The 288358-nt window shown below is 38.9% G+C and overlaps 1 protein-coding gene across 1 annotated transcript; it reads left to right on the top strand.

Moving 5' to 3' along the window:
• Positions 1-87768: 87768 nt before the first annotated feature.
• On the top strand, positions 87769-254632 carry AR (androgen receptor). The gene is made up of 8 exons (XM_004595204.2): positions 87769-90039; positions 187664-187815; positions 222637-222753; positions 241248-241535; positions 247722-247866; positions 252117-252247; positions 253207-253364; positions 254020-254632. The coding sequence occupies exons 1-8, from the start codon at positions 88496-88498 to the stop codon at positions 254173-254175; spliced, it is 2691 nt and encodes an 896-aa protein (XP_004595261.2). The 5' UTR covers positions 87769-88495; the 3' UTR covers positions 254176-254632.
• The last annotated feature ends 33726 nt before the right edge of the window (positions 254633-288358 follow it).

Raw genomic sequence — 288358 nt, 5'->3', positions numbered from 1 at the left:
AGATAGAAGGTCAGTAGAAAAAAACTCAAATGAAAAGCTAAAGATAACACATTTATTGTCTTGACACATTGCAGCCCTATACCAACAAGATAAGCAGGGTAATGGTATAAAAAGAGGCACATAAACAAATGGTACAGAATGAAGTTCTGAGAAATAAAAGCTCGCATCTACAGATGTAAATCTCTCTTTGACAAAAATAAATAATAAAAAAGCTTCTGTACAGCAAAGGAAATAATTAACAAAGTGAAGAATCAACCAATGGAATGGGAGAAAATCTTTGCACACTATAAAACAGAAGTGAGACTAATGTTTAGATGAGATCGGGCGCATTCAGGGTGGTATGGCCATAGACTGAAATGGGACTAATATTTAGGATTTGCCAAGAGCTTCAGAAACTCAGGGACAGAAAAAAAAGTGTGAAGAAATGAATGAAGTAAATGAACAGAACAGACTTTTTTTTTTCAAAAGAACAAATTCAAATGGCCAACAGACATATGAAAAGATGCTCAGGATCCCTAGCTTTCAGGGAGATACAAAAGAAAACCACATTGAGGTAACACCTAACTCTAATGAGATTAGCCTAAATTTAGAACTCTACTAACAACACCTGCTAGCATGAATGTGGGGAGAAAGGTACCCTCCTTCACTGCTTGTAGGAATATAGGCTTGTACAACCACTCTGGAGATCAGTATGGAGAGTGCTTAGAGAATTCTTTAATCTGCAATAGCTATTCCGCTCCTAGGAAAATATCCAAAGGAAATGAAAACTGCATATGAGATGTGGATCTGTAATCCTATATTTGCAGCAGCACAATCTACAATATCAAAGACATAGAAACAACTCAGATGCACACCCAAAGGGGAGTGGTTAAAGAAATTGGTACATCTACTCCATGGAATATTACTCAGCCATTAGAAAGAATGAAATTGTACTATTTGCAACCAAATAAACTCACCTAGAAACCATTACGCTAGGTGAAATAAGTCAATCAAAAAGGAAAAATACCATACATTTTCTCTGATATAAGGCAACCTTAATGCAAATTATAAAATCAATAACCCTTTAATACTGTTTTTGCTGCAACACATGGGTTTTTGATATTGTGTTTGTTTTCATTTATTACAAATAGTTTCTTTTCTTTTACCAAATCCTTCACTAACTTGTAAATCACACAGTAGCATGATTTTCTTTAAGATTTTGTGTTTTCTTTCTCATTCCTTCATCGATGCATTAATTATTCAGTAGCATGTTGTTTAAATTCATGATGTTGTAAATTTCCTATTGTTCTCTCTGTGATTTTGTTTTATGACTTTTCATTTAATGGGATGTGTAGTAACTGTGTGATAGGGACTATCATATCCAAATGTGAATATACAATGCAGTATGCATCTACTTCCAAATCAAAGATGGACTCCTCATGAAACTGTTGGATATATCTTGAGGGAGCATGCTGGACTGTCTGCAATTGTCTGTATCAGCAATGTCAGGACACACTTAACAGACTGATGGACTTATGACTGCTTATAAGGTACTACAATATTGTAATAATATGGGGGAAATAAGTTTGGGGGAGGAAATATGAGCGTAAGGAAATCCCAGAGCCGATGGAATTGTACCATAAATTCAAAATAAAAAATTATTTGTCAGTGAGACTCAAATATAAGTAAATACATGAATGCATAATTACATAAAGCTGTAAACCAAAAAAGAAAATTATTTTATTCTTACAGTGCAATATGCTGTCATGAAACGTATATATTATAATATAGATTGATTGGAAATATATGGATAGTTTGCTTTCATTTATCCTTTGAAGTTTAAAATGTATTCCTTTTAAAGTTATTTAATTTTTGATTTTCATTTCCACGGCAGTATTCCAAATGTGTGGCTCTATGTCTTGCTTTGTTATGTTGCAGCAAATGAGACATAAGAAAATTTAGCACTTTAACCATGCTAAATTATTCATTAAGTTTACTCATATTGTGCAACTGTCACAGCCATCTATCTTCAGTACTTTTTTCATTATTCCCCAAAGAAATTATCAACTCACTGAACTATAACTTCTGTTTTCCCTCCCACTAATCCCTTGGAAATCTTCATTCTTCTTTCTGCTTTTATGGACCTGATTGGATACCTCATATAATTTCAATCATATATTATTTTTCCTCAGGGACTATCTTACATCACTGAAATAATGTCTTCAGTGGCCATGCATGTGCCATGTATCAAACCTTTTTACATGGTGCCATGTATCAGACTTGTGTTTGTTCATAATTACTTCATCCTTTGACTATGGTGAAATTGTTGCTATGAACATCGTTGAGCAACAATGCATTTGAGTTATTATTTTCAATTCCATGGGATATATAGCTGAAAGTAGAAAACCTGGATCGCACAATAATTCCAACTCTTTGAAAACTGTCCCGCTATTTTTCACAATGGCTGAATATATAATATTCCTACCAGTGATGCATTCAGAATTCCAGTTCGTCCACATTATTACTAATGAAATGCCTGCAATTTTCCTTTTTCCCAATAGTAGTAAATCATAGTGGATATAAAATGGCATCGTACTGTGGTTGTTTTTTTTTTTTTTTAAGATTTTGTTTGTTTGTTTGAACCTTTGTTCAACCTTGGAACCTTTGTTTGAAGGTCAGATGTACTGAAAGGAGAAGAGACAGAGAGGAAGATCTTCGGCCCGATGATTCACTCTCCAAGTGGCTGCAATGGCTGGAGCTGAGCCAATCCAAAGCCAGGAGTCAGGAGCTTCTTCCGGGTCTCCCACGCGGGTGCAGGGTCCCAGTGCATTGGGCCATCCTCTACTGCTTTCCCAGGCCACAAGCAGGGAGCTGGATGGGAAGTGGGGCTGCCAGGATTAGAACCAGCACCCGTATGGGATCCCAATGTGTGCAAGGTGAAAACTTAAGCTGTGAGGCTTCCGCACTGGGCCTGTGCTGTGGTTTTTATTTTCACCCTCCAAACAACTAAGGATTATGAGAATCTCTGCATGATTCTTGGACATCTGTGTATCTTTGGAGAAATGTCAACTAAAAGTTTTTGCCCACTTACAAATAGGTTATTTGTTTATGAAACATGAAATTGTAAGGGTTTGTTTTACAATGCTTATTAATATTTTATATCCGAATTGGCATTTCACTCCTATTGAGAGTTGTCCTTTCCTATTCGCCAATGATCTTTGACATACAGAACTTTTTAAGTTGATGAAATCTATTTTAACTATTTTCTTCTTTTGTTGTATGTACTCTTGGTAATATACCCAGGAAATCCTTGCCAAATCATATTTCATACAGATTTTACACTATGTTTTATTTCCAAGGGTGTTAGAGTTTAGTTGTACCATTTACATCTTTGGTCCTTCTTGCATTAGTTTTTTATATAGTATATAATTAACGTTTCAAGTTTCTCCATTTGCTTTTGAGTTACACAGTTTTCTCAACACAGTGGAAATGCTATTACCCATTTGAATTGTCTTGGAACCTTTGTCAGGCATGAATTAATCATATGACAACAATTTTTTAAGCTCCCTGTTTTATTCTGTTTTATTATGTCTGCTATTATGACTTCACCCTTTACTCTTATTCATTGAAATATAATAAAACGGACCCGGCACGATGGCTTTGCGGCTAAAGTCATCGCCTTGAATGCACCAAGGATCCCATATGGGTGCCGGTTCTAATCCCGGCAGCTCTACTTCCCATCCAGCTCCCTGCTTGTGGCCTTGGAAAGCGGTCGAGGATGGCCCAAAGCCTTGGATTCCTGCACCTGCGTGGGAGACCTGGAGGAAGTTCCTGGCTCCTGGGTTTGGATCAGCACAGTACCGGCCATTGCCCTCACTTGGGGAGTGAATCATCGGACCGAAGATCTTCCTCTCTGTCTCTGACTTTTTTTTTATTAAGTTTATTCATTAATTACATTGTGTTGTAATTTCGTAGGAACTGGGATTCTCCCCATCCCTCCCCACACCCTCCCCACATGGTGGGTTCCTCCATCTTGTTGCTTAATCATAGTTCAAGTTCATTTGAGATTCCCTCTTTGCAAGCATATGCCGAGCATAGAGTCCATTAATAAAAATAAATAAATCTTTTAAAAAAGAAATATAATAAAACTTTCATGTATTTTGTTTTATAAAGTGATATTCTGATATTTGCATGCATTACTAAGTGATTATCAAAATCAAGCCAAATAATCATATACATCACCTCACTTAGTTACCTTTTTTATGGCAAAACCAAATAATTTAGGTTTACTGCCATGGCATATTTCAGATGTAACGTATCATATGATAGATCGTAATCAGGATGCTGTCTATTAGATTTTCAGAGCGTAATCATCCAGTTCAACTGAAACTTCCTATCCTTCAACTCACTTCTCCCCATTTCTGTATGCTTTAACAACCCTCATTCTACACTCTGCTTCTATCAGGTTTTCCTAACCATAGAAGAAAAGCTTTCAATCTTTGTTGTTGTATGATATGATGTTAGCATAGAAATTCTCAGTGTAGTCTTAATTATGTGGGAAATATTTTGTTTTATTCCTGCTTTATTTAGAGCTTTCGGCATTAAAGATTAATTTTGTCAAATGCAGTTTTTGCATCCATGAAATAACTTGTGATTCTACTCCACTTCATTTTGTTAATGTAATATACTCCAGCAATTGGCTTTCATATGTTGAAACATATTTGCATTCTGTGAATGAATTCCAAGAGGTTATGGGTTATGACAAATAACCTAATTAATGCTTTGCTGCATTTGTTGTCTTAGCATTTTGTTTTAGATTCCTGCATCAATATTTATGACAAATAGCGAGCTGTGCTTTCCATGTAGTGTCTTTAGCTCTCTTTGTTATCAGAATAATGCTGGTTGTTTAGCATGATTTCTGTGTCATTTAGTTGCTGGAAAGTATATTAGTCAGCTTTTCGTTACTGTAGGAAAGTACCTGAGACAAGCTACTTTATAATGAAGTCTATGTTGGCTTACACTTTTTGACAGGTTAAGATCTAGGGGCCTTGTTTAGAGATTACTTCATTCTGAGTGCAGTGTCAGCCCAACACATCAAAATGATAGTAACAGGGATTGCATGCATCTGTTGTCTCTCAACCTATTCTTATAATACCATCAGGTTTTAATCATGGGTGCTTCACTGTAAATTGCCTTATTTAATCCTAACACTTTCCAAATACCTTGCCTCGAAACATCACAGTTCTATTAAGTTTCCACCCTTTCAATACCTCACAAAAGTGATTAAAACAAAACATGAGAAACCTTGGAGGACATCCATATTCAAATCACAGCATTTCTTTACATGTTAATCCTAATTTTCCATTTTTTCCATGTCTCAGGATTCAGAGATGTGAGACCTAGGAATTGGTATTTCTCATCTAGTTTACCAAGTTTCTTAATATACAAATGAACTTTTGTTTTCACAGTATCCCTTATTGCATCTATGATATTTGCTGTAATGATGCAAGTTTGTCACTGATTTGGGTAATGCCCTTTTCCTTTCATTTAGTGAATCTAGTTATCTTTTCAATGACTCAATTGTCAATTACATTGAGTTTTCTCTACTGTTTTTCCATTCTCAATGGTTTTGATTCTTCCTTTTCTAATGTTTGATTATTGATGTGATATCTTTATGTTGTTTTAATGTAAATGTTTAGAACTTCACATTCCCCCCAAACCATTACATTTTTATAAATTTTTCTACATTGAGGTTTCATTTTGATTCATCGCAACACATTCTCTTTTCCTTCATTTTAGGATTTTATTGAAATACAGATGTCAAGAAATGCACATAAAGCTATATATAAATAGCTATTTGGCTTTCTGATTGTACTCACAATCAAATTGCATATTAAGAACAACAAATTACTTGTACCCCAAGAGTCTTCACTGTTCCCTCCCCCACACATATATTCCATTTCTTTTTTCTTTAACATGGAAAGAAGCATACATTGTATTATTTTACATACCGTGATTGAGTGAAGTGGTATTTACAATTGCAGAGCAAATGATATGACATACACACATTTTTATATTCTTTCTATATGTGTATATCCTATTGCAAACAAGAGGAAACAAATATTTGTCATTTGTATTCTGGTATATCTCATTAACCATAATGAATTCCAGTTGCATTCATTGTGTTACAAATGTCAGGATTTCATTTTTTATGACTAATGTTTCATATATCACATTTTTATCTAATCACCAGTTGTATATCTACCCTGATTTCTTGTCTTTGTTACTGTTAGCTGAGTAACCTAATGCATGAGAGTGTCAGTAACTTTTTTTTAAAAAGATTATATTTATTTTTATTACAAAGTCAGATGTACAGAGAGGAGGAGAGACAGAGAGGAAGATCTTCCGTCCGATGATTCACTCCCCAAGTGAGCCACAACGGCCGGTGCTGTGCCGATCTGAAGCCGATGCCAGAAACCAGGAACCTTTTCCGGGTCTCCCACACGGGTGCAGGGTCCCAAAGCTTTCGGCCGTCCTCAACTGCTTTCCCAGGCCACAAGCAGGGAGCTGGATGGGAAGTGGAGCTGCCGGGATTAGAACCGGCGCCCATATGGAATCCGGGGGCGTTCAAGGCGAGGACTTTAGCCGCTAGGCTACGCCACCGGGCCATCAGTAACTTTTTAATATGCCACTTTTGATATATTCACAGGACTAGGATAGCTGTATCATATGACAGTTCTTCAGTTTTCTGAAGAATCTCCATATTTTTTTCCATTATGGCTGTATCAATTTTCATGCCCACCAATAGTGAATTAGAGTACCTTTTTGTCCTTGCCAGTATTTACTATTTTTTAACTTTTTTTCACTGTTTAAGGAATTTTTATTGAAGCCGGAATTTTGTAATCCAAATCACGTTTTCTTGCTTGGTTATCAATTCTGTTGCTTAAAAAAGAGCTGACATTCTGAGCTATTCCACAGTGAAGAATTACAAAATTAAAGAAAAGGAGGCTTTGAAAAGTTTTACTCGGGTAAAAATGCTTTTTCCAGAGTCTATAAAGCATTAATTTGTAAAGATTTATTTATTTTTATTGGAAAGTCAGATATACAGAGCAGGAGAGACAGAGAGGAAGCTCTTCCGTCCGATGATTCACTCCCCAAGTGACCACAATGGTCAGAGTTGCGCCATTCGGAAGCCTAGAGCCTGGAGCCTCTTCTTGGTCCCAGGCTTTGAACCATCCTGCAGTGCTTTCCCAGGCCACAAGCAGGGAGCTGGATGGGATGTGGAGCTGCTGGGATTAGAACCGGCGCCCATACGGCATCCCGAGGCTTTCAAGGCGAAGACTTTAGCAGCTAGGCTACTATACCAGGCCCCATTAATTTGTTTTTATATTTTACGCATTTTGTGGAAATTTTGTTTCGTTTTTAAATTAATAAAAATTCTAATAGTGTTGTGCTTGCTAGATCTGGTACTTTCTCAATACATAAGGTTCAAGATTCCTTTTCTTTTTTGTTTAATTTATGTTTTGCAGTATTTTTTCCATATTTATGTTTTTCTATGTATAAATATCTTTTCTTCGGCAAAGCACAAATTTCTTTTCACGGTCTCTGATCATTTCTAAGCAGTTGGAATAGCAGTGGCATTGTTCATTGCGTTCTCAGTTTTAACAATTGTGAGCTAGAAATTTCAGCCATTTTCATCTGGCCTTATTTTTAACTTTTAAGATAATAGCCACATTTTTTTTCAGGGAGGTAAAATGCATTTTCTTATTTTTTTTTTTAAGATTTATGTTTATTACAAAGTCAGAGATTCGGAGAGAGGAGGAGAGACAAAGAGGAAGATCCTCCGTCCAATGATTCACTCCCCAAGTGAGCCACAACGGCCGGTACACGCTGATCAGATGCCAGGAACCAGGAACCTCTTCCAGGTCTCCCACGTGGGTGCAGTGTCCCAATGCATTGGGCCGTCCTCGACTGCTTTCCCAGGCCACAAGCAGGGAGCTGGATGGGAAGTGGAGCTGCCGGGATAAGAACCGGCACCCATACGGGATCCCAGCGCGTTCGAGGCGAGGACTTTAGCTGCTAGACCAAGCCGCCGGGTCCGCGTTTTCTTATTTTTAAACAGTTTTTTCTTTTTTTATTTAAATTTAGCAGTTTATAGTATTCAAGCAAGATTTTACAAAACTTCATGCATTCAAGTCAATCAAAATAGTCTTATAACTCTAACAAGCCATATATTGACAATTGAAGAGTAGAACATTCTTACACGGGTGAACAGAGAAATCCCCAATAACTTAGCAAGTGAGGAATAACTGAATTCTACATCCTACCTAGTGATGTCCAGGAAAAGTCAAATTGGGAGCCTGACCAGTAAGGTACAGGTTGAACAATTATAGGCCAGTTGACTTCTTCCTGTCTGTTCAAAACATTCTATATTAGTCTGTCTCGGTCTATCTGAGCTAACTTTATTGAAATATAATACATACACCAATAAATGTGTACAAGATAAATAAGATTTTTTGTCATATGGTCACACTCATGACCAACATAGGAAAAACAATAAAGCATCACTGTAGGCCCAAAATCCTGACTACTCACCCCTTAGTTTATTAATGTGTGAAATAAGAGCGTATTTTACATTGTGACTCGGTGGAGCACTGAGTATAACTAACTATTACTGTGTACTGAATAGTATGACAGCCACACAATTTTGCATATTTCAATTATGCAGCTTTCACAACTATGAGAAAAAGTGGTATCTGTTTTTTCGGAGCAGACTTATTTCACTTAGCATGTTCTCCAGTTACATACATTTTATTGCGAACATCAGGATTCCATTATGTTTATGATAACTAACATTCTAATGTTTCATCATGTGTACATGTATAGATAGTTAGATAGATAGATAGCACATTTGATTTGTCCAGTCATCAGGTGATGGACATCTAGGCTGATTCCACATCTTAGTTACTGTTAAATGAAGCTGCCATAAACATAGAAATGGAGACAGTTTTTCATAGGCTGATTTCATGTCCTTTTGATAGACTCCCAAGGACAGGATAGCTGGGCCAATCATTAGATCTTTTCTGTTGTCTTAAGAATGTCTGTACTTTCTTCCGTATCAGTGGTACCACTCGGCATTTCAACCACAATGTATTATGATATCTTTTTCTCCACATCCTGACCAGAATTTATTGTTGGGTGTTTTATTTATTTTTAAAGTATCCATTCTACTGGGATAATGTGATACTTAACTGTGGTTTATATTTACATTTCCCTGATGACCACAGATCATGATTTTTGTTTTCAAGAGTCTCCTGGACATTTCAAATTCATCTCTTGAAAAAAAAAAATCCCTGTTCATATCCTTTCACTATTCAATAACTGGATGGCTTGTTTCATTGTTGTTGAGTTTTTTCAGATCCTTAAATAACCTGGATATTGATTCTTTATCAGACGCGTACTTTGCATCTCATATTATTTCCCATTCTACCAGTTTCCTATTCACTTTGTTACTTGGTTCCTTTGTTGTGCAACTAGCAATGATTAGCTCGATATAATCCCAATTGTCTATTTTGGCTTTTATTGCCTCTGTTTCTGGGGATTTACTAATGAAGTCTTTGCCTAAGTCTGTCAGTAAAGTCTTTTGGCTCCCCAGCATTGATTTTCATTATGAATTTTTTTATTAATTAATTATTTTTTAAAAAAACATTGTTTAGTTTCCACATTTGTCAATTTTCTAGTTTTCTTTCTATTATTTGTTGGTAGCTACATTCCACTGTTGTTACAGAAGATACTGTGCAACATTTAATTTTTTGAAAATGTATTAGGACTTGTTTTATGGCCTAATATCATATATCCTAGGAAATGTTCCATACATACTGGAGACAAATGCATGCTTTGCTGCTGCTAAGCGACCTCCATTGCTTCTGATGATAATTTGTCAATCTTGCTGAGGATCTATTACATGAAGGTACCTCAGAAGGCTCATGGAAAATTTGAATTAAATGATGTTTATTTGGTTGCAAACACATTTTGTTAGTTATTACCTAATGTACATTCTGTCAACTTTTTGAGACCACTCACAAATGAATCACTTCTGTCCTGCAACATCTAATGTTCTGTCAGTATGCTTGTTTTTACAGTATGTTGATCTTCCTGGACTTAGACTGATATACATATTTCATCCAAAAGATTTGGGTTGTTACTTCCTTGAGTAATATTTTTCACACTTTTCTTTCATCTCTCATTCTGGGATTCTGATAGTATGTTTGCAGGATTTTTAATGATTTCCCATGGTCCTTGTTCATTTTTCATCATTCTTTGTTTCCGTGCCTTTCATTTTTTTTAAAGATTTATCTATTTTTATTGCAAAGTCAGATACACACAGAGGAGCAGAGACAGAAAGATCTTCTGTCCAATGATTCATCCCCAAAGTGACCGAAATGGCTGGAGCTGAGCCAATCCGAAGCCGGGAGCCAGGAGCTCTTCCGGGTCTCCTATGCAGGTATAGGGTCCCAAGGCTTTGGGCCGTCCTCGACTGCTTTCCCAGGCCACAAGCAGGGAGCTGGATGGGAAGTGGAGCTGCTGGGATTAGAACTGGCGCCCATATGGGATCCCAATGCGTTCAAGGCAGTGACTTTGGCCGCTAGGCCGTTGCGCCAGACCCCTGTACCTTTAATTTGATGATTCTAATTGTCCAAAATTTAAATTTTTCTGCATACTTGTATCTGCTACAGAATTTCTCTACCAAAATTTTTCTGACTTCAACTATACTTGTCCACTCCAGAATTCCATTTGTTTCTTTTTGTGATTTCTATTTTTTCCTCTAACAATGTATGCATAAGCCTAGCTAAGTGTCTGCCGTCACCCTAACGTTCTTTCTTCTGATAACAGCAATAAATGCCGAATTTCCTCCAGGCCTTTTGGTTTAAGTCAATGAGATATACAAACTGAACACCAATGTGACTTCAAACTGACTGCAAACCTCATTGTAATACCATCTTCATGCTAAAAATTCACTAGAGCTATAACTATTGGCATTTGTCATGACAACCAGTGGCAGAGTAAATAGAAGATCAAAAAGTAAACAGCACCCCAATTCAGAAACTATTTTATTTGTTTCACATAAAATCTTTGACTATTTCTCATACTTCTTAGCGTATATATCCTCCTCAGATCTCTTTGCCTGTACCTATGACTCCTAAGTCCTTAATGCTCAGCTTCAATTTTTTTAAGATTTTTTTATTTTTAATGCAAAATCAGATATACAAGAAAGAAGGAGAGATGCAGAGAAAGATCTTCCATCTAATGATGCACTCCCCAAGCGGCCACAACGGCCAGAGCTGAGTCAATCCGAAACCAGGAATGAGGAGTTTCCTCCAGGTCTCCCACATGGGTGCAGGGTCCCAAGGCTTTGGGCCGTCCTCCACTGGTGCCTGGCCCTCTGCTTCAATTTTAGTACTGCTAGAATGAGACTGGACTGACAAAAGAACTCCAGTTTGGAGTCCTTTTTCCTTAAAATAGGTTAATACTGAGTCTGCTGATATTCTCATTTTATTCGTGAATAATTTTTATTGATTTCCTTTAGCACTTTATGCATATTTAAGAAAATGTTTAAAATTGTTGACTAATAAATTCACTAACTGGATTTTCTCAATGAACTTTTTCCCAATTTGTTCATTTGAACCACATTTTCCTATTTCTTTGTATGCCTTGTAGTTTATTGCTGTTGAAATTGAGCTTTTAAAACATGCCAACTCCTAACATCAATGTTTTATACATGCCCAGTATTTGCTGCGTTTTTAAACTTTTGAGAGCTATACTAATCAATTTTTTTTTTTGGTGTTTTGCTGTTTTAAAACTTAATTGTCTTTTTAAAAATATTTATTTTATTATCATGGGAAAGCCAGATTTACAGAGAGAAGATACACAAAGAAAGATCTTCTGGTCCATTCTACAAGTGGCCGCAAGGACCAGAGTTTGGAGCTGACCCAAAGTCAGCAGTTTTTTCTGGGTTTCCCACACCGGTTTAAGGTCCCAAGGATTTGGGCCTTCCTCTGCTGTTTTCCCAGGCACAAGTAGGGAACCGGATGCAAAGTGGAGCTTTGGGGACAGGAACTGGCACCCAACAGGGAACCCAGCATGTGCCAAACAAGGATTTTAGCCACTGAACCATCATGCCAGGCCCTAATCAATTTGTTGTGAAACTTTTTCGAAACTATATTTTCAAAGAATTTGCCACATATTTGTCTATTGCTATGACAGAAATTTATTTGAAATTCAGAAACTTAAAGAAAACTAAATGGAGAGAACAACCACTTCCAGTGCTTGCAGGTTAGCTCTCTGCAGGTGGCATCTCAACTATTTAGTAAAGTCTCTACTGAGCTTAGGAGTAAGGCTGAAGTAAAAACCCAAGGTCTTCTCAGGCTTATTCTGGCCTTGCTCATTTCTTGTCTTGACATGCTCACTACATTCTAAACCTCTGTGCAGCCTTGTCCCAGGCATTTCTAGGTTTGTAGTCTTCCCAATAGCTTGTACAACCAACACTTCTAAATGGGAACTTCAAAAATGTTCACACTATCCATTAATTCCATATTTCCAAAAGATTTCCAAAATCCCCTCATGTGCTTGCTATTTGTGTGCTAAGTTATTAAAAATAGCGAAGTAAGAATACTTGACTTTATATTCCTTTTGGTATTTCTTATATTTAATCAGATGAAAAGGACAATTTTCAAACAACATTTGCATGTTTGGGGAAAAGAACTGGAAAACTGCGATTTCATGTTTTCAAAGAAAGAACATTACACTAGGGAAGCAGTTCAACAAACGTGAATAAAACTAAAATACAACTTTTATATCACTTTTACATAGCCTTTTCTTGATTGCCCAACTTGCTTTATAGAGCTAATTAGGTCCAATCAAATTATTCATATAAGCCAGTTCTTATAATGTTGATTATAATGGTCACCATTGCTTAATTTTGTTTTTAATTTTTCTTTTATGGAAAAAATTTCAAACCATATTGCTATTGTCACTCTCTAAATCGTCTTAATGTTTTTTTAACATACTATGTCATTAAATGCTCATAGTAACTCTGAGGTGGATATTATTATCACTTCACTTAAAGATGCTAAGTTACAGCACAGAGATGAGGTCATATGTGAAAAGTTCTCAGTGTGTAACTAGATTAATTGTTGTCTCTTTCTCATCTATCCATCTACCCGTCCAACTTAGACCCATAAGGAATGGAACTGGAGTGCAATGCAAAAAACTGAAATAGAATCAAGGACATTTGAAGTCTATTCTTAGCTCTGTGACTAATATTTCTGTGAATTCAAAGCAGTAATTTCTCAGTCAAGTCATTAGCCATACCCCATCCCGTATAATAAGAAAGGTAGAACCATCTGGTATCAGTGGGTCTTTGCAGCTTGGCTGTTTTAGGATCCGTATAAAGAAGAAAGTAAACACTACTTTCTTTTCCACCTTAGAATGAGAGCATGGTTTTTGTTTATTTGGCAAAGAATAAGTATATATTTGCAAGCTGAATCACATTTGTTAAAAACAAAGTGATAGGGAATCCAAGATTCTTGCTTGCTTTGATAAATTCCCACTGGCCAAAGAAGCCGAGTGGAGACTTGGGCTAGCAACTTCACTCAGGAAATTTCATGCTGAGCTTGGTCATTGATAGTACTTTCCTACTTTCTTCAGCTCTCACAAAGAAGCAGAATCCTCAAAACCTAGGGCTTTACCCAGATTCCAGGAAAGGTACTCCAAAAAAACATCTCAGCAACAAATTGAACAAAGCCAAATAGTGTTATTCAGACTAATGACGGAATGTCAATAACAAAAAGACCACCATAGTCTTCCTATAAAAGGAGAGAGCAGAAGTACTTCTGGTACCTGGATTGGATTTGAGGTGTTTTGTTTTTTTTTTTAAATCCATGTCCATCACAATACGGTTAAATGAAATGTTTTGGCATTTAAAGATGTAGGCCCTTGTGTGTATGGAAATCCAAACCTCTTGGTAAGATTCATGTCTTCACCACCACCACCACCTTCCCTCTGGCCTTCTCTGTAAGATATCATATGTTTCTTCACACATTTTCAGTCCTTAATTTTATGAGAAACAGAAATGCCTAGTGGAAAGAAAGTATGTTTTGGAATCAAATATGGGGCTTTCAATTATGATTTGTCGGTAACTATGTGATCCCTGGCACATTGCTTGACCTTTGTGAGCTTTCTTGTTCTCATCCGCACAGCGAGTGAGGCCAGCAAACAAGGAAAGGACAAAATTTTTTTACTAAGTTGCCTGTTGAAATTTTCATCAACCAATAACGTGATGACTATTAAAACTATGCATCAACATGGGCAAATTCTTACAATCTTTACCTTTCATGGTGGGACTTACAAGGGTATTTACAACCGAAACTATGTTAAAACACCCACAGTAGCAAAGGCTAGGAGAAAATATATCTCTGTGCTACCAGTAATCATGAGAGGTGATAGAATCTGTGCAATTTCCCTTCCATTTTCTTTTTTCCCGAAATGATCTCAGCAAGGCACCTATCACTGATAGTTATGTCTGAAGAATGTCAATACTCATAGAGAACAGAGAAGCAGAAAAATGTCCCTAGTTTAGCATGTCTTTGAGGTATATATTATGCAAATTAAAGTCATCACAAGAATCTTTCCAGAGAATCACTCTATCGTTATTCTGACATAACACATGTATTGAAAGGTTTAAATTTGTAAGGATATGAACAAACAATAACTTGGCACATAGGACATTTGCATCTCTGATTTCTCACAACTAACTTCTCAGTTCTTTTCATTGGGTGCCTAATCATGAAGCACTATCATGATCTTTCTCCTTTGGGTTTCACTTAGTTCTTTCAATATCAGGGTAATAAGCTAGGAACAGTTGTGAAAGAAACAAAACAGAGACATCATTTCAGATTTTTATCTCACTTAACCTAGGCTTTATACATTTTAGCAATAATTCCCTTTTTTGGTTATCACTTTGTAAAGTGTAGGCACAGCTCTGTTATTTTATTCTTTCTATAATGCCAATTACACATACAAGGGGAAACTGAAACTCAGAAATATAACAGGATGACCAGATAGTGGAAGATTAGGACTCAAACTCTGGACTCCTGACACAAAAATCTATCGCTGACCACATCCTGACTTCCCCCTACATTTATTTTGCGAAGCAATGGTTTTTAACATAATTGTTAAAATCCCAACAGAAATGGATCGTCAGTTTTCAGAATCATCATTATCATCAACACCTGCTTTGTAATAACTATAGATCATTTACAGTCAATAGAGTGTATCATGTATTGTGCTTTAAATGTTCCAGCTCATTTAATTTTCACAATATTATGAGGCAGGTATTGTATTGGCACCATTTTACAGAGAACAGTGAGCTTCAGAGTTTGCAAAATTTGTTCAAGGCTATCCATGCAGGATAAGAGGTGGAGCAGGAATTGTAACCCATGACTGTTCTGAAGTCTGCTCTTAGTAATGCCACGTGATATTGGCATTTGAACAGAAATGACTCTAAGGCATAATATTCTATCTAGGTTACCAGTTTGGAATAAACAATGATTTGATAATTCTCCTGGACACTTGCACTCTTTTCATTTTTTATTTTATTTTTAAGGTCTCAGTAGTGGTTGAAATAAATGATGAGAGCAAATCAGAACACTCCCTGGATACTTTGATGATGTATGAAACGAACTGTTACCACCAGCCCTCCATCCTCAAAACAATTTTCTGAATCTAAAGCCCGATTTAAATACATAAAACTAAAATTGAAATGTCAATGAGGAAGTCACAGGATGTGATTCAGAACTTGCATTTTTTTTAACATATTGGTTACTCAATACTATGTCATTTAATTCCACAACATTATAAATTGTTGCTGATGTTATGTTGGGGCTTTTAATCGATCTGGATGATACTCTGCTGGGTCTACCTGCAAACCAGAGATGGTCTCCCCAACAAGCCGTTGAACTTATCTGGACAATAAGATGCTGGACTCTATGTTTGGTATATGCTTGCAATGAAAGAATCTCAACTGATCTTGAACTGTGGTAATGCAACAAGGTGGAGGAATCCACCATGGGGGAGAGTTTGGGGAGGGGTGGGGGGAATCCCAGTACCCATAAAACTGTGTCACAAAATGCAATGTAATTAATAAGAAATATATATATGGACTTCATTTCTTATCTTTAACTGTTTCTGCAGGTATAAAATCTTAGTAATTATACATTTCTAATAATGAGCACTAAATGACATCAGAGAAACTAAGAGTGATTATCTCCTTTGTACATATCCTCTCTTTCCCCTCTTTCAAAATTGGATACAAAACACGCTAAATGCCCCCAATTATAAAACTAATGGTTCTCAAATATATGGATTTTTGCATACTTCCGAAAATACTAGAATTTTGTTGTGACATATTTGAAAAGCTTCAAAGATGAAGCAAGAATGATATAAAAAAATTGAATAAATAGAAAAAAATTCAATATGTAATGGCACAGAAAGATGATGTGTGTCTGTGTAGACATTGATATTTTTCACTTTGAAATTTGTAGTCGTGTGTAAAAATAACCATTTCAAATGGTAATTTCATATTTTAATTTTGGAATGATTCATGAGCTTAAAATTTTTTAATTATTTTAACCATTGAGAAAATAAGGATCAGAGTCACATTCAGGGGTGAGGGTAGTGATATAATGGGGTTCAACCACCTCCTGCACCTCCTGCCACCAACGTGAAAGATATGGATGGTTCCTGGCTTCAGCCTGGCACAGCTGGGGCATCGCAGCTACTTGGGGAGTGAATCAGGCATTGGAAGATCTGTGTGTGTTTTTTTGTGTGTTTATGTGCGTGTGTCTGTCTCAGTAACTGCCTTTAAGATAAGTAAATCCTTTTTAACAATGCCACATTCATTCTCAATTGGTATACAAATTGACTGAATACATTCTTACTTATTTTATTTTTATTTATTTATTTGATTTTATTAGAAAGTCAGATATACAGGGAGGAGCAGAGACAGAAAGGAAGCTCTTCCTTCCATTGATTCACTTCCTAAGTGGTCACAATGACTGGAGCTGCATTGATCCGAAGCTAAGAGCCTGGAGCTTCTTCCTGGTCTCCCACATGGGTACAGGGTCCCAAGGCTTTGGGCCATCCCCAACTGTTTTCCCAGTTCACAAGCAGGGAGCTAGATAAGAAATGGGGCCACTAGGATTAGAACTTGTGCCCAGATGGGAGTCTGGCACATGCAAGGGTAGGACTTTAGCCACTAGGTTACTACGTAGGGTTCTCTTCCTTATTTTAGTGTTTGGAAGACTTCATAATCTGAATTCATACATACGTAATATTGAAAACAGAAGAATTGTCATGGATGTTACTGTGGTTGTATCTCAGCTAATCGTCATTTAGATTGAAATTTTACTGCCTTTTCCACACTCTCCCACACATTCTACTGTGAATCTAAGTTTGTGCTTGCTTTGATAAAACCAAAGCATTACACTTGCAAGTATTTGGTGTTACACCATGCTTCTTCCCTCTTAGTTTTGATGACTTGTACCCACAGGGAATGTAAATCCTATTAAAAAAGATTTAAAATATTTGAGAAAATATTTTACATAGAACAAAAAGGTTCAAGGAATGAGGGCTGCCTCACAGAGCCAGGCAAGCTATCCATGAGCAAGTCAGTAGAAATAATACGCTGTAGAATAGGTTCACAAATATATTTTGGACTTGTTGCAAACACAAGAAGAAATAATATCTATATGTGTGTAATGCAGGACTTTTAAGTGGACTGATAGCCATAAAAGCATTTATTAGAAATGTTCCTGAACTTTTTAAAATGGACAGGCCATTTGGAGTCATACATGATGAAAAGAGAAGGCATAACTAAATAATATCGGCAGAGCCAGCATTGTAGCAGCATCACATATACAGCCGTCAGTTCAAATACTGGCAGCTTTGTTTGTGATCCATCTCCCTGCTAATGTCCCTGGGAAAGCACAGTTCTTTTATCCGTGCCACTTCCAAGGGAGACCCAGATGGAGTTTCTGTCTCCTGGCTTCAGCCTGGCCAGCTGTAGCAGCCATTTGGGGAATGAATCAGTGGCTGGAAATCACTCTCTTTGCTCTCTCTCTCGCGCGCTTTCTCTCTCTCTCTCATTATCTCTTTCTCTCCTCTATCTTTCTAATACACAAAAATAAATTCTTAAAATGAAAAAAAAAATTATACTGGGAACCTAAAAGACACAATAAACATAATAGTGGATAAGATTAGAGCAAACATAATAGAACTTTATTTTAAAATTATGGCCCAAATTTGAGAATTTAACTGATGCAGAAAAACTCTGAGGCAATTATGATAGTATAATACAATGACATATAATATGATAATAGCATGACAGAAAACTTGAATATTTCTTGAGGTTGGTCATGCTAAACACTTTTTTACACATATGACCCCTCATAGGTCTGTGACAAAAGCATTAAACTGAAAAGTCTCTGTACATCGAAAGAAACCATCAACAGAGTGAGGAGATAGCTTACAGAGGAGCAGAAATGGTTTACAAAGCTAGTAATGGGTTCATTTTCAAAGAAAATTAAAAATTCGCTAAGAAAGTCTAGTGCTTTATTTTAAAAGGAGCAGTAGAACTCTATAGACATTTCCTCAAAGAAGATACACAAATGGCCAATACGTATATGAAAAATGCTCAACATAACTAATTATCAAGGTAAAACATATCAAATACACAATGAATATCCCTCAGACAAGAGACACAAACTTGCCAAATGAGTAAATAAATAATAAGCTGTATACAAGAAACTCACTTTGCCAGCAAAGGCACCCACAAGGCTAAAAGTAGAAGTATGCATTTCTCTTTCATTATTATATTTCTCTTTTTATTATTACATTTCTCTTATTATGTTCATTTCTCTTTCATTTTTCGCTCCTTCCATTTTCTTTCCAAGGTTAGTCCTACCCCTCCTTTTTCCCTTCCTTTACTCATTTCATCAATTAATTATATCAAAATTTGTAAAACCTGAACACTGTGTCTGACACTATAGTAACAAACATAATGAAACCATTCCTGCCCTCAGGGAGATTATAAATTGTTTAGAGACTGATATCTGATGCTAAGATTTTCATTTATGTTCTGAATCCTACCTCTTTTATCTCACCATCAGCCTCATTCTAACAGTTAGGTTATTTCTTAGTAATCTGCACACTAACTCATACAAATTTGAACCCATCGACCTTCCATATTTAAAAATATCTGCATCATATGAGTGATATTGCGGCACAACACATTAAGCTGCCACCTAACATAATAGAATCCCTTATCAGGACACTGGTTTGAGTTCCAGCTGCTCTGCTTCCAGCTGAGCACACTGCTAATAAATCTGTAAAAGGAGCAGGATTGAGGAAGAGCTTGTGCCACTTCCACTGACACAGGAGACCCTAATAGAGTTCCAGCCTCCTGACTTATCTGTCTAAGCATTGACTATGTGGCCATTTGGAGAGTAAACCAGCAGATGGACGCTCTCTTTCTCTCTCTGTCTCACTGTGTTTCAAATACATAAGTCTACTTTTTAAAAAAAAAGGATGGGGAAGTTCATTTGAAAGCTCATTGAAGAAAGTTTTCAACTTAGAGTAGCTTGTGTGGCATGGTGTGAGTTGATACTAACCCTGAATGGTTTGATTAATCAATAAGTGAGGGGTAAGAAAGCAGAAAAATCAAGGCAACTCCTTCATGAATATGGCTCTGAAAAGGAAATATAGGCTAATAATGGGGCATAGGATATAGACTTTTTAAAATATATTTAATTTGTATTTGTTTAAAATTCACATAGACACAGAGAAAGAGATCTCCAATCCACTGATGATTTCCTCAAATGATTGCAAAATCCCATTCTGAGCCAGGCTGAAGCCAGGAGCCTGGAACTCTATTTGGATCTCCCACGTGGGTGACAAGGACCTAGGACATAGACCATGTTCTGTTGCTTACCCAAGCCATTAGCAGGGAACTGAATCAGGCAGAGTAGACAGTCCTTGAACCAACACTCCAGTGATGCCTTTGTTTCAAGCAGAGACTTAACCTACTGTACCACAAAACTGGTCTTTACTTTTTCCATTTGATTTGAAGATTTTACTAGCATCTGGAGCAGTGTTAAGCACAAAAGGCAAAGAATGAACATATGTAGAACACATGAGTAATGTCTTTTCAAGGCCATATTTGGACAAATTATATGTGCAACATTTCTTTCCATTGGCTTGTCATTTACTACACTCTGTAAAGTTTCCTCTTACCTCTCTGGCTCCTGGCAGTTTCTAGGACTAATATCTCCCCCTGCCTTTTTTAAAAAAATTTTAAATTTATGGTACAATTCCATAGGGTCTGGGATTTCCCTACCCCCTCCCCAAATTCTCACCCTCAGACAGATTTTCCCCATAGTATTACAATAGTATAGTCCTTCATAAACAGTCATAAGGCCATCAGTCTGTTAGTATCTCATCTCCTGAATCAATATTTGTAGCGGGAAGGTGTGGTGCTGTCCTGTATGTTTTCCTGTTCTGACTACACATTTTATCTAGTGATGCTGTCTATAGTCATTGACTTTATACGTTAACAACTCTTCAAATCGATTCATCAAGATGCTCAGGCATTTCTCTCGAGTTCTAAACCACTGTATCTATCTGTCCACTATATATCACATTGGATTATCAATGTTCACCTCAAATTCAACATGTTCAAAATTGAACTCTTCCAAAAATATTTTCCTTCCCATGAGCCTCAAGTTCATCAAATGCCATCTCCAATCCCCAGTTGCTCAGACCAGAAACATGGCTATCCATTGCTCTTAAAATTAGTTTCAAATTTGGTAAATACTAACTCATGCAGGAAATCATATTCAGCATCAACCAAATGGTGAGTAATAATGGTAGTACTTGTCTTTGATACAATACATTGAAAAAAAATACATATCTGTGTTTCTCTTCTCCTAAACCTGTAACTCCTATCTAATCAAGAAAAGAGCATCAAATCAAACCGACAGGAAAAAAAATCATAAAATACTAAATGTTAAATAAACAAAACTAAGGTACATGAAAACCTAAATTGTCTTGAATCTGTACCTAAAATACTTTTCACTGCCTCTTTTTACTGAGAAAACTCATACATTCATACAAATTTTTCCATCCCCTGCTTAAATTCTGTATCTTCAACGAAACCTTTCTTGATTTCACGTACTAAGTAAAATATAACTGTTTGCTCCATAACATCACATGCTTTTTCTCAGAGAAGATTCATGACTCCTACAGTGATTTTATTAGTGTAAACATTTCCGTTATACTATGTATACCTTGCAAATATAGACCCTATACACTGCTTTATTTCAAGATCCATACCAGAAGCTGGAAATCGGTGCTGCACAGATAAAATCTGTGTCGCTGTATATTTTGCAAATAAACTTGTTGGAATGTAGACATCGTCATTCATTTATGTATGGTCTATGACTGGTTTCACGCTACAACATAATTAATTAAGTTCAATAGATATTTTAGCATAGAAAACTTAAAATAAGCAATATGTAACTCTTTACAGAAAAAGATTTGCCCACTGACTAGCCTAGAACAATGCCTAGCAAGCAATCTGTCTTCAATAAATATTTGCCAGTAAAATTTCTTTGGATGGAGAAAAGAACTCATGTTTGCTGAGATTTCTGGTTACTTAAAATTCATTTTGAATTGTAGATGACGAAACTCTTAGAAAGGAATTTCTTCAAAGGCAAGACTTTGTTTTCTTTGGATTCCCGTGCTTAATTCTGGGCTCATTAAAAACTTGCTGCTGATATAGCCTCTCACACACACACTCCTTACCTTCCCTCACACAGCTAATTCAACAGTGGCCAAGTAATGAGGATGATGAAACATTTTTTTTGCTAATATTTTCCTTTGTGGACAAAAACAAAATAAAGTGAAAAAAAAGTCCTAAGTTTTCTTAAGGAAAAAAAAAAAGCCTAAGAAATATTCATCATCATAGGAAATCATGGAACCCAGAAAATTCTCAAGCATTTTCAAAATGGAAACAGCAAGTAAGTTGACTGAGGACAGAGGCAGCCTGGCTTCAGAGAGATGGTTACAGCTGGATTACAATAAAACTACATCTGGTGCCTAGCTGAGCATTAACTGCATGTTTAAAACTAGATAATTTCCTTGATCTTCTGAACTTTAGCTTCAGAAATATGAAGGTGAAATTTAATTTATTAACCTTCCATGATAGTCATGTTGGTTCTGAAGAAATTTTCAAGATCAACTTCTGAAAATCCTAATGGCAAGTTAGGGTATGGCTGCGCTTAATTTAGGGGACCACGAAATCCCTGTATAGCCCATACACATCTTTGATTAATACAAATGGAAACACAAACTATCATTAAAGAAATGCGGTTCATTTAAAAAGATAAATGATATCAAAGGAAGAGAGAAAAATTAAATCAAAAAAATCTTAAACCTTACAAGGTTAAAGAAGCATGAAACCTGGTCATCTCGAAGGTCCCTTGCATCCCTGACATGATCTTCTCTCATTTAATATCCAAGAAAACAAATCAGCCTTTTAAAAGACAAAAAGAAACTAGTGAACAAATGGTATAAGTAGGAAGAGATGAGGACTTTAAAGTCAGAAGTACTAAAATTCCAACTCTACCTTTGTCATCTTGTTGAGGTAACTTCCTCCCTACCCCCAAGGCTCAATTTCCTCAGTTGCAAAATATGATTGAAATTCCTAATGCATAGGATTAAAGACTTAATGAGATAAAATAAGGAAATCTTTTGGCACATAGTCAATACTCACTCATCCTTCAGATAAACAACCTGCCCCCACCTCTCTCATTCTTCCTATGGGACATCTTGCATTGGGCCTGTATGTTTCAAGTTCAGCAGAATGCTTGTATAAAGGATTTCACTCTGTTCCTTAGTCTAGTTTCCACAATAAAATTATCCTACTTGGTCAGTGGTAGATAGAGCAAGAAGAACTTGGGAACGACTCAGCAGTCAAACTTTTAGTTTGATTACTCACAAGCTGTGTCCTTTTTGCTATATCTCCTTTTGGCACTAGTGACAGTACATGAGGCCATGGAAAAGAACACTGGCTCAGGGGTCAAGAAGCCTAAATGAGTCAACTCCCATTTCTGTAAAGTGTGGGGGTGAAAAAAGCTGATATTGAACAAGACAATTTGCAATGTCCTAGCAAAAATGTTTCACGAGTCAAGGAATTGGTGGGCCAAATTCATTTAAGAGTTTGCATCCTATAGAACCCAAGTTTTGTTTATTCATTTTATGGGATCACATCTTCAATCATTCACTCCTTAATGGAAGATGGCAACTTTTAGTACATACATGGGTGACATGGAAGAGATTATTCTCTGAGTAATTCGGAATGAGAAGATAACAAATACATTTGAAGGGATGATTTATTTAACAATTTAAACCAAAATATTGAAATCAAATGATTCAAAATGTTTTAACTTTCCCAGGAAAAAAATGTACCACAAATGCACCTCTTGGTTTCATGTTAATCTGTTTGGGCCACAGGTGATTTGTTCAAGTAAAAAAGGCTGTGGATGCATTTTCAAGTCATGATGGTGCACCGATATTCTCTCTGGCACATAACATTGTCAAGAGAAATTTTACTCCATGGGAATTGTGTTAAGTTCAACAAGACTATTCTATGGAGTCCTGAACATCTGAGCGTACTGACAGCACCTTGGATTTTCTCTAATCACCTGGCAATCACGCATTTTCAAAATATTAGATTTGTATTTCCTTTTGGTTTTCCACATAGTCACTCCTTTCCTTTCTCTTTTTGTATTTCGCTTTATCTTTTCAACATTTTCTCTCTCTCCTTCAGATTTATTTTTCCTTTAGTCTACATCTCTTGTTTCCTCTTCTTCTGTTTTTATTTCTGTTTCTTTCCTATCCTCTTTATTATTGTGTATTTTTCCATTCCTTTCTTTTCTACCTTTCACCTGTCTCTTCTCTTTCTTCTGTTTTCTTTTATTCCATTTACCTATGACCATTTTCCTCTTTGCAAAGAGCTGAAACTGCAGCCAGATACATAGAAATAGATTCGGCATGGCAAAAACTTTCTCAGCTAAGATCCAACCAAACTTCACTTAGCCTAATCCCTCTAGCCATCTCCTTGTCTCCATGTCCTCCTTGTCTCTCTCATCATTTAGCTTTCACTCACCTCTTGGCTGCTGTTATCACCATAAACTTGGCCAAAGAGATTTAAAAACCATGACAGACATCACTTGATAAAGACAGCTGAAACGTTCAAACATCGGAGCAGGAAAATACTGAATCCATACTTGTCATGTTATGTGGTTAGAAACCAGGTCTCAGAGGCTTCCTGCCAGTCAGAGAAAGGTCCTGTATGTCTTAATGTGAATGTTGAATGATGTTGTAACTGGCATTAGAAGTCTAATTGTCTATACTTCCCTCCGTGATGGGTGAGTCTTGTTTGTTTTGGTAACACTAGCACTCAGTATAAGGCTCTTTCTAGTGAATAAATATTCATCGACTGACCTCTAAGATAAGAAACTATCATATCAGTGCACTTCTTATACTTCTAAAAACTTCCCTTTTCTCAATCATTAAATGAGGGTAACAACTGTAACATCTTTATCAGTTTAGTATGAAGATTTAGTGAGTGTTTCATTTAAGTAAATCACTCAGAATTGTGTGTGGCATGATAATTGTGGTTCAGTCTTCAGCTATAACTAATACCATAAATATTCTCAAAAACTGTAGCTCAAGTAGTCTAAGAATTATGCCAGGGGAGCCCTGCGTGGTAGCTTAGCAGCTGAAGTCCACACCTTGCACGCACCAGGATCCCATATGGGTGCTGATTCTAATCCCGGCAGTCTTGCCTCCCATCCAGCTTGCTGCCTGTGGCCTGGGAAAGCAGCTGAGGATTGCCCAAAGCCTTGGGACCCTGCACCCGTGTGGGAGACCCAGAAGAGGCTCCTGGTTCCTGGCTTTGGGTCGGCTCAGCACCAGGCATTGTGGACACTTGGGGAGTGAATCATTGGAAGGAAGAGCTTCCTCTCTGTCTCTCCTCCTCTCTGTATATCTGACTTTCCAATAAAAAATAAAATAAATCTTACATAGATAAATAAATAAGAATTATGCCGGGATCATGGAATATGTGAGTGAGGAGATATCAGAGCTGTCTTCACCCTGACCCTATTACAAAGTAAATTTCCTCGGATCTGACACTATTGTCTTATTGGCTTGTATAATTGTTGCTGGCTGGCCGTCCAGTGCATTGTAATATGTTTACTATGTAGTATGTTTAGCAACATCTCTAAACATATCCATTGGATGTTATTTGCAACTAAATTTTTTCGGAATGATAGCCAAAAATATCCCCCAGAGTTGCCAAATGTACTGTAGTGGCAAAATTATCTTTATTGAGAACAACAACCCTTAAAGGGATGTCAAAGTGAATTGCAATTTGCCTGCATTTGAACTTATAGGAGAGTCATCTCAAGGGTTAAACACTAGGTGAGTAGTAAGTGGGAAGAAAGGTCAAGGAGTCTATGACTTGCACCTAAGCTGAATTTCCACAGATTAGTCATGTTTGGTACATTAGTGGGTGCTCCTGCCAGAGTTCTATAACAACAGAAGAATAAGGAGTGTATTAATGAGCTTTCTGTTATTATGGTTCAATACTTATGTAAAGCTACTTGTGAAGTGAAGAAATTTATGCCAGTTTATGGTTTCAGATGCCCACAGCCCAAAATCAGGTGGTCCCCATTGGTTCAGCTAGACATTGAAGCTGGAGAATAGTAATGGCAAAACATGAAGACATGGTGAGTCAGGAAGCAGAATGACCATGCCAAATCTGATTTTGAAAACAAACTCATGAGAACAACCTTCCAGGGGCACACACCTGTCTGAAGACTTCCATTATGCCCACCCATTAAGCATTGTAATTGGATTAGGTGTCTACCCTGCCAGTAGCATCAGTCCACAGCTGTGGCTGGCATTTATAGTTTACATGAGTCTGGAGGTTTGGAGGCATGTCTTTTCAAACTGCACTAAGAAGCCCCCATTTTCCCCCCTTTTTATATCAGACTCACTCTGGAAAAAGGTGATAAATTATAGAAGCTTGTAAAATAGCTCCTTTGTTAAAAAGGAAAAAAAAACTCTGAATGATTAAGAACTCAAGTAAACTCAAGTATTATTGATTTGGGTAATTGCTGATAGGAAATAATGTGAAAGAAGAAAATTATTTTTTTCTTCTTTGACACAGTTCAGCTGGAAGCTTTGGCACAATTAGAAGCCTCGTTGTATTACGAAAAGAAGTTTCAGGGCTAGGCAGGAATGGTAAAAGGGAAGGATAGTAATAAATACAAGCAGGTATGTTAAAACTCTTGAAATACATATAATATAGGATGCCAAGATATGAGGTCTTTATTTGTCATGTGAGAGCAAGAACCAGTGAAAAGTGGAAGACTGCAATATTGTTTATATGCCCGCATTTCATACACACTGGTAAAGCCTAAAGAAATCCAATACCCTAGCAGAAATTGGTCACTAAGCATTAGCTGAAGGAAGTGATGCTCAAATGAATAGGTCTTTCACATCACGAGCTCACAAATATATTGAAGTGCGTGGTTGGGAGTTACAAGACTTCCCCATGCTTGACCTGGTGTAATTCATTTCCCTCAATTGGCCTCTGTTGCTTCGTGCTTGAATCAGGGAGGTTGCAGTAGGTGATCATTGATATTCTCTCAAGCTTAGACAATCTAGATATCTAAGATTTTGCAACCAGTTGTGGATCAGTGATAGAATTCATTTTTTTTCCTAGAATCTTTCCAGTACATGAGAAATGGTGAAGCATGCACTGATGCTGGGAACTCTTGTCCCGCAGCCTGGAGGCAAATCGTTTTCTGTAACGTGTTCTTGCTAGGTTCCAACCTATTTTTAAGGAAAAAAACAACTCCAGATCTTACATTTCACATCTTTGGTCTAACTGAGCACTCTTTCTTACTGCTGCTTAAAGATTAGTAAGTTTTCTTTTAACCTCACTTGCAAATCCAAGAATTTCCAGAGCCTTCTCTATGCTCTCTCTTTTTTCTGCCCAAATAATTTAAAACATAAACCTCCTAGATACTATTTTCCATCCATTTAGTCATATTCATTCTTCTCCCCCACTCACTTTCTAATATTAAACTATGAAACAGAAAAATAATCTCGTATTAAGATCCTAGATCTTCCATTAACTTCCTGTTATAATGGTAGAGTTGGTTTAATCTTTAGGCCACAATTTTCTCAACTTCAAAGTGCCTACAGATTGGAAGAGAATTTACTATCTTTAAAGACTCAGCATAGTGAAATGTCTATCTAAATTATGACTTTGAAGACATCAGAGAGATTCATATAATTTGTTGTTCCCAAGTACTGATTTGTAAAATCCCAATAAATTCAATGTGAAATAAACACACTACGCTAGTGATATTAGTTCAATGAATTATTATTGTTAAAAAATAAATATTAAATGCATTTTAAGTAAAAAATAACATCTACAAAATATTATCAGAAAATCCCATTATCTCACAATCTGAAAAAAACCTCAATTATAAGGATGGAAAATGGACTCGACAGTGCAGGTCATTATGGACTCACTAGTATTGGACTGCGGGTTCAAATCCTCCCTTCTCTGCTTCTGATTCACTCCCTTGTGATATTCCTAGGTATGTAGCAGATAATAGGCCAACCACGTGAGCCCGTGCCACCCAAATGGGAGACCCAGGTAGAGTTCCTGGCTCCTAATATCAATTTGGCACTGCAGCCATGAGGAGAGTGAATTAGAAGATGGAAGATCTCTTTCTGCTTCCGTACCCCTCTGTGTCACTCTGCTTCTCAAAGAGGTAAATAAAACTGTTTAACTTCAAAGATGCAACAAGAAAGGTGATAGAACTGGTATGTAAGGGTGTCAATTAACTTTGTAAATTGGCTCTACTCAATTGCCAAAACCCATATAACTTACACTTCTGAAAAAAAAAATTAGTATTTGTAAAGGCAAGATACTTAATTAAAATTGTTTAGAATCCTGGAAAACAGCACCTTAAGCTAGTGACCAAAGATGAACAAGTAAAACTACAACCGGCACCATCAACAGTGTCGAGTACAAGCGTGTCACCATGTTTCTCTAGATAAGATTACCTGAGAAGAATTCCCAGTCTCTGTAACATTATTACCTTAAATTTAAGATAAACATAAAAATCCAAATTAAAATGCAATTTACTCCATATCTAAACAGTATATTTCAAATGTGTGAAAATAATGAAAAATAAGGGAAAATTGAGGGGAAAAAAAGGCCTGGTGCGGTGGCCTAGCAGCTAAAGTCCTCACCCTGAACATGCCAGGATCTCATATTGGCACTGGTTCGTATCCCCGCAGTCCCGCTTCCCATCCAGCTCCCTGCTTATGGCCTGGGAAAGCAGTCAAGGATGACCCAAAGCCTTGGGATCCTGTACCCACTTGGGCAAACTGGAAGAGGCTCCTGGCTCCTGGCTTCGGATCGGTGAAGCTCCAACCGTTGTGGTCACTTGAGGAGTGAACCATTGGATGGAAGATCTTCCTCTCTGTCTCTCCTCCTCTCTGTATATCTGACTTTGCAATAAAGTTAAATAAATCTTTAAAAAAAATAAAGAAAACTGATCAACTGGCCAAGATTAAGGATACTAAGGTTATGTGATGGATAATATAATATGAAATTTTCATTTAGATACTAGAATATAATTTTTTTAAAAAAAGGTTTTAGAAAAGCTGGAGAAATTCCATAATCTATAGCGAAGTTAGTAAACCAACATTAATTTTTGGTTTTGATAACTGTACTATGGTAATATAATAAGATATTAGTGGGCCCAGGGCAGTAGCCTAGTGACTAAAATCCTCACCTTACATGCATCAGGATCCCGTATGGGCGCCGGTTCATATGCCAGCTGCTCCACTTTCTTTCCAGCCGCCTGCTTGTGGCCTGGGAAAGCAGTAGATAATGGACCAAAAACTTGGGACCCCGCATCCATGTGGGAGACCCAGAAGGAACTCCTGACTCTTGGATCAGCTCAGCTCCAGCCACTGCAATGACTTGGGGAGTTAATTAGTGAGTGAAAAATCTTTCTCTCTGTCTTTCCTTCTCTGTAAATCTGACTTTCTAACTACAAAAGAAAAGATCTTAGCACAATGTACAAAATATAACGTCAATAGTATTGAAAATACTATTTTTATTGCATCTTACAGGTTTGATATTTTTGCTTTTCATTTCTTAAAAAAAGTTTGTAGTTTTTCTTATTAATTTCTTTACTGACTTAAAGATTATATAGTAGCATCATTTACTTCAAGAACGTTTTTGACTTTCATTTCTTCAGCGACACATTGGTCATTCAATTAGCATGCTGTTTAACTTCATGTTGTTATAAATTTCCTGTTTTTCTACCTGTTGTTAATTTTAATAGCTTTTCATTTAAGGGGATGTATAATAACTATGTAATAGGGACTATCATATCCAGATGTGAAGATACAATGCAGTGTGCATTTCTACTTCCAAATCAAAGATGGACTCCCAATGAAACTGTTAAATATGTTGACAGACAGATGCTGGTCTCTCTGTCATTGTCCAAGCACACAAAGTCAGGATACATTTAAATAGCAAAATGACAGCTTAAAAGACTATTTATGAAGGACTATACTACTGTAATAACATGCAGGAAAATCAGTGGAGGGAGTGGATTTAGGGAGGGGGAAGGGAAATTCCAGAGCCTATTGAACTGTATCATAAAATAATAAAATTTTTAAAATCTTATCGTTAATTTCCATACTAAAGGAATAAAGACAAACTCAAAAGAATGTCTTTCTAGTATATGTACCCTACAAGTAACAATAAAAAAATATTCCTTGAAAAGAATGAAAGTTAGATAGGTCAGACAATAGGAAAATCTTTGCAAGAAAGAAAAGAATACCAAAATATATAAATTCAGATAAAATAAAATGTTATTTTTTCCTAATTGCTATAATAGATGATTACTTAAACAATACCAGAAGAATTATTAAGTGTTCATAGTGTAAGCATAAACTAAATGAATGGAAGTGAAAGAGGAGGCAAGATGGAATTTAGGAATACTCTAAGTTGCCAGTATTAACTATGACATGCATTATGTCTTTTGAAAGTATGTTTAAATTTGGTTTAAACTTATACGACAAACTCTAGGTAAAATGCTATTTTTTTGCAGCAAAGATGTTAGCCGAGTTTAATGAAAATAAATATACCTAACAGACCAAACAGGCAGAAAACTGCTAATATTTAAAATGTACAATTGAAATGATAGTTTTAAAGAATAGTTTTAAAGATTTTTGTTTGTTTGTTGGTTTGTTTGAAAGGCAGGTTCATGGAGGAAAGAGATGTATTGGGGAGAGAGGGAGAAACTTTCATTCACTAGTTCATTCACCTACGTGGCCACAACCACCAGGGCTGAGCTAATGCAAAGCCAGGAGCCAGAATCCATGAGCTAGCTCCAGGAAATTCTTTAGAGTTTCCCACTTGGGTGTAGGGGCCCAAAGGCTTGAACCATCATCTGCTACTTTCTCAGGCCATTAGCAAGGAGCTGGATTGGAAGTAGAGCAACCAGGACACATACCATCACCCATAAGGGATGCTGGAGCTGCAGGTGGAGGACTATCGTGCTGAGCCACCATGTCAGACCTAAGAAACAGTATTTAATCATATGTTTGATTAAAATAAGAGAAACTAGAAGATGAGGGAGGAAATGAAGGAAGAACAAATGCAACAAATAGAATTCAGTTACAACTACAATTTTTAATCTCATGAGATATAAGTGCAACATATTAATAAATATTTGAATTCCCAATTGTCTAATAATCAATTAAGAGGTAGAATGTGGGACAGGAATTTAGCACAGTGGTTAAGCTTGGGATGCCCACTTCCCATTTCAGAGTTCCTAATTTTCTTGCTGACACACACCCAAAAGGCAGAAAGACCATGGCCCAAATACTTTGACATACAAGGAACATCTGGGTCAAATTCCAGTCTCCTGGCTTCATCCTGGCCTACATTAGACATTTAACTGGCAGATGAAAAGAGTTTTCACTTTTTGTGACTCTCAAAGTGAAGATCAATCACTCCATAAATAAATAAATAAATGGTTTTAAAACAACCAGAGTGAAAGCAAAGCAAAACCCAACTGTATGCTGTTTACTGGAAAACTGTTTCAAATCTAAAGATACATATAAATTAGAAGTAAAGGAATTAGTAACATCACTGAAAACAGTGGACTAGGAACCTCTAAAAAGGCAGATCCTCTACTGAATGAAGCAAGGATTAAACTGCAAAATCTGCAAAACAATGAACTTTTCCAAATTCAGATTTTTGTAATATTCTGGAGTGTGCTAAAAGAGTATGGTACAGGACACACTTTTCATGATGAACTATGCTGCCACATTTTGAAGAGATCACAGTGTCATATTTGTTAACGGTGTCAATTAGCCTTTATATCCTAGAGTTGGGCAGCACTTCAAATAGAATTGAATGTTCTAATGAATTGAGCATAACAGGTTGATTTTATAGACTGGAAAAAAATCAGAGGTGATCAAAAACAAAGTAGAAAGGAGCAGCTAATTGCCATTTCATAATTATTTTTATTTTAATATAGAGCAAGGGGAAGTAACAAGAAAATAGTTGATTAGTTAGCAGCAAGTCATCTCAGGTTACTTTTGTAGAAGGATTAAAGCTAAGGGAAGTTCACTATTGCGCCAGATGAAACCCGCCTGTTTGGAAATGTGACTGTTATCTCTATAATCTTGATATCTTCGAAGGTCAGATAAACAGCTGAATTTCAGCCTAGTAACATGGAACTGCACAATGAGTGGCTCTGTGTTTCTTAGGCTGCTCTGTTTGGGGCCTAGAGCAGGATTTAACTAATGACATCTTGCAGCTTATATTTAAAAATTTCTCTATTTGCTCACACTCTCACTTCAGAGAAATACCAGTAGCATCATTTGATTTTGCTGCTTTTTTTCCTTTTATTTAATCTGTAAGTCTATTTTTAAAGTATTTATTTATTTATTTATGGCCAGAGCTGAGCCGATCCAAAGCCAGGAGCCAGGAGATTCTTCTGGGTCTCCCATATGGGTGCAGGGCTCTGTCCTTAACTGCTTTCCCAGACCACAAGCAGGGAGCTGGATGGGAAGTGGAGATGCCAGGACACAAACCAGTATAGATACGGGATCCTGGTGCTTGAAGGGTGAGGGTTAGCCAATTGAGCCATTGTTCTGGGCCCAATCTGCAAGTATTTAAGGGAGTTTTAACCAGGATGTCAGCTAGATGAAGAAATAAAGCATGGAGATGGATATACAAAAAAGTAATATGCCTTTTATTTCTTTTTTTTTTAATTGTTAATCTTTACATAGTTGATTAGGGCTCAAAGCGTCAAGAGCTAGAGGAAAGTGAGTAAGACCACTGTTTCCAAATCTTTTTTCCTTCCTGTATCTGGGGGAAGTGGAGAGACAAAGGGAGAAACCACACCCACCCTCTCAACCATCCCAGGGTCCCCAATGTGGGTCATGCTTCGAGGGTACTGTTCAAGTGGTTTCAATAGTTCAACTGTTCTGAATTGCTGCCGATCTTGCCATTCCAAGCACGGTGAAATCTCTCCAGAAGCCACTGGCTGACATAGTCCACCTTAGCGTCTCTACTTGCCCAGATATTCACTGCCAACATTTGGCTGGGGTAGTTGATCGATTTGTTCTGCCCTCTGTTCTATGCAGGTTCCAATGTACTACCATATCCTCCATGTGCACCTGGATATGCTGCCCACTGCTCTGCCTGAGTCCCTGAGGAGGCTCAGCTCTGACACATGCACTCCATGGTCAGACCACGGAACCTGCGATCATCTTCCTGGTTGGGATTCTGGCAGTTCGATTGGGGTGATCCCCAAAGAAACTTTGTCTGAAGTGATCCCATACCAGATTCTTGTGTGTGCTTGCCAGTACAGGGACTGGCACAGGTTGTCACCCTAATCAGCCTACGCACACACTAGTAGTTACAGTTGCTGTGTCAGTTCTGCATCCAGCCTCATCTTCTACACAAACCAATGGGTGTTGGAGCACATCCCAATCCTGTCCACCACACACTCAGCCCTCACGCAAACCAGTGGGAGCTACAACCTAGTTGGAGAGACCTGCAATAACCCCAAGTAATATGCTTTTTAAAAAAATAACTTTTAAAACAATCACAGAAGATCAGGGCCTGCAGTCTCAAACAAATAATAATCATGGGGGATAGGAGAATCAGATTTCCATGGATTCCGTGTTGTAACATTGCAAAATGTCACAAATTACTGTGAACCAAAAGAAATGGAGAAATATAACTAAGAGAAAAAATTTACAAAATGCTTCTCTGAGGAAGCACAGATTTAGACTTCCTTGAGATAGATTTTACAAGTATTGTCTGATGCATGCTGAAACATAGAAAGGGAACCGTGGAAAACTGGCTAAGCGAGAACACTGAACAAACAGTGTATCCATAAAGAGACAGAAGTTATAAGATGGACCAAATAAAAATTCCAGAATTGAGTAGAATAGATGGAATGAAAATTTACTAGAGGGAGCCAAAGCAGATTGAATATATGAAAGAAAGAGGTCAATTAAAATGTTCCCCTATTGCAGGTCAGAATGATAAAAAAAAAAAAAAAAGAAAAAGAATGTACAGAGTATGAAGGACTTGAGGGATTTATTTTTTATGTGCAATTTGTATAGGGTAAGTCCATTTTTAAATGTTATTAATATAAAGAGAATAAAATTCTGGTATTTCAATGCATGTGAATAAGAATATCCAAAGGAAAAAAAAGAATAAATGTTAAAGTACAGGGACAATGGGGAATCAGATTGTGAATTCAATAGCTAAGACAAACATGAGAAGAACGTACCACCAAGGGGGGAGAATGCATAGAGACTGAGTCGGAATTTCTTCATTTTATCAACCATTCCTTAGAAGTTTTTGTGTCGGAACTAGACATATTTAAGCTGGTTTGTACAGGGTTTTGGACTTTGGGCAGGGTTGTGTAACTTGCAAACTTGTTTGCTTCTATTATGGGGTCTGTTCTAAAACAGCTGAATGACTGTGAGGTTAAGATACTCAAACTCCTGACACATCAATAAAAAAATGGAACAGAAAAACAGTTTGAAAACATAAAGCATAAAACTTCTCCAAAAGTAATGAAAGACATGCATCTACACACTCTAAAGAAGATGGCAAAATAATGAATACTGGGTCCAGTGCAGTAGCCAGCAGCTGAAGTCAGGGATCTCATGTGGACGCTGGTTCTAATCCCAGCAGCCCGGCTTCCCATCCAGCTTCCTGCCTGTGGCCTGGGAAAGCAGTAGAGGACAACCCAAAGCTTTGGGACCCTGCACCCACTTGAGAGACCCAGAATAGACTCCTGGCTCCTGGCTTTGGATCAGTTTAGCTCCAGCCATTGCGGTCACTTGGGGAATGAATCATTAGATGGAAGAGCTTCCCCTCTGTCTCTCCTCCTCTCTGTATCTGACTTTTCAATAAAAATAAATAAAATGTTTAAAAATAAAAAATGATCAATGCCAAGATAGACACATTTTAATCTTTTGAAAGAAGTAAAAAATCTTGTAAGATGCAAACATAAATGACTAATAAATATAAGTGATTTTCAGGAACATTGTCAATGACTTTCTTATCTGATATTAAAGCAAGGAGATGATTTTATATATTTAAGATGCTAAAAGAAAAATGCAATAATGTCTATAATTGTAAAACACATAGAATGAAATATTCATCCCATGAATACAATGATTTTTTGACCTAGCACCAAAAACATAGACAATAAAAGTGGATAATTTGAACTATATGAACTTTTCTTAAAACTACGCCTAAAGTGACACAAGGAATGGAGTGGAAAGAGGAGAATATTTCTGAAAATAACAGGATGTTTTTACACGGAATTATGAAAAGCATAACAATTCAGCACAATAAAAGAAACACTCCAGTTAAAACTGGGCAAAATATCTGAATAGGCGTCTGTGTTGTGCACAGCAAGGTAAGCCATTGCTTAAAGGCAAAAGATGGAAAATTTCTAGAGATCGATTTAACAGCAATGTGAATATATGTAGCACTGCTAACTTATTCACCTAAAATGAGTCAAAACGGTGAAGTTTAGATTACATGTTTTTATTGCAATTAAAAATAAAAGCATTTTAAGATGATGAACTATACATAGTCATTAATAAGAAAAGGCAAAAAAAGCTAATTGTAAATTTAGCAGAAAGAAGCAATAAAGATTAGGGCAGAGTTAAATGAAATTAAAAAAAAAACAGAAAAACAACTGAGAAATCAAAAGATTCGAAGGTTAGCTTTTGAAAAACATTAACAGAATTGACAAACTTTAGCTAGACTGAATGTAACGCACACAGTTATGTCATCATTTTCATGTCAGCTTTTAGTTAATTGCATCTCTTCCTTTGTGTTATTGAGTTCATCTAAATGTTCACTTTTTACATCTTTTCAATGAACTGTGTTCTTACTCAATGAAATCATTGATTCTTTTTAAATATTCATTCTGAGTCTGACACCAAAACCAGATACTGACAACACAAGTAAGTGACACACCAATATCCCTTTGGATATGAATACAATAATTGTAAAATAAATAAATAAATAAATAAATAAATAAATAAATAAATAAATAAATAAATAAATAAATAAGGAAAATCAATTCCAAAGGGTTATTAATTAAAAGGAACATAATGTATAACCAAGTGGAATTTTAACATATTTTAACAACATAATATGCAACATTAATAGAAAAAGGGAAACAAAATGAATAAGTATCTCAATTGACACAGCAAAAACATCTGTTAAAATCTAACCCTTTTGTCATCACAATATTTGGAAGACAAAAACACTAAGAAATTTCTTCAAAATGATAAAGGATATTTATTACATTCAGTGATGAAATTCTGAAAGTTTCCTGCCTAAATTCATGATCCGTACAAGGATTCTAACTTGCCACTAGTATTCAACATTGTGTTGGAACATCTAACCAGAGGAAAAAGACAAGAAATATAGGTAAATGTAACCCAAATATGAAAGGAAAGAAAGCTGTACCTATTTGCATGTAACATGGCTTTTGATTGGCTCAGCTCTGGTTGTTGCAGCCACTTGGGGAGTGAAGTAGCAGACGGAAGATCTTCCTCTCTGTCTCTCCTTCTTTCTGCAAATATGGATTTGCAGTAAAAAATTTAAAAATTATTTTTAAAAAGAATGATGTTGACCTTCTGACCTTGTACCATGTACAAAAAATAACTCAGACTAGATTAAAAGCTTAATACAATAAAACTTACAAAGCCAGTCGTAGGTGTAAATTTTTTTTGTTTGTTTTTTTATTTATTTTATTATATTTTTGACAATCTTTACATAGTTAATTGCGGTAAAAAGGTTCAGGGGCTATAGGGAAGTGGGTAAGACTGTTATGTCCATATTGTTTCCTTCTTGTATCTGAGGTAAAGGGGGATGTTGAGGGAGAAGCCCCACCCAGTTTCCCACCCACCCCAAGTCCCAGATGTGGGGCATGCTCTGAGATACTTGCTCAAGTGCTTTTGATTGTTCACCAGTTATGAATTGCTGCCAGTCTCGCCACTCCGAGCACGATGAGGTCGTTGAAGAATTCACTGATTGACATAGTCCATCATAGAGTCTCCATTTGCCCAGTATTTCGCAGCCAACATTTAGCTGAGGTGGTTGATTGACTTGTTCTTCCTTCTGACTTTTCTTGGCTAGGGTTCTGAGTCCAGCAGTTCGATTGGGGAGATCCCCAAAGAAACTTTGAGGTGTTCCCAGACCAGATTCTTGTATGTTCTAGCAAGCACAGGGCCCGGCACAGTCCATCTCCGATCAGCTGGTGGTTGCAATTGCTGGGTTGGTTCTGGTTTCAGTCCCGACTTCCACTGGAACCAATGGGTGCTGCAGTCCAGCCTGGTTTTGCCCAGCACATACTCGGCCCTCACATAAACCAGTGGGAGCTGCAACCTAGTCGGAGCGACCCACAATAACCCCCACCAGGCCCGCCCCCTACCCTGGTTTGCCAGTATGTGTAGCAGACTAATCCAGTCTGTCCCACATCCCATTTGGTCCTTGTACATGTCAATGGGTATTAAAGCTTAGTTCCATCTAACCAGCTCAACTATCTAGCCCTCATGGATGTTGTTGAATGCTTCTCTGTCTAGCCACTCCAGCCCCCATCCTAGTTCTCATGCCCTCCTCGGGAGTAGTGACCCAAGAGGGAGGAGCCCACTATTTCCTTCCCAGGTCTTTCTCTATTGGTGTAAATTTTTATGAACTTTGAGTTGGCAGTGTCTTTACATACAGCAACAAATGAATAAATAACAAAAATAAAATAGATAAATTTAATTCCATCAAAACTAAAATTTATTTTTCAATGAAGAGTTTCAAAATAAGATAAAAGGCAACTGACAGAGTGGAAGAAAATATTTATGTGAAAATTACATATGTCAAGGGTCTAATAGCAATAGCATACCTAAATAACCTACAGAACAGTGAATAGCAAAAGATTTCATTTTAAAAATGGGGAAAGATTTTTATGTATACTTTTAAAGTGATTCATTTTTATATTGAGAGAATACATTTCACATATTTCATGATAGAGATTTGGAAGCATTGTGATATCTCCTATCTCATCATCCTACCTGCCCAACCCCCCCCCCCCCACTACTCCTCCTTCCCACAGCCTAGGTTTTACAATGGCATATTTTTATTTGCATTTGCTTCACAATTAGGCAAAGATAGCAACATCTAGGAAAGCAAACACAGCACAGATAGAGAAAAAAAACTACTTTTCTTCAAGTGTGTAAACAAGAGCTGTAAAGAATAATAAAACCCTGGTATATCAATTTTGTTCCTGTAAATTACATTTTTTGGTTCTCCTCTATATTAGTTACTATGGATCAGGCAAAACATGGCATTTATCTTTCACTAAGCGTCATGGATTCCAATCGCATTCATCTAGTTGGCCAAGGTAAGATTTCATTTTTTATGGCTAATTAATATTTCATTGTGTATCTACATCACATTTTCTTTATCCAGGCATCAGCTTATGGGCACCTGTATTGATTCTATATCTTACCTATTATGAATTGAACTGCTATAATTACTCACACATGTTGTTTTCATTTTCTTCGGATAAATTCCCAGTAGAGAGATAGTTGGGTCATATGGTAGATCTATTTTCAGATTTCTGAGGAATCTCCCCACTGTATTCTATGAGGGTTTCATCCATTTATGTTGGTATCTTCCCCTCCCCCCCACACACATATCCTTGCCAGAATTTATTATTTTCTGATTTCCATATAATAGTAATTCTGACTAGAGTGAAGTGAAACCTCATGCATCATTGTGGGTTTTTTGTTTGCTTGTTTTTGCCTTTTCCTTTTTTTTTTTTATGTCCCTGATTGCTAGTGAACTTGAGCATTCCTTCATATGTCTGTTAGCCATGTGAATTTTATCCTTTAAAAAAAAGTCTACTCATGTCCTTGGCTACATTTTGAAGGAAACCCCTATATACAGAACTGTTGCAAATGAAAATGGTACAACTGTTGTGGAAATGCTCAGTCGTTCTTATGAAGGTGCAAATAAACTTATGCTTATCAACTGATAAGGTGATGAACTGAATGTGATGTATCGAGACTATATGATATCACTGAACAATAACAAGTAATGATATCTTGATACATGTTGCAATGTAGATGAACCTTAATATAGGCACTGAGTGGAAGAAAACAAGTACAAAAGGCTACAACACGTAATTCCATTTATTTGAATTATCAAGAATAAGCAAATTTACAGAGAAGGCAGATTATTTTTTTTTCCATGGGGCTAGGAAGAGGGTGGAATGGGGAGTAACTGCTTAATGAGTAAAGATTCTCTCTTTTGAGTGATGACAATGTTCTGGAACTCAATAGTAGTGCTGATTGCACAACTTTATAAATACACTAACAACCACAGTACATGGTTAAAATGGTGATTTGTTACTGTTAATAAAGGACTATTGTTATTATGTAGGGGAAGGAGAGTGACCTTGGATCAGGCCTTCCCAGGGTCCCCTTGACCCAGTGTATATGGTGAACTTGGGGGTGTGGGCTCACAGACCGTCTGGGGTATGTCACAAGTTAGGGCAAGCAGGGACCTTAGGGTTCATCTCCTGGTGAGGAATAACTACTGAGAGACTTCCATAGACATGGCCACTGTACTTGCAGGTAAACTATGGTGCTGAAACTGAGTGGTTTGGAGAGGGGAATGGGACAACCTTTAAAGGACAGACCTAAGCATAAGCACACATGGGAGACCTGAGCTGGGGTAGTTGGCAGTAAACATCACTGAATGCCACTCACTGGCACACACTAAAGCTAGCGCTAGGGACATACCTGGCAGGGATAGATCATAGTATTCACCAGTGAGTCGGAACACAGGGACAGATAATGTTAGACTGGGCCATGACAGTAACAAACACGCAAGAGAACCAGATCTGGGGACAGAATATGTTAGGGTATATGCAGGCACACTGCTGTTAAAATGCAACCTTTGCTGGTACATGCATGATCTATAGTTGGGAATAGACCTGGTTGGGGAGCTAAGAGGACACCTCAGCTTGGTTAGGATTCCCACCAGTAAGTGTGAAAGCCAGAATGGTGGCAGTGATCTGGGCTGAACAAGGCTGCAATATCCTTTGGCATGGATATGGACTGGAGTACCCAGACTAGGCTAAACTACAGCACCCACTGCTACTCATGAGAGTCAGGGATTGTTGGAAACAGGCTTGGCTAGGTCTCAGTTCCTGCTGAACCATGTGAGAGCTGTGTCTGGATGTGGGCCATGTGTGGCCAGGCTGCAATACCCAACAGCAAGCAACAGAAAGGGTTTGGGCCAGTTAGGCAAAGATGCTGTTCCTGCCATGCAAGAGGTAGACAAAGTCAGTCTGGGCCAAGGACCCACCAGCATGCACGAGATCTGCCACTGGGAGGAGATCTGATAGAGGAGCTTGGGGAACTCCTCTTCAGGATACAGTTCCTGCAGGTGAGCACAAGAACCAAGGCAAGCAGCAGCCAAAACCATGCCAGGTTACAGTACCAGACAGCATAGATCCCCCCTGGGTCAGGTCTGGGGGTGGGCCAGGGTGAGCCAGTTTGGAACATCCACTGGCAGATCTGGGCACCAAGATGGGGTGCAGGACAGACGGGGATGGGTTGCAACACCATCCAGTCTACATTAGGACGGGGGTGTTGCTGGACTGGACTAGGCTGTAGCACTCACCAGCAGGAGCTGGAACTGGGGGCAGACTGGACAGAGCCACTTTGCAGCACCTGCTGTTGGATGCTTAGGTGAAGCAAGTTATGCCAGTCTGAACACAGTGGGTGCCAGGTCCATGAACCCCAAGGTGGGGTTCCAACAGGGCCTGCTTCACCTGGCCTGGATCCTTTGACCCACCTACAAAACTCTTCCTCCTCAGTGGGAAAGATGAAGCAGTAGACAGCAGGCTCAAATATACATGGAGGATATGAGAGTCATTGGTGCCTGCAGATGACATCTGGTACCATAGCAGAGGAAGGAGAACAGAGGAAATTGGACAACTACTCCAGCAAAGCAATGACAACAAAAATCTATGCAAATGGAGACTCTAAAGTTGACTGTGACAATGGATATTGGAAGGGTTCCCTCATCATTCAATAGGCAAATCAACAGCATTTCGCAACTATTAAAATCATGTGGGCAGAACCCTCAGAGTGTGCACCTATCAGGACCCTGGGTTGATTTCTGGAGCATGTTTCCCATCCCTTGCTGCTGGGGCAGTTGGGAGACTGGGTATGGCTTCTCCCCTTATCTCCCTTATACCCCAGATACAGGAAGAAGAAATAGAGAATTTGGAAACAATGATTACACTCAGTTTCCCTAACCATTGATCATTCCCACCCTGATGTAAGCAACATTGAAAATAAAGATAAAAATTTATTTAAAAAATAAATAATAATGCAGTAATATAGGGGAAAACACAGCCCTTCTGAAGTTGTGAAGCACATCACTTCTATCAGCATTGGGAACTTGAATTCAGCATTGCAGATGCCTGAGCTCATCAGCAATTTTAATAAATTGACTGTTGGCTGTAGAAAGAAAAAAGAAAGGAAAGAAGGAAGGAAGTGGGGGAGAGGGATGGAGAAGAGAGAGGGAGAGAGAGAGGGAGAGAGGGAGAGAAAAGATGGATAGAGAAAGAAAGGGAAAGGAAAGGAGAAAAGAGAAAGGATTATACAGCTTGAATAAATGGAGTTTATTGCAGATATGCAAAACCACTTGAAAAATGATCAATGAATTCTACATCAGTGACAGACTGAGGAAAAATCCTATGATCATATAAAATTACTGCAGAAGATATATTTGGTGAAAATCCAACACTGGTTATAAAAAAAACTCCAGCCAGAATCTTCCTCAATTTGATAAACAATATCTAAAAGAACTTCATATTTAGTGGTGAGGAAGAGAATATTTTTCCCTTTTAAGATCATGAAAAGACAGGGATATTCTCTCACAATGATTATCCAACATTGTACTGTACATGCTAGCTAGTACAATAATACAGAGAAGAAGAAGAGAAGGGAGGGGAGTGAGTTGAGGAGGAAGGAAAGGGAAGAAAATGGAAGGCAAGGAAAAAGGGAGAAAAGTGAAAAAGGGACAGGAAGGGGAAAAAAGGGAGGGCAGGGGAGGAGAGGGTGGAATACCTCGTATACATATTGGGAAAGAAGCAATGTAACAATCTTTGAGTTGATAAGCACAAAGTTATTGATACCCTATGTTATGAATAATGCTGCAATGAGTATTTGTAAAATTTTGCCTGAATATCTCTGGGGTTGTTGAATCATATGCTGGGCTTTGCTTGTTGAAGAACATAAACTATTTATGAATACAATTCCTGATAGTAAAAAAAAAAATACTCTCCCAAGTTCCAGTGCATTAAATCAAGAGTTTCTTGATGCCAGAATGCCTTAATAGTGTTAATGTTTATTCTTAAGGCTTGATGTAGTTGATATCTGTGGAGTTTATAAAAAATTGATCTATTTCAATTTTTAATTAGTAAATGTTTTGGGAGAAATATTTTGAGACTCCTTTTTCTCAAGTATTCACTGAATAATTAGAGCATCCAATAGTGAAATTATCTGTAGTGTGTACTATAGTGATGATTTCTGAATAACAATTTTCTATTTCCCTTTTCCTTTTCACGTGCATTAATTGAAATTTTAATGTAAGAAAGAGCTGCCATATCTCCCACATTTTTATGCATTTATTCAATTCTATATATCTGATATGTACCAAAGAATCTATTTGTTTAATTTAAAATTCCACATGTCCTCTTCCTCTCAATTAGTAGAGTATAATTCTCCAGATTCTAAGTCTTTGCTATGCATAATGACTTCTTTCCATAGAATATAGCATGTGGGCTGGCATTGTGGCATAGTGGCATAGTGGATAAAACCAGTGCCTGAGACGCCGGGATCCCATATGGACATTAGTTCATGTTAGCTGCTCTACTTCCCACCCAGATCCCTATTAACGTTCTGGGGAAAGTATCAGACGATAAATCAGGTGTTTGCTCCCATGCCAATCACCACGTGGCAGACATGCATGAAGTTCCTGGCTTCTGGCTTGCTCCTGGCTTAGCCATAGCTGCTGTGGCCAATTGAGGCATAAACTATGTCTCTCCCTCCCTCTTTTTAACACTGACTTTAAAACAAATAAGTGAATATTCAAAAAGAAGATAATATGGAAAAGGAAAAAAGTAAACTGGATAAACACAGCCAACACTACCTCAGACAGGTAATCAAAGTTGACATCATTAGGTGACGGTGTATGCCATTGATATGATGCATTGCACAGAGAGCACTTCATTTATGTGCTCTTTTTATGCCAAGCATTTCTCAGTTTCAGCTTGTGAGAAAGAGCTAGTGCTTAAATAGATACTGAGGTAAGCTATACAAAATACCCAACCAATACTCTTCATAACCGTGAAAATCAGTAAAAACAAAATTTGACAGTTTGTCAGCCAGTTTAAGGAGGCATAACATTGAATGTAACAAAGCATCTTGGAAGACATCCTGAATGAAAAATATATTACATTAAAAACTAAGGATATATAATAAACCTTGGCCCTTAAGAAAAATGTATAAATGTAGTCTCATTAGTTGTAATAAATGTACAATACTAATATAAGATGTTAATAATGCAAGAAACTAAGTGTGAATTATGTAGAAACTTTGTACTACATTCTCAACTTTTCAGTAAATCTAAATCTAAATAATAAATAAAATACACATTATATACTATATACACGATATAGTATATAGATGATATACAGTATGTAAATGATACAAATATTAATTTTAAGTTAATATGAATCCACAAGTGTGTCCTAAGAAAGAACATATGGAGTTCTTGCTGATTCTAAGGCCAATCAGGCACAGAATCTATTCAAAAGAAACTCCTAATCAAACAAGGTAGAAACAAAATATATGGAGACTTACTCTAACAAGTTTTGATACCTCCAATGTTTGAGAGATGATATGAGGGTAGTTTTGAACATTCTGAATTTGAAAATGTGTATTATGTTTAGAAACAAGAATGAGATTAGCATCTTGTGCAGGGCAGGAATAAAAAAATCAAGTTCCTGATTTATGTTAAAACAAAGCACAACAAGGTAAATGAAACAAAACAAACAAAACTTATTCTTGCCATTTTTGATTTTGATTTTTCTTTATTTTTTAAGATTTATTTATTTTTATTGCAAAGTCGGATATACAGAGAGGAGGAGAGACTGAGAAAATCTTCCATCCGATGATTTACTCCCCAAGTAGCCACAATGGCCAGAGCTGAGTTGATCTGAAGCCAGGAGCCAAGTGCCTCTTTCAGGTCTCCCACACGGGTGCAGGGTCCCAATGCTTTGGGCTGTTCTCGACCACTTTCCCAGGCTGCAAGCAGGTGGCTGGATGGGAAATGGGGTTGCCAGGATTAGATCCCATGTGGGATCCCAGCACATGCAAGGTGAGGACCTTAGTCATTAGGCCACCACACCAGGCCCTTAATTTTTATTTTTTATGATACAGGTCGTTAGGCTCAGGGATTTCCCCTTCTACCCTTCCTGACCCCCTATTTTCACCCTATGTTATTGCAATAGTATAGTCCTTCAACAATAGTCACAAGCTCATCATTCTGCTTAAGTGCATCATGACGTTGTAGGTATAGGGTAACACAGTATGTAGGGACTTTCTTTTTTCTTTTCTGAAGAGACTGTAGCATATCTTTACAAGGCATAATGATAGCTTATGTCATAGTCATGCTAATTGCCAAAACTATATTCTTTGAATGAAGTATTTTGCTGCAAAGGGGCAAAACCAAATAGTCCCACAGTGGCGACTAACAGCTGGCACCACAACTCAAGGTCTACAAACCATCAGTGCAGTTTTATAGGAGTCCATTACCAAGAATTAGTTCAGAAGATTACACAAGGGAAGAGATTTTATTTAAACTAAATATTATGATTGAGAAGCATTCTGGTCAGAAGAGATGGGAAACTTATATCCTGGTTGTCTATTCTAGCTGGGGGACTGGGTTACCCTCCTTGAAACTCAGAGCAAACAGTGAAAGCAAGACACATCCTCCATTTTATCCAAATTCCATTTTATTGTATTACTTATCTGGTTTGATTCTGAACAGCCCTTGATCCAGTTCACAAATAAGTTTCTTATTCAGACTGAGGAAGAATAATTGAGAGGAGAATTAGATTGTCAAAACTTTAGATTCTTTTACAATGTACAATGTGAATTTAATCTCCTATACTACAGTTGTATGCAGAAATTAGACTATTTCCAAAAAAATAAGGATTTGAGATATAGAAAATAACTACTTTTTTTAAAAAAAGATTTTATTATTATTGGAAAGCTGGATATACAAAGAGGAGGAGAGACAGAGAGGAAGATCTTCCATCAGATGATTCACTCCCCAAGTGAGCTGCAACGGGCCGGTGCGCGCCAATCCGAAGCCGGGAACCAGGAACCTCTTCTGGATCTCCCACACAGGTGCAGGGTCCCAATGCATTGGGCCGTCCTCGACTGCTTTCCCAGGCCACAAGCAGGGAGCTGGATGGGAAGTGGAGCTGCCGGGATTAGAACCGGCGCCCATATGGGATCCCGGCGCGTTCAAGGCGAGGACTTTAGCTGCTAGGCCATGCCGCCGGGTGCAAAACAACTACTTTTTAAGTTCCATGTGAAGCTCATAATGGAATTCAATTTATTCTTACAAAGATACAAAGAAAAATTTTACATACATTATTATATGTTATGATATATAATATCCATGATGCATTATTACTATACTATGTAGCCATGATAGTTTATGTTTCTAACAATGCAAAATGGTGTCTTGCATGAAAATAATTAAAATAAAACCGTAATCACATGTTAGACATAAAAATTTTTTCCACACTAATTTTGTAAAATAACTGTAGTTATCTTAATATGTATCTTTTGTTCTATATATAACTTGACTCGTTTAAAAAAACTTCATGTCACATGTCAGACATATTTCTATAGTGTTTCAATCTTCCTAGCCAAAACTGTATTGTTTGCATATTTTTTCCTCAGGATAGATATGGTGCATGTTAACCATGTGAGGTACTGCTATTAACTCTGCATTTTAGCTATTAGTGATAAAAAGATAAGAAAAGCTTTTGTTGTTGTTAAGATGATCAGGCACACTTTTTGTTTTTCTGTGTCTCCCAGTGAATGCACTTAAACAGAGAATGCATTGGGGAATTATCTGAGTATTCTGCAAAGTAAGTAGTAGCAGGCTGATGGTGCAACGAAACAAAATATTGAAATACAGCCAATCCACCAGTGAAATTTTTGTATTATAGTCCTTCTGAATATGCTCCTTTCTGGATGAAAAGCAACAAAAAGTCCAGAACTTTATGATGGGTATTGCACAGAAGAACACCAAGAGAAGTGATAATTTTCTGATCCAAGGACCAGGAATGTGAGTCTCTATGGAACTAGAAACTGGAGAGTCTAGGATATTTTTTGTTTGTTTTGATTTCTAACTCCATCTTCTAGCAAGGTACAAAAATTCAGTGGTTCCAACAGCAATAGTTGCTAAATATGAAGCTAAAATTCTCAGAGAGGGGGTCTCCTTCCCTTTGAACAACAGAACTGTGTTCTGCAGAATATAAATGGAAGCTTTACTGCATTTTCTCTAACTCTGTGTCCCCTTTGCTCAACATGGAAGCAGAGTCAGTTGGAGGAAATGTATAGTATGGAGACTAACAAACCATGACTTTCAGCCAAAGGGCCAGGGAGGAAGGGAGAATCTAGGATCTGCAGAGGGTCAGAAGGATCACAAAGAGGAGGATACTTGGGGAAAAATGCTTTAAAGTTCTTTATGAAGTCTTAAGCTTATCTCCAAGCTCTACATGTATATATGTGATATCCTAAAAAGCATTGATAACTGAATTACTTCTGGTAACTGCTTGGGTTCCAAACTGACCCCTGGGCAGTAGCTGTATTAGACAGACATAAATAGCATCACAAAAGCAGTGAAAAACTTATTCAAGATCACCATACAGAGGAGTCCAACATTAACCACATACTCTACCAACATACTCCAAAGCAGTTATGTCTACAGGTCAGTGCTTGAGGAAGAACACCAGAGGCGATAAGAAGCAGCAGCAATACGGTGTGACATCTATAACACAAGCTATGAAAAAGGAGTTGTGGGAGACTGCATTGCAAGAGGAAGGGTAAATAAGAGAGCATATGTGGAACCTATCTGTACAGACCTCTCCTCTCACCTGGATAGCCCTCCCTGGACATGAATCCTGCTGTCACATATCAGCAGCCCAGTGAGGAGCACTGCCTCAAAAAATTCAGAATTCTAGAAATTCTGAAGGGATACCCATTGAGTCACTCACCCCCTAACTCCTCAGAACATACATTGCAGTGGGAGGGGGGTGCACCATCTTGTCACAGAACTGGCTCACAAGAAGTTTTGCCTATCTTCTTTCCAGGGAACAAGATAAGTTTCTGCATCCAAACAGGGCAGAATGAGCCCAAATCGAACTGGGCTCAACATGGCAATGGAAGCCCTTGGATCCAAGACCTACAAATCACCCTGTACTGCAGCAGACATTAGCTAAGGGGCAGCAGGGTTAGCCAATTGTACTGTGGAAATAAGGCGGCAAGCTCCATCAGAGTTAACAACCATCTTCTTTCGCATGGCCTCCTCTCCCTCCCCGACGGCAGGTTGCAACTAGGTTCTCTTGCAGCTTCCCAGACTCAGAGCTCCCTGCGTTCTGGGGATAGACCTCACATTGAGGTTGGGACACACTGTGGCATGAGATGGTGCTCTGAGTGGCTCACATATTTGGTTGGTTGAAGTGTACCGGCTTCATGAATTCACTCTACGCTGTAATCAGCTAGTTTACCCTGCAGAGAAATGCGATGACTTGGAAAAGGGCAGTCAGTTGAAGCATCCCTTCCCTCCACTGACTGTAGCCAGAGGTACGACCCAAAACCCATCGCTGGTGTGGCATCTGGAGTCTTGACCCACTCCCAACAGTGGCCTGAACTCCCTGGCCCTACCTAGCACACATCCCTTAAGGTCAAAAATAAACCTTAGACACTCTGCCAAGTCCCAAAGGAACAGCTCTAGAAATAAAATGTCCAATCAAAAATAAAAAACAACAAGCAAATCTTTCATCAGCAATAGAAATGAGATGTCCAAGTGTACAAATATCAATGTAACAACATAAGAAACATGAACAAGGAAATCAACATGAACCTCAGAGGAGCACAATAATGCATTAATAATAAGGGAATATTGAAGGGGTGTCTGAGAAAGAATTCAGAAGAAGGATTGTGGACCTGGCGCAGTAGCCTAGTGGCTAAAGTCCTCATCTTGTACATGCCAGGATACCATGTAGGTGCTGGTTCTAGTCCCGGCAGCTCCACTTCCCATCCAGCTCCCTGCTTGTGGCCTGGGAAAGCAGTCCAGGACGGTCCAAGGCCTTGGTGACCTTGGTGACCTCTGACCGTTATGGTCACTTGGTGAGTGAATCAGCAAACAGAAGATCTTCCTCTTTGTCTCTCCTCTTCTCTGTATATCTCACTTTCCAGTAAAAATAAATAAAATTTTTTTAGAAAAAAAAAAAAAAAGGATTGTAAGCCACAGAATAGATGTTCTTTTCGTTAGTGCATGGAAGCTTTTTTTAGGAGGGATAATATACCAGGCCATAAAGTATGTCTCAACAAACTCAAGAAAAATCAACATCATAATATGTATCTTTTCTGACCAAAATGCAATGAAGCTGGAAATTAACAACTAAAGAAACTCTAAACATGTTCAAATGTGTGGAGACTGAAAAATATGATACTGAATGAGCAGTGGGACATAGAAGAAGTCAGGAGAAATAAAAAGTTCTTGAAACAGAATGATATGTAAACACAACATGAAAGCATAGGATACACCAAGAACAGAAATAAGGGGAAAAATCATAAAAATTGAACAATATAAAATAATCTATCACTATGTCTCAAGACCTAGAAAATAAGAGTAAACTAAGCCCCAAATTAAGATCCTTTAAAAATAAACAAAATAGACAAAACATTGGCCTTAACTAATCAAAAAATGATAGAACAACCAAATTACTAATACTACAGACATATAAATAATTATTAGTAAATTATTAGTAAAAAATTGAGCTGATATTGCAACCATGATCCACAGAAAGAAAATAGGACTGTGAGAACTGAAACCTTGGAATCAAGATTTATTTACATTCCTAATGGAATTAGAACATGGCCTACAATTTCATGACATATCTAAAACATCTAGACTATAACGAAGTGAAATTACTCAGCATACAAAGAGCTAGGAACACCTCAAAAGTAACTACTCAAAAAATGAAAAAATTGCCAACCCTGAGATGATCTACATTTTGCCATTTTTACAATAATCAGAAAATACATTCTAAAACAGCCCAGAGGTATAGAACAGCATTCCAGAAATAAGTGAAAGCTAGAAAGACTATGAAATAAAATAAAATGGAGATTTTAGAGACGAATAAATAAATAAATAAATAAAACACCCACTGAGGGCATTCAATATAAGATTGGAAATAGCACAGCAAGGTCACCTGAAGATAGAATAAGATAAGTTGTCCAATCTGACAAAAACAGTCAGAAGAAAAATTGGTAGAAACTCAGGTAATTATGGGAGAACATCAACACCAAAAGTTCTAATATTTATCGCATCAGAGTTCCACAAATTTTTTGGAAAAGCGGATGAGCAGAAAAAAAATAAGAAGTAATGTTTGAAAATCCCCGTCTCTCCACATTCACAGAACCAAGACTCTTCTAAATCTGAAACGGATACACACGCAGAGAGACACAGTAAGCAAACTTTTAAAAAATAAAGGAAAATTATCAGAAAAAATTAATATGTTCCACATGGGGAAACAAAGATTCGAGTGACGACAAATTTATCATCAGAATGCATGGAGGTAAGCAGACATCTTTAAAGTGAGGAAATAGCTGTCAACCTAGAACTGTGCATCTGTGACAATAATTTTTGTGAATGGGACTGAAATAACAAAATTTTTCAAAAGAATGACAAATTTAAAAATGAATCAACAGAAGACCAGTTCTAAAAGGAATGAGGAAGAAAATTCTTCAGACAGAAGGAAAATAATTTCAGGGAGTAACTTTGGAATGTGGGGGATGAAGGAAGAAAAATAGCAAGATAAATTTTTTTGAAATAAATTGGTTTTCTTTTCTAAGTTCTTTAAAAATAACACCAAGATATAAAACATTCAATGTATATTATGTAATATATGTGATAACTAAAATATGAAGAAAGCTAAAAGAACCTATATGATGATATGTAAGGTTCTACACTGTGCTTGAAGTAGTAATAATATTAATTCTAAGCAGACTGAAGCTACCTACTTCATCCTTCAGTGTTATAGTACGCAATAATTATGGTACACCCATACAATGCAATAGCACTCAGCAACAGAAAAATAATGATTTATGCATATACACAGTTTGAATGTATCTCAAACTATTATTCTGAATGGAAGAAGTCAGTCTCAAAAGTCACACACTGCATTATCCATTTCTGTAACACTTGAAATAACAAAATTACAGAGGTGGAGAACAGCCTAGCAGTCACTAAGATTTAGACATGATGGCATTGGGGAAAGACTAGGTGTAATGGCCAAGGCTCAACAGGAAGATCTTTATTATGATGAAATCTTGATAACAGCAATGTTTACACAAATCCACATGTGCAATTAAATGACACAAAATGCTCTTCATATGCAGCGAATGCTAAATTATTTGTCTTGATATTTTACTGTAGATAGATGCCAGTAAACTGGATGAAGGGTAGAGAGTTTCTTTGAAGAAGTACCTTTTTGAAAGAGAAATTCCCCTACAGTTTCATTACCCTAAAATAACTACTACTAATGCAAAGCATACATTGCTATAGGTCAGGGATCAGAGCACTTTCCCATCACATAGTAAATATATAAGGATGCTTATGTCTTAACATGAAAGCTGCCGTGGATGAGTTGTAAACAATGACCATGGCTATGTTCTAACATTTTAATTACAAAAACATGTAGCAGGACTGGATTTGACCTATCTCTAGTGTTTTATAAATGCCCATCAACAGAGGATTGGATAAGAAAGCTATGGTTCATCTACTCCATGGAATACTACTCAGCTATTAAAAAAAAAACAAAATGCAGTTCTTTGTGGCCAAATGGGCCAAACTGGAAACCATATTGCTAAGGGAAATGAGCCAATCCCAAAAGGTTAAATACCACATGTTTGCCTTAATTTAAGATGATATGATGTTATGTATAACATGTTATGTTATGAATGTTATATGTTGTGTATAAACTAAAATTGAAATGTAAGTGAGGTGGTCACAGAAGGTGGCTGGGAACTCGCATTTACTTTTAACATATTGGTTACTCATTACTATGTCAATTAATTCCATAATGATGTAAATTTTTGCTGATGGTATGTTGGAGCTTTCAATTGACTGGGATAATACTCTGCTGGCTCTGTCTTCAGACCAGAGAGGGCATATCTAAGAAGCCGTTGAACTTGACTGGACAATAAGATGCTGGACTTTTATGTTTGGTATACGCTTGCAATGGGGGAATCTCAACTGAACTTGAACTGTGGTTATGCAACAAGGTGGAGGAATCCACCATGGTGGGAGGGTTTGGGGAGGGTTTGGGGAGAACCCAAGTACCTATGTAACTGTGTCACATAATACAATGTAATTAATGACTTAAAAATAATAAATAATAAAAAAACACTAAAGTCATTTTTATATTTTTAGACTTATATACAACACAGAAACACACGTCCATATAACCGTATTATTCTGTGTGTTCATGTGGATGATCATAGCAGTGTTTTAAAATTTGATTTTGGCACTTAGCAATACATCTTGCATATCTTTTCTTGTCAACAGGACTAGATCAATGTCCTTTCATTTCAGTGATTACAAAGCATGCCACCATGAAAGACATGCACATAAGCAACTCAACAAGGTCACGGATAATTCATATTATGAAAAAACTATGCATACAGGGGGTCTTTACAAAGGTCATGGAAATGTGTTATGAAAATATTATGCACAGATATAAAAAATTTACCCAAGCACAAATTTATCTGTTAACAGAATTTTCCTTGAACTTTTTGAAGTATCCTCACATTTAATCATTTCCTGTTAGTAAGTGTAAGAATTTGAAATATTTTACAAATAAATATGAATGCTACATTAAGTATCTCTTCATGTGTTTTTACTTTTGCAGATATTTTTGCAAAGACTAATTATTTTAACTCACATATTTTTACATTAATAAACTGTTTATTAATACTATGGCATTTGCAGTTCAAATTGCATATTTCTGTCTATTCTGTTAGTAGGCTAGTACTTGGCTTACCAATATCACTTTCTACTTTCATAGCAATTTTTCACTTACAAAGAATTCACCAAAATCCTCATTTGTCTTTATAGAAAGACTATCAGCCAAAAAGGATGAATTAGTCATTATTATCTCAACTTAATTGAGGCAAAAAAGGCATGCAGAATTGAACTGATTTATCCAACATTACACAGTAAGCAAGCGTCTGAAAGGGGAATGGAACTCAAGCCTCACAATTGCCAAACAGGTCACTTCTCTCACATGAACTGGCTCTCATTTTTATCTTATTATATTTGCCTATATATGCACCTATCAGATGCATATCGTAAAGAATGCAACTGATTAAATACAATGCTGTGCTCTTAAAAGGGATGAAGCCAATGTGTTTGAATTCAAGTAGAAATGGATTCAAGACCCATTAAGGTAAAAAAAATACAAAAGTACAATCCAATTTTGTAAAAATAAATGCTGTATTTACAAATATCAGGAATGCACATATTAATGCATATTAGAAAGTAAATAAATACTCAAGAAATACCTCTAAAACCTGACTGCATGTGAGGAATAGAATTGGGGATTTGAATTTGAGCTCCTTCTTTGTATATGTTATATATGTATAAATAATGCACACATATGTTATTTATATTATATTACTTACATATTATGTAAGTGTATATTTTATATGTGTAGGTACACACACACACACACACACATATATATATATATATGTGGATTCCTGAGTTCCAGGACACAAAATTTTGAGAGAAACTTCTCAAAGCAACACCTAGGTTTCAGTACGTTTCACAAAAGCACTGGGACACATATCTCCAACAACAAGATACAATATCCAATGCTGAAATCAAAAAAGGTTCCTTTTAATTTAAAGAGGAGACAGATATTACATATAATTGGAAAGCAACTGAAATGAAGATACATTGGCAAATTCTTTTTTTAAATAATTATTTTATGTTTTTACTGAAAAGACAGATATACATAGAGAAGAAGATACAAAGATAAAGATCTTCTGTCGGCTGGTTCACTCCCCAAGAACAGCCAGAACAATTTCTGGGAAATGTCAACAAAATGTCAATCAACATCTCATCACCATTCAATATATACATGTATCTTTGAACTCAGTTTTCCAAATAGTCTATCAAAAAGCACAATCATTGTTTTTATGACATTTTTGCATTTGAGGAACGTGAAACTTCAAGATCAGAAGTGATTTGCCCCAAAGTCACATCGCTGATTAAGTGATACAGTCAGAACTGAAATTCAAGACTCTTAAATTCCATGCTCTCTTTGCTGTTTCCCTTTGTATCTTTGAAATCACTAGATTATTAAAATTTTGCTTCCTTCAGGAAATGAAAGGAGGGCTGTAATGAGCATTACAGAATAAAAACAAACACATTGGCCCATGATTCTAAAATATTATCTTTTTTAAGATTTATTTTTATTGGAAAATCAGATATACAGAGAGTACGATAGAGAGGAAGATCTTCCATCTGCTGATTCATTCCCCAAGTGGCCACAACAACCAGAGCTGCGTCAATCCAAAGCCAGGAACCCAGACCCTCTTCCCGGTCTCTCACAGAGGTACAGAGTCCCAAGGCTTTAGGCCTTCCTCAACTGCTCTCCCAGGCAACAGGCAGGGAGCTGGATGGGAAGCACGGCCACCAGGAAGAGAACCAGAGCCCATATGGAATCTGGGCAAGTGCAATGCAAGGACTTTAGCCACTAGGCTACCGCACCAGAACCTAAAATATTGTCTTCATCTGTCTTCCAAATCTTCAGTTTCAGTTCAGAAATATATGATACCAAACCAGGGAGAGATAAGAGCCAGGAAAGTTGACTAATTCTCTGGATAATTGAAGCTAAATTCCATATAACTGAGTCTTTCTGGTTCAGGTGTTCAGTCTCTGGAATCTCATTCAGTGTAAATACAGCGCACTGTACTCACTCCCTCTAAGTTCTGTTCCAAGTTAAACAACACAGACTTGTATGAAACTTACTGCTTAATAGTAAGTAAGAGGTATGCACTCACAGTAACTCAGGCACTGTACTCAGCAATTTACAAGTGTCAATTCATCTCATTCCACAACAATCTATGAATTAACAGGGTGCCATTAGGATCCTCATTAAACTCATGAAGAGAATGAAACACAGTAAACAATTGACCGGTTCACAATCAAGTAGACAGGAAGTAGCCAATTTCAAACCCAGGTGGTTCAATTTCAGAGCCTACATTTCGAACCACTGAGATCACCACAACATTCTGTTCCATTTCGTTAGTTTTCCTGCAAATTCGCCAGAGAAATTTTGATCAGAAAAACAGTTTGGTATCATCAAACAATATTGTTATTTCTTTGTTTTTCTGTCTGAGGGACATTGTGGATCATTGTTTAGGAATAAAAATCAATGCATTGATTTTGCCTGGAATTAATGTCTCTGTAAATTCTTTTGAGATAAAACCCTCACAGAGAAACTCCTCTGGAAGTACATATATAATTCCAGCAAACTAAGAACTGAATTTTATGCCCTGAGGGAACCATATATGAGGAATTTTTGATATAGGGGATTTTTGACAGTGGGTCTGATCGTATCTATTGGTGTTTCCCCCTGTCCTCACAGATGAAACTGACCTGAAAGGTTTCCAGGTCAGTAACACAAGTGTCTAAAATTCAGTCCTTTGTCTAGTCATCCTAGGCGCCTTGGTCTCAAGCTTTATCTTTCCAAAGACAGAATACATAGTCCATTCATGATATCATTACGTTACAGAGAGGGTTCTTCTTGGGGTTGAGATTACAGTGTGATGTTGCCTTTGGTGAGGACACAAAGGTGACATGAAACTTGCAGCTACTCTGCTGATAGACTATTCAGAACAACACTCAGGACTTCAGAACCCTTACCTTACACTGTCACCACACAAGGCACTACTCTTCTGGGGAGATGATTAGCCAGTCTAAGATGTTAGTTCCTATCACTGCTGGTGTTAAATAGAATGACAAGTAGAACAGTCCTCAGGCCTAAACACTTTGAAATTAACAATGGTTAGAAGTAATTACAACACAAGTGACATGAGGAGATTTTAAAAGAGGATGTGACTGATTTAAGCCAGAAAAAAAAGCCACATATGTAGAAATTGTGTGCAAAGTTCAAACCACTAGGTTTCAGGCATGGTTGAAGAATGAAGGAGATGTTTGAAAGTTGAAGACAGTTCAGAGGCAAGCATGATAGTGCATTAAGCTAATCCTCCACCCTGTGGTCCCATCATCCCCTATGGGCGCTGGTTCATGTCCCAGCTACTCCTGTTCCAATTCCGCATCCTGCTTGTAGCCTGGGAAAGCAGGAGATTGCCCAAGTCTCTGGGACCCTGCACCCACATGGGAAACCCAAAAGAAACTACAGACTCCCATCTTCGGTTCCACTCAGTTCTGGCTATTGTGACCATTTTGGGAGTGAACCAGTGGAAGGGAGAACTTCTCTTACTGTCTCTCCTTTTTACTCTGTTAAATCTCTTTCAAATAAAAATAAATAAGTATTTAAAAAAAGAATAAAAAAGTAAGTTGAAACAGTTCAGGAGAATAAGCATTTTCACGAAATACAAGAGCATGCTGTTGACAAACCACAAATAAACTTATTGATATCAGGTGAGAGTTAAAGGATGAGTTGAAGACTAGGAACAAAAAAAAAATGAATTTGCTTGGAGCTAACATCCATTCATTAAGTACTGACAAATTCACCAAGTTTGGTTTTGTTTACAGTTGTAACAAGATGCTCACAAAGGATAATGGAGTGTGGGTCTGTAATAAGGCATTTGGCAAGCACTATTGTGTTGATATTTTTAGGGCTAGAGTAGAAATAGTACTAGGATCAATAATTGCCTGTATTTCAACACAGAAAATTGATAGCTTCACTGACATGACTTGACTACAAAACCCTTGACTTTTTCACATCTACTGCTTTATCTGCGTTCTGTATGAGCATTCAGAGATTAGTCTGATTTGTATCTATGTGTGTGAGGAAAAAAAGTAAATGCCCTAAACTTTTTAGAACAACCCTGATTTCAAATACTTTGTCCCAGCATCACTGAACACCATGAGTATGATAAAAAAAAAAATACCCTGGGGATTTAGGAAAATTTGAATGCAATCTTCTTTTTACAGCTGGATGGATCACAAATGACTTTGCCAGATTATGTATGCTAATTCAGAGTTTGTAAATGATCATTGATGACACGTATTGTTTTAGCTGTTTTACAGAAGCATGAAAGTAGAGAAGCAAGAGTACCAACAGGAATATTGACTTCAATAATAATGATGGAGCAATGACAGATAGAAGGAGAGATATTTGTATTTAATGCTCCATTTACACAAGTTATTACTCAAATCCTTTCTGGGTTACAAAATCCGAGATGACTGACCTCTCTTGAACAATTCATTTATGCTTAATGTTTCTTTTTGGTCATTGAAGCAGCTGTTCAAAAAGGAAGGGAGAGATCAGGTGTTTGGTACTGGCTGACATTTAATAAGCTGGTCAAAGCCATGCCTTTGTGCTCAACGGCTGAGATGCCACTCTGACCCAGGTTCACATCCCAGATTTAGATTTATTCAACTCAGTGATCATGAGCAAGCTATTTCAAACCTCTAAGCCTTGGATTCCAAATATGTAAAATTTACATGAAATGATGGAAAAGAATGCATATAAATGGTATAAATTGATATCTGACATCTATTAAGAACACAATAAATTGAACTTCCATCTCTTTTCCTCATGAATTTGCTTTTTTGTCACTTGTATGGCCTTGCCATTCATCAGGTTACTTAAAGACTCAGATAAAATCCTGAATTCCTCATACTTTCTCTCATCTCTGACCCATGAACCCAAACCTACAAAACCCATCAATTTCTAAATTCTCTACTTCTGTCCCTTTTACCTCCTCAATTTCTCAATGTATCTACACTGCTTCAGTCCCACTGACATGTCCCTAGTCTTAACCACTAACAATTTTCACTTTCATCTAGTCTCCTAACTGGTATCTCCACTTCTTGCTTTTGCTCTATTTTAATCCATTTTTATTTCATGAAAGCAGACAAAGTGATTTTTTTCTAATACCCAAACTTATCATGTCATTCACCTGCTTAAAATCTACTGATGGATGCTCACTTTTCTTAGGAATATCTTTAAAGCAGCTCTCAAGAACCTGGTATCATAACTGCTACTATTCTTTCAGCTATGTCAACTTCAGTACTCCTTATTCTGAAAAGCTTTCCCTAATCCAGGCATTAGCTGTACTATCACATCCTCAGGAAACCTTTCCTAAAGAGCAGATTTCTCTCTTCCTTTGTTATATATTATGTACTTCAGGGCACTCGATATTTCTTCTTTGCTGTTCTTTGTGCACTTACAGCAATAGAAATCATGTCGCCTCTGCTATTTTCTAGGAACTAGTCTAAGCACTTTAGCTGTTTTATCTAATGCAGTCCTCACCACAGTCCTATGAACTAGGTGCTGTTTGCATTCCCATTTTTCAAGCAAGGAAACTGAAGCAGAGAAGGAGAGTTATTTCTTCGGGGTCATATAGCTAGTTAGTGGTAGAACTAAGATTTTGAACCTAGACAATTTGGCCCGAGAATCTATGCTCCTAGTATACTATGCTGTTTCTAACTTAATTAATGACTAGACCACAACCTTATTTACATATTTGTGACTTACCACTATATCTCCCAGTGTTCATCATAGTAATTAGCATTCCGTAAATGTCCTTAGATATATAAGCCAATATTTATTGAACTATAGTATAATAGTGCAATTATTGAATTATAGTATAAATAGTATCTATTATTGTCGTTCTAAAATCTCTCGAGCCTAATCTGCTTCATTAATATTTCTATGACCCAATGCCTTAACTTGGCCACATTTATGGACTCCCATCTTTGTGTTCTCAAGTTAACTATGCTATAATTACCATTACTCAAAAGTTCAGGAGGCTTTGAAGATAGCAAATGCATAACTTATTCTTGGGTTGATAGTACCCATTTCAAAGTACTGGTCATATTTTATATGCTCAAAAAGTTTTAATGAAAAGGAGAGAAAAAAACGATAGACATATAAGTAGAGAACAGAGGGTATAAAGGTAATATTTATATAATTATATATATATTATATATAATATATTTATATATTATATTATTCATTTATATTATTATATTATATATACTATATTTCTATATTATTTTATATAAAAACATAATAAATAAATAATATATTTATATATATCATATAATTATATATATATAATTCACATTCCCAAATGTAAATATAAAAATTAGTTAAAAACAAATATGATGCAATTTAATTGGAACATGCATATAATTTTGTCCAGCATCTCAAATAATTAATTCCTAAGAATGCTTGGAAATGGTGCTTGGCATTCAAACCACATTTATACTAAAATTACTCTGCACCCATAGTATAAACAAAAACGGTCATTTAGAAATCCATTAGCAAGAAGGGGTGAAAATATACGCACCTATCCTTCATTCCTCAAAGGACAAAAAAAGAAGAAAACAGCACTTTCAAGAATCACATCATGGAATAAAAAGTTTTATGAGTAACCAGGGAGTCTTCGGACTGTGTGGGATGACTGCCGTTTGGTCTGCAGCCACCGTTTCCAAAGCAGGTACTCAGAGAACACATTTTCAACAGCTCGGTTGTCTCAGGTCTTTGCAACAATAAACACACACACACACATTTTCCCATTCCCCTTATTTCTGATTAACATGAGCTGGTCAGCTATGACTTGCTATTCCTCAACAGCCTACAGTCCAGGTGTTGGAATTATGTAAGTTGTTTTCAAGGATTGCTTTGGCTGAAAGACTGCTTTGATCGATGCAATTTAATATTATTCAAGTCACTGGCAAACGTTACCCCTTCACAGATAATGACTCCTTTCATGAATGCTATCAACTCTACAACTGCTAGACACTTAATTTACAATTCATTCATTTATCTTTTAACAAATATTAATAGGAATAGCTAGTACATACATCTTCTGTTTTCTATACACATGTTGCTAATTTATTTCTTAAAGCCTCATGAAGCATGGGGCCAGCAGTGCCTCAACAGCCTAATTCTCTACCTTGCGGTGCCTGTGTCTCATATGGGTGCCAATTCTAACCCCAGCCTGCTCCACTTCCCTCAATCCAGTTCCCCGCTGCTGATCTGGGAAAGTACTGGATGATGGCCAACTCGCTGGTTCCTGCACCCACGTGGGAGACTAGCCATTGTAGCCATTTCAGGAGTGAACCAGCACATGGAAGATCTCTCTGTCTCCCCTTCTGTCTGTAAATTTACGTTTAAAATAAAAAATAAATAGTAAACAAATCTTTAAAAATGAAAGCAATTATTATTATCCCTTTAAACAGAAGAGAGGTTCAGCACAAAGAAGGTTATTTAACTTGTGTAAAGTAACACAACTAGGAAATAGAAGTTAAAGTAAAGCATAGGGTTTTAACCGTCAGAGTCAAGTTAATTAGTTTCTCCGAATCACTTTGGGAAAGAAATCTGTTACAATAGCGTAAGTTGCTGGTTGAGGTGTCTATATCCCATATCCACATCTGAAGTACCTGGTTTTGGCCCCAGCTACTCAGATTTCTGCTTCAGGTTCTTGCTAATAAACTTCTAGGAGGCAAAAGACACTTGGGTATCTATTTCCCACGTGGAAGACACAGAAGGTGTTGCAGTCTCGTGGCTGTGGCCTGATCCAGGGCTGGATGCTCCAGGCTTTAGGGGAATAAAACAAATCTCATTTCTCTGTCCCTTTGAGATTAAAATGAAAAAATTTTTCTTTAAATGTTAACTTTTTAAGCTTCTCCAGGTATATGCCAAGCAATGGAGTAATTTGAGTATTCAATAGATTCCAAAATAATTATTTTGCATGTTCTATGTGCTAATCACAGTACTCTGCTAAATAAAAAAAGACGCATTAGATACAACCTTTGCCTTCAAAAGATGTATAACCCACTTGAAAAAAAAAAACTTACACATACAAAATGATATGAAAAGACCAAGTGTCACTAGAGCATTTCAGGATAATACTGATTGCAAGTGGTCTATGGTAATGTCTCTGTAAATCCTTGAAATGTTGCAGAAATTCAAATAGTTTTATCACACCACAGCTTTCGAAGCAAACAGCAAGTGGAATAGAGCTTTAATGACACAAACATACTCAAATATATCAGCAACCTGACTTTGGCTCATTGAGTGCAAGTTTACAAGTCACTTATTGGGTTGATCCAGTTGAATATTTAAACAGAACATAATGTATAATATTGCTATTTTGCCTGAGTGGTTACAAATATTATATGTGGGAGCGAAAGTTTAAAACAAAAGAAAGCAAAAAAGCAAAACAAAAAATAGAAATTCCAGTGTGTGTCAGTATTACTACATAGTTTGGTTTAACTTTGTTTCATACCTTTATCACATTAACAGTTAATAATTTTATACTACTACAGGTTTAATAAAATTCACTGTGTATGGGTAAGATACTCATTTTTCTGTTCGATTATTATTTATAGCCCTTCTTAATATTTCTGCTAAACTAGGGTATTTTTGCTTTTTGCTTGTTAAACACTTTAGTTGTTGGGGCATTATGCCCTTGACTGCAATGTAAATTAAGATATATTATCTCAAATGTGAAGGAGAGAAGGGAAGTAAGGGAGAAGAAAGGAGGGTGGGAGAGAAAGAAGGGAAAGGATGTAGGAAGGCAGAAACTATAGAGATGCAATTATATTATTAAAATTATATCTTTCAACTATATTGAACCTGTTAAAATTTAAATAAAAACAGACTGAAATTTTTTAAAACCTGGATTACAACACTCTCTCTTTTAAATGTTTCAAATACAGCAGTGACACACATATTCAGCATTTTACGAAATAAGCTGTACATTTGAATTTATCAGCAACCATTTCAATGGTTGGTGATAGTCACCACCATTCTTTTTTTATAATTTATTTTATTTTTTGATGATTTTTACATAGCTGATTAGTGTGCGAAAGATAAAGGGTTAGAGGAAAGTGGGTAAAACTATTATTTCCACATTCTCTTTTTTTGCTTCCTGTATCTGGAGCAACTGGGGAGTTAAGGGGAGAAGCCACACCCAGCCTCCCAACCATCCCAGGATCCCCGATGTGGGACACGTTCCAGGTGCACTGCTCAGGTGGCTTTGTAGTTCAACAGTTCTGAATTGCTGCCAATGTCGCCCTTCCAAACAAGATGAAATCTTTCAAGAATCCACTAGCTGACATAGCCCACCTTAGAGTCTGTTTGTCAAGATTTTCACTGCCAACACTTGGGGTAGTTGATCAATTTGTTCTGTCCTCCATCCTCTGTTATGGTACCAGGTGTCCTCTGCAGGCTCCTGGTTCTCCTGCGTGCCAGTTAGTGTCATGGCCTAGTCTTAATGTTGCCTGTCCACTCTTCTGACACTCACTGTCAGGTACTGAGATCTAGCCCTGCCAGACAGGCCCCCAGCCCTAGCTTTCATGTGGGCTGGCATGTGGTGGTTAGCAATGTTCCATGTTAACAAGCCCAGCTCAAAACTCCCATGTGGGCTGGAGCATCAGACTGAGCCATAAGATCTTCTGGTCTCTCCCCTTCAAACACCAGGTCTCAGTCCCCTCGCTTACCTGCAAGTGCAGTGGCCCTGTCTTTGGCATGTACAGCGACCTTTTCCAAGGATGCCCCTCAGCAATAATTCCTCATCTGGGTATGAATCCACAAGTTATATATATGTGTATACATATATGTGTATAATATATATTATTTATAGTTATATTTAATTATCTATAATTATCTTATATGTAAATATATTTATAAATGTATTATATGATAAATTTTATAGTATATAATAATATGTTATACACTATATTATTATGTAATACTATATTGTATAATATAGTATATAAATATATGAATACATAATTATAAATATATACAATTATTTGTACATATTTATAAAGAGAAATAGAATTATATTTATATAGTTAGCTTATATAATAGATATTTTATATTTTATTATATGTTATATAAATAAATTTATATAATTGTAATTATAATTATATATAACTACTTATATAGTTATAAGTACACATATATAAATATAAACCCATGTGGTCTAGCATTAAGTCATTAAAAAAAAAGATTTAGTTAGAGAGAGAGAAAGAGAGAGAGAAGGATATCCAATTTCCAAATGGCTGCAACAGCCAGAGCTGGGTCATGCCGAAGCCAAGAGCCAAGAGCTTCACCCAGTTCTCCCACATGGGTGGGCAGGGCCTCAAAGATTTGGGCCATCTTCTGTTGCTTTCACAGACACATTAACAGAGGGCTGGATCGGAAGTGGAGCAGGCAGGACTCAAACTGATACCCCTATCAGATGCCAGGGTCACAAGTGGCAGTTGCCATTATATTGGCCCCTAAATTTTTATGAATATTACCACTCCTCTTATTTAAGAAAAATGTGGGACAATTTAAAGAAAATGCTGGTTTTCACTTCACAGGTTGGTAAATAAAGTAAAGCTCTTGGTTATCATGCGAAAGGAATGCTTTTCATTCATAAAAATCAGTAGTAACAGTGATAATAATACACACATACACACAGGGTTTTGCCAACCCCTGGACTATTTCATTAAAAGTTTTATTATCAATAAAACAGCAAGGTAACAGAATGGGAGAAGATCTTCGCACACGACATAGGTGATAGAGGGCTGATCTCCAGAATATACAAAGAGCTACAAAACAACCAAAATGTCAAAACAAACAAGCCACTCAAGAAATGGGTACGGGAAATGGGCAAACACTTCACAAAGGAACAAACCCAAATGGCAAATAAACATATGAAAAAATGCTCAAGTTCCCTGGCAATAAGGGAAATCCAAATTAAAACATCAATGAGGTACCACCTGACGCCAGTAAGACTGGCCCACATGAATAAAAGCACCAACAACACTTGTTGGCGAGGTTGCGGGGAAAAGGGAATCCTACTCCACTGCTGGTGGGGCTGCAGGCTGGTGCAGCCTCTATGGAAATCAGTATGGAGAATATTCAAACAACTCAAATTCAACATACCGTATGACCCAGCAATAGCACTCCTAGGAATATATCCAGAACAATTGTTTTATGAGAAACCAACATGCACTCCTATGCTCATAGCAGCACAATCAGTAATTGCAAAAACATGGAAGCAACCAAAATGCCCATCAACAGAGGATTGGATAAGAAAGCTATGGTTCATCTACTCCATGGAATACTACTCAGCTATTAAAAAAAACAAAATGCAGTTCTTTGTGGCCAAATGGGCCAAACTGGAAACCATAATGCTAAGGGAAATGAGCCAATCCCAAAAGGTTAAATACCACATGTTTGCCTTAATTTAAGATGATATGATGTTATGTATAAGATGTTATGTTTTGAATGTTATATGTTGTGTATAAACTAAAATTGAAGTATAGGTGAGGTGGTCACAGAAGGTTACTGGGAACTCGCATTTACTTTTAACATATTGGTCACTCATTACTATGTTAATTAATTCCATAATGATGTAAATTTTTGCTGATGGTATGTTGGAGCTTTCAATTGACTGGGATGATACTCTGCTGGCTCTGTCTTCAGACCAGAGAGGGTATACCTAAGAAGCCGTTGAACTTGACTGGACAATAAGATGCTGGACTCTATGTTTGGTATACGCTTGCAATGGGGGAATCTCAACTGAACTTGAGCTGTGGTTATGCAACTAGGTGGAGGAATCCACCATGGTGGGAGGGTTTGGGGAGGGGTGGGGAGAACCCAAGTATCTATGTAATTGTGTCACATAATACAATGTAATTACTGAAGTTAAATAATAAATAATTAAAAAAAAAAACAGCAAGGTAGCTTCAAGGTAGAAGAGGAATTAAAAGCATTAAAAGCTTACCAGGAAGTGAAGTTTGAATACTAGAATATCAGAACTGGGTAAATCTTTGCAATTTTTTCCTTTAGACATTCAATTTTATTATATGTCTGTACTGCTGTAAATTTAATCAAGAAAAATCTCAACTGTTTTTAATACATTTGTTTCAATCAGTCTAGTTTCACTTCTGAGTCTTGAGAGCGGTTGCAATATACCTCTAGAGAGTTTCAAGTATGAGGTGGTCTTTCAACATTTCTTAGAATTAGCATGTTATCAAACCAGTACAGCTTTCAAACTTTTTTAATACCTAAACAATTTTTTTAAATTCACTTTTGCACAAACTTCATGAAAGATGCATGTATGTGAATTTTATAATGTATTTTCTGCATTTAACACTTACGCAAAATTAGAGAATACCTAGCCTGTGAGGTCCTCAGGGTTTTTTTGAATGCAACGCAAACCCACCTCACCACATGTTACAGTGAGGAGAGTGACACTCATAAAGAGGAAGGAAATTGAGCATGACAGAATAGTCGGTAAAAGTACTGAACTACACATGTTCAGTGATCAGTGTACACTGCTGCTATTTCCTCAACTTTTTTGTGCGTATACATTCTCATATACTGACAGATTCTTCGCACCGAAATGTTACTGGAATGGAATTCCTTGCTTAACTGAATTTGAATTTAGGTAGAAGTTTCCAGATGAGAAATAAAGACTCAGGAAGACAAAGTATTATTTTTATTTAAAGGAAAAAAAATATTTATTGAGTGTCTACTGGGTGTGCCTCTGGCTTTATACAGGGTTCTGCCATTTAATCCTCACACCAACTCGGAGATACTGCTAGCCCAATTTTTTCACTTTTGCAAAGTTTGGGTAACTTGTTCAAGGACAGAGAAAGAAGAAATAAGCCAGGGCCAATAATCTAAGTGCTAAGACTCAATCTCTGCTCTCTCTCATTCTGCCCCTGGGGCAACAGGGTAGGCAAGCAAGAGCAGGGTCTTTATTTGTCTCCCACCATGGCCCTGCCATCCCAAAGTGGAAGACCTGTACTTTTCCCCAGATCTTTTCTTCCTTCTCTTGGGAGGATGCAGTTGGTTGAAGACAATAAGAAACAAACATAAATAATGAAAATGAAACGTCTCCAACAGCAACGATGTACCACATTCATGCTGTGGTAAGGTCATTGTGCTATTCCCAGTTGCTGGGAACGGAGCCACATGGGTTCCAGGGGAAGCATTGGGACACTGACTCCCAAATGCATGAGCAGATAGGCTAGAAAGAAAGACAAAGTATTCTGTTCAAGACTTTACAATGACCTGGAGGCAGTGTTGGGACTAACTGCACAGTATATTTGTAGAGAATCCCACTAGATAACACACGATCCAAGCGTTCCAAGAACAATTGGCTCTCAGAGGCACACCAGTTTCCCAAGTCAATGTGCGTTTTTCACTTCATGTTAAGAAACTATAAATCTTAATACGCAACCTGGCTTTTTATCTCCTTACGGATATAATAGTCAGATATAGATGGTTCCCAGATAGCTTCTGCTGGCTTGAGTGAAATTGACAGTGCTTGAAGACAAGTAGTGGCACACTACAAGATTACTACTGCTCTATGTTCCCTCTGAAGCCATAGATTTAATCAGAATGACGTAGGGGGGTGGGGGAAGCTGAATGTTTGCAGAGGTTCTGTCATGTTTTCAATGGACTCTGAGCAGACTTGACTTTTTACTTTTGTCTGAAATGCTGCCTCACACATGTAGAAACATACATACACACATATATACACATGCTTTCCTGGAGCTTCTGGCTTTATTGAGGCTAGGGCTGCTCTTTCCAGGCCTCACAAGCTCCCATCTCTTCCTGAGTCAGTGCATGTGACAATACACCAGTGTCAGATTGCCAACTAATTTGCCCCTGATCCATAACACCTTCCAGGATTCCCTTAAGCCAAAGCAAGTTCTTCATGTGAAGGCTTATAGCCCTGTCTTTTTGCAATTACTCAGTTCTAGCTCATTAGTTTCTAAATTAATACCTCATACGACCAGATAAGAATATTTATTGAAAACAATTAATGGTCATAGACAATCTTCACAACTGGTGTAGCTGGTACAATAAAAATTATCTTTCCCATTTGATAGTCAATGAAGCTGAGGCTCTGAGAAGTGAAGAGTGGCATAGTTACTAAAAAGAGGACACCAGACACAAACCTCGCCATCTGTTTGTCCCTGTCACTGTGTTTGGAAGGTGAAATGATGCAAGCCTTCTCTGTTCAACATTACCTTTATCAAGATTACCCTGGAGCCATGCATTTTTCCTAAAAATCATGGAAATATGACTTTGAATCTGAACAAAAGAATATTGGGTACAGATTCCAGAACTTCTCTAGACACTTGTTATTTTCTCAGGACTATCATTTTCTATAGCCAATTTCAGGATTGCATAAGCAGAAAAGATCCTCTCAAGGTTATCTAGGACAAATTTATAAATGTAAAAACTGAAAATTAATGCTGATGAACAATAAATTCTGTAAAAACACTAGCTGACTCCCTTTCCTTTTCCCTGTGCATGGAATAAAGCCTATACAGTCCACTTACAGGGAAGAATGCCATCAAACCTTCACAGCAGTTAATTGTGCCTTACCCGTAGCCTTTCAGGCCGCTGTTTTGTTAGGCTAGCGAACAAGCCAAGCAGTGCCAGTTTAATTGTCAGCTTCAAATTGAACATTCCCTAATGAAGAACTATAAGCCATCAAGAAGGCTTGTGGTCAGGAACTAAACACTATGCAATCAACTTCCCTGGGACCTGTTTCTTCCGAGATCTGTTTGGAATCAGAGCTGCATGCTTCACAAAAAAACAAATTTTTGCAGCTGTCAGGAGCCAGGACAGCTGTGAAAAGAGTGAGTTGGATTTGATTCTGCTCCTTGCACCACTCCAAAGCTCTGCCAGCACCAGTTATAAGAACCGTTCCAACCAATCAAATCCAAAGAGGTTGGTTGTGCTTTTCACAGGCCGGGGGGGTCCTAGAAACTTGGCAGTTAGATACTTGTCCTTGTTTCAACACGTGTCCTGAATGGCTCAATATGACGTGGTAAACATGAGACACTTGGGTTGTTTTTTACCGCTTCTTTTATGCTCATCATTTCCCTAAGCTTCTTCTAAGCACCTTGTTTCTCAGCAGCACCCAGAATGGAAGAGGAATTTCATATTTGCAATATCCTCAGGTATGTGTTTCGGATTTCACAATCTGTACACATTTTCTTGTGTTTCCATGCTATGTGGGCACAGAATTGGTGGTGTCTTTTTGAGAAATGCAGTGCTGTAAAGGGCTAGGGAGGATACCAAGCTACCTGGACAAACTATATAAATTGCCTGAAAGCAAGATCAAAATAAAAATGTGGGGATTGGCATTGCAGTACAACAAGTAAGTTAAGCCGGTAAGTGCAAGACAAGAATCCCAGAAGGAGTCCTTGAGTACCAGCTGCTCTGCTTCTGGTCCAGCTCCCTGCTAACACACCTGGGAAAGTGATGGAATGTAGCTTAATTACTTGGACCTCTGACTCACGTGGGAGACCTGGATGAGGCCTGGCCAAATTCTGACAGTTGCATCCATTTAGGGGGTGAAGCAACAGATGAAAGTTTCCTCTCCGCTTCTTCTTTCCTTTCTGTAACTCTCCCATTCTCTCTCTTTTTTTAAGATTAATTTATTTTTATTGAAAAGGCAGATTTACAGAGAGAAGGATCTTTTGGTTCACTCCCCCAAATGGTTACAGTGGCCAGAGCTGAGCTGATCCAAAGCCAGAGCTAAAATTTCCTTCCAAACACCCACGCGGGTGCAGGAAACCAGGGCTTTGGCCCAGCCTCCGCTGCTTTCCCAGGCCACAAATAGGGAGCTGGATGGAAAGTCGAACAGCCGTTTCACGAACCAGTGCCCATAAGGAATCCTGGCATTTGAAGGGGGAGGATTAGCCAATTAAGCCACTGCACAGGGTCATATAATGCTCCCTTCCAAAGAGATCAATAAATCCTTAAAATATGAAAACGTGAAAGGCTGATGTTAGTTATAACTGATAATGCTGTCATCTGAAATGCTGGTATCTCCTGTCTTGGCTATTCCACTTCCAATGCAGCTCCCTGTTTATGGCTTGGGAAAGCAGTGAAGGATGGCTCAAATCCTTGGGCCCCTGCACCCATGTGGGGGACCTGGAAAAAGTTCCTGACTCCTGGCTTAGGATCAGCTCAGCTCTGGCAGTTGTGGCCATTTGCAGAATGAACAAGCAAATGGCTTCCTCTCTGTCTCTCCCTCTGTGTATGTAACTTTTTCAGAAGAATAAATAAATCTTTAAAATGTGTTCATAGAAGGCCCAACATGGTGGCCTTATGGCTAAAGTCCTCACCTTGCAAGCAGTACAATCCCATGTGGGCGCTGGTTATAATCCCGGTGGCCTTGCTTCCCATCCAGTTCCCTGCTTGTGGCCTCAGAAAGCAGTCAAGGGTGGCCCAAAGCTTTGGAACCCTGCACCCGTGTGGGATACTGGGAAGAGGGTCTGGGCTCCTGGCTTCAGATTGGCTCAGTTCCGGCTGTTGCAGTCACTTAGACAGTGAATCAGTGGCTGGAAGATCTTTCTGTCTCTCCTTTTGTCTGTGTATCTGACTTTGCAATAAAAATAAATAAATCGTTAATACAGAAAAATGTTCACAGCAAACGGAACTAAAATGTGAGTTCATTTAATAAACAAAATGTGGAACATTAAAAAGGAATAATAATGATAATAAGGGGGTCAGTGTTGTTTTGTCGTAGTTAAGCTGCCACTTACAATACTCACACACAATATTGGAGTGCTAGTTTGAGTCCTGTCACCTCGACCAAAAATAAGATAGGGTTAAGAGTTATTATACTATAATCCCATAAGTGATTAATACATTGTGGATTGCTTCAGGAAGAGAAAGTAGAAGTCATCTGCTAATGCTAAAGGATGGCTATAGGACCTCACAAATTGAGATGATGACTGCCTTGAAACAAAGGAATGACTTTACTGTCTTGTTAACGTTATGGGATTCTATTATTTCTATGATCCTTATTGACCTCCACTGATAAATTCCTAGATCAAATTAGCTACTTTTTGGACCAAATTAACTACTCATCTTGGCTTGTTGCCACTTCACATTTATTCACTAGATCAGTATGTGACTGATGCATTCAACCCACACAGTTGGGTCAAAGCCTCCACTGGTTAATATTTACAAAAAAAAAAAAATACTTTGAAGATGAAATCTTTGTGAGGTAGAGAAAGCCCTGGTTATGAAAAGAAGAAAGACTTGTGAGGGCCTCCTTCTGGAACTGCCACCACAAAACAACACGATTTTCATGGTAGCTGATTGGCTCTACTTTCCTTTTGGTAAAATAATGAAAGCCAGAAAAAGATACTGTACTATGCTTTGGGATTTTTCTGCAGTTCCAATGTCAAATGCCTAATTAACCTTAGAGACAAATATTAGCTTCTTCATCTTTCTGGCCTTCAGTATTCACCCCTCTCACACCATACCCCGGAGACGGCTCTTAGCAAACAAGTACCTCATATTATTAAGAAAGGCATGCAAAACTTTACCTTGGCTGTGGTTGGCATTCTGTCTTTGTTTAAACACAAGAACATATTTGAAATTGAAAAAAAGAAGAGATACAATGTTTCATTTACAAGTCCATGAACTGCTTCTGTTGCCATTTTCTATTCTATTACTTTAGCACTGTGAAGGCCCTAATTAGATATGGAAGTTGTGGGGAAGAGAAGCTTATTTTGAAATTATCTTCCCCAAGCCTCTCCCCACCCACCCACCCAAAGCTGATGGGAAGTCTGTGCTTCTAATTTCAGAACAGGTATAACTGTGGCTAACTCAGAATGCCCCTCTTTCCAGAAGCACCTTGCAAGAAGAAAGCTGCCACGATGCAAGCCAGCTTGGACTTGGCTTTGGGCTGTGATGTTAATACAAGTCTGTGTCTAGGAAAATCTCCAACCAAACCCATGACTTGCCTTACTTCCCTAAGCTGCCTCTTATGTGAGACTTAGGCCTGAATAAACCAAGCATCTGTGTATTTGTATCAGGATGCAAACAGCAGGAGAGAGAAGATGTTACTTTAGCCTCTGGCTTTTGCTGTGTGTCAAAGATACTTGCTTTCACGCTGTTAAAATTCAGCTGCCATCCTTACCTTAACCATAACCAGTTGAGACTCTTCAAATTATCTGATACCACAAGCTCCTCTGGCATGGCTTGAAGGCTTACGTTGATTTGGACCCTTGACTTGAAGGCACTGGAAATCTGAACTGATTTCAAGGAGCCATGGGAACCTTAAACAGGTTAACAAGGCTTCCAAATGGACAACTTTTAGTTTAATCCAACGTGAACTTACTGAGCCAAAGAAGGAAAGTCAGGAAAAAAATGCGAGAGAATTTTAGCAATACTCTGTGCTTAGGAAACTTTCAGTAGTCGGAGATGAAGCTGGAGAGGGAAGTATTCGGGGACGTAGCCATGGGAGCTTCGGATTCTGCGAGGAGTTCAGTTTACATTGTAAAGTTAATGGAGTACCATTAAACAGTTTTTCTTTTATTTTTTCTCATGATCACTTACTTTTGTTACTTACAGAGAGACAGGAAAACACACATACACACACACACAGAGAGAGAGAGAGAGAGAGAGAGAGAGAGAGAGAGACAGAGAATCTCTATCTATTGATTTGCTTCTCAAATGCCTGCAATGGCCAGAGCTGGGCTAGGCCAACGACAAGAGCAAGGAGCTTTTTTTGGGTCTCTCAGATGAGTTTAGGAACTCTAAACTGCTACTTTCCTGAGTCATTAGCAGGAAAGTAGATCATAAGGAAACAGAAAATTCTGAAACTGGTGCCATAAGGGATGCCATACTTGCAAACAATTAATCTACCCACTATGCCCAATACCAACTGCCTGGAAAGAAGTTTTATGCAAGGAATCCAACTAAAAAGCTCTGTCCAGTGACAGGAACAAAAGAGTGAAGTTACAACTTATTGAAGGGGCGAAAATATTTCAAACTATACATATGGCAGGAGTTTATTATCTACAACATGTAACGAACTGAAAGTCAATAGCATATTAGCAGAGAACATGTAAAAATTGCTGAGGGGTGAGCATTTGGGATGCTTCCCTCCTGTGTGAGAGCATCTGGGTGAGGGTCCTAGTCCTTCTGCTGATTCCAACTTCATGCTGTGCATATCCTGAGAGGAAGCAGAGGATGACTCCCATGCCCGAGCCCATAACACTCAAATGAGAGAGCCAGATTGAATTCCTGCATGTTGGCTTTAACCTAGCCTGGTTGGTGTTGCATTTATGGAGCAAACCAGCTCCTCTCTCTTTCATAGATGTGTGTGTGTGTGTGTGTGTGTGTGTGTGTGTGTGTGTGTGTTCATTATAGATATAGACATAGGTATATTTATGAAAAATGTCAGACCTTAGAGGAATGAACCTGTGTATAGAATATCTTTATGTCTCTCTCCGACTCTTCCAAAAAGGGTAAGTTCATTTGGGGGCAGAATTTTTTCAAATTGATGCATAGTGTTTTTTTCATAATATATACTTTCCATAAGATTGTTTTAAAGATACTTCATATATACAAAGAAATCTATAAATCTGACACTCTATTTTGAATAATCAAAAATGAAACAGTGGGAGGATCACAGGTGCACTTTGAGTTTAACTGGTTTGAGCATACCTAGGTTCAGTAACCCAAGAAATCCCATTCAACATTTTCAAAAACATGAGCTTTTAAGTTAACCTCCACAGACTAAACAGTTACTCCTTTTTAGCTTTTATAATCCAAATAATGTTCTCCATTTTAGAAATGGTAGTTGCTTCCCTGGATTGTGCAATGAAGTCAAAACTAAAAAGGTACAAACCAATTGAGGAGAGCTGGGAAGGATATTATAAAAAGTGAAATGCAAAAGAAATTCAAAATGTTTGTGGAAAATGGAATTAAGAGATAATCTTATTTTGGCACAAAAAAATTTCACATCTATGTATAATCGTATGTTACGGGCACCTTTCCTGTATGACTGATAGCAAAAAAGAAGTGATTATCATCTACAAAAATGATGGCTAATACAATGTTTCAGTGATCATTTAATTTACATATTCTCCTTCAGGGTGAAAATGGAGCCCACGTTCTTTTCTGCTTGATTTCTGTCCTGAAGTTGTACATTTGCCCATTCATTGTTTGAAGAAATTAGGTTAGCTGAGCCCAGGGAAATGAATTTCAAGGTTCCAAAAGAGAGAGCAGAAATAAATAATAATGGCAATTTAAAATTATAGCATTTAATTAATGTTTTATTCCTGTAATCCTTTTTCACATAAATTATCATAATTGATTCCTGCAATAATTATATTGTATTGAAGTTGAGGGCCTTTATGCCTGCTATTCTATTTATTTTGACAACTCTCCCCAACTGTCTTTGTCCAGTTCTGTTAATGCTTCAAATCTCAGTTCATTGGTCATTTTATTATGGAAATATTTTCTAACTAGCTGCCCCTATCAAGTTTTCCTGTTACACATTTGGGGCATATGTACTTTTCATAGTTTCTATTATCATAATTGCAATTTTCTACAATTGAGAATGGTTGTTAATTTTTCTGTATCTCTACAGACTGTTACTGACAAGTGGTTACCTGATCAACCACTGTAAGCCTTAGACCTATTAGATTTGTACAGAGGGCACACAGACAATGAAGTTCTGACTGATGAATATGAGCAAAAAGAGATGTGCATCGTCTCCCAGGCAAAACAGTTAAGAGGCAGGAATATCTTCCGTATTCTTCTTCTCGGGGTGAAGAGTCTGTGATGCTCTAGGGCACTAGTTCTCAAACTTGACTGCATGCTAGAATCATTCAGGAACTTAAAAAAAAAATCTGACAAGCCCAGCTGCACCCCAGGCCAACTAAATCTCTGGAAATGGACACCGATTGCTTCAGTATTTTTAAATTCCTTAGGATATTCTACTGGGTAGTCAAAGTTGAAAACCATTGCTTAAGGATAGCTTCAAGATCTCTGGAACACCATGTGAAGAAATATTGTGTGCTGAGCATAAATATTTGTACTGGCTTCTCATGTAAGCAAAACTATTAATTTATGTTAAATCATGGAAAAATGAAGGTATTTTTTGTTGTAACAGCTAGTTTATATACTCATCATTAAATCTTAGCTTACTACTGATGCCATTGTGCTGGCCCCAAGATACTGATTTTTGATAGACACAGTTTACAAAATATTGGATAGTCATATCTACGATCTTATTCCTTTTTGTGGCACTATAACCAAATTCTACAGACTAGAAAAGTTATGGAAACTATAAACAGGTTTTATCATATTTCTGGAGATTAGGAAGTCTACGATCAAGCTTTAGTAGGCTCACATTCTGGGGGTCAGGGGGTGTTCAGTCTTCTGTGTCCAAGATGGCACCTGGATGCTGTATCCTCTGGAGAGGAGACCACCTAGTCCTCACATAACAGAGAACAGAAAGATACAAAAGGAGATGAACTCCCTCTATCAGTCCCTTGTATTTACACACCTGTTTCCATCCGTAAGGACAGAGCCCTAATGACTCAATCATCTCTCAAAGGCCACATCATTTAATACTACTGAGTCAGAGATTACGTTTCGATAAGAATTTTAGAGGGGACAAAAGTATTCAAACTACGGCATCAATCCTTTTAAATATACACTGATTATTTATTTCAAAAATAATTTACCCAGTCTATTATTTACCAGGTACAATGCAGGGAAAGTATTTCCAGTTTCTTTTTTATGAAAGTGGAAACTAAAAAGAAGTTTGAGATAAAGGGACTTGTTCAAGTTCACTCAGCTAGTAAATGACTGACCTAGAGCAGTATAAAAATAATTCACCAATTCGGACCTCAAAATATTGCACAAGTCCTTGAGAAAAACAAAAATAAGAAAGGCAGCTAGTTTAGAAAGAAGGGAAGAAAGAAGCATTAAGTGAGGCCAATATGTGTGGTTAACTCATTCAAAATACCTTTTTAACATCAAAGCCCTTCTCAATCAAAGAAATTTAAAAAAGAAAAAGAAAAAAGCAAAGGAAACAAAGGAAAGGAAAAGCTATATATTCATTTAAATAAGACAAGACTCGTTTCCAGGTACACAGATAAATTTATGGTATTTTTATATATCAGAAATGTAATAAGTATTTCTTGGACACCAATTGTTTGTCAGATAGGAAAGATGAAACAAACAAGCAAACAAACAAAGAACAACACAAAGCCTTGGCTGTTATATTCTGGGTGACTGGATGGTGGATCCTGCGCCTTCTGGCCAGAACAAAAGCATTGTGAGTTGTGATGGGCTTGGAAGTTTCCAAAGATAGGCCAGATTTTGATAAGAGAGGGAGAAAAGGAAAAAGAGGAAAGTTGTCTTCCAGAGAGGAAATAATATGAGCAAAAGCATGCCAAAGTTTTCAAAAACAAAGTTGAGTTTTGCTGGTCTAAACCAACGGCAGTAAAATGCACATTTCTGAAAAAAAAAATACACATTTCTGAATGAAATGTGTTAAGTGAAAACAGCTTGCTTTGAGGACAGAAATGAGGTGATAAAGAAGAATGAGAGTGTTCTGGGGAGAGGGGGAGGGGAAATTCTAGAGCCTATGCAACTGTATCATAAAAAAGAAAAAAAAAGAGGAAGAAGACTGAGAGTGGGAGATTCTGGCACTGAAATGAGTTACTGCAAGTGACAGTTTGCTGTAGATTGTAAACAGAACTCAGAAGTACAAACGTTCTTGCTGTTATTTGCTGTCAACGATCTGATGGAATCATCACTGAGTTTCATCGTTGACTGGTGGTTGTTTCCATAAACCAAAGATGCACTCTTAGGAATAATTTACTATCTCACTTTGTTATGAGAATTCTGGTCATTTAGAAAGGTCTGATCCAATAAATTAGTGACTTCCTTCATACTTAGCGTGAATTTCTCAGAGGAAATGAATTTGGGAAAAGGTATTTGCCTTCGATGAGTACCTATTTAAACAAAGACAAATCAAGATGATCCCCTGAGATTAATACTGTGCCTAGACCATGAACTGTGATTCCAACACTTAATTCGACACTGATTTCAACAGCAGGCCCTGCAGCTACATATATAGGAATGGAACTAGAGCAACATCATGGTATTTCACATACTGGGGGAGAAAATGTTATTAAGAGAGAAAAGGAAGGGGCTGGCATGATAGCCTTGTGTCTAAATCCTCAACTTGCATATGCCAGGATCCTATATGGGCTCTGGTTCATGTTCCAGCTGCTCCACTTCCCATCCAGCCTCGTGCTTATGGCCTGGGAAAGCAGTAGGGGATGGCCCAAGTCCTTGGCCCTGCACCCCTGTGGGTGACCAGGAAGAAGCTCCTGATTCCTGGCTTTGGATCAGCTCAGCTCTGGTCATTGCAGCCACGTGGAGAGAGCACACAGAAGGTCTTTCTCTCTGTATCTCCTCTCTGTATAACTGACTTTCCAATAAAAAATGAAATAAAATAAATCTCTGAAAGAGAGAAAAAGAGAAAATGCAGAATAAAGGCCAAGGGAAGAAAAAAAAAGGCTAAGAAAAAGTAAAACTGATTAGGTGAGCTTACAGACTACTTTAGGATCAATGAGTGGGAAAAAAAGACCTTGAAAACTTGAAGTTGAGGAACACATCCCATTTTTAAAAAAAATTTTTCCCCACAAAATACAAGTCAGACTCACTAATCTCAAAAGTTGATACTCTAGGTTCTTCACCGTAGGTTGTGAATTTCTTGAGAGAATGTCTAGGACATAGTAGGTGCTCTGAAGATGAAAGCTATTCTTTGATAATTCCTGTGGATTTTGACAAGAACAAATAGACCTCACAGATGTTGTACAAGTTTTGTTCAGTAGTAAGGATAACATAAATTCTAGACTTAAGTTTCTTTGGCTTCAGTCCTGATTATGTCACTTAAAACCATGACCACCATTAAGTTTAATGATCTGAGATTTTATTTGCCCGTATGTAAGCGAACGGTAGTAGTATGTTTCTAATATAATTGTGATTACATGTTGTTTTGTAAATTTTTTGCATAAGGCAGTTAGAAGAATGGCTGAGCACAAATTAAACACATTGTGTTGAGTCAGATCATGATAATTTCTTAGGAACATGGCAAGCACAATGAAGTAGGTAAGCAATATTATCTGCTATTTTAGTCTACCTCATATTCTATGGATCATAGACCCACCATCTAGTTACTCATTGATGAGATCCGTTGGTTCCCATCTGATAACAGAATCCAAATGCTTTAGCAATGCTGCTACTTTCGTGTCCATATCCCTGTCCTGTTTTACTGTCAGTGGTAGGAGCTACTCTCAACAGATCTTCAGACAAGTTTTCTGAGCACACCTATAGTACACACAATCGCATTTTGGCGAGCATGGAAAAAATGATGATGAAGAAATGGTAATGTAAGGTGAGAAACAATGAGACTATTGCTAACTAGCTCGTATTTGATCATTGTATTTGAATCTGCTTTAAAACCCCCACACAAGTTCATCAGCAATGAAAATAACCAGAGCTAGTGTTCAATGCAATTCTCTATTAGAATTTAATCAGCGTCTTTCTGTTGGAAAATACAGTTTGCTTTTATCATAACAATCCCACATTTAAGTAAGTACACACAAAATTGAATTATCTCTAAATAAAGTAATAGATTTTGAAGTCACAAATTATAGAAGCAAAATATGTGAACCATTGGGTAAAGTATAAAAATTTAAGCTAATAGTTCTCTATTTTCCAAAGTATAATAAAATAGTCTCTCCTCATTTGGTTTACATTTCAACTCAGCATTGATTAATGATATTATAAGTAGTGTGCTGATTTGAATTAGAGCAAATGTAGGCAAATAGGACATTTTCCCAGGGGGTTGTGAGATATGTCGTATTTCTCTGATGGAGAAGAATATAGAGGAAGACTGCAGCAAGGAATTGTGGAACTCCATCAAAACATGTTCTCATCACTATCTTTATCCCCATTTGACTTCACTGCATCCAGTCCTAAAAGAAGCTTCCATAAACTTGAACTGCACAGAATTTGTCCGAATGTCAAGAAGAGGGAATCTGGGCCCAGTGGCATGGCCTAGCAGCTCAAGTCCTCGCCTTGAACACGTCGGGATCCTGAACACGTCGGGATCCCATATGGGCACCGGTTCTAATCCCGGCAGCTCCACTTCCCATCCAGCTCCTTGCTTGTGGCCTGGGAAAGCAGTTGAGGACGGCGGAAAGCAGTCGAGGACGACCCAAAGCCTTGGGACTCTGCACCCGTGTGGGAGACCTGGAAGAAGTTTCTGGCTCCTGGCTTCAGATCGGCGCAGCACCGGCCGATGAGGTCACTTGGGGAGTGAATCATCAGATGGAAGATCTGTGTCTCTCCTCCCTGCATATGCGACTTTCCAATAAAAAATAAATAAATCTTAAAAAAAAAAAGAAGAGGGAATCTAATCTCAACGAAAGTTTTCAATTTTTATCAATTGACTGCAAATAATTTGTGTCTCCAGTAACAGTAGATCTTGCTGGAGGTGAGAGGGTGTTAATCACCAAAAATCTGCGTGTAGAAGAAATAAAAGCAAAGCAAAGGAGAAGGATAGTCTTATACTTCTCTAGATCAGAAACAGTTAGATGGCTCTAGTCAAGTCAATTCAATTTTCAGAGGCTCAAGTTACCCTTTTATGTAACACAGCTAACTGTACATTACCTGCTTAGCTTAAGAAGCTGCTTTGAAAAGTGACTGAGGCATCATATGCAAATGTTCTTTGTGAATATCATAATCTTATGCAAGGATCAGGTGGTGTTTCAGTTCCCAGGGATCAAAGAGGAGACAAGGAAGTTAATCAAGAGAAACAATTGTGGGTTTTGAGAGCAGTCACTCAGTGCTTTACCTCTTCAAATTTTGAACTTCACTATCACAGATTAAATCAAATATCTCAATTGGATGAGGCCAAAACATATTTTGGCCCTATGCCATTTTCTCAGAACACTCAATTCTTAAAGGTCATTAGATGACATATGTTCTTGGATTGATGATCACTTTCTCTTTGGCAGTTATTGATTCCTTCCTCAGTTCCTGATAGAGCCATTAATATAAGCCAAGATTCCCTGTACACTGCCACCCACAAACATATGTTTTGCAGTAAATAATGCTGGCAAGGATATCTCTGGAGTAGAAAGGGATAGGGCCTTTTTTTGTGGGGATTTGTGAAATGTCAATGGGGAGTAAGAAGGGTCTTGCTAAAATATTTCTAACTGCTGACCTTTGGTTCATATGTTTTGCAATCTTTTAAATGTGGAGTTTAAACTTTGAATCCCAATATTATCCCTGGCACCTGAACTTAGGGTTAAATATCCTTAGGCAATTTGAAAAGCAAATAGAACTATGCAGATGATACCAGTAATTAACTGTTGCCCAATGCTTGAGAGGGAAAATGCCGTATTGTGTTTTGTGTCAAATAGAACAGTCCCAAAGCTCTAAATCTGCTTCAATACTGTTATCATTAAAAGGGGAATGTTGGGGGACAGCATTGTGGTCTAGCAGGTAAAGCTGCCAGGCATCCTACGTCGGAGTCACTTTATGCCCCAACTGCTCTCCTTCTGAACTAGCTCCCTGCTAATAGCCTGGAAAAAGCAGCAGAAGATGGCTAAAGTCAGAGTGCTTGGACAATGATCACACATATGGGAGACCCAGATGAAGCCCCTGGCTCCGAACTTCCACTTGGCTCAGACCTGGCAATTTCGGTCATGTGGGATAGAACCAGAAGATAGAAAGTCTCTTTTCCCTCTCTCTCTCTCTCCCTCTACAACTCCGCTTTACAAATAAATAAATATTTTTGAATTAAGAGTAGAATAATAACAAATAATAATGCTTCCTATGGAGAACAGTTGTTAGGATTACAATACAGTCATATAATGGGAATTTATAATAATTTTATATATACATTTCCTTTATGTGATTATTAATTTTACTTTCTACAACAAATAATCAGGAAAACATATATTATTATATCTATTTTATAAAGAAGTATAACAAAATTCAGAGTGTTTAGAAAATTAGGCCTGGGGCCCTGTGCCATAGTCCAATGACTAAATCCTTGCCTTGCATGAGTGGATCCCATATGGATGCCGGTTCATGTAACAGCTGTTCCACTTTCCATCCAGCTCCCTGCGTGTGGCCTGGGAAAGCAGAGGAAGACAGCCCAAATCCTTGGGACCCTGCACCCACGTGGGGGACCTGGAAGAAGCTCCTGGCTCCTGGACTCAAATGGGCTCACCTCCAGCCATTGCAGCTACTTGGGGAGTGAATCAGCAGAGGGATGATCTTTATCTCTGTATCTTGTCTATGTATAACTGCCTTTTGTAAAAAAATAAAATAAATGTTTCCAAAAAGAAAATTAAGCCATGAATCACAGTGTACATTAAGAGTAGAAAGTATTTTAATTTCTCATCAAGTATAAAAGATAAATTAGAACCGCATGACTTAGGACAATCAAAAATTCAATAATGCCCTTGTTTACCTGGTGTCTGGCCCTCATATTACACATGGATAGGGAACCTTGCCATAACATCAGAAACGAAGCTGAACTATCTTGATAAGAGATCAATTGTTTTCCAATGGAACATCTAGGTTCATATGTCTGGCCCTGCCCCCCATGAGCTGGTTGACTCCAGGTAAAGTACTTAACATTTTTGAGTCTCATGTGCCCCTCTATAAAGCGGAAATAATTCCTACTCATCTGGTTTCTTTTGCAAAAGTAAATAGTTGTAGATGTGCTGTGATGCCAGTATAAAACAGTATCAGTAGTCAAATAACAAAAGCCTGAACAAATCTCTCCCTTTCCACAGTTGTAATATGCTTACATTTAACATTTTATACCTCTAATTTGGTTAAATGGAACACTTAGAGCTTTTCATCTCAGTGCCTAATGAAGTGCTTGGCACACAATAAGAGTTCTGGAGATTTGTTGAACAAATAAAAAATAATGTCAATACATAAGGTAGAGAGTAAAGTCTGGTAGAGAAGCTACTTACAAAAACTCATGAAAAAAATGGAATTCAAACATAAATTTACTTTGGTGCAAAAAAAGTTGATATTTCTACAAGTTTTAATAGTTACATGTTTTCCATGAACTTTTAAAAAATTCCTTCATACTTGTGGATTTTAATTCTTCACCAGCAAAAGTTATCTTTTAATTTTCCATGAGCTTGTTTTGAATTTTTATTTTTAAATTTTTATGCTTATTTTTAATTTTTTCCACAAGCTTTCAAGACTCTTGTATTAAATTAGAATGCATATCTAATTGTGATAAGTATTTTATCAAAGATAAGAATTAACTGCCATATACATTAAAAATAATGAATAAATCCAGAAAAACTTCCCCGATTGTATTTGAGCTGTGTTTTGTAATAAGTTGAACTTAGCAATGAAGGAAAAGAAGGTAAGGAATAATGTTTTAGTAAAAGGGAACAGAATAGATAGAAACTAGTCACATCTGGGAGTGTAGGGCTATGTTCAGAAGCAGCCCAACAAGCCTGATGTCACTGAAAAGACCCTTGGCTGACAGTAAAACAGAGGTGTGAGAAGGACTCTAGAGGGAGATGGGGATCTTGCTCTAATGAGCTTTAAAGGCTGGGCTATGGAACTTGGACTTGAACCTGTAGGCCAGAGGTTGCAGACTGGCAGCCTAGAAACTAATTTTTGTCCACAGAAATGTTTTGTTTGGCTTGCAGAGGGTTGGCCTGTCTGATGTTTTTAAACCTTCAGAATTAGGAGCCAACGTTTAAAAAAAAAAAAAAAAAAAGGAGATTTCACATTCTCATCTGGAATGCTGAACTTAAAAAATAATGAACCATCTGAAATACTGAGGTCACATGCCTGCCTGATGACAATTAGAACTGAGAAATGGATGACTGCTTGAAACAAGACCTCTGCTTGCTAGTTAGCCACAACTTCCACCACACCTTTTTGTCTCTCTAAAAGCAGGATGTCTTCACTCATTCTTGTTATTTTGAAAGGCATTTGGGTTTCAAATGACGTGGGCAACTGAAAATTAAAAAGCAGAAGAGCTGCTATCAGAACTATCTGATACAATCAGACTTGATTTTTTAGAACTATCCCTCTGAATTCAATTCTGCTGTAGACAGCCTGGAAAAGGGAAGCCAGGAAGAAATTACAGCCAGAGCTGTGGGAACAGATGCGATGAGATGAAGGTTTCAATATTCAATGGCAAAAAAATAGAATATGAGATGAAAATCTCATCCTTTATAACCCTGTAAGAGAAGAAAATAGCAGATGTTCACAGCTCAGTAAAAAATAGGCCCTAATCACCATCACCAAGAAAACTCAAATGTAGTGATTTAAATGTTCATTCACCTTTCTTCCCTGACCTGTGAATGAATTCATCAAAGGCAAAGTTCATAGTTTCCTGTTCATCAGTGAATCTCAAGGACCCAGCACAGAGCCTGGCAAGCAGCAAGTGCTTAACGTTAATTCAGTGTGTGAACTGGCAGAATTCTCTTTTGCTTCTAAGTTGCAAAACGTTTATTGCACTCATAACCATGCTGAACCCAGGGGGATTTTCTAAATCCCATTTTGGAAATGAAATTTTAGTTTCATGAAAATAAAATCTATTTATTTGTTCAGCATGTATTTATTAAGCACTGACCGTGTGTCACATCAGGCTGAGTCCCAGAGAATAAACAACAAACAACAAGCAACATGGTTCCTGCTCTAAGAAAACCTACAGTCTATGAAAACAAACAGAAAGAAACATCACAAACATTGAGAAAAGTTCTCTGAAGCTGAAATGCTGGGCTTCATTAAAACATATTTAAAAGGCATGGAAAGGCTTGAGCCAGTTTATAGTGTACAGGAAGTCTTCCTAGAAATGTTGATAAATATAGACATTATCTAGATAGACAGGGAGAAGGATGAGCCAGTATTTCAAGTAAATGGAATAGCATATGTAAAGGCAAAAAAGGATTATAAACTATTTGAAGAACTGGGGAAAAAAAAAGAAGCTTAGCATGAGTGGAGTGCCAAAATAAGAAGGGAAGATGGGGAAAGTGGTATGCTATTAGATCAAGAGATGGAGAAAAGCCAGATTAGCAGGGTGTGGTGAAAGATTTGGACTTTTATACTAAGAGCAATGGGAGAGCATGTTGGAGTTTTTAATTTCATTTTTTTATTATATAATTTCATTTTATTTGAAGAGGAAAGAGGAGACTGAAAGACAGACAGATAGATAGAAATCTTCCATCTACTGTTTCATTCCCAAAATGTACAAAACAGCCCGAGCTGGACCAGGCCAAAGCCAAGAGTTTGGAGCTCAGTTTGGGTCTCCCACATGGTTGACAGGAACTCGTAATTGACTTGTATCACCTGTTGCCTCTCAGGCACATTAGCAGGGATTTGGAATTAGGAATAGAGCCAGAACAAACTAGGTACTCCAATGTATGACAATAGCATCTTAAATGCTTAATTAATCATTGCACTAAAACACCCACTCCCTAGTAACAGGAGTAACCTTCTACCCAAACTCTACTGACCATTGAGTACCAGCAATGGCAATTAGGTAGAGAATGATGTAGGATATCTACAGACAAAACTCCATGTCTCATGTAAAAGATGAACTCAAAATCAATAATAGATCTAGATGTATAACCAAAAGCATCACAAACTCCTTTTTTAAACACTTATTTTTATTTGAAAGGCACAGTCACAGAGAGGACAGAGAGATTATCTTCCATCTGCTGGTTCACTCCACAAATGCATGCAATTGTCATAACTGAGCTGATATGAAGTCAGGAGCCAGAAGCCAACTCTGGGTCTCCCATGTGGGTGCAGGGGTCCAAGGCTGTTTTCCCAGGCAATAAGCATGGAGCTGGATCAGAAGTGGAGCAGCCAGGACAAGAACTGGTGCCTATTTGGATTCCTGCACGTGTAAGTGAAAGCCCAGTCACAGTCTGGCATGAGAACACAACTCTAATCTTTGGGATCTTTTATTAGAATTAAGATTTCTTAGATCTGATAGTAAATGTACAATATATGCATGAACAAATTGACAAACTGCACTTTATCAGAATGTAAACATGTGCTCTTGAGAAGACACTGGTAAAGTAATGAAACCAAACTACAAAGACAGCAAGTGTTATTCAGTAATATTTCTATCAAAGGACTTATGTCTTGAACCCACAAATAACACTAAACACTGTGCAACAAAACACAAACAGCCCAGTTTTTAAAAGCAAAGAAATGGATCAGAGTCTTCATCTAAGAATTTATACACATGGAAAGTAACCACATGAATAATTGTCTACATTGCTATTCCCTGGAGAAAATGTAAAATAAACGAGAAACATTTACACATAAAATTAGAATGCTAAATTTAGGAAGGTTGACCATAACAAGCCTCAGTACAAATGCACAGGATTGGGAAATCTCATGCTATTGGAAATGTAAAATGGTGCCACCACTTAAGAAGTCCAATTTGGAAATTTCTTTAAAAGCTGAATACATACCTCATCATGTAACCTATTCATTCTACTACTATTTGCCATAGAGCAATTACAGCATGTATCTGTACAAATCTTCTGTACAGACATTCATAGCAGCTTTAATGAAATGGCCCCAAACTGGAAGGAGCTCAAATATTTGTCAAAAAACAAATGAAAAGAAAGAATCTGGTATAACAATATATAGCAATGTAGTGAAAGTCTACTCACTAATAAAGAAGACCACAACATCTAGGTCAAGTGTTAAAGACATTCTGTTCAGTGAAAGATGCAATGGTTGAAGCTTCAAAATGAGGGATACTGCCACTTGGGATGTTCACATCCCACATCTCAGCATAGGTTGCAGGACCAGCTACTCCACCTTAAATTATTCCCTGCTAATGTGCCTGAGAAAGCACAGGAAGATGGCCAGTCATGTGGGAAACCTGACTTAGAGTTCTGGGCTCCTGTCTTCCATCTCACCCACACCTAGTCTTTGTAGCCATTTGGGGTTTCTTTGCCTCTCTTCTCTATCACTCAGCTTATTAAATAAATGAATAATCAAACAAACAAATAAACAAAGCTCTAAAAAAAAACCAAAGTTGGAGGTATTATAACACTAGACTTCATGACATACTACAGGGTAATTATAATTCAAACAGCCTGGTAGTGGCACAAAAATAGGCATGTAGACTAATGGTACAGAATAGAAACCCTGGAAATTAATTCACACATCCACAAGTAATTAATCTTGGAATAACAAGCTAAAATAAATCCCCGGAGGCACAATAGTCTCTTCAACTAATGACACTGGGAAAATTATATATTTAAGTGAAGGCATATGAAAAAAAAGACCCCCACCTTACTCCTTATACAAAATGAGCTCTAAGTGTACCAAGGAGTATCTGCACCCCCATATTTATAGCACATCAGTTAACAAAAGCTAAGATATAGAATCAACCCAGATGTCTATCCACTGCTGACCGAATCAAGAAATTCTGCTATGTTTACATTAGGAAATACTACTCAGCTATCAAAAAGAATGAAATTCTGTGTTTTGCAATAAAATGGAAGCAACTGGAATTAGAAAACTACAAAAAAAAATTCAAAAATCTTGTTTCCCTGATCTGTGGTAATGAATACACAGAGCACAAAAACTGTAATGTATATGAGTGAAACTGACATTTTGAGATTTGATTATTGCTTATGATGCATGTGTATACTGCTGAGGCACAGAGGCTTTTGTACTTACTGTTTTCTGAATCCTTCATTTGGTGGATGGTCAAGTTAGTCATTCTAAAAGGAGTTGAAAGTCACTGAAGAATTAAAAAGAAAAAAAAATAACAAAGGCAGGGTGGGAGTTTGGGGAGCAGGGAGGATGTGGTAGGAAGTATCATTATGCTCTTAATCCTGTATATGTGAAATACATGAAATCAGTTCACTTCATCTAAATAAAGCAATTTCTAAAATGCTATTGTATAGTCTACAGACACAAAATTCTGTTTAATGAAAATTAAATTATACCGACAAAAAGCAGACTGCCTAGATGGGAAGTGTGAGAAGAGTGGGGGGAAGAAGTACAAAGAGGCCCAAAAGGCATTTTGAGAATGATAGATACACTCACTATTTTGACTGGTGATACTTGTGTTTGTACATGCTATCGATATTTTTCAAAAATTATCAACTTTTGAAACTTTAGACACAGGAATGCTTCTCAAAGTTCAATAAAAATGGCATTAAGGATGCATTTTTACAGAAGAAATTTTTGACATGCCCAATCTTTTTATTATATGCATTTCAATGAAATGTTGAAAATTCTTCTTGTGTGCATTTTATGATTATCTGACAAGTATATCTTTATAAGGTTGTTTCCAGAAAGTTCCCTTGCCTGTGCAAGGCAGAATTAACTGTAGGAAAGTAACCAAAGTTGCAGTTCATTAAAACTCAAAGGATAAATTCGGTTTTTGCTTTAATCATCTTTTCAATCTAAATTTTTGTGATTCTAAAGAGGGAATGGCATGCAAAAACTCAGTATTTTTCCAGTTTTAATTAATTGATTGATTTTAACACAGAAATCAGATTTAATGCAGTTCGTGGAATTCTAAGAATATTAGGATACCCCCCATCCTCCTTCTCTTTCCTTTGTCTTTCCTTTATAACTTTTGTGATAACATATTTTTTATTTGCTTTATAGTCGAAGGCTTAATGTTCTGCTAAATAGAGTTCAGCAGCTAATATGTAGAAAGCCCACTGTTGAACAGGAAATAATAATTTTTCAGCTGGTTGGGAGAAACACCTCAGGTAAAGGGTCCTGGGCCTCTGGAAATGTTCATTTACAGCCGGCTCCAAGTGCCCTGATATTGATTCATTTGGCTACCACAGCAGTGACATAGAAGACTACTTTAGGTTTGAGCAGGGTGGAGCACAGAGCAAATTATGTCCTGCTTCAGCTTGTTTATGTGGAAAACAAAGCTAAGCATGACTTCCTGAACTTTACAGTGTTTTTTGTTTGTCTGCTTTTGAGTTACCTTTTTTTTTTTTTTTTGGTCAGGGTAAGGAAATGGCACGATGTTTAGTAGTGCAGACCACTAACCCTTTTGTCTTACTAGAAACTTTAAAACTGTGAAAGAGCCCAGGTGAATATGTCCATAGGACTCCTGGAGAGACCCTGCCCAGTCTAAGGAACTGAAAAGCCAGGAAATCTACCCATCCATTTACTCTGCCCTGCTAGGCCCACCTGCCTTTCCATCTGTACTCAGAGCTAGGGATGTCCTCCGCACAGCAGCAATTGCAGTATTTCATATTACTCTCCAAAGCTGTCCAACAAGATGAAAAAAAAGTCGATTTTACAAGGGTTCTATTCCTTTGATAGTGTGGTTGGAAAGCTTAAAGCATTGAAAGAACACTTGGAAAACTAAGTAACGGTATATAGCAAACATTTGTAAAGTCCGGGAAAAAATTGAGAATTCTGTGCACACGGCAAGTATCTCTTGCCTTTGGGTATTCGCCTGCTCCTGTGAGTGATTTTCATTTTGCAAGTGAGGAGAGGTGAGAAGTGCACAGAGGTATGAACTCCTGGTGCAGAAGCAGCTTGAGAGGCTCTCTGGATCCTGGGTTCCCAGGGTAAACGGCACCCAGCCACTCGGCCCAATCCCTCTTGGGCAGGGATCTTAACACGCAGTTCGGCTTGGCCAAGGCTTATCCTTCACTGTATAGGTGCTACTCCCCTCCTGGAGTCCTCTTAGGCCCTGAAAAGAATCCCTGGCAGCCACTAGGAAGGAGCTGCTACTTCTATCTTCTCCCCTCTTCCTCCCCCCAGCGTCTGTTTTGAGATTGGGTTTTAGGAGCCAATCTGGCGAGTGCTGAAGCCTTCCGGGGATCTGGTAGCCCAGCCCTCCAAAAAAAAAAAAAAAAAAAGGCGGCCCTTTAAAGCTTCTGCCCGAACCCTTGCGCTGAAAGAAGAAGATAGTCCGCGAGCAGAGGAGTTCTCCAGAACGAAAGCGAGCTTGTGCGGCGCTAACTCGCGCAGCGCCAGCACTTGTTTCTCCAAAGCTGCCGCGTGCCGGGAGGGGAGGGGAGAAGAGGGAAGGGGAGGGGAGGGAGAAAGGAGGTGGGAAGGCAAGGAGGCCGGCCCGGCAGGGGGGGCGGAACCTGACTCCAAACTGTTGCGTTTGCTTTCCACCACTGAGCGCTTGGGTAGCTAGTCCGCAGGGAGAGCCGGAGGGTCCGGAGCACTCCTGGGAGGCAGAGCCGACGCCGGAGGGAAAACCTCCGAGCTTTGCCGCTCTGTGCCCCAACTGGAGCCGAAGGGACTCACCGCGACAGCCCCAGCCCAACTCCCACGGCCGCCACCGCCTCTAGCAGCGCGGCGGTTTCGAAGCCGCCGCCCCAGCTCTGCCTTTTCCTCTTCAGTGGTGAAGTTTTTTTTTTTTTTAAAGCTGCTCAGAGACTCGGAGGAAGAGAGGAGAGTGCCGGTAGGACTGACGGCTGCCTTTGTCCTCCTCCCCTGCACCCCGTCCCTCCTATCCCCTCCCACCCCACTCCCACTCCCGGGTCTCCTCTTTTTCAGCTGCCTAGGCGGGCCGGTCTCCTTCAGCACCCCCACCCTCTACCCTTCAACCTCTGTCAGTCTAGAGCTGCCAACCAGCTTGCAGAGAGGTAAACTCCCTTTGGCGGAGAGAGGGTGAGCTAGCTAGTCGCACGTTGCAAAGAAGAGTTGGGAGTCCGGTAACTGGAAAGCGACTTGAGCACCTCAGACAGGACCTGGTCAGTTAAGTGGCACTCCAGGAGGGCTCCGGGGCGCCCCTCACCTTCTCCCACCCTCCACCCCCTCTTGACACCCCCTACCCCAAGCGCGGAGCCAGAGGTCAGAAGATAAGAAGACAGGGCTTCAGTATCCCCAGATCAAGCCAAACTCGAAACGAAAGGAGTTGAAAACTAAATTCTTATTTGCACCTGCTTCAGGGACGCTGAATTTCAAAGGCAAAGGAGTTTCCTCTTTTGCCCTTCACAAGATATGGGCAATTTTTGAATCTATGGTTAAAGTACTGAGGGACAGACTGAGCTTAGCAACGTAGGACCGTGTCCAGAGCGTGTTTTCCGCTGCTCAAGACTTTGGGGGTTGTCTGAGCGCTTTTTGCGTGATTGGTCCTGCAAGTGAACTTGCAGGTAGGGACGCAGGTGGGCAGCTGGCTGCAGCAACTATCACCACGTCACAGCCTGTTGAACTCTTCTGAACGAGCGAAGAGGAGGCAGGGTAAGGGATTTAGGTGCAAGATTCAGCCAAGCTCAAGGATGGAGGTGCAGATGGGGCTCGGGAGGATCTACCCCCGGCCACCGTCCAGGCCCTATCGAGGAGCTTTTCAGAATCTGTTTGAGAACGTGTGCGAAGTGATCCAGCACCCGAACCCCCGGCACCCTGACGCCTTGAGTGCAGCACCTCCAGGCGCCGGCTTGCAGCAGCAGCAGCAGCAGCAGGCGCCGGAGACCAGCCCACAGCAGCTGCAGCAGCAGCATGGTGAGGATGGCTCCCCTCAAGCCCAGATCAGAGGTCCCGCAGGCTACCTGGCCCTGGACGAGAGATCACAGCCTTCACTTCAGCAGTCGGCCTCCGAGGGCCGTCCCGAAAGCAGCTGCATCCCAGAGCCTGGAGCTGCTGCAGCCTCCGGCAAGGGGCTGCAGCCGCAGCCACCAATACCTCCGGACCAGGATGACTCAGCTGCCCCATCCACGTTGTCTCTGCTGGGCCCCACTTTCCCGGGCTTAAACAGCTGCTCCGCTGACCTTAAAGACATCCTGAGCGAGGCCAGCACCTTGCAACTGCTTCATCCGCTGCCGCACCACCACCAGCAGCAGGACGCAGCGTCCGAAGGCAGTAGCAGCGCGAGAGCTAGAGAGGCCGCCGGGACTTCCACCTCGTCCAGGGACAGTTACCCAGGCGGCACTTCTGCCATCTCTGACAGCGCCAAAGAGTTGTGTAAGGCAGTGTCAGTGTCCATGGGCTTGGGGGTGGAAGCGTTGGAGCATCTGAGTTCTGGGGAACAGCTTCGGGGAGACTGTATGTATGCCCCGCTTCTGGGAGGGCCACCCGTGGTGCGTCCCACTCCTTGCCTCCCGCTGGTGGAATGCAAAGGTTCCCTGCTAGAGGATGGCCCAGGTAAGGGCCCTGAAGAGGCTGCTGGGTATGGCCCCTTCAAGGGAGGTTACTCCTCCAAGGGACTCGAGGGCGAGAGCCTAGGCTGCTCTGCTAGCGGCGAGGCTCTGAGCTCCAGCACACTTGAGATGCCGTCCACTTTGTCTGTCTACAAGTCCGGAACTCTGGACGAAGCGGCAGCATACCAGACTCGCGACTACTACAACTTTCCCCTGACTCTGCCTGGGCAGGCTGCTCCTCCTCCACCTTCTCATTCCCACGCTCGCATCAAGCTGGAGAACCCACTGGACTATGGTAGTGCCTGGGCGGCCGCCGCGGCGCAATGCCGCTATGGGGACCTGGCAAGCCTGCACGGCACGGGTGCACCCGGACCCAGCTCCGGCTCGCCCTCAACCTCCGCTTCCTCTTCCTGGCACAATCTCTTCACTTCCGAAGAAGGCCAGTTGTACGGGCCCTGTGGCGGGGGCAGCGGCAGTGGCCCCAGTGGCGAGGCAGGGGCCATGGCTCCCTATGGCTACAATCGGCCACCCCAGGGGATGGCGGGCCAGGAAGGAGAGTTCCCGGCACCCGAAGTGTGGTATCCGGGCGGCATAGTGAGCAGACCACCCTATCCCAGTACCAACTGCGTCAAAAATGAGATGGGACCCTGGATGGAGAACTATTCAGGACCTTACAGCGACATGCGGTAAGTTTTCCCTATGAGAAGGGTCGCCTTTCGGCCCAGGGCGCAGTCACTTACGTTACGGTGTCTTGCTCCTCCCCGCGCGCGCACTCTCCCTACTAGCCCTGGAGGAACTCAGCAGGGTTCCTTCCGTAGCAAAGTTTGCCCTGAATCGGGAGCCCTCCTGGGACTCCTAGTATGCCTTATTTCAGCTAGAGTGACCTGGATCCCGGTTTTGCGCACCTTGGCTTCTGGTTCATGCCCTTTCAGATTCCTCGAAAACTTCCCCAAGTCACCTATAAAACTCGCGGGACCTCCTAGGACTCTAGATCCTGAGGGAATTCGAACTTAGCACTGGCCGCTTTGGGGATAAAGCCCTTAAACCCCGCACTTGGCTCTTCCCGAATATTGGAGCGCTTGGATCAGAAATATGGTCAGTTTCTCCTCTAAGGGTTCATTATTATTTATCTTCCAGACTGTGGTCAGTGTCTGCATATCTGAAGTAAACAATTGACCCGAGCGTTCCTCAGTTCCCATACTCCAAGAAGTTAAAATAAAATATCCCAACACCGCATTAGGAAACTTTGGTGGTGTCTGGGTGATAAGGACTCCTGTGTGAAGGGGCAAACTTCCTTTCCTGGAAGCAGCTGGGGATTTGCGCTAGCGTTGGAAGTGGAGGGAGAGAATTAGGCATGTTTACAGGCAGGACAGCTTTCTCAGTAAAGACTGGGCAAGGTTTCTCAGCATTGATTGCTTTCAAAATAGTTGCTTAGGTTGATTGTCTCTTTCCAATATCTCTGAGGATCAAACAGAGAAAAATAGTTGCAGAAAATAGAATGTTCTTCTAAGGAATAATTTAACCCAGCAGAAGTCTGATTTGCAAAAATCTTACGGGGCGGGGGAGGGAAATTGTGAAGCATTTCCTGCTTTTCCAGTGTGCTCCTAAAGCTGCACTGAGGGAGGACCCTGCCGCTCTTCATTACGTGCCTTCATTTTAATAATGTGTTTGCGTTTAAATACAGGAGCTGTTAGCTTTAACAGATTGCATAAGAAGTCTTAGTGACCTGTGAGCCATAATCTTGCCCCAGAGTTTTAATTAGGACATGGGAAAAGTGGCAGGCAATTTCATTTTGCTTATTAAAAATTCTTCCTCACTGCACGTGTTGAGCTTCTTGGAGACCATGCTGAAGGTTTTTTTTTCCCCCCAGTAAATTAAGCTATTAGCTTATCTGATGGGGAAGGGAATATTGACCATGGAATTAACTCCTCAGATCAGCCAGGAACTCCTATCTCCTGTACACTTGTGTCTTAGTCTGTGTTGCTATAATTATTTTCTTTTATCCTTGACTTCTCTAAAGTTTATACATCAATTGTAGCATATTTGTTTGATGACTGAATTCTTGCCAATTTATTTCTTCTCATTGGTGTATCCGTTCTTGGAAGATTGCTAGCAAAGTGTGGGTTAATAAAAGACGATAGGATTTCAGACAATAGTATTTTCTGCATTGTTGAAGAAACAGCTTCTGATTGGGTTTCACATCCTATAAGGTTTCTGAGATTTGGCTTACAGGATTTTCAAAACCTTCATTTGATACCATCAGTCCTTCCAAGTTACTTTTGTGTGGTTAATTTTGCCATGGGGCTGTACTGTGTGATTAGACGTTTTCCTCAATTTATGACAACTGACTGACTTGGTAGGGTTATTTTATGTATGTAAGTAAGTGTGTGTGTGTGTGTTGCTAGGGCTGTCAGTAGAGTGGAGTCCTTCTTGTACTGGAAGTTTTTCTGGGTTGAGGAAAGGTCTGAGATGTTTTTTGACCTACAGTGATGCTAAACCCAGTTTCTAGAATCTTTTCTCTTCCACACACCCCTCCCACAGCAGTTTATACTTATTTAGTAAGGAAACTAATAAACACAAATATTTTTAAGGGATATGTATCTTTGAAGACACAACTAAGATTTTGAACCAGTGGCTTGTAGAGAACAAAAAGTTCTTTCCATGAGGTATGCAATGATCTTGCTGATGCTTAAGCCACATCACAATTGGAAATCTTCTCCATCATGAGGACACCACACCTCAGTGCCTCCTCGACAATCTTTAGAAGTTACTGGGAGTTTAACACTGCTCAAAAAAGCACAAGGTTAGTTCAGCTTCCCTTGTTTGTGAGTGCACCAGTAGCTATGAGGACTCCAGTGTGTTGACAATTTCTATTCCTAAAATCCAGAAGAATCTTGAAGTCACTGTACTGAGAATTAATCAATTTTGATAGAATGTGATCAATCCCAATCTAAAAGCTGATATGCTTTTCTTTTTCCTTCCCTCACTTTGAAGGGTCCCAAGTTGCTGAAAGACAAGGGCCTTTTTCCAGCCTGGTTTAGAGCCCCACCCTTCCACATGCACGGCATGCCTTCTGTGGCAACTCTGAGGTGAAAAAAGTCAATCTCCAAGCTTTGGATCATTTGAATAACCTGTTGGATTCCTTGTTTATAGTGGTTGTGTGCCTTCTTTGACCTTGGTTACTTGTGCAGAAGGCTTTTGATTTTTGCCTCTAGGAACTTCTGCAACTCTGCTCTCATATGCTTACAGTGTTTTTGTCTAGACAGGAACTGTAGCTGAAGGTGGTGCTTTTGTTTTCTTTAACTGCAGCATGTGGTTTGAACAGGAGATATAATAAAACAAAAAAAGTGAGGGGACTTGTGTACAAACCTGATGCTATTTTCTGGCTCTACCTGCTCTCAGAGAGCAAACGAGACTATGATTTTGTTCGGTGTCCACTAGCCAGCTTGACAGAGTAGAGTCCATAAGCAACACAATATGGCTAACATTTGTTCTTGGGAGCTGAGGCCCAAGGAAACCCATACAGGAATTATAGTCGAGGTTTGGAGAAATCATCCAAATGCAAAAAGAACACTCTCTTGATAGATGGTGCTGATCTCCATAACAGGTAGTATTTTAGTGGTGTTTTGAGAGTGACACATCCTGGTTTTTAATTAAGGCATTTTATTCATTAGTTTATCTCCTTTTTTCTTTCCTATTATTAAGCAGCTTTTTTTTTTTATCACTTTCTCCCATTGAGCAGTTCTTTCTGTTTTGTAAAGCAAAATCTTGCTTTGAGACCAAGGCAGACAGATCCGTGGGTTTTGACATTTGGTGTGCTGGAAAGCAGTATCCTTTCTCCATAATCAGTAAAAATCTTGGGGAACCATGTCTGGATTCTAGTAATCAGAGTTTTAAAACTCTACGGCTACAGGAGAGAGCACCCCCTTTAGAATCTGCAGCATAGATAGGAAAGTCTCTGTCCTTATCCACAAAACATCTACCTCTGCTCAGCCAAAGGTTAACATCCCATGTGAGATATTTTCTAAGAAGCTTACAGCCTTTTAGTTATAGGGTCACTTTGGGGTGCTTTCTTTTCAGTGCTAATTTTGCCTCATCAGACTTCCACTCTTTGAGTTGTAAATTTCGAAGTAATATATTGAATTTGCTGGAGCATTTAATTTTCTTTGTTGAATAGTTTTCCTCCCTGTAGCAACTTTCTCATCTGGTATACATACAGACATATAAAACAAAGAATGCCATAGTTTGCTGACTCATACATATATTGTGCTGTTTGTGGGATGATGTGAGTTGAAAACAGACATGAGGACAGTTTTGTTGTTATTATTATTGATGGTGAGATGAAGAGAATCAGCTGCCTGCAGAACCCTGCTCAAGCAGGGAAAAGAATGCAAGCTGGGGTTCATAAAGCAAGGGGCTTACTTGAAAACCAAATCTGAAGTCATGATTCTGCATAATAAAAATCAGGTTTTGTGAGGTTGGTCTGAGAGGGAAAGTACCTACCCCACCCGATCCCCTACCATCCCCACCTTCACCATTTTGTCTGTCTGTAGCTTCCTCAAATGGTGTCTGTCCTTGATTTTCTTTGATTCTACTCTTTTCATGCGTTGGACATTTGAAATATAGACTCTTCTTTTCTACTTTTCAGGATGCTTTTCTCATTACACCTGTGGCATGCTCCTCAAGAGTTTCTTTAAAAAAAAAAAAAAACAAACTGGAGAGTAACTGAAGAGTAACAGATCAGCTGAACCCCAGCACCTTTCTTGAAACTAGGTGACCTGAGAGGATTGTAAAATGAATAGCCAGGTCTTTTTACCTGGAGGTTAGAGCTTGGTTCAATAGTTGCTGGAGGAGATAAACTAGATGACTGCAGGACCAGAGATTGAGTGAAATATTTCCTCAATTTCTGTCTGTCTCTGTGTGTTGGGGGATTGTTCTGTCTTTGTGTCTTCTGGCCCTGTTGCTAACCTTCTCTGGGAGGCCGGGAAAACCTTAACCTTTCACCTTTCCATACAGCTCTGTCAGACCTCAGCCGGTTTCATCACAGATGGTATCTAATCATGTGAGGGTATGTACAGAAGAATGAGTGCCTCTGCTCAGGCTACGTGTAAATGAATCATTTGAAAACAATGAAAAAGATTCGATAAATGCCTGTATCTCCTACTTCCTCATGCAAAAGTAAGTTATCTTTATCCTAAAGAAAAGAAAAAAGCTTATCTAAAACAAATTACTTGTGAAGTTCTGGCCAAATTACCACATTAATGTCCTTTACGTCATAGTAAAGGGAGTTTCGAAATATCATATTTATGTAACAGTGTTTTCAAAGAAAAAGTCTATCTTTTTCAAGTGTAGCTATTAGTACTCATATTATTTTGAGTAGGCCAGGAGGGCACATCTCTGTGCTAGTTGAGGGAGTAGAGAAAATGCACAATGTTTGTTTACCACAGGGAAAGACCTCTTCCACAGAAGAACTTGGAGCTTTTTCTTCCTGAAGCTTCCCAGTAGTTTTCAGATAATATTTTAGATTGCTGGTCAGCAAGGGCTACTCTGGCACTGAATCCTGCTGCCAATGCTGCAGGGCACAACCATGATTGTGGGTGACTAATCTAGATCATCTTATGCCACTGAAGTTGTTTATCACCTAAGGATGCTATCAGTTTTGACCACATTGTAGTTGAGGTTTTAAAAATAGCTTTATTGAGACATAATTTACAATCTATATAACTTGCACATTTGAAAGTACAGCCCAGTCATTTCTAGTATAGAGAAGATATGCAGTCATTGCAATGAACTGTGTTAACAACTTTTAGAACATTTTGATCACTCCCAAATTAATCTCTGCAGCTTTTGTGATTCAGTCCCCAACGCTTCCACAGTCTGTGAATGACCATTGATCTACCTTCTGTCACTATGGATTTGGTTGTTCTAACATTCCATGTACATTGAATTATGGCAATATGGGATCTTTTGTGACTAGTTTCTTTCACATGAAACACAGCTTTCAGCACTCATGACAATGTTTCATTGCTTTTATAGTTGAATTGTATTCCATTGTGTGGATGTGGGCATACCATATTCTATCTACCCATTCAGCAGTTGATGAGCATTTGTGGTATTTCCATCTTAAATAGTACTGCTGTGAATGTTTATACACCTTTTTCTGGGAATAGGTTTCATTCTTTTTGAGTTCATACCTAGGAGTGAAATTTCTCAGTCACATGTGTTTAATTTTTCAGGAGCTGCCAAATTGATTTTGAAAGTGGTTATAAGATTTTAGAGTCCTTCCAGGAATGTGTGAGGTTTCCATTATCTGCACATCTGGGCCAACACTTATTAGTAACTTTTTTAGAAAAAAAAAAATCTTAGTGTTGTTTTGCTTGGTATTTCCCTAATGCTTGTTAACATTCAGCATCTTTTCATGTGAGTAGCTGATGGGCTGTTTATAAATCTTCTTTACATAAAGGTCCACTCATATCCTTGGCTCATTTGTTATACCCTCTTTACTAATTTTTTTAAGCATGTTGTGGTTTTCAGAGTTTGAGTTTCATAGTTTTGTTAAATGTAGTTTAAGTAGTTTATGCTATTATAAATGGAATGTCTTTCATGATTTTCTTTACTAACTGATCATTTTCATTATATAATGATATAATTTTATATCAATATTATAATTGACAGCCTTAATGAAAGTACCTGAGATTGGAATCCTTCTGTGCCTTAAGGAGCAAAAGTTCCTGTTCCAGAAAGTTAAAGTAGACCTCTTTTCATTGTGCATGAGGACAGCATAGGGGCAGGTTTCATAGTTATACTTAGCTGTGAATTGGAACTGGTAATGTCCCCCCAATCCCAGGATGCATAGGAAAATGTTTCTGAATTTCCAGCTCTTTGGAGAATAGCAGGAAAGATGCCTAGTAAGAAATTGGCTGGGGAATTATTTCTAAGGAGTGAGAAATAATAATCCCATCTATGTAAAAAAAATACAAAAACGTAGCAAATCCAAACTAGGCCACAGAAATCATTTGTTCAGTTTGGCAGATGTTTAGGTTTATACACACAGCTGAATTCATAATTTTATGGTTTTATATGTTCTTTGAACAAAGTAAAGGACTCCAGTATTTCTGGTATGTATTTCTAGATGGTGGAATGGTGCATCTAGCATATAATTTGGGCTTTTTTTTTTGTTGTTGAGATGAACTCCATAGCCATGAAACAAAGATAAAATTGACCTGTCCGAGGATAAATTTCGGCTTTAGCTCTCCAGGCAAAAGCTGATCAAGTAATCAATTACGCTTGTAGTGTCATGGCAAAGGATAGGTGAACTATGGCCCCCTCTCCCCCTGAAAAAGCCAAACGATGACCTAATGGTTGGCTTTAGCAATTACCTTATTAAAGTAATCTTTTTCTTTAAAAGAAGCTATCAATCAACAGTTTCTCATTAAGCACCAGCTATGTGCCCTACATGTGTGGAAGACATGAGTTAGGAGAAATGGAATGCAATTCAGGAAGAATTTTGCGATCATTGCTTTCAAGCAGCTTATAGCAATTTAAGAAATGAAAGGCTGCACTAAGATGCCTGTGTAAAGAGATGCTGGGCTATATGGTAAGGATATTCAAAAAGAAAGTGCCCAATGTAAGCTAAAATAGTCTGCAATATTAGCTGTGTCTGCCTCTATTCCCTTATTTTGATACTGGTGACTTGTTTTGAGGTTTCATTTATAAATGGTATCTGAGTGTGTTGATTAAGGGAGGGAGGTGATAATTACACACTAATTATAGGAATAGGGAAGATGTGACATTCTTCTGAAAGCTCTGCTGAGTTAGATAACTCAGCTTTTTGAAATAGCCCACTTCTTAATCATAGGTCTGGTTCTCTGCAGGTTGATAAAGTTCCTTGCTTGTGGAAGTCTAGTCCCACTGTCTGACCACTAGAGGGACTAGAACCATCCCGTGGCAAAATTTCTCTGGGTGTGATAAGCTTCTGAGGATTTCAGTGCACAGCCAAGGCTCTATCACAAGGCAGCTTGAAACAGAACTGTTTAGCACAAGATAGTAAATAAGCTACTGTGATACTTGCTGTTTCATCTGGGATTTTTTTCTCCTGAAGGTGAAACAGATTTTAGCAATATTTTGATTCCTTGACACCTTTTTCTGCATGCAGACCGAGGAATATATCCTGATAAAGCACTACAATGTCCATAACAACTCCGAATTCCAGTGTTTCATTGTGTTATCATTTCCATTTTCGATAAATCTCCGAGACTTAGAGTATTTTATTATTCATGGCATTATAGTGCTGCCAATAGTCAAACATTTTCAAAGTAGCAGAGCTGGAATTTCAGTCTTACTCTTTCTTCTGCACATTGCGTCTTTGCTTTTATTCCCATTTTTGCTACTTCAGAAGTAGATAAAGTGAAATTTAGAGAGGCAAAGAAATCACAACTTGTCTCAGTGGTGGAAGTTAGAGAAGCTCTTAGGGTTTCTGTCTCTTACCTACTCACTCAGTCTCATAGATTGTGTATCTGGGGGTTCTGAATGCCAGTGACCTTGCCATAGGTTCAGCAACCATTTTGTGAAGCATGCCAAATTCTATAAAGGGAACTGAAATATGAAAATGCAAAGGCAGAAGAAAATCGTTTCTTGCACTAGCAGTTTGGTGAAGGGAGACATGTAGAATGCGTCTGTGGGTGATGAGTATCATGAAGAATCCTTTGGCGGAGTGTAAGGGGTGGAGGCTGATGATTGAAGGGGCTGTTTTATATTTGTCTATGAGGGAAATTCTCACTGAGAAGATGACAGTTGTGCAGAAATGCAAAGGAAATGAGAACACGAGCCATATGGCTATCTGGGGTAAAATATTCCAGACAGAGAAAACCACAAAGGGCCTGAGACAGGTGCACACTTTGTGTGACGTAGGGCAAGAAGGAGTGAGTAAGTGGAGACTGATGGGATCGCAGTTAAGGAAGAGCATTAGAAATTTTCCTTAGGATTGAGAGAGCACATTGGAAGGTTGGAGCACAATAATATAATCTGACCTATATTTAGCAAGATTTGTATAACATCTACTACTCTTTGGTATGTTATACACTTGTTTTTTTTTTTAATTTTCTGTTTGAAGAAACTACGGGAGCAACAGGGAAACATAATAATGAGGGTGCTGCAGTGATATAGCAGACTGTTGATGATGCCTCAGGGGTAGTGGAGGAAGTAAGAAGTGACTGGGTTCTACATGTGTTTTAATGATAGAGCCAATAGCATTAACTGACGGGTTAAACTTTGTGGAAAAAAAAAAAAACCAGATGTTGGGTCTGAACAGGTGCAAACATGAGATCCCCATTTGCTGAGATGGTAAATATTGTGTATAAAGTAGGTACATAGAGCGCAATAGATGAGGTAGGAATCAAGAGCTTCATTTTGGACACAAAGTGTGAAGGAATCTGATGAGCATATGGACGCCTTTTCTTCAGCTTTCACACAATCCCCTGCATTTTCCTGCTTGTCAAGGCATTCAAATGGACCCGAGAGGCTGCCCAGGAAGTGGGAGCTCTTTCCTCCCTCTATGTTGAGGTCTAGAGAAGTGTAAAACTTGTGCAAAGTGAAAGCAGCTGGCAATAGCATTAAGATACAAACTTAGTTCTCTTGGATTTCAATTCAGTAATTTCATTTTCAGTGGGATTTTATTTTTGAGGCCTTCTTTGGTGAGTAGTGAGTTTTTTCCTTTCCCTCCCAAGCCTTAAATCAGGTAATTAGTCTAAAGAGCGAATCAAAAAGTAGAAAATTACCTAAATTGCTTGCTGCGCCAGTCAAGCTAAAATGTTATTATGTTTTTACTGAACCACACACTGAAATAATCTCTTCCTGAAAAATACAGTAAGAAGACATTAACAAGCTTCTGAGCTTTTATTAGAGCAGGAACCTGGGGCAAGCACTTGGCCTAGTGGTTAAGATGCCCTTTCAAAAGCCCGTGTCCCACATTGGAGTGTCTCAATTCAAGATCTGATTCTGTTGATTCCAACCTCCGACTACTTTACACCTTGGGAACTCAAGTAGTTGGGCCCCTGCTACCTAAGTGCGAATGACAAACCTGGATTTGAGTTCCTGGCTCAGTTTGAACTTGGCATAGCCACGGCTCTTGAAGGCATTTAGGAGGCAAATGGAAGCACACTGTTTGTGTTTGGAGCTGACCAGCTCCTCATTTCTTTATACGGTGCATACCATGTGCTGTGCTGTGAAACACCCCAAGTAATTACTTTTAACTGTGTTTTGGTGCCCCTTCTCCAACTTCCCTGTATTCCCCCTTCCCATCCCCCACTTAGTGTGTAATATAAATTCAGCTCTACTCCACTTTTAGGCTTTTCTATATGAGAAAGAACATGTGTTATTAGTATTTCTGTGTCTGGCTTGTTTCAATTAATACAATGTTCTCCAGTTCCACTGATTTTACAGCAAATGCCACACATTCACTTTTTATGACTGAATAATATTCCACGGCATATATTCACAGCATCTGCTTTTTTCATTAATCTTTGCATGTAACCCTAGAATGATTCCCTCTCTTGACAATGGTTTGGAGGACTGGGTGCACTCTGTTTCAGATTCTGATTTAATTTCCTTCAAATATATATGCGGAGGTAGAATGGCTGGATCATGTGGTAGATCTGGCTCTGGTTTTTTGAGGAAGCTCCATATAGTTCTTAATAATGACTGTACTAATGATTTAGTATTCCTACTAAGAGTGTATGATGAATCTGTTTTTTCCACTCATTATTTTGTCTTTTTAAAATGATTTGTCTCTTTATGTATGTGTGTATGTGAGTGTGTGAGAGCGACAGAGAGAGAGACAGAGAGAGAGAGAGAGAGAGAGAGAGAGAGAGACCAAAGCCAGGATCCAGGAGAGAGAGAGACCAAAGCCAGGATCCAGGAACTCCATCTAGGTCTCCCATATGGGTGACAGAGGCCCAAGTACATAGACCATATTCTGTTATTTTCCTGGGTACAGGAAGCTGGGTAAGAAATGGAATAGCTGGAATTCAAACTCAGCATTCTGACATTGGCTGTAAGTGGTAGGTTAACATCTACTTTTTGCCCTCACTCATTCAAACTGAAGTGATATGGTATTATTACATATTAATTTTTATTTGCATTTCCCTGGTCGCTACTGTTATTAACATTTTTTCACGTATTTATTGGCAGCTGTAGTTCTTCTTAGAAATATCAGTTCAAATCCTTTACTCATTTCTTACCTGGATGATTTGTTTTCTTGTTGTTGAATACCTTTAATTCCTTAAATATGCTGGATATTAATTCTTTGTCAACTGAATAGTTGGAGACATTTTCTCTCATTTGTCAGTTGCATTTTCACTTTGTTGATTGTTTCCTCTCAATGTAATTGCTGTATTAACCTAGAGTATAAGACCCAGAAAGGTCAAATGGCATGCCAAACCATAAGCTATACAAGTAGGAAGCATCAGAACTGGTGTACGCAGCATTCTAACTGCTTTCCAAAATACTGTTGCCTGAAGTGACTTCATTATGCAGTGATCCTCACCAAATAGATGAGTGGCCTGGGGCAAAGAGATAATGAAAAGTTGATAACTCGTGATTATAGATTAAAAAGCAGGACTCCAGATAGTAACCACTGCTGAGGACCTGAAGATTTCGCAATGTCTGAAAAACTCAGAGCCTGCTATCTACTTAGATCATGCAATGTGTCCTTCGATAGGACTACATGAAGGTAAGAAAAGGGAATAACCATCTTGGGGGCCAGGGAATGTTTTTATGTAATTTATATGCTTTAGTTCATTTCATTATCAAGGTGATTCCATGAAATAGGTGCTATTATAATTGCTATGTCACAGATAAAGAAACACACACAGAACAATTAAGTAACATGCCCAACATAATAGGACAAGTAAGTGGATGAGCCTGTGTGGAATCTAGGCGGTCCAGCTCCACAACTTCGGTTTTTTTTTCCATTACACATATGGGAAGAAATACTGCTAACACTACTGCCTGCCTGAATCTGACACACTGAGCAACTCTTCTCCTTAACATGAACCAGTTTCTCTTAAGGGCTCTTAGAAGGAAAGGTACTTATGCAAGGTCATATAGAGAGTAAGTAACTGACTAGCATTTACGTTTGCGACTCCATAGTGCCAGACCTGTTTCCGCTCTATCAGTCTGACTTTCTGTTTAAATTGACTTGTCTCAGTCCATTCCTTCTTTATAGGCCTGCCCATGCTCCTAACCCCTTTAAATAGCTATAGCGATCAGGAAGTTGGACAGATAATTAGGAGTGAGCAGAGCCTGTATCCTCCCAGACACTTGACTAAAAGAAACCAAATGTCAAGAAAAAAAAAAAAAGACAGTATATTGGACTAACAGTAAATAAGAAGGGGAAGTAACTGGTATTAGAAAGTTGATACCTTCAATAGCAGTAGGCACAAATGGATTGTATGGATTCCCAAAGAAAATCAAGTATCATTCAAGGTTATAGAATAATATTTTTGTTCCCGTGGAATGGAAATAGGCTACTGTGAAAGTCGCCTCCTCTCCAGGTTTCTGTTAAATAAAGTGCAATCTTGCCACTTACACAAATGGCAACTACTTGGGAGCTTCTGTTGAAAATTGGGAGTGTTTAAAAGAAAGCATCTTTCAGAATTTGTCTTTTGAGCCACTTCTCTGAAGTATTGTCCTGAGGAGATTGTGTAAGCTAAGAGTTGATAGCAACATCATGATGAAAACACTAGATGTTAGATGTCTGGTTGCAGAAAAGCTTCTAAAACTGTTTTGAGTCTGTTTATTCTGCTCAACTTTCCCTCTCACCATTTTTGTTTAAAAACCAAGGCTAGCAAATCTATAGCTTGTTGGCATTCCCAATTTTTCATCTGCAAAATGAACAGCTTTTTAAATTAAAACAAGACTGGTACATTTCTGTAATCAACGTCTATTAATAAACCAAAAATTGCAACCATGCTCATATTTTCAGATGGTTCACTGCTTGCTTTGGACACTTGCTGGATCTCCTTGGGGTGCTAGATTGGCTCAAACTATGCCAGGTTAAATGTGGAATTGAGTAAATTAAGCTCTTCCTGAAGGCTGTCTCTACCCCTCCAGCTTTGGATTTCCCCATCAGAGATGATCCCACAGTGTCTGGAAAAGGCAAACTGGAGCCTGTGGGAATGAAGTTGATGGAGGAATGTGGTGTGTCCTGAAACCTTCTCAGCTCTTCCTTTACCTGAGGTCTGATCTTCATTATTTCTTACCTGAATTAGAGTTATGACTCCATATCCACTCTCCAGCTCTTTCTGCTACTCTGCAAAGCATATTGCAGTCATCCCCCCAGACCATCCCAGTATTGAGTCCAATCTTATCATTACTCTGCTTTCAACATCTGTTAGTCTATGAGCTCCTTCAGTACTAGCGCCAAGTCGGATTTACTCATCTCTCCATATTTTCAGTGTTTATCAGAGTGGCTTTTCTGAGCCGCTATGTAGTACGCAATTAAACGTTCAGTTCCTCTACATTTGCGTATACATTAAAATCTCAAAACACTTGAACATTTTATGTTTATTTTTCATACTCTGGCATGTTTTTCAGCTTAGATTCCCCAAATGCCCTTGCAAGATTTTTAAATCCCAGTCAGACATGTCCAGTTCTTGTCACTTTAAGCCACCCTCACTCTTTTATTCCTTGAATTTATTTTTTCTATTATCCTTTTGGCCTTGAAGGCTACCCTAATTTCAATACTATCTGTTCTTCTAAGCTTAGCTCAAATGCAGCCTCCTACAAGACGAATGTTCTTATTTGCCAGCCCTAAGACAAATGTTGTTTCTGTGACCAGATATGATTGAAGGAGTGTTGGCTTCAGTTTCCTCATCTACACACCAAGGGTAGAAATCTCTGGTGCATAACATTTTGTGAGAAGCAGATTAACAGAAATCAATGCTTAATACCTTTTCCATTTTTTCCTTCCCCATATAATACTTAGTCTCTTAAGCTATAATTGTGTGCATGTCTGATCTGTTCTTCTAAATATCCATATAAACAACCTTTTCTTTTCAGGTATAAAATAGGATCCCTAGTAGGTATACCATAATTATTTCTTTTAAGCGATGTATTAAGTGTCCACGAAAACAACCAATGTGCCGTAAGTTACATTCATAGAAACATGAAGTTCAGAATAAGACAGCTGATTGCCTGTTTTTGTTAACTTCGGATTAAAATATGTTTGCACTGTGCTGTTCATCCCCAGTATTTATGGAATTGTCCTTCTCATAAAGCATGAAAGAGCTTGAGTTACGTATAGTAAAGGCAGCAGATTACAGAAGACATGACTTTTGTCTCAGTATTTATGAATGATTGCCACGGAGTAAAGAAGTCAGGTTTTTTTTTCTATAATACTACAAATGGCAAAATCAATGAAGAAGGATTAGAAAGGGACAAATATTATCACGATGGTGTTATCCCACATCAAAAAAATCAACACGAGGGCCCAGCACAATAGCCTAGCAGCCAGAGTCCTCAGCTTGAATTGCCAGGATTCCATATGGGCACCAGTTCTAATCCTGGCAGCCCCACTTCCCATCTAGCTCCCTGCTTGTGGCCTCAGAAAGCAGTCAAGGACATCCCAAAGCCTTAGGACCTTGCAATCATGTGGGAGACCTGGAAGAAGCTCCTGGTTCCTGGCTTCGGACTGGATCAGCTCTAGCTGTTGCGGCTGCTTGGGGAGTGACTCATCAGATGGAAAATCTACCTCTCTGTCTCTCTTCCTCTCTGTTTATCTGCCTTTCCAATGAATAAAATAAATCTTAAAAAAATTTCAACATGAACTAATGACATTTGCCTGAACCTGCACAGTGCGCGCACTCTCTCTCTCTCTCTCTCTCTCTCTCTCTGTGTGTGTGTGTGTGTGTATTTACTTACTTATAAGTATTTTCTATGATTATTCAGATTTCCATTTTAGGGGAATGGAGATCTGGTTTCTGTGGGCCTTCATTATTGACTGGCAGTGGCCAATTGGAGGTGAAAATCGATTGCTCCTCTATGAAGGGACATCGATGGTTTGCTGTATTCACTTAAGTTATGTGCTTGGTTCTCAAAGGCACTGATTTTTACCATCATGCCAGTTTGAAGATCTAGCAAATCTTAAGAATCCTCCTTACTCTTCAGAGATGAGGGACAGAAAAAAAATATGCATTTAGATTGTCCTGTAACCAGATCTCATCTGACTTTCTGCGTTAGAGTAGCAGTTTACCAGTTCTGTGACCTCGGGTAAATAACTTACCCTCTCTTTGCCTCCAGTTCGTGAAGTTTTTCTTGAATTTAGTAGAGTGCTACCCTGGCACTACTGTCATGCACAGTAAATAAACTAATTTAGCAATTTAGATGTTTGCTATAGCCTTTCTTCTTGTATTTCCCATCCTACCTGTATATTAGCAGGGTGTCATAAGCAATATATTCATTGTCACTGAAGGTATTTGAGAAGAGACTGAGTCTCAGGGAAACTGTGTTTAGTGCAGATGCTGGAACTCCTAGCTGAGTCCCACAATCACTTCCTAACCACTTAAAAGCCCCAAAATGTCCATCTTGCATGATTCTAGACACACCTTCCATACAGATTTTTTGAGTAAACAGAGGCTGACAAACATTGGAAAAGAGGCTAAGATCAGGGTTAAAGTAAGTGTGTTGACTGATGGCTCAGGCACAGAATTTAACATCTAACAGACTTTGGTTTATTTAACTTTGGTTTATTGACTCTCACTATCTTACTAGCTTCAATCACGGACCCACCGCAACTCTCTAAATTTCAACATCCTTGTTTGTGGTTTTTTTTTTTTCCCCCAAATGAAGACACTTGTTGAGTTTTTCTGACGGTACATGAGATAATGATTATAAAGTTAAATCCTGGATCATAGCAACGACTTGAGAAATGGAAGCTGTCCACGTCATCATCATCAGACCAGACCAGACCAGACCAGAAGAACTTGAGGAACTACTAGACCACAAATGAAGCACATAGATTTCTTCTCAGAACCACTACTGCCCAGGATCCCTTCCATAAAGCTCAAAGTCTGCAAAAGACTTAGGCTGGAATGTAAGTGTGAGGTCACTGCAGATAGCAGGGAGTCTGGTTTTCTTTGGTAATTCACGTTAATAAGTTCCTTCCCTCTGCCTAACTGAAATCTTTTACTAGTCGATGCTTGCTTGAAAGTGCAAGACCGAGCCGGTTTGAGGAGAGAGGGAGAGTGAGAAGATCTCTCTTTTCAGCCAGGAGTCATGGTCCTCCACAGAGAACTGAGTGACTCAGTGCAAAGTCTGACCTCTTGGCAAGTTTGGGGACCTTATGTTTAAACCAGTCACTATATGGCCCACATTTGTCCCCATCCCCCACAGAATCACTGTGAAGGAATTTCCTTGACTTCTTCCAGGACTTGGAAGCTTCTCTCTTCTCATCCTTGTGACCCACACAGCTGGAAAAAGACAGACCGCAGAACAAAAACAAGCCATTTAGCATAGAGATAGAGCCTCACAGCAGTGCTGAATTTGCTGGGGATCCTCATGTTAACAAAGAGCCTTCCTGACTGCCTCTCAACACCACGAACAGATTAAAATATGTATATTTAACAGCAAGCTGTGCCTCAGAACAGTTCTTGCCTGGATATATTTAAGGATCTGCTGAGTCATTTAAGTGCAAGCTGGCAGATCACAAGAAGCAAGGAATATACCCCAGTCTATGGGGGAGTAAGTTGAGAGGGGAAATCTGTTTGGTTTTCTCTCATGACGACATGACCCAATTCTAGCCCCTAAGACACTGGAGAACATTTTAAAACTTCGTATTCTATCACTTTGGGACTTGTCTCAGTTTCTGAAAGTGTGAGTATGACAAAGAGGGAGAATTTGTAGGAGGGAGTTGGTTATCTGTAATGAAAATGCTCTTGTCATTTGCAATTGAGAGTAGCATGAGGGTCAGCTTGACAAGTTTATTTCCTTCCTTCCTTATAACAGGTTTCTGATAACCTGCGTTGTTACCATGGCACATGCTACTTCCTAGAAAGTGTGTGTGTGTGTGTGTGTGTGTGTAATTCCCTACTACACTTCTGAATTTATTAGTGGAAAATTCGCAGTCAGCAAGTGTTTGTTATAACACTTATTGGTGTTCCCTTAACAGCCAGTTGTACCCCTGGTTTTCATCCTGAGAAACTATAGTCCTTCAAGCTGGCCAATTCCAGAGTTTCCTTGGTCCTTTCCTCTATAAAAGCTGTTTCCCAGATCTCTAGCTGCAGCTCTTTCAAGACAAATGTCCTCCTCTTTCCCCACTGCTTCCTTACTACGTCTGTTCTTCCTGTCTCCTCCGTCTCCTCAGGCTGTCTCCCACGCCTGCCTCAGCTTTCCATTTCACATCTACCTTCCGTCTAACAAGGAAATCGTCCTTACAGCCTTTCATTTTTGACAAAACTACCACTTCCTGGAGGAATCAGAGTGGATTCCAAAAGGATGCTTCTTGGGTAATTTTAAAAGGTTGGTATGGGGTGAACATTTAACACAACAGTTAAGACACTGCTTGACATGCCTGCAACATACATTGTAGTGTCCAAGTTTGAGCCCCGGCTCTGCTCCAGTCTCAGCCTCTGGCTCATCTATACCCAATGAGTGACAGTTGATGACTCAGGTACTTGTTTTCACTCATATAGGAAACCCATGTTGAATTCTAAGCTCTTGACTTCGGCCTGGTCTAGTGAATCAGCAGATGGGAGCTCTCTCTCTCTCTCTGTCTTTTTCTCCCATTTAAATAAGTGAATAGAAGACAAAAGTTAATGTTGCTGTTAGCCTCTTTGTCTGTAGCAATACTGACTCATTTAGGCACTCATGCCAAGTACCTACTTTGTTAAAATTTACTTGGTGCTGACAGCAGACCTAGTTCTCGTCCATCTTTATTTTTCGGGGGTTAGGGCAGGAATAGGTTCAATTTCTAGATGATTTTTAGAGGAAGTAGTGGCTTGTTTCATTGTAGCCACTGACAGAAAGATGGTAGAATACTGAAAAATAGGAACAAAGTCATCAGACATATTTGAAGTTAAATTATTATAATTCGTAATAAATCTAATGGGGTTGAAAGTCTACCTAGTATTTACAGGCACATTTTATCACTTGTTTGTCAAAGTCAGCTTGGATTTGGATACAGCAGGGATCACCAACTGCAGCTCATAGATGAGGAAACAGACTGAAAACAATAACAGAGCATTCCAAGTCCATTTTCTAAGTCTATTTTCCCCCATGTTCTTCGCACAGATTTTCTGTTGACTATAGTTTCAGGATTTGCTGCATCCCTTCTAAAACATCCTTTCAATTCTTATAAGTATCAGTCTGGTTAAATCATGAGCATTTCACTCTGTAATTTACTAAATACTTATTTATCAATAAATTTCCTGGGGGCAACATTGTACCATGCCCTGTCCTGGATCCTGAGGATACAAAGAAAATTTAAGAAAGATTTCACAGACTGAAGAGTTTTATTTTAGCAGTAAAAACGTGAGCTGCTGCTTCTGACATGCTTTTAGCAAGCTCTCATTGTGACCACGGAGTGTAGTCATCCTAAAAGTGGAGATACCTTTTGAGTACTTGAAGATGAAGCCTTATGAGTAATTGCATTTTAATCTGACCTTTTTTTTTCTAAAAACAGAAGTGAATTGTTTCACCCTTTGTGTGTGTGTGAGTGTGTGAGTGTGTGTGTATGCTCCTGTGTGTGTGTATAAAGACTGGGTATGTGATGGTGGGTGAGAACTGGGCTATTTCTTAGTAGAACCTATGTGTGACTTGGGTTGACCTTATGAGTTCCAACCTGCTGTGTATGTACTGTAGAGGATGAGGGTGGCAAAGATTGTTGGGTGGATGTTGATTTTAGATTTTTTCCAAGTAAATGATCGGCAGTTTCAGAGCATCATTATTATGCTTGTTCTGAAAATCTGATATTCAAGGCTCTTTCTTAGCATGGAAAAAATATTCCTAATCAAATATTGCTTTTTTTTTGATTGTTGATTTCTTGATACTGGGAGGTATGCTAACCATCTCTGTATTTTCTTGCTTATTCATTATTCTGATCCAAGGTAGTTCTTACAGTTCTATTTTATAGGCAAGAAACCAAGCCTCAAAGAGATTAATGACTTGCTCAAGGTCACACATTGAGTACTTGGGTGGATTTGGGATTCAAATTTTACTTATTTTTGTTTTTGTTTTTGTTTTTGTTTTTGTTTTTTTGTCCTCCCGCTTTGGTGCTGTTTTCACTGTTTCAAACTACTTCAGTTTTATTTCTCATACAGACCATTAAATCTACCTGCCATTAGCCAAAGGCTCTTGCCTCTCTTCATCATAACTCTTCCCTAGCATGTTCTACATAATCCTCTGAAAAGGTTTTACAGCCTTCCTGGGCACTGTGGCTCACAGCCTTAATCCAAGCTCTTAAGTGCCTTGGTTAACTATAAAATGGAAAATCAAAGTCACAGCTAATTTAGGAAAAAATGAGTTTGGGATGTGAATTTCCTGGGCAACTTGTCATCTTTTTTTTTTTTTAAGTTCTTGAACTTCATAAACTTGCTCACATTGTTCCCTGAGGACTAGGAGCAATGGGGATGATGGAGAAAGGCTTCTTTTTCTTTCTGTACAACAGTCTTTCAGCCAAGTGCCACACCTCCTCAGATTTCCCTATGCTCTGTGCAGAGCTGGGGGTGAGAGCTACACACAAGGCTTTTTTTCAGCCCTTAGTTCATGCCAGTTCATTCCTTCACCTTTGGCTGCACTGAGGTAGGAGGCGTTGAATGGCAACTATACACACTGTGAGAAAGACTGAGGGACTTGACTAAACCTTACACTTTTGCCTCCAATCTTACTGCGTGTGTCCACACTTCATGGGTTCTTCCCTGTGTTCCTCATCTGTAGATTGGAATATAGAATTTTTTTATAAAAATAGTAAGCCTAAAAGTGTTTTTATAGACTCAGAGATGGCCTAGAGATTCATATAGCTGTTTGTGTGAACACAGAACAAGTACTATATTTTAGTGGTGAAATCTTGTCCTCCTGTTCCTAAAACCTTGAGCATGTGTTGTTTAAGGAGTAGATGTCCCAACTACGGAGTGCAGCATATTCAGAAGTGGGCAGGAGGCAAGCAGAAACCCCCTAGAAATTTCTCTGGCACATCTTGAAGCTCCTCTTTTTAAAGATTTATTTCTTTTTGGGGGGAAAGCAATCAGATTTACAGAGAAAGGGAGAGATGAGTGAAAGATCTTCCTTCTACTGGCTCACTCCCCAAATGGTCGCTGGAGCTGAGCCAATCCAAAAGCAGGAGCCAGGATCCAGAACTTTCTTCAGGTCTCCCACATGGCTGCAGGGTCCCAAGGATTTGCGACATTATTCACTGCTTTCCCAGGACACAGGCAGGGAGTTGGATGGGAAGTGGAGGAGCTGGTTCTTGAACTGGAGCCCATGTGGGATTCTGGCACTTACAAGATGAGGATTTAGCCATTGAGCCATCACATTGGGCCCCTAAAGCTCCTCTTATATATTCAGACTTAACATTTGAAGCTCAAGTCAAGTAGGAATATCTATCTCTCTCTGTGTGTTTTGTTTTTCCTTTTTTTGTCTGTGGAAGGCATTTATGGGTTTTAGTGGAAAGCATCACTTTTCATTTCTGAGGACTAATTGTCCTTTCTTCTAGATATGAGTTCAAAACAGTGGGTTGAAAGGGGACGCACTACACTGAAGATTTAGATGCAGAGGTTTAGAAACATCGTCTTACTCTGTGCCCTACTAGGGGAATCGTGTTTCTTAAATTACACCTGTATTCTGACTTGGAGAGTCACCATTCCTCTGTCTTTCCATCAGATTTTCTGGCCTAGTGTGTCTCTGCTTTCCTGCATTTTTTTCCCTTTAAATGTTGGTATGTCTCTGTCTTTGAGGACATCTCTCTGTCTGGGCACATGTATCTGAGGCTCCATATACATTTCTTTCTGTTGTGCGAATTTAAGATTTATTTATTTGGGGGCCCCAGGCACAGTGGCCTAGCAGCTAAAGTCCTTGCCTTGAACGCCCCGGGATCTCATATGGGCGCTGGTTCTAATCCCGGCAGCCCCACTTCCCATCCAGCTCCCTGCTTGTGGCCTGGGAAAGCAGTCGAGGACAGCGCAAGGCCTTAGGACACTGCACCCACTTGGGAGACCCGTGAGAGCTCCTTGCTTCTGGCTATGGATCCATGCAGTGCCACCATTGCAATAACTTGGGGAGTGAATCATCGGATGGAACATCTTCCTCTCTGTCTCTCCTCCTCTCTGTATATCTGACTTTGCAATGAAATAAATCTTTAAAAAAGAAGAAGAAGAAGAAGGGGCCTAAGACCCCTTCATAAAAAAAAAAAGATTTATTTATTTGAAAGGCAGAGCTACAAAGAGTTACAGACAGACACACACACACAAGCAGAGAGAGACAGAGAGGGAGAGAGAGAGAGAGAGAGAGATTTCCCATCTGCTGGTTCATTCCACAGATGGCTGCAGTGGTAAAAAATGGACCCCAGGAGCTGCCTCTAGCTCGGTCTTCCACATGGGATCCAGGAGCCCAAGCACCTCAGCCATCCCCCAATGTCCTGCCTGGGCCATTAGCAGGGAGTTGGATTGGAAGTGGAGCAGCCAGGACCCAGTTTGGGAAGCCAGCACTGCAGGTGATGACTCCTTCAACTGTGCCACAATGCTCACCCCTGCAGTGTGAAATTCTGCGTATAGTTTAGTCTTTGTGTGTTTTTCCAAGTCTATTTTTGGGCAATTACTTTTTTTTATCACTTTTGTCCATATTATTTCCTTTCCTTTTAGTTTACAACATTAGCACACATAGCTCAGAATTTTAGAAGCAGAACTTGGCTGTTTGTAGTTGCATTGGTTGTCTCTCTGTGTGTCTATGTGTACTTTCCTTTTTTGTTGTTCTGGGAGAGAGGTGGGGCAGAGAGAGAGAGAAACAGAGAGAGAGGTATGGGGGAGGGAGAGAGAGAGAGAGGGAGGGAGAAAGAGAGAGAGGAGAGAATCTTCCATCTACTAGTTTACTCCCCCCCCCCCATGGTCACAAAGAATGGAGCTGGATGGGTCCAAAAATGGAAGCCAGGAGCCTCTTCTGGGTTTCCTACATGGATCCAGTGGCCCTAGGACTTGAGCCATCATCTGTTGTTTTCCAGGAGCATTAGTAGAGAGCTGGATGGAAAGTGGACTAGTTGAGACTTGAACCAGTGCCTATACAGGATACTGGTACTGCAGGAGACGGTTTAGCCTCTGAACTACAACAATGTATACTTTCCCAAGTGTCTCCCTGAGTCCTTGTGACTACATATTTCCATGGAGCTATTTATGAGGGCTGGTTTTTGTCTATTTTTTGTGATGCTGGCTATATGCCTGTGCCCATGTTCCCGTTGATCTGGTAATAAGACCATTTGCTGTCTCTGGGATCTACAGCATTCTTTCGTGAATACGTCCCATGTCTCAATTTGTGTCTTCCTTCTTCTGTCATTGTGTCCTCCATGGTAGTACAGTGTATGCTGACACTTAGGTGAGCATAAGTTTTCATTCATGATATCAGACTTACTTAAAAATTGTACACTGTCTTTGTAACAGAAAAGTTATATATGAAGAATTGTTTGGAAATGGGTTGTGATTATATTGTAAATTTTTTTTTAAGATTTATTTATTTTTATTACAAAGTCAGATATACAGAGAGGAGGAGAGACAGAGAGGAACATCTTCCGTCCGATGATTCACTCCCCAAGTGAGCCGCAACGGCCGGTGCTGTGCCAATCCGAAGCCGGGAATCAGGAACCTCTTCCGGGTCTCCCACACGGGTGCAGGGTCCCAAAGCTTTGGGCCGTCCTCGACCGCTTTCCCAGGCCACAAGCAGGGAGCTGGATGGGAAGTGGAGTTGCCGGGATTAGAACCGGCGCCCATATGGGATCCCAGGGCGTTCAAGGCGAGGACTTTAGCCACTAGGCCACGCCGCCGGGCCCTATATTGTAAATTTTTAATGTTAATTTTACAGTGTTAGTGACTTAAATATTACATATTCTTACAGATACTCAGCATATAGGTTGTAAAGAAGTATTTGTATTATGGGATCTTTCTTGTTATATTCTTTACTGGGTTACAGAGTGTTATTTTCTGATTATGTATTTTTAAAATAATATATAATATATGTACATGTGTATGGAGTGAATTATGATATTACCATGCCCCCATACATGCATGTGATGACTACATGAAGATGATTGGCATATCTGTCACCTTACACATTTAATTTTTTTGTGCTGAAAGCATTCTGACAATTCTCTTCTACTTGTTTTGAAATGTATGAGGGGTACTTCAAAATTTTTCATGGAAAATTAAATTACAAGGTAAGTTACGAGTGGATACTTGACCTAGTGGCTTAGACACCTGCAAATATTTCACATCCCATTTCAAGGCACAGGTTTTGTGTCCTGGCTCAGATTTCTGATTCCTTCCTCTTGTGAATGCAGAGGCAGCAGGTGACTGCCCAGTTAGTTGGGTTTATGCCATCCACTTGAGCGATCTTGATTGAGTCCTAGGTTCCCATCTTTAGCACAGCTTATCTCCAACCATCACAAGCATTTGTGGAGTGAACCAGTGGATGGGTGCTTGCTCCCTTTTCCTCCCACTTTTCAAACTCTCTCTTTTCTCTTGCTTCCCCCCTCACTCCTCTCCCTCTCCTCTTCACCCTCTTCCTTTAATCTAAAAAAAAGCAAGAATAATTTATGTCTGCACATATTTGAAATCTGTTCACAGGAATGACTTTTTAAAAGTTCAATAAATTGTATACATTGAAATAAGTATTCACAGATTTCAATATTTTTACTTGAAAATAAATTAGAACTCCTTTTACACAAATTTTTAAAACAATGCCATGCAGGAAATTGTTAAGAATAGTCACTTTATTGTCAAAAACTAGAGCTTATCCTTCCTAGCTGGGATTTTTGATTCTGTTTTGAAAAGTTTACTTGTGTAGTATCATAGGGACATGTCCCTCTTAGACTGATCTCTAGGACGTGGAGTACAGATACAAGGGAAAATGAAACATGATACAGAGACTGTATGGTGATAGCTGAGAGCCCAAGAAGGAGTTTACAGGAAATGAATAAATGAGAGAAAATTATCAGGACCCTATCTTTTCTTGTTCTAGGCTGCTGTGTAAAAATATTGAAATCTGTGTCCATCCCTGGAAGGAGTAGGAGAGAAAGAGGAGGAGGCCAAGTCTGAACCTTTTTCCTGAAGGAAGGTTGTTTCTTGTATTAGAAATATCTGATCTTTTAATTAATTTTTTAGCTCAAATATTTTTTGTTCTTATTATTCTATTTCAAGGAAGAAATTTTACTTTTAATTTTTTTTATTTCATTTTATGACACAGTTTCATAGGCTCTGGGGTTCTCCCAACCCCTTCCCAAGCCCTCCCCCCATATTGAATTCCTCCATATTGTTACAGTAGTACAGTTCATAACCAGGCATGATTCCTTCATTGCAGGCATGGACCATGCAGGGAGTCCAGCATCTTATTGTCCAGATAAATTCAACAGTTTCATTGGGAGACCATCCCTGGTCTGAAAGTAGAGCTGGCAGAATATCAGACCATTCAATGAGATGCCACTACACAACATCAACAACAGGAAGAAACATGGAACTTAACAACATCATGAAGTTAATTAACATGGCGTTGAGTGACCAATATGCTAGAAAATTCAAGTTCTTAACCACATCCTATAACTACTTCCTTCACATCTCAATTTTAGTATATACACAACCGGCTGCTGTAAACCTTAAAATGGTTATAGGGTACTATTCAGCTGTCTCGTGTCTATTTTCATTTTTATATTTAGCAGCTTATAGTATTCAAGCATGTTTTTTTCTGAACTTGGTGAATTTTAGGGTAGTCCAAACAGGCTTATAACTCTAACAAGGCATATGTTAACAATTGAGGAGCAGAACCATTTTGGGAGGGGTGTGCAGAGAAATCTTCAGTACCTTAGTGAGGAGTGACTGATCTTTGTGTCCTACCTAGTAAGGTATATGGGAGTCCAAGCTGACTTTTTCCTGTCTCTTCTAAGCTTTCTTTATTGGTCTCTGTCTATCTGATCTAATTTTGGGGGCTCCAGAGCGACCCTGATGGTCATTGCAAGAGAGGGTGGAGAGCCTAAGTTGGAGCTAAGTAAGGACCAGAGAACGCTCCTCTCCCGAAGAAAGTTTACTGTTCTTCTGTTCCTGAGGACTGCTCAGGTCTCCTGGCTGTTGTTCTGAAGACATTAGATCCTGTGAGGAAGGCTCTGGGCTTCTTCCATCACATATGGGAGATCCAGTAGGGAATGGATGACCTCAGAGTTCTTGGCCTTTGAGGGCACTCCAATTCCCTGTGTTATCCTTGGCAGTTGGGATGTAGTACCTGGTGCCCATACTGATAGTCCTTGGTGAGATACCAGGAGTCTCAGGGGTTAGGATACAAGGCTCCTCAAAGAAAAAATTTTAAAATGTGATTCCTCTTTTTGTATTTCTTTGTATGATGTTAAAAAGGTGGTAAGTGTCAATGATGTGATCATATAGGCCAATCCATGAGATATGAGCAGGGTCTCTGTGTACTAGTTCTCCACTCTTCCCATGGTACTTGCAGTGGGGATAGTCATAATTTTGTCATGTCAATCTGTGTGAAGTTGAGTCTTGTGTAAGCAAAGTTCTTAAAAATATAGTTCCTTCTAAAGTAAGTGAGTCCATGAGAAAAAAAGTCACTAGTGGACCACAAGGCTCAGTGGAGATTTGCAAGATATCTCAGTCTTTGCTAAATGAACATCTACCTGAGAGAAAATGGTTTTTGTTCTCAGTTAAATAAAAATATCCCATGAGTACTTTCTTTTTAAACAGTTATAGGAGGAATATCTAAAATTTTTGGGAAAATATCAACATTAGGAAATACCTGAGGCATAATGATTAAAAGCATTTGACATATAAATCACTGCATTATTTTATAGTAGTAGATTCTTAGCTTGGTTTCAATTATTGAATGTAAAATAATGCAAATAACAAAACCAAGTGTTACAGGAATAATTCTGTTTTATAGAGTTGAGCTGAGTTTTTTTTTTCTTCCTTCTTTTTAAATTGAAATACAGAGGAAACCGTAGTACTGGATCAGTAAGAAGACAGAGGTTTGTTTATGAAACTCGAGGTTTGTTTATGGGTTCTATAGTCTAATTAACTTAGATAACTTCAAGCCAAATTTCCTTATCTGTAGGATGGCAATTAATAAAGCTTGTCTCAGGAGCTACCAAATTATTGCATATGGCAAACTTCTCATTGGTTTAGGGAAAACTGAGAAAAACAATAACAAGAAGGTGATTTTTCATAAAGGAAAATTTATTCAGTTAAAATAATACTGTGAGGTTGTCTTTCGCAGCAACTCCTGGCCATTTTGTTTTGTATAGGAAACGACTGATCAAGTTTTAGCCTCACTCTTCTGAAGGGAGGAATGCATTTTGAATTGCAGAATGCTGTCACTTTTTGAAATGATATATCCATGGTAAAACAGTAATGCTTTACACATTCAGGATGAAGTGTCCAATTTTATTACCCATCAAATATTTAATTTGCAGCTGTTTCAATCTCAGGCATATAGTGAGTTGCTTTTTAAAACAAATTATAAAAAAGTCTAAATTAGGATATCAAACTATCATTACAAATATTATAAAAATGTTTTTTTTTTCTTGAGAAGAGTAAGTCCTAGATGGTGATCCATTTTTTGAGAGAGTGTTAGATTTAAAAAGTCCAGTTCATAAAAGGAAAAAAAAAAGATGGATTCTTGAACTTTACTGTGACTTTCAATAACACCTCTATCCATTTTTTCCCCTATTGTACTAGTGGGATAAAAGCTGGGTTTCAAATTGGAAGTAGATCATGAGATCACAAGGGAAGGTTAGATACTTGAGCACTGACTAGTCTACCAAATGCATCCAACTAGTCTACCAAATGCATCATTTTTCAAGTGAGAAATTGTGTTGTAAATTTGGCTAATTCAATGTATCATAGGAAGTCAGATGTAGTTACATATCCAAATCAGCTTTCCAAAAATTGTTACTTTGTGCTTCAAGTGTTTTCCAGGACCAACCCAGCATCCTTATTGAAAAGGTATTGTGTAGTTCTAAAGGAGAATGACATTTTACACCCTTGCAACAGCTCAGTAAGATGGGTAATAATCTTTATCCTCATTTTATGGAAGAAGAAAATGAGACTGACAGATATAATTGAACTGGGCTACAGTCGTAGCACTCAAATGTGGTAGAGTGATGATTTGGTCTAAGCACGTTGTTATTTCTCTATAAGTAGTCTTTTTAAAATTATTATATGGATATTTACTGTTCAACCTGAAGTCTCTGCTCCCCCTAAGATACATTAACCATTTTGCAAAGCAGAAGCTGTAAGGTCACTCAGTTGAAGCACTAAACTTTCGAAAAGAGTACCATTAATGGTACTTAAATAAAAGCAAATCGACAACTAAAAATCCTTCAAGGAAAGTACTTCAGGAAGTACTTTCAGGACATTTAACCTCAGATAATTTGGCTTTGACATAGAAAGTTGGAGTAATAAAAAAGGGTCATTTCTTCCTTGGTTTCCTGTTTATTTTTCTTGCTCTTCTGAGATCCAGGCCAGCAATCGTATTTGTTCTGAATGGCACTGCAGTGTTTCTCCAGCGAGAACAGTAGATTTATCACAGATGAGTTTAATGACTTTTGGTTTTCTGACTTCAAAAAAGTCCACTCAACACCTCCAATGTTTAAATTTTCTTTAGGATCTGGTGGCTGAATGCCTCCATTTGTGATACTGTTTCTATGCCCTTGCAACTAACAGCAAAGGCTGCAAGCTGACCAACTTGTGTGGACTAATATCTACCCCACCCTCAGTTAGGCCTTCAATTCAATTTTCATTGTTCATTGAGGCCTATAGTCACAGAGATTTTCCTAGCACACAGCTAATTAGTTTCAGAGTAACAATTTTGATTTTGTAGAGTACTTAGATTTACTCATAATATTTTAGCTTATTTTAAGTTTTAGAAATAATAATGTATTAGAATTAACGTTTCTGACGACTAAAACAAATGTGTAACTACTTTTTGAAAGTACTTAAAAGCTTTGTTTTAGTACCACCTATACTGATCTCATTGTCCATTATTAGCATATAAAGATTTTACAATCAAATTCACATTGCTTCAATAAAATATAGTGTTTCCTAGATTTCTTCCAATTGCTCCTTAGTCTTTAGAAGCTGAATTCTCCTAGAGAAATGCTACAGTTGTTTCAAGCAAAGGAAGAGATGTCAATGAGTGTGACAACGAAGATATGAGAGTGACGTTTTTAATCCAAAATACAGGCACTACGTAAGATTTCTGCTAGTTGCACCTTCAGTCTTTAATGGGCTGGGTGTATGCAGAGGATTAACAGATCCACTGAGGGTACAGAAATGAAGAGTTAACACATCTTCAACTCTATGCAAATGCGCCTACTGCTCAGTGAAGGGGGCAATGTAGCATTAGTGAGGAAGCATCTCTAATGTATATTTAAGGAGTGAGAGAGAAAGGAAAAGCTGGGTCACTAATCCATTGAAAAGAAACCTTGAAAAAAATCCAAACATCCTTAAAAATCCTTGAATTCTTAAAAATGGTGTTTGTTCTTTATCCCCCAGAAAATTACGGAGTTCACATTTTTCTATTTAATTGCAAAATTTTGAAAGGATGTATAAATAATTGTAGGTAGTTCAGCCCTCTTAGCCATGGTTATAACTTTTGCAGTGTGTCTTTCAGGGTGTGTATGGAGTTGTATCTTATACAGATACCAAAGATCCCATGAGTTATCATAATGGAATTCCTTTAAAGAAACTGTTTCTGTTTAAAAAAGAATGAAGAACTGTTTGTGTGAAGGAGCCTATATATAGGATTTGTCTTTTGAAACTCAATATTTAAGTGTTACACCAAGATACTGATATGGGTTGATGCCTGTGGCAGATAAAACATGGGAAAGCAGCAATCACTTCTCTCTCAGTAAATCAGATTCAAAAGAACATGGAAACTTCCTATATTATCTCAAAAGTAGGATTTCCCACATATTAACTGGCGAGTTCCTTCAGAAGCCTTTTCTAGTATATGTTATATTTATATTTTGGCTGTCATTTGAGGGCAGACTATCGTTTGAGGATGTGTTATGTTACTAACCATTTTATTTATCTGATTTGCTTTGTTTACATAGGAAATTGGTGTGTGGTTTATCATGCTATCACTTCACTTTTCAACTGAAGTTTAATATGATTAAATTTCCCATGAAAAAAAGCAAAGCAAAGGAAGATAAAAATACCTTTTTCAGATATAGATTAATGAAAAAAATAAAAAACATGTTTAAAATGTCCAGAAAACCTGTAGGTTTTATATACAAAAGCTGGATTAAAGGATTGTGCAAAATATAATTGAAAGCATTTTATTTGATGCAAAATGTTTTGAAATGAATGCACAGATTTTCATAACATGCATTTCCAATGAACTTTTTGAAGACCTTTTGTACATGACACAGAACAATTTTATGTCATGTAGCTGCAAGTCAAGGCTGAGAAATATATTCTAGATCCAAACAGATTTCTTCAGACGGAGAAATGAGTGTGCTCTCATGTTAGTAACATAGCTGTGGACCAACAAGTTCTCATGTAACATGGACTTTTTTGTATCCTGTTCAGTAATGTCAGTCTTTTCCTTCAAACTGTCATGGTATTATTCCTCTTTATTGCTGGTAAGGCTGGTGAAGACAACCCTGACCTTCTTGGTTCCATTGCATGGCTGACAGAGTTTGCTTTTCACTGAATGCACTCCTGACTTCTTTGGCATTATACGCATCTTCTGCCATGGAGGAGCTGCAGTATAGCATGCAACAACATGGGCAACAATACCAGGGAATCCTATTCAGAAGTATAAGCACTTGCAGTTTCCCTTACTTAAAGAACATTTTCTGTTTCAAAGATTTTATCTTTATTGATTTGAACTGCAAAGTGACAAATACAAGGGGAGAGGGAGTAAAGGAGAAAGAGAGAGAACGAAAGAAGGAGAGAAGGAGAGAAGGAGAGAGATCTTTCATCCATTGTTGTACTCCTGAAGCGGCTGCAGTGACCTGGAGTGTGCCAGGCTAAAGTCAGGAGCCTGGAACTCCATCCCAATCTCCTCCCATGTAGTTGTTAGTGGCCCGAGTACTTGAGTTATTTCCTGCTGCTTTCTCAAGTGCATTAGCAGGTAGCTGTTTTGAAAACAGAGCAGCTGGGACTGTAGCCGGAACTCCAAAATGGTTTTGAACACAGTAGGTAGTAGCTTAATCTACTGTAGTACGGCGCTGGCGCTAGCCCCAGAAAATCTTCTTTGAAACCACAGAAAGGAAGAAAAAGATTGGCAAGCACATTCTCCCTGAAATACCTAACCAAGTTTTTATTCTTGATCTCGGCTTCACAGGTCATATTTTCAACAAAATGGCCACCTACAATAAAGGGTTTTATCTTGGCAAGGTGTTGCAAGCTGGTGTGTTAACAACACAGACTCTCCTCTAGTGGGAATGGTAGAGCACTCCTTGACTGGTTCTCTCCTTAATATGACTGTAAGCTGAATAACCCTTATTTTCTTTTTAATTTTATTCTCTCAATGGGGAAAAATGGGGGTAGCTTTTCATGTGAGGTATATTGTCTTCTATAGATTATTTCATATGAAATGTATATATAAAGCTTATATAAAGTATATAACATAGTATTTTTGTTGTGTTCACAAAGTTGGGCAGCCATTATCAAAACAAATACTTGAACTTTTTCATTATCCCAAAAGAGAATGTAGTATCTATTAGCAGTTATTCCCTATTTCCCTGATCCCTTCTAGCCCTTTATAAGTCTCTTTGATGTTCATATAGATTTGTCTCTTCCGGAAATATCGTATAAATGTAATCATCCAATCAGTGGTCCCTCATGACTAACTCCTTTTACTTAGCATAAAGTATTCAAAGATCTAGAAATCAGGGTCTCCATACTCGACTTCGTTTCATGACTGAATAACATTTCACTTTGTGATTGTGCCACACTTGTTTTTTCTGTTCATTAATTGATGGACATTGGGTGTATCTCTATTTTAATGTTATACATAATGCTACTTTAGCATTTCTTTTTTTTAAACATTTTATTATTATTGTTATTATTTTATAATACAGTTTCATATTCCCTTATCCCCTCCCCTGTTCCCTCCCCCAAGTTCCTCTATATCATTACTAACATATAGTTCTTCATACTCAGTCATATGTCCATCACTGTGGGCATAGACAATGGCAGAGAGTCCAGAATCCTATAGTCAAGATACAGTAAACAGTTTCATTGTAAGTCCATCTTTGTCTGGAAGTAGAAATGCATACCACACTACATCCTCACATCTGGATGTTAGTCTCAATTTCGCAGCTACTGTACATCCCCTTAAATGAAAAGTCATTATTCAAAATCAACAATAGAAAGAAGAAATTTACAATGCCATGAAGTTAAATGACATGTTACTAGATATGACAGTTTCCGTTACACAGCTACTATTCATCCCCTTAAATGAAAAGTCATGATACAAAATCAACAATAAAAAGAAAAATAGAAATTTACAATGCCTGAAGTTAAATGACATGTTACTAGATATGACAGTCTCCATTACATGGCTACTATACATCCCCTTAAATGAAGAGCCACAAAACAAAATCAACATCTGGGAGAAAAAAGAAGTTAACAACATCAAGAAGTTAAATAACATGTTATTAAATGACTAATGTGTAGCTGAAGAAATGTAAATCAAGAACCTTCTTGAAGAAAATGATGCCACTGCATAATCTACGAGTCATTGAATGATTTAATCGGAAGGAAGTGTTTTGAAGAGATGAAAACAACAAAAAACAACAAAACCCATGTGATATAGTTTCCGCTGATCTTTGTTGAAGTGTGTCTCGCCAGACATTAAGCAGATGGGTTTTGTTTTTTAATTCAGTCTACTAATCTATGACATTGATTGAGCTTAAGCCATTTACATTCAGGGTTAATGTGTATGGATGCTAGGTTGGTCCTGTCATTTTAGCAATGGGTTGTTCATTGGTTTAGTCTTCTGTTATCATTTTTTTAATTTTTTTTAAAGATTTATTTTTTTTAATTTTTATTACAAAGTCAGATATACTGAGAGATAGAGAGGAAGTGGAGCTGCCGGGACTAGAACCAGCAGCCATATGGGATCAAGGCGAGGACCCTAGCCACCAGGCCACACCGCTGAGCCCAGTCTTCTGTTATCATTTTACTGGGATGTTCTTCCCGTTTTCCTTTGGTTTAGGTAGGTTCCTCTTCCTCTTCTCTTCCAAGAGAACTTCTTGAGGTATCATTTGTAGGGCATGTTTGGAAGAGGCAAATTCTTTTAGCTTTTCTTTACTGTGGAAGAATTTTATTTCATTTTCAAAGACAAAAGAAAGCTTTGCTGGATATGTTATCCTGGGCCGAAAATTTTTTCTTTTAGAATCTGGAATATGTCACTCCATTCTCTTCTTGCCTGTAGAGTTTCCTGTGAGAGATCTCCTGTGAGCTTAATTGGCATTCCTTTATATGTCAATTCATTTTTTTCACATGCACATTTTTTAAAAAAGATTATTATTATTATTAGAAAGCCGGATATACAGAGAGGAGGAGAGACAGAGAGGAGGATCTTCCATCCGATGTTTCATTCCCCAAGTGAGCCGCAACGGGCCGGTGCGCACCGATCCGAAGCTGGGAACCAGGAACCTCTTCCAGGTCTCCCACGCGGGTGCAGGGTCCCAAAGCTTTGGGCCATCCTCGACCGCTTTCCCAGGCCACAAGCAGGGAGCTGGATGGGAAGTAGAGCTGCCGGGATTAGAACCGGCGCCCATATGGGATCCCGGCACGTTCAAGGTGAGGACTTTAGCCGCTAGGCCACGCGGCCGGGCCCCACATGCACATTTAAGGATCTTTTCCTTATGTTCGATTGAAGAGAGCTTGACGATCATATGTCGTGGTGAAGATCGCTTTTGATCAAACCTGTTGGGAGTTCTGTGCCCCTCCTGGAACTTGTTTTCCAATTCTTTCTCCAGATGAGGGAAATTTTCCTTTATTATTACATTAAATACTGTTGCAAACTCAGCTTCTCTTTCTGCACCTTCTGGGACTCCCGTAACTCTTATATTTGTCCTTTTAATAGTGTCTTTCAATTCTTGAATACTTTTTTTGGCCTGATCCAGCTCTGCTTCCAGCTTTTTGTTTGCTTCCCCCTGATGACAGGAAATGCCTTACAATTCTGAGATTCTTTCTTCTGTTTTCTTCATTCTATTTTGGAGACTCTCCACTGTACTCTTAATTTGCTCTACTGTGTTCTTAATTTCTGATATATTAGCCTTGATTTGCTTTATTGCTTTCTTAAATTCTTTGAACTCTTGTATGTGCTTCTCATTGTTGATCAGAATCTTTAAAATGAGTCTTATGGATTCTGTGTGCCCCATTTTCTCGATGTCTTCCTCAGTTATCTCTGAGGTTGGCTTAGGGTTTTGCTCCCTTGCAGGGGAGTCTTCAGTAATATTCATTGTGCTTTTGTCTCTTCTTTTGCTCTTGGTCATTGCACTTCTGGTTAGCAGAGTCTTGAATTCCTTTGGGCAGGTTTCTAAGCTTTGTCACCCACAGGTCTACAATGCGATTTTACTTATTGCGGTTGGTACACAAATTTTTGCTTGCAGCCACTTTTGCCACAACCTCCAGCGAGTTCCAGGTCTGGGTTCTTACGTCAGATTTCCACTGTGGTCTCCACAGCCCCAGCTCTTGGCTCACCACTCTTCACCTGCTGTGATACCGTGCTGAGGCTGCACCATTGTCTCTGCAACCTTTCTCCCACTTCCGGATGGAGCAGGTCCCAGGATTAGAGAGACACCAGATGTCCTATATAATTAGGTTGTTGGTGGCGCTGATTTTGCTGGAACCTGTTGGACTTTAGGTCTGGGTGCCACAAGGAACTATTTTGACCGGTATGCTGCCAGAGTGAGTACTATTTTCCTGTGCGACCAGTGCAATCACGGACCTCAGCAAGTTCTCACGAGATCAGCACATGTGCAGTTCACTATTGTCCCCTGCAGTCCCAAAGCTATTGCCACAGTGCCCAAAATGGCGCCTGATATACAACCACTACAGTTCTTGATTTGCTGGCTGTCAGGTCTTAGGGCTACCCAGACCTGTCCTGGGTTGAACCCGTAGAATGCCACGTCGTTGCAGTTCACCCAGACAGAAATGAGCTCACTCCCAGCTCAGCGCATGTCTGTCCTCTCCCTTGCCCTTTCCTCCTTACGCAAAATGGCGCCCAATTCAGCTCTAAGGAGCTGACTGGGCTGTGAAATCCACTCTGTTCTCGCACTGCCCTTCTGAGATCAGCTGCTCTGTCTCTGTTCCTGGTCAAATCAAACGGACCAGCAGGATGGACAGTTCTTTGTCTGGGTTCACCACCCGAGCTCCCAGTGAAAGTCCCTTCCCACCTGGTTGCTGGTGGAGTTCCAGCTGCTGGTGGAGTTCAGATCCCCGTGCTGGAGTATCAGTCTCTGCAACACCACACCGTTGTGTCCACTGCTTTCCTGTGTTGGTCAGTCTCCAGGTACCCCTCTGCTGTTGTTCTGTCCTTTCCTATTTCCTGAAATATGTCCTCTCTGCTTCATCCTGATTAAATGTTTTTCCGTCCGCATAAACGTATCCTTACCTTATTCTGCCATCTTGATTCTCCTTACCCTAGCATTTCAATAATATGCTTTGTGCCAGCATCTGTATTCATTTCTTGGGTATGAGTGGCATTTCTCAGTAATCTGCTAACAACATTTAATCTTTCAAAAAGCTGCCCGAGTTTTCTAAAGTAGCTGAACCATTTTACATTCCTACAAGCAGCATATAAAAGGTTTGGTTTTTTCACATTCTAAGCAACAATTTTTATTTTTCCTTTTGACTTTTTTTGCATTTAAAACATCACCCTTGTAGGTGTGAAGTGGGATCTTATTTTACTTCTGTGCTTATTGGTCATTTGTGTCTCTTCTTTGGACTTGTAAGTATTTCCAAATTCATTGCTTTATTGTAATTGACTTCTAAGATTATAAAATATATTTTGGAGATGTGTATCTTTTTAAGGATAACACTTTATTAGTTGTATTGTTTTCTTGCAAATTTTTGTATTCTACTGGCATTACTTATTTCAGTCCCATTGGCCTCTTTCTGATTATGAATTCCAGCAGAATCTGAGTGATCTCGGCTTCTCTGCTGCGAATGCAGCAGAAGAACAAAAATTTATCAGAAATGTATCAGAAATTTACTGTTTAATCCAGAACAATGAGGATCTACACTTAAAGATCTGTATTTTTTTGGGGGGGGGCTACCATATGTAAATTCCTAGAAAGGAAAATTATGATGAAAAAGTAAGCTTTATTCAAATCAGTATAATCATGTTGGCCCATGTGATGCATCAATTGATTGAAGAAATCTTTCATATTAAGCTCTGAGATACTTGATATTACTGACAAGGCTTATCTGACGTGTGCTTACATTAGGTTTGCACTCTAAGGTTTTTGAGTAAAACAGTAGCTATGAATATGGTATTGTAGCATCCATTATGTTTTAGTAAATTATATAGATGATTTAAAAATCAAATAATCTGAAGTGAGAATCCATGGGAACCCCTGTAAGAACAGATTTTTAAGATTTCAGAGAACTCAGTTTCAAACATTATTTTGCTATTAGTTGTATATCTTTGTACAAGTTACTTTGCTTCGCTAGGTCTCGATTTCTTTACTGGTTTTGTATGCAAGAAACAGCCATTTGATAATTATATTGAAGAACAAATTAAGTAGTGCATACAAAGTGTCTTGTATATAATGGAGTGCTCAATAAGCTAGTTCCTGTATTGTATTTGAGATTAGGACCAAATGGGTTTATAGACTATCTGTTAGCCCTTATCATCTATTCTTTTGAGGAACAACAGTTTTTCTCCTTATTACTATTTGAATAATTTATTTAACTATTATTTGAATTCTTTATTTAACTATTATTTGAATTTTTTATTTAGTGGAGAGTCAAGCCTATGATTATTAAGAAAAGTAAAATTATGTCATTGCAAGAATTTAAAGAAAAATAAGGGGGAGGGAATGAAAAGTGGGAAGTAGCCTCATGCTCTTAAAACTGTATATATGCAGAACAGTTGTAGGAGGGGTGTGCAGAGAAATCCTCAGTACCCTAATGAGGAGTAACTAATCCTTGTGTCCCACCTAGTAAGGTATAAGTGAATCCACACTGACCGTTTCCTGCCTGATTCTAAGCTTTCCTTGTTGTTCTCTATCTATTCTTGAGTTTTTGTTTGTTTGTGTGTTTGTTTGTTTGTTTGTTTTGAGGGGTTTCCGGAGCGATCCTGATGGTCATTGCCAGAGAGGGTGGGGACCCAAAGTAGGAACCAAGCGAGGACCCGAGAAAGCTCCGCTCTCTAGTCCCCAAGGAAGTTTACTGTTCTTCTGTTTCTGTGGACAGCTCAGGGCTCCTGGTACACCCCGCCTAAAACTGTTCTGCACCTAAACCGTTGACATATGTCCTGTTAGAGTTATAATCCAGTCTAGACTATTCGGAAAAAAAAATCCAGGTTCAGCAAAATTACGCTTCAACGCTATAAAATGCTAAATACTATAATGAAAATAGACACGAGACAACTGAATAGTAATCTATAGCCATTTTAAGGTGTGTGGAACCCGGTTGTATATAAAATTGAAATGTCAATGAAGGAGTCGCAGGATGTGTTTAAGAACTTGCATTTTTTTCCAACATGTTGCTTACTCAATACTATGTCAATTAATTCCATAACGTTATAAATTGTTGCTGATGTTATGTTGGGGCTTTTAATTGATCGGGATGATACTCTGCCGGCTCTACTTTCAGACCAGAGATGGTCTCCCCAAAAAACCGTTGAACTTATCTGGACAATAAGATGCTGGACTCTGTGCTTGGTATATGCTTGCAATGAAAGAATCTCATGTGAACTTGAACTGTGGTAATGCAACAAGGTGGAGGAATCCACCATGGGGGGAGGGTTTGGGGAGGGGTGGGGGGAATCCCAGTACCTATAAAACTGTGTCACATAATGCAATGTAATTAATAATAATAAAAATAAAAAACTGTATATATGAAATATAAAATTTGTAATATTGCTAGATTTTGAGAAGAGGAAAGAGTAGGAGTTTGAGGAAGAGTAGGAGTTTGAGTTTGAGAAAGAAAAGCATGGTTATCTTTTTAGAATAGTATCTATGAAATACATAAAATCTTTTACCTTCATATTATTTTCAAAGACATACATCTGAAGTGATGATAGAGTAGGAATTAGCTGGGAAAGAGCATTTAGTTTCTGCTTTATATAGGTACAAATGTTAGCTAATTATTTTAAAGTTATTTATTAGATAAAGAGAGAGAGAGAGAAAGCGAATGACTCCTTCTACTGGTTTGTTCTCTATCACCAAATTTCTGCAATGGCTGGAGAACTGGAGTTGGTAACTCTGTCTGGGTTCCCCAGTTGAGTCAGTTGAGCCATCATTCTGCCATCCAGGTTCTGTATCAGCAGGAAGCTGCAATCAGAAGCTGGAACTGCGACTCAGACTCATGTGCTTTGATATGGGGCACGAGCATGTTAACTGCAGAGTGAAACACATAACCTTGATAAATAGTGAAGCTGTCTTCTCCTGATTGTTTGACTTTTTAAAAAGACTATTACCCAGCTAATTTCTTATAGTAATAATCCATGTGTACACTGCTTTATACCTTTAGAAATACTTAACATCATTTATTTAATTATCTATAACATCTTCCAAATTAACTATGCAATCAACGTTAATTGAATTTTTCTCAGATGAGAAAACATTGATTTAATGACATTTAGTGATATGCCTAAATTTACACAGTAATTTAGGGGTAGAGTCTGGGTCAAAACCAAGGCTTTATCTTCTTAGCTCTTTTTAAAACTTATTAATTATTATTATTATCATTTTATGATACAGTTCCATAGGCCCTGGGATTTCCCTAATCCCTTCCCTAAGTCCCATCTCCTCATGACTGATTTCCCCTATATTGTTGTGATAGTATAGTTCTTCATAAATAGTCATGTGTCCATCATTGTTGTTATGGACAATGGCAGAGTCCAGCATCTTATTGTCAAGATATAGTAAACAGTTTCATTGGGAGTTCATCTTTGTCTTGAAGTAGAGATGCATACTGCATTGTATCCTCACATCTGGATATGATAATCTCCATTACACAGTTACTGTATATCCCCTTAAAAGAAAAGCTACGAAACAAAATCAACAATAGGAAAAAAAAAATAAACTAAAAACACCATGCAGTTAAATGACATGCTACTGAATGACTAATGTGTCACTGAATAAATGAAAAAAAAAATCAAGAACCTTCTTAAATAAAATGATGCTACTGTATGATCTATGAGTCACTGAAGAATTTAATGAGAAAGAAAGTATTTTGAAGAGATGAAAGTAAAACAAAAGAAAACAAAACAAAATTATACTCCCCTATATTATCATGCGTAATTGGGCTGAATTTGAGTGGCTTACAGTTAGCAAGAGTTTTCATGATTCCATATCTGTTAATGTATCTATACTCTTATCGAATATCTTTTTTTGAAGATTTATGAATTTATTATTGTCTGGGAAGATTTTACAGAGAGAGAGAGAGAGAGAGAGAGAGAGAGAGAGACAGATCTTCCATACACTGGTTTACTCCCCAAGTGGCTCCATCAGCCAGAGTTGAGTTGATCCAAAGCCAGGAGTCAGGAGTTTCTTTCTGGTCTCCCATGTTGGTGCAGGGTCTCAAGACTTTAGGTCACCCTCACAGGCAGGGAGTAGGATGGGAAGTGGAGCAGCTGGGAAATGAACTGGCATTCATATGGGATCCATGCAGGTACAAAGTGAAGATTTAGCCACTGAGCCACCACACTGGGCCCATTGTCATTGAATGTCTTAATACATCTGGTGATCCTAGTGAGATGTTTTGCTTGATACTACATAAGGCTACAAAATATGCTGTGGATAGGCACCAATTGCTTTCAGTGATGGTTGACTTTTCAATGAAACTATTTGCAAAGCTACATAAAGCCCTTCTAAAGAAGGTTTTTTTTTTTTTTTTTAAGGGCTGGAAGGAAAACTTTATTTCCTTTAAAAAATTATTATTATGTTTTTCATTTTTCATGGTATGGTTCCATAGGCGCAGAGATACTGCCTTCCACCCCTTCATCCCTCTTTACCCCCCAACACACACACTTACTACATTGCAGTAGTGTAGACCTTCAATAACAGTCACAAATCCAGCATTCTCTTATTTAAATCTGTCATGCCAGTGTAGCTACAGACAATAGTAGAAACTCTAGTAATGTATCGTCAAGATAGATTTAGCATTCATTGGGTGTCCTTGTTTTATTTGGGGATAGAGATGCATACTACAACATATCTTCACTTCCTAGTATGCTAGTCTACATTATATAGTTCAGCTGTGAAAATATATGTGTATACGTGTTTACCTCTATATCTGTTTAACTTGTATTTGCATTGTGTGGCCCACATTGAGGTGCAGTGGCTTAAGAGGTGTCTGTGATGCCAGCATCCCATATGAGTGCTGATTTGAGTCCAAACTGTTCTACTGCAGATCCAACTTTCTGCTTATGCACATGGGAGTACAGTGGAAAATGGCCTAAGGAGTGGAAAATGGCCCTTGCCACTCACATGGGAAAGCCATATTGGAGTTTCAGACCACTGGCTTCAACTTGGCAACCATAACATTTGGAGAAGCAACCAGTGGATGAAAGATAACTGTCTCTTGCTCTCTCTCCACAACCCTGCCTTTCAATTAAATTAAATAAATTTTTCGAAAGAGTATTGCGAGATCAGAACAAGGTACTTAGGATGAAGGAGGGACACTAAACATGGGTGGAAAATGTAGAAGATAATCTAGCATTATTTTTATTAATGTCAACCAAACAACCATTAGGATCCCATTTCAATAAGTATTGTATAATGTTGAAGATATTGTTAAACATTTCCAACACCAAGCTCATAAATCTGAAGTTCTTTGTCATCCTAGGTACACAGGAGAAAATTTATGAGCTTCAGGTTTGCTTGCAGCTATCAAAGTGTATTTAATTTGCTTCAAGTTCGCTCTTGCTTGTTTATTTGCTCTCTCCCTAACCTTCCCCAGTTAAGAAGCAGTAAGTGTGTTTGTTTTTCTTGAAATGTAATTATACAAACATTTGTAAGTTTTCAACTGTGCTACTTTATCTCTTTGCAAAATAAAATGGTAACATCTAGCAGATTGGTAAAGTTGAGCTGGTTCTTTCTGTGAGTGAGGTCTCAAGGGCTGTAAAATTTGCTCCTCTTTGTTCAAGTTGGCACGTGACCCTGGCATTCAATCACTAATGACCTGTCCGTTTTTTGCCTTCTTTTTGTTTGACAGTTGAGGAACTGTCACTTGTCAGTTCTCACACATATTTGTTAAAGCCTGCTTTCTGGACTCCACAGGCATTCTTAAATTCATCTTAAGCAGATGGTTGTCTTTTGCTTAAAGATCTCAGAGGAAAAGGCATCTTCAGGTAAAATGCAGCGCCTCACAGTCATGATAGAAATTTTCTGCCAAACATTAACCCCCAAATTGCTTCAGTTCACATCTTGTTTACAGGGGAAATTTGCAACACGATGACAAGCAATAGTAACCCTTGTCAGAATATTCATAGAGAGAGATCTAGCCATGGATTAGGAGTAGGCATTGGTTTTGTAATACTTATGTTCTATAATATGGGAACCTGGAAAATAGGATTTAAGGAGTTATTATAATATGGGAGCTTAGAAAATAGGCTTTAAGATGTTAATATCACTATTTTGGCCAAGGGATGAGAGCTGTTTCCTAGTTACTTGAATGTTCTGTGCACTTCTGCTAATCTAAAGCATTCTCTTTCTTCACTGGTGCAATGATTAATCTTTCTTACTCTCGGACTCTTTAGATATCAGCTTAAAAGTGCTCCTCTTAGTAGGGACCTTCCATGGCGACTGTTATTGGTTTGCTCATCATTTCCTATCATAACATCCTGTTTGCATCCTTTTGAAGCATGCCTTACTTTTTTATTATAAATAAATTGGCTTTAATGGTTATATATTTGCCCCCATAGATTGTCAAGTCTGTGAAGGCAGAGGCTTTGATCTTCTGTTCACTGCTGTATACAGTCTCAGTGTTATCAGTGTTTGGCCCATACAAGATTATTAGTAAATCTTTGTTGAACGAATTAGTCAAAAGACAGTGTCCACATTTATTCTATGAGTTAAATAAGTCCAAGTCGGAAATTCTCAACTTTGGTTGCAGATGAGGATGACTAAGAGAGCTTTAAAACAATGCCTAAGCTGTCCTTGTCTGGTCCTGTTATTCATAAGCTAAGTCCTAAATTTGAGTACATATATGTTTCTAAAAGCATTTTAATAAATGTCTAACTGAACAGTGTAAAATTAACTTAATGCTTGGACTATTTTTAACAAATCACTTCATTTCTCTGTACTTCGTTTCCTCATTTGTAAAATGCAAATGACAGCTCTCAATGTTACACGTGCAAGAACTCTCAGATCCATTGTCTAGCAAGGTATTAGGCATATGCCTAGTACTCAACCAAGAAAAATAAATCTGTGTCTTTTTCCTCTTACCCCCCATTTTTCTTCTCAGTCCTTTCTTATAGTTTCAAGATTAGTGTGGCTTAGAATAATTCATAGTGACATTTCTAAGATTTATCATGGGGAATGGGCCAAATTGCCTTCCAGAAGGTTTCAGGTTATTCCTATAGACTATGAAGTTTTACAGAGCATCGCTCATTAGGAAAAAATTCCTCTGCATTAAAAAAATCCACGTTAAATATTACAAAGTTACAATACAAAATTTATATGATGCATGAACTTATCAATTGCTCTTGACCTAGCCTTTTGCCTGATTTGTGGGCTATTACAAAAAGAAACGGAGATGGCAGTTTTTAGCAGCAAGTGTCCTTCAAAATCTCCTAAGGAATCCAAAGTAATTATATTGATTCTAATCTCTGGATATTATGATTCATTTTATCTGGTATGACTAAGAATGTGCATTTTCGAAAATTACACATAAAGTTGCTTTTAAGATTTCTCTATTTGAAAGTAAGATTGGAGAGAGAGAGAGAGAGAGAGAGAGAGAGAGAGAGAGAGAGAGAGAGAGATCTTCCATCTGCTGCTGCTCACTATCCAGATGGCTGCAATAGCCAGGGCTGAGGGCAGACCTGAGCCAGGAGCTTCATTTGGGTCTCTCATGTGGGAGGTAGGGGCCAGAACACCTTTTACACCTTCTTCTGCCTCCCCTTGGTTGCTAGCATGGAGTTGAATCAGAAGTGGAGTAGCCAGGACAGAAACTAGTGTCCACATGGGATGCCAGCATCATAAGTGGATACTTTAGTCACCATGCCTAACAGCATGCCCTAACAGCATGCCATTCTGGTATACAACTGTACTTTAAATCCTGGGGCTAATTTTGTCCATTTCTCAATCCCCCATAGTACTTCCTCAAGCAGGACCTTGAAATATAGCTAGTAACTGAATGTTAAACCATGAGTATACAAGGAAGACTCTTCCTATGGAAGGAATTTGCAATAAAAGCTTGTTAAAAGTATGGCAACATCTAGACTTTGGGTTTTTGTTTCCTAAAGAGAAAGTTGCCATCTTCATCTTTGATTAGGGCAGATAGCAATACCCATCTTTAGGTAAAGTAAAGGAGGTGGTCAACGCGCTTAGCTAACAACATTTGATGAACCTTTCTGCTTTAAAGAAATATTTAACCACAGAGATGTATCTATAAGCCACAGTATGTGGTGAAATTTGTTCCCGGCTAGATGCCTTGAAGAGGCCTCCTCCATAGAGCCTGGATTAATTTTTTTTTTTCTATTGCAGACCTCTAGAAGAACTTCAGTCTGCTTAATGCTGCATTTTATTTTAATTCGCATAAAATTTTCTGAATTCCTCAAGTGGAGTTCCTTTGTAATGTAATCTCCTATGCTATTGCAATTGTCCAGGAGTCATAAGAATGAATGACCCTGCAAAAACTTCATGAGTCATTCCAGGAATGAAAATGATATCAGCTACAATAGCTTGTTGATATTTGTATGGTCATTATGCTGCCATGGGGGCTTATAAGACTGTTTACATGCTAGATATTTTGCTTATTGTTGTAGAAGGCTATGTGGTCAATACAGTGAGCTAAGGAGTACATATTCACTGTGAATGAAGAGATTGGATTTGGATGTTGATTTCCAGGATTACTGTGCAACTGCTCTAATAGCCACTTCATATCTCCGTCAAATAGATTTCTACTAAGATTCAATTTGTTACGTACTTTGTGGCGTAGCTATAATGTACACCAATTATATTAAATAACCACAGAGAAACCAATTAAGACTCAATTAGCGTGCAAGAGTGTAATTGTTGGTAGTACATACCTTCTCACCATGAATAAAGCTAAGGAAGAGTGCCTTCCTTAGTGACTGCGCCCTCCGAGGTACTGCCTGACTTTTAGGTAATCCTGATGGAGCTTTTTGAGTGCCAGTTTTGGCTTACTCCTTATATGATGTTCATAGACTACTGCTTGTTTTTCTCTGTTGGTATAGCAAATGCAAGGCAATAGACAAGTTCCCAAGTCAAGGATAAATGAAATAATTAGATCTTTTGGGGAAAGATAAGTTCATGATTTTGGGGTGTCTTTTCTGCAACAACTGCATGAATATTTCTAGCACGAGCATGAACTCTCTGTCATATGCTACTATTTATTTGGAATCCTGGAGGTGACTGTACACATACATACTATCTATGTTTACTGTCTGTCAAAATATACTTGTCACTCAGAAATTCCTCATCTCTATCATGCTCCCTATTAATTGACTCAGGAAAAAGTTACAGATGAGGCATGTTAGCTATATCATAAAGGAATAAGTTTGATTAGAACCCAGTTGTTGTTTATGGCCATACCACCCTGAACGCTCCCGATCTCATCTGATCTCGGAAGCTAAGCAGGGTCGGGCCTGGTTAGTACTTGGATGGGAGAACCCAGTCCTTAAAGTACTTTAGAATTTTGTAATAGCCAGGATAGGGCACAGTTGAAGAGCAGCTAAATTTATCTTTGACTTTTGTCAAATACCATGATTTTGTATTCTTTTTTTATGTGTGTTTTCTCCCCAACTCCAAACACCAGTGCTCTTTTTTTTTTCTCTTTTGTTCCTGACTGAAAGGTCAGTATAGATTAGTGTGTTGTAACTTCACTGTTTGTATATAATTTTCCATTCTCCATGCACAGTTCCAACTGGAGAAATAAAAAAGTGTGTTTCGTTTGCCTAAGAAATGATTTTAAACTCCAAAGTTTTGGGAAAGGGCATGTAATAGTGGAAAAATTACTACTAAAACATGATGCTTAAGTATTCTCAATTACAATGAATTAAGATTTATTTCTATGTCACAAAGTAAACAGTTTTTGCCTTAAATGATTTAGAGCAACATGTTTAAATAGATTGCACACCTATTCGAAAAGGAAGTTGTAGAGTAGTAAGATGCAGTAATGTTACAGGATAATGCACAAAACCAATTAATGTGAATACTTGTCTAAAAGCGTTAGTTAATTCATGCCAAAACAATGTACCACTGTTTTACTCTCTGCTTAATCTTGTTGACTTAAAACTTACATTTTCATCTAAACAGTTCCAGTATTTCTTTCTTTTTTTAAATTAAGGTTTTTTATTTTTATTGGAAAGTGAGATATACAGAGAGGAGGAGAGACAGAGAGGAACATCTTCCGTCTGCTGGTTCACTCTCCAAGTGGCCACAACGGCCAGAGCCATGCTGATCTGAAGCCAGGAGCAAGGAGCTTCTTCTGGGTCTCCCTCATGCGCGCAGGGTTCTAATGTTTTGGGCCGTCCTGGACTGCTTTTCCAGGCCACAAGCAGGGAGCTGGATGGGAAGTAGGGCTGCTGGCATTAGAACCAGTGCCCATGTGGGATCCCGGCGGTGTTTGCAAGGCGAGGACTCTAGCCTCTAGATTACCGCACTGGGCCCCTTATAAAATTGTTGAACCTAAGGAAATGTGCTGTCATGCTTTTCTGTTGCTAGATATGTCCTCCTCCACCATTGCATAGGTTGGGAATCATTGAAAACCTTTTCTCAGGAATCAGAATGTAGTGAGTTTTGGGAAAACGTAAAAATTATAATGTTACATTCCTATTTTTCATTTTATCTTCCAATTCCAAGCTTTCATTTACAAAGTTGGATTTTTTTATTTCTATTTGGATAGAGATATTTCTATATGAGCTGCATTCTTTTCATGGTTAGATTGTGAGTGATTTTTTTTTAATTTTTAGTCAACCTTTGCAGGCATAAACTCACAGTAGCCTTACCATGTTCATTTATGCATAGAGAAATTTATCTCTCCTATACAAAAGTATAAAATTTGGCACCAAAATAACTGTATCATAGGACTCAGAATTCTCTAGTGTTCAGTATCTGCATTAGTAGTAACAATATTAAGCAGCATGAATCCAGTTTCTGTGGGGTGGAACAATGAAGTGGATCATGGTATAATGCAACTTGTCATTTTGCTTCCTTTGTGAACATTATCAATTGCTCAAACTGTATTAATCACTTGGCAATCCTTGCTGAATGTCAACATAACTCATATGTCTAGCCAGATCTGTTTACTAACCATGTAAAGGCCTGTCCCTAAAGTGAGGAATCTGAGCTTATTTGACACAGCGGTTACACTACAATGATTAATGAATCCAAGGAATTCAAGGCTTAGAGTCATGCAAGATGGCACCTTTCCATTTGTTGCATGACCACAGCATGCCTCGGCCATCAGAAAGCAACATTAGAAATCCTTAGTGTTTGTTCCCAAGTGTTCAGAGATGGAGGAGAGTGTCAGTGGAATAAGGGAATCCGTGAACAGCAATTAGCCCAGAACACAGCCGATAAAGTGGGCTATACTCAGAGCACATAGATATATTGATGCCAACAGATATGTAACTCTGCATTAGGTCATGTTTTCCGTTAATGAAGAAACAATTCTAGGAGAGTTGGAGGTATATTTGTTATCTGGATGTGCTCTTCCATCTCCAGAGCTTTTCCTTTGCCTCCTTCTTGAGAGTCCTCCTTGCTGTCAGCTATGTTTTTTTATGTAGTTCCCGGTGCTTTTTTTCCCCCCAAGGTACTTGTATTCCAATACTGTTTTGCATTTCTTCATGATAGGGATATGTTCTGAGAAATTTCTGGTATGCAACTTTGTCGTTATGTGAACATCAGAGAATGTATTCAAACAAATCATAGCCAATATACCCTTATGGAACCATTCCCAAAAACTGCCTCCTCATTAACAGAAATTTCATTATATGGCACAGGTCTATTGAAAATCCTGAAATGAGAGAGAATTTCTTTAAAATGCAAAAGAAGGAATTAGAAGGAACTTTTAAAAATTAACACTGGATGGGGTTGGCAATTTGTGCAAGGATGCTCTTCCACAAACTCTTCAAATGATTAGTGAAGGGAGATGATAGACTCCTCCAACTGCAAGTAGGAATGTTTCATTTTCTGGTACCATGTCTTCTCTCCTTCCCCCAAATGTATAAACACGTATATAGCTAAAGCCACACAGAACATCTCACCATTTCCTCTTGCTTCTTTATGGCTCTGCATGTTCTGTTCCTTCTGCCTAAAATGGTCTTGTTTTTGCCTGAACAGCAATCTCAGTTCAGGTGTCTACCAATTGTATTGTTACATCATTTATCGCAATTCTCATGTGGCATCTATTCATTTATCTGCTGTTATGTCTTCATTAGGAAAGAAAATACTTTCCCTGCCCCTAAAGCTCAGGTACCAAGCATGTGGTAGGCCTTCTGTAAAGGCTTGATGACTAGATTAATGAATGGATGACCTTCAGTCTTTATTTTTATTTGTATTACTATAGAAAGAACATATTTCATATATTTCATAGTAGAGCTCTAAGATAATAAGCATAATCCCAGCCCTCCCCTGATACTTTCTTCAATTCCTCCTCCTTCCTTCTTTTCTTTTTTCTTTAATTTTTGCAAAGATATAATTTGAATATTCTCTGTAATAACAGACTTAATTTACCACTACCACATATTCAATGAGTAACAAGTTGGACGATTATAGTTCCATAGGAGCATAAAAAAGTAACAAAGCAACAATCATGTAACAGGATGCCTATTTCATCTATCTTTCTTTCTCTTCTTTCTTTCTTCTATACTAACAGCCATATATCACAGAAAGTATTGTATCCTGTCTTTAAGGGACTGATTTATTTAACTAAGCATGATGGTTTCCAGTTGCATTAATTTTGTTATAAAAGACAGGATTGCATTATTTTTATGACTGAGTAATATTCCAGTTATACATTTTCTTTATGCAGTCATCTGTATGGATTCTCTTTCAAAGCAGAGCTCAATGAAAACTTAATTTTGGAGGATGCAGTTAACTGGTTGATACATATATTCAGAGGCAATTTTTATTGAGCCACACTGATTGTACATAGGTCCTGTATGTTACATAAAATCTTCTGCAGATTCAGTGTTAGAAAGAGTTCACCAAGCCCGGCAGCGTGGCCTAGCAGCGAAAGTTCTCGCCTTGAACGTGCCGGGATCCCATATGGGCGCCGGTTCTAATCCCGGCAGCCCCACTTCCCATCCAGCTCCCTGCTTGTGGCCTGGGAAAGCAGTTGAGGATGGCCCAATGCATTGGGACCCTGCACCTGCATGGGAGACCTGGAAGAGGTTCCAGGTTCCCGGCTTTGGATCGGCGCAGCACCGGCTGTTGCGGCTCACTTGGGGAGTGAATCATCGGACGGAAGATCTTCCTCTCTGTCTCTCCTCCACTCTGTATATCTGACTTTGTAATAAAAATAAATAAATCCATTAAAAAAAGAGTTCACCACAGCAGCACTTCGCTTCTTTAAGAGTTGGCTAAGTAATGCTTTCCTAACTTTTTACCTTGGTAAAAGGATGGCTAGTATTCAGTGCTGTCAATATTGGTTTATTGATTTCCTTGGCTTGTTTGGTGAGAAAGCCAACAATCCTGTCCTTTTCTTTATCTCTGTCAGTAAGAAAAGCATCCCTTTCAAATATCGTATTAATTTTCTGAACAACCCAACAAAATAGACATTCTCATTTTCTGGGTGAAAAAACTAAAAGTCAACAAGATGCACCTCATAAAGCTTGCTTAAGATCGTATAGCTAAGAAGTAATGGAGGAAGATTCGAATTCACATTTTCAGAACCCTTGATCCTATGCTCTGTTAGTATATGCTGGAGCAGCCAGTAGGCAATAAAATCAGGTAGCGGATGCAGTACTACGTGTGATATTTGCCCGAATGTGTAACAGTCTTACTGGAAATCACCACTGATTTATAACAGGTACATTTTTGGTAAATGTGCTTTCATTTATTTGGCTATCTATATGCTTTTCAGTGGCAAGCCAAGCGAAGAATAATGAAGACCACATGGACCTAAGATGTGAGAATTTTCCTTTAAAACTAGCTGCTTCTTTGAAACACATTTTTTAGGATAGTATAGATGTTTTTAAAGGAATTACTGAAAATATTCATGGATTCCAGAATAGTTTTTATTTAGATACATTCCTAGAGAATCATCATTATGATTGGCATATTAGAGGACTTTTTTCAGAGTGTTTATGGAAAGGTTATTTCTTATGATAAAAATATACTCAATCCATGGTCTCCCACATTGATGGCAAGATCCAGCCACTTGAGCCATCATGTACTTCCTCCCAGGGTGTGCATTAGCAGGTAGCTGGATCAGAAACAGATACAGGACTTGAAATTGGGCTCTCCCAAATGGGAAGTAGGCATTCCAACTAGCATCTTAACTGTTCCATGAAACATTGCCCTGAAAATCTTTCCAATAAAATAAGCTCATCTTTGAATTCCTTGAACTTCTTGAAATACTTTTATAGAAGCTACTCAGTAAATATCATTTATCTCTTCTTTCACCCACATCATTAGTAAAAGTCTGCCTAATTCTCCATGCTGAAATAAATGTATAGCTTCTATAAGAGTTGATGATCCATTCTTCTTTCTTCCAAGGCCTCCGATGTTTCATCACACCTTCTCAGGTCTACAGCTTCCAAAACAGGCAGGCACAGAATATTTTGTTGAGTGTGAGAAACTGTTACTCAATCTCCTGGTCAACGCTCCCAGCTGCTCTTTACAAATGCTCCTTAAGAAGGTGTACTAAAAGTCTTAAAGTTGTCTTAGTCATGATTGTACTACCTCCTATGTGCAAATCCATCTCAAGGGTGAGAAGACCAAGTTCAGACTTGAACAACGACGAGACAGATGTCTCAAGATGCCCCTGTGTCCACACTGTTTGCTTAATAACAGGCAGTTTGAACACACTGGATTTTATATAAACTGGAATTAAAGTGATTGGTGGTGTATTCTGTCCTTATGGTACTCTAGAACACTTTGCAAAATAATGTGACAAGCACTGAGGCCACACAGGCCAGTGCAGCAGCCACCACCCAACACTCCAAAGTTAGTCATGCCCAGCCTGGGATCATCAAGCTTGTTTTTATTGGAAAAGTAAGAAGGTGAGAGGATGTTAGCAGTTTTACTTTCCGAAAATGCTCTTGGCTCTTCAAATTTCACTGGAGTAACCTGCCCAGGGGAATTTTACTCTATCAAAAAAACAGAATGTGATAGTGCAGAGCTGATGGTAGAGTGATACACCAGAACATTGACCAAATAGGCTTGGCCCCACGGTTGTTTTTTTTAACCCCCCCCCACCTTTCTCTTTGTATGTTATTTTTCTTATCCTTCTCCTTCCCCAAGTGTGTTGTAGAAAGTTTGTCATTTTAGTGTAATCCCATTCTGTTCACCTTTCTCACCATTTACCATCAAATTATTGCTTCCACAGTAAGAAATTTTTTTAGAAATGAAACTACAAGAACACGCTGGGCTTGATTCCCACTAGTAGCACTCAACACACTTGTAACTACATGTTCAAATTTGTCTTTCTTTTTCTGCTGAGAATCATTAAAGCAGGAGCCATATCTGTCTTTCTCTTGGCAGGCATATATAGCAAGTGCTCAAAATAAACTTTGTTCATGATAAATTAATATTTAAGAATTCTGTTGCTAGTTTCTTATCCCCGTCTTGATTTTCAGCAACTGTACTCTTTATATGTAGGCTGACTTAGCTTATATTCCATATTTTCCAGAGCAAACATTAGCCCAAGACCTTCTAAAGAATGTACATGTTGAAATGAAATCAGTTCCCCTTCCTGAGGCCTTCTAATTGGTACGAATTGTCATCTAGAATTGCATAGACTGTGCCCTGTCTGACAGTAAAGATGAGCTTTCCTGTCTCAGTCTCTGTTATGTCACATAGGCATCCCCAGGGAAAAAGAATCACTGATACACGTCTTGAGGGTAGATGCAACCTGAATAGGCCTGAATAGCAGGAGACGTCCTCGTCTGCCTCCTAGAGATGGTTGCTTGTGCCTTGCTAAAAAGAGAATGATAAGAGGACTCTCAAGACAGAGTGGCCTAAAATTAGACATGGCAGCTGTGTTGTTGGTGAACAAGCTGATGAAATATGTGCAATCAGTTTCTCCTGTTTCTTCCCTTGCTTGCATAAGCCTAGGAGTGGAGCTGAGCATTTAGGGGAGGAGTTAGGTCTGTAAGGATGTGTAATGGCTTCTGAACCTGACCATGTATCTGCTCAATATTTCATTGGAGAAGCTTAGGCCACACATGGACTGACACTCTCTCTTAAATTTTATTATCATTAAAAAAAGAAGGGGGTTGAAGGAAACCCTTTCCCCGACAAATTGATATTTGTGTGCCTTTTAAGGCCACTTGGATATCCTAAACTACTCAAGTTCTTGATCTACTTTCTTCCTACTGGTTTAATTTCCTCCATTTCTAAGTTGATTGATAGTAACAGCTTCATCATTGCTCCCTAGCCAAATATGGATCAAGGAATTTGGTTTAGACCATAAAGAAAGGTGGAAAGTCAAAAACTAGGCTGGTATAGGAAAGGTAAAGACTTCCTTTCTTCCAAGGAAAGGAAGAAATTATTTACCAGAAAATATTTACCAGAAAATATTCTGTTAGACTAAAAAATTCAGATTTTTAGATGAATCACTGACAAAGCCTAGTCTTTTGGTATGATAATAATAATTGCACAGGTTTCCATCTAAAAGTCTAGGTTCAACGCCTAGCTACATTAGAGATCTCAGGCTTGCAATTTAACTTTTGTTAAGATTCATTTTTCTCTACAATTAAAACAAAAATAGTTTTTAGCTTACAGGAGTTGAAAGCAATAGCTTTCTCACACCAGGAAGGGAATTAAGTAAGATAAGGGATTTTCCATTTTGTAAATGGAAAAATTATATTAGATTCTAAACAGCTACCATTTTTTTCCTTTTAGTCTCTATCTTTCCCCAAGCTTCCACTTTCTTGGCGGTTGTACAGCATACATGATTTAGATGTGACTGCACAGAGGGATGAACTGGGTGACTTCTTCCAGTTAGGAATTTGTAAACTATGCTTGTCCCTCTAGTAGACTGCCCAAAGTAATAAAGTCATCTTTTTCACAGAGGGTAGAAATCTGGGATGCATCATCAGTTTTCATAATTTCCCCAAGTGTTATCAGGGATAGTACTCCTCCATATAATGTCAAGTGTCTGACCAGTGTGTAAATAAATGATCAAATGCAAGTGAAAAGAATAGGGTGCATTCAAAATTCTGTTTTCATTTGGGGTTACAGTGATCCTCTAATGATCACTGCAATCTTTGGATGTTTGTACAATTTTTTGCTTGTTCTCCTGCTTCTCCATTTTATATTACGTTTTTTTTTTTTTCATGTGTCAGATTAGACATAGAATCAGCCGTGTGTGACTATGGGCCAGAAAAACAAAAATAGCCTACTGAGGAAAAATGCAAAGTTACTGACAAGAAGAAGCAAGTGTGCTATTAAAGACAGAATTTAGAACCAGAGCCCTGGGCCTAGAAAAGTGACTGTCAACTTGCTACAGTGGATACCAATAAATGTAGGATAGGTTGGTGGAATATTTTGTTAACAAACTATGAGAGATTAATGTGACAATACATGTCTCCGTAACTGAAAGGAAGCACACAGAGAAAAAAAAGTTTCCTGGTGACTGGGTATCACTTGTTCGAGTGTGAGAAGTACATTGAGGATATTTCTCTTGAATATATTTTTGAGTAGAAACCTTCCAAATGTAATAGTGTTAATTCTCACCTCTTGGACCCCTTGGAGGAAAACTGAGTTCTTAATATACAATTGTGGTGTAGACTGTAAGCCCTGTTCCCCTTGGTAACCCCAGTGTGAACCTATAGGCTTCTCCGAGAACACAAGCTCTGATGATCCACATGTGTATTAAAGGCAGGTGGGGAAGGAAAATCATCTCTTAGAATTCGATAACCAAATACAAAATTGTCCTGGGATTCCTGGAGAAGCGGGATAAACACCTTTGAATGACAGACAGAACAGCACTGCACCTGTGCCGTTCCCCAGTTCCCTCTGAGTTGCATTTGTCTACTTTGTTCTTGCTGCTGACACTAGTGGTGAAATAATTTCTTTTCTTAAGCAAGCAAGAGGTAGAGTCTTCTGCATGACCAAACAAAAGCTATCTAGAAGAAACCTCAATGCGAGCATGTTCTTCACTTAAGGGCTGGTTGTTTCCGTGAAAAAAGAGAAGAGGATACCGAAAAAGACATAATCAAGCCAGGCTGATTAAATATTCAGTGAATCTAAATAAGCATTGAATTAAATAAACGTCAAATCTATAATTAAACTAAGGCTGTGTGTTCATAAGCAATACTTGGCAGAAGTGAAGCCCCCTGGGCACCATACTGTTAGTTTGACTATTGGCTTTTCAATAAAAACTTGTGATATAAATGCTCTCTAAAATCAACCAATATATGTCTATGTGGAGGTGTGAGGACCCATGTCTACCAATTACAACCTCTGCTAAAGGTTAGAAATGGCTGACACGGGGTAAACAACAGGTGGGAGTACAAACTCCAAAAATATTTCATATGTTACTTGAACACAATGTAAGATAATGCAGATTTACATAAAGGCTTAATTTTGAAATCATTGTCTTCAAAATATTTTGCAATATGATTTTTCTTCTAAATGGAAACTCATGAGTATACCTTAAATATGTGTGTGTATATATATATATATTTTTTTTTATTTTTAGTATTTACAGTATGTCTACCTTTCCATGGATATACTGGACAGATGTACATATTTGTATGTTACTATATGTTATACTTGTATATTACTACATATATAAATATAGTTCTACGCAACATATTTATATTTAATATATGTTGCATTTCTATATAAATATGGGATGTGTAGAGGAAGGTGTGCTTCCTTTCATGCATTTGTCATGCGATAGAAAGTGTTAAATGAATTGATTACACATCAGTTGCAAACACTGTTTCTTTTGCTGTAGCACCACTCTGGGGAATCTAAAAGTTGTTTATATATTTGAAACACAGAATTAAGGAGAGAGAGAGAGCAGGGTCAGAGAGGAGTTTCTTCCGCTTGTTCATTCTCCACAAATGGCTGCAACACTCAGGGCTGGGCCAGATTGAAGCCAAGAGCCTAGAACTCCCTCAGGTGTCCCACGTACATGCTTGGGTCATCTTTCCCTGATTTCCAAGGTGCGGCCACACAGAGCTGCATCAGAAATGGCTGAGTTCTTATGGGATGCCAGTGTCTCAGACTGATGCATCACAACTCTGTCTCCCTCGCCCTCAACCCGGGCGAGGAACTGTAAAGAAAAAAAAAGTCATTCAATATAATACACAGTATTAAAGATGAAACTATTTAAATCATGCAAATTATACTGACTCTGGTTATATTCTTATAAATGTAGAATTTTGAAGACAGCCTACAAGGAAAGATTAGTTGCTTTTACAAAAGTGATTCATTCAGCCGTTGCCAGCAACTAATTTTTGGTATTTGGCATTTTGTTAGCAGAACACTGTGAATAGATTTTGGAATACCCAAACAAAGAATGTCCAAAGAAATACCTCTGTAGCATTTTAATCTCAAAAAGCCAAATAATGCCAAAGAAGAATAACAGAATCTCCAGTACCCCAAAATTCTACAATGTATTTCTTTCCCTTTGATAATGCTAGTCTAACTCTGTCTTCTTTTGTCTCATTGCCACCCAGCTGGTTTAAGAATCGGAGTTGCAATGGTTTCTTACTGGCTAACAATAGGCTAACTATTGTTGTATTTCTCAGAGTAATTTTTAAAAGAAGCCTCTTAGACTCCTTTATATTTGATTTCTTTTTAAACTTTCTTTCATTTTCATTGAATCTTTTCTGGATTTGACCTTTCTCTGTAGCTTCTTCTCTGTCCTCTTGTTCAAATTTCTGAATTTCTTAGGCTGACTGCTTTGCTATTGCCATAATTGATGCCAATTAAAAGTTTCCTTTGCTTTCTCAGAATTATAATTATTTTAGAGACCCAGACAATTTTTTTTGCAGATAAGCAACAGAATGTCATACCATTTCACAAAACACTGACATATACACAGGAATTTTTGCTTAGTGAAAAAAAAATACCTTCCAGAGATGAACTTATGACTTCACCATGTTGAGCATGTTTTTACAACTGATAGGTAAATGTGATTTGCAGTTTTAAAAGGTACTGAACCAATTTAAGGCAGTAGTTGATGAGTTTTTAAAATTAATTTTTCAGGAAGGTCACTTTCTGTTTGCTTAACCTGAAGCGTCAAATGCCTTTAATGGAGGAGAACTGAGGAGTGGTTTGCTTATTTTTGATCTTTGTCAAGCTTTGGAAAAGTCAGTTCTAACGTAATGGAAAAGTTATAGATATCTGGGTCTGTGTGTGTTTTTGTGTATATGTTATCACAATATGTGATAAATAGAAGTTCTCTCCAAACAAATAAGTCTTTATAATATTTTAATGTAACACAAAGAAAAGATCACATTCACCTCAAACATCAAGGCAATTTGGTGGGATAGCATCATGGAAGAAAAAAGGAAACATTACATTGGTGGGTTTCTTTTTATTTTTTCTACATTTTTTTATTTGAGAATCAGGTAAGCATACACAGGGATTTATGGAACTTTCATTTCATGGTTCACATCTGAATTGATTACAGTGGCTAGGACTGAGTCATGTTGAAACTGGTGACCAGGAATTCAAAGCCAGTCTTTGATATGGGTATCAGGGTCCCAAGTACTTTAGCCATCATCTGCTGCTTCCCCAGGCAAGTTAGCAGAGAACTGGATTGGATGCAGGATATCTGGGACTCAAACTGGGACACTGACATGAGATGAGACTTAATCCTTGGCACTGCAGCATCCATCCTACCAAATGCTTTTTCATGTTAATCAATGTGGCAAACTAAAAATAATGGTTTATGGGACAGACTCGGTCTTCAGCATTCTCTTTCTATACAGTGGTAATTAGAAAATAAAACACATTCTGACTTTTTTGATTCCTAAACCATTTTTCAGTGTAGAATGTAATAGATTCCAAAGAGATCTTCAGGAGTTTTAACTTTTTTTCAGAAGTTATAACTTTGATATTCGCTAGAATACCTATATTTTAGCTTAAGTGCATGTCACCAAAGCTTGAACATGACTCTCATAAGACATCTTGAGCAAACAAATTACTTGAAAAGTTCTAGCTTGAGCATTTGAGGGTTGACGGGCACTGTGCTACAGCTAGTTCTTATTTGTAATTAAGAGTTTGTAACACCTTCAATAGTAAATATTGGCAAATTTATGCAAAAATGGAGCTTGAAAAAGATCATCAAGGTCACTATGGTGTGCCAGAACTTTTCAGGAAAATTACAGGATTGTATTGTCTGTTTAAGCATTGTACAGTGAAAGGTATGATCTTAGTTTTTTAAAGGTTATATTCATACTTCAGTCCGGGATGAAAACTTCCAACTTAAATCATACTTTTTCTTTATGACTTACTATCTATTTCTTATGGAATTCACAAAATCCAAGAAAATATTTTTACCTCTGTAGGGCATGAAATTTCTGATTTTACAATGGATTTCAGAGAGTTGGTTGATCTGACTTCTCACATAAAATCAAATAGTACGTGTCTTTATATATTTGTTGTAGGGTTTTTTTCCCATTCTGTTTACCCTAGCGATGTAGAAAAGCTCACTCCCTGTCTTCTTCTGTATACCCAAACTTTAAAAAATTTCTCTCTTCTTGCTTTCATATCTATTAAAGGCTGTAAATGTTTAAATTGTTTTAAAATCAAAACACTGGAAGTTACTACTTGAATAGTATAGCTCAGTGTTTTTTGTTTGTTTGTTTCTTTGTTTCTGTGTTTTTTTTTTTTAAACTGGATTTAATATCGCTCTCCCCTACTTCTAGGATGTTTACCTGTGTCTGCTGACATGTTTGTCGAGAATGGGGGTTAGAAGTAGAGACTAAGCTACTATTTGCAGTGGGTAGAGGCCAAGGATGCTATGAAACATTCTGGAAAGTTCAAGAAAGGCCCTATAAAATGAATTGTCTTGCCCAAAATGTCAGCAGTGTGGAGATTGGAAAATCCTGGTATGGCAGAATCCAGGAAACCTAGAATCTAGTCTCAACCTTGTTGCTAACCACCATATTTAACAGTTTTCTGGACCTCACTGGTCTCATTTACAAAAATGCAAATTGAATTGCATGATATCAAGAAATTTTCCAGTATGATTGGAAACTATCCTTAAAGAGGAGTTTCTTGGAGACTTTGCTTCTTTTCTTTGCTTGTGTATCCTTCTAGATACTGTATTTATTTAACTTTTTTCAATTAATACACGAGTAAAATATTTGAACACAAAACAATTGCAATTAAGTAAGTTTAAATCATTTTCGAATCTGATTTCTAAAATCTACTTTGACTCATATACAGTTAAGCAAGAAACTCATTTGAAGTGTATTATTTGCTTTGAGAATTATGCTTTTCTTTTGGGCTGAGACTGTGTATATTCAGTCATCTTACACTGTAAGAAGCTACTGAGATGTATAATAAGATTACACTGCCACATGCCCTTAGCACACTCATTTAAAGCATACATAGATTAGTGTGCCCCACTCATTACATTGCTCTAAAGAAACTAGCTGAGCTATTACTCTAGGACTCTTACTGGAATAGTTACATGAGGTTATGTTTGCTCCCAGAGTTCAAGCACTACAGGGTTCCCTAATTTTCACTGAAAATTAAAGATTCATTTCAGGGGAACAGTTCTAGGTCTCCCACTTTAGGTGCCACATGTCAAATGCTGTGCTCTGCATTGAAACAACAGCTTGGTTTTTATACTGTGCTTTGCAGTCTGTATCACACCCATTTCACAGGGAGAGAAACAGGAAGCGATGAGGGACTTCTTTAAAATTATATATTTAATAAGAGATTTGTTCAGGATGAAAATTTGTTCAGAAACACACTTCAATGAAATATCGGAAGAGCTGCTGGCACTTCTCTTGAGAAAAATGTCAGCAACATTTAAAAAAATAGTAGTCTGCCTTGTACACATTTTAAGCTTTCTGAGTGCTATGGTCTCTGTCAAAAACTTTCAAAACCCTGTCAAAACTTTGCTGCTGTAGTGCAGAAACACTCGTGGACAATGTCGAAGTAAGTGGATATGTCTGTGTTCCAATAAACTGTACAAAACCAGGAATGGGGTGGAGTTGATTTCTGGGCTGACCCTGCTCTAGAACATTCCCTAAGAGCCCCCAAGATCCACATGTTACCCCTATTTTACCTCTTCACCCTCCAGGGACATAGCTAATTTCAAATTTCTTTAGATACCTGTGGTAAGAACACATGTAAACCCTGCGATCTTGAGGTTACTAAAAATGAACCTCCTGAACTTTTTATCACACTCTGGATAGTCTGCTAATGTCCTCCTTTAATATCTCCACCTTTGGGCCACTTCATGAACAAATGTAGAGGTTTTCCAGAGAGCTGCATGATATCAAACGCAGAGCAGTTGCTTACATCCTAATATGGACTACCTGTCCAATGTCCTGCTAACTACTTGCCAGGGAGTGGGTACATCATTCTTCCTACTCATGATTTCTTGCAAATCGTGGCCTAGAAAGTGTGGGTATCACTTGCTTTTATGATAGATATGAGTTGGAAAAGTGAATTAAAATTTATTTTGGAGAAAGATTGTTGAAATGTGTGCATATGATGAATATTCAAAGAAGTACATAATGTTTGGCTTTAGGTCGATCCTCTGCTGCTTTCCCAGCCCGCAAGCGTGAAGCTGGATGGGAAGTGGAATAGCTCGAATATGAAACAGTGCCTATTTGGGATATCGGCACTTAAAGGGGGAAGTTTAGCCAACCAAGCCATTGCACCAAACCCACTGAAGTGAACTTATCTATTTATTCCATTTGTATTTTTTTGCAATTTCTATTTATTACTTTTGAAACCAGAAAGAGAGGAGGCAACACACAATGATCTTCCATATGCTAGTTCGTTTTCCAAATGGCTACAACATCTCAAGATGGTCCAGGCCCAGTCAAGAGCCAGAAATTCAAGTCCCCCAGGAGGATTGTTAGGCAGCCAAATACTTGAGCCATCAGTTACTACCTCCCGAACTGTGTTTTAGCACGAAGTGGGAATTGAAAGCAGAGCTGGAAGTTGAATCCAGACATTCCATTAGGAGGTGTGGGTGTCCCATGAAGTGTTTCAATCACTGAGCCAATCACCCTTCTCTTCTATTCCATTTTTCCATGATCTTCTTCATGTTTGAGGAGAATTGCTGGAAAACAAAAAATAGAATTATCCATCTGCCACTTTATAATTGAATATAGAATCTGTTTTGACTAAAAAAATCATTTGAGCAGACCAAATACACTTTTTGTGAAAGCTGGGCTATTGAAGAGATAGAACCCTTTACAAGATTTTGAATTCCAGACTGCCTTACCAGATTTTTAGTCTTGGGCAAATAACGTCCCTCTGTGTGCCTCAGGTGTTTCATCTTTGAAATGGGGGTAATAATTTTAATTACCCTTGAGTTCTAAAGGTAACTAGAGATAATAGTTAAACATTTTAATGTCCAGCACTGCTCTAAACATAGATGAAGAATGAATGGTGATGAGTGAACGGTGGAAGCAGCAGTTCTAGAAAATCAGCTACTTAGATAAGCACCTGCAATTCTTTTGCAGAAGTTTTTACCAATTAGTTTTCATACTGATGAGAAAAATAATCTTTAGTTTTGTTTGTCTCTTTTTGCTGAGCTTAACCATAATATAGCACCTGATTGCCCTGGGAATATTAGTTCAAAAATCATTTTGTTAATGTGGAGTTTTCTCTCTCCAGGTGGAGGCACAGTCCTCTTGTTAGCTGCCCCCTTTACCCAGCCTCAATTCAGCTTTTGTCCACTTTATTCCACTCTGGAAAAAGTTTGGGAAAAATTATATCTTTGATGCTAAGGCAAGCATGTTGGTAGCTTATTCACCAGGCAGGTCTTTGCTGCCTAACTGGGTAATGGATAGAGTGAAATCTTTGCCTTCAGAGAGCTCAATCTAGACATCCTGACCTATACGCCACCTGTAATCCTAGATGCCTGTGAAGCACTTGAAATATTACTAGTTTAAATGCAAATTTGAGGGTCGAATTAGAAAAGGGAGAGAACTAGCCAGAGAAGGGAACCCAAATAAATCAGAAATGGGTATTTGAGAAGAAACCTGTTTTTAGATGAGGTGCTAAGAATGGAATGTGTGAGATGATCTGCTCCTCTATGCTCTACTTTTTTTTTTTTTTTTTTTTTTTTTTATTTCTTTTTTTTTTTTTTTTTTTTATTGTTAATTATTTTGCATTATGTGACAGTTTCATAGGCTCTGGGAATCCCCCCCTCCCTCCCCCTCCCCTCCCCCCGGTGGATTCCTCCACCTTGATGCAGTATTACAGTTCAAATTCAATCAAGATTCTTTCATTGCAAACATATACCAAGCATAGAGTCCAGCTACTTATTGTCCAGATTGGTTGAACAGTTTCTTGGGGAGACCTTTTCTGGTCTGAAGTTTGAGCTGGCAGAATATCATCACAGTCAATTAAGAGTCCCAATATAACATCAACAGCAATTTGCAATGTTATGGAATTGACATGGTTTTGAGTAACCAGTGTATTAAAAAGAAAAAAAAAAAAAATAAGGAAAACAAGTCCTAGCCACAACCTATGATTAGCTCATTGACATTTCAATTTAGTTCATATACAGGACCGGCTGCTCTATACCTTAAAATGGCCATAAGGCACCATTCAGCTGTTTCGTGTCCATTTCATCTTAGTATTTAGCCAGTTGTTGTGTTGAAGTAAAATTTTGCTGATCTTGGCAGATTTTAGGATAATCCAGACTGGCTTGTAACTCTAACAAGATATATGTCAACATTTTAGGTGCAGAACATTTTTTTTTTTTTTTTTTGGGGGGGGGAGTGTGCAGGAAAATCCTCAGCACCATGGTGAGGAGTAAAACTAATCTTTGTGACCCACCCAGCGAGGCATGAGCCAATCCATGCCAGCTCTTTCCTGTCAGATTTCAAGTTCTACTTTCTGTTGTTTATTTATTTTAGGTTTTTTTTTTTTTTTTTTAGTTTGTATGATTGTTTGTTTGCTGTGAGGGGTTTTCGAAGCGATCCCGATGGTCATTGCGAGGGAGGGGGGGTCCAGAGGTGGAGCCAGTCTCGGACCAGAGAAAGCTCTCCTCCCTGGTCCGGAAGGACGTTTATTGTTCTTCTGTTTCTGCAGACCACTCAGGGCTTCTGGTTGTCTTTCCGATGACGTTGGTTTCTGCACTGTAGTGTTTGGACTTCTTCCATCCCCTGTGGAAGCTCCGGTTGGGGGTGGGTGACCTCAGAGTACTCGGCCTCCGAGGGCATCCAATTCCCTGTGGCCTCCTTGGCAGTTGGGATATAGTCCTTGTTGCTCGTATTAATAGTTTGTGGTGAAGGTCTGGGAGTCTTCATGGTTGGGATCCAGGCTTTCTCCTTACCACCTGCTCCACCCTGGAGTGCTCCCCTGCTCCACGCACATGACCTCCTGTTAAGAGGTTGTCAGGATCGCACCCGATTCCCCCCTCATGCATTGGTATAGTAGTTTTATTGTTGTTTAGTGCCACTTTGAGTCTGTTATCTATGAATTACCAGATTTGATCTTGATAGGCTATATTGTACTTTTTTCTCTCTCTTTTTATGGTCCTGAAAGATTTCCCTGCACTCCCCCCCATTACAGGTTAACATAGCGTATTGAGGGTATAGTAGGTTTTACAGATTTTCGATGTAGATCTTAAGTATTCTGACATTAATTGTTGGTTTATAGATTATATCGCCTTATCTTATTGCATTGGATACAGGTTATAAGAGATTGCACTAATATTACAATATACAGGTACTATTTTCCAAGTTGTTCTCTTTTCATCTCAGATTAAGGCAAACATGTGGTATTTAACCTTTTGGGATTGGTTCATTTCTCTTAGCATGACGGATTCCAGTCGGGCCCATTTGTCCACAAAGAATTGCATTTCGTTTTTCTTAATAGCTGAGTAGTATTCCATGGAGTAGATGAACCATAACTTTCTTAGCCAGTCTTCCACTGATGGGCATTTTGGCTGCTTCCAGGTTTTTGCGATCGTAGATTGTGCTGCTATGAACATAGGTGTGCATGTTGGTTTCTTGAGTAGAAGATGTTTTGGATATATCCCAAGGAGTGCTATTGCTGGATCATATGGTATGTTGATTTTCAGTTGTTTGAGTATTCGCCAAACTGATTCCCATAGAGGCTGTACAAGTCTACACTCCCACCAGCAGTGGAGAAGGGTTCCCTTTTCCCCACATCCTCGCCAGCAAGTGTTGGTGGTATTATGTATGTGTGCCATCCTTACTGGAGTTAGGTGGTACCTCATTGTTGTCTTCATTTGGATTTCCCTTATTGCCAGGGAACTTGAGCATTTTTTCATATGCTTGTTTGCCATTTGGGTTTGTTCTTTTGTGAAGTGTTTGCCCATTTCCCGTGCCCATTTCTTGAGCAGTTTGTTTGTTCTGGTGTTTTGGTTTCTCTGGAGATCTTTGTATATTCTGGAGATTAGCCCTCTATCACCTATGTCGTGTGCGAAGATCTTCTCCCATTCTGTGGGTTGCCTTTTTACTTTATTGATTGTTTCTCTAGCTGTACAGAAGCTTTTTAGTTTGATGAGGTCCCAATTGTTTATTTTGGTCTCGATTTCTACTGCATTTGGAGTCTTTTTTAGGAAGTGAGGGCCTACCCCTAAGTGTTGCAGTGTGTTTCCAACATTTTCTTCCAAAAGTTTGAAGGTTTCTGGATGTAGGTTTAGGTCTTTTATCCATTTAGATTCGATCTTGGTGTATGGTGAGAGATGTGGGTCTATCTTTTTGTTTCTGCAGGCTATTAACCAGTTGTCCCAACAGCATTTATTGAACAGACCTTTCCATTTGCTTGGGTTGTTGTCTGTCTTTTTGTCGAAGATTAATTGATTGTATCTGTGTGGGTTTCCATCTGTTGTTTCTATTCTGCTCCACTGATCTTCCTCTCTATCTTTGTGCCAGTACCAGGCTGTTTTGATGACCACTGCCCTATAGTATGTCCATAGATCCGGTACTGTGATTCCCCCTGTTAAGTGCCTGTTCTTCAGAGTGGTTCTGGCTATTCGTGGTTTTTTGTGTTTCCAGATGAATCTGTGTATCATTTTTTCCAGTTCGATGAAGAATGCTGTGGGTAATTTGATTGGGATTGCATTGAATGTATATATTGTAGGTTTCATCCAGGGAATGCAGGGATGGTTCAACATAAGAAAATCCATAAATGTGATACATCACATCCAAAAACTGAAAAACAAAAACCATATAATAGTATCAATAGATGCAGAAAAAGCCTTCGACAAAATTCAACACCCCTTCATGTTAAAAACCCTAACCAGGGTGGGGATAGAAGGAACAATCCACAACATAATCAAAGCAATATATGAAAAACCCAATGCCAGCATCATACTAAATGGAGAAAAACTGGATCCCTTCCCACTGAGATCTGGAACAAGACAAGGCTGCCCACTATCACCACTGCTATTCAATATAGTCCTAGAGGTACTTGCAGAAGCCATAAGACAAGACAAAGAAATCAAAGGAATCCAAATTGGAAATGAAGAAGTCAAGCTTTCACTATTCGCAGACGACATGATTCTCTACATAGAAGAACCAAAAAACTCAATACAAAGACTCCTAGAACTCATACGAGAATTTGGCAGAGTGGCAGGATACAAGATAAATGAACAAAAATCAACAGCCATGGTGTATGCAAATGGCCGCAAGATGGAAGAAGATCTAACCAACAAGCTACCATTCAAAATAACAGAGAAAAGCATGAAATATCTGGGAATAAATTTAACCAAAAGCGTAGATGACCTTTATGAAGAAAATTACAAAACACTCAAAAATCAAATAGAACAAGACCTCGAAAGATGGAACAACATCCCATGCTCCTGGATAGGCAAAATTAATATCATCAAAATATGCTCTACTTTTAAGCTGGTTGTGGCTTTGGTGAGTGTAGTCTCAGCTCTAAGTTAAATAATAAGGCTGCTGAGAACCAGGTTGTAGCAATGTATGCTGAATATCTACTCATTTCTCAGGATACCAGAACAATTTGGCCTGTTTGCTGTATGGAAATTCCAGTATGCTCAGTAGATAGATTCATGACAGTGAATTTATCATTGTACTGAGACCCAGACCATGGCTTTAACCCAAATGTCTGGTGAGGATTCCTAGGGTCAGGGTACTTGGTGGAGAAAGATCATTTAGGGCAGTTATTAAACCATCAATATTGTGTCTTGAATGTTATAAGCTATACTTGCCTTTCTGTTACCAGAGTTTAAGTTTTTCTATGTTGATATCTTTATTAATTTCACTTGTCTCTTTGTGCTTGGCACCAAACAGATGCTGAATTTGTACAGTTATTTGTCTTGATTCTGTTACAAATAAACAGGGGTTCATGATGTTTACTATGTGAAAAATTCCATTTCAAAGTCAATTTTTACTGCTTGGAACTACAAAATAAGTTTTTTTTTTTTTTTTTTTTTTTAGAGATTTCACGGTTCAATTTCAAAACTAAACAATAAATCTGAATGAATTTTTGTTTCTTTCTAAGGTCAGACTTGTAATTTTGTGTGTCGTTTTCTGGGATATAGGTTAAAAAAATATATGGTATGCTCACAATGGAGAGTACTATCATAGTCAAATGTACATTTATATATCAACATACTGCATAGCTCAGCCAAAAAGCAAGTGGCAAAATCACTAAGTGTCGCTTGACCTCTATTAAGCAAAAAGCACTACATTTGATTATACATGTTTGCATATGTTATGTATATAGAAAAAAGTACAACAAAAGATTCCCTCAGTTGTTAAAAAATGTGATTTCCTTTGGGGTGAGAATGATAGCTAGGGAGTTGCAAACTAAGATTTTTCAATAGACTCTGCTGTCTTATTTCTGGTAATTTTCCTGAGAGTAAGTGTAATTTGGGGGGGGGGGGGTAAAAGGATGTTTTGACAACGTTTCAGGTGTAAATTGTGTATGTTTTTTAAAGTAAATTGATTGGATTATTCTAGAGGTAATGGGTTCTATAACAGCTAACAGTCTACACCCGTTTTTTATTGTTTATTTGTAAAATACAGAAGAAAAAGTTTTTGGCTTATTTGCTTTCTGAAAGAACCCCTTGTCTCTACAATACAGTTTCAAGTTGATTGATAATAAATCCTCTGTATCTTGTATGCTAGTATACATACCTTAGGGTTTCGTGGTTGGAGGAAATATTAAATGTCACCTGCATTTTATAATCTGTGTTTTGGTTTGTGAAACCCCGTCACAGTAAGAAATTCTAAATATTATTCAGGAAGTGCTTTTTTGTTTTGATTGTCAGATGTATAGTAGATATTGTCACATTATTTTTTACAGACCTTTAGAAAACATTTTTTTTTTTTTTACATTCACCTATTTCATTTAGATTTTTGTCTTTTCAAATTCCAATCAGACACTAAATACAAGCAGAAACTGGTAAGCACAAGTTTTATTCCAAAGAAATAGGGTATTTCAGATATACTTCGATAAAATTATGCAACCGGTAAGCAAAAGTTTTTCTACCTTTAAAAGTAAACAAAACTGTACAGTAGTTTACGAGAGAAACTTACCATGTTCCTGCATTGGAAGGATCAATATCATCAAAATGTCCATATTACCAAAAGTAACATATATATTCAATGCAATCCCAATCAATATGCCAACAACAATTCTTCTCAGAAATAGAAGATACTGAAGTTCATCTGGAAACACAAGAGACCACGAATAACCAAAGCTGTCCTGAGGAACAAAAATCAAGCTGGAGGAATCACAATTCCAGAACTCAAGACATACTACAGAGCAATGATCATCAAAACAGTCTGTTTCAAAAAAAAAAAAAAAAAAAAAAAACCTAAAATAAATAAACAACAGAAAGTAGAACTTGAAATCTGACAGGAAAGAGCTGGCATGGATTGGCTCATGCCTCGCTGGGTGGGTCACAAAGATTAGTTTTACTCCTCACCATGGTGCTGAGGATTTTCCTGCACACCCCCCCCCCAAAAAAAAAAAAAAAAAAATGTTCTGCACCTAAAATGTTGACATATATCTTGTTAGAGTTACAAGCCAGTCTGGATTATCCTAAAATCTGCCAAGATCAGCAAAATTTTACTTCAACACAACAACTGGCTAAATACTAAGATGAAATGGACACGAAACAGCTGAATGGTGCCTTATGGCCATTTTAAGGTATAGAGCAGCCGGTCCTGTATATGATCTAAATTGAAATGTCAATGAGCTAATCATAGGTTGTGGCTAGGACTTGTTTTCCTTTTTTTTTTTTTTTTTTCTTTTTAATACACTGGTTACTCAAAACCATGTCAACTCCATAACATTGCAAATTGCTGTTGATGTTATATTGGGACTCTTAATTGACTGTGATGATATTCTGCCAGCTCAAACTTCAGACCAGAAAAGGTCTCCCCAAGAAACTGTTCAACCAATCTGGACAATAAGTAGCTGGACTCTATGCTTGGTATATGTTTGCAATGAAAGAATCTTGATTGAATTTGAACTGTAATACTGCATCAAGGTGGAGGAATCCACCGGGGGGAGGGGAGGGGGAGGGAGGGGGGGATTCCCAGAGCCTATGAAACTGTCACATAATGCAAAATAATTAACAATAAAAAAAAACAAAACAAAACAAAACAAAAAAAAAAAAAAAAAAAAAAAAAAAAAAAAAAACAAAACAGTCTGTTTCTGGTACAGAAACAGAGAATAAGATCAATGGAACAGAATAGAAACACCGGAAGAGAGCCCACACATGTTTAGCCACTAATCTTTGACGAGAAAACTGAAAGCAATCCAGGGGGAAAACCCTATGTTCATTACACAAAATAAGTTCAGCTTTTAGAAGCTGACACTCAGTGGTGGTTATTAATTTTTTTGCATATTAAGATCTCAACTTTTATAATTTTTTTCTATTCCAAAATCCTCATTAGTTTTTCTTTAGTGTGGTGTAAAAAATCAGTATTTCTGCAGAGTCACTGGAATTATTTCTTTGTAATCAATCTCTTCTCTTTAAAAACCCAAAAGCAGAGTCCTCTCCCTATCATGGTTTCTGCAACTATGAAAGTATTTCTCAGTTTTCTAGCTGCTTTAGCTACTTCAGACTCCAGATCAGCTTCAATGTGTAGAAATGCATCCACAATGAGAAGAATACTTTATAACAGTAACTTTTGGTGAAATATTTGGGAAAAAATTAAAAATATATTTCATATTGGTGTTTCTGTGATTAGTTCCTTCCATGGGTTCATTTCTTCCGTTCCTCTATGTAAATAGATATTTGACAGGGCAGGGGAGGGCTATAGGGCGGGGAGGATACGTGAATGCTTAACCCAGATGAATGATTTACGGAGATCAATGTGAAAATGTACCACCAGCAGATTCTTTCAAATAACTAGAAACAGTATAATCATCTATTCACAAATGAGAAACGGGTTGGGTGAAAGGCTAGTTAACTCCAACTGAAATCCATAGATTGGCCTAGTTAGGTCCTCTGCCTTGTATTTTAGTGAGCATCCTGTTGTAGTAGTCATAGCATTGCCAAATCCCCTTCAGTGGTTACGGCTTAACTGTTTTAATGTGTCCTGAAAATGCGTGGTAAAAAAATTAACCTGTCCTGTATATAAACTAAAATTGAGATGTCAATGAGCTAATCATAGGTTGTGGTTAGGACTTGTTTTTTGGTTTTTTTTTTTTGTTTGTTTGTTTTGTTTTGTTTTTTTAACATACTGGTTACTCAAAACCATGTCAATTCCATAATATTGCAAATTGCTGTTGATGTTATATTGGGACTCTTAATTGACTGTGATGATATTCTACCAGCTCTGACTTCGGACCAGAAATGGTCTCCCCAAGAAACTGTTCAACCCATCTGGACAGTAAGTAGCTGGACTCCATGCTTAGTATATGTTTGCAAGGAAAGAATCTTGATTGAATTTGAACTGTAATGCTGCATCAAGGTGGAGGAATCCACCGGGGGGAGGGGAGGGGGAGGGGTGGGGGGGATTCCCAGAGCCTATGAAACTGTCACATAATGCTAAATATTAATAAAAATATAAAAAATAATAAAAAATGCAAAAAAAATTAACCTGGGGTTAGGGGCAGTATCTCTTTGTAAAAGTTTTTCAAAGAAGTTTATATGACCACAAATAGTCTAGAATTAGAAAGAATAACCCTCCCACGGGTGAAGCTGATGATGGCCTGCATTCTCTATCAAAGTGCCTGGAATCAAGTCCTACCTCTGCTTTTGATTCAGCTTCCTACTGATGTGCCCGGGAGGCAGCAGATGATGGGCCAACCACTTGGATTCTTATCATGTACCTGGAATACTGGTTAGAGTTCCCGTTTTCAAACTTTGGCCTGGCCCTACCGGCCTATTGCCTATTGGTAATGAACCATTGGCTGGAAGCTATTGTCTGTATCCACCCCTGTCTATTCCTGCCTCTCTGCCATTCTGATAATTCATTTGAAAAGAAATGAATATTTTTGAAAATCATGGAAGCATTTTTTGAAAAAGTAAAGATAATGTTCATTTTATATTTATGTATCTTTTTATTTTAATGCATCAAATTGATTTATTTCTTCCAGGTTCATTTTATCATTTTAGCACGCACGCGCGCACACACACACACACACGTACGTTACCCAGTTTGACTTGTTATCTCTTCTTCCACAAGAATTTTTGCCTGCCTTAACTAGTAAAAACTCCTAGTTCCCCAAAAGAGCTTACTAAGGTAGTTAGAGTTCAGATGACCACAATGATCTTGTGCTTGTATAGAAATTTTGAATATGCTATTATTCCCATGATTTGTGTGTATGACATGGCACAGCTGCCTTCCAGAGTGGACTAATTGCACAATCCCTATTGTGTATTTGTGCGAAAAAAGCAGAAAGTTTTTCTGCACCTGGTAACAGACAAGAAATTCAAAGGTTTGCAGCTTATGGGCAATTTGGTGTACAAATACTGACCTGAAGGTGTAAAGATCAGAGTGGCTTTTAGGAGTGATCCTAAGCTGACAGTCAGCAAGAAAATGGGGACCTCAGAACTACAGCTATCAAAGAACGTGTTTTTCAACAACGTTCCACTTGGAAGCAGATTTTTTCCACTCCTCAACTTCCATATATAAGCCTAGCCTGGGTGCCAACTTGATACTGGCCATTGAGACCCTACACAAATAATCTGTTTCATTACACAAGGACTTCTGACCTATAGATTCATGAGATAATAGGTGGGTATTGCTTTAAGCTGTTAATTTTGTGATTTTTCATGCAGCAATAAAACTGTTCTAATTACTATGCAAGGCAAGCCATTTAGCCTCAGTTTCTTTATGTTGGAGATATAATGAACATAATCTATATGCCTGTAAAGCTACGGTTATGAAATCTAGCTTCCAGAGTAATAGGAGACAGGCATCATTACCAGCTAGTGTTTTGATTCCCTCAGGATTATCAAATCTCACTCAATACATAGTGAATAGCACAAAAATATAAATTTGACCCTAAGAAGATTTTTTTACCTCCTAGGATCATATGTCTGCCATTCTACCAGAGCAGACAAAATGTGGATCCTGGAAAACCGTCAATTTGCATCACATGCATACATATTAAATTCTCATTCTGTGTCTGGCACCGTAATAAGCTCTGTATGTGGTCCAAAGAGGAAGGAAACCAGACTGGTGCTTGTTCTCCAATATCTCATAATACAGTAAAAGACGTTGGAGGTGTGTCATACTGGCTCTCCTCCAACATAGGGCCTGCTTGGTTACTTGATATGGATAAATACAGTTTAGTGTTAATTGGGACAAATAAATTGTAGTTAGAGGGAAGAGCACAGGCAAAAATTTAGATAACTGAAAATTTAGATTACTGAAAATATGTAATAGCCCAGCAGCTAATGTGCCAGTTGGGACACCTATATTCCAGTATCCTATGTCAGACTATCTGGCTTTGAGTCCCAGCTCAGATCTTGAATCTAGCTTCCTGCAAATGTGCACCACAGGAGGCAGTAGGTGGTGCTGGTTCAAATACTTAGATCAGAACCACTCATATAGGATAGGACTGAGCTGCAGTTCCTGAGCTTTGGGGCAGTGAATTAGCAAATGGCAGTTCCTTTTCTGTGTCTTTTATTTTTGTCTCTCTGTCTTTCATTCAAACAGGCAAGTAAACAATAATCTATTTTTTTTAATTTAAAAGAACTGATTATGGACACTCATAGAAGTGGACATCAAAATTTTCATGAAAAATACACATCACGAAAAAAACAGTTTGCATATATTTCACAAAAATTTGTACCAAGTAAATTTTGATTTTGATTTTGTCTGCGAGGAAGGCCATGATTTCCAGTCCAAGGAGTTTAAACATGATCACAAGGTTTTGAACAGATGGATGGAACTGACCAGATGTGTGATTTCAAAAGTAAATTCTGGCACTGGAGGATTGGAGGTGAAAGGTGGTGAGACAGAGCATAGAGACAAAGAAATTCTATAAGCATGAAAGAAATTGAGAGATAATATTGACATGATTTAGAAGAGTAATTTGGGAAAAGAAAAGGGAGCAGTGTTGTAGAGGTGTGTTAGAAGTAAAATGGACATGATATGGCTAATAGGCAAGACACAAGAGCTGTTTAAGTTAATTAGCTGGGTCCAAGTCACAGAATTTGGAAGTAACCAGCAAGATTTCTACACAGTTTGGCTTTAGATCCAACATGTAACTTAAAGGTTTATAATCCTGTGAAGGTAGACAGCAGGAATCGATAGTCAGGAAGGAAGAGCCGTTTATCTCGTATATTATATTATTTTATTTTTAAATAATTTATTTTAATGCAAGAATTACAGAGATTCGTGCGTGCGCGCACACACACCCACACCCACACACACACATCTTCCATCAGCTAGATCATTCCTCAAATGGATGTCATGGCTGGAGCTGGGCCAAGAGCTTCTTCCGGATCTCCCATGTAAGTGCAGGAACCCAATGACTTGGGCCATCTTCTGTTGCTTTCCCAAGCACATTAGCCAGGGACTGGCCCAGAGGTGAAGCAGCTAAGATTTAAACAAGTACCAATAAGGGATGCTGGCACCACCACATCAGCAGCTTTATGTACTAGGCCACAGCACCAACTGCTTCTATTTGATTTTATTGGACCAGCACTCCCGTACAACTCTGAAGCTGCACTTGACAGAAGGTGTGGAGTTGTGTGTGTGTGTGTGTGTGTGTGCTTGCATGTCAGTGTTACTCCTGCGATTTGTGGATGGCTAGTTTAGGCAAGGCTACAGCAAACGAGTCTTTGAATAGCCAACGTGTCCCTTCCTCAAAGGAGAAGCTCTAAAAATGTGTATCAGTTGGTTCACTGGGCATCTCTATATTCACAAATTATGGTATTTGAAAAAAAAAAAACTAGGATAGTAGCATTTCATTATGCCTGAAGGTTACTTTTGGAATCCTGTGTTCTAAAAATTCGTCAACTTTTTGCTTGTTATTCTTTCTGACTACTAATATGTATAGACTGATCCATTATGAAATGTATGGAAGCTATGGAATAGTAGGGCTTGTTAAGTGAGTTTCCAGGATGGTCCTGCATTGGAAGGGTACTTGGTATAAATGAAGATTCCTTGACCCCGAGATTTACTGAACCTGTTGATTGAACATTCCTGATAAGTATGGATTCTTTTTAAATAAACATGAAAGATTCATGCCTTCATTTAATGTTTGAAATTCCAAAATATATTAGTTATGATGCTGGAATAGCAAATCAGTTATGTACTGTGTTTCTCTGGATGACACCTTCTCCCAGAAATTCTGTTATATTCTCTGACATCACGATGTTTGCAAATCTTCAATACCAGAAGAAGGAAAGCAGGAATACCTACTCTTGTTGGAAATTCTATTTGACTCTCAAAAACTTGTGTGTGATTGTGCAAAGATCACAATGCGTTAACTTTAATATTAGCAAATAAAACAGCTAGCTGAAGAAATTTAAGAAATTTAACACATTTATCTTAGCATGTATCTTTCTGCTATGAGCCATTCATGTTTCGAGTAATTTTCACTGAAGGTTTTCTGCATCTGCCTCTAGAAAAGGGTAAATGATCTGCTGATCATAACTATAGAGTGTGTTTTGGAACTTTTTTTCAAGATTCGTTGTGATAGCATCTTGGGTCAAGTTTCCTCACTCCAGTCCCTCTGTAACCAGTGTGAAAAAGAATTTTTTTTAAAGATTTATTTATTTTTATTACAAAGTCAGATATACAGAGAGGAGAAGAGACAGAGAGGAAGATCTTCCATCCGATGATTCACTCCCCAAGTGAGCCACAAGGGGCCGGTGCACGCCGATCCAAAGCCGGGAACCAGGAACCTCTTCCAGGTCTCCCACGTGGGTGCAGTGTCCCAATGCATTGGGCCGTCCTCAACTGCTTTCCCAGGCCACAGGCAGGGAGCTGGATGGGAAGTGGAGCTGCCGGGATTAGAACCGGCGCCCATATGGGATCCCGGGGCTTTCAAGGCGAGGACTTTAGCCACTAGGCCACGCCGCCGGGCCCGTGAAAAAGAATTTTGTCTTCTGGAGCTGGTTAAAGGGTATCTAAAAAAATAATTAGGAAGAGTTTCCTTCCATGGGAATCACTTAAGCAGGAAACTCAATGTGGAGCACCAAGGTGTCATTCTGGCGTTCCAAAAGATTTTCCAAGTGGCAGGTATTACAAAGGACACAGATGAAAGCATCACAGACCCTGTGATGCTTTTGATAAGAACAAGATTAGAATTCAAACACTAGGTAGGGTCATAGCACTACTGCATAATTAATTGCAGGTGATCCGTAGCAATCCTATTCTTTTCTGAGATTTGGTTTCCTTAGCTATAAAATGGGAAATTGAAACTTGCTAGATAATTGTTTGAGTTAGGACGAACAGGTGAGATAATACACACTAGAGACAATGTACTATACAACTATTGTTTCTTGATGCAGCTGTTGTTAATGGACTGAAAGCATTATGCCTAATTCACGAGGTTGTGAGCATCAAGTGGGATAATGCATTTGAAAGCTTTTGTTAACTTTAAAGTGTGAGTCAAATGTTAAGAATTAGTAAAATAATTTAAAAAGAACTATCCAGATGTTCTGTGTCCATTGTGACTCATGTGTTCATTGAGAATCGGGCAGATGAACCATCATTTATTTTTTTTCTGGCTGGAGTTCTACATGTAATGAAGTCAAATTCGCAAATGAAGCCATGGCATGCTTTTTTTTCTTAAATAAAAGAGCTTTTTAAAATTTTTTGTACATTTAAATGTATTGAGAGAGTGAGTGAGAGAAAGAGATCAGCTACTAGGAAACTCAAAATTTCAAATACCTGTTCTATGCACCCACTGCCCTACACCCCTGCCCCACCATCCCTGTGGTAGCAGGGACTGGGAACTCAATTCAGGTCTCAATGTAGGTGGCCGGGACCAATTACTTGAGCCATTATCACTGCCCACTGCTTCCAGATTCTGCATTAGATGGAGCTGGAGCTGGAACTGGAGCTGTTGCTGGAGCTGGGAATTTTACCCTTGCACTCTTAATTGCCTTAGCAGCTAAACTAAATGCCTGCTTCCCAGATCAAACTGTTCTATGGATTGTTGTCTATGTCAGATTTTGATTCTGGGGCTGACAGGATACCCATTTTGCCTGAGCTGCCACCAGTCTTGCACTCATATTTAATTTTGTTGTCTATATACTCAGGCCTCCAATCCCACAGGAACCCCATGGTTCTCTCCACTTAAATTAGTCAGACTCAGATTTGACGCCACAAATTTTTCCACAAGCTCCCAGTCATCTTGAAATCAGACATGATCTGTAAATCTGGTTTCCTACTACTTGTGGTCAAAGGAAATACCCAAGCAGGTAAAGTCCACTATGGTTTGTTCATGCTAGTGGTATTAGCCACATGGAAATTCTGCCTTCAATATCTGTGAGATAGAAGACAAAGATGAGATGTCGTATCAGATCTAATTCCTACCCTAGAATTCCCAAGAGGCCTTGAATATCCTTCTATCACATTCATTACTTTAAAAATTAATTTCATCCAAGTTAATAATACTAGGTTGCTAAATGCTAATATTAAATCTTGCAAAATGCTACTGATAATAAATTAATTTATTTGAATAGAAGAGAGAGAGAGGCAGAGTGAGAGAGAACCTGCCATTTTCTGATTTACTCCGCCAAAGCCCACAACAGCTGGGGTGGTTCAGACTGAAGTCAGCAGCCTGGAACTCAACCTTGATTCCCCATGTGAGTGGAAGGTACTCAAGTACTTGCTACATTAGTAGAAAAATGGAAGCTGAACCCTACCACTCTAGTATCGAATGTGGTATTCTAAATCACTGTAGCAAATGTCTGTATACTTCCCTCCCCACAGATTGCTTAATAGAAAGGTGTTCTTTAGCTAACTACTCAGCCACTCTGTTTTCATTCTCTTTTATTTTAATTTCAGTGGGCCCAGCTTAAGATGCCCTGGTTTTTCACATTCATTGTTCGTGTGGTTTTACACTGTTACTTTCCAACAGAACAGTTGGGGAAAGAGCCTGATGCTTCATCTATTTGTTCCTGGGAAGGAAGTTTAGAATGATTTACGGAAACATTTTATTGGCTTGTGCAATGGCCCAATACTAGTGAATTTCATGTATATTAGAAAATTTTGTACCCTAAGCTCTGACTTTAAGAACTTAATTTCAGACTGGCAATATAATTTTAAGGATGTTTAAATATTTTAAAAAGATTATTTTTATTTCAGCTTTAAATATTAATGTAAGGATCGTTTTAAAAGGTGATGTTGCATTGATTTGTAGTAAGTAGCATGAACATTTAATCCTTGGGGAGTCAAGGGCCATGCAGATTTCTACAGAATAGAGAAGGGATTCATCACTTTGTAACCACACCCAACTTCTTAACCTATAACAAAACATAGAACTTTGGGACCCTTCATTATTTTTATAGTTAGTTGGCTACTGCTTAAACCTACAACACACTTGGGCCTGGCGTGATAGCATAGTGGTTAAAATCCTCGCCTTGCACACACCAGGATCCTATACAGGCGCCGGTTCTAATCCTGGCAGCCCTGCCTCCCATTCAGCTCCCTGCCTGTGGCCTGGGAAAGCAGTTGAGGATGGCCCAAAGCCTTGGGACCCTGCACCCATGTGGGAGACCTGGAAGAGCTCCTGGCTTCTGTCTTCGGATTGGCTCAGCTCCAGCCATTGCGGCCACTTGGGGAGTGACCCATCGGACGGAAGATTTTCCTCTCTATCTCTCCTCCTCTCTGTATATCCAGCTTTACAATAAAAATAAAAATAAAATAAATCTTTTTAAACTTACACCACATCTAAAATCCTGAGGCAACCACTCAGGAGAGTATGCTTGTGTTAATTCATCAATGTCAAACATGAGAACACGCAAAGTTTTTTGTCGTCTTAGACTTAATGACTCCAAGACAAATTCAATGAAATTGCATTTTAGTATTAGAACATTTCCTGTGTAACAGTAATTAAGTAGTATCTCAAGATGTTTTCTGCTGGAGGGAAAAGCAGTAAAGTGATACTTTTACAAAGGTACATAAGCGGGCCCGGCGCCGTGGCCTAGCGGCTAAAGTCCTTGCCTTGAACGCGCTGGGATCCCATCTGGGCGCCGGTTCTAATCCCGGCAGCCCCACTTCTCATCTAGCTGTGTGCTTATGGCCTAGGTGAGCAGTCGAGGATGGCCCAAAGCCTTGGGACCCTGCACCCGGGTGGGAGACCTGAAAGAGGTTCCTGGTTCCCGGCTTCGGATCGGCGCGCACCGGCCATTGCACTCACTTGGGGTGTGAACCATTGGAAGAAAGATCTTCCTTTCTGTCTCTTCACCTGTCTCTTTATCTGACTTTGTAATAAAAATAAATAAATCCTTAAAAAAAAACCAAAGGTGCATAAGCTTCAATTTTTCCTGTTTTTATAAATAATAAAAATAATGAATAGTTATAGTGAAGTGAGCTAATTATCTAAAATTGTATAAGTCCTACATATGACCTCATTAATTCTCTGAACCTCCTCCACAATTTCACTCCTCAAAGATAACTGTAGCAACCAGTTTCTTGTGTGATTCCACAAGTTTTGTATGCACATTAAACGCTTCTATCAATGTATACATGTGTTTTCACAAATTCTATCATACTTAGCTTACAACGTGATTTCTGCACATAATGTACTTTACATATCTTTTCATACTAGCATATATAGATTTGTGTTAATCCTAAAAGTTGTGTAATCTTCATTTGTATGGCTATGTTCTGATGTAGTCACTTCTGTATTGAATCTTTAATGCTCATTTTCTAAAATTTCTTACAAAAATGCTATAATTAGCACTCTCCAGAGGCAGTGTATATGGACTTAAGAGGAATGGCTTTAGAGCCAGACTCCTTTGATTCCAATATTGGTACAGTCACTTCTTTGTTATGTGACACTGGGCAAGTTTCTTAGTTTATCTTTGCCTCAGTGTCCTCATGTAAAAATTGTAGAAAATAATGGTTTCTAACCAGTAGAGCTGCTGTGAGCTAATCATGTTCATTTGTTAAGTATTATACAAAATACTTTGATTATTAGTATAATTGCGTATCCTGATGGACATACTTCTGGACATGAATTATTCGATGCTAAATAACTGGATAAGGAAGATATACATTTTAAATCCTGGTAAGTATTGACACTTTTCTTGCCAAGAATGTGCAAACATTGAATATTATTAATCTTTTTAGTCTTTGTAAAAGTGATAAGTAAAACACCAGTTTATCATCATTTTAAGTTGTCTGTCTTTAATTATAGGTGAGAATGAGCATCTTCTCACAATTTTATTGGCCATTTATTTTTGTTGCCATGTGAACTGCCTGTTCTTGGCTTTTGCCCATTTGTTGTATTGTTTGCCTTTTCCTCTCTTTCTCATTGATTTGTCTCTTTGTATATACAGGAATTTGGCTCTTTGTCATGTTTTACAAATACTTTTCCAAATTGATTTTTCAACTTGGATTTTAAGATTTGTTATTCATCACTCTTAAAATTATATATTGCAATTAAACTCATCATCCTTTCTCTTCAAAGCTGTAGAGTCTGGAGGTCAGACTTTGAAGGTTTTCTAGGTGGGTTTGATTTAAATCATGTACTGGAAATATTTTTACCCAAAAGGTTAACTGATTCTGAATATAAGGTAGAAAGGAAGTTAGTCATTACCTAATTCGGCCTTCTTAGTCTCATCTCTTCTTTTTCTTTTTAGAGGAAAAAATAGTCTCAAGGAAGGGAATGAGTTGGAAAGCTTCCTCAGTAAGCTAATAGTAAAAATATGGACTGGAACTCCTGGTTTCTCATGGCTGACCTGGTGACCACAAAATAGATCTCTATTATTTCAAAATACATATTTAATTATTAACTCAGGTATGGGATTCATTTTAGACTATAAATATATATATATAAGCAATACATATATATGCATTATGTATATATGTATACTATATACATTACCTTTGAAAATATTTTTTCTGTATATGACATTTTGACATAAATTACAAATATGTTTTGGGCATTTAAGTGAACAAATTTGCAGTTTAACCAAGAGATCATGCCATTTATGTATTTATTTATCTATCTATTTTATTTATTTATTTCCTTTCTTAACTACAGTAGCTATAAATATGAAATATGGGTTTATCCTAGCAGCATAGCAGCAATTAAGTAGTTGTTTAGTGTGATATCTATGAAAATTACAACATATTGATGTGACAGCTAACTACATTGTCACCTTCCTTTCCCTGTTTTGGCAAAGGCTGAGTTTAAAATTAATTCCTTTTAAACTGTTTGGGATCATAGCTACCATGACTTGCCTTGAATGTAGATATACTCAGATCATACCTGATTCTAAAGTTTTCTCAAAGCACCTCATTGCTTGTGGGAAGACATTCAAATGTTTTCAGCCTGGCTTACTCACTGTAGCCAAGTGTTCTCTGGGACCCATGCAGATTCTCCCAGGTTTGTCTGTATCTCTCCTTACACATGTTTCTTCTGTGGTGCAACTTTCTTCTTGCTCATCTTCCTGCTTGACAAAGCCACGTTTCTCTTTTAAAAATACTTATTTTTATTGGAAAGAGTGATTTGCAGAGAGAAGGAGAGCTGGAAAGATCTTCCATCTGTTGGTTCACTCCCCAGTTGGCTGCAACAGCCAGAGCTGAGCCAATACAAAGCCAGGAACCAGGAACCATGTGCTTCCTCTGGGTTTTCTACATGGGTGCAAGATCTCAAGGCTTTGGGCAATCTGCTGCTGCATTTCCATGCCACAGGCAGGGAGCTGGATGGGAAGTGGAGCAGCCAGGACATGAACAGGTGCTCATATGGGATACAGGCACTTGGTGGTGGAAGATTAGCCAGTTGAGCCAATGCTCCAGCCTAAAGCCGAATTTCAATAGGCAAAATTTCTATAACTTCTGTGAATCTTTTTCTAGTCTTTCCACACCAAAGCATTCCTATAAGAAGAATCTCTGGAATTGTAAATAAAGAATGTTGATGGACTCAGGGAAACATTCATTTAATTGTTAGAAATGGTGAGAACAAGCATTTAAAGTCTCCAGAAAGTGTCCAAAGGACACACAACAAAAAGAGATCAGCAAAAGTTTGTGACATTTGAACCACGATCTGCTCTCATCCCGTCACCTCTAAGTGCATATGATGGGAGTTGGTCTTCAGACATGTACAACCAAAAAGATGAAGGATTTTTCTTCTCCTAGCATCTATTCTTTTTTTTTTCTCTAATTTAATCTTTTTTTTTTATTCATTGATTACATTGTATTATGTGATACAGTTTTGTTGGAACTAGGAATCACCCCACCCCTCCCCTCGCCCTCCCCCCATGTGGAATATTCCACCTTGTTGCATATCCACTGATCAAGTACAGTTGAGATTCCCTCTTTGCAAGTATAAACTAAACATAGAGTCCAACATCTTATAGTCCAGTCTAGTTCCTCAGCTTCCTGGGGAGACCCTATCCGGTCCGAGGGCAGAACCATCAGATTATCAACCCGATCAATTAAAGGCTCAAACGTACCCTCAGCAACAATTAACTTCGTTGTGTAACTAATAGTTATAGTATTGAGTAACCACTATGTTAAAAACAATTGCAATTTCTTAACCATCTTCTGTGATCACCTCATTGTCAATTCAGTTTTAGTTTATGCACAACATATAACATAATATACATAAAATAACATGTTTTACATAACATCATATCCTCTTAAATTAACGCAAACATGTGGTATCTAACCTTTTGGGATTGGCTCATTTCCCTTAGCATTATGGTTTCCAGTTTGGCCCATTTGGTCACAAAGAACTGCATTTTGTGTTTTTTAATAGCTGAGTAGTATTCCATGGAGTAAATGAACCATAGCTTTCTTATCCAATCCTCTGTTGATGGGCATTTTGGTTGCTTCCATGTTTTTGCAATTACTGATTGTGCTGCTATGAGCATAGGAGTGCATGTTGGTTTCTCATAAAACAAGTGTTCTGGATATATTCCAAGGAGTGCTATTGCTGGATCATAAGGTATGTCGATTTTGAGTTGTTTGAATATTCTCCATACTGATTTCCATAGAGGCTGTACCAGCCTGCAGCCCCACCAGCAATGGAGTAGGGTTCCCTTTTCCCCACAACCTCGCCAACAAGTGTTGTTGGTGCTTTTATTCATGTGGGCCAGTCTTACTGGCGTCAGGTGGTACCTCATTGATGTTTTAATTTGGATTTCCCTTATTGCCAGGGAACTTGAGCATTTTTTCATGTTTATTTGCCATTTGGGTTTGTTCCTTTGTGAAGTGTTTGCCCATTTCCCGTGCCCATTTCTTGAGTGGCTTGTTTGTTTTGACATTTTGGTTGTTTTGTAGTTCTTTATATATTCTGGAAATTAGCCCTCTGTCACCTATGTCGTGCGCAAAATCTTCTCCCATTCTGTGGGTTGCTTTTTTACTTTGTTGATTGTTTTCTTCGCTGTACAGAAGCTTCTTAGTTTGATGAGGTCCCATTTGTTTATTCTGGTTTTGATTGCTACTGCTTTTGGTGTCCTTTTTAGGAAGTTGGGGCCTACCCCTAGATCTTGTAGAGTATTTCCGACATTTTCTTCCAAAAGTTTGAAGGTTTCTGGATGTAGGTTTAGATCTTTTATCCATTTAGATTTGATCTTAGTGTATGGTGAGAGATGTGGGTCTATCTTTTTGTTTCTGCAGGCTCCTAGCATCTATTCTAAAGCTACAGTATCACTACCGCAGAAGAAGGCCACTGATATTTATTATATCCACTTACCTTGTATAGCAGAAGCAATATTCAAGATAGATGTAGCAAAGAGAAATGGAAATCCCTTCCTTCATCCACTTGCCACTAGTGAAGGCATTGCTCCAGGTCCTAGTTCGAGAGTGGGGCAGCCTTGAATTTAACGGTCCACTAGGATGAAGCTTCCATACTGAGAAAAGCAAGCCAAGAGGCCTAGGTCCTCATTCCCAGAGTCCTTTTGTAGCACAAGGGATGCAGTCTTAAGGAGAGAGAGAGAGAGAGAGAGAGAGAGAGAGAATCTCCCAGTTACTTGTTTAGCTCCCAAATGTGCACAACAGCTAGGGCTAGGCCAAGCTGAAGCCAGCAGTCTGAAATTCATTCTGGATCTTCTATATGGGTGGCAGGGACCAAAACTGACTTGAGTTGCCAGCTGCAGTCTACCGGAATGTGCATTAGCAGGAATTTGGAAGAGGAAAATAGAACCAAAACTTAATTCCAGGCATTCTTATGTGGGACATAGGTTTCCCAATTGGTACTTTCCTAAAAATTTGGTTAGTTGCATAATGAGATGGAAAGAGTGATCTCCCATCTGCTGGGCTGTTCCCCAAATGACTTTAACAGCTAGGGCTAAGCCAGGCTGAAGCCAGGAGCCTGGAAATCCATCCAGTTATTTCACATGGGTGGCAGGGGACTAAATATTTGGGTCATCTTTCGAAGCAGAACAGCCAGTACTCAAACTTGGCTTTCTGATACGGGATGCCCCACCACAAGCAGTGGATTAGCCTGTTATACCACAACACCAACCCCTAAAGTGAAAGCTGAACCACTGTAGCAAATGTCCACAAGCATACACGGTATTTTTTTAAAGTAAATATAAACTATTCATAAGGAATCCCAGATGTTGAACTTAATAGATAGAAACTTCATATCAGTTATTTAAAATAGATTCAAAGGAATAAAGGAGACCTGTCTAAAGCAGTTAAGGAATGTCAAAGAAGAATTTCTCAGTAAATAGAGAATGGCAATAAAGAGACAGCAGTTATAAAGCATAAAAAGTAGCAACTCTGCAATGCAAAATTACAATTAAAATGGAAAATGTAATGGGATTTAATTTTCTCAATGAGAAATTTGAGTTGCCAGAATAATCAGAACATTTGAACACAAATCAATAGAGACTATGTATTTTAAAAGATAGAAAAAAGTATCTAAGAAAAATGCAGAACTTAAAGAAATGTGTAACACCTTAATAGTACACTAAAATATTTGCAGTATGGCTACTAAAAGAGAAAAAATGAGCAGAGGCAATATTTGAAGATAAAATGTTTAAAATCCTCCAAAATGTGATAAAAAGCGTTCATGTGCACACCAAAGAAGGAAAAAACTAAGCCAGAAATTCAGAGATTAACATTAAGAGACATTATAAGTAAAAATGTTGAAGCAAAATGCAAAGAGAGAATCTTGACATCAGGATCAAAGTGATGAGGGAACCGCAGTTATAAGACTAACAGCTGACTTCTTATTGGAAATGTGACAGAGCAGAAGGCGATCCCATGACATCTTCCAAGTGCTGAGAGAATAGAATTGTCAGCCAACAATCCTGAATGCAGCAAAACTATTTTTTTTAATATAAATAAAGGTGAAATAACTTCAGGTCAACAAAAGCTAGTATAATTTATTGTTGGCTGATGAGCCTTGCAAGAAATACTGAAACAAAGTGCCACTACAGTTCCAGGAATGGAAAATGTTGGGACTGAAATAATGTTGTGCAGCCTTGCCAAGACAAACCAAGCGAAACTTAGAATTCAATAAATCCATGCTAGGATATTTTTTTTTTATTTTTTAGGAATCATAGAAAAAGAATGAATTTCATGTATTTCACATATATAGTTTTAAGAACATATTGATATCTTCTACCCTACCTTTCACCCACTCTTTCCTCTCTCATTCCTACACTCCTTCCTCTAATATCCCAGTGGCCTTGGCGGAAAAGTGCCTCCCCACCCCTGCTGGAATCTGCATGAAGAAAATTATGATATCTTGTGAAGTGAATTGGTTAAATAATTAGAAAAAAGGTACACTTCTACTTGTTATTTTTCCCTAATTAAAATTAATTTCATCAAATAATGACTGTGAAAAGGTATTACTGGGTCTATAAAACAGAACTTGGAACATGTTTGACAATAAAATGTAAAACGTGATCATAGATTATTTCAAAGTGGGATATGAAAATTATGTCATGTGATAAAGGTAATCCACTGGAAAAACTTGAAAAAATATAAGGCTATCCTTTTGGTACATAGCTGGATAAACTGTTGCTGGCATTGCCAGTGTCCCTTATTGGCACACCAGTTTGAGACCTAGATGCTGCGTTTCTGATCCAGTTCCCTACTCATGAACCTGGCAAAGCAGCAGAAGATGATCCCAGTGCTTGGCTCTCTGCCACTCATGTAGGAGGCCTCAGTGGAGTTCCAGGCTCCCGGCTTTAGTCAGGCCCAGACTTAGCTCCTTGTCCATTGGTGGAGTGAATCAGCAAGTAGGAAGTCTGTCTTTCTCTCTCTCTGCCACTCTGCATTTCAGATAAATAATTGAATCTTAAAAGGGGAAATGCAGCTCATGTTACATTTCAGGATACAAATAAGGTAAAAGTGAAGGAAAAAAAACAGTATTACATGCCAACAAATAGAGCTTTCTGTGGCTCCTACTATTAGTGAGCAAAATAGATTTTAGAAATTACCAGAGACTTTCTTTTGTACTTTTATTAAAAGCTATTGTTATTTTCCATGATACGATTTTGTAGGTGTAGTGATTCCCCTCTCCACCTGTGCTTTCTACCTCCCCATTCTCTTTCCACATGTTATTACAATAGTATAGTGTTTCAGCAACAGTTACAAGTCCAGTATTCTGTTATTTAAGTGTATAATGACATTGCAGGTATAGGCAATGGTATTGACAAGGTGTATTTAACAGTTTCATTGGGATTCCTCCTTTTATTCCGGAGTAGAGACACATACTGCAATATATCTTCATTTCCCAGTATGCGAATCCCCATTATACTGTTCCTCTGTGAGGATATATGTGTGTATATATATAATATATACATATATATATATTATATATATATTTTATATATATAATTTGTTTACCTGTATATCTATTTGGTTTGTATTTTGCATGAACGTTGCCCTATGTCAGAGAGAACATATAAAATGGTGTTTTACAATAACCAAGTATCATTTCATAAAGAAGATGTAACAGTTGTAAACATATAAATACCTAAACGGATCTTTCTCTCTTGAAAACCCTCTCCTGAGGCTGCCATCTTCAATAGCTTTAATAAATATGCTTTAGACAAGAACTTAAAAGCAGAGAACTAAAATACATAAACCAGAGAGGTAGAAAGTTCAACAGATATGGCTGGGGCATTTAATATGCTACTTTTAGTAATAGACTGAACAAGTCGACAAATCAAAAGGGTCATAAAAGAATTTAATAACTGTAAAAGAGTTAGACTTAATAGACATCTGCTGAGTATTCCACTCAACAGCAGAACCTAAAGTCCTCTCAAGTGAACATGAAGCATTCTCTAGGGAAATCCATGTGTTAAGCCAGAAGACAAACATTTCTGTTACCAATTAGATGACCAAGAAAGTAAAAACACAATCTGTTGGTTGGGAGAACATTTTTTTTTAGATTTATTTATTTTTACTGGAAAGACAGATTTATAGAGGGAGGAACAGATGCAGAGAGAAAGATCCTCTGTCTGCTGGTTCACTCCCCAAATGGTCACAATGGTCAGAGCTGAGCTGATTTGAAGCCAGGAGCCAGGATTTTCCTCTGGGTCTCCCACATGGGCGCAGGGTCCCAAGGCTTTGGGCCGTCCTCTACTGCTTCCCCAGGCTACAAGCAGGGAGCTGGATGGGAAGTGGAGCTGCCGGGACATGCACTGGTGCACATTTGGGATCCTGGCATGTGTAAGGCCTGTATTTATCCAGTGAACTATTGTGCTCGGCCCTGGATAGGAGAACACGCTTAAAAACAATATGCTGCTAAGAACTTAAAAAGCAACTTGCTTGAAGGATTTATAAATAAGTTTTACAGAATAATAATAAAAGGACATTTGTCCAATTTTAAAATGAGCTCAAAGTTTGAATAGATTTTTTTCTTCACAGAGGATAAACAAATGAAAAGATGCTTAAAATTACTCAGCCATCACAAAAATGAAAACTAAGATCCCAGTGAACTACCATTATATACTCTCTAGGATGACTGTAATAGTAATTAGCAGTAACATGGTAAATAGCAAGTCTTGTCAAGAATGTTGGAAAGTTAAACCCTCATATATTGCTGTGGGAATAAAAAATAGTGCAGCTCATTTGGGAAAGACTTAGGTAGTCCCATAAACAGCAAACCAGGGTTGCCCTAAGACAATTTATCTATGAGAGTGCAGTTATCAGCAATTCCATTGAATTGGGTTTATATATGAAATAAATGAATACGTGCATTCACATAAAAACCTGAAAGCAAATATTCGTAGCTGTATTGTTAATATTAACCAACAAGTTGAAACAACTCGAACGTATATCTGTAATGGATTACTTATATATTAAAAACGGATGAAGCATTGATTACTGGTATATTAAATGAAAAAAATCAGTCATGGATGGCCACTTAATTTATGATTTGACTTATATGTGATATCCAGAATGGACCAATGCATAGCAGCAAAAAAATATATTAGGTTTGGATGCATCAGATGGATGAGAGGATGAAAAGTGAATTTAGGGTTTTATTTTAAGGTAAGCAAAATATTCAGGAGTTAGACAGCAGTGATATTTGCACAAATCTGTGCATACACTGAAAACCATTGAATTTTACACTTCAAGTGGATGAACTTCATGTTATCAAATTATAGCTTAATAAGGTTGTTTGAAGAGAGTAGCCTTTCCCTCCTCCATATTCTTTTAGCACACTTATTTTCGCTTGTGAATTTCTTTTTTTTTTAAAAGATTTATTTATTTTATTACCAAGTCAGATATACAGAGAGGAGGAGAGACAGAGAGGAAGATCTTCCATCCGGTGATTCACTCCCCAAGTGAGCCGCAATGGCCGGTGCTGTGCCGATCCGAAGCAGGGAACCAGGAACCTCCTCCGGGTCTCCCACGCGGGTGCAGGGTCCCAAGGCTTTGGGTCATCCTCGACTGCTTTCCCAGGCCACAAGCAGGGAGCTGGATGGGAAGTGGAGCTGCCAGGATTAGAACCGGCGCCCATATGGGATCCCGGGGTGTTCAAGGTGAGGACTTTAGCCGCTAGGCCACGCTGCAGGGCCCCGCTTGTGAATTTGTTTCAAATTTTAATAACTCTGTTGCCATCCATGGCCTGCAGAGGCAAGATATGCAGCCTGGTGTAGTCTGTATATCTGGAGCACAGAAGGATTCAGCTGCCACCTTTCAAATAGATGCGAAGACTTTGGTAGACATTGAGCTGTAGCTAATGCAGAACGTCACAATTTCATGGGTAAAATACAGTCCTGTGATGAGAAGGTTCTTGTAGAAAATGTGCTTTTACACTCATTAGATATCCTGTCTGAAATGAACAATATTTTCTTCAGGTTCAGCCACCAAACCCAGATTGTCAGGGAATGGAAATACATTTTCAAAATTGAATGATGAATATGTCTAGTATTGGTGTATACATGAGATTGGTGTAAATAATCGAGGTTTCTGAACATCTATGACTTGTTGTCAGCTGTGAGGGTTTATTGGTCTTGTGTGATCTCACCAAAAATTAGTAAACACATCTAGCTTCTGACACTTGACATTTCTACCTAGTTACAGAACTTGAAGAAGCATGCTGTGCTTCCCTGTGTCTCTTTCCTCATCTGTCAAATGCCGGTGACTATCTCAACTACCCAATATTGTGAACAGACAATGGCAGGATACCTGATGTAAAAGATACGAAAGCATGTAAAATAGAAGTCTGCATTTTCATGGTAATAATTATAGTGATATAGGTGACAGCTGTTGCTACTAAGTAAGGAAATATTAAATGCTAGGCGTTGTGCTGGACAGCTGACATGGATTAACTCTGATATGTATAAATTGTTTACATTCCCTTTTCATAGATAGAAACTGTAGTTGTTTAGTAAGTATGATTATAGATATTGCAGTGCTGGTGTGTGGTAATTGTTAATGGATATTAGCTTATTTTCCATGAATACTGTTTTCCTTGTCCATCAAAGTCAGCTACTGGTATTCAGAAACTACTCTGTCCTTAATATGTGTGTTGCAATGTAAATATTACATTTAATGAAAATGGGGTAATGCCTCCCACACAGTCCAAACTTAAGGCCAAAAAAGCTTCCATACTACTGCAGCCCTCATTAGACAGACGGTTATCTTTTTAAGATTTTGCTTTGTAAAGATTTATCGTATTATTTGAGAAGGAGAGTTATAGAGGGAGAGAGAGAAGGAGAAAGAGAAAGAGGGAGAGAGAGATGTCTTCCATCCACTGGTTCACTCCCTAAATGTCTGTATTGGCTGAGACTGGGCCTGACCAAAGTCAGGAGCTGCTTCATGGTCTCCCATGTGAGTTTAGGAGCCCAGCACTTGTGCCATCCTCCACTGCTTTCCCAGGTGCATTATCAGGGAGGATTATCAGAAGTGGAGCATCCAAGACTCGAACTTTCTTCAATAATGGTATTCCTGTGTTGCAGGTGGCAACTTAATGCGTTATATCACAGCTCCATCCACCACTATGCCTTTAAATTTTGCAGAAGGTAGAAACCAGTGCATTTCAGAACCCCTATTTCTTCCCTGCCTTAAAGTTGCGGGACAGAATACATAGCTGTTCAGTGCTAAGAGAGTAACAAAATGCTGTCACAGCCTTCTGTTATTGGGAGAGGGTAAGTTTGTTTTCAACTGGCCTGGTAATTCTTGTATGATAACGTTCCTTTCTCCTCCCCCTTGGCTGCTAACTCCAACCTATCTCTTTGCTATGCCTGCCTGTTCCCAGAAGAAAGCATCTGAAGCTCAGTGGGGGTGGGAGTAGGGTGGCAGTCAAGCATAGTTTAGCTCACTTTGCCAGAAACATTGCTATCCAGTTTTATGCAAGATGTGTTAATTGTTCTCTCATTGGTTTGTTCATTCATTCATGCATCCATAGATTTAATAGATATTTCACAGACACTAATTAAGGGCAAGCCATATGCTGGCACTGGGGATAGAACAATAAACCAAACAAGCCCCAGCTATTCTCAATTAACTGATAAACACAAGTGAGCAAGCAGACACCCTAATCCTGTTTTGAAGGCTAAGTGCCTGGTGCTTCTATATCATGGTTATAAAACATTTAGTCTAAGTCTCATCCTCCCTCATATATTGGGCCTTACTGAACTAAGCACTCAAGAGTCAGTCATTGGAGACTTAACTATGAAATTTCAGAATCTAGTGCCAGGAGCAGGACAACAAGAGTGGAATGAGCACAGGAGTCCAAAGTTGTGATGTCTAAGCCCAGCCCTGTTGTTCACTGGCTAAGTCACTTTGCTTTGCTGCCTTCTGTTTGAAAATGAAGTCAATGAAAACCTCCATCTGGCAGAGATTTGGGGAAGATTAATAAGATACTTCGCACTCATTCTCTCCTTATCTATTCTGTGTTAGCAGTATCTGAACTTATTTGTGTGTTCTTGTTTTATGCAGCACCTTCCTACCCCATTAAAATTATTTAGGTCATTTGTCTGAACTGGTTGTCACAGTATCTTCAGCCTGGCTTATGACAGGTAGCAGATTTCATCAACAGATCGATGACAATAAATGTTAAGGCATTTTTAAATGTATGGAATCCTGCACATCATTCTTGTTGTCATTGTTCTTGCTGTTAAAGAGCCTCCACTACAGTCCTCTTATTTTGCAGGCATTAGAAAGACATTTGGTGAATTAAAGAGCCTGGTATCTCCTGGCTGCTCCTTTGGACTAATCAATGTTTCCATGCTTCCCTTGGCTCATCTGCTTGCTCCACAGAGAGCTGTGCAGATCCCATGAGATAACTGCATGTGGATGTTTTTTATGTACTTAAAGAATTATACAAACATGAGTTTTAGAAGAAGAGAAAAATTTTAAAGGAAATTTTTTTTAAAAAAATGAGAGGTTGAGCAGGAAAAATGACTGATGTAAGGTAATGTGGTGGATTACTATCAAAATTTCAGATCATGAACTTCCAATCTTGTTTTTTAAGACAGATTTACAGCTACTGAGCTTGGATGAGATATAGCAAGCCTGCCTGACTGCAACTATTCATTATTATGGCAAAGAGGAAATAGTAGGGTACTGTTCCACAGACCACATGATCACCTGAAGAATGGAAAGAGCTTGTTCATCAAGTTCAGTAGTTAATCTGTGTTTATCTTACAGTGACAGTTTCATGAACTTCTTACCACTTTAATTTTTCCTACTTCAAAAATCTGTGGCATATTTTTCTTCTTAGATGTCACCATTGATTCTGTTTTATTCATCTCTGTTTTTCTGTTATTGTTTTAATTTTTTTAAAAAAGTTAAGGCAAAGTAGGAGTATAGCAAGCATTTCTTCTCCGTTTGTACCAAGGACAGAGAAAAATAACCTGAGGGGGATTGAATTAGATATGAAGCAGAACTGCATGACTAGAATATGAGAAGTACTGTGATCAATTTAAAAACATAGGACATCTTTGATATTTTTTTAAAAAGTATAAGACCAGCTTTCCTTTGTCTATTGCAGTTTATAATTGTTCAGGTGTAAGAATTGACAGTTCAGAATCAATCTTGGCCTACAAATTCAGATGCTCTTTGAGAGGTAACATGGCTGTTTTCAAACATCATTTCTTAGTTTAAAAGGGAGGAAGAAGAGCTGAACAGGAAGTTCTCAAGCAGTGTCTGTGCTGGATATTGGAAACTCTTCTATGGAGCTCACATGGTGGGCGGAAACTAGATGGAAGCATGGATTATTTGTAATATAAAAGGGTATAGAAGCTTTATAAGAAGACTAAACATCCATGGGACGTCACCATATCCCACGCATGGGGTGCAGAATCATGAAGGAGTAGGTGGTGACTTCTTTCCTTGAGACCTGAATTACAAGATGATGTGGCAAAGTGATCAAATTCTTGGGAGGGGGCTTAAGGTAATTCAAAATTGAGGGAGTGGCAGTGCAGTGAAGACATTGGGGCATGAAAAGGCTGGGTTAGATAAGGGGACTGCAGCAGGTTGCTATCAACAGCAGATCAGAGGGGAAAAGCTTGTAACTGTGGTGAGAAACGGAGCCAGAATAAGTGGTGAAAACTCTGCTATTGCTTTGAACAGGTGTCCTGAAGAACAAGTGGTTTTCATTTGGTCACTTCATAAGGTGGTTTATCCTCAGTTTCACCTGTAAATTCAGATTCAAAAGAGTCCAGGCTACATAGGAGTAGGATCAGAACTCTATATAGCTAATTAGCTCCCAAAAGAATTGTAATGTATCCGTGAGTTAGGGCCACAGCTCTATTTCATGAAGAGGTATGGAAAGGCAGAGGAGTCACAAAAGCAGATGATTCAGATGAGATTCCTCGGGAGTACTTTGGTTTTTATGGACTGGGGAGGATCAGACAAGAAGCAGAGACACTTGAACAAGAACGTTGCAGTTTTGTGAAAAGCCAGCTTATTTACTCTCCACTTCATGCATTTGCGTGTGTGGGTGTTGTGGGGAGACCTAAATAAGACAACAAAACTCTCAGAAATTAGTCACTGATTGATTGGATAGCAGTGATAGGTGGGGTATATTGAAGAAGTACATTACATTAAGCTCAGGATGACTCATGGTTTTCTGGGTTGTGAGTCATAGGGGATTACCATCCACTGCAAGGAAACTATTTGTATGTCCTGATAGTCTTGGAGTCAGAAAGATTTGAGTTCTAATCTTACAATCACAATATACTGTATATGGATCTTAGGGAGGCAGCCAAGTTTCTAGACCACAAGCTTCTCTTCTATAAAATAGGGATAATGAATCTAGCCCATTCATCTATTGCAAAGATTAAATGAGGTTAAAATATGTGGAGTGTCATATAATAGCTGAAACATAAGGATGCCTGAGTTATCAGCTCTTAATCTTGTGTAAATGTGATATATATTGCAGTAAAAATGGGGTAAAAGTTTTTCATCTCTTCAAATGACCCCTCAATTTATAATAACAATCATTCTTTTATTTAGCAGAACAGGACACTTTTCTCAAGTTGATATGATAGTTTTGGTTTACCTTAAGCCAGTTCTTACTGTACCTGAGTTTAAAAGATAGGGGTAAGCACTGATGTAGGTGAGTATAGGAATGAAACTGTTTTTCTGTATCCTGTAGGCTCTTTCAGCCAGTATGAACTGTCTAACCTTGGCTTCTTGGTTGTAGACTGAACTTGGAATCACATCCACATTAAATTGCTGCCCAAGTTGTGTCTGCTCACATAGTGCTATCTTCCTTCTTTGGGTTTCTGAAGTCCACAGATACTTGGCTGAACATTTTTCACATTTCTTAAGCTACACTGTTTTTCTCCACCTCGAAATTCCAAAAGAACTTAAAAGATAAATTCCCCTCCCCTCTGTGTTTTCACACATTTTGGGTAAGTCGGTGGTATTGTTGATTGTGACTTTTCTGCTTTAGCCTATTAGCGTCCTATATAAGAGGTAGTGTGATGATTGCAGAGCTCAACTGGCTCTAGGTTATGGTTCCAAGGAGGGAAATTGGGGTGGTATGCATATGACAAACAGAAATGTACCATTATTTGGAGTCTGTTAGGCACATTCTGCTTAAATGTCTGCTGCATCTGTCACATTTTTTTGAATCTAGAATATTATTTCTTCTGTTTTACACATAAGGAAATGATTAGCAAGGTTAAATTTGTTTTGTGCCCAACATCGCATAGCTAAGGATCAGTAGTAACGAGATTCGAATCCAGGTCTTTGTCCCTTCTGAGCTTTTTTTTTTTCTTCTGTGACACTGCAACTTAACAGAAAATGTCTTTAACTCAGAGCCTCATTCCCCTCAATTGTGGAATAAGGAGCTGTAACTCTCTGAATGATAGCAAATAATCTCACATTAGTCTTAGAATAAAAGACAGCTATTTAGGCCAGAATGTATTGTTAAGTTTCTCTCACAAGCCCTGGTGCATTGTAAAACACTCAATAAATATTATCTGATATCTTTCCAACAAAAGCATAGTTCTGTAATGAATGTGATACATTTTGGAGGCTGCTGCACTGTGTAATACTTTTATCATCTTTTAAAATGATACCATAGCAGCTGATGCTGTGGCGTAGTAGCTTAAGCCTCTTCCCGCCTTGCTGGAATCTGATACAGACGCCAGTTTGCATCTAGCTTCTCCAATTCCTTGAAAATGTGCCTAGGAAAGTAGCAAAAAATGTCACATATCCTTGGCTCCCTGCACCCATGTGGAAAATCTGGAAGAAGCTTCTGGTTCCTGGCTTCAGACCTGCCCAGCTCCAGCCATTGTGGCCATTTGGGGAGTGAAGGTCTGTCTCTATCTCTCTGTCCTGTTCTCTCTGTAAATTTGCCCTTCGAAAAGAAATAAGTAAAACTTTAAAAAGACTGCCTTAAAAATGATACTAGATTGTAGCACACTGTTACTTGTCATTGTCATATAGATTTTCATAGATTTCCTAATATCTGGGAGAATACTATGCATAATCAGACTGGAAATGCTACTGCACAATAGCACCCCGACAGAGGAATCACACATCTAAGTTCTAGTCTCAGTCCTACATCTGGATCACTGTTTTTCCTGATCAATTAACTCTGTCCTTCAAATTTGTTCCTGAACAATGATAAAGTTGCACTAGTTCAATGTGTTTCAGCTATGACTGCAAGTTAAAATAAGTTTCAATTTTGAATATTTTAAGAAAAAAGACGAGGAAGACGTGAGTATTTTAACGGAGCTCACTTGTGCGTTTAATGCAAAAAGGCAGCAAATCACTCAAGTAGATGATCTTTGGTGGCCATCAGCTCAGATAGTTAAGGAGAGGCAATGCTGTTTAGCATAATGGACCAGGTATGAGCTTCAGACTAAGCCAAGAATGCATGCAGATTTTGGCTCTGATACCAGTTGTATGACCTTGATTGGCCAATGCCTGCATGCCTCTGATGTTTCATTGCAAAATGGAGTTATACTGTGTACCTTGTACTAATAATTCTGGAAATTGTATTTTCCAGAGCTTAGTATATAGTAAGACTTTAGTAAATAGTCTCTTTAGTATCCAGAAGTTTAAATATAAGATGTGAGGAAAAATATTGATCTGGTAAGATTCAATATGTAAAGTAAAATCATAGGGTTTAAAATTTTTTTTAATTTCCTGTTTCCTTGAAGATAGAATCCAGAAACAGAGAATATGGAAGCAGATCTCATCTTGAAGGTTTGATAACACTGCAGAAACAATCTGGCTAGTCTTTCATGGCCAACTGTAATGGCCTAGGATGTCATAGGAAAAATGTTATATGATAGAAGACAACAGATGTGGTTTGGGAAATCCAAGGACATGACTGTAGTAAGGATTCATCTGTTCAGTGTCATTTCTGAGAGAAATGGACACATTTCCAGTAGGAAAGGACAGATTTGTCATATTAGTGTGACGCATTAGAAAAATGAGAAAAGAAAAAGTCTTGCTACCTGCCTTCCAGCTGTCTTGGCATATGGCTCAGTGATGTAAGTCACAGGAAAACGGAAATCACCAGTAAGACCATGACTTACCAATACACAGTGACAGGCGAGATTTTGCATGCTTCTGTATTGTGTGAAGAAGTTACTGCATGTTACGTTTTTTAGCAAGCTAAAGAAGTCATAGAAGAAATGAGGAAATACTTTGAGCTGAATTAAAATAAAGATATCATACTGAAACTTAAGAGATATCTAAGTTAAAAGAGTACTTAATGCAAAATAGCTGTAAATGACTGTATTAACAAGGACAAAATTATTTCAGGTTAATAACCTAAACTTTCACCTTAGAAAACAAGTATAAGACAAACAAACTAAAACATATAAACCAGGATGAACGTTTAACAAGATTTCGAGTGGAAAGCAATGAAACAGAGGATAGAAAACCAAACAAACAAATGAATGAATGAAATAGAAGCAGGCTTTATGGTGCAGAAAGTTAAACCTCTGCTTGGGACTTTGGCATCCCATTGAGCACCTGTTTGATTCCTAGCTGCTCCACTTACAATCCATCCCCCAACCATGACTGTTGCAGGCAATTGGGGATTGGACCAGCTGTGTGATTCAGCACATAATTATGCACTTCAATAGTCATATAAAATAATATATGTAGCATGTAATTAAATTATACAGTGTAAGAGTAAAGCACAGATGCTGATCAAGGAACTAACAACATTAACAATTCCATTGCTCAGTCCTACTAGAATGGATGCTCTCTGTGGGCTCAAATTTTGGTCCATTTTGTTTAATAATGTGTCCTCAGGACTTAGAAGCATGTTTGACATGTACTTAGGGTTTAATAAATATTTATTAACTTCGCTTATTCATAAAATTAACTTATTTGTAAAATGATTTACTTATATCTTCCTTCCTCTTCATGTCCAGTCTCCCCTGATAGATGCCAACTGTTCTAATTCATAGTCTGATACTCAATTTTTTAATGAATTTGATCCAGTGGAATTATATTGCAAAGGAACTGTTTGAGATGCCTTTTATACTTTAGCATCTGAGTTTTACCTGTGTCTATCTTTATTCAGTTCCTTGTCATTGCTCAATTGTATTTTAGGTAATTAGCATGTCCTACTTTATTTATCCCTTATCCCATCACTGGACATCCATAATTTCTGCTTTAAAAAACAAACCTTATGTGAGCATTCTTGCATATGCCTCCCGGTATGCACTCTTGCAGGAATTTCTCTAGAATATAAGCCTAGAACAAGGACTACAGTTGGAATGTTCATTTCTAACGCCCAAAGGTCAACCCATAATTCAGAACTGCAGTGTGGGAACTGACATTGTGGGGTAGCAGATAGAACCAAGGCCTGCAACTCCAGCATCCCATTTGGGTGCTTGTTCATGTCCTGGCTGTTGCACTTCAACACATCTCCCTGATGATAAACTAGGAAAACAATGGAAGATGGCCCAAAAGTTTGATCACCTAAAAACCACATCGTTGACTCAAATGAAGCTCCTGACTTCTGGCTTTGGCCTGTGGAAGCTCTGGTCATTAATGTCCATCTGCCAAGTGAGCCAGTGGATGGGAAATCTCTGTGTCTCCTCTCTTCGCTCTGTAACTGACTCTCAAATAAATAAATACATCTTTAAAAACAAGTGAGCGACAACAACAAAAGAACTGCAACATGTTCTTTATGCACATTAGACCAGAATCTGTGTTGTCCACAACATTTTTCCAGCCAGAGAGACAGAGCTAGAAAGAGAAGGGGGTAGACTAGCCTGGTGATGTCGATAGTTATCTCAGATCTTCAGTCAAAGTGAGGTTTCAGTAAGTGAAAAATTTAGTTTCCAAAATTCCCGGAAGTATTCCTCCTCATCTTTCTCCCTTACAGCCAGTTTTCACACAAGGTATACTTTATTAAACTCTTATCTATCAAACAAAATATTGGTGATTTTTTTCAGCCTTTCACTTACTGAAAATTTAGTTAATTTGACTTTTTAAAACAAGTAACCGTGCTTTAAATATGAGGAATCTTACAAAAATCCACAGAGAATGCATATTAGGCAAAATATGCTTATGGATTTAATTTTTTCACACCAAATTCAAATTACATTTTGATTATATTCACGAGATTTTCGAAGTGTCTTCATACTAGTATCAATGAAAATATTTCTTTAAAAGATTTTAAAAAGAAGAACACTTAGAAAAAGGCACACACTCTCCTAGCAAAATTTTAAGTGCACAACCCCATGTTATCAATTGTGGTCACAATGTTGTACAGTAGAGCTCTAGAATTTACTTATCTTGTTCGACTGAAACTTTATACCAATTGAACAACAACCCCCTATTTTTCTTTCCTCAAATATGCTTTTGAAAGGGACTTTTTACTTACTTTCTGTACGTTTTCATTTTGCTTATCTGTAATTTGTTTTCTAATCATAAAACCGTCATCATCATCATCTCATTTACGCATGCATGCCTCTTTAAAAAGCAACTCTTTGAGGTATCTCTTTATCTCTAGCAGACTGCACGGTGCTTTTTTTTAAGATTTATTTATTTTTATTGTAAAGTCAGATATATACAGAGAGGAGGAGAGACAGAGAAATATCTTCCATCCGATGATTCACTCCACAAGTTACTGCAACGGCCAGAGCTAAGCTGATCCGAAGTCAGGAGCCCAGATCCTCTTCTGGGTCTCCCACATGGGTGCGGGATCCCAAGGCTTTGAGCTGTCCTTTACTGCTTTCCCAGACCACAAGTAGGGAGCTGGATGCGAAGTGGAGCTGCTGAGATTAGAACTGGCACCCTAATGGAATCCTGGAGCATTCAAGACGAGGACTTTAGCTGCTAGGCCACAGCGCCAGACCCCATGTTGCTTTATCATATCATTCACTGGGTCCTTTCATATTTGATGCTTCCTTTCTTTCATCTCTACCAGATGGTATATTGCTCAGAGTGAATCACAATATCTTGAGCACCGCTATATCTCCAGAATGTAGTGCTATGCCTAGTCCATAGGGCTACATGCTAAGGATTGAACTGAATCCACTTACCTAATCTCTACTTTGAGTCTCAGAACATGATTCGTCGGTGGTTAAAAATCCTTTCTTAGAAATCGGGTTCACTCAGTATGAAATCCTGGCATTGCCACTTACTAGGTGCATGAATCTGAAACAAGTTTACATTATTATTCTAAGAATCCATTTCCTTGTCTGCACTGAAGGGGTAACAAAGGGCTTTCTGGCACATGGAGTGCCCAAACACATGTCCTTCTGATTTTATTTGAATAGTTGGTGTTAGTTTAAAAAGGGAAACTAAGTCATGCTTGTTTTTGGAATTGAGGATGCAGGTGTAATTTATATTAATGTAAATTGTTTTACAAACATTTTCTAGTTTTCCAATATTAAGTTGAATAAGAAATTATTTATATACAATAAAATTCATTGATTATATAACATACTGCTATTGCTAATCTTTTTATATAAATTATATATGTGTGTATATATGTATATATAATTGAATTTTTGGAAATTTTAGCTGTGTTGTCAACTTTGAGAAAAGTATCCAAGTTTACTATGTTCAGTTGGCACTGTATAGAAATTAACAGCCATATTGCTCTGGAAACATTAAACTTAAGTTTTTTTCTATTTGTTCAGGGTTAACACACTGTATTAAATATGTAAGGTCTTATCTACCTGGGTTTGATTACAGAACCAGTAAAGCATTCTCTAAATAATGAAAGAATACATTCCTTTGAAATGTTGAACTATTGATACATGTACATGGGCATACCACCACCACAGTCAAGACACAGAGCATCTCTGTCATTTCCTAAAGGTCTGTTGAACCCCTTAACAATATATCCCTACTTCTGATTCTGGCTCCAGGCAACCAGTAGTGTTGTTTTAATTTAAAAATATAATTTGCATATAACATTTTATTTATTTATATCATACAATATTTTGACACATATATAAAATATATAATGATCAAATCAGGGAAATCAGTGTTACAGTCAGATGATTAACATTCTTAGCATTTGCTTAAATTATAGATTAGGAGTAGGCTCCTTTCCTGAATAGCTTATGACTTGGCTGGCCTTGGCTTGGTGAACAGACTCCTGCTGGCTTTTCAGTTGCAGTAGAAAAGGGAAAACTTGTGTGGAAAAATGATAGGCCAATATAGCAAGCTTCTGGGTTTGCATTCCATCAGAACTTTTTGAGTACTATTTTACATTGGACTTGAGTAATCACCACTATTTGTGTATTGAAGATAAAGTGCTTGTAACATATAGCTTCCTTTGCTCTTGCCTTTTTAGGACTGTTCATAGGAGTTGGGAGGCAGGTACCTTTCCATGTTTTTTTTTTTTTTTATTATTCTGGTGACAGATATTGAACATGAAACTAAACAACCATTGGAAAATAATGGAAAGCAAGTTGAGCTTGGTGTATAATAGCACTATATTTGGAGTCCAAATCATCATGACAGTCTCCTGAATGTAACTATTTTCATCTCTACAATACATAGGAGAAAAGTAGGCTTGTCTAACAAACTTGTTACAAGACGTTGAAATCACCCAACATGGCAAATAGGCTCCTGTTTACCTTATTTCCTTAGTAAGAAAGAATTATTCAAAATATGGCAATTAAACTAGGTAACTTCTGAAACTTTATCTTTGCCCAAGAATCATACGATAATTTTAAAGGCCCATTTTTTGTGGTAGTTAAAATGATATTCAACATGTCTACACATCATTTCTCAACAAGGTTCTAAGACATAGGGACTTTGATACTTTTTGATACTTTATGTTTTAAACTCAAGGAAGAGGGTTTTTTTTTTTTTTTTTACAGAATTGAGAGATTTCCAAGGAAAATGGAAGCGTGGGTGGCAGGGCACAAGGGGTATGCCAATAAAGACTGGTTTGACAATCATGATCTTCACTTACGTATTCATTCCAAAGCTCTTTTATCCACTGTTGTCACAGCAACAACTCAGTAGGGGAAAATATCTCTCTTTTGACATATGAAATATGAGGCTAAAAAGCTAATAAAGAACACATTAAACTACTTTGATAATTGGTCTGCTTTGGCCATAGGTCTCCCTTTGAATAAGGTAGTCATAACGCTGAACTCATGCCATTTAATTGCTCTGAAAATATTGCCTAACTACCACTTCAGAGACCTTAACTTCAAGTTTCTTCACCTTATATTCACTCACTTGCAAAGAGCCTGTGAGATAGCCCAATCAAAGTGAACTTACCTAATCCTTAGGCAGGATCCAAAAGTGCTTTGTCTACCTTTAAATTCCCAGGAAAATTCAGCTTCGCACCGATTCGATATTGACATGCTGAATAATTTCTGCATACAATTTACTATTTGAAACCTCAGATTTCTACCTTACTATTTCTGCCCCAAACTGACATGTTGCATTTTTTTCCTTTCTGGGTGTGTGTCTTTCCAGTTTGGAGACTACTAGGGACCATGTTTTGCCCATCGACTATTACTTCCCACCACAGAAGACCTGCCTGATCTGTGGAGATGAAGCTTCTGGCTGTCACTACGGAGCTCTTACTTGTGGAAGCTGCAAGGTCTTTTTCAAAAGAGCCGCCGAAGGTAAATGGTTTTATACACTCGTTTTTATTTCCCTTTCTGATTTGCCTTCTGGCAAAAGCCATCAACCTTCCAGTGCCTACAATTTCATCATCTTAGGGACAGGATCAATTGGCAGGGCTCTCTTAAGTAACTTACAAGTAAGTGCAAATTTTCAAACTTAGCAGTATTCCAGTTTCAGGTGCATTGGTTTTACAGTCAACATAGGCAATAAAGATGGCTATTGCTGCTGCTTTTGAGACTCAGTAGGTCCTAAGAATGAAAGCAAACCTTAATGATTTGAAAAAAAAAATCACTCTCTCCAGGCTTATGCTCCATTCCATGGCCTGGTAATGGAAAAATCCCTCATTAGAGGGGTCAGACATAGGGTAACTCAACCTGAGTTTCCTAGCTGATTCTTTGTGGTTGCAAGACTGTTACTTAGCAAAAACCTCTACCTTGACCCCACAAAGGATGTGTTCTTGTTGTTCCTCGAGCCATCATTCTTTGCACCTGCTTCCTTCTGTTGATGCCCATCTGTTAATGTGTTAATAGTTACTGTGCAGGAAAGGATGAAGAATGAAAACACTGTTTTATTCTCCCCTGCAGACGTCTGCCCGTTGGTCCAGAACCCCGAACTTAAATACCATCATACATAAGACTAAGTGGGCTCAAATCCCTGACCTCTTAGTTTTATTTGGTTTAGAACACATCTATAAAGGTGTCTAGTTTACATACTACAATAGAAACTTCTGTTTCCAGACCTATTGTATATACAAGTACTTCCTTCTTAAGTATCCTGGGACTAAGCCTCCCAACCTGTACTAGGGCTTCCTCAATGAGCAACTGCTGGAGAGAAGTTTTCTTCCCTCTGACCATGTCCCTTTTAAATATTTATATGCAGTCCTGGTCTCCACTTTCCACAAAGGAGCTACTTCGTCCTTAAAATTCTCTTTCCCACTCACTTGCCTGGAAGTGCTGAGTTCCAACTCAGAACCTAAGCATTGAGCCTCTCCTTATGTAGAGCTAATAATTTTGAGGAGAGTTTTAAAAGATAGGTATGTAGAACTATCTTTCATCAGAAAGGTGCTGATACCCACTAAAAGATTGCAGACACTCCATAGCGTTTCATTGGAAGAAAAGACAGGAAATGAGTGCTCTTCAGCTTCTTATTGATAACAAATCATAATGATTATTATAGTTATGCCATTTCAGTTGAGTTATGGTCATCTGTAAAACAGAAAGTTCTTGTCTTTTTCCCCAGTCCCCTAATAAACACCGAGGTACCTTTTGGTAATTACCGGAAATATGCTGCATGCTTCATTAGCAGCCCATGGTGCTATTTGGCTCATAGTGAGTTAATCTGAGTTCCAGGGCCTCTGTTTCTGGGCCTAAGCAGTTTGGTAAGAGCCTGAGAGCAGTGCCTCCCTTTCAAGAGTAGGTAAAAAGCGATATCTGCCACAAAAAATCGTGAGGAGAAATTATGGAAACTTCAGGTTATCTAAGCTTCCCCTGGGGAGACCCTTCCCCTTCCCCATATGTTTTCATTAAGCAAGCAGTCTGTGAAGCAGAGAAAGAACCAGATAAGCCTGCTAGAAGTCACGGGTAAGCAAACTGAGACACCACAGTAATAGCAACCATATCAGACAGGAAATGGCATTCAAATAAGCAAGTGCATAAGTAAATTCAATAGTCAGATTAGATTATACTTGACACTGGCTGTAGGTTTTAAAAATCTAGGTCATCAAATTGTTTTTGGAAAACAAGGGAAATGATCACAACCATAGTGTGGAAAAGGAAGATTTTTATGTTCTATCACATAAGCAACATGGGAGATTCTGCCCAAGTTAGCAATGAAAAATGGAAACAGGAAGGACCGCTGGTGGGGCTGCCTGTGAGTTGCTGCGCTGTAACACCACTTTTGGGATATCAGAGAGTATAAAAGAAAAGAGATGGGGTATTGGCAAGGAAAATTGCCCAACATACAGAACACTTTGGAAGTCCATTAAGATAGAAGATGCTCCAAACTAATGTCACTTAGGAGAAGGAAACTCAGTAGTACTTTCTTTGAGAAGATAAGTCTTTGTGAGCTCATGGGGCCAAATTATTTTGACCATTTTGAATATGAAAATGGATTCCTTTCAAAAATAAGGCAGAGAAAACTTTTTTTTTTAAAGATTTTATTATTATTGGAAAGCCGGATATACAGAGAAGAGGAGAGACAGAGAGGAAGATCTTCCATCCGATGTTTCACTCCCCAAGTGAGCTGCAACAGGCTGATGCGCACTGATCCGATGCCGGGAACCAGGAACCTCTTCCCACGTGGGTGCAGTGTCCCAAAGCTTTGGGCTGTCCTTGACTGCTTTCCCAGGCCACAAGCAGGGAGCTGGATGGGAAGTGGAGCTGCCGGGATTAGAACCGGTGCCCATATGGGATCCCGGGGCTTTCAAGGCGAGGACTTTAGCCGCTAGGCCACGCCGTTGGGCCCGGCAGAGAAAACTTTTTAAGCTCCTTGACTCTTGGACTATGGAACCCAAATTCTGGTTTTGAGCACTTTGAGGAAGATGAGAATTTTCTTTCTTTCTTTTTTTTAGAAACACACAAAAACAACAATAAAGCAAAAAGGAAAGGATATGGGTATTTAATTTCTCCTCCCATCTTTAAAGGTGGGGATGTTTCAGCTTACTGCTATTTCTATCTATATTTGAAGGCAGGGTCTGTATTATCAACAGCATTTATTGACTTGCTTCTTTTTTTCTTTCCACTTTTATGACGCATCATTATTGCTCCCAATGGCCTTTCTGAAGGTGGTTCTGAACCTGCCTTGGTGAACTTTTGAATGTCACCTTTTCTGAGAGAGAGTATGAGCACAAATCTTTCTCTTCCTCATGGCTTTCTGTTGTCAGTTAACTCAGGCAAAGTATTCAGTGTTGATTATCACCTCATTCCTGACTCAGAAATCTCTGAACTGGGCACAGGTACAAGACTTAAAAGCTTGATATGTCAGACCAAAATTCAGTTTTAGCTCTGATGATTCATGAAGCATGCAGCTTTAATGCTGTCATTGGTACAGAGTTCAACTCACGATCAATTAACTGGTCCAGGGTTTTGTTTTGTTGAGGAGGAAAATGGAAATACAACCCATACTTTCTCATGGTCAGTGATGACTGGGGTTGTGGTGCAGGTGACCCCAGCCATGGAAAGTTCTGTGCATTTTTCTGAGAAAAAAACAATGGGATCAGGCCATGGGATGACATCACTAAAACCTAGATGATATAAAATGAAGACAATGAGTGTGAGTATGGGAGGAGAGTGCATGGGGGGGTTGGGCATGGTTGAATTGAATGAGAATGTGAATATTATTGAGGATGGTCTGTTGGTGGGAAAGAGGCATGAGGGGAAAATAATGGTTTGTGGAGTAGGTGGGGGTTGAATAAATGGATGAAGTAGCAAATATTTGATGCCAAGAGCACAAGAAGTCAAAGGAATATGACTGCAATATTTAACAGTAAGTATTAAGAGAAGTTTATTTGTATATTTTTAGAAAAGAAATTCCCTCCTTTGATCCTGTTTTTTTTTTTTTTAAGATATAAAATAAGGTAGTCTGCACTGGATGTTTTTTTTAAAATGCTATTTCAGGTTCAGATTTTTTGTGACCATTCTATAATTTATGAACTTCATAACCATTGTTTCATCAAACATGCATTTATAGCTCTGTGCTTCTGATTTGCCTTCCTAGCAGATGGCAAATCTCAGATTTTAATCAATTTAAAATCAATGTTCAGATGTGATTAGTGCCAATTAAGAGAGGTACACTGTGAGTGGGCAGCACTGAAGCCCAAGATTCTCGAGATGCCCCGTTGAGGCCACTGCTGGATAACTTCCCTTCTTTTCCATTTTCTCATCTGGAAAATAAGGATATGAAACCCCATCTCTACCTCATCATGTTTCAAAGAGGATTAATTAATTCATCATGTATGTGCTCAAGAATTTACTCTTCTTTGTCAGACACTTTCTAGTAAAACATTGGAGATTGTACATCCATCTGTTTTTGTACACATGGAGCGCTGTTTGGTACACATAAAACTGAAACTGCGGTTTACATTCTGAACTCACTGCTGTTTACAATAGGTTTCCAATTTAGTCTCCTTAGCAAATTTTATATAAGTATGGCTTTGATTCTCTCCCTTGATCCAGATTTTTGCAAGAGAAGACATGTAAGTGAACCCTCATTGAACTCTGTCTCTCTGCTAAGTCTACTCTTTCCCACGTCAACTCATGTGGAATTGAATGCTGCTTCTTGTTTGGAATCTTGCAGAGAATATTTGATGATTGTCAGGATACTCTTCACTCCATGATTTTTCAAGTAACATTTCCATGGACAAATTGATTGTGCTAGGAGAATCTGCTAGTAGCTTCAACAGAGCCTTGATCAAGTATCTTTGGTCAAGGAACTGACTGATGCTGACTTTGCAACTCAGAGATATTTTCACAAAGCTCCTGTTATCTTCCCATCTCTGATGTTCTTAAATTTCATTGGTAGGCTTTAAATCAAGAGTTGGTAAACTTATTCTCTAAAGGATCAAGTGATAAATGTTTTATGCATTGCAAATCATATCATCTCTGTCTCAACTACTCAGCTCTTCCTTTTTAGTGTGAAAACAGTCAGATAGTATGTAAACTAATGGGTGTGGCTGTGTTCCAATGAAACTTTATGGGTGTTGAAATTTGAACTTCATTTGCTTTTTGCATCCTATTAAATATTATATTTCTTTTGGTTTTTTCCAATCATTTTAAGTGGAAAAATCATTCTCATTATTAAGCCTTGTTAAAAACAGAAAGTGGTAAACCAAATTGGGCTTGTGAGTTGCATTCTGATAACCTGTGTTCCACATAGATACTCTGTCCTCCCAAATTTGCAATAGAAAATTTTATACTTTTGGAACTGACACAATGGCTCAACTGGCTAAGCTTCCAACTCCAAGCACTGGCATCCCTATAGGTGCCTATTTGTATCCTGGCTGCTCCATTTCACATCCAGCTCCTTGCTTGTGACCTGGGGAAGCAGTGGAGGATGGCAATGGCCCAAAACCTTGGAATCCTGCAACTGTGTGGGTGACCTGGAAGAGGCTCCTGCCTCCTAGCTTCGGACCAGCTCAGCTCCAGCCTTTGTGGCCATTTGAAGAGTGAACCAGTAAATGGAAGATATCTCTCTCTCTCTCTCTCTCTCTCTCTCTCTCTCTCTCTCAATTTGCCTTTCCAATAAGAATAAATAAAACTGCAAAACAAAATTTAAAAAGAAAAGCTTATGCCTTTACATTTTCCTGCTATTTTAGTAACTCTATACATTATCTAATTGAAAAAGAATTCTTCATGAGTAGAAGCAGTTATTTGGCATGGTTATTATGGTTCTGCTTCAGCTGTCCACAACAAATATTGGCATATCAAGGTTTAAACCCTAGCTCTACTTCTTATTCCACCATTCTGCTGATGTGCATGTTGGGAGGTAGCAGATCATGGATCACGTACTTGACTCTTTGCCACCCATGTGGAAGGCACTGATTGAGTTTCTCTCTCCTGGCTGTGACCTGGTCCATCCCTGGATCCTGTGGGCACTTGGCAAACCTGAGTTCCATCCTTAGTGCCAAGGTTAAATAAATACGTAATCCTGTTGCTTAACTTTTCTGTGACTCTTTGTGGATTATAATGGCTCACAGAGCTATTATAAGAACTAAATACTATGCAGCACAGCCTCTGGTGCCAAAAAAGTTATGGTTGCCTCGCCTGGAATGAAGCCTTGGTCATTGGCAAGCATGCAGTTATGGTGTCCCCTGTGTAGGCAGAAAAGAAATATGGGAGATGATATCTGTGGAGATTCTGTGGATAAAGGGAACCCTGGGGTGGTGTAAGTTTCCTAGCCAACCACCTCTCATGAATGTTACTTAATTAGTAATGAGAAAGACTAATAGCATTTGTGTCAGCATATTACAAAGATTAGTCTCCTCCTGTTTGACTCACAGGACAGTGTAACATTCCCCAGGCAACCCAGTATTTTCCTTATTCAGGGCTTTAGTTTTGAAGATGTCAGAGCTCTTCTGCTATCTCTATCCACAATGCGATTAGTTTGATCTCACTGGATGATTCAAATCCCAAGTCACAGACTAGGGAGAAGTGAACAAATGTTACAAATTATCTTCCATATCCTGCAACCATTGGCTTTCATTGTCCTGTCAGAGGTGTGTCTTAAAGTAGGCTAAAGCTAGATTCAATGGAAACCCGAGTCAGCACCTCTGTAAATAATTTTTAATGCTTCTTTTACTGAAGCTGGATGGATATTTTTGAAACCAAGGCAGAGTACCTTTTATCTGGAGTGCCATCTCTTTCATTCCTAGTGCTTTAGACCACTTGGAGAAATGTGGCTTTGTTGTAGTGGTATTGTGTCCTTTGTCTTTTTTGGTGGATGATGGCAATGCCTTCCAAAACACAGCAATGTCTTAGTAAGACCTATAACTTTACTGTGTTTAAAACAAAAGTGTAGTGAGATATTGGAATTCACACTTTCTAAACAGATTAACTTTACATCCTTTAATTTCTTCCTAGCATGTAACTGTGATTGTTTTACAATACCAAGAGTATATGACTTAAATCTGCCTCCTACCTGAGCCACATGGTATTCAAAACTCTATGTGAAGACTGGGGTTAATATCCTGCCAGTGGTGCCCAGAGCTCATTGGTAAACAGGCTTCCAGTCTTTGAGGTCTCTCAGCTGTGCTCAGTTTCTGAACACAAGCAGAGTTTATGTTTCACTTGTGGTGCGCATGACTAAACCCTCCTATTTCCTACTCTCTTACATAACCTCTTCTGTTATCCTCCCTCACCCTCCAGAAACTTCTCCATTGTTCATGTCACTTGAGAAGAATCAGACTATTGCAATTTAGCAAGTACTACATATGCAGGTTTAGATCATGGTTCTACAGGGACAGAGATAGGATATAGGAAGCAGAGGAGAAAAGAACATGAGGTTTGGAATGACTTCTCTCCTACCTAGAGATAGTAAAATGCTGCATCCTCTATCCTTCTTGATGTAGGAGCTAAAGACCTGACTTCAATATTTGTTAACTGTGTGATCTTCAGAGAATGACACCGCACACCCCCAAGTCTTATTTTTCTTATCTGTATAAAGAAGACATTCATGAACACTCCCAGAGAAGTTATAAGGATAACATGAAATAAAGGAACCTGAAATTTCCCAGCATTTTCTGAAAAGAAAATGAACCAAAATTTGTTAACTGAAAGTTCCTTCTAGTGCATGAATGAGAAATTTGTTTCCCGTTTAATTACAGCATGTCTCTTGGGCACCAAGGATGTAGAAGGGCTAATACAAATTACATAATTTACTATTTGTATTTACATGAACAACCTGGTAATAACGATTTTCAGGCCCAAGAAGTTTTACAGAGCCTTACAGATGATTAATTTCTTAGTACCAAAGAAAATGAAAGTTGGCTAGAGCAATGGCAGTGTGGGCAGTACAGGACTCCCTAAGCCTTGGACTTACTCCCTAACTGGAGGTTTTTACATTTAAAAGGTCATAAACAGGGAAGAGCCAGAGGTGAGTAGCTTTTACCCATTAGATTTTACAACAGGTGCACATTGTATCAGCCCCTGTGTGGATCCAGAGATGGATGTGAGCCAGTCATATCCTCAGGAAGCTTCCAGAATGATGAGCATACCTTCCAAGGTCAGCTGCAGATTTAACACTCCCTGGAGATTCTGAGTGCAGCAGACGTGGAATGCTGGAGCAGAGAGGGACAAATATACAGGCAAAGTCCCCTGCCCAGGCCTGGGAACAATACAACCATGGTTTGTTAGTGAGTCCCCCATCAGCAGGCACGGAAACCTTCATAACAAATAATAATGATAATAATAATAATCAAAGCACGTCAATATTTATGATGTGTGAGATTTCCTCTTTGGTCATGGTCATTCACCTTCTCTCTTGGTGCGTATAAAATCACTTATCAGATCAGAGAATGTTACAACTTGATGAAATAAATCAGCTTGAGAAACATACGCTTAATTTTAAAAGAATTAGAGCACCTAACATGCTAACCATTTTTTTAATGATTTAGTTAATTTTGTTGGAAAGCCAGATTGACAGAGAGAAGGAGATACAGGGAGAAAGATATTCCATCCTCTGGTTCACTCCCTAAATGGCTGCAACAGTCTGAGCTAAGCAGATCTAAAACCAGGAGTCAGGAGCTTCTTCCAAGCCTCCCATGCAGGTGCAGGGTCCCAAGGCTTTGGGCCATCTTCTGCTGCTTTCTCAGACACAAGCAGGGAGCTGGATGGGAAGTGGAGCAACTGGGATACAAACCAATGCCCATTAGGGATCCTAAGTGTGCAAGGCGAAGATTTAGCTACTAGGCTATCATGCTGGGCCCTGACTATACTATTTATGTTACATTCTACACTAAATGCCTATTTAACCTCACAAGAACCTTATGAGATAGAAGAATACTTTTAATTGTCTTACTTTACGAATGAAGAAAATAGACCCAGACGACTCAGAGAACAAAAAATACATAATTCCCCTTCGTTCAGTAAACATCAAGCATCTGTTCTGTCAGGCCTTGTGGTTGGTGTCAGGGAGAGAGTGATGAGTAAAACGGTCACAATCAGCTCAGTGGAGGCAATAGCCCCTAGGGAGGCAGGTGTATTTCAGGCCTTCTGCTACATGCCAGAAGCACAGTAATGCGTGTGATATAATCATTCTCTCAAAAATCTAAATGGTTCGTGGGAAATTGTTGATGTAGACATATGAATTAAATAATGCTGTTGTAAATGTCACGGAAAAGATAAGAAATAAATTGGTTCAATTTTTAGATTTATTTTGCATGATATGGATCTACGGATCCGTACGGTTCGGGGATTTCCCTTTCCACCTTGTCCTGTCCCCCCCACCCCCACTGCTGCTTTCCCCGGTATTGACTAATTGATTTATCAAAATCCAAACCAAATGGTGGTTTGGAGAATCACACAACTGATTGATTTAAATCCAACATCAGAAGAAAGGGTTTTCTCATCTTATCCTGACTTGATTGATAGCTTTGCGCTTTTTTCATTTTTCTCATTTGGTTTTATTTGAAAGGTGGCATTACAGAGAGTGGGAGAGAAAGAGAGAGAATCTTCTGTCCTCTGGTTCACTCCTTAAATGACCTCAGTGGTCGAAGCTGGGCTGATCTTAAGCCAGGAGCTTCTTCCAGGTCTCCCACATGTGTGCAAGGACCCATATACTTGGGCCATCCTCCACTGCTTTCCCAGGCCATAAGCAGGGAGCAGGATTGTAAACTGAGCCACAAGGACTTAAATCAGGTGCATAAGGGTAAGATAGCTTAACCCACTGTACCACTGAACTGGCCCCATTAGCTTTGCATTTCATATTCTATCCCTTAAATGGTAAATATTTGTTTCCCACCTAAGCATCTTAAAATGCTACAGAGAGCTATATAGCAATAGTTAAGTAATCCTTTATCCTGACACATACCCACATGTTTTTCCTTTTCTCACCTCAGTCAAACTATTTCTTCTGTCTACAGTGCTTCCTTTCCACATACCCATGTCCTTAAGCCCTTGCCTGCTTTAAGGCCACAGTTGACTGCCTCCTCCATGGCCTCTGCCTGAAGTAAAGATACACTACCTACCTCCGTACCCCCTAGCACTGCATGGGTGTCTCTGTTGTGGTTCTTACCACTTCCTGTTTTATCTTTTAAGGATGTACTTACCGAACATTTTTTCTCCCCTACACTGAGCTCCTTAGCAGAAAACTGAGTTCACTAAAATAATGGCTTCATTTTAAATATGTAGAAAACCTCTTCTGGAGCACTTTGTGCCCAGTCCGCCTTACCCTTTGACCTCAACCATGTGAAGTTACATGACCTATCTGGAGATTTACACTTTCTAGTAGAAGGCTGATTATTTTCTGGATTTTCCATATACCCATTACCCTAAAATAATTGACTAAAACCTATGTGATTTCCTTTAGACATGATCTTCATGTACGCTTCATTTTTAGTCATCATTTTTCATGCCGCTGTTGTTGGAGATTTAGATTGTTTTCCGGTACTTTGCATTTAGTTATTTGCCTTTTTTTCTTTTTAAAATTCCCTTGAGATGCAAGTATGAGTTAAATTCAGAGGATGTGGATCACAGTACATGTACCAGAGAGCAAAGATTGTGTTATGACTTAACAGTTCATGAGAGGCTGCTGTACTTGAAAGCAACCTGCCACTCATGATCTGTCAGTGTTTGAAACTCTCATCATATGTAGAATTGTTCTGGAAAGCTTTGCTTCCAGGGACACATTCAGCCATCACCCAGAAATAGTAATGGGAATTAGATTGTCCTTTAGTAGGACTCTGGAGAAATTTACCACTGGTTTCATATTTTCAAAGACATGGAGAAATCAGGACAGGTTATGAAAAGAAGATGCTCATCTGGAAGGGGAAGGTTTATACATAACATCAAAGCCTCAAGTTTACACATAACATCAAAGCAGCATGCTAGGGGTCAGATAAAAGCAATGAAAACTTGGCAATATGAAAGGATAGATGAAGAAAATAGAAGGAGAGAAAGGGGTTGTGGAAAGTGATTAACTATTTCATTCATTTCACTTATGCTTGACTTATGCTTATAGCACAGTGAGATCACTTTAAATGAAAGGGATGCTTTTCTGTTCTAAGCATTTTATGATGGGCTTTAGGCAGAATTGTAGGGGCTGAGATCTAAGGATATAGCTTGATGTAAGTATTATTTTTACAACAGAAAGCCATGTGGGGTTTAGATGCCAGAAAAATAGTAGAAGTAGAGAATTTAAGAATACCTAGGTTCACACCGATCAGCAGAAAGATATTAATAAGTTTATGTTGCCACTATGTGACTGGTAGAAAAAAAGTATTTATTTATTTGAAAAAGCAGAATTACAGAAAGAGAAAGTGGGAGAGACAGAGATCTTCCATCTGCTGATTCATCACCCAAATGGCCACAACAGCCAGCTCCAAGCTAGACCAAAGCTAAGAGCAAGGGATGTGATCCAGGTCTCTAGGTGTGTGCACAGATCCAAGTACTTGAGCCATCATTTGCTGTTCCACAGGTGCATTGGAAGTAAGCTGGATGAGAAGTAGCTAATGGGTGGGACACAAACCAGCACCTATGTGGGATACTGGTGTTACAATTAGTGGCTTTACCTGATATCCTTATGAACTTTAGAAGTGTATAAGAACTGGGAGGGAGACAGGTGATCATATGGACTTATGAGTAGAATTATTGAGTAGAATTATAGAACACAGTGAAGATGAGTTTCTAGTCATCAAAATTATCATTAGTAAATGCTTGGAAAAAACAAGCTGGAAATGCAATATAGAGAGTTAAAAAAAAAAAAAAGAAAACAAACAACAACAACAGGATTCTATTCCTTGTAATCTGGGATAAACCAAAACTTTGAAGAACTTTCTTTGGTATTAGTCACCTTCCCATAAGATGACTCTCCTTTTTGTCCATGTCAGCCTGGCCAACATTCACTTGACAGCCTTGTTTATTAATCTTCCATTGTTTTATAATCTTCCATTATGCACCTGTGAGGTCCTAGGGAAACACAGACAATATATACACACACATGTCCACACACATCCGCAATGTCCAATAACAGGGTCATTCTCTTACAGTAAGTCTTTTAACAGTGCAGTGAACATTTGACATTCATATGACATTCAGTGAATGACCCGACCCTTACATGAGACAGAATGTGATTAGTATATTATCTCAAAGATTCCCCTCATTGTTCCAGAAAATATAGTCCACAGTTTGCAGACTTTCAGCAAGAAATATGCATACAGAATGGATCTTCTAGAAAGGGTTCTTCTATAAAAGTCTCTTCATAGACTTATAAAGCATTGGAATGAAAACAGCATTTTAAGTGAGAAAATAAACCTATTTTCTTTGAGCATTTAGAAAGTAATCACACCTCTTTAAGACTCAGCTTTTTCATCTCTAAAATGGAAATAATTTAGTAACTGAAAACTTCAAAGGTGGTGGTGATTGTTTGGAAAACACTGCATAGAATGCAAAGTGTCCTATGAGTAGTAGATTCTAGTTTGGGGGGAAGGGGACATTTTCCTTACCACTGCATGGGCAAATAACAGCCATGTCTATTTTTAAAATACATTTAAAATATTCCTCTGGAAACTCTGGAACACTTTGTGTAGCTGCCGATAGTAAAACAGCTTATTTTGTAAATTATTGCACAATCTCTTTGTGACAACATTAATTCATGAAGCGAGCTGTCTTCTCCAGTATGCAGTCAAGCCAAGATGATCATTTCAGTGTAGTGCCTCCCAAATCTCCTGTATCTGGTGTTTTGTATACCCTCTTCAATAATCCATTGCAAAGACAACCCAAAAATGAAATGACAATATGAAAGTACTTCAAAAAGTTCGTGCAAAAATGTATTATGAAAAATTATGCATGGATTTTATTTTTTGCAATAAGACATAGTGTATCTATCTATCTCTAGATATACATATATTTGAAAGGCCGAGCTAGAGAGAGAGGGAGAGAGAAATAGAGAAATAGGGAGAGCTCTTCTTCTGGCTCACTCCCAAGATGGCTGCAACAGCTGGAGTTGTACCAGACCAAAGCCAGGAGTCAGGAGCTTATGTATGTCCTATATGACTTCAAGGGCCCCAGGCACTTGGACCATCCTTTCCTGCTTATCAAGGTGCATTAGCTGGAAACTAGATCAGAAGTGGAACAGAGGGGTAAAAACTGACATTCCTATGCATGTCAACTCTGCAGACGGAGGCTTAACTCACTATACCAGAGGGATGCTCCACTTTACCCCAACATAACATTTTTCTTTTCTTTTTTTGAAAAGCAGATATAGAGACAGAAGGAGATACAGAGAGAAAGATCTTCTGTCAGCTGGTTTACTCCCCAAGTAGCTGCAATGGCTGGAGCTGAGCCGATCCAAAGCCAAGAGCTTCATTCATCTGGGTCTTCCACATGGGTGCAGAGTCCCAAGGCCATGAACCATCCTCTACTGCTTTCTGAGGCCACAAGCAGGGAGCTGGATGGGTAGTGGAGCAGCTGGGACATGAACCAGAGCCCATATGGGATCCTGGGTGTGCAAGGCAAGGATTTAGCCACTAGGCTATCATGCCGGGCCACCAACATTATCTTTCTCTTTTTTAAAAAGATTTATTTATTTTTATTGCAAAGTCAGATATACAGAGAGGAGGAGAGATGGAGAGGAAGATCTTCTGTCCAATGAGTTACTCCCTAAGTGGCCACAACGGCTGGAGCTGAGCCAATCTGAAGCCAGGAACCAGGAACTTCTTCCAGGTCTCCCACACGCGGGTACAGGGTCCCAAGGCATTGGGCTGTCCTCGACTGCTTTCCCAGGCCACAAGCAGGGAGCTGGATGGCAAGTGGAGCTGCTGGGATTAGAACCGGCGCCCATATGGGATCCCGGGTGTGCAAGGCAAGGGCTTTAACCACTACACTATGGAAAATTGAATCAGAGAATAAGGGTAGTCATGAAGAACACTATAAACAAAGTAAGCCTATCATTCATCAACGATACCTCACCACAAAACACCACAATGCAAAGTGTCTTCCAGTATACATGAAACAATCTTCATGAAAGCTCATACTTAAGGTTATAACAGTCAGTAATGTAAATGGATTGATACCATAGAAAGGAGGCTGTCTCATGAAAACAGAAATAAGAAATAAGCAATGGAAAACAGTTTTGAGAATTTCACAGGTATGTAAAAATTAATCAACATGCCTCTAAAAATCAAAGACTCACAACATAATTCACAAGGAAAATTGTGGAAAAAAATCTGACATGAATGGAAATGAAATATCCTAAAATTCATGGAATTCAGTGATGGTAATGTTTGCAGGGCGATGTATATATGACAAACCTATTATAATAGGAGAAGAACAATTTCAAATGATAAGTCAAACTTCTACTTCATGATACTTGAAAAGGAGCAAGCTAAAAGCATTAAAGAATCACATCATTGAGGTAAGAATGCTCAACGTATAAAAAGCAATCAGTGGAGCCCAGTGTGGTAGCCTAACGGCTAAAGTCCTCGCCTTGAATGCGCTGGGATACCGTATGGTTGCCGGTTCTAATCCTAGAGGCCCTGCTTCCCATCCAGCTCCTTTTATGTGGCCTGGGAAAGCAGTTGAGGACGGCCCAAGGCCTTGGGACCCTGCACCTTAAGTATGAGCTTTCATGAAGATTGTTTCATGTATACTGGAAGACACTTTGCATTGTGGTGTTTTGTGGTGAGGTATCATTGATGAATGATAGGCTTACTTTGTTTATAGTGTTCTTCATGACTACCCTTATTCTCTGATTCAATTTTCCATACTTAGTTGAAAATGCGATATTTAGGTCTCCAACTATCAATGTGAGATTGTATAATTTTCCACTGAGTTTCACTAGTAGTTTTCAGAGTCTCTGTTAATAGATATATCTTCATTGCATCTAGTAGATTCGACATGTTTTTAACATAAGATATCCAATTTTTACTATCACAGTTTTGTCTTGACATGTATTCTGCCTGAAACCGTTGTAGCCATTCTGGTTCTCCTTTGATTATTGCTTGCGTAATATGTGTTTTTCCATTGTTTTACTTTCAACCTAGCTTTGTCTTTCAACCTTAATTATCTTTGGGGTATATTATATATTTGTGTTGTAATTTTTATCCAGCCTTCCTATCTCTATTCTTTTTTTTTAAAGATTTATGCATTTTATTACAGTCAGATATACACAGAGGAGGAGAGACAGAGAGGAAGATCTTCCGTCCGATGATTCACTCCCCAAGTGAGCCGCAACGGGCCAGTGTGTGCCGATCCGAAGCCGGGAACCTGGAACCTCTTCCGGGTCTCCCACACGGGTGCAGTGTCCCAATGCATTGGGCCGTCCTCAACTGCTTTCCCAGGCCACAAGCAGGGAGCTGGATGGGAAGTGGAGCTGCCGGGATTAGAACTGGCGCCCATATGGGATCCCGGGGCCTTCAAGGCGAGGACTTTAGCTGCTAGGCCATGCCGCCGGGCCCTCCTATCTCTATTCTTTAAGCTCAGTGCTTAATACAATTACATTAACTTAATTAATTACTGTTAAGGTAGAATTTACAACTGACAAATTTCAGGATTATCTGATATTTCTGTTTATTTTTGTTTTCTTGTTTAGTGGCTTTTAAAAATGTAGATTCCATGGAATATGTCAGTGTTTTTCAGACTCTCCTGTCGATACTCATACCCTGATTTTTCTTGAAAACTTTTTTTTCAGCATATTGTTTGTCCCTACTTTACATATCAACTTGGTCAACCTCTGTGTTCAACATTTGCCTCTGATTATTTTATACAAACCAGCCTAAGGGGAAAAAGCTGTTCAATCTAAGCAAGCTCTGAGTCAGATTAAGTGCACATAGCCTTCGGAGTACAATCTTCCAGGAAACAATCAAACAGGCCAAATAATGAAGTTTTCCTGAGAAAGTGGCTTAAAGGAGATCCACTTTAGTTTTGTCCTCTCCACTTATTACAAAGCTGCTGATTTTTATTATCATTGCAAGATGTTAGTTGTATGCCTCCCTGTGGAAGTGAAATAAAGAATAAGGAAAGTTCAAATGTCACTGTTTAGGGTTGCCTCTGCTTCTGAATCAGATCCCTGCCAGTGTGCCTGGGACAGCAGTAGAAGATCAAACAAGTGCCGCATTCAGTTAGGGATCCAGAATGACATTCACGCTCCTGGCTTGACCTTGCTCCAGCCCTGGCCACTGCAACCCTTTGGGGAGTGAATCAGCGGTTGGAAATCCTCTATGTCTCTTTCTGTCCCTCCCTTCCTCCCTTGCTTCTTCCTAGCTATCTCTCCCTTGCTCTAAAATAAATAAATAACTCTAAAGCCATTGCTCTTACTGAGATTTAGCTATTTCTTTAATAAATTCTCCAAGATTATGGAAAGACTTTGGTTAGTTTCCATAATTCTGAAAATGTTGATTCCGAGATTTTTGCCTGTCTTCTTTTTACCTTCGTGGAAAAGAAACTTTGATTCATTCCATCACTTTGTGCTTAAAACTTCCAAGTCTAACAATTTTTTGATTGACCACTCATCAACTTTTTAAAAAGCTGAATTTCTAAATGTCCAACACAAATGGATTCTTGTCCCAAATGGTTTTCCAATATCACTCGGAATTGAAATATCTGATATGCCATTTAACCATCTTTAAAGTCACAAATGATCTACACTGTTATTGCCTCTCAGAGTTCATCTTGCACCACTTTTCTCCCTACCATAGCTGCATTGTCTTATTTATCAGTGCTTGAACTTGATAAGCACACTGTCATATTAGGGCCTTTATAGCAACCGTACTCTCCGTGTGAAATGTTCTTGCCTGAGATGTCTGTCTCAGTGACTCCTTAGCAACCCTCATGTTTTGCCAAAATGTCACTTTAGTGAAGCCTACCCTTTCCACTCATTTAAAATTGTTGTCCTCCAGCACTCCATATCCTATTCTCCATGCTTTTTATCCATAGAATTTACTGCCTAATTTCTATTTAACTTGCAAATTTACTAGACTTTTTGTTTATTGCTTAATCCCTCCACTCTGTATACACTCCCTCTCTTCATACAAGTTAAATATTGATGTTCACGTGTGTGTGCATATATAATATAATATAATATAATATAATATAATATAATATAATATAATATAATATAATATAATACAATGTAATATATATGCATACTTAAAGAGGCAGAGTTAGGCAGGCAAACAGACACATACAGCTTGAGAGCTTGCATCCTCTGTATCACTCCCCAAATGCTTGTAATTTCCTAAACCGGAAAGCGGGGACAAGCTTTCCTACATGCATGGTAGAGAGCGAGCTCCTTGACCAACATCTACCATCTCCAAGGTGGTGCATTAGCAGGAAGCTTGTATCATTTATATAGCAAGGACTTGAACTCAGTCACACCAAAATGAAATTATTTTCAATGGTAGTTCAAATTCCTTACCCCACGCTAGATAGAGATTTTGCTTCTTTGTTCACTGATACATTCCAAGGATCTAGACAACTGCCTGATATACAGCATGTGTTTAAGAGGTACTTATTGGGGCCCAGCGCTGTAGCCTAAGCAGCTAAAGTCCTCGCCTTATACGCACCCAGGATCCCACATGGGTGCCGGTTCTAATCTTAGCAGCCCCACTTCCCATCCAACTCCCTGCTCGTGGCCTGGGAAAACAGTCAAAGGCAGTCCAGTGCCTCGGGACCCTGCACCCACATGGGTGACAGAGAAGAAGCCCCTGGCTCCTGGCTTCAGATCAACACAGCTCCAGCTGTTGTGGCCGCTTGGGGAGTGAATCAGTGGATGGAAGATCTTCCTCTCTGTCTTTCCTTCTCTCTGTATATCTGACTTTACAATAAAAAATAAATAAATGTTTTTTAAAGAGAGAGAGAGAGAGAGGCCCAGCACGGTAACCTATTGACCAAAGTCCTTGCCTTGCATGCACCAAGGATCCAATATGGGCGCCGGCTCTAATTCCAGTGGCTCCACTTCCCATCCAGCTCCCTGCTCTTGGCCTGGGAAAGCAGTTGAGGATGGCCCAAAGCCTTGGGACCTTGCACCCGCATGGGAGACCCAGCAGAGGCTCCTGGCTCCTGGTTTCAGATCATCTCAACTCTGGTCATTGGTGCTGCTTGGGGAGTGAGCCGATGGATGGAAAGTCTTCCTCTTTGTCTCTCTTCCTCTCCATATATATATCTGACTTTACAATAAAATTTTTAAAAAAGAGATACCTATTGAATGAAAACATGAGTGGATGAATTCCTTAATTGTACTTGGATTTTTCTTAATATCTTTTTGGTTTTATGGCAATTGAAAGCAGTATTTAACATAGATTCTGACATTTAGTGGATGTTTTGTAAATTTTCATTGTGTAACATCTTGAATATTATGTCCCAATTTGAATCCTTTGTTTATCCATTATTGTCAGCTAAGCAATATGTTCCATCTATTTTTTTTCTGTTTCTTTTTTTTTATTGATTACATTGCATTATGTGACAAAGTTTTATAGGTACTGGGATATCCCCCCCCTCCCCAACACCCCCCATGGTGGATTCCTCCTCCTTGTTGCATTACCACAGTTCAAATTCAAGCATAAAGTCCAGCATCTTATTGTCCAGATAAGTTCAACGGTTTCTTGGGGAGACCATCTCTGGTCTGAAGGTAGATCCAGCAGAGTATCATCCCAATCAATTAAAAGCCCTAACATAACAACAATTTATAACGTTATGGAATTAATTGACATAATATTGAGTAACCAATATGTTAAAAGAGAAAAAAAAAGTATCTTCCATCTAAGTGAAGTTTCTCAGATACCTGATTCCTGAATATTCGGATTTTAATAATTTTATATTTCTCTTAATGGAAAAGGTAAAGTTATTTGCACAGCAGCATGACAGTAATTCAACATTTTTGTTAATATTTGAGAAGTTATAAAAAAGGGGGATTGGAATGAGAGTCAAAATATCTGGCTGTGGTAATGATTTCATCTCTTATTTAACTGTGTGAATATGAGAAATTCTGTTAATCATTCTTAACCTCACTTTCATCATAGATAAAATGGTAATAACTGCCCTGGCTGTTTTTATAGAGTAGTGTGATGTTCAAAGAAGATGATTCACTTGAACGCTAACTGTAAGTTGTAAAGCAGTTACAAATGCATGTGCTGTGACTGTCTATGACTTGAGAAGACACTGAATATATATGAGCTGTTTCCTGTGGTTACAGGCTAGAGGATAGAAAAGAATCGTGTTCAATGTTGGAGTGCCGAATCTAAGTAATATTGCTTTTGGTCTTGTTAGATAAACACAATTTAACATCCCGGGTATTAAAGACTACCTTTTGTAAGCCATAACATTGCAAGCTGTTTTTCTACTGCATTGTTAAAAATTTCTGATGTTTTGGAGCCAGCAAAGATGACTATTTTCTATAAAAATTTGTCTTGCATTCTGTAGCAAGACTCTCTGCAGTATATAGACTGAGTACTTAGAGATCCATGGAACATGTTGGTTAATGTACAATTTTTGTGTGTTTTGTTTTGGTTTAGTTGGTTTAGTTTGGCTTGGTTTAGTTTTGGTCTGTTTAGGTTTTTGTTTGTTTGTTTGTTTCTGTTTTTCCATTAAATAAAGCTGGGCCGCATGTATCTTTGACTTCCTCTTTCCTTCTGAACCACAAATGGAAAGAATGATTTATTCATTCTACATGTTAGGGAAATTTTAATGTTCTAGACATGGAGTACTTCTCATTTTGTCAATTACCATTATTTTTTCATAACTCAGTTTATATCAATATTCTTTTGAGAGTTCTATTTCAGAACTCAATTATGTGACCAGAAAATACATTATTTACATGGGAAGCATGTGATATAAGTTGATGTTTCTTCCTGGAAATAATGTCTCTTCCTTCCTAGGCAATGGTGATCGGAAGAAAAAGTCTAGCAATGCTTTGAACACGCATCATATCAATAGTGTACCCACAAGTTTCTGGAGTGCATATACTTGGTCCCACCTATTGGCCAGTTTCTATAACTGGTCTGACAGATAGTCATCACCAAAGTGCATACCAAAGCAGGGATTAGGGAAAGGAATGGACAAACACGTTTGGTCACCGTAAGGTACTTGTAAAAAAAATTCCTTTTTTTAGTATAAAGAAAAAATTAAAGTCAGTAGACTCTGTGTCGAGGTCAAGGCTGATTTTGATGACTTAGCACGTCACCAAATTTCACAATGTGTTTTATGTGCCAAACTTGGATCTTTTTAACTTCAAAAACTTTTCAAATATATTATCTCTTCTGCTTGGAATGCCATATCAATGCTTTGTTCACTTAGCAAAATTCTCTGTTTTCATCAAATGACTCTTCCTGTGCAGTCCAACTTCTTATAACTCTAATTCATCTCAGGAGTTTAACATTTGCAAGCTATTAGCATTTGTCTTGCTGTGTACTTAATGATTATATTATTATTTTCTCTTCTGATGACATTTTATAATAACTGCTGCCCTCTATCTTATCTTCTCCTAAATCAAATCTTTGAAAACTCACTCATTCCCTCTTCTCTACTTCTGTTAATCTCTTAATATTTACTGAATGGATAAGTGTTCCATACAACACACTCATTGCTTTCTGTAATTCATAAAGCTGTCACAGCAGGTCTATGTGTTATTATTTTTTTTTAGATTTATTATTATTGGAAAGCCGGATATACAGAGAGGAGGAGAGTCAGAGAGGAAGATCTTCCATCCGATGATTCACTCCCCAAGTGAGCCGCAACGGGCCAGTGTGTGCCAATCCGAAGCAGGGAACCAGGAACCTCTTAAGGGTCTCCCACGCGGGTGCAGTGTCCCAATGCATTGGGCCATCCTCAACTGCTTTCCCAGGCCACAAGCAGGGAGCTGGATGGGAAGTGGAGCTGCCAGGATTAGAACCGGCGACCATATGGGATCCCAGGGCGTTGAAGGCGAGGACTTAAGCTGCTAGGCCACCCTGCCGGGCCCAGTGTTATTATTATTTTACAGTAGGCTATATTGATGCACAGAGAAGTCAGGTAGCTTGTACTAAGTTACAACTAGTAAGAGACAGAACAAATATTTGAATACAAGTCTGTCAAATTGAAATTCCTTTTTGCATCCTGAACCTATGACACCAGTTCCTCTCTTTTTCAGTAGTTTTCACCAATTTCTCTTGAATGCCACATTTCAGTCTTTTAACAGCATGATGATATGTCCCTGGAAATACTCTAAGCTCTAAGCCCAAGAAGTCACTTGCTCTTTGGAGAAAGTTACTGTGAAATAATTGGGATACAGGCATACATCCTCTACCCTTACTCAACCTACTTCCGTTCTCAATGGGGATGGCAGTGGCATAATAGCCAAATGCAGCGCTCAGTTTGGCAATACTGAGGGTGCTTTTCTTGAAGCTGTCACATAGCTAAAGCAATTTCTTAATAGGGCCCACATTCTGCTGTTCTATCTAAATGCTTTAACCCTCTCTTTTCTCTTCTTCACCCTCCTTCACTTCCTCCCCTCCTACTCCTTTCATCGTTGTCTATCTCCTTCCCTCCACCATTCCCTCCCTTTCTTTAATCTTGTCTCATGGCCTGGAAGAGGTTTTGTAAAGTGTACATTATAACCATCTTGTTAAGTTGCTTCTAAATTTTCAGAAAACCAAATCAGAGCAGCACCTAGAAGGAAAGAACAATGCAGGTGTGTATCTGAACTGCAAATTCAATTTGTTTTCAAATTTGGTCTCAAGCAACGTGAGACTTCAGAACTATATAGAAAGTAAATCTTCATAATTTGATTAAAAGCCTTTATTGAAAAGTGCTTGATAAATAAACGTTAAGTACAGCCCTTGAGAGGTACACAATAAAGGCTTCAGCAGGCACTTCAGCCGGGATTAGTTCTCCCTGAGTTCCATGTAATTCCAGAAGAATGTGTACAATTTAATAGCTTATTCATCAGGTACTTAACAATCCCTGAGTGCTTCCCATATGTTATCTTTAATTGCCAAAGCTCTGCAAAACTAGACGTGGCGATTCCTACTTTACAACGAAAGGAACAATGTGAGCCAAGGTTGTGCTGTTTGCCACAGCTAGTAAAGTGACATGGTTCAGATTTATAACAAACCCTTTGATTCTTAAATTCATGCTCCTGCCACCACACCATACTACTTTGAAGATTAACAAATAGCTAAGAACAGACAAAATAGCTTTCACCATCTATGTCTTAAGGTTTCTTAATCTTAAGATTAAATATTAATCTACTGAGAAATTACTGTTTCACTTCATCATACTCCTCCACCACTTTAAGTATGGAGAAGTTGAGTCTCAAAGGAAGACAGTGACCTTTGCAAAACTCCACAATGAACCAGTAGAGTCAAACCTAGAGTCCTCCTGCATCCTATTGTGCATTTCAACTTCTTGTCTGTTTGTGTTATCTCCCGCTACATTACATCCTCCTTAAAGGCACAATTCAGCACACCGTACATCATAGGGATTTCAGTAGGCATTTGTGAAGTGGCTAATTAATGCCATTTGTTAGTAACAGAGCTATCATTTCTCACCCTGTTAGGAGAGCAGTTTCCGCAATTACACAGTCTGATGAACAAGTAACATACCCATTTTGAATAATGACTCAATAAATTGCGAACTACAATGTGTTGATAACACTCTTTCCTGGGTTCCTCTCTGCAGTACTGCCTCATTGTGGAACTGGAGATACTGAACCCCAGCAAAGCAGAAAGACTTCTGTCAGAGCACAGAGACATTTACAATGGAACTGAAACTCTGTCAGTTGATATTTAGAGTAGGTAATTCATGTACATACTATAATATATTAGGTTAACAAACATTAAGGACTTAAAATCATTCCGTTCCATATCTCAGATAGTTTTCTTTATCATGGGTGCCTGTCATTAGTTTCTGTGTGCTCTTACATATTTCAACCAAGAGACTTTAAAATGAAGAATTATATCTTAAGAGTTGTATCTAGACAGCATATTGAATCTGTTAAAAGTAATAACAATTAAGATTAAAAGGAAAAATGAGTAAATAAACAATAATCAATATGATACTTAGAAAAAAAAATCACTTCACACCTACAGATACACATTGAATGAAAGTGAAAGGTTGGGAAATCAGAGACCATACTGCAGTTTTGACAGTGTGCAAAACCGCTACCTGTAACATTGGTGTCCTTCATGGGAACTGCTTCATATCTCGACTATTCTACTTTTTAAAAAAGATATATATTTATTTTTATTGTAATGTCAGATCTACAAAAAGGAGAGACAGAGAGAAAGTTCTTCTATCCGCTGGTTCACTCCCCAAAAAGCAGTAGTGGCTAGAGTTGAGTGAATCCAAAACCAGGAACTAGAAACAACTTCTGAGTCCCAAGACTTGAACTATCCTCTGCTGCCCTCCCAGGCCATAAGCAGGGAACTGGATGGGAAGTGGAGCAGCCGGGACATTAGCCCATATGAAATGCCAGTGCTTGTAAGTGGAAGATTAGCCAATTGAGCCATTGTGCTGATCTGGCTGTTTTACTTCTGATCCAACTCCTGGCTAAGGTCTGACAAAAACAACAAATGGCCCAGGTGTTTGGTCCTGAAATTAACATGAATAACACACTAACTGGAAAACCTAAAAGAAATTGATACATTCTAGATATATGCAGCCTACCAAGATAGAATAAAGAGACTACAAAAAAAATTCTAAGCAGACCCATTAAAAGCAACAAGTTTGAAGCCATAACTAAAAGTTTCCCATCAAAGAAAAGTTCAGGACCTGATAGCTTTACAAGTTAATTTTATAAACATTTAAAAAGGACTCAGTATTTCTCAAGCTTTTATGAGTTGAATTCTGCCAAAATCTTTATAAGGCCAGTATTTCTCTGATGTCAAATTCAAAGCCACAATACCAAAAGAAAACTACAAACCGACATCCTTGATGAACATAACACAAAAGTTCTCAGCAAAATAGTAGCAGACTGAATCCAACTACACAGGCAGAGCTACAGAGAGAAGGTGTGAGAGAGACAAAGGGAGAGAGAAAGAGAGAGCTTCCATTTGCTTATGGCCTAGGAAAAACAGCAGAGGATGGTTCACAATCTTGGGACCTTGTACCCATGTGGGAAACCTGGAGGAGTTCCCTGGCTCCCAGCTTCAGATCAGCTCAGCTCTGGCTATTGCGGCCATTTGAGGCATGAATCAGTGGATGGAAGATCTCTCTGTCTCTCTCTTTCCCTCTGTAACCCTGCCTTTCAAATAAAAATAATAAGTCTTTAAAAAATTTTTTAAATAGATCTTTTAAAAAAATAAACAAGTTTTTCTTGTTGCCCATAAGTATATATAAGTTTCATTGTGGGTTTTTTAAAATTACAGTGTCCACAGCTTATTCCTCATCGACTAAATGAAAACCACATAGAGTAAGCTTAGGCATTAATATTTTGTGAACATTTCCCTTTTGAGTTGTATTTATAGCCAAGAATGAGAATTACTAAGCTTCAAGATGGTGCTATTATCTATTCGTCTTTTCTACGACCTGGCCTTCTTCATTATGGTCTAGCCATATTTACCATCTGGCTTTCCACAGCACATTAAAATCATTTATGACTTTCAACCTTCACATTTCTAGCTCCTTAATTTGGGAATGTACCTTCCCTCCCTGTTTACATTTCTGGCCCCTGTTATTCAAGTCTCAGCTCCACTGCCACATTACCAGAGTCTTTTCTAGCAGTCACTGTACCAAAGTGATACACCCCCTTCAGTCACATGACCCTGCTTCATGTCCTTCATCATATCACTGTCTGAAAATAGTTAATTTTTTTATATAGGATTCCTTCATTTATATGTTTACTTCCAAAAGACCACATTAACCTGAGGTTAAGGTCTTTCAATGGTACTATTAGAATAGTGTCTAAAGCATAATAAAAGAATTGTCTTTATTTAGTTATGCATTTGAAAGACATGGTTACAGAGAAAGAGAGAGACTGAGTTCTCTCATTCACTAAATCAAATAGCCACAATATTCAGGGCTACTCCAGGCTAAGTTCAGGAGCAAGGAACTTCTTTCTGGCTTCCCACAGGGGCCCAAGCGCTTGGGGCCTCTTCTGATGCTTGCCCAGATGATTGGAAGGAAGCAGAATGGCCAGGATGCAAACCAGCACCCATATGGAATGATGGCACTGCTGTGTCACAATGTCAGTCTCTGTTGTTTGTTCTTTAAGAATCCTTACTAGGGCAGTTTCTAGAATTTTAATCATGTGATAACTGTCTTTCTGTGTATTGACTTATTTCAGAAAGCATAATGTCTTCAGGCTTACCCATGTTGTTGCAAATAGCAAGAGTTAATTGCTTTTCAAAGGATGCATAGCATTCTGTTGTGTACATATTTCACATTTTTTACATCAGTTCATCCATTGATGAACATGAGGCTGTTTCCATATATCTGAAGAAATTTAAACATTTAGAAACTAGGATCTAAGTGTGAGAGATGAGTGGGGAAAGGAGAAATATTGGTAAAAAAAAGTTTTTGTGTTAATACAATTTAATGATTGATTGCATAGCATGGTGACTATGATTATTAATGATGTGTCTTACAATCCAAAATTGATAAGAGTAAATTTTAAATATTCTCAGTGAAAGAATAATGACAAGAAAGCGAAGTGATAATTACCTTAATTAGCTTAATTAACTCTTTCTACAATGTATAGGTATGCCAATGTATAGACCATGTACACATATAAATATGCATTATATCTCATAAATGTATATAATACTTGTTTATAAGTTAATTTTTAGCATAAGTAAATGAACTCTAAGAGTTTGAATATTAAAAATAAGATCTAAGGATTGACTTGTGGGGCTGTCCTCTCCATGTGGCCCAGGCAACCACTGTGAGCACTGATTTGGATTTCTGCTACTCCAATTCTGATCTGATTTGCCACTAATTCGCCTGGGAAGGCAGCAAATAATGGACCAAGAGATTGGACCTCTGATACCAATGTGGGAGACCTGGATGGAGTTCCAGACTCCTGGCTTTGGCCTGAGCCAGACCCAGCTGTCACGGGTATTAGGGGGAAAAACAGTGGATGAAATCTCTCTCCCTCTCTCTCTCTCTCTCTCTCCCTGTAACTCTGTTTTTCAAAGAAATAATCAATAATCAATAAATCTTTCTAAAATTTATATCTAACCAAGTAGTACAATGGTTCACAATTTTAATTTTATTGTTTATTTTTTTAGCAAAATAATATACTGTGAATATGCTTCGAGCATATGCATATTGTTGAGATCATCATTGATAATCACACAATGTTCCCAGGAAGGTAGAATAATTTATCAAATCATACTTGTTAAGTTAGTCATTTACATATTTCCAACTTTCCCCATGTAAATAATGCTACATTAAGGTTCCTCGGTGTTTATCAGATGATTTTCTTATAAAACATTTCTAGAATTGAAATTTCTAGCAAAAGATTATACTCAGTTTTAACTTTTATAAATATCTTGCCAATTTACCTTCTAGAAAATGATGTGCTCAACAGCAACATCTCTTCACTAATACTTAATATTCAGTCTTTACCGATGTAACTTATAAAAATACTTAATCACTAGAAAGTATTTAGCCTCTACAAAATCTATAAATAAAAAATGGCCCTTAATGAAGTTGACCATTTTTTAATGTTTTATATCACTTATATTTTCTTTTAATTGTCTCAATGTCTTTTGCCCATTTTCTACTCTTTTGTTCATCCTTATATATGAATAATGCTGTCCACTGGTTTTGAGCATATTGATCCCAATAAAGTATTTTTAACTTTGGAATTTGCATTTAAATGTCATTTTTTTATTTCCTGTAAGAAATTTGAGATGTTGTCTAGTTAAATTTATCAAAATGCTCACCTTTTTTTATTGTCTTACCTAAAAAGCCCTTTTATATTTCAAAAATGGTTAATTTTTGCCTGTATTTTTCTGGCAATAGTTTCATAATTTCCTCTTTTTAAAATTGGCATCATTAATGCACCTGAAATTTATTTTGCTTTCAACTAGCAATTTACTCTTTTCCAAATGATTAAGCAGTTGTTCTGACAGTTGTTAATGAACAATTTGTTCTTTCTTGACTAAATTGGAATGGCTTAATGTACTGCAGGTCTTTATGGATTTCTAGGCTCTCCAACTGATCGACCTATACTGGAGCCAATTTCAGACTGCTGTAATTGGAATGGTGTCATAATAATTTAAATGCCTTGTAGGGAAAAATCTTACTTTCTCCTTCATAACTACCATGATATTATTATTGTTATTATTATCATTACTACTGCAGATAAGCTTTTAAATTATTTTGTCAAGATTTTGTTTGAGTTATTTGAAATATACAGATTTCAGTGTAGTGGAACTAAAATTCCTGCAATGTTGCTTCTTTCCACTCAGGAAAAGTATAGATCTTTCCATGTAGTTGAAATCTTCTGTTCTGTACTCCCAAAAGTCTTTTTGTTTGTGTAGGTCCTGCATTATATACAAAAAGAATTATATGCAAATGAATATGTGATGACTGAAGCTTTTCTTCATTTGTGTGCTGTGGTACCTCTAATAGTGGTAACTTCCTGTCTTAGCACCTCTGTAGCAAACAGGATTTTTCAGAATGAATAAACTGAACATGAACTACCCAAACATTGACCTTCAACAGCTACTGCGTGGAGGCACCATGGAGCTGACAGAGAGCAACAGAAATACACATCTGAATGCTGTCTCATGGCTTTAGTCATGAAACTTTAAATCATGCTTCCAATTTATGAGAGAATAAGACCATGAAGAAAGACATACACCACCATCAGACAGTCAAGGATTTCAGAACCAGCTGGCATGTAGAGGATCTCATGCTAGCCCACTATTTGACAACTCATGACAGTGCAAGGTTTGGAAATTGTTCTTAGTAATACAGATGATCAAGAGTTTAAATGCGGAGAGAATCAAGATGGCAGAGTAAGGTAAGGATACGTTTAAATGGACGGGAAAAGAGTTAATCAGGATGAAGCAGAGAGGACATATTCCAGGAAATAGGAAAGGACAGAACAACAGCAGAGGGGTACCTGGAGACTGACAGACTCAGGAAAGCAGTGGACACAACGGTGTGGTGTTGCAGGGACTGATACTCCAGCAGCTTTCAGCTAATGGCGATCTGAACTTCATCAGCAACCAGATGGGAAGGGACTTTCACGTGGATTTCATAGCCCAGTCACCCCCCCCAGAGCTGAATTGGGCACCATTTTGCGTAAGGAGGCAAAGACAGGACTGATCATATGCTGAACTGGGAGTGAACTCATTTCTGACTCAGTGAACTGCAGCAACGTGGCATTCTACAGGTTCCACCCAAGACAGGTCCGGGTAGCCCTCAGACCTGATGGCCAGCAGATCAAGAACTCTAGTAGTGGCATGTCAGGCACCATTTTGGGCACTGTGGCAATAGCTTTAGGACTGCAGGGGACAACAGTGAGCTGCACATGTGCTGAGCTCGTGAGAACTCGCTGAGTTCCGTGGTCCTGCAGGAAAATAATACTGACTGTGGCATCGTACCGGTCAAAATAGGTCCATGTGGCACCCAGACATAACATCCAACAGGTTCTGACAAGATCAGCGCCACCAACAACCTAATTATATAGGACACCTGGTGTCTCTCTAATCCTGGGACCTGCTCCAACTGGAAGTGGGAGAAAGTTTGTAGAGACAACGGTGCAGCCTCACCACGGCATCACAGGAGGTGAAGAGTGGTGAGCCAAGAGCTGGGGCTACAGAGATCATGGTGGATATGTAACTTAATTACCCAGACCTGGAACTTGCTGGAGGGAGTGGCACAAGTGGCTGCAAGCAAAAATTTGTGTACCAACTGCAATAAGTAAAATTGCATTGTAGACCTGTGGGTGACACAGCTTAGAAACCTGCCCCAGGGAGAAGACTCTGCTAACCAGAAGTCCAATGATCAAGAGCAAAAGAAGAGACAAAGGCACAATGAATATTACTGAAGACTCCCCTGCAAGGGAGCAAAACCCTATGCCAACCTCAGAGATAACTGAGGAAGACATCGAGAAAATGGGGAACACAGAATCCATATGACTCATTTTAAAGATTCTGATCAACAATGAGAAGCTCATGCAAGAGTTCAAAGAATTTAAGGAAGCAATAAAGCAAATTAAGGCTGATATATCAAAAATTAAGAACACAGTAGAGCAAATTAAAAGTACAATGGAGAGTCTCCAAAATGGAATGAAGCAAGCAGAAGAAAGAATCTCAGGATTGGAAGATATTTCCTGTCATCAGGGGAAGCAAACAAAAAGCTGGAAGCAGAGCTGGATCAGGCCAAAAAAACATATTCAAGAATTGAAAGACACTATTAAGAGGCCAAATCTAAGAGTTATGGGAGTCCCAGAAGGTGCAGAAAGAGAAGCTGAGTTTGCAAATGTATTTAATGAAATAATAAAGGAAAATTTCCCTAATCTGGAATAGAATTGGGAAACAAGATCCAGGAGGGGCACAGAACTCCCAACAGGCTTGATCAAAAGCGATCTTCACCAAGACACATGATTATCAAGTTCTCTTCAATTGAACATAAGGAAAAGATCCTTAAATGTGCACGTGAAGAAAGTTGACTGACACATAAAGGAATGCCAATTAAACTCACAGGAGATCTCTCACAGGAAACTCTATAGGCAAGAAGAGAATGGAGTGACATATTCCAGATTCTAGAAGAAAAAAATTGTCAGCCTAGGATAACATATCCAGCAAAGCTTTCTTTTGTCTTTGAAAATGAAATAAAATTCTTCTACAGTAAAGAAAACTTACAAGAATTTGCCTCTTCCAAACCTGCCCTACAAATGTTACTTCAAGATGTTCTCTTGGCAGAGAAGAGGAATAACACCTACCAAAACCAAAGGCAAATGGGAAGGACATCCCAGTAAAATGACAACAGAAGACTAAACCAATGAACAACCCATTGCTAAAATGACAGGACCAAAGTACCATGCATACAGGTTAAACTCTGAATGTAAATGGCTTAAGCTCAATCAAACGTCATAGATTAGTAGACTGGATTAAAAACAAAACAACATCTGTTTATTGTCTAGAAGAGATACGCTTCACCAACAAAAATCAGCAGAAACTATATCACATGGGTTTTGTTATTTTCTGTTAGTTTCATCTCTTCAAAACACTTTCTTCTGATTAAATCATTCAATGACCCGTAGATCATACAGTAGCATCATTTTCTTCAAGAAGATTCTTGATTTTCATTCCTTCAGCTACACATTAGTCATTTAGTAGCATGTTATTTAACCTCATGGTGTTGTTAATTTCTTTTTCTCCCTGATGTTGATTTTGTTTTGTGGTTTTTCATTTAAGGGGATGTATAGTAGCTGTGTAATGGAGACTATCATATCTAGTAACATGTCATTCAACTTCATGGCATTGTAAATTTCTATTTTTCTTTCTATTGTTGATTTTGTATTATGACTCTTCATTTGAGGGGATGTACAGTAGCTGTGAAATGGAGACAAACATCCAGATGTGAGGACACAATGTAGTATGCATTTCTGCTTCCAGACAAAGATGGACTTACAATGAAACTGTTCACTATATCTTGAAAATAGGATGCTGGACTCTCTGCCATTGTCCATGCCCGCAATGATGGACATATGACTGTGTATGAAAAACTATATTTTAACAATGATATAGAGGAACTGGGGGGAGGGATTTGGGGAGGGAATAAGGGAAATGCCAGGAGCCTATGGAATTGTATCATAAGATGATAATAGTAATAATAAAATGTAAAAAAATGAAAAAAAAGAGTTTAAATGAGTTGTATGGTTTCAGCTGTAGCTTATGGCCTTATATTGTTCAATGTAAGATGAGTTATTTTGTTCATCGTTTCTCAAGTTTTTGTAAGATCTTGGGTATAGACTGTTGATACAGTTTTGCTTTGGGAATTCATTAGTGTAAAAAAAAAAAGAAAGTGGAAATAATGTTTACACTCTTCTGAAGGGAGATATGAGAGTGGCAGTTTGTTTTCTGTGTTGATTTTTTTAGTTACCAAGGCTACAATACCTTCAAAAATCAGCTTGGACCACGTCCAGATCCCACTTGCACACTCTTCTGTCAACTGACCACACAGAGGATAACCACAGAGTTATACACTTCCTAGACAAATGAACAAGATGTGTGACTCATCCAAAATGCTTTATCTTCTGGTTACAATTACCCCATATCCTGCCTCAATTGGATGGTTTTTTTTTTTTTTATTTTGTGCTGACATTACCATAATCATGCTTCAGCTTGGTGTATGTAACAAACATTTTGTGCTCATTTTTGTAACTCAAGAGTCAAGCATCACATTGAGGCATCTTGTTAAAAGGTTTTTAATGTCCTTTAAAACCCAGAAGTATCATGTTTCTAATTATACCCAGCGGTCGGATCTACAAAAAGGCAGTAAATTTCCTAGAAGGAAGAGTTTCAAAGTTTAAAATTCCTTCAATCAAGTATATGACGCAAGCTGAACCAATATCCCCGATGTACAAAAAAATCACGTATCATGAATAAAATGCTAGCAAACCAAATTCAGCAGCACATTGAGAGGACCATTCACTGATTAACTGGCATTGATTCGTGGAAAACAAGGATAGTACAACATATAGAATTCAAAAAATATAGTTGTCATATTAGAATGAAGTACAAAACAATATGATAATTTTAGCAGACACTAAAATATGTACTTGAGAACATTTAAATTCTTTGTTGGTAAAATTTTCAACAAATTAGATATAGGAAGAATGTTCCTCAACACAGTAAGGTCATATATGGCAAATCCATAATTAACATCATGTTCAATTTTGAAAATGGAAGGCTTATTTCCCCCAAATTAGGAAGAAGCCAGGAATACAATCTCAGTGCTTTTCTATTCAGTGTGCTACTGGAAGTCCTAGCCTATTTCACTTTAATGAACTTCTCATTATTCCTCACAGAATGGGACATATATGTTCAGCTTTTTTATAAGATCATTATTATGTTCCAGTGAAATAACCAAAGGGAGCGATATCTGTTACTGTTAAAAACTCTGATAGTGACAATCACACATTTAGGAAAACAGAATAAATACGAAAATGTGAACAGTAAATCCATGATTGAACATTTTCTCTGCCATCATTTCAGGAAGTAATAATTTAGATAGAAGTGAATTGGAATAAACCTGTCTCTATCCCTAATTCAAACTACATAGGTTAGTTCTGCTCCTCTTTTTCGGACCTCAAGAAAAAGATACTGCTTCCATATCCATCTCTTTGAAATACTCAACCACTTCTTTCTCTCTTAAGTGTAAATTCAAATATTAACTACCTCATTATTTTTCAAAAGAAACCGATGTGTATTTGTATGTTTTAGTTTATTGTATAATGTATATGATCACACTCATAAGCACGTGTGCATGGGTGAATCAGAATGCAGTACTTCTGCACTCACGCATTAACACGTGTATATGCCTAAGCATGTTATTTAGCTTCGGTTGCGTGTAGCTTACAACATCAGTTCCTCACTGAAGGTATGTTAAGCAGCTTGATCTTGTGGAGGGCTTTATAAACCAAAGGCACAGTAAAGAGACAAGAGATCATTAGGTTGGAATGTCCTTTATACAAAGCACTTTGCAAATATGTTATAGATACAATTAAGATACAGATTCACAGATACAAAAAATCCCAAACTGGAAAGGGATCTTAATATATTTCCAGTCCAACTCATTTTACCCATTCAACACGACCTAGAAAAGGAAAATTATTTTTTGCAAGTCATGTACTGCGTTAGTGGTGAGACTGAACAAGAATACAGATCATCTGCCTTCTGGGTCAGACCATTTCCTCTTATCTGGACCTTGAATATTTTAATCAGTAGAAATTTTCCTTTGTAATCACAATACCTGTTACAGTACTTGGTTAGATAATAGTTGATCAGTAAATTTTTATTAATATGCAGTAGAATTGGTTGTGGTGAGCTTTGTGCTCACTGCTGAGTAAATCATGAATGTCTGTTTTAAGTCGTATTGTTTTAGGCTAAGCAACACCGTGAGAAATTGAGTTCCAAATTGGAAAAATAGGAAACTGTTTCCCATATTATCCAGTATAATTTTCCTTATTCACTGTGTGATTCTTTTTTTTTTCCAAAATGGATCCTAGAATCCCTCTGGGAGCTTTGTTCCATTGACTATAGAACCATTTCTTGGCAAATGAGGGTCTAGGAACTAATATTTTCTTGTGGAAGAAGAGGGATTCTTCAAAGAAGTCAAGTGCTTCTTCACCGGAGCTTATATAAGTAATCAGTGTGGTGAACTAGTCTTGGGGAATGCAGCAATGCCAGCATCGCGGGGATGTCCCACCTGAAGAGCACCTGCAGTGTTGGAACTCAACCCACTGAGGTTTTCTACAGAACCTACCTTCTAGGAGCTGACTTTGAACGTCTGAATACCACATACTTCACTCCTAAGTTTGCAGCAGAAATAAACTATTGACAAATTACATGTTGTCGTTATATAAATAGCATTCTGTAATATGGAATGACACAGAGCTGGCCTAGAGGCCTTTGTTTTCCATCTGCTAAATGAAGAAGATAATAGTACTTACCTCAAAGCACTGCTGAGATAATTCATTTAAGTAGCGTAAGTCAAGTCCTTAACACAGGTTTGGCTCATGATAGTTCCCCAATAAACAGCAATTTTCCTTTTTCCAAGACCTCTGACTCAGTGTATGCCTTCATTCATGAGGCAAGTCACTTCCCAGGAACCCATCCTTTGAATGAAAAGTTATGCTGGTATGATTTTAATAGTTCTTTCATATCACCATTTTGGGGTTCTTTGACAAAAGAATAAAGGACGGATTAAAGAAAAGAAAAAGAAATGAGAAAGGTAAAAAAAAAATGAAACAAAAAGTAGAGAAAGGAAAAAAAAAAGTAACCCTTTGGGTAATAAAGCAAACTGCATGTTTTTTCAAGTAACGATCTGGTTAATATGGAGTCTACTCCATGAAATAACCCAGTATAAAAAGAAGCATTTCTGCACCTGATCTGCATATCCTAGGTCTGGTGATGGAAGAGAAAAAGGAGCAATAGCTAAATTTCTGTTTAATAGTTGTTGTTTTTCCTGTCATCAATTTTTCATTTTTAGGTTTCCTCCTTTCCCTCACCACAAACATTCCTCCTCTCCCAAAAATAAGTATCCCTAAAACCCAGTGAGTTCATTAAACACGGATATGTCAGTGAATATGAAGAAAGAAATAATAGGGACTTGACGAAAGAAAGAGTGGAGTACATGGATGCACACGCTGAGGCTGGAACGTGATTCTGAGCATAAGAAATCCTGCATGTTGAAGAGCAGTTGGGGGTTTCTCTTTGTCTATTTATACTTGTGAATTTGTGTACCTTTGCATCTCTTTCCATGTTTATTAGGGGGCCTAGTGGGTGCCAGGCTTGCAGTAGGAACAAAGGAGAAAATAGTGAGAGAAATGTGTGTTTTCATAAGATCTCTGTCTGAACATCTCTGACCACATCCACGGATCTTTGGCACTGAGTGTGAGTGTGTGTGTGTGTGTGTGTGTGTGTGTGATATGACTATAGGTTTACGGAAAATGATATTTCTTCCTCTGTTGGCTTCAGCTAATTCATTTTACTTGCTGTGATTCATCATGGAATGAGTGAATTTTATCTATGGTTTTTAAGACCTGCAGAATGGGAGATGTAATCACTCTGCTCGCAACTGAAAAACAGCAGTCTCATGTAGTGGTCTCTTACAGAAGTTTCAACTGCAGTGTATTATGAAAAATAAACATCTTATTAGCCTGAGTTTGATCCTATGCATGCTTAGAGGTGACAGTGAGAGTAAACACTGGATTAGCACAGCTGTTGCTGTGCCTTGCTGAAAGAGTAAGTTTCCATAGCTGGTCATTTTTTTCTGGGTGTTCTTGGCATTTGGTAAAAGTAAAGCATCTTTTTGTTCAAGCCATTGAGTAGTCCTAATAGTGGAGGTATCAACAAGACTTATGTGTGATCAAATCATTTGGGAATTTCTCTGTCTACTTCTCTCATCCGGTAGGATATGTCTTCAAGCCTTTTTTTTTTTTTTGCCTAGAAATGCCCAAAGTAAGATGATCCTGGAAGTACATTAATAAGTCTGTTATTTCTGTTCTCCCAGGGAAGCAGAAATACCTATGTGCCAGCAGAAATGACTGTACCATTGATAAATTCCGAAGGAAAAATTGTCCATCTTGCCGTCTCCGGAAATGCTATGAAGCAGGGATGACTTTGGGAGGTATGATACTTTTATTCATTTTTCCTCTTCTTCTCACTTGCTCTCTAGTTCTTCCTGTAAACCAGATTTTCTTCCTTGTTGCTTCCAAGGAGGCCAGCCATGCCCTAGATGAGGGTTGACCCTTTCATAGCTAAAATGGCCATCAGCCAGCTGGTGACTTTTGTTAACCAGACCACTCTATACTACGAGGTTCACCATATCAGATAAGCAGGAGGTGACAATCAGGGATCAAGAACCAACAGAAGGTCCAAGTGTGGACCTGACGACATACAGTTCTTCAAGGAACATAATTGTACTGGGTTGTTGTGGTTCAGTAGTAGTTAAGATGAGGGAACTAAGGAATTCAGATCATTCAGAAGAGCAGAATGACCCAAGCACAGGCTGGTCCTTCATTGTAAAGCTGGCCACCTGGAATGACAAGCTGCTTCTCTTTGGAGCCTGAGACTTGGATGCCAAACACAGCCAATTTCCTTCACTGCATTTCCTGGGAATAAACAGGCCCTTTAATCATTTCCTTTTCTTTGAAAACCTATTGATCATTTCCAAAAGCATTTTCAGTAATATAGAAGCCTAATAGTGGGAAGATGCAGCTTTTTGAAAGGCAACCCTTTATCTTAAGGATCTTAGTTCCCCTGAGCCTGTGTCTCACCATGATGCTGTCACTACTCCACAAAGACCTGACATCAGTTTAATGACAAATATTTTCTCCCTCCAGTTTCCTCATTATATCCGCCCAATGCCAGGGTCCTCCCTGCTGCTTGCTGCTTCCAAGACACGTCTTTCATGAGAAAACCAGGCTCATTAGTCCACTTTGATTTACAAATACAACCCAAAGAAAGGAAAGTGTATTGAAACTCTAGCCTCATACCTGATTACTCATTATAAGCCTGGAACACCCACATTCCCGGAATCCAGTGCTCTTCCCTCCCCTCTCAAGGGTAATTTGCAGCAATTGTCTCTCAATACCTTGTCTGCTCAATAGCTTGTCTGCCTCTGTGCACATTGACAGACAGCCACTAGTTTCTAATACTGAAGCTGGACCATATAAGAGACTTCATATAATGATACTCTCCCCTCTTTATAGGCCACTAGTATTTAAATAGGCCAGAGTTTCTCACATGAATGGACTTAGGTTCCATCTGTGATTGTATCAACAGAAGAAGCACCTCACATAGCATCTAGTACTCTCAGACATGGCAGGCTGATCCCCTCAGTGGATTTCCAGGCAACCCTACCAAGTGAGAGTCAATGTCTAAGGGATTTGCTCCCAGGTGACCCTGTCATTGTGATCTGAAATGGGGTAGGGAAGGCAGGACTGAGGTGAAGGTGTGCTAAAAGAAAGCCAGGAAGGGTAGCATGGGTATTAACAAGAGGAAGTTTTCCTCAAATGGATCTTGTAACGCTAGAATGAGTTTTCTTATACACCGAACTTGTTCATTATGTGGAAGGTATGGAGATTCTTAGACAAAGACTTCTTTCACTTGTCATTTCCTTATTCAAATTGCAAATCTACTTTGATAAAAGTGAAGTGTAATGATAACAAAAGTACTCATAATATGTGAGTACACATCTTAAAATTAGTTCCATGCTTCAGTGGCTGTCCTAAATTGTGAAGCAGCCTGTGAAAAGATTTCCACAAACACCATTTGAAAAGGTACCATGTATCAGTCAGACATAACTGTAAACTGAGTCATTGCGCAGAGAAGTGTAGTAGCTTTTTAGTCCAAATTTGAGTGGACTTAGCACAATGAAAACAAGCAGAAGTGCCAAGGATGGCTTGCATTTCAGTGTGAATCGTGTGACGTTTACTAGGTGTCTACTGTGTGTGACACACTGAGATAGTAGAGCCTCCATTAACCACAAGATACAACGACTCTTGATACTATGTACATCAAGAATTTGTAATCAGGTAAGCTTGTGTTAAAGGCCCAGCTTAATTCTTTAGTGTGTCTCTGCCCTGAGTCTCAATTTATTCATCTATAATTTAGAGACACTACACCTACGGAGTTCTATTGGCGATCAAATGACATATCCCTGCTGCATGGCAAAGCACTAATCAAATCTGGAAGTTTAGTATGGCAGTGAGGTCACTAGTAACCTCACTAGTAGGAGTCAGACAGACATTTTGATCAACTTGTGGGATAATTCTATCTAATTTTGCTTCCTACTTTCTACCTCTTAAACCAAGATTACATAGTGCATTCCAAAATGGTAACTAGGAATCTGGTATCCAACAAGTTGCTTCTCTCCTGTGAGGTTCGGTTTTCCATCATAAAAAATAGTGAACTAAACCAAGGCCTTTTCTGCAAACTAACATTATGTGATTTTATTATAGATAGTCACATAGGGATGATCGCAAATTCATCAGTTCTTTCGTAGATTGTTTCTATTCTAATCACAAGAGTATAATCAAACTCTGAGTGCTTTTCTTGTACAGTAATAATAGCTACTCACGTCCACACTTACCTAGGATACGCATGGAGATTGCTGAAGAGATGGAGGATCAAAAGCTTGTCTGTATGTGAATTATTCTGGCACTGTATAGCTGATGGATCCTTGTTCTTGATACCACAAGATCTCCAATCCAGCTCTCTCTTTTTTTTCCATTAATTGCGTGATGATGAAATCTTCTCAACTGAGAGATGTATGTGGCCTTTTCCTTCCTGCTTCTATGCCTACCTACCTGCTATATGCTTTGATTCTTAGCAGTTCTTGATATCTGTGAAAGGATTATGTGGATGAGTAAAAGTCTCAGGATGATTTTCTATATGGAAAATATAGATCTTTCATATTACAACATTCATTCCTGGCTGTTTTTTAAAGCACATAATGCTAATTACCTCAAGCATTTAAACAGGTTGCCTATTTTTCCTTTACAGAAACATTTTGAAATATAGCTGTTCAGATGAAAACCTTCCTTCTACTAAATAAGATGAGGTGTTTTCTCAACATGTAATTAGGTCAAACGCATAGCTACATTTCACACTTCGTTCTGCAGCTCCTAAGAATATACTCTCAGTTTTCAGGAAGAAATGAGAATGAAAAACTAGCCTTTGCTGCCATCCTCCCCCTTCATCTTTCCTTTTTCCCACTTTCCCTCCTGTTTCTCTTCAAGCATCATTTCATTTTGTGTTGCAAGTCTTGAATTTTTCAGTTTTCAGTTAACTGGCATTACACTACATTTGCTCCTTTCTCTTCTGGACCGTGGGAAGCTATAGGCCGTATATGAATTTCAGGTGTCAGCCGAATCCCAGAAGATAAGGACCACCAAGCTCAAGATTATGTGTAAATTAGAAGTGTACAACATTTCTTTTAAATGTTTTTCTAGCATATCTGAGAAATTTCCTAAGAGGAAACTCAACTCTGTTCCGAAGAATGAATGCTCATGAGATCTGCAGGTTTTAACAACTTCCATGAATTGTTTAGCTGGAAGAATAGTTCAGAGAGCCTCTGGCCATATTCTGATGTCATTGTGGATTCTGAACATCCTTGCAGTTTCCAACGCTGAAGACAGCCCCGATGCCTGCTCTCTCACCATCTTCCATGTTGAGGAGAAGTCAAGCATTTCTCCCTACAGATCACATGTGTTCACTGCAAGGGAGTGATTTCAGTCCTGAAGTACCACTAGTGGCATGATGTTTCACAGCATGTATCCATACATAGAACCACTCATGCAGGTTTCCAGTCATTCAAGAAGCAAGAGCTTTCTTCTTTTCATTATTCACTCATCTGTTCGTTCTTGTAGAAACTATTTGTTTAATGCCAACTGTGTGCTAAAAACTATGCTATTTTGGAGTAGACTAGAATACGATCCTTATCCTCAAAGCCCACCAAGCGTGCTAATGAATCACATTAGCTTAAAATGATATTTGGAAATTATCAAGAAATTTAATGAAATCAAAGGTAAAAGCATTCAAGAAAAAGGGCACAGTTGGAGTAAAGGCACACAGACATGAACAAAATACATTAAGGATTTGAGGAACAGCAAGTAGTTTAATATAGCTAGTGCGGGAGAGGTCAGGAAGGCAAGCTGATGATACGTTTAAAATGAACATTCTTGTTATCCTAAGAAGCTTAAATTTTGAGAAGCTGATGTTCATTTTGCTTATTTGCATAACACTTGTTAACAACCTACAAAAGTATTGTTCCCTTCGATACACATTAGAAAACATGGTGGAAGCTAAGAACTTTATTCTGTAGACAAACACCACTATCGCAGAATGTACATTTTGCAGATGAATGTGTTGTCTTTCACTGGCAGAATAAATCAGTAATGCATTAATGAACGAGAGCACTGCATCACAATCACATCTCAAAAATATGCACCAGTAGCCTCTAAAGTCGCTGAAGTAAAACCATGCTGATTCTGCAGCATTATTGTCATACACCAATGATACAATGAAAAAACATCCTAGATTGAAGTATGGTTATTGCCCAAGTGATATAATCACCACAAGTATATATTCCTGATCTAAGGGTCATGCTAGGTAAATCAGTTCAAAGAAATTTAATGACTTACATAATCACAGAATAATCATTAAATATTTCAAATGCTTTAGACATTCCATTCTAGACTTTGCTAGTACTTTCGTTATGTGCCAAAACTGCACCATCATGCTACCATATAGTCTCATTTCTAAAGCAGGAAGTCTATCAAATCAGACTTTTAGAAATTACCTAATCATTGAATCCGTTCTGCCTCCTACTCAACACAGTATAATGTAGTTGCCAAAAGAATCAACAATGTGAAACTCAGTTACTGAAAACTCATTCCTTCTTTGACCCTCTACTCTATACCTTTAAAGATACTCAGATTGCAATTGCGTTAAAAATCAGTTCTGAGAAGTGCTGCTTCCCACACACAGTTCTCCGGTATCTGAATGCCCAAACAAATCTGCCTCATTGAGATGTGAACAAAGAGTCAGAATCACCCTAAAAGTTTTGGCATTAACATAGGTGACAGATGATTCAGCACTCAGAACCTCTGGTGGTTTGGTGCATGTGTTTTGTTTTGCTTTGTTTTTAAAATGAAGTCCCATAGAATAGTTGAAATTTCAACTGAACCATAGATAGGCCTTTTTATGGTATTCTTTATTGTTACTATTATCTTCCATAGTTTTGTCAGTACAAGGCTTTCTCCCTTCACCTGCTCTTCCTCCGTCCCCATTCTACTACACACACACACACACACACACACACACACACTTATTTTTTCCCCATATTACCTGACCCCACAAGTTACTATTTCGATGACCTTAGACAAATCATTAGATTTCTCTGAGGCTCAGTTTCTCCAGCTATGCTTTGGAAATAATCAAATCTCTCTTATAGAGGTGTTGTTATGATAAAAGAAGTTGATACATGGTAAACACATAGTACATATAAGTGTACCTTCCACTCCTTTTCTATCTTGGATGGAAATGAATCTTAGTTTGTATTCCAGAGCAATATTGTGACCTTTTCATCTCTACTATTATGATGTGGCTTTTGTTTCTTGTTCAGTTGTTTGGGCTCTGAATTATCCTTGCATCAACACATGCAATCGGGTCTCAGTGGCTTAAAGCGCCACCCGCAAGTTGGTCATGCACATAGTTGTCAACAATTTGTAAGGAGAAAAATTAGAATATTTCTCTGTAATTGTAATTCTCATAGGAATTTGCATAAAGGGAGATCAGAGATTCAATCTCTTAATTTCTCCAAATCAAATTATTTATGACAGCACACACCAGGGTATCTCAAAAAGTTTGTGGGAAACAAAATTAAAAGATAAGCTATTTTCATATGAAAATTTTGAAGCCCATATATATAAAAATCTTCAAAAACTTCATGGAAATGTGTTTCATGTGAAATTATGTACACATAAATTTGTTCACAAGAATTTTGTTCACAAGAATTTTGGAACTTATGCATAAAAATAAGGTCACCTTGTTATTTATTTGCACTTTGAAAGAGAGAGGGAGAGAGAGAGAGTATTTCCATCTACTGGCTCACTCCCCAAATACCTACAACAGCTGGGGCTAGACCAGGAGCTCAGTCCAGGACTCTCACATGGGTGTAAGGAACCCAACTACTTGAATTGCCATGGCTGCCTCCCAGAGTCTGCATTGGCAGGAAGCTGGAGCCAGGAGCTAGAGCCAGAACTTGAACCCAGATACTCCAATAATAGATGCAGGTGTTGTAACCAGAATCTTGAACTGCTAGGCTGCACAGCTACCCCCAAAAATATCATTAGAATCTGTTTCCAACGAACTTTTAAACTACCCTTGCATTTGTTGTGCTGTTTCTGAGTGTTTGCTTTTAGGAAGTTATGGGTATGGGTAAATAAACTTTTTGATTCATGAATACGGATGATATGCCCTGTATGTATTACTTGTATGCATCTCACCTGTAAAATTCTGCTTAAAACTCCTTGAGTTTCTATAGTAATAAAACTATTGTTATTTACTTTTGTTCAAGTTTCTCATAACCCTTCAGTGATTCTTGAGAAAGTAAAATGATATTATCTATAATGTTTTTCAAAGGTGTTAGAAAACTAGGAGTATACAATACACAACATATCATATAAAATGGCACTCATTTTCAGGGAAAAGTTTTCATTTTCACTGATAACATAACTACTTTGAAAATATTTTAAGTTTTAAAAGATGTACTTATTTTTACATGATCTACACACTCACAGAGAAAGAGAGAAGAGGGAGAGATTTTCTACCTGCTGGTTCACTCCCCAAATGGCCACAGTGGCTAGGAACCAGGAATCTTCTTCGGGTTTTCCACATGGGTACAAGAGTCCAAGGATTTGGGCCATGTTCTGCTGCTTTCCAAAGTACATTATCAGGGTGCTGGATCAGAACAGCAACAGCCAGGAATTGATCCAGCACCCATATGGACTGCCACCACCACAGACAGCGGCTTTATCGTCTATGGCACAGCACCAGCCCCTACATTTTACTTTTGATTTAAGGAAAGTGGCATTTGTTGCTGAAGACTCTTGAATGTGTTCCTTACGCTAAGCGAATTTCAAGCTATTATTATCTTGATCTCATAAGCACATAGTAAGCTGAATATGATGCTTTTTAAAAGAAATTTCTACACATATTCGGGGATATTGCTGCTAAGGAGTAGAACTAAGAATGAAAATATATAGTCATCTAGAGACAAGCAGTCTTCAGATCACTTGTTATTGATAGCAGTTTCGTGGCAATACCTGTCTAAGAGGTAAACTGGAAATGGCATCATTACCCTGAATTTTAGAATTAGACATCATTTTCCTCAGAGTGAAATGTTAGTTAATCCTTGTTACAGAGCCTTTATACCTCTTAATTCATACAAATAAACATTTTCCTTTTCCCTCCTTAGTATTCCTTCAACCAAATTTTCTGTGGCTGTAGTAACAATTGACTTTTGCGGGAATATTTCAGCATTCTGACAGTCAGCAGTTAAAAACATATACGGGGCCCGGCGGCGTGGCCTAGCGGCTAAAGTCCTCACCTTGAACGCCCCGGGATCCCATATGGGCGCCGGTTCTAATCCCGGCAGCTCCACTTCCCATCCAGCTCCCTGCTTGTGGCCTGGGAAAGCAGTTGAGAATGGCCCAATGCATTGGGACACTGCACCCCTGTGGGAGACCCGGAAGAGGTTCCAGGTTCCCGGCTTCGGATCGGTGCGCACCGGCCATTGCGGCTCACTTGGGGAGTGAATCATCGGATAGAAGATCTTCCTCTCTGTCTCTCCTCCTCTGTGTATATCTGGCTGTAATAAAATAAATAAATCTTTAAAAAAATTTTTAAAAAATAAAAAAAAAAAACATATATGTAATAAGCACCTGCAAAAACTTGGGCTGGCATTTGGAACCAAGAAGAAAATGTGGATCTGGACCAAGATGAAAGGTCACCAACCAAAGCTTGCACAGTGAGGTGTCATGCTGTCTGCAATGAAACTAAAAGAGATTGAGAACTCTTTCCAAGATGGAAAATGAGTCATGAAGCTTTGATTTCAGGCCTTTAGGCACACAGATATTAGCATTAAAACATTTTCATTTTCAACTTAAGTGATAATGCTTACCGTGTTATGGGATTATGTACTGCTAGAAATTCAGAAGACCACCCCCCCCCGCCGCCCAAAGAAGTTGCCTTTGTCTGTGAGAAGCTATATGAAATTGTTAAATTCTATCTTGCTTCTCTTATGCCACACCCACCATTACAGTTCTTGCCCAGTATATGCAGAAACATACACGCAAACCGCACATCCATGCTCATGTTCTTTAGCACATTAGTGACCGCAGAAAGGATGAAAGAAACCCCAAGTAAACAGTTTTCCACTTCTACATCTCATCTCAGTTTTACAAATACACAGGAGAGAAGAAAGGAGAGCCTAGTCAAAAATGACCACCACCAATACCCGCCTCTTTCCTAACATTCCATGCACCTCCCTGTGTCACAAGCCCTCACTCCCAGGCATGCTAGCTCATCTTCACAGTGTTAGACTCACCAGTGTCTCTCTCTCATATTAGAAAACTTCCGAGTTGATGATTGCAAGTGTCTCAAAATGACCAGATACTAAAGAAAAGCTGATCTACCTGATTAAAAATAAGGGCTCTGGAGAGATCTAGTCGATGGCCTACAGTGACCTAGAGTCTGAGTGTAAGAGCTTAAGCTTTTGTTTCTCAAAAACAGCCTCTAACATTAGGTCTGAGGGCTTATGTTGGTAGCCAGTGGGACCCATAATATTTCCCTACCTCACAGAGATGTTGTGAGAAACCATTGTAGAAGTAGAAGCAGTTTTCATTCCTGTACTTTTATAGACAATGACTGTCACTTTCTCTACTTTGGCTTAGTACTGACAGAGTGTTCTTGAATCCTTCTCAATCATATATGATGGTACTCAAGCACTGACTCAAATAGTTGCAGTGCAGCACTGGCTCCATCACTCGACTTTTGCACTGTATTACCTGAAAGAAACTTTGCTAATGCTTAGGCTCTTGTAACCATCTCTTTTTGTTTAGTGGAAAATTGGTAGTTTTTCTCCTATAAGCATCCTTCCGGACCCCTACCAAGCACACAACCTTTGAACTTTGGCGTCATTATTTAGTTGAAAGTTATAACTGACCTACAGAAGGTCAGTAAACATGGACCAAATTTCTGCTTCTACATTCTAAGAAGCCAACCAGCCCCTCTCTTCAAACAAACATGCCAGGAGACTAGAGTCAGTTGTCCTCTTCCCGTTCCCAAAGTCACGTTGATTGTATTTTCGGAAGCTCACACACATCTGAAGCTTTCCTAAGGAGGGGGGAGGCAATAAGCCGGGAACCAGTGACTATTTATCTTGTCTCCTGTTAAACAGGATGATGGAGAGAAACAAGTCAGACTTTCTTAGTTCTGGGCTTAGTGCTCCTTCACTCCCCCACTGCTCCCTCACATCATATCCTCGCCTCTTCATCATATGTCAGGCTTCTTTCTTCTTCCAAGCTGACCACAAGCAGTGCATTGATTCAAAAGAAGAGACACTTCAGGTTTATAAGATCTCACATTTTTTTTTTTTTTTTTTTTTTGGCCCCAGAGCTCCCATATTCAAACAAATGGATTCTCTTCTGGTGGAAGCGGACTTTATGAAGTACTCTCACTGCCTGGCCTTTCCCACCCTATTTCTAGTTAAGTCTCTGCCCGCACATACATTCTCTCCCCCCTCTCTCTCCTCTCTCTCTTTCACCTCTCTCTTCTATCTCTCTGTGTGTGTGTGTGTGTGTGTGTGATCTCTCTATTTCTCTCTTCTCTCTCTCCTGTCTCACTCTCTCCTGTCTTTTTACCTCTTCACCCTAACTCAGCAACATTCTGGGGGAAAAGCCAAGAAAGAACTTTAAGAAGGGGAATTTCCCCCTCTTCAGGGCAAACTTTTATTCAGCAAACTAATAAGAAGTTCCCTAATGCAAATGTAGTTTTTTATCTTTAAGAAAAAGACTGCTTTTTATTTGTTTGAATGATGCATATTTCTGTTCGTGAAATTTTCCTTTAATAAAACCATTAATGCATCAATGATATTTTCTTATTTACAACAGACTGACAGAATTAATCTTGCTAACATGAGGCCTTTTTTCTTTTTTCTTTTCCCTTTTTTTCCCTTCTCATTTGCTTTCCAGGTCATGCTGACCTGTTCAGCATGGACTGTTTCGCATTTGTTTTTAATGTCAGTTTAAATGTAATTGCAAAAGCACGTATGCTCTAAATTTGTGAAGTTACTTTTTCCAGTGATCACGTCTGCTTGAGGAAACATTTCCAAACTCTGTCATGTCACATGAGCAGGTTTTTGGTTATGACCTTGTGACCCTCACTCAGGATGGCATCTGGGTAGTAGGCCCCTCTTTTTTTCTGGCTCAGTGGTCAGACAGCAAAGACTTGGAAAGAGCTTCTGCCAAATCCTGTGCTTTGGCAAGGATGTTAAGCATTGCATATCATTCTATTATTAATTACATTTACTCCTCTGTGAATTTAAAACCATTAGACTAAATAGTCCAACATAAACCTTGAAAGATAAAATTTGATATTCTTTCTCTTGCTGTCCCTCTGACCCAGAATGGAGGCTGGAGGGAAGATAGCGACTTCAGGGGAAGGCCGAAGAAATCTTGCTTGAGAGAATTTGTCATACACTTAATCCCACTTGATTGCATCGCCTAACTAATCTCTCACTCCATGCCTGCCAAGGGCTGGCTCTACTCCCTGCCTCTTGTGCCAGTCCCAGGTTTCTCCACCAATCTCCAATTCCTACCACTGAGCCTTCTCTCCAGTGCCATGATATTCAAGTCAGGTTACCCAGTTCGGTGTCTTTCTCTGCCACTGTCTAGCTGTGGGCCATTGGGCAAGACTTATATTTGTCATTTAGTAAAAAATGACAAATAATCCTTTAAAAATAAGCATCTGTTTAGAGGGGAAGGGAAAGACAAAATCCCTTAAACTTTTCTCTCGAAATGGAACATTTCTTTCAGATAAATCCTGATGTAGGGCCACTAGTATATGTAGAGAATAAGCACTGCTCTCCTGACTTGAAAGAAGGGGTTATATGCTTGCTCCACATGCTCAGATCCACTTGCCTCTTCTCAGGGGTCTTCAAGAAAACGTGTAGGATCCTCAGGACTCTACTGCTGTGATAGATGGGAAGCCTTATAACTCTGATGATCCTCTCTCCTATTAGATCTCATTCCTTGTGAAAACTGTATATTTTAAAATTTGATTAATGTGAAGAGAACATATTTAATATGTTTCTTAAGAACAATTCTAATAACCATACTTCCATCCCTTCCCCCCATATCACAATCCTCCTCCTGCCTTCCTTTCTTTTTTTTAAGTTTTTGTAAAAACATCATTTTTAAAGATTTATTTATTTTTATTGGAAAGTCAGATATACAGAGAGGAGGAGAGACAGAGAGGAAGATCTTCCATCCACTGATTCACTCCCCAAGTGGTCACAGCAGCCAGAACTGATCCAATCTGAAGCCAGGAGCCAGGAGTCTGTTCTGGGTCTGCCACGCAGGTACAGGGTCCCCAGGCTTTGGGTCATCCTCAACTGCTTTCTCAGGCCACAAGCAGGGAGCTAGATGAGAAGTGGGGTGCCAGGATTAGAACCAGCACCCATATAGGATTCCAATGTGTGCAAGGCAAGGACTTAGTGACTAGGCCATGACACTGGGCCCAAAAACATAGTTTCTATCCAGTCTGTAGTCACAGGCTTAATGTACCACAGACCACAGTTTTCAACAAGTAGAAAAAAGAGCGAAATTAGTTCAACCTTATTAGAAAGAAGCTTTTACTTGCTTGGGATATAAAAAGACATAAAGCGGAGCAAAAAGTGGCTCAGTAATTAGCAGTAAGAAGAGACTACATTGATTGATCATCCGAATTTACTTTTTACTAAACATTTTTACACAGAATCCTATGTGGAAAATCCTGACCACCTTGTGAAACATATCCTGTTATACTGGTGTTCTGAAACCTTTCAGTTTGGACCTCAGCCCTTGGTTTGATGCCAGTTGCCCAAGATGGAAAGCAATTTTTAAAGTTTGCCGCTGTATTCCAATTTTCAGACAACTTTCTAGTGGATCTGTCTGTGGAAGAATATTTACTGTGCTACACTGTCACATCACTGGGCTTAGAACGTTTGCACCGATTCTAATTTCATCCTAGCAATTGGCTTCTACAGTCATCAGGTCAGATTGCCACCATTATATAGATGAGAAAAGTGAGATAGAGATGAGAAAAGGGGATTTGTTGAAATTGATGCATCCCATGAAACTGAATACTGTCACCAAATGCTACTTATCCCTTTGTTGTGGATATCATTTTAGAATTTCAGTTGTCAGGATTACAGCCGGCCTCCCAAATTTGAGTTCATTTTTCATAATACATCAGTCTTAGAGAGTTTGGTATTTAGAGAATCTGCCTTCTTCTGCTCAGATACCACCAGTTTCCTGTGTTCCTCATAACAGTTTGTATTAATCAGATACTTTTGTTAACCCCGTTTCACAAATAAGAAAACTGGGAAACAGAGAGGCTAAATCAGGCCCAAAGTCACACTGCTGGTCAGCATTCGAGCCAGGGTTATAAATAACCCAGTCTGATTCTAGAATCTTTTAACTGCCACTGTTTCTATATGAATAAAGAAACTAACAACCAGAAAGGAGAAGGAGCATTCCAAAGTCTCACAGTGAGCTCCCTGGCTCCTACTTCCCTATTCTTCTGACCTTCTAATTATAAAATCATAGGACTCCCCCACTTTAATCCTAATAGATGCAAATATGGCTGGCATTATTTAAGCCAAAGGGCACAAACAGACTTTCCCCAAGCTAAATATCACCTGAAGAATTCTGTTTATCCAACACAATATTTGTTTAGGAAATTGATATAACTGTCTCTTTGACAAGGCACCGATCACTGTCATTCTCCCCCAATCTCCTATGTATGCTGCATAGATGTTTATTTTCATTTATGTATCTGCCTGCCTTGTGAAGGCATTGATATTTGTGACCTTAAATTTAAAGAGTTTAAGCATCACATGCATTTACGTTCTTGTAACTACATCCAGGGTTGATTTCATGAATAACAGACCTGTGTGTTTATTTAGCATGTAAAATTACATTAAGTACCAAATTTGGTTTTGTAGACAATCATATGCTGAAGAAATGTGGTTGTTTTTCATTTTATATTGTGCCATCCTTACCTTCTCTGGTGCATCTGGTCGCCTGTGAATGTTGTATCCCTCCTTCCCCTATGCCTTCCACTCCTTATTTGGGAGGAATCTTTATGTGCTAGACAGTCTCTCCTATGGTTCTCATAAGAGTTCTAAGAGACAGATGGTAACATACCCATTTTACAAATGAAGAAAACTTAATTTCAGAATAGCTAAACAAAGGGTCCAAAGTTACTGAGCTGGTAACCGACAGAGTTGTGAACCCAAGACAGTCTGATTCTAAAGCCTACTTCGTGAACCTACATCACATTTCTACAGTGTTTTATCCATCCTTTATTGCTGCATGAAATACTACCATGATTTTAGCAGCTTCAAACGACACCCATTTATCAGATCACAGCTCTTTCTGTATGTTAGAAGTCTCCAAGCTGTGTTTTAGACTGGAGCTCAAAGTACTGTTCCAGGCCCAGTTGAAGTACCAAGCAAGGGCAGCTTGGAGACTGAACGCTTTCCTTGTCATATAAACTCCAGACACTATCTTTAAAAAAAAAAAAAAGATGTATTTATTTTTACTAGAAAGGCAAATCTGAACAGAGAAGGAGAGTCAGAGACAAAGATCTCCCATTCGCTGTTTCACTCCCCAAATGGACGCAATGATCAGAGCTGAGCCAATCAGAAGCCAGGAGCCAGGAGCTTCTTCAGGATCTTCCATATAGGTGCAGGTTACCAAGGCTTTGGGCCATCCTCTACTGCTTTCCTAGGACAAAAGCAGGGAGCTGATGGAAAGTGGAGCTGCCAGGACACGAGCTGGTGTCCACATGGGACCCCAGCACGAGTAAGGTGAGAATTTATCCACTGAACCATAACACTGGGCCCAAACCCCAACACTTTTCAAAACAATAATCAGAGAATCTTTCTTGTGTTTAATCTTTTCCACCTCATGGTAGGTCTCTTCAGGAAGAGTCCATTCCCTTTTAAGAATCACTCGATCATGTCAGGCTCATCAAAAAATAATCATCCTTAACATTCCAACAAATTAGTGTCTTAATTACATCTGCTTGATCGGGCATTCAGTAAGGGTTAAAATACCTGAGTCCCACATTAGAATACCTGGGTTCAGTACTCGGCTCAGGATGGTAACCAACATTCTGCCAGTGCAGACTTGGGAGGCAGTGCTCATGGCTCCAGGAGTTGAATTCCTGCCACCAATGTGGGAAATCTGGATTAAGTTGCTGGCACACTGCTTCAGCCCTGGGCTTCAGTCTGGCCCAGTATTGGCTGCTCCAGGCATTTTTTAGAATGAGCAATAGATGGGGGAGCCTTCTCTCTTTCTCAAATAAATTTATCCTTTAAAGAATACATAATGTCTAATCTTTCCACAATAGCAAGTAGATTAATCTTTGACTGAACAGCTAGAAAATATGTGTTTTTCAGAATCTTGGAACTGTGGGGGCATCTTAGAAGTTAAGACTATCGAAAGATGATGCTTTTATGTTCCAAGGTCTGTACTGAGATCTGGAAAAGAGAAATATCTCTGATCTTAGGCAGAGAGACTTAAACTTTCTAAGATTTTTTTGAAACTTCCCTTTCCTTTGGGTGGGAAGGCCTGTTATCTTGGGATGGAGAAAAATGAGGCCCAAACAGGGAAGTAAGGTCACAAAAGCTAGAGAAATTACAGCTTAATCAAATTTGCTCCTCCTTAGAAATGCACTATTGAAACTGATTTTAAAAATCGTGGGGCTGAGATTTTGACACAATAGTTAAGTGTCCTTCCATCGCATGTCTGAGTGCCTGATTTTGAGTGTCAGCAATTTCACTTCTTATTCTGCTTCCTGCTACTGTACACTCTCAGAAGCAGCAAGTGATGGTTCTAGTGACATGTGTTCCTGCCACCCACCCATACCAAATCTGGGAGTTCCAGATTGAATTCTGGGCTCCTGACTTTGTACTGACCAAGCCCCAATAGTTGCAGTCTTTTGGGGGATGATCCAGTGGGTAGAAACTCTCTGTCTCCCTCTCCCTCTCCCTATCCTTCTCCCTCTTTTTTCTCCATTTCTAATAAAATAAAATTTGAAAGTAAAATCATGCTCTGGTGTTATGGTAACAGATGAAATAAGCAAATAGAGCCCTAACTGAAAAGTAGGTTTCCCATGCAATTCAAGCATTGTGTCAGATCAGATGTTCCAGTATAGTAAGGGGCTGTTAGAAACAGAGAAGTGCTCTGCAAACAGCCCTTTTGTGTCACTTCTAAGACCCAGAACTGGAAGACAGTTTCAGAGTTACTCATACACTCATTCACCTTGACTACTCCCTTTCTCATTTTATCACTTATCATAAGTAAGTCAATGAATCTCTGTCTTGATATAGCAGCTAACCCGGTCATGCCTTGCACGAAAAAGAGGTTGGACTGGGGCTCAGGTGCAGGGAATGAGGGGTGTAGCAGTGGTCTTCATAGAAAAAAAAAATGAGACCTTGACCACTGGGTAACATCTGAGACTAAAAATCCTCATTGCCCAGCATTTTCAAGTCATCTAGCAACATGCTGGCCTCTGCGGCAGAAAGAGAGCAGAATGAATGAAATCCGATTTCAATTATGTTCAGCATAGTAACCCTCTTCAAGCAGAAAGGCCAGAACACCTGGTGCAGCTTGGGCCATGGAGGTCAAAAGGACAGCACATTACTGAGTCTTAGAAGCAAGTGAGAATACAGTTCTCTTCCTCAAGCAAATGCCTTTGAGGTCTGGGGCGGGGGCAAATGTAAATTATCAGCCAAATTCTCACAGGCATTCCTCGAAAAGGGGGTGTTATTTCATCTTGACAATTCTCCCCATAGTTTCTGCACATATTGATTCTGCTTGTAATGAGCCTTCTACAGCCATAGGTCATCACTCCATTGAGATTTAAACAAGTGGTAAGGGAGTTGAGGTCACAGAAAATAGCACACTGATCACCCCAATACCAATTACTCTGTGAGCATCTACACCTTTATACATAGAGCGTTACATATTTATATAGATTCTTTCCCTCATTACCAGTAACTTTAATAGTGCATGGTAAAAGGAAAAGCTATTCCAGAGGACAGCTTATATTCACAGCACTGTTCATTGTAGTTTCTTAACACAATAAAAATGATATCACTGTGTGATTCCCCATTTAACTAGCACTAGCAACCTGTGGCTTTTGAATGCTAAAAGTGCAGCCAGTGAGAATCAGAGAGAATTTTTTAAATTATATGTAATTTAAAGTTAAATAGCCACATGTGCTAGTGGCTGTATATTTACCTGTGTGCATGTGTACATGCGTGCATGCAGGAATAGGAAAGAAGGAGCAGTCTACTCCAATTCACCAGAGGACTATCAACCCTTCCCTTATACACAAATGCACACACTTACACGCTCCACTATACTAACTGTACATTCCATGAAGCTATTAAAATCAGAAATCCCTTCATAAGATAATTCCTAAAAAAATTCCTGATTTAGCATGCGGTGTATATTTAAGCCACTGTGGTGCCACAGATGTGTTTCTGTTAGAGCAGATGACTGGGGACTTCTCACAGCATTTTGTTTGTTCCCTGTTGGATGTGATGCTAGTAAGGAAAATGTGCAATCAATGATACCAACGGGAAGCAGGGAGGATACAACCATAGTCCCACTACTCAACTCTGCTTTTGGACCAGAAGGAGCAGTCAGGACCTCAGATTCCTTAGAGAGGCAAAATGATATAATACAGAGAAAATGGACTTTTTTAGTCAGCAGAATAAATTAATATTATCATTTTCCTCTTGTAACTATGTTCTGTTAGTTTACTCATTTGGAAACTGCAGAAAAGAAATACTGCTAAATATACATTTAATTCACTGTGGAATTAAATTATGTGTATTCGTGAAATGAGACACTTAGAGAATCATGAAGCTAACCTTACTTCTTTTAGTTACCGCAGGCATATGTCTAATTAAATCTCTTATCTTCTGGGCTAGAAAGGTGACTACATGATCTGAAAATTCCTTAGCTCCAGGCTGGAAAATGACTGTTTTAAAAATAGAGTCTGCCTATAGGAACTGTAAGAGGAGAATATATTCTGTATGTGCCACCAGTCTGTGGAGCTGTATATGAGAATCCATGTTAGCAGTGAGTTCACAAGATGCGAAGATAATACAGGGGGGAGGGAAGACTTGTAGCTCTGGAAGACAATGGGCTCGGCCTACACCACACCTTCTAGCCTGTGCACTTGGTGGGAGTTGGCAGTGGGTATGTGTACCTCCTATTACTAGCTGCACGCAATGCCTGCAGAAATAGTTGGTGGGTGAGGTCATCTTACACTCAGAATTAGTTTGCAGACTTATTTGTAATTTTCTCCCAAAGTTATTTGCTCCTATTACACTACCAATCCAATCATTTCCTCTTTCTTACCTTGGATGTCGATTCAGACAAGTGATCATTTACTGCATCGATATACTCAAAGACACCATGATTTATATTTGCCCTGAAAGATTTATTTTTCTAATTAGAACTGAAAGTCCGTTTCAAAAACGTATATTTTCTTTTCATATCCCAGAACAAATGAGCAATAGAGTTTGCTGTAGTCATCCATTTCAGTTGCACAATCAACCTCTCTTTTGTAACATTATTAATATTATTATTTTAAGAGATTGGAATCAGTGATTTATGGTCTACTGTGGTACAACTGCTTATGCAGTCCTCAGAGTTATGATCATTTGAAATATTTGTATTTTTGTCAATATTAATTCTTTGGAAACAGTACAATGCCAAAGGACTTCTAAACTGTATGAGTATGTGGGGAGAATAGTTTTTAAGATTTGAGCTACGGGCTCGGCAGTGTGGCCTAGTGGCTAAGGTCCTTGCCTTGATCCCATATGGCCACTGGTTCTAATCCCGGCAGCTCCACTTCCTCTCTATCTCTCCTCCTCTCAGTATATCTCACTTTGTAATAAAAATAAAAAAAAAATAAATCTTAAAAAAAAATAAAAGGTGGCTTAAAATATTAAAAAAAAAGATTTGAGCTACGTAGTTTAATTAATATAATTTTATGACTTCTAATGAATAACCCCTAATATGTTTCCCATTTTATGGAAAAAGAACAGAGCAGGAGACATTCTGGAATTTCTTCAATTTGGGATCATGAATTAATTTTCAATTAAACCAGTGCTGAACATTTGTCCTAAAGGCATTTACAACCTGTGACAAGTGAGACTGATCATCCTTACTTTCTTAGCTCAGACAACTTTTTAAAAGAACAGCTGTCCGGTGTGTTTTGGTCCCACTGATGATAAATTCAAAAATTTTATTTTCCTCCAAATAGCTCGGAAGCTGAAGAAACTTGGAAATCTGAAACTACAAGAAGAAGGAGAGTCTTCAAACGCCAGCAGCCCTACCGAGGAAACAACTCACAAGCTGACAGTATCGCACATTGAAGGCTACGAGTGTCAACCAATTTTTCTCAATGTTCTGGAAGCCATTGAGCCAGGTGTAGTGTGCGCTGGACATGACAACAATCAGCCAGACTCCTTCGCTGCCTTGCTGTCTAGCCTCAATGAACTGGGTGAAAGACAGCTGGTCCACGTGGTCAAGTGGGCCAAGGCCCTGCCTGGTAAGGAAAAGGATATTGATGGTATGGGATAATGAGGTCTCATTAAAGGATGTCCCTAGAGCTAGTCAATATATCTGGTACTTTACAGCCATACAGTCAGTCAGCACCATCACTCTCTGAGAAAGGGATTATTCCAACCTTACTTTAAACATAAGGAAATATGGCTCTGCACAGTAGCCTGTTGGCTAAGTCCTCGCCTTGCTTGCACCAGGATCCCATATGTGTGCCAATTTGTGTCCTGGTTGCCCCACTTCCCATCCAGCTCCCTGTTTGTGTCCTTAGGACCCTGCACCAGCAGACAGAAGATCTTTGTCTCTGTCTCTCCATTTCTCTGTAAATCTGCCTTTCCAATACAAATAAACAAACCTTTAATAAACATAAGGATATAGAGTGTCAGAAATCAAGTAGGAGGGCAGCAGCTGAAAGTGTCCTGTAGAGCTCACATAGATGTACAGCATCTATGATTTCATGAGGTCATGGTCAGCCAATTCCCATAACCACAAATCACATAGATACCCCACATATGGTTTAGGATACCCTTCCATGCAAGTACACATACCCTCACCTCAAATATAAGAGCAAGCCTGATTAACGCTCTGATTTCAGTGTCACCATAAGAATTTAGACCCTGGGTATTCTTATACTGTGATAGGGTAGAAAGAACATGGAATTGGAAGTTAGAACACATCATTTCTAGTCTGAGCTCTGATGATAGATCTGTGTGATCTCTTCCTGTTGTGGATATCAGTTTCTCTGTGTGAATAATGTGTAAAGAGTGATTTGAACTAAGTCATAACTTACATATTTGCTTCAAGGAGCCATTAGTGCTTTTAAAATTATTTATTGGAAAGAGAAAGTCAGATTTACAGATAGATCTTTTGGTTCATTCCCCAAATAGCCACAACAGCCACAGCTGAGCCTTTCGAGGCAAGGCGCCAGGAGCTTCTTCTGGGTCTCTCACACGATTACAGGGTCCCAAGGCTTTGGACCATCCTCTGTTGCCTTCCCAGGATGCAAGCAGGGAACTAGATAGGAAGTGGAGCAGCCAGAGACAGGAACTGGCACACACATGTGCTCCCAGTGCTTGAATGCAAAGATTAGTGACCTTTAAACTATGTAAGAATCACAGTCAGAGAGAGAGTGCAAGAATTACCCAATGTTTCTCTGCTGTTTTGATACCTCTACTGATAATGAAGTCAACTTCCTCAGTAGGTCATCCAAGACTGATTATTAAAATATTGCAGCTTAAGAAACCTTAGAGATCCTCTATTCAAGGGTTCATGAGGATTCACGAACCTGCTTCATTAGCTCAATTCTTCATTCCATACAAGCATTATGCACATGTAAAAGTGGAGTTTTTCAGATTTAAAACCAAAATGTGTGGCCTCAACCTCATCAGTCCAGGCTTTCCCTCTCTATTCCCAGGGAAGGCCAAGGTCAATCCTGAAGAACCTTTGGGGCTCCAGAGAACGCAGTTTGAAAATCAGTGAAGCATGTGTTTGTCAGAAGCTCTTTTAACCCTGGGCTTAATTATTCAAACATTCTTTTGAAATATGAACAGTCTAACTTCTTCTGAAATCAATGATTTACCTGTCTTCTAATAACTGCCATCCAAGTAGAGATTTATAGTAAACAGAGCACTTTTGCATGTATTGCAAAATTTGATCCTCATGAGAACCCTACAAAATAGAGATTCTTTTACCTATTTTACAGACAGTTGCTGAGGCTCTTGAGAAACGGTATGATTGGCTTACAGTAATAATCGGAATACAGCTAGGCCAAAACTTGGGTCCAGAGCCCCTGCTAGTTCTATCCTCTCTTCTTCCTTCCAGACTATCTGTATCTCTAGCAACCCAGTGATTCAGCAGCCCTGAATCACTCATTAAAGGCCACTTGGTTCACACAGTAGATTGGTTACTTTTGAAGACTTTGCCTGTTGGCCATGAAGCCCCCTGTTTTCAACTCACAAGATCCAGTTGCAGCCACTAGAACGTTGTTAACCCTTTCACACTATAGGAATCTGAGTCTGATTACCCAGTGGTATCACTGGAAAGAAGGCCTAAGGACTCAAGCTGGGTATGCACTATGATAAAACAATGTCCACACAGGAAGGAAAAATAATGCTTTAATTCTTATCACTTACTCAGCTGGGTGCTTTAAGGTCATGTGTTTGAAAGATATCCCAAGTTCATTTTCACAAGCAGTTTTAAATGCTTAGCATTTCTCATTTTTATAGGATACAGAGCCTTTTCTTATATATTAGCCCGTTTTAACCTCACAGGAGTCCTATGAACCACAGGAACTACCATTTCCATTTCATATGCCAAGGCTTAAATTAACTAACTTGCTCCATTGGTCATTTAATAAATCAAACCAGTACTTTAGCTCAAAATCTCCGATTTCCAGTTGGATGATCTTGATAGCAACCTAGTGCGAATGACTGTGGCAGAATTAGTATGACTTTGGATCCCTGGCTTTTCATGACCCAACCTCTAGGATTGGAGATGGTCTCAGTATATTAACCAATCTGCAAGTCAAAAGCAATTCACCATCTACCTTGCCAGAGGGGATGCTCTCTTTTAGTTATTCAAAAAAAAGCTGATTGCCACCTTTCTAAGAGCTGTTATATTAACTTTAATCACTAACTGAAATAATGAGATTTAGTTCCTATCCAGTATAAGGCACCCTGCTAGTCATAGTCAGATAAATTTTATTGTAAACTTTCTGAAATTATAATGGTATTGGTAATTTTCCACTAACGCACCTAGCGCATTAGCAAATTCTAACTCTCAATTAGGGATGATTGTGTAAATTGCGTATACACAGTATATTTAAAGTCAGATTATCTCATTTGAATCCTAGCTGTGCACTTGTTGTGAACTTGAAACAAGTCACATTTTTGATTGGTTTATTTTTCCTTCTCTTTCCTCATTTGAAGAGGCGGTAGAACAATTGCTACTTCGAAAATTGTTGTAACAGATATTATTTTTGAGGAGTACCTAATGTAGTAGTTGCTGAGACTACCTAATATAGTGCCTACAATGAGAGGAATAGGTGCTTTTTAAATGGTGGCTTATCATTGTGATACTAGAACATTAAGTAGCTGCTTTCACTGTGTTCACTTTGAGATAAACTAACCTTGTTTGGAAGCTTCATGCGTGGACCCCAAGGTTGAATTGTCTTCATTCAAGACCTTGGCGGACAAGTGCACTAGTGAAGCAAAAATTTCTGAACTTGGGTTCGGCAGCGTGGTCTAGTGGCTAAGGTCCTTGGCTTGATCCCATGTGGCCGCTGGTTCTAATCCCGGCAGCTCCACTTCCTCTCTATCTCTCCTCCTCTCAGTATATCTGACTTTGTAATAAAAATAAAATAAATCTTTAAAAAAAAATTTCTGAACTGTCTTTTCTTTGAGCCTGTTTTCTCAGACTAAGCACAAGACTATAAATTTCCACAGCAGACTGTAAGATGTGATATGAATTGGATACTAATGAGAAATTAATGAGAGTCTGAAAGAAACTGCCTCTGCTTCCCAAACTGATTGGTGTATTTCAAAACCTGAGAATGCTGCCTTCCTCTCTGAACAGAGTGGCAAGTAGGTGTTGAGTGGCTACATACCTAAGACCTGAGATTTCTTTTTGTTTCCTCGAGCCGTTCCTTCGTTGCCACATTATCTGTGCAGACTCCTCCAGAGTCTGGGCTTTGCAAAGCAGAATATTTTAATGATATTGGACTTTTAGAAAAATTAGTTGTCCATGTTGCTGCTAGCTGCACAGTCATTAGGCTTCAGGGCTGAGCAGCCCTCACTAATGACTATTATTACAGCCAAACTAAGCTCCACAATTTGTCTCATCTTTGTTAGTTCTCTGACACCTCAGGGAGGAAAAAGAAGCATCAGTATGGACGGTTGCCTTGATGGTTGTACAGTTTAAGCCTCATTCCTCCATGTATCCTCACAATTACACATCCGCTACAAGACAAGGCTCACCAGCCAGATATGCCTTGCTCCTTACTGCCTCCCATCCCAGAACTGCAGGCTTTCAGCTCCCAGACCTCTTCTCCAAAAGATACTTAGACCCTGATGCTTATTTCCTACAAGGAAGGTCAGCTGCATACATTCTGTGGTACAGAAGGGCTCAAGGCAGGAAATAACCTGAGATCTGAGGCTCTAATTAGTCAGTCAGCATTATCACTACACTGGAAGTCGGAGCGGGCTAAGGTTGGGTGGTTAGGAGTACAGGTTCTTATTGGGGAACTCCAGAATTTCTGACAGCTGGGAGACTTGGATTCTAACAGCAAAGAAAGGGGCAACGCGGGCGTGTGAGTGGGTAGGGACTGGTGATGCAGAACAATGTCTCTGGATTCTACAATCCAGACCTTCGGACTTCAGCATATGGTAGAAGAGTGCTGGTAAACTTGGTAACTCCTGAGCTGCGACCTTCAGCAGCGGGATGAACAAAGCACTGGGAAAAGGAATTGGAACACCTGGATTCTTGTCCCAGTTCAGCCACAGGTAGACTAGGTGGATCTCAAGCTGGGCAGGTAACTTCTCTGGCCCTCAGGTTCCTTGTTAGTACGTTAGTTCCTCTGGGGCCGTTGTGAGGGTTAACTGAAGTCAATAGGAAAGTAATAGGCTTGATGCGAATTTGAAGAAGTGTTTCTAATGAGGTATAACATGATAAAATTTGATATAACTCCAGATTTATTGTGAGTAAGAGAAGAGTAGTGCTGCTGCAGTTGAACTCTGAGATCAGGCTTTTGTATGTTTAAATGCCCATTGTTTAGAACCCTCCAGGAATATGTGGCCCTTTCTGTTCAATCTGTGTGTTATTGTGGAGGTAGCCTGTGAAAGCCTTTTTCTGAGCTCAAGAGAAGTAATTTCAAAATTATCTAATTTCCATTTTGCACAAACAGAAAAAAGGTACCCTTAACTCATGTGTTGAAGTGATATTTCTCCAACGCTCGCTTGAATGCCTAGACTGTTCTAAAGAGGCAAAGTGGAGCAAAACGGTACAGTGCAGCTCTTCCAGAAGCTTTATGTTTGTAGGAGAGACAGGCATGTATAGAAGTCAACTCCAGGACTGTAAAATGAACATTGTAATTGTGTTACTACATAAAGTGCAAAAAGAATAATCATCATCAAGGTTTCTGCTTCTATGTCTGAGGAAAGGCTTCATAGAGGAGGTAGTATTGGAGTGGCGATTTCTAGGTGGCTGTTTATCAGGTGGAAAATCTGGGGAGGGAGAACACATTCTAGGAAAAGGCAATTGCTTGTGCAGGAATAATTGAGTTACACAGGCATGTGAAGGAAGGGCCAGTTCTGCAAATTGTAAGCTTTATAGAATGACTGGGATTGGAATCATGAGAAGAAGGCCAGTGGCCAGAAGATAGTGTAAGTAGCAAAGTTGTGAAGGGTCTGTTGTTGAACAGTCATGACAGTAGAGTAGGAAAGCAAGCGGGCTAAGGTACCCATTTAGTGAAAAGAATGGGAAGATTTTGTAGTGAAGAAAGATGACCAAAGAAAAGAGAGGAAGAGAGGGAGCCCAGAGGTGCCGTGGAGAGGGCAGTGGCTGTCAAAGCAACCCCCCCACATCTGCTGAAAAATACTAATATCCCTTCCCCAGGGTTATTAAAAGAATCAAATCAAGTTGCAGTTGGAGAAGAGCTTTGTAAAGTGACAAGAGCCACTCAGTGTGAGAAATGAATCTTCAGAATGCATGACGATGGACAGCATTGGTTTTGGAGTCTAGACTTCTTTGACTTTGGAATTTTGTTTGCTAATCACAAGCCAATTTCCACTGGACATGTTCCTTAATCTCCCCTCATTGACTCATTTTTCACACAATGGGGTTTGTAACAGTACCTGCTTTATTCATTTGTCATGCAAATTAAATGAGATAACACATGTAAAATATGTAGGAAGAGTTCAATCCCAGAAAGCAGCAAGTACTAGATTATTTTTTTTCCCAACTGAAAATTCTCTTTCTTCTTTTTCTCTCATCATCATCTCTTTTGAGCAGCTCAATGAAGTAGGGAAGGCTGGAAATATGCTACATTCTTTGTTATCTACTTCAACCCCCTCAGAAAATGACGGTTTCCGAGGCGTTACAGATACTCACCCACGCATAGCCCCACACTTGTCACAGCTCATCAATACCAGACTGACCACTGCCTCTCTCCCATCACCAGGCTTCCGTAACTTGCATGTGGATGACCAGATGGCAGTCATCCAGTATTCCTGGATGGGACTCATGGTGTTTGCCATGGGCTGGCGATCCTTCACCAACGTCAACTCCAGGATGCTCTACTTTGCTCCTGACCTGGTTTTCAATGAGTAAGTGCTCTGGGCCCAAACCTCACATAAATAGACCTGCTTGGTTGTGATGCTGATGGAGGTAACAGTGGGATTTAAAATCACTTGACTTGGGGCCCAGCGGCGTGGCCTAGCGGCTAAAGTCCTCGCCTTGAACGCCCTGGGATCCCATATGGGCACCGGTTCTAATCCCGGCAGTTCCACTTCCCATCCAGCTCCCTGCTTGTGGCCTGGGAAAGCAGTTGAGGACGGCCCAATGCATTGGGACCCTGCACCCGTGTGGGAGACCCGGAAGAGGTTCCAGGTTCCCGGATTCGGCTGTTGTGGCTCACTTGGGGAGTGAATTATCGGATGGAAGATCTTCCTCTCTGTCTCTCCTCCTCTCTGTATATCTGACTTTGTAATTAAATAAATAAATCTTTAAAAAAAAAATCACTTGACTGGCTCCAGGAAAGAGTGGAAGCCCCATTCAGCCAGTTCCGTCTGAGATGCTTAGATCTGGCCAGGAGGTCAATTGCTGGGAAGCAAGGGGAGTATTGTTCCCACCCAAGAACCAGTCTTTACTTTTTGGTTGTGCTTCTGACATGATTTGTAGTTCTTCTCAGAAACTCAGGAAAAATTCCTCCCATTCGACTTTGTGAAACATATGGAAGAAGCAGAGATTCTGGTTTTGAAAGCTAATGTTCCTTTGATCCTTTGAAACTGTCAGTCACCGTTTGTCCCACAACTGTGCTATGCCAGGGCTATGCTAGATAGTTTAAATACTTTCTAAATCCTATCTCAGTTAACTCCTGATGGTAACCCGATATCTCCTTTTTATAGATACCTTTTTGTGGATGGGAAAATTCAGACTCAGCAAAATGACATGACTCACTCAAGGTCACACAGCTAGTACATGTTGGAGACAAGATTGAAAGTATGTTCTGAACAGGAACTGTGATTTAGCAAGTTAATCCACCTCATGGGACACAAATAGCACTTATGGAAGTGCTGGTTCCAGTCCCTGCTTCTCTGCTTACAACCCACATTCCTACTAATGCTCCTGGATGGTAGCAAAAATTATCCCCCATCATCTAGATGGTTCCTGCTACTTGTAGAACAGATCTGAATAGACTCCCTGGCTTCTACCTTTGGCCTGTCCCAGTCCCAACTGCTGTGGGCATTTGGAAAGTAGAACAAGGTGTGGAAAATTCATCCTCTCTTTCTCCCTCTCTCCCTCACTCCCTCCCTCCCTCTCCTTCTCTCTCTCTATATCCTTCCCTCCCTCTCTGTTACTCACAAAAATAATTTTAAAAGAATAAATATATTTAAAAAATCATGTCATTGTCGTACCCTGGTCTACTCCTCATTCGTGATGATTGTAAATGGAGAAAAGCAGTGACTGTAACATCCTGCACTTCTCCTAACTCATTAACACCTCTGCTAATCTCTAGCGATGTACCTTGGCTTTGTCATTTCCTTTGCCTTAGTAAGATTTAATTAATACCTGTATTTGTCAGCTTTATTTATTCTTCATGAATTTGGCAGAGAGCACACATTTTGATATTATGTGTTTCTCCAATAAAATCTCAGTATTGGGCCCAGCGCGATAGCCTAATGGTTAAGGTCCTCGCCTTGAACGCTCCAGGATCCCATATGGGTGCCGGTTCTAATCCCGGAAGCTCCACTTCCCATTCAGCTCCCTGCTTGTGGCCTAGGAAAGCAGTCAAGTACAGCCCAAAGCCTTTGGACCCTGCACTTGCGTGGAAGACCTGGAGAAAGTTCCTGGCTCCTGGCTTCGGATCAGTTCCAGCACTGGCCGTTGCAGTCACTTGGGCAGTGAATCATAGGACAGGGGATCTTACTCTCTGTCTCTCCTCCTCTCGGTACATCTGCCTTTCCAATAAAAATAAATAAATCTTTTTTTTAAAAAAAATCTCAGTTCTAGCACTGCCTCCATCATCATCTTTGAACAAGAATTTTAATTTTTTTGAGCCTCCATTTTCTCAGCTGTCAATAATAATAGAACATTGGATTATGAGAGCTTAATTATGATAGCTAAATGAAAACTAATGGATATGGACTATCTGGCCTATAGAAACCAAGAAATTAAAAACAAAGAAATGTTTGGTCCAGCACAGTGGTTCAACTGGCTAATCCTCCATCTGCAAGCACCAGCATCTCATATGTGGGCCAGTTCATGTCTCAGCTGCTCCACTTCCCATCTAGCTCCCTGCTTATAGGCTGGGAAGCCAGAAGAGGATGGCCCAAAGTCTTGGAACCCTGAGCCCATGTGGAAGACCCAGAAGAAGCTCCTGGCTCCTGGCTTCGGATTGGCTCAGCTCCAGCTGTTGCGGCTGCTTGGGGAGTGAACCAACAGATGGAAGAGCTTTCTCATTATCTCTTCTTCTGTTCGTGTATCTGTCTTTTCATTAAAAATAAATAAGTCTTTTTTTTTTTTTTAGAAAAAGAAAGTGTTTTATGGTTCCCTCTTTTCCTAATAGGGATAGTCTTTTCTTCAGCTACTTTTGAAATCACTGGCAATGACATTGTGAATGATACTAATCAGGTAAATCTTCTCTGGGTCCTTCAGTTAGTCTCACCATAGGGACATCTTATAATCAGAACAGGAATTGAACTTTCCTCTCCTTCATCCCTCTAGCCCTGAAAAAAGCATGAAAATATAATCAGCAGGCATTTGTTCATTACAGTACAGCAGTGTCATGTAAGAGCGAGTGATTGTCCCCACCTGCCCTCTCTCAACCCTTCCAGCCCTGCCAACTAGAAACTAAAAATAATCATTGAGCCTTTGGCACAGATCCTTTTGTGGTTTCCAGACCTCCAGAGTCTGGATGCCATCTTCTGGGGAAGGTCTTAAAATGCTGCCTTTGGCCTGTCCAGTCCTGTCCTGTCTGTTTTGGGGCTTTCCAGAAGTAAACCAGAAGATAAAAGATATTCTCTCTGTCTCTCTGTCTCTCTGTTTCTCTCTCTCTCTCTCCCCACCTCCCCGCTCCTTCTCTCTCTTCTACCTTCAAATAAATGAAAGCAAGACTTGGAAAGTCCTCCATCGTGAAACAGCTTCGAGCAACAGTGTTCCGGTCAATTGCTTTCCATTTTGCCTTCAACCTAAACTGAATAGGCTTATACTGTCTCTATTCCTCTTTCTCCGGGGGATCCAAAATGTCTTTAAGATAGATCGCTTAGCTTCCACAAGGCAAGAGCGGGCCTAGTCAGCCTGTGTACCAGGCTGATGACTTGTGGAACAAAAATCAAAGCTCAGCCTTTAGGATCCATCTGGGAAGTTCTTGTCCTTACCACTTTAGTGGGTGTCAAACTTCCGCTCACTTATACCCATGCTACAAGTTCACTTTCTGCCTAAAACATACACAAGCTCAATCTCTGATGTGCTAAAACTCAGAAAGCCTACTGCCAAGAATGTTCTGTGTCTGCTCTGAAAAGCATGCCATGGCCAATCACAGAACAGAGGTTGCTCTCTTCTGAAAAAATTTTCCAAGGCTTGTACATTTCCCCACATAACTGATAGGCGATAATGTGATGATCTGTTTACAACTTACTATAATGAAAGCATCTCACATATGTTTACAGATTCCCAAAGTGGGGCAAGAAACAGTCAGTGTATGAGGGAGTTGGTTCCGCTTCAGCAGAAACATTGAAATCAGACAACCAATACTCCTTGGCAGACTCAGAAATGGAAGCTCATTTTGATTTAATAATGTGGAAGCCACATTGCTGGGAGGTTTTTTTTTTTTAAAGTAATGACTCAGTTTCTAGGATGAGAAATAGCATTTAAACCAAGAGGCAAGTGGAGAGGGAGTGGGGGCTGATAGGCTGCTGAACGCCTGTGATCCCCCTGCAAATCTTGATGTCCCGGTGTTAAGAGACGATTACTGAGTCATCTCTAGAAATCTCCCAGGTTGGGTTGCCTGGGTTACAGGTTCTGGCTCTGACATTACTAGAACTGGAGTTATAGAGACCATGTGCTGGCCCCATTGTGTTTATTTGGTTCTGCTTTCTGTCTCTGGCTTGTGTAGAAGGAAACCAGATAGAAGAAGGCCTGGAATTTCCATATGTTAACCTATCACAGCCAGGGAAGATGAGCTGTTATCAGGGCGTCAGAATTTGAAGGGGAAAAGAACATTATTCCTTGTACCGATGCATCGATAGGAGAAACAAGCTCTTCTTGGTGAACATCGGGGAAGGAACACAATGATAGATATGGACTTGCTAAAAGCCTTTTCTCATTCCTCTTCCCTTCCGTATCTTCTCCCCAGGTACCGCATGCACAAGTCCCGGATGTACAGCCAGTGTGTCCGAATGAGACATCTCTCACAGGAGTTTGGATGGCTCCAAATAACCCCCCAGGAATTCCTGTGCATGAAAGCATTGCTACTCTTCAGCATTAGTAAGTGCTTGGAGGTGCAGGGAATGCCCTTGAGGGCATGGAGATTCAGAGGTGGCCATTTTTACCATTAAACAGTTATCAGAGAGAAATCAGCTCCTGGACATTTCCATTCTTTTTTCTCCAGTACCCTCCTCTCTCCATGAGCATCCTGTATCCTAGCAAAGACTAATTTTGTGGATAGAGACCAGTTTATTTACTAGAGTTCATCTTCCAGCAGTTCCTTAACTTCACGTTGGGATAAGACCTTTTGATGTGGTTGTAGCAAGTTATTGAGTATTTCTGCAGCTTCTGCTGTGGAAATGGGGCTGGACCACTTCCTGTAAGAAATCTTCAAAAAGTTCATGGGAACTGTACACTATGAAAAAAATTATGCATGAATTTCAGTTTGTTGCACCAAAGTAAACTTAACTTTTAATTACAATTTTTCATGAACTTTTTCTATTGTCCTTGTGTTTCTTGCTGGCAGGACAGTACAGCAGGCAAGACTGCCTCTTGGAAGGCATTTCCTCTTCTGCCAACAGAAGAAAGTCTATATGAGACACTCAGAAGGGTTTGTTTGAAAGCCAAGGAATATTTCCTTAATGTCTGTCTTCTTTACAATTCTGTCTTTGCCTCTACAAAGGAGAAAGAAGGCAAAATTTGAAATCAGAAGTGGACTGTTAAGGAAGCAAGACGTTATGTCCAAAAAATGGGCACATGAGAAGAGTAGAAAAACAAAGAGTCATTTCATTGTGGTTGCCTGACTCTTTTCCTATTGGATCCAGCTATAATTTTCTCTGAGATCTCCCTGACAGACTTGAAGTCCCCACACATACCGATTCAGCTGATAGGAAACCAAGTAGACGGTTCCCTCCCCGTGGGGGTGGGGGTCAAGTTTGTGGTCAGAAAATTTGGTGCTTTGTCTAATGTTCCTTCGTGGGCATGCTTCCCCTCCCCATTCTGTCTTCATCCCACATCAGTTCCAGTGGATGGGCTGAAAAATCAAAAATTCTTTGATGAACTTCGAATGAACTACATCAAGGAACTCGATCGTATCATTGCCTGCAAAAGAAAAAATCCCACATCCTGCTCAAGGCGCTTCTACCAGCTCACCAAGCTCCTGGACTCTGTGCAGCCTGTAAGCAAATGATGGAGGGTGCTTGGTCAAGGAGAACAGCCTGATAGAACTACGTGATGATATGTCCCTCTTAGGTTTGGCATCACCTGTAAGGAGGTGCTTCGCCCCCTCTTTGACTTTGAATTTCAGCGGAAAAAAAATGCAATAGAGAAGAAGGGAACATAGGTCACAATGTCCTAGCTAGATGTTGTGAAAGGGACGTAGGAGTTGAAAAAAGAACAGTTGAGATTCAACGAAAGGGCTTAGAGTAGGTGAGCACTCCAGGCAGACGAAACAAATCACAATGTTTTTCACTTTCCTAAGTCATGTGCATGTGAGCTTGCCTATGTGTGCAGTAAAAATGAGTGAGTGAGTGAGTGAGTGAGCGAGTGAGTGAATGTGTATGTGTGGAAGAGAAATACTCAAGCCTGAACTGAAAACTCACAATGACGTAAGAAATCTCTTCGGAGCTCTCAAGGATTCCCTGGAGACCATTTCTCACTCTCTTTATCCCTCTCACACATAGACACACTCAGCCTTATGGGAAGATCAAGGACATGGAAGGGGACAAAAAAACTGAAATAGAGAGATAAAGGGTGGGGCAAGGGAAGAGCCTGGCGGAAGCCAACTTCTTGTCAACCCTGTTTTTCCTGTCTCTCTTATTGCCCCCCTGCAGATTGCGAGAGAGCTGCACCAGTTCACTTTTGACCTGCTTATCAAGTCCCACATGGTGAGCGTAGACTTTCCAGAAATGATGGCAGAGATCATCTCTGTGCAAGTGCCCAAGATTCTTTCTGGGAAAGTCAAGCCCATTTATTTCCACACACAGTGAAGCTTTTGAAGTATCCATTTCCCTATTCCACCCAACTCCTCTGTTCAAATGTCTTCTGCCTGTTACAATTCTGCACTATTCTGCAGTGCCTTGGGGGAATTTCCTCTACTGATGCACAGTCTGTCATAATCATGTTCCTGAGTTCTATTTGCTGCCCCTTTCCCTCTCTTTCCCTCCTCTTCTTTGCTTCTTCCCTTTCTAGCTGCCCTCCCATGGCATCTGCAGATTCCTGCTGTGGCTTCTACTATCTGTGTTTTGAATGGTGTTGTATTTCTTTAAATCTGCCATGATCCCCATGTGGCTCCGTTTCAAGTTCTACTTGTTTACAGCACTGTGCTCTGTGCCAGCCACACAAACATTTACTTACCTATCCCGTGGAAACTTTAGAGCTAAGATCATCTGGGAGAAAAGTAAACAAAAACAAACAAAAAATGGCAAAAGACAAAAATCAAACACACACACAAAAAAACAACCTCTTGCTAGAATTTCTTCTCCTATAGTATAAGGTAATAAAGAATTAGAAATCCCCAGTGAGGAAGAAGGACAGGCCCAAGGGGAGTGAGTGCTTTTGTTTTTCCACCCCCTCCCTGGGAGACTTCATTTGTGCCAATGGCTATTGCCATTAGAGGGTAAGGTGTTTTCAGAACCAATTTGGAGGGGGAGTGACAGAGATAAGACAGGACAAGGAAGGGCAGATAGATCACTATTAACTGCCCACAGCCTTGGTCCTTGAGTGAAATTCATTGTCTTGCAGATGTACTTCTTGTTTAAAAACTTGCCTACATGTGAATGCCTCTGCAAATCACCTGCTGCCTCCATCCTCAACTTGACTTTGATGGCTTTTAAGAACTTTTAATTGAATGTCATCTTTAGCCAAAACTTGGCCACTTCCACTGAAGATCACTGAGAAGGGGAGAGATCTGCCCCTTTAAGGGTCCATTTGGACCAAGGTATGATATCCCATGTTTGAACCAGGGAGGCAGCTGCTGATGGAGTCAAAGCAAGGATAAGTGATGGCTTAACTGTTCTTCTGCCTATGATATTGATGTCTCACAAATGCCACTCATTCCCACTTCTTTAAAAAAATGATTGAATGAATTTTTCTGCCAGACTTCATGAAGCCACAAGCTCGCTCTGAGATCCCCAAGTGTTCTTGCGGAACTTAACTTCACCACATTGCATTTCCCTCATGGTGGTGAAGCTTATTCCCAACCTTGGGCTTGCCTACAGACTCTTTGCTGAGAGACCCAGCACTGATATCTTTCTGTAGTTGCTATATTCTCAGAACTTCCTCACAAAGTGTTGGATTGCTGGAGCCTTTAGGAAAACTGGGAAGATGGTATCAGGGTGATAGGACAAGTGAGCGACTTGCCCTTGTCCCCCAGAGATGATACTCTCCCACCAAGTAGACGAATGTCCATTTCCTTCTTCAGAGGAGCTAATGGGGTCAGATCAGGATTAAAGGAAAAAAAAAAACCTCAGTGATTATGGAAGAACAAAGGCATCAAAACAAGAAACCCTGCAAATGCTGTACTTGGCACCCAGCATATCCACATGCAAAAGCCACGAGAAGAAAGAACCAACAGGAGACGCTGCCTAATATAGTCTTTAGAGGAAAAACCTAAAGCCTGATGGGAATCATCTGGTGAGGCTACTTATTGTCGTCCTTTGCACCTGGGCTCTGACATTGGCGATATTCAGATCCCCTACCGTTGCTGCCTATCCTTCAGAAACAGGTTGAACAACTTGAGGCTTCCTTTGAAAACAGCTGGTTGGTGTGACTTCAGTAGGCTGTGTCCTGTAAGCACAGGGTATGCTCCCAGGACACTGATTTCATGTCATCCTCTATACTGTTGATTTTGATCCTGGACCTCCAACATGAAGAGGAATGCCCACCTGTTGTTTTTTGGGCCACAACTTCTCCACAGAGTTCACCTGTGAAGCTCAGGAAATCAGGGGTGATCTCCAAGCTGCCTGTTTTCAGTTGTATCACTCTACTCATTGAGAAAACAGCTTCTGAGTGACATGATATATCCACATGGATTTCTTCCTTGATTTCAGTGTTGATATTAATAGACAATCTTGCAAAACAACTTCTTTAAATAATGTGGGATAGGGGAACATAAGATTGATGACATGTCAATGCTGGACAAAACTCAATCTTGCAGAGTCCCCTTCTGGAATAGGGTAGATTCTAGTTTTCTTCGTCATGACACCATCTGACTTGTGTACAGGATCACTTCTAGCTGTTTTTAAGAGAAAAAAATTACTGCTAATTTTAAATATGTTACATTTCAAAAGTCTGTTTACATCTGTTTTGAAGTGATTTTCATCTTCTGTGGTACACAGATTCAATCATATCGTTCTAATATCTCTAATTGTAAATACTAGAGACACTTATTTCCATCTCTCTATCAAATTCCTCTTTATGGATTGCCCAAATCTGATGTTTTCTGACATTTTATGAAGGTTACTTTTGCAAGAACCAAAAATCAATCAAACAGCATTGTAACTGAAAGAGACAATATCCAGATGCTTTGACTTTCCAGATGGTAAGCCTAAGGTACAAAAGGACCTAAGCAAGACTTTTGGCCTACTATTTCTGCAGCAGGAATTGAGTGAGCAAAGGGGATTTTCACTTGTCTATTCTCCCATGGATAAAATGAGCTTTATTTGGCCATTGACATTCCATCCAGAATAATTGACAAAAGACTCATTTTGCATGCACTCAGCTTTACAAAGTTAATGTGATTGGTACACTGTGCTTACCCATGAAGAACTGGCCTCCAAGGGTCACTCATTTGGTAACCAGAAAGACAAGGATCATCTACTGGACAAGTCATGGGAAATATCTCCAAAGAAGTTTGCAGGGTTGATGGAGATGGAAATTGAGGAAGAGAAAATAAAGAGCACCAAAAGGGAGGCCCCATCTGTGCCTGGCAGCATACAGCTGTCAAAGTCATGAACTCTATGGTCAAAGAGTCCTGTGGCAATTGCAACTCTTATTCATTGGGCATCTTGCCTGGGCTTGGCCTCTGAACTAACATGAGAGTTAGATTCTTTGTTCCATAGCTTTTCTATGCCACCGGCAATATTGTTGTTCTTGGAAAGCTCATTATTTTTTAATTACCTTATTCCAAGGAAGGATATTTTGAGGGATACTGTCTTATATCTTTGAAAAAAAAGGAAATTAGTAGCTTGTATATTTTTATGTATGTTCACTGGCACTTAAAAAAAAAGAGAGAGCTTCACTCTGTCCTTTGGGTAGTTGCTGAAGTAATTTTCCAAGTTAAGAAATAATGTGCTGATGCTAGAGTTCCTCTCTTCCCATGCTCTATTTCTACATAGTTATAGACATGTATAAACAAGATATATTTGACTTATACTCTAAGAGGAAATATATCCACCATCTACGTGATACTGACACTACACAAATGACCTAACTTTAAGCTTCAGGGAGCTGCTAAGCATCACTTTTATGAGGCACAGCACAAATGTGGCCTTGTCCCCTTTTCTCCCTTGATAACCAACAAGCCTAAAGCCCCAATCCACTCCCTCTGCCCCTTTACAGCCTGTGCCAACACTGCATTTCATCAGACCTGCTGCAAACAACATAGTCACTACCCTGCATGCCCCTCCACAGAGCCTAAAAAACAAGAGAATGATTACTAATTATCCTATGCCAGGTGCCCAGGTGGGAGGGTACTGGGCCAAGGAAGTAGATTTTCATGCTTGACCCTAACTGAGGGGTCATGGGAACCAGACATACTAAAGCATCAGATTCAACTCCAAACTGAAAATCAGCCATTTGTCATGTACAATTTCTTAGAAGTTTCTACACATGGTTTCTATAGACAAATCTGTTCTCACCATTGATCCACTTTGAAATCTTTCAAAGAAATTTTTAAAAGAAAAAAAGATTCGAAAACTACATTATGTAACCAAAGATTCCATTGTAGCTGCTAAAATGCCCAAATTTTTAAAGGCAGGGAGGGAACAAGCTATCCAAAGACAGACTGAAGGACTTTAATGATGACTGACTTTTAAGAGTTTTGCAGTTTTTTCCCCTCAACACGCATTTTTAGAAGAGTCAAAAATCATTTGGAAAACAATAGGCTTGTGGGTTCTTCATTAAGTGATTTTATAAGCAGAAATAGCTTTCCTTTTCTTAGTAGTTACTGAGCAAATTCTTAAAGCTCCATCAACGCATGATTGAAAATGGAGCTAGTCTTGGCCACTGTGTTTATTAGTGCCCTTGTTGCTTCTCTGAAGATGTGAAGTCCTTGCCAGAATGGGATGTATTTTAAAGGACTAGATTTTGCACTAGAAGGAGAGCAGGCAGAAACCCTCATTTCTGCGCAACTTGGATGGCATAAAAAGTTCGCTGCAGTTTAAGGCAGAAGGTTGAAGTATATTGTAAATGACTATTTGTATTCATGTTTCAAAACTGAAATATATGTATATATATATATAGATAGATAGATAGTTAAATAGATCAAATGTTCTAATAGCTTTATCTTTCTCTGCACCTTGATGTTGCGTTCCAGGTCATATCTGATGCCATGTACTTGTGAGAGAGGCAGTAATTACATTTTGGAATCTCTCTCAGAATGGACAAGACACCTGGATTGATCAAATAATTAACAGATCTCTGCCCCGACTGGGGCAGAGTGCAGAAAAGTGTCGGGTACATTATGTATTGCACTTTACTAACCTAAGACAGATGAATGTGCAAAGGGTGGTGAAGATTCATGGGATCTGACTGATCTTCACCATAGGGGAGGCTCATACTTTTGGCCAAAGGCCTGCCCAAATGATTGGCCAGTTGCCTCCACCCCTCTACTGGGACCTGAGCCTTTGGTAGAAGGAAGGATGTTCCTTCACCTGCACCAATTTGGTCAGAAAAGGGCCATTGCCTACACTTGGGAATCTGGAACAAGAGTGCTCCAGCTTTGACATCAGTACCATTCACTGAGATTCAGGTGCTCTTGCTACTGGGTGTCTCTGTGCTTTAATTCTGGTTTGAAATATATTCTGTAAAGACTTTGAAAATGCCAATATGTTTTACTCTTGTCAGTGTAATAGAAGTTTATCTCTGTAGGTACAGAGCCACCTTTGCCCACAGGCAGGGGTGTTTCTCTTTAAAAGTTTGACACTGGGATTGGTTGCTCAGAGCCCCCACCCCAACTCTCTGTCATTTCTAGGTGAAGGCAGGCACATCCACATTAGTCAAGCTTCCTCAGACATTTCAACAAATGTCTGAACAAACTGCATCAAGTTATTTGGAATTCTTCCACTCCCCCAAAACACTGATAGCTACTTGAAGTTTAAGATGAAAGACAACCTTTGAGCCAGCTTTGATTTTTCTCCATTTTATTTGTCAAAAAAATACATAGTATGCATTAGTTGATTTCCAAATCTAAACTAGTACAGTAGCGATATTGACTTATTTGTGCATGTCCCCTAGCTTTTCACAGAGTTAAATGAGAAACTATGGAATGACTGAGCCTTGTGGCCTCAAACAGTTCCCGATAAGCTACTCCTCAAAATTATCATGTTGCTGCACTGGCCACCAAGGACTAGAACACACACCTATACCATATCCCAAAAGGAAAGACAATTCTAAAATGTTGCTGCTTCTGGGATGATGCTCTCTCTGACTGCTGCCTCACAGACCTGGTTCCTATAATCTGCACTGAAAACAAACCAGGCATGTAATATGTCACAATCTTAACCCTTGGTGTTGACTGTCCTGCACTGAGGTCCCTGTAGTATTGCCCTGGTTTTTTTTTTTTTTTTTTTTTTTTTTTTTTTTTTTTTTTTTTTGCCACTTGGGTGTTGAGAGCAGCCACCATCTGGATTACTCCAGCAAAGAAAAACAACAGAAACCATGAGTTCTCTCGCCACCCAGTGACAGGTTTCTGCTTTCCCCTAGACTGGAATGGTAATTAGAGAGTGCTTCAGGCATGACATTCTTGTGCTGGCCTTGAGATTAATTTGGCAGCAGGAGGGAACAGACTATGTAACCACAGATAAGAATTAAGTTTCAATGTTGAAAAAAAAAGAAAAGAAAGGGGAGCATCATACAAAATTTGAAAAAAAAAAACATTAATTTTGCTTGAATCTTTTCAGGGGGCTTCAGTTCTCATTGAAGAGCTTGGTCTCCACCAGGCATCAGAGGCAGCCCCCAAGTGCTAATTTTCTGTTCTCCTTTTGCAATTTTGGAATCTTTCTGTGCTCTAAATACCAATAAAGATGGTAGAATCTTGTTAGTTGGAATACATGTGTGAATCTGGGTTTGTCTTTGTGTCTGCTTTCAGAAGTGTCATCCATTGGGTAAAAGATTGGTTTACTGGTCTGCCAGTTAAAATTTGGCAGACCAGGGTTGACCCAACCCAACCCTGCCCAACACATACTCAGCCCTCGTGCACACCAGTGGGAACTGTAGCCCATTTGGAACAACCCCCCAATACCCCCCAGGATGATCCCCAGCCTCGGCTCATGTGCATACTGGTACATGCGGTACACTGGCCCAGTTTGTCCCATGTCCCTTTAAACTTTTGTTCATATCAATGAGTGCTGAAGCCTAGCCAGTCCAACTGACCCCACTAACCAGGCCACATTTATGCTGGCAGGTGCTGCTGCCTGTCCAGCCAGGCCTGCCCCCAGCCCTGGTTCTTATGTTCACCAATGGGAGTTGTAGCCTATCGGGGTGCCCACAGTTTCCCTACTAGGCCCACTCTCAGCCCAAAATCTTGCACGTTCCAGGTGGTCCTGCAGTCTGGCCTGACAGGACTTGCCCCCAGTCCTATCTCTTGCCAGATAATGCTGTGGCAAACCCAACCAGCCTGCACTTACTCTGGTTAATGCATATACCCATGAATAGGGTCACTTAGCCCAGTCTGGGTCTCCCCCTAACCTAGTTCACATGCAGACAAACAGGTTTTGTAGCCCCACTCAGTGTGATCTACCCTATTCCCAGCTCTCATGCTCACCAGCAGATGCAAAGGCTCAACCGGGAAGCACCTGCAAGCACCTTAACATGCTCACCCCTGTCCCCGGCATCTTAAGTGTGCTAATTGGTGCTGTGTCCCAGTCTGGCATGGCCCAACTTACCTCAGCAATCACTGGCAGTGTTGTGTTCTGGCCTGACCCAGCCTGCTGCCAGTTCCAGCTCATGCTGGCAGGTACTGCAGCCTAGCCCAGCCCAGTCAGTCCCCAGTCCTGGCCTTAATATGAACTGGCTGGTGCTGCAGCCTAACCACATCACTTGGCCTGTGCCACACCCTGTCCTGTTTCTTACATATGGCAGTGAGTGATATGAACTATGCCAGCCTGGCCTGTCCCCAGACCTGACCCACACGTATGCTGGCATGTACTGTAATCTGGACTTGTCTGGACTGCTCTCAGCCTTGATCCTTGCAATCACCTGCAGTGACTTCATTCCAGCAGAGTAGTTCCCAAAGCTCCCCTATTAGGTCACTTTCCAGTCTCCAGTCTTGTGCACAACAGTGGGTTCTTGGCCCAGCATGACTTGGCCCACCTCCTATCCTGGCAGATACAGTGGCCTTGCCTAAACAGTCACAGCTGTTCCAGCTCTTGCTTTTGGGTGCTACAGCCCAGCCTCACATGATCTGCCCCTCAGAGTTCAGCTCTCATGTGGTTCAGTGGGTGCCAAGACCTAGCTCAAGATGCCCTATACCGGGCCCGGTGTGGTGGCCTATCAGCTTAAGTCCTCACCTTGAACGCACCAGGATCCCATATGGGCACCGGTTCTAATCCCAGCAGCTCCACTTCCCATTCAGCTCCCTGCCTGTGGCCTGGGAAAGCAGTTGAGGATGGCCCAGAGCATTGTGACCCTGCACCTGTGTGGGAGACCCGGAGAAAGGTTCAGGATCCTGGCTTCAGATCTGTGCAGCACTGGCCGTTGAGGTCATTTGGGGAGTGAATCATCGGACAGAAGATCTTTCTCTCTGTCTCTCCTCCTCTCTATGTATCTGACTTTGCAATAAAAATAAATAAATAAATCTTTAAAAAAAAAAAAGATGCCCTATACCCACTCTGGCTTTTGAGAGCACCAGCAGGTGCTGGAGCCTAGCCCAGTCTGACACACCCCAGATGCAGTCCACACCCATGTCGAGGGCTGCTGCAACCATGTCCAGCCCAGTTCACTACCCCTATTCTCGCCCACGCACTCACCACAAAAGCTGGAATGTCCCATTAGCTCTCTGACCAGGGCTGGTCCCAGCCACAGACCTTGGGGTTGCCAGGAATCGTTCCGACTCAGCTTGGCATAGTCCATACCCCAGACTGGCTTTTGTCATCGGTTGCTGCAGGCTGGCCTGACCCAGTCCACCTCCAGTCCCAACTCTCACTGGTAGGTGCTGCAGCCTAGCCCTGCCAGCCTACCCCCATCCCTGACTTTCATGCAAACCAATAGGTGTATTAGCCTAGCCCAGCTTGCCTACACCCCTTCCTGGTCTCAGCACATACCAGTATGCTACAATTTGGCCTACCCCAGCCCTGCCTGGTCCTTCCTCTCAAAACTAATCCACATAGTTGATAACAAGTGAAGCAGCCTTGAATGGAGTGGCCCATACCCAGCCCTGACTCATGTGCTCACCAGCACAAGCTATGGCCACTAGGGGAGTTCCCTAACTTCCCATACCAAGCTCAACCTCAGACCCAGATCTCACATGTGCCAGTGGGTGCTAAACCTTTACCTGGCATAGTCTATCCCCAGCATCTTGGCCTTTGTGGATGTTATTACCTTTGCCACACCCAATTCTTGGGTGCACCTGCAGGTGCTGTAGCCTGGTCCAGTTAGCCTGTTCCCAACCCCAATTCCTACGGGTGTCAGAGGGTTCCATGATCATACCTAGCTTAGTCTGTCACCATCCTTAGCTCTTGAGCAAACCAGTAGATATTGTTGTTTCACAAGGTAACCCTACATATCCCCACAGAATCTGGCCCCAAACCCAGTTATTTAGTATGCTATTTAGTGTCATGGCCAAGCCTAACATGATCTATCCCCTGTTCTGACACTCACTGGTTGGTACTGTGGTCTAGCCTGCCAGACCACTCCCCCACCCAGCCTTAACTTTCATGTGAGTCAGTGGGTGGTGAATGATGCTAACTAGCCCAGCTCAGATCTCCCTCATAGGCAAGTGCACTGGTCTGATGCAGAAAGGTCCTCCAATTTCCCTGCTAGAAATTGCTCCGTTTCAGGGCCTGGCATGGTAGCCTAGCAGCTAAAGTCCTCACCTTGCTTGCACTGAGATCGCATACGGGTGCCAGTTCTAATCCCAGTGTCCCTGCTTCCCATCCAGCTCCCTGCTTGTGATCTGGGAAAGCAGTCGAGGACAGCCCAAACCCTGGGACCCTTTACCGCATGGGAGACCCAGAAGAGCTCCTGGCTCTTGGCTCTTGGCTTCAGATCGGCACAGCTCCAGCCATTCTAGCCACTTTGGGAGTGAAACAGTGGCTGGAAGGTTTTCTTCTCTATCTCTCATTCTCTCTCTTCTTTCCAATAAAAAATAAACAAATCTTAAAAAAAGAAACTGCTCAGTCTCAGAATCTCTGCTTACCAGCAAGTACAGTGGCCTTGTAAGATGAAGTCCTGCAGAAATCATTCCTCACCTGCAATGTACTCCTTCAGTGGTCTCTCATCCCTCATTTTACATCCCATACTCTCTTCCCTGAGCAATCCACAGCCCATACATCCACAAATGTATGGGCTCCCCAGTCTGGTCCTCCAGCAGAGTGACACGCCAGCCTGGAAACCTGGTCATCCACCCAGAACCTCAACACATGCATGGATCCCTCAACCTGGTCCCCCCACATGTGTGCTAGCCTGGAACCCTCCACCCCACTCCATCCAGAACCCAAGTACTTACATTGGTCCCCAGGTCCATGCCACTGTCCCAACCTGGAGTCCCAGCACACACATGCCAGATTGGTCTTTGTCTCTCTGTCTTTTTTTCATCTCAAATAAATGGGAAAAAAATCTTTTAAAAAGTCTCTCAAAAACACATATATTTTCCTATAGAAATATGCATTTCCATGCTAACCTGGCCCACCAGCACACCTTTCCAGCATGCCAGCCTGGGGCTGTACACTTTTTCCCTCCTCCCTCACCCGCCTGCCCAGAACCCCAGCGCACTATGCTAAACTAGCTCCCAGTGAGAGTTGCATAGTCCCCAGAAAGCAAACCACCTGGGGTAGCTTGGCAGAAGAAGCAAGAGTAGGATTCTTTTAATTAGCCTTTTCAAATTGACTGTCTTTATTGAAGACAAGCATTGGTAGCATGCCCAGTGATCTTTTGTGCTACTCTGATTTTCATACAAGTTTTATAGATCTACACAGAACTTTTTAAAATAAGTTTTCCCTGGATTGACCCTTGCTTAGATTGACCTGGAACCTCCAAAATAACAAAATCTGCATTAGAAACCAGAGGCCCATTATAACCTCTCTTGAAAACAAAAACAAAAGCAAACCTCAGGCTTGCTAGCCAAGACAAAGCCGCATAGGGTCTAATAGCTCATTGTGCGAACATAAAATGGTGGCATCACTGCCCCCATTATGCCTGGTTATGACCATAACTCAGATAATAAATGGGCTTGTTCATATCCTCAACTGTGCTTTGGAGAATGTGTATTGTAAACTACCAAGATAAAATCCAAATAAGTCTTTTCTTGTATTCTTCAGCTCAAGCGAGTCCACTGTCACCTCCCAGTGTGAATGCTTCTCTATGATTCCAAAATGAATTTCTGCATATTGGTTTACAATCCATCAGTGAGTTATCAAAAGTTGGTTACAGATATTCCATATGCCTCAGTGTCCTCACCTGTAAATAGGAGCTGGCAAAATACCTCTTTCCCTCTTAGGCTGTATTGGGGATTCATTGACAACATATGTGACATAGTTGGTGGGATATTTGTTCAGGCTTTGTTTGCTGAAAGCCAGAACGCAAAGCATCCCACACTGAACCATGTTTATATTACCAACCTAATAGCAGATGAAGTTTTCCATTTTTCCTCCTATTTGTGCTTGATGGAGAGGAGAGGCAAACTAAAGAATCCTGGAATAAGTTTTTGTGACTCATGAGAGGGAGCCAGAGTTTATGCTTGTGAGTTGAGTCTAAGTCACAGCCAGCCTCCAGAGAAACACCTCTGACCATCATTGTGCAGTCCTTCTTATACATCTACAGAGAATCACTTAAGAGCTCCTTAGTTGTCTTTTCTCACTACTCAACTCCTGCCTAAAGAGGCAACATGGTTACCATCCTCCATAGAATTTCCAAAGAGTAGCAAAACAAAATCATGGACCAGTAGGAGACAAGAGTCCTGTACATAGTCTTCTTTTGGTCACACTGTCAGTGAATCACCAGGATGCTTGTCCAGTTGGAATGAACTGGATGACACAGGAAGCCCTCTGCCCTTTCTTGGAACTCCATTTTCTCCTGTTTAAAATGAATGTATATTAAATGATGTGGAGACAAGATGATATAAGAAGCCACTTCTAGTGTGATCATTATGGTTACTGCAAGCTACGGCAACATGTTAATGATGCTGTAGTAAGAAAGGAAAGGGACATTTACTACCCTGAGAATAGCTTTGGAGCTAGAATCGCATTTGTCCTCAACAAATATTTATAAAACAAATTGGGGGAAAGGGGTTAAAACATCAATTAAGTTTTATGTATTAGATGCTGTCTGACTTTCGATGGATAAGGAAGAGGCTCAAATGTGAAACAATTTGTATACTATTGAGCTTATCCGATGAATAGCAGAGATCAGTGGGACTTAAGCCTCAATCCACATACTTTTAGTGACTTTACAATCTATAAAAATTCCTTAGGCCAGACCATCTTGGACTTGAACCTGTCACATCCCTTGCTATACCCTTCCTTTCAAAGAGATTGTGACTGATGTCTCATTTAGTATAGCTGCCTTTAAACCTTTGACACTGTTCCAATCTTTACATGGGTTACCGAACTTGCTAAATGTTACTGTGAACTTGGACCTGTGGCAAGACTAGACACTAGCCCATGAACACTCAATTCCTGGTTCTTTAGTGTGCTTGTAGGGAGCACAACAAGGTGACAAAACATGCATAAACATCCACTATCCCCTTTCACGCTCCCTCATAGTCCTGATAAGAGTGTCGCTGTGTCTTGTCTGTCTCCCACGAATGCAGACCAAGAGTTTATCTCAACCACAGCACCTTCTCTGTTCCCAGAGATTTTCCTCATGCTTCTACATGGCAGAATGAAAGATAAAAGTTTTATGGGAGCTGGAATAGGAACTGCAGAAGCAATGAGAATGATTTAAAAGACACATTGAAGTTTGAGAACTTGGCTTTGTGAGTTAACAGGCCAACGCAAATAAGTCAACTCCTCAGATTATCCTGATCGTTTTTCAGGCCACAACCTCTTCTTTTGCCTCAGCTTCTTCCCCAGAGGCCTTCAAACTAGGAGAAATCACTTGTGGAACTCAGTCTTGTTGCCAATAGGCAAGGCACGACACCAAAACTAACTGGTTTAAACCAGATTCAATGCGTAAGGCCCTCCCTTCACTCCCTTTGGGACACTTCTCTCTCATATGACAAAAGACTCAATTTGCATGAAGTCAAGAATAAAGGTAGTGCTCACTAGAGACAAGGAAGACGAGAGAGTAAGGAAGTTAAGAGCAAACCCATATAATGGATGCTAGAATTCAGTTACATAGTTGACATAAGGTGTAAAGTTCTACAGCAAAGGCTCTTTTTTACAGCAATCTTTTTTTTTTTTTTTTTTTTACAGCAAAGGCTCTTTTTACAGCAATCTTTTTTTTTTTTTTTTTTTTTTTTTTTTTACAGCAAAGGCTCTTTTTACAGACTCTTTTTACAGCAATTTATTATATGCCTCATAAGGTAATAGAAGAGGAATTCAAAATTTCCTAACCTAAGTAAACAGAATGTTTACAGAGATGTAAATTTTCATTATCCTGATTGTATCTATATATGGGATACGTTATGAAAATGTATTATATGTATTTTATAACATATCCCATAAATATGTGCAAATATTATGCATCAGAAAAATTGTTTGGCTTGACCTTATCTCTGGGTGGGGAGATAAAATATATATCTCATAAGAATTTGTATCCAGAGGTGGTCCTCAGATGCTTGTAGTCCTAGTTCAAGTAACTTGATAAGGTCTGAAAACCTAAAAGGAGAGATTCCCCAATCAGCAATTGTATTGACAATTGGCAAAAGTGAATCCTCTGTGGGAGAACACAATTTCTACTGATAAAGGTCTAAAGAAAACTAACATCAGCCGAAAGTTATAAAACAAGATGAGGTGTTTGGCCTAGTAGTTGAGATGTCCACATCTCATGAGCACCTGGGTTCAAGTGCCAGCTCCGCTCCTGATTCCAGCTTACTTCTGATCTGGACTCAGGAAGGCAGGCAGCAGTGATGACTCAAGGTCTTGAACTCCTGCCCACCATATGGGAGATCTGGATTAAGTTCCCAGTGCCTGGATTCAGCTTTGCTCACTTCCAGCTGTTGTGGGCATCTAGGAAGTGAGCCAGCAGCTGGAAAACATCTCTCCATCTCTCTTCCTCATAAAATTTCCTTAAAAGTTACAAAACATACCAATAAACAAGCTACCCTGAGGAAAACCTCACAGAAAGAAGAAACAGCTGAGTGAGATTTCAGCATGTAGACCATCACACATAATATATGAAGTTACTTTTATTGAATGTGGTTAAGAATAATTTTTTTAAAATATTGAAATATAATGAGCAAAGAATAAGAGGCTGGAAGGAACAATGTGATATACATACACAATGGAATATCATTCAGCCATTAAAAAGAATAAGATCCTGGCATTTACAGCAGAAGAAATAGAATTGTAGGCCATTATGTTTAAGTGAAATAATCCAGACACCAAAAGACAAATACCACATATTCTCCTGTATATAATCAAATTAAACCAAAAATAGTAGAACATAAAAAGATTACTAAAGGCTTAAGAGCATGGGAGTTGAGGAGACGGAGAGGGGAGGGATAATAGACATCACAAACATCCAGATAGAAATTACAAATCCTGGCATTCAATAGTACAATGGGCTGGCTATAGTTCACGTGAATATATAAAGAACTGAAAAAGAAAAGCTGGCAAGCTTAAAACATAAAGAAAAAAATAAGGAAATGGAAAGCTTCTTGCCTGATTCGATCGGTTTGTGTATATGTAACATGTGCATTTACAATGTTGAAACACTGCACAGTAGCCCATAAAATGTGCAAGTATTATCTGCTAATCGAAGCTTTTAAATATATGTATTTCAAAAGATGGTATGTAAAAGCAGAAAATATGTCTAAAATTGAAAACCATAGTAGAATCAAAAATACAATGGTAAGTTACATACAGCTGAAGGGAGATTTGAGAAAATACAAGACATATTCAATGAAATTATCCATAATGTAATCCTGAAAAGTACTAAAATGGAAAATAGAAGATTAAAGACATGCAAGTAGAAATGAACTGTTATCTATGTACGCATACATGTATGTATCTATATATCTATTGATATATAACTAGAGTTCCAGAGCAGTCACAGAGTAGGAAAGAGGCAATAATAATAGACATCATGGCTTAGAATGCTTCAACAATGCTCCAAGATGTTCATGTTTTTTTTTTTCTTATTAGAAAGACAGAAACATCCTTGCACAGGTTAACACTCCTAATGCCCACAACAGCTGGGGCCGAGTCAAGCAAGACTGAAGCCAGAAGCAAACTCAATCTGAGTCGTCCACGTGGGACTCAGGGACCCAAGCACTTGAGTCACCCCTTGATGCCTCACATGGTGTTTTATTATTAAGAAGCTGGAATCAGGAGTGGGAGCGGGGCCTTGAGCCCAGGATCAGTGGTATGGAATGCTAACATCTTAACCATTAGGACAAATGCCCACCAGTAGATGTTCATTGCTAAACCCTTGAATGACAAAACTAAACTAGGCAAATAAAAGGAAATACACACTAGGCACATCACTACTTTTACAGAATATGCAAGGAAACAAGCATGTAACAAAAGGAAATGAGAGCAGAACAGAACATATGCAAAAAAAAATTATACACCAAAACCAAAAACATATTATATGTTTTCTCTGATTTGTGACAAGTAAAATACAGAGTAAAAAAAATGTAATGTAGGGGCAGGTACACTGGAATAAAAAAGCTACACCTCAGCCTGTGGTGCTGGCATCCTATATGGGTGCCAGTTCATGTCCAGCTGCTCCGCTTCTGATCCAGCTCCCTGCTTGTGGCCTGGGAAAGCAAACGAGGACAGACCAAAGCCTTGGGACCCTGCACCCGTGTGGGAGACCTGGAGGAAGTTCCTGGCTCCTGGCTTCAGACCATACCAGTCAAGCTCCAGCTCTCTCTGTCTCTCTCTGTCTCTCTGTATCTCTCTCTCTCTCTCTCTCCCCTCTTAGCTCCCCCCTTCTTCTCTCTGTAGCTCTGCCCTTCAAATAAAACTTTAATGTATATTGACATTTTTAGATTTGATTATTTTTCTAACCCTTGTCTACACTCTTGAAAACAGTGGGGTTTTTTCCTGCTTACTAATTTTGAAACTCCGTATTTAGTGGAAGGCTAAACATGTAAACATAAAGAAAACTGCAAGTATGTTATTGCACAAATTAAAAGAAAGTAAAAAAGGAGAGAAGGTAGAGGGAGGAAGAGGATAGGGTGAGAAGTATCACTATGATCTTACAACTGTTTATAGAAAAATACATGAAATTTAAGTCACTAGATTTAAGATTAACTGACCAATTATAATAAGAGCAGAAGAGAGTTGGAAAACACATTCAGTGTACTGAATGAATTTTGAACCCAGAATAATTATCTTTAAAGAACGTTAAAATTAAAAGAATTTTGAACGAGATCTGGGCTGAAAGTAATTTCAAATGAATATTTTAGTTAGAGGGAACATGATGCTGGATGGAAGGTCTGAGTTGGAGTACTATTGAGCACAGATACTGGCAAACATCTGAGCAAATTTACATATGCATTCACCATATATGAAATATTAGCACTGTGCAATCTTGAGGCAATAGCAAGATAAAATTAAAGAATTATATAACTTAATTACACACTGATAGGATGTATTTTTGTTGTTGTCCTGTCTTTAAGCTGTTAAGAAAGGTCAGTTGATTAGCTTTAAATTCCATTAAATACTTGCATTAAAATTACTAAGATAATTAGAAAATGTCACAGCCATATAATGGAAAAAAATAGTAGGGAAATACTAGTTGAAGAAAACTTGTGTGTATATATATATATATATATATATATATATATATGTTTTTAAGATTTATTTATTTTATTGGAAAGGCAGATATACAGAGAGGAGGAGAGACAGAGAGGAAGATCTTCCGTCCAATGATTCACTCCCCAAGTGACCACAATGGCCGGTGCTGCGCAGATCCGAAGCCGGGAACCAGGAACCTCTTCCAGGTCTCCCACGAGGGTGCAGCCTCCCAAGGCCTTTTATTGTCCTTGATTGCTTTCCCAGGCCACAAGCAGGGAGCTGGATGGGAAGTGGAGCTGCTGGGATTAGAATCGGTGCCCGTATGGGATCCCGAGTGTTCAAGCAGAGGACCTTAACCATTACGCTATCGCACTGGGCCCAGAGAACTTGTATATTTATATTAATGACAAATTTTATGGTGAAAGCATTATTATAAACAGAATAAATTCACAGGATAAATAATTCAGGTTACCAGGATTATAAAATCATTTTAAATAAAACTTCAACACATATAATACAAAGAGAAACGGTGGGGGGGGGGGACTCCCATTGGCTGCTTCACACCCCAAGTAACCACATAGGCAAAAGGTGGCCCAGGCTGAAGCAGGAGCCAGCAGCTTTGTCTGGGTCTCCATGTGGGTGTCATGGGCCCAAGCACTTGGGTCATCTGCTGCTTTCTCAGGCACATTGTCAGGGAGCTAGATCATAACGTGGACTAGCAGGGACTGAAACCTGGGATAATATGCAATTCTGGCTTTTCAGGAGGTGGCTTCACATGCTATACCAAAAAAGCAGCCCCATACTGGCAGCTTTTCACACAGATCACTCAGAGATACATAGATTAAGAAGGCAGAAAGTGAAAACAACAGAAGACTTGAACACATAGGTGTCAGAGAATAATATAGTTCTTGAGTGGAGCCCAGTCTGCCATCTATTTTTTTGTTGTCGCTTAAAAATATATTTATTAAAAATATATTTATTCACACACTTTACATTTTACTCATTTATAGTATGTAATTCAGTGTATCTATCACTGATTTTTGAGTCTATTCCCATAACAAGTGGAGAATATTTTCCTTGTGAAAGGATAAAATTTCATTTATCTTGGGCATCAGTTTGTAATTCCACTATACTCCACTCTCATCCTGCAGCCCTACATAGCTTCTAATCTGTCTTCTTCTCTCTATATTTAATATTCTGGGCATTTTATGGAGATGGAATCATATAACGTGCTATCGTTTTTGACTTGTCTTCAAGGTCCATTCATATTATAGTATGTTTCAATATATCAGTTTTTAATGCCAAAGAAGTTTCGTTGCATGGATGTGCCGTGATTCATCAGGTGATGGATATTGGTGTATTTTTTAACTTTGGACTACTCTGAATAATGTGATGATGTAAGTCTGGGTGCAGATTTTATGTAGATGTCTGTTTTTACTTTTCTTGGATATGCTCCTAGGAGAGGATGCAGCTGCCTGGTTAGGTTTGCCCCTAGTTCATCTTTCACACAAACCAGTGGGTGCTGCGGCCAATCCCAGCCCAGCTCATCACAAGTCCGGCCATCACACACACTGGTAGGTGCTGTGGCATAGTTGGGGCAACCTCATTCATCTCTACTAGGCCCACCCGTAGCCCCTGAAGTGTCCCACCTTCTGCCCCGATACTCACCAATGGGCACTGTGGCCTAGCATTGCAGACCTGACCCCCAACCCCAGAATTCATGTATGACTTCTTCATACCTTTCAGTTAAGCTGAATTTTATGTTTGAATTGAAAATAAATAGGTAAAATAACAAAGTCAATATCTATTATACCATTCTTCAACCCAGCTGATACTATCTAACTCAGCCCAGGTCTACCACATGGAAGGGTACTTTGGCCTGACCCAGACATGCCCTCCAGATTCTCTTTTCTAAACCACCCTATTTCAACTGCCTCAATTTCCTGCAAGTGTAGTGGCCTGGTCCATGGAAGCCCCCAGATATCATGTGTTCCATGTCTGTCAAACATGTCCCTGGTGGTCTCTATTCCCCCAGGCAATCTGCAGCCCCCCCATGCGGCATGCAATGGCAGGATCTAGGATGAAGGCACATTATGTATCTTCTTTAAATAACCTTTCAGATGTTTTTCCTTTTTTACGTTGGGCTATTTGGCTTGTTATTATTGAGTTGTCATTTTTTCATATATTCTAGAAACAATACCCTTACATGACTTGTAAAATCCACCCTTCCCCATTCTGTGGGATATCTTTTAACTTTCTTATTTCTTGAAGGTTCAAAAATGTTTCATTTGGGTGATTGCTATTGCTGCTTTTGTTTTTGGAGTCCAAACAAATTGTTGCACAATCCAAGGTTTGAATGATTCTGGTTTTCTCATAAGAATTTTATAGTTTAGCTGTTACATTTAGTTCTTAAGCCACTTTTATCAAATTTTACATGTAGTGTGAGATAGGAGTCCAATTTTATACCTTGTACATAGAGTTTTGGTTGTCTTAGCATTATACGTTGAAAAAAAATATTTTCTCATCTTGAAATTTTTAGCATTCAAATAAAAAATAAATGGACATTAAGTGAAAGAATTTTCTATTCAACTGTTTCACTCAGTTTTCCTGACACCAGTATCACGTTCTCTGAATATACATCTTAGTAGCAAGTTTTGAATTGTTAAGTGTGAGTTCTGCAACTTTGCTCATCTTTCTCAGTATCATTTTGCTTTATGGTGGTCATTTGCAATTTGATATTATTTTAGGAACCTGCTTGTCAATTTCAACAGGGGATTTTCATGAGTTGTGCTGAATCTATAGTTCAATTTAGAATAATCAGAATTTTGAAAACATTAAATTTTCCAAAACTATGAACATGGAATGTCTTTCCACTTATTTAGATCTTTAATTTCTTTCAGCAGTGACATGCAGTTTTTAACGTATACTCCTTGACCACCTTAATTAAACTTCTTCATGTTTTATCCTTTACATGTTGTTGGAAATAATCACAGCTTGGATTTCACTGTTTGCTTCCTTGTTGTATAGCTTAGAAATTTTCTCTGTATTTTGTGTTTTCTACATATTGATAACTGAAGTTTTTGTTTCTTTTTTGGCAAGATTACTTGATAGGTGCTCATGCTTCATGCATCTTAAAGATCAAATTATGTGGTCGTGTCTCTGCCATGGCATCAATCATTAATGATCATTGGATTCACTAACTCATTAGTGGATGAGCAATAGCAGTCTTAATCACAAATCAAATTTCATTCAACATTTGTAATATTTTGATAAAAAGAACGTTTCCTTCACATAATATTTGATTATGCCATGGGAAAGCTTGTATAGAAAATTACTGGGTTTATAAATGTAAATATTAAAGAAAATATTTGCCTTCCACAGATTAAAGTAATGGAACAACATTCAGACTAAAAACATTTGGATTGTCAACAGAAGGAAAAAATGTCTTATTCAGATCCACACTTTTTAAAAAAAAGAATTATTTGAAAGTCAGATTTGTAAATATATATATAGAGAGAGTAAGAGACAGAAACATAGGTTTTTCCATCTGCTGGTTACCCCCTGAAAGGGCCACAATGGCCAGAGTTGTGTAAGTCTGAAGCCAGTAACAAGGAGCTTCTTCTGGGCCTCCCATGGGTGTACGGACTCAAGTTCTTAAGTTGTCTTCCACTGCTTTCTCAAGCACATAAACATGGAGCTGGATAGAAGGTGGAACAGCCAGGACCCGAATCAGCATCCATATGGGATGCTGGTGTTGCAAAGGCATGCTTTTCCCTCTAGCCACTGTGCTGGCCACTGTAACTGACATTTTGTCAAAATATTCTGTATTGCTCACTTTGAAGCCTATTCTTCCTCAAGTTTCATGGAAAGATTAAGGGCACACTATTCCAAACTGCAAATACAATTTCATTGATTCTAAGCCCTCATTCATTGTCTATGTCTAATTTTCATCTATGTCGCTCTCCTTTCGTATCTTTGTATGCTTCTCCCACACTGGTGCTCTTTTGTTATTTCTCTATTTCGATTTCTTCTCTTTGATTATTCTTATCCATATTTACTCTCTACTGCTTTCCATTGTCTTGATATTCTTGTTTATTTCCCCATTCCTTCTTTTCTTTCTGCTTTTCTCCACATCAGTTTCTTTCCCTCTCTCTACCACCCCAGTCTCTTTTCATTTCTTCTAATATTACCGGTGAGTCCTCTCAGGTCCTATATTTTAATAATTTCTGATTCCTGCTATGTGACTGTACCAAGCCAAAGAACCCTCTGCAAACTATTAGGCAAAAAACAAAGCAGGGGCCCGGCATGGTGGCCTAGTAGCTAAAGTCCTCGCCTTGAAAGCCCCGGGATCCCAGCTCCCTGCTTGTGGCCTGGGAAAGCAGTTGAGGATGGCCCAAAGCTTTGGGACCCTGCACCCGCATGGGAGACCCGGAAGAGGTTCCTGGTCCGGGCATCGGATTGGCGCGTACCGGCCGTTGTGGCTCACTTGGGGAGTGAATCATCGGACGGAAGATCTTCCTTTCTGTCTCTCCTCCTCTCTGTATATCCGGCTTTCCAATAATAATAAAATCTTAAAAAAAAAAAAAAAACAAAGCAAAGCAAAACAAAACAACAACAACAAAAAAAACAAATTAAAGAAATTCAAATTGAAAATGAGGAATTAAAACCATTCCTGTTTGCATATGACACAATTCTCTACATAGAACCAAAAGATTGAATCAAATGACTTTCAGAAATCATAAGAGAGTTTGGCAGGGTAGCAGGATACAAAAAGTTAATTAAATATTAATTAAACCTAAATTGATGCCACTAGTAGACAAACAACCCCATGGCTAAGAAAGAAATTATAAGTATAGTCTCCTTTATTTATTTTTTTTCCTACTGTCAAGATCTAGTAAACAGTTTCATTGTAAGTCCATTTTTGTCTGGAAACAGAAATGCATACCACACTACATCCTCACATCTGGATGTTAGTCTCCATTTCACAGCTACTGTACATCCCCTTTAAATAGTGGAGAGGAATCATAAGTACCTTGAAATTAAGCTAATCAAAGATGTGGAAGACATCTATGATGAAAATTTCAAAACTTTAATAAAAGAAATAGAAGAAGACATTACAAGATGGAGCAACTTACCATGTTCCTGGATTGGCAGGATCAACATCATCAAAATATCCATATTAACGGAGCCCGGCGGCGTGGTCTAGCGGCTAAAGTCCTCACCTTGAAAGCACCAGGATCCCATATGGGTGCCGGTTCTAATCCTGGCAGCTCCACTTCCCATCCAGTTCCCTGCTTGTGGCCTGGGAAAGCAGTTGAGGATGGCCCAGAGCTTAGGGACCCTGCACCTGCGTGGGAGACCTGGAAGAGGTTCCTGGTTCCCGGCTTCGGATCGGCACAGCACTGGCCATTGCGGTCACTTGGGGAGTGAATCATTGGACGGAAGATCTTCCTCTCTGTCTCTCCTCCCTGTATATCTGACTTTGTAATAAAACTGAATAAATCTTTCAAAAAATATCCATATTAACAAAAGGAATGTACAGATACAATGTGATCTCAATCAATCCCAGCAACATTCTCTCAGAAATAGAAAAGATGGCACAAAAAGTTCATCTGGAAACACAAGATACCAAGAAGAGTCAAAGTTATTCTGAAAAATAAAAATCAAGCTGAAGGAATCACAATTCCAAACCTCAAGACCTAGTACAGAGCAGTGTACCAGTCTGATACTGGTACACAAGGAGAAAAGATCAGTGGAACAGAATAGAAACAACAGAAGGGAGTTCTCTCTTTGACAAGAGAACTAAAAATAATCAAGGGGAAAAGCCTGGTTTGTTTAACAAGTGCTGTTGGGACAATTGGAAGACCCACCCCTGTCACGTTATACAGAAATCAGAACTAAATTGATCAAGGACCTAAGTCTGCACCCAGAAAACATCAAACTATTAGGCATAGGAAGCACTCTCCAAGATATAGGAATGGGGAACGACTTCTTGGAAAAGGCACCAAAAGCACAGGAAGTCAAAGCCAAAATAAACAAATGGGGCAACATCAAACAAGCTTCTACACAGCAAAGGAAACAACCAACAATGTGAAGAAGCAACAAAAAAAATGGGAGAAAATCTTTGTGTACTATGCTACTGATAGGTGACTAATATCCAGGATTTACAAAGAGCTTCAGAAACTCAACAACTGCAAGAGAAACAATACTGTGAATAAATGGGTGAGGGGGATAACAGATATTTTTCAGAAGAACAAATTCAAATGGCTAACCGACATATGAAAAAAATGCTCAGGCTCCCTAGTCATCAGGGAAATTTAAGTGAAAATAACATTGAGGCTTCACCTAACTCTAGTGAGATAGGTCTACATTCAGAATTCCACTAACAACATCTGCTGATGTGGATGTAGGGAAAATGTAGCCTCCTTCACTGTTGGTGGGATTGTAAGCTAGTACAATCACTATGGAATTCAGTATCGGAGAGTGCTCAAAAAACTAAAAATTGACCTGCTGTACAAACCAGCTATCCAACTTCTGAGAATATATCCAAAGCAGATGAAATCTGCATATGAGATAGGGATCTGTAATCCTATATTTACAGCAGCACAATCTATAATAGCCAAGACATGGAAACAACCCAAATGTTCATCCAAAGAGGAATGGATAAAGAAATGTTGGTGCATCTACTCCATGTAATACTACTCAGCCATTAAAAAGAATGAAATTATGCCATGTGCAACCAAATGGTGTCAACTAGAGATCGCTACTTTCAGTGAAATAATTCAATTCCAAATGGAGAAATAGCATATGGTCTGTCTGATATAAGGCAACCTTTATGCAAATACAAGATCAACAATGCACTCAATAATTTTTGCTACATCTCAGGGGCTTAGCTATTTTTGTTTTTTCCTCAAAATACTTTTTCTTATTAATTTCTTCATGGATTCAAAGGTAATATAAATTATTACATTACTCACAAAAGTTTTTGATTTTCTTTTTTCATTTCCTCAGTGACACATCTGTTATTCAGTAGCATGCTATTTAACTTCATGTTGTTGTAAATTTACTATTTTTCTCTCTTTTTATAACTTTGTTTTGTGGCTTGTAAGTCAAGGGAATGTGTAGCAGCTGTGTAATGGAGATTATCATATGCAGACACGAATATCCAGACTATCATATCTAGTATACATCTCTACTTCCAAGTCAAAGATGGACTCCCAATGCAACTCTTAAATACATCTTGACCATAGGATGCTGGACTCTGTACCGTTGTCCATACCTACAATGTCAGGATACATTTAATTAGAAGAATGATGGACTTAAAACTGTTTATGAATGATTATACCACCTTAACAATATGGTGGGAATCAGTGGGGGGGGGAGGGGATTTCATGTGGAGGGAATGGAAATTTAAGAGCCTATGCAACTGTATCATAATATTTTAAAAAATATTGACAATATCAGTAATAGTTCAACACAACTGTCTAAAATTCTGGGAAATAAAAATAAAGCAAAATGAAAAAAAGGATGCTTTGCAATAGGTTCAATATTTGCCCTAAACATGCCAAGCTTTGTCTCTTATACTCGAATTCAACGCATAATTATAGAGCAAACTGTAGATATCAGATACTACAATTGATTAAATTATCTATGATTTCATTTATATTTCACAGCATCCTTGCATAAAAGATGGGACTGTTAAGTCTCTATTTTTAAACAAGAAATCAGAACTGAGCATAACAAAAATCACAGTAACAAATTATCTAAGATTTGTATCTTGGTCTTAAGTCAATATTACCCTCACCGTACCTGACAGGGAGTATTAACATACCTGGCTAAAAGGTACAAGGTACAGGAGGGGTACTAGGTACTAGATACAAGGTACTAGGTACAAGGAGACAGGAGAACAATGGTCAGGTAACAGGTAATATAAGTCCTAGTTTCTCACCTGTCTTTTTTTTCATGCCAAATTTGCAACCCTCAGGACATCATTCTTAGAATTCTTCCCCAGTTCCTAGACCAATCTTGACCATGACACAGAGAATCTTAGTGCTGGGGTCCATGCAGTGGATGTGGGGGACACGACGGTGTGAAGAGAACAGTTCCCCTATTTGGCAGGGCCCAGGGGAGCTTCCCGCTGCATGGCAGGGCCCGGCAGATGTCTCTGCAACCACCTGAACGCAGTTCCACCTCCCTTTGCAAGGACTCCCAGCCACCCCGCTAAGAATTCTGTAATCTATTGAAGCATTGTTGTTTGCTCCTGCAGGATGGTTTTTACAACCAATGTGAGCTTGGAAGTTAATGTTACTGACAACGTCTTGGTGAATGGGCCTTGTAATAATGTATGCTGTCTTGGTTGCTCTTATGGCCCTTTGGCTGGAAGAGCTCAAAAATGTCCGTCCTAACATCATAATACATGTTTTCAAACTAATTTAGGGTTATTGAGTCCATGGATGTAGTGGGAATCTATGTTTACTGTTTTCTTTCCTTGCTCTTTAGGTTTCTCCTTCTGTGATACGTTTTCTCAGCTACCTGACGATAAGTTGTAGAATGAGCATTGTAGTAGGAGTGTATCACTGGTTAATATGTGTTATCTACTGAGGAATTCCTGACTGTAACATCAGAATGCCCTGCCTTAAGGTGAAACATTTGCAGAATTATCTTTGGAAGCACTCACTTGTCCATTGTAGAGTTGAAACCAAAATGGAGTAAACATGGCTCATTGCTTGCTGCAATTCTTTTTGCCATTGTAACTCCTGCTTTACTTGCTTAGCTAACAAACCATGTGAGCTTGCAGGCCTAATGGCCAGCTAGTGCCAATGGCCCCAGTTCCCATAAACCAAGGCCCCAGATGTATTAACATATAGATGATTCAAAGTAGGAGTCTGGTTGTCACAAGCGGTGCCAGGGTTAGAGCCCAGACCCGAGGAGAGCAGGCAGGGGCTGGCAAGCCTAGATAAGCAAGGAATGCATAAATCTTCCTCACTCACCTGTTGTAAATTGTGCCCTCCTTGAAGCTGTGTCAAATTGCCCCTAAAGAAAACTTTGTAATTGTACTGCATGGAGCCGCACTCTGTGGTCCAGTGGATGCAACACCATGATGTAAAAGGGTCTGTGCCAGAGCTTGTGACAGCAGACAGCTTTCTCACATTGTCCATTATAATCCTGAAATTGTAGTGGTCCATTTCTTTTCTCTCTATGTTTGTTTCATACACCCTTCTCGAGTTCCGAACTTGGCTGGAGCTGGCCTCTGTCATCTTCAAAACATGCACTTCTAAGACCTGAGGCCTGACACTGGGTGATAATTCTGTGCCTTTCACTTCTTGCTAGTCTTTTTTCTGTGAACTAGGTCTGACACCTGGAAAAACAGGGATAAGATGCGAATATAACTGTGGACTTCAAGTTACAGTGTTTTGTCCCACTGTCTTATGATTTTTCAGTCCTGCTTAGTTACATTTCTTCATGTAGTTATGGGATTAGAACTCTGAACATGTAGCTCCCAGCTTGAATCACTTTAGCCTTTCTTTTTAAAAGTTTAATGCTATTTATTTATTCAAATGGGAGAGCTACAGAGAGAAAAGGAGAGAGGTAGAGAACTTCTATTCACTGGCACACTCCTTAAATGGTCAAGAAGGCCAGAGCTGTGTCAAACTAAAACCAGAAGACAGAAGCTTCCTCCAGAACTCCACGTGGGTGCACTTGGGCCATTCTCTGCTGCTTTCTCAGGTGCAGTAGCAGAAACTGGATCATAAGTGAAATAGTCGAGATTCATAATGCCACCCATGTGGGATGTCAGAGTCACAGACAGTAGCTTCACCCATTGCACCACAACCCTGACGCTTAGTCTTTGTCTTCTGAGGGCAGGTTTTTATGCCTTCACTCCTCTCATCCTTAGCCAAAACCTGACGTCACATCATCCACCAAGTGAGTCATAGGATGATCTGCGTTTCTTAGTGCCATGCTGAGACTGGCCTGTATCTACTGCATCCTATCACTGCAATCACTTTAATTTTCCCATGGGCTATTTCTCCCATACCAGGACTGACTTTAAGATGTTGGGGGACACTAGAAAAATCTCACTGCTGAGTCATGAGAAATCACACTTCAGCTCAAGTGAACCTTTGAACCTGATCTCCCCGATCCCATTATCTTCTACTATCACAATCCTGACTAGAATTAATTACGTAGTACATGTTTCTCAGGTACAGAATAACCTTTCCATGGGGAGCTATGACTGACAGTTTCTAATTTATAAGCTTTATTCTGGTCCATAGACAAACACTGATACGCTCAGACTTTATTTTTTGAAGGTTATACAATTTAGATCCCAAAGCTCTTAATTTTATTGGAAAAGGGAGAAAAATGTCACATAAACATTTCATTTTGAAGCATAATGATTCTGACACAGACTTCTTACTGCAATATTGATACCCAGTCACCTGCACTGTAATCTGAGAATCAGCTAAAGGAAATTCCAGATTCCTGCTATGCCTGTTTGAGAAGTCCAACGGCAATAAAGTAAGCTGCTTCTTCTCCCAGAATGGCTTGTGGGCTCTCATCTTGCTGTATCATAGCAGCTGTTGGTGAGGAAGTTTAGCAGTTAGTGTTAACACAAAAGCACTCTTTAAAATATGGAGCCATTGAGACTTATTCCTAGCAAAGAATCTCTCTCTGAACAGGATGGCTGAAGTATTTTGGTCATTCCAGATTGGAAGTAATAAATGCTGCCTGGAAAAAAAAAAGTGGAAGAGGAAGAGAGTGAGAGAGCACGAGAGAGCAAGAGAGCGAGAGAAAGAGAATGACAAGGAAAAAAGCACTTATGGAACTAACAAAGAGAAATGAGGATCCTAAGAAGGCCTAAAGAAAGACTAAAGGGTGAGTCAAGGAGAAAGGTCTAAGTGGTTAAAGCAGCAACATGATGAAAAAGGAACGAGACACAGGGTTGGGCATGTGTTTGGGAAAGCCATGAATTGAGAGAAACAGTTTGGTATGAGGAAAAGTGATGATAGCACACAACTCAGAAATGAGTTTCAAAAATAGTAGTACAGCCGGGCACTGTAGCCTGGCTAAAGCCCTCGCCTTGCAAACACCGCCAGGATCCCATATGGGTGTCAGTTCTAATCCCCGTGGCACTGCTTCCCATTGTGGCCTGGGAAAGCAGTTGAGGACGGCCCAGAGCTTAGGGACCCTGCACCTGCGTGGGATATCAAGAAGAAACTCCTGGTCCTTGGCTTCACCTCAGCTAAGCTCTGGCCGTTGTGGCCACTTGGGGAGTGAATCAGTGGATGGAAGACCTTTTTCTCTGTCTCTCCTCCTTGTATATCTGACTTCCCAATGAAAATAAATAAATCTTTTTTTTCTTTTTTTTAAAGAGTATTTGTAGCAGTGGCTGTCAAACCTACAAGAAGGAACTAGTTTATCTGAGGTTGAGAAGGATGAGCCAATCTATAATTAACAAGGGATAGAGACAATGAAAATATGTGATTGAGAAACTTACATTACTGTCAGAAATTTGGCTTCAGTTTTAAATTCTGTAATGGAATGTGCACACATGGGTCAATTCAAAAGAATTTGTCTTTCTCAGTGCAGGCGGTTCTGACTGTCTGAGAAAGCGCTGGCCAAAGAGAAACTAATGAACTAAGGATTAGGAATCAAGTTTTTCAAGAGCGGTTGGAGGTTTGAAAGTCTTCCACCTTTCTCACTTTGTGGTTTTATTTATTTAAAAATATGTATCTGAAAGGCAGACAGGGAGAGAGAATGTCTATGTGCTGTTTTATTCTGCAAATGGACACAGCAGATAGGTCAGGCTGATGTCAGGAACTGGAAACTCCATCCAGTTCTCCCCTATCGATGACAGAGGATCCAGTACTTGAGCCATCAGCTGATGTCTCCTGGGATGCATTAGCAGGAAGCTTGATGGGAAGTAAGGATGCCAGAGTCCAACTGGCACTCTAAGATATTGGATGCAGGGCACCCGAAGTGAAAGCTTAATTCACTGCTCCACGATGTCCACTTCCCTTCCCACCTTTTAATTCCATACAGGATTTTTAAAACAAAATATATTTGCCATTATTTTACATATTTATGGGCTATAGTGGTAAATATGTATATTTGGATATATTACCTTGTTTTAATGATCATATATGTATATCTAGTATATATTAGCATTCATTTGTATATGTATCTCTTACTTTTATTAGTATATATGTATTTACATATATGTTAGTGTACATTGGTATATAAATATATTCGTATATTATGTATATATGTACACTAATCAAAACAAGGTAACCAATTCTCCTTCTTTGAGATTTTTAGGGAATGGAAGCTTCAAGTTTTCTTCTTCTATTAGTTAACACATTACATAGTAGGTTAACATACAGTCTTCTTTTAAGCAATATCTCATAAGTTTTCAGCAAAGTCAAATGTGCTGCACTATCTCATCAAATAGCTATAGACAAGTAACTTTAGTGTCTACAAGCCTCCGTTTTTCCCCTTCCATAAATTTAAAATACTTTCAATCTCCAAATGTCATAACTGAAGTTTCTCTGTAAGGATTCAATGAATTTAATGTAGCTCTGATTCTCTCCTGCTGGCTACATGCTGGAGGACACAGGAAATCCCAAGACTGCCCTTTGCTGCTGAATAGACTGGGCCTCAGGCCAGTTGGTTCTGCTATGAGATAAGTGGAACAGTGGTTTGGTGACTAAATACAGGATGTGAGAATGTCAGGGGAAGCATTACTAGACTATTTTCAGATTGGGTGAAGGGGGATGGTAGTTACAAGAGCACCTGGTGTAATTGGCAAGTCACTTATCACTAGGTTCCTATCTTTATCAATTTCTACAAGAAATATAAAATGCCCTTGACCTGTTGACCTCCCTCTCTGAGTCATGTTTGCCCTTTTCTCCTTTTTTTTCCCTTGCCTCTATGCTCTCACAAGAATAGCTATAGGAAATAACTTTTGTGGAATTTCTCCAGGACTCCAGATTTTTATTCTCTGGACACAAAGTGATTGTTATGTTGAGGATAATATGTGTCTCTAAATCTCTTCACTTGTCCTTTTTCATTCGAGACATCAGTTAAGATGGGGGGACGGGACATTAGAATTTGTTGAATACCATATCTATACTGCACACATTTTCAAGCATGTTATTTTTATTTTCTCATTTAATCTGTGCAGTGATGCTATAACTAGTTTTTAGATGAGAAAATTGAGGCTTAAAGGAAAGTGCATAGTATATGTAGACTTATATGCAAGGTAAGCTAGTTAAGAAGCAGCAGAGTCAAGAATATGGCTTTATGACTACACATCTAATGGCATTCCACTAAGAACCACTCTGGGAAATTCTTATCCTTTGCATCCACCGCAATAAGGTCTATGTGGTATTATTATTTGTTGTTGTTGTTGTTTAAAGATTTATTAAGCAGGAAGCTGGATAAGAAGTGGAGCAGGCAGGACATGAACCGGTGCCCATATGGGATCCTGGCACATGAAAGGCAAGGACTTTAGCCACTAGGCTACAGCGCCCTTTTTCCTGTATGAACCACCACATGTAATAAAGATGAGAAGGAATTTACAGGTGATTTCTATTCACTTTCACATTTATTATTATTATTATTATCATCATTATTATTTGATTGTCATTACTCCCAGATAATCACAGAATGATTTTGGTTTATCATCACCACCCTAGAGATCTTGGCATCGGCCTGAGTAAGGCATCTTTGGTAGGTTGGACCACATGCCAAGGATCACACTTTGTTTTCTTTTCATCCTAATGCCACTTTCCCTGGTATTTTCAGCTCTCATACTTATCAACCCAGAATCCTTAGGTGAGCATATTGGCAGATGTACCCAAATATTTTCAGACTGGTTGAAATAAAAGCTATCTGGAAGGAATCCAACCTGAGTCTTGAACCCATAGATGCTATAAATGAAATTTTAAGATCCAGCACCTTTGCTCTTCATTCTCTTCCTTTCAAAAAATTCACTGAAAGTTCACAACAGATTTGTCACTGAGATCAGCTCATTTCTGCCAATTGGCTGTGGTCTATCCCACTGTGGAAGGATAGTGAGCCAGTAAGGTCTGAGAGTTATCCATTGCTTCTTTGGGAACCCACAGTCTGTGCCTGGACCATTCTCTAGCCTTACAGTTTTATTAGCTTCATTTTTATGTGCCTTCTAACTCTCTGAATGCAGCCAAAACCATAATCAAATAACATCAAGGAACATAAGGTCAACTTCTCCACCTCTTCCAGTTTAGCTCTCCAAATTACAAGGAAGCAGGATGTGCAGAACTACATCCTTCAGTTTTCTCTCTGCCCATCTTTCCAGCATGTGGGGAGGATTGCTGCTGCTGTGTGAGCTATTCTCAGCCTCTGCTGCCTCCAAACTTACTGTGCGATATGCTTGGGTCACCTAAACCAAGGAGAAGAAGGGGTGAGGGGGAGGAGGGTGGTGGAACTCATCCAGCAAAAAACAAAAAACACATAAATAAATAAATAAATAAATAAATAAATAAATAAATAAATAAATACAAATAAAAACCTTCAAATCTTCGCTTCTTGAGGCCAAGAGCACTGGGCTTAATGGTCCTGGCTAGTTCATGTTGGTTGGGGACAGTGGGAGGAATGAGCTCTGCCTCTCTTCCTCACTGCCTCTCTCCTCATTTTTTCAACTTTGTCCTTACATCCTTCCACAACAAAGTAGATAGAAGCAATTCAATATACTTCCCAGAGGGAGTGCAAATCCCAGCTACCACAATAGCATCACCGTCTTCTTCCCATGAACTGTTAGATTTGGAATTCAAGACTCCCTGACAAGTCTAGAGAGTTTCCCAGTGCTGCAAGCTGAACACCTGGCCTAAAACCAGATGTGTAAGCCAAGCTTCTTAGGTTAAAGGAATTACTCAGTCCTGAGAAACTGAAACAACACAAAACAACAACAACAAAAAAACCACTTAGGCTTAGCATTGCCTGACTCACAGTGCTGTGTAGTAGGAGCGAGACTTTATGATTAATGGAAAGAGCCTTGACATTTCAGTTGGAGTCAAAGATACTAGCCCTATATACCCTTTTTTATTTTAAAAATTTATGTATTTACTTACTTGAATATCTTATGATATAATTCCAAAGGCTCTGGGATTTCCCTTCCTCATGCCTCAAATAACCTCCTCAACCCCCACTTGTTTTTCCTGTATTGTTACAGTAGTATAGTCCTTCATAAACAGTCATAAGTCCATCATTCTGCTATTTAAGTGTATCCTGACATTGTAGCTATGAACAATGTCAGAGTCCATCATTCTATTGTCAATGTATATTTTTAACAGTTTCATTGGATGTCTATCTTTGACTTAGAGGTAGACATGCATACTGCATTGCATCTTCACATCTAGATATGCTAGTTTCTGTTACACAGTTACTACACATCATCTTAAATGAACAACCACAAGAACAAAATCAACATATGGAAGAAACATAGAAAAATTACAGTAACATGAAATTAAATAACATGCCACTGAATGACCAATGTGTCACTGAACAAATGAAAAAGAAAGCCAAAACCCCTTATTCATTTTTATTGAAAAGTTAGATTTACAGAGAAAGAGATACAGAGAGAAAGATCCTCCACCTGTTTCTTCTCTCCCCAAGTGGTCACATTGGCCAGAGCTGAGCCAATCGGAAACCAAGATCCAGGAGCCTCTTCCAGGTCTCCCACGTGGGTGCAGGGTCCCAAAACTTTGGGCTGTCCTGTCCTGCTTCTTTAGGCCACAAGCAGGGAGCTGGATGGGAAGTGGAGCTGCCGGGATATGATCCCATGCCCATATAGGATCCCAACATACACAAGGCGAGAATTTTAGCCACTAGGCTACCATGCCAGGCCCCCAACAACTTCTTAAGTCAAATAATGCTACTATAGGCCCTGTGTATCACTGAAGAAACTAATAAGGGAAAAAAAAACTTTTTGAAAAAATGAAAATAAAAATATCAAAGCCCATGAGATATAGCAAAAACAGTATTGAAAGGTACATTTATAACATCAGGTGCTTACTAAAAATTGAAATACCTCAAATGATCTTATAATGCATCTCAAGGACTTATCAGAAATAAATAAATAGAAAGCAAGAAATGATAAAAATAACAGAAAAATAAAATTAAAATAAAAACTAAAAATTTCAACAACAAAGAGCCATTTTTCATAAGATGATCAAAACAAATTTTACCCAGACTGACAAAAAAAAGCAAGAGAGAAAAACCAAGTGAAATCGGAGATGAAAAAAGAAAAAGAAATCATAAAAGCTAGTAATGTGATATCTTTTTGCTGGATTGATCTTTAGATCATTACTTGGTGTACTTCTTCAACTCTTTTAATGTTTTTCATGTCAAAGAATATATCATCTGATATAAGAATGGCTATACCAGCTTGTTTTTCTTTTCCATTAGCCTGGAATAACTTTTTCCTTCCTTTCACTTTCAGTTTCCCTTGATCATTGCTAGTGAGATGTGTCTCCTGTAGACAACAAATAGATCTTCCTCTCTGTCTCTCCTCCTCTGTGTATATCTGGCTGTAATAAAATGAATAAATCTTTAAAAAAAAAGTTAGAATTTGTTTACTTATCTGGTGTCACTATATAAAATGTGGCCAGAGGAGTTCTAGATATCTTATGATTCACTCTAATATTCATTTTAAGTTAGAGCTGAACTTTCTTCCTTGCCCTTCTGAATGAAAACAATATTTAAATATTATATATAAAATCTACTTCCTGTTAATCAATTGATCTATCATCTGTTTGTCTACTAGCCTGTCATCTGTTTATACCCGTCACCTATGGTATATCTATTGATCTATCTGTAACCTACCTATATATCTGGGCACGTATCTACATACCTTCTTACGTTAAACACAGAATTTAGAGAATTAGACTTCCAATAAGCTACATAGCAGCTTTCTTATAAATGTAGTATCTTTCACAGGAGTGTTTTTGTATAAAATATACATTAATGTATTTATTTTGCCATTGGTAATATGAATGTGTAAGTAACACCAGCCTCATTCAAATGAAGTGCTATTGCTAATATAGAGTAGATAAAATTACTTTATTTTGATTTATGAACAATTTTCATCCCCAAGTCAGATGCTTAGGGAATTCATTCAAAAATATTTTTCTTCTGCAACCATATCAGATATATACATGCTTGAATCCCTGTCTCAACAATGACCTGTGTAGTAAGCAGTTAGGGGATTGGGGGTTAGAGGTAAAGGAAGGAAAAACTGGGAAGAAACCCCGAGTAGCTTTATAACATGTATTACAGAACAGAAAAAAGGGCCAGAGTTATGATATTTAGATCTCCTTCCCAATACATTCTATTAGTTTGTGACGTTGCATCAGAAGTCCCAAAACTATCTTGTTGCTAACTTCTCTAACATCTTATTAATTTTTTCACAGTGCCTCTCAGTCTAAAGAAATATCTAAACAGTTGTAGTTATTGAAGAGTTAAGTTCACACAAATCAGTAAGTGCTTTTGCCATAGTAACTTGGTAACTGCCTAAAATGATATATATAAATGCTAATCCATGCAGTAAATGGCCACCTGTCAGATAGGGCACAGCTTCTCAGAGTGGAACATGGAATCAGATTTGACACTATAACATGCACCTACAGTTCTACATGGATTTTTTTAAAATCACTGTTTCCATTAAAAGGAATATAAGATCATTTAATGTTAAAACTGAAAACTGGGGGGGTCTACACTGTAACACAATCAGTTAAGCAACTGCCTGCAATGCTGGCATCATGTATGAAGCCCAGTTAAGGTACTGGTTGTTTCACTTCTTATTAAGCTCCTTGGAAATACACCTAGGAACGCAGCAAAAAAAGTCCCA

Source organism: Ochotona princeps, chromosome X (genome assembly GCF_030435755.1).
Source record: "Ochotona princeps isolate mOchPri1 chromosome X, mOchPri1.hap1, whole genome shotgun sequence".
Classification (NCBI taxonomy): domain Eukaryota; kingdom Metazoa; phylum Chordata; class Mammalia; order Lagomorpha; family Ochotonidae; genus Ochotona; species Ochotona princeps.
The sequence above is the reverse complement of the archived record's forward strand: the minus strand, read 5'-3'. Positions and strand labels throughout refer to the sequence as shown.

Excerpts from the sequence above, each read along its gene's own strand:
- AR (XM_004595204.2), top strand. The coding sequence starts at position 88,496 with ATGGAGGTGCAGATGGGGCTCGGGAGGATCTACCCCCGGCCACCGTCC. Across the intron at positions 187,816-222,636 it reads TTTCAAAAGAGCCGCCGAAG|GGAAGCAGAAATACCTATGT; the intron begins GTAAATGGTTTT and ends CTGTTCTCCCAG. Across the intron at positions 241,536-247,721 it reads GTGGGCCAAGGCCCTGCCTG|GCTTCCGTAACTTGCATGTG; the intron begins GTAAGGAAAAGG and ends TCCCATCACCAG.